The sequence below is a fragment of the Geotrypetes seraphini genome, chromosome 3, assembly GCF_902459505.1.
Source record: "Geotrypetes seraphini chromosome 3, aGeoSer1.1, whole genome shotgun sequence".
Taxonomy (NCBI): domain Eukaryota; kingdom Metazoa; phylum Chordata; class Amphibia; order Gymnophiona; family Dermophiidae; genus Geotrypetes; species Geotrypetes seraphini.
The window spans coordinates 3,224,016-3,452,389 of NC_047086.1; the positions used below are offsets into that span (position 1 = coordinate 3,224,016).

The 228,374-nt window shown below is 43.8% G+C and overlaps 2 protein-coding genes across 3 annotated transcripts; both read left to right on the forward strand.

The window, feature by feature from the left end:
• The first annotated feature begins 34,526 nt into the window (after window positions 1-34,526).
• On the forward strand, window positions 34,527-210,284 carry LAMA4 (laminin subunit alpha 4). The gene is made up of 40 exons (XM_033936948.1): window positions 34,527-34,849; window positions 71,874-71,975; window positions 72,865-72,992; window positions 74,948-75,028; window positions 76,369-76,583; window positions 80,355-80,455; window positions 86,662-86,842; window positions 95,465-95,560; window positions 97,884-98,035; window positions 102,327-102,437; window positions 104,941-105,052; window positions 113,481-113,645; window positions 113,797-113,993; window positions 115,355-115,471; window positions 120,055-120,203; window positions 120,495-120,636; window positions 121,695-121,791; window positions 125,971-126,087; window positions 136,109-136,294; window positions 137,226-137,365; window positions 137,554-137,718; window positions 148,325-148,470; window positions 148,724-148,886; window positions 154,816-154,949; window positions 155,095-155,266; window positions 156,004-156,135; window positions 158,100-158,239; window positions 159,865-160,000; window positions 160,762-160,899; window positions 164,985-165,118; window positions 166,022-166,180; window positions 167,187-167,340; window positions 170,756-170,889; window positions 182,985-183,174; window positions 184,243-184,398; window positions 186,785-186,944; window positions 195,828-195,952; window positions 196,117-196,210; window positions 200,479-200,592; window positions 207,961-210,284. Exons 1-40 carry the CDS (start codon window positions 34,670-34,672, stop codon window positions 208,104-208,106), a joined length of 5,661 nt encoding a protein of 1,886 aa, XP_033792839.1. The 5' UTR covers window positions 34,527-34,669; the 3' UTR covers window positions 208,107-210,284.
• LOC117356950 (proline-rich protein 36-like) lies at window positions 208,649-210,285 on the forward strand. Of its 2 annotated transcripts, none has more exons than XM_033936950.1 (2): window positions 208,649-208,798; window positions 208,978-210,285. In XM_033936950.1, exons 1-2 carry the CDS (start codon window positions 208,676-208,678, stop codon window positions 209,884-209,886), a joined length of 1,032 nt encoding a protein of 343 aa, XP_033792841.1. In that variant the 5' UTR covers window positions 208,649-208,675; the 3' UTR covers window positions 209,887-210,285. The 2 variants fall into 2 exon arrangements, with proteins under 2 accessions (XP_033792841.1, XP_033792840.1); XM_033936949.1 differs by having other exon boundaries at window positions 208,649-208,795; window positions 208,975-210,285.
• Window positions 210,286-228,374: the final 18,089 nt, after the last annotated feature.

Genomic DNA, 228,374 nt, shown 5'->3' on the forward strand with positions numbered 1-228,374 from the left:
CCTGTATAGCCTCCAAGAATCCGGTCTCCCTAGCGCATTGTGAGTTTCCAAGACCTCAGTCTATCCCAGGACAGTTGAAGTCTCCCATAACAATCGTGTTACCGCTTTTGCATTCTCGCTTCATCTCAGCTTTCATAGCCTCATCGTTTGCTTCGGTTTGCTCAGGTGGACGATAGTACAGGCCCATCCTTATCTTGGGCCCTTTCCTTCCCGGTATTTTAACCCAGAGTGATTCCAATTTGTTGGTCGTCGCTGCTGTGTCCACTCTGGTTGAGTGTATGTTTTCCTTTATGTATAGGGCTATTCCTCCTCCTTTCTGACCTGACCTGTCTTCGCGATAGAGTTTGTACCCTGGCAGTGCTATGTCCCATTTGTTTTCTTCATTCCATCATGTTTCAGAGACCCCAATGATGTCCAGGTTCTCTTTTTTGGCCATGACTTCTAATTCTCCCATTTTATTCCTTAGGCTCCTTGCGTTAGTATACATGCAATTTAAGTCCTGGTATTTTTGTCTTCATTTTTTTTTTTATCCTGTGCTACGATCTTCTTATCATCCTCTTCTTGATCTGTCAACTCTTGTTTTTTGCCCGTTGTGTCTTCCCAGCATTTTTCCCACTCAGTTTCCTCACGGGATACCTTTTTCCAAATCATCGACACTTGGTCGACTGTCGGCTTTCCCCTTCTTAGTTTAAAGCCTGCTCTATTCCTCTCCTGACGTTATTTGCTAGAAGTCTAGTTCCCGCCGCGCTCAGGTGCAGTCCATCTCTCCTGAAGAGCTTGCTCTTTCCCCAAAACGTCGTCTAGTTCCTCACAAAGTGGAACCCCTCTTCCTCACACCATCTCCTTATCCATGCGTTTATTGACTGTAGTTCCATCTGCCTCTTCACATCTGCCCTCGGTACTGGTAGGATCTCTGAAAATGCTTTCTTCTGAGTCCTCATCTTCAACTTCCTTCCCAGAATCTTGAACTGTTCGATCAATGCATTTCTACTGTAGTTTCTCCTGCTGACATTATTTGTCCCGATGTGGATCTTCACTGTAGTCTCTTCTGTCTCTGCTCCTTCTAGGATCTTTTCAATTTTGTCAACGACGTCTTTTGCTCTCGCTCCTGGGAGGCAGGTCACTAGTCGATCCTCTCTTCCTCCTGCTATGTGGCTGTCTACTTGCCTTAGGATTGAGTCTCCCACTAGGATCACAGACTGTCCCTTCTTCAGTTTTCGCTCCGGTCGCTCGGTGTGCTTCACTTCTTCTTCTTCTAGGTATCGGCAAGACCTTGCCTCCCCTTCCTGTAGGATTCCTCTGTGGGTTTCTTCCTTGGAGCATCTTCCTCTTGCTCTGCATTCCATGTGGTTGTATCTTCATCTTTCCTTTGGTGTTCGTGTTACATAGAAACATAGAAATAGACGGCAGATAAGGGCCCACGGCCCATCTAGTCTGCCCACCTTAATGTCCCTCCCCTACCTTTGCCCTGTGAATAGATCCCATGTGCCGATCCCATTTCGCCTTAAAATCAGGCACGCTGCTGGCCTCAATCACCTGTAGTGGAAGACTATTCCAGCGATCAACCACTCTTTCAGTGAAAAAGAATTTCCTGGTGTCACCTCGTAGTTTCCCGCCCCTGATTTTCAACGGATGCCCTCTTGTTGTCGTGGGACCCTTGAAAAAGAAGATATCTTCCTCCGCCTCGATGCGGCCCGTAAGATACTTGAACGTCTCGATCATGTCTCCCCTCTCTCTGCGCTCCTTGAGCGAGTATAGCTGTAATTTGTCAAGCCGTTTTTCGTATGGTAGATCCTTGAGTCCCGAGACCATCCGGGTGGCCATTCTTTGCACCGACTCCAGTCTCAGCACATCCTTGCGATAATGCGGCCTCCAGAATTGCACACAGTATTCCAGGTGGGGCCTCACCGTGGATCTATACAATGGCATAATGACTTCCGCCTTACGACTGACGAAACCCCTTCGTATGCAGCCCATGATTTGTCTTGCCTTGGACGAAGCCTGCTCCACTTGATTGGCAGACTTCATGTCCTCACTGACGATTACCCCCAAGCCTCGTTCTGCTACCGTTTTTGCTAGGATCTCGCCATTAAGGGTATAAGACTTGCATGGATTCTGGCTGCCCAGGTGCATAACTTTGCATTTTTTGGCATTGAAGTTGAGTTGCCATGTCCTAGACCATCGCTCCAGTAGGAGTAGGTCGTGCATCATGTTGTCGGGCACTGAATCTTCGTCTGTTGTGCATTTGCCCACTACATTACTCAGTTTGGCGTCATCGGCGAATAATGTTATTTTACCTCGAAGCCCTTCTGCCAAGTCTCTTATAAAGATGTTGAATAGGATTGGGCCCAAGACTGAGCCCTGTGGTACTCCACTAATCACCTCCGTCATTTCAGAGGGGGTGCCGTTCACCACCACCCTTTGGAACCTACCTCCAAGCCAGCTCCCAACCCATTTCGTCAATGTGTTACCTAATCCTATAGAACTCATCTTGCTCAGTAACCTGCGGTGTGGTACGCTATCGAATGCTTTGCTAAAGTCCAGGTACACGATGTCCAGGGACTCCCCAATATCCAGCTTCCCCGTTACCCAGTCAAAGAAGCTGATCAGGTTGGATTGGCAGGATCTCCCCTTAGTAAATCCATGTTGTCGGGGATCCCGTAGATTCTCCTCATCCAGGATCTTATCCAATTGGTGTTCTTCCACCCTCCTCCAGTGAGAGGTTTACCATCCACTGACTGATGAAAGGCTGTGATTGCGCTGAGATGAACTCTAATAGATTTATCTATTTATTTATTTTTGTATTTATATACCACTTATAACCTTAAGTGGTGTACATTCAGATATTCAGGCATTTTTCCCTATCTGTCCTGACAGGCTCAGAGTCTATCTAATGTGCCTGGGGCAATGGGGGATTAAGTCCAGAATCAGACAAATGAAAAAAATAATCCAAGATTCGAGAAACCGAGATGGATTTTGGTTGTTCCTGATTAAGAACATAAGAATAGCCTTACTGGGTCAAGCCCAGTAGCCCGTTCTCACGGTGGCCAATCCAGGTCACTAGTATCTGACCAAAACCCAAGGAGTAGCAATATTCCATACTACCGATACAGGGCAAGCAGTGGCTTCCCCCATGTCTTTCTCAATAACAGACCATGGACTTTTTCTCCAGGAACTTGACCAAACCTTTCTTAAAACCAGCTACGCTATCTGCTCTTACAACATCTTCTGGCAACACTTTCCAGAGCTTAATTATTCTCCGAGTGAAAAAATTTTTCCTCCTAGTGGTGTTAAAAGTATTTCCCTGTAAATTCATCAAGTGTCCCCTAGTCTTTGTAATTTTTGACGGAGCGAAAAATCGATCAACTTGTACCCGTTCTACTCCACTCAGGATTTTGTAGACTTCAATCATATCTCCCCTCAGCCGTCTCTTTTCCAAGCTGAAGAACCCTAACCATTTTAATCTTTCCTCATACAAGAGGAGTTCCATCCCCTTTATCGCTCTTCTTTGAACCTTTTCTAGTGCCACTATATCTTTCTTGAGATAAGGAGACCAGAATTTGAACGCAATACTCTAGATGAGGTTGCATCATGGAGCGATACAGGGGCATTATAATATTCTTAGTATTGTTAACCATCCCTCTTTTAATAATTCCTAGCATCCTGTTTGCTTCTTGAGCTCCCTGACTTCCTCCTCAATGTGTCTCAAGAAGCCCCAAAGCCTCATCTTGAGGAATACTGGTATATAAAAAACAGACATCTAAAGTGGCCAAAAGACAAGTTTCCAGTTTTATCATATCTTAGGAAAAATAGGTAACACAAAAACTAGAATCTCACTGGACTAAGTGTATAGCCCTCAATGGAGACTACCCCAACTTTATTGGCTGGGCTGAGAACTTTTCAGCGGCTACTTGTCTATTCTGTTCTGTAAACTGGCATTAAACCCTATTATGAGGGGGGTGCTGAAGAGTTCTCAGCCCAACCACCAAGAGAATGACGCAGATCTGGTTCAATCGAGGATCTGAAACAAGGTCAAAACACAGAATTAAGTTTTTGCAAATTGGCAATTAATGAAATAAGATAACGCTCAGAATTTAGGAAGCTGATTGGTTGGGCTGAGAACTTTCCAGCACCCCCTCCTATTTATAGAGATGATGCAGTATAACAAGATGAAAGATTCGATATCTGATGTTTCATAGGAACATTACAATTTATCTGCTTAAGAAATTGCTTGTATTGCAATGACATTATGTAAACTTATAGTTACTGAGGATAAACTCTTTTCGATTTTATAATTTTGTGAGTCGCACTGAACTGTAAGGTATGAGCAGATTATAAATACAATTCTTCTTCTAATCCCCATGCAAAACCAACTCCCAGATGCATTTATCACACTAGACGAAGACCTTTGTTTCACCATTACAAGCGGCTTCAGGAGCAGAACTTGTGGCTCCTTTTTCTCCCTAACACATCGCTTCTGGGAAGCCATATTTAAAGGTCTGAACATCCCCAAAGCTGAAGAGTCAAAAAAAAAAAAAATCATAATTAAAATAAAAGAGAAAGCCCTTAATAATAATAATAATAATAATTTTATTCTTATATACCGCCATGCCCATCGAGTTCTAGGCGGTTCACAACAATTACATTAGGATCCGCATTGACATGCCGATTTACAAACAATGTATTGGATTTACAACATCTTCAGCCGAACAAGACTGAAGAAGCGGAAGTGGGAAGGAGAGAAGGAGGAAAGCGGTCAATAGAGGGGGGGGCAGGGCTGGGCGGGCCGATTTACCACAATTTATTGGATTTATAACAACTTTAGCCGAACTTGGCTGATGAAGAAGGAGGGGAGCAGGAAGACAGCGATCAATAAAGGGGAGGAAAGGGTCGAGTGTGTGGCCAGGTAATTCCGGAGAGTGGGCGTTACGGGGCTTGTTTGTTGAATAGATAAGTTTTGAGTGTTTTTCTGAAGTCGAGGTAAGTGGGAGCCTCGAGGATCATTTGGGCGATCCATGGGTTCATCTTGGCTGCTTGGAAGGCGAAGGTTTTGTCTAGGAATCTTTTAAGATGACAGAGCTTTAGCGAGGGGTAGGCGAACAGTTGGATTCTGCGGGATTTCTTGTTGGTGCAGTAAAGGTTAAAGAGGGGATTGATGTATCTTGGCGAGAGGCCGTTTACCGATTTGTAGCAGAAGCATGCGAATTTGAAGAGCATTCTGGATTCGAAAGGCAGCCAGTGAAGTTGGTGGTAGAAAGGGGTGATATGTTCCCATTTCTTTAGGCCATAGATGAGGCGAACGGCGGTGTTTTGGATCACTTTTAGTTTCCTGGTCATTTTCTTCGTGGCGTTCAGGTAGATAATATTACAGTAGTCTAGAATGCTGAGAATGGCAGATTGCACTAGAAGGCGGAACGAGGAGTCATTGAAGTATTTTTTTATGGTGCGGAGTTTCCAGAGTACCGCGAAGCATTTCCTGATGCTGAGGTCAGTGTGAGTTTCTAAGGATAAATGTCTGTCCAGCGTAACACCCAGGATTTTTACGGTGTTTTCAAGGGGGAAAGGCCTTCCTTTCAGTTGGATTGTGGTGTCCTTGATTTTGTCGTTGGGGGAGGCCAGAAAAAATTTTGTTTTGTCGGAATTTAGTTTCAGCCTGAATGATAGCATCCAGAGCTCAATCTGGTTAAGGATATTTGTAATGTGCTCGAGTGTTTCAGGTGAGGAACTGGTAAAAGGGATGACTAATGTGATATCATCTGCATAGATGAAAAATTTGAGCTTGAGGGTGTGTAGTAGGTTACCTAGGGAGGCTAGGTAGATGTTGAACAGGGTGGGGGATAGAGGGGAGCCCTGCGGTACACCACAGGTGTTTTCCCAGCTGTATGAGAAAGCGTTGTTCTGGTGTACTTTGTAGGATCTATTTTTTAGGAACCCCTGAAACCAGTTGAGGTCCTGATCAGAGATACCAATGTGTGACAGACATTCAAGGAGAATGGTGTGGTAGACCAGGTCGAAGGCACTGCTTAGGTCTAGTTGTATGATCAATGCACTAGAGCCCTGACTAAAGAACGTGTGGAGATGGTCAAGAAGGGTGGCTAATATGGTTTCCGTGCTGTGTTCTGTGCGAAAGCCAGATTGATAGTCGCTTAGGATGTTGAATTTTTCTAGATATGTGGAGAGTTCTACCTTTACTATCCCTTCTGCTATTTTGGTGAAAAGGGGGATGCTTGCGATCGGTCTGTAGTTGGATGGGGAGTTTGGTGATTCTTTTGCGTTTTTTAAAATGGAGGTAATCATGATGTGACCTTGCTCTGGTGGGAAGATTCCTGTGGATAATAGGGAGTTAAAACATGTCATCATGTTTGCTTTGAAGTGGCTCGGGGCTGCTTTCATGATGTTTGGTGGGCATGTGTCCAATTTGCCGAAGGAGTGGTTGTATTTATTATAGAGGGTATTAAAGGTTTTCCAGTCAATTGCTGAGAATTGTTTCCAGCTAAGGTTAGTTCTGGATCCTGGGGTTCTTGGGTGCTTAACATTTGTTCTCCCTTCAAGCTCAGTTAAAGCTCGATCTCAATCCCCAGCTCCGATCCAATAATAGAATGATCAAAGCGCAAATCGTGCGATATAGTTGGTGGGGTGTAGGGCCAGAAGAGGCTCCTTGCCATTTGAAACTGGTGCCGATCAGAACAGCGCTTACTGTGATTCTGTAAAAGGCACCTGCTACATAGATCAAGAATCACACTTCGCAGCTTAGCAATTAGGACACGGAAAACAAAGTCTCAGAGATGTGCGGAACGGGTGCATTCTAGAACTTTCAGGAATGTCCATGATAAGCCCATGCTGCTCCCCTGGTAACATCCAATGAGTGCCAATTAGCATCAATTGCCAATTAAGTTGCTCATACAAATCAGCTAAAGGCACCAATTGCCATGCACAGCTCATGTGGCCTTATTCCCGTCCTAAGCCAAAACCAGCTGTTTTTGTGGCCCTCGTGGTTTAGTTCTTTGCTGAATATCAGGTGGCTGCGTATTCTCACGTATCGGGACGTTTTCTATTCCACCTTTACCTATTCAGTTCAAGGTTGGATCACATTACTAGATACAATGGACAGATTAACATGGGCACTCAGTAGGGTTGCCAGAACAGGAATACAGCTGGTCGTGATCAGTGCAGGTCTCTATCGTCCGTAATCTACTATGTGTGTGTGTGTGTAAAAGTCTAACACTTTCATTGCTGAGGTGGCAGAGACAGACTGATTTCAAGAAAGCCTGGGATAGGCAGAGAATGGGCGACTGGATGGGCCATTTGGCCTTTATCTACCGTCATGTTTCTATGTCTGTGTGTGTGTGTAACAGCAGTACTTTTGCCTGTACTAAACGTGTCCGCTGTTAGGAACCCATGAGGGAAGCTTGAATCCCGGCTGCCTGTGTTGGACTTGTGCTATGGGGGAGGGGCAGAATCTCTTTGTCTGTGAAACCTGCATGCTGCTGTCTTGGAGACTCTGGCTTTTGATGGGGGGGGGGGGCTTCCTCACTCGGTGTGAAATGCATTTTCCTCTCCATACTCAAATCCACCTGCTTTGAGGTTCCTTTTCCTCTTTATCTGAGGTTCTTCCTGCTATTGAGGGGGGAGGGAGCAAGGATGAATGAGAGTGATATTGACCATGACAATTGAGAGAGGGGCTACCCCCCCCCACCCAGCCCCCACTGCTGATTCCAGGCTGCATCCCCTCCTCTACGAACCACACCCCATCATGGCTGCTCTTTGTCTTGGAGGCATTCGGTGCTGCCGGTACACATTTCTTGCCCCCTCCCCAGTTTGAGCCTCTTAAGTCACAGAGATCCCTCCCTCTTCTGTATGGAAGAGAAAATGCTTTCTGTACCCAGAGCTCTCAAAAGCCTTTTTGTTTGCCTCCTTTAAAAGCCCCCCTTTTTCCTCTTTCTTCCCCCCTCCCCTTGCCCCTTCCCCTCATTTCACAGACAAAGGATCTTAAGCCAGCTTGTCCTGCTTATGGGCTGGCTGCATCTGCTGGTGTATGCTGCCACCTGCTGTGTCTGGCTGGTAAGTGCACTTCAGGCAAATATGAAAGGCTGTAGAATCCACTTGAAAGGAATTTAATGTCACTTTCTTCTATTGCTATTATCATCCACAGCCCTTTAGAACAATATATTCAATGTCCAGGCATAAGGTTTATGTAATATAATTTAATAAGTTCAACTGCACCTCATTAATGGAGTGAGCTGAGGCCCACGATGGCCTGGGTGCAGTAGCTCTTGAGACTAGTCCCGCACTGTCTGTGCCTAACTGCCTCACAAAGCCTACAAAAGTGTGAGAGAGACGGGCCTTGCTGCAGCTTCACCTGGCCACAGGAAGGGAGTGAGCACTCAGAGGTCACCTCTGTTGTCTCTTCTTGCCTGCAATGCACTTCTAAACAGGAGATGCAGTGGGAGAGCAAGGGGATACTCCGCATCTTACTTGTGGCCCTTCTCTGATCATCCCTCCAGGGCTCATAATCCCCCACCACAGGCTGTGAAGGGAGGGGGTGGGGAGAAGAATGAAGCTGTACAAAGAAGAGAGAATTGAGGAGGAAGGAGGATGTTCTGGAGAATCAGATGGCGCTGGAAAGAAGGAAGCTAGTGGAAAAATGAATAACAGCAGAAATCTTAAATCAACTCTCTGTCTTGATATTTATATATGAAATAGTCTTTCTCTCTTGATGGTAGAAGTTAAGGAGGAAGAGGCAAAAGACAAGCAGAAACACGGAGACATGATGGCAGATAAAGACCAAATGGCCCATCCAGTCAGCCCATCCGCAGTAACCATTACCTCATTCTCTCTCCGCGAGAACCAACATGCCTATTTCTGACCCTTTTGAATTCAGACACAGTCTCTGTCTCCACCACCTCTTCCAGGAGACTGTTCCACTCATCTACCACCCTTTCCATAAAAAAGCATTTCCTCAGATTTCTCCGGAGCCTATCACCTCTTAACTTCATCCTTTGCCCTCTCATTGTAGAGTTTCCTTTCAAATGAAAGAGACTCGACTCATGCACATTTATACGAGTTACGTAGGTATTTAAATGTCTCTATCATGTCTCCCCTCTCCTGCCTTTCCTCCAAAGTATACAGATTGAGATCTTTAAGTCTGACCCCATACACCTTATCACAAAGACCAGACACTATTTTAGTAGCCTTCCTCTGGACTGACTACATCTTTTTATATCTTTTTGAAGGTGTGGCCTCCAGAATTGTACACGATATTCTAAATGAGGTCTCACCAAAGTCTTATACAGGGGCTTCAATAACTCCTTTTTCCTACTAGCCATACCTCTCCCTATGCAACCTAGCATCCTTTTAGCTTTCATCACCTTTTGAACCTGTTTAGCCACCTCATCACATACAATCACCCCAAGTCCTGCTCTTCCAGTGTGCACATAAGTTCTTCACCCCCTAAACTGTACTATTCTCTCTGGTCATGCCCAAATGCATGACCTTGTAGCTCTTAGCATTAAATTTTAGCTGCAAATTTCAGACCATTCTTCAAGCTTCGCCAGGTCTTTCTTCATATTATTCACACCATCCGATGTGTCTACTCTATTGCAGATTTTGATATCATCCGTAAAGATGCAAATCTTACCTGACAGCTCTTCAGCAATATCGCTTATAAAAATGTCAAAAAGAACTTTGAGGTACACCACTGGTAACATCCCTTTCCTCAGAGCAATCTCCATTGACCACTACCCTCTGACATCTTCCACTTAACCAATTCTTGACCCAGCCTATCACTTTCAGTTTATTAGCCATCTGTGTGGAACACTGTCAAAGATTTTACTAAAATCTAAATACACCACGTCTAGTGCACTCCCTCTATCGAATTCTCTGGTCACCCAGTCAAAGAAATTGAGCAAATTTGTCTGACAAGACCTACCTCTAGTGAATCCGTGTTGCCTTTGGTCCTGTAATCCACCAGATTCCGGAAACTTCACCAGAGTTTGAATGCATGGGTAAGGCGATGGTACAAGGAGGAGGGTTTTAGATTTCTTAGGAACTGGGCGACATACTGAGAAAGGGGGAGCCTTTTCCATAAAGATGGTCTCCACCTTAACCGGGGTAGAACCAGGCTGCTGGCATTAACATTAAAAAAGGAGATAGAACAGCTTTTAAATTAGAAATTGGGGGAAGGACAACAGTCACTCAAAAGACCATGATTCGGGACAAGGTATCTTTAAAAGATATCATCATAAAAGGGAAGACAGAGCATCCTGATGTGAGATTGCAATACAGACCACGGTAGTCCAGGTTTCCTTAAATTCAGAGCAAGCTGATTGTAAAGGTTGCAAATTATCACTGTCAACTGCTGAGCAAATTGTAAATAGGAATAACAAACATTGTTTGAAATGTCTGCATGTAAATGCCAGAAGCCTAAGAAGCAAGATGTGAGAGTTAAAATATATTGCACTAAATGAAAAGATTGATATAATAGGCATAGATAAGACTGTGAACCTGTCGGGACTGATAGGGAAAATGCTTGAGTACCTAATTTGTAACCTGTTCTGAGCTCCTTGGGGAGGACAGGCTAAAAAATTAAATGAATGAATAAATAAATCTCTGAGACCTGGTGGAATGAAGACAACTAATGGGATACTGTCTTACCAGGGTACAAGCTATATTGTAGTGATAGTGTAGATCGAATCAGTGGAGGCTTAGGTTATATGCTAAAGAGGGCCTTGAATCAAATGGACTAAAAATTCTGCAGGAACAAAAACACACCTTGGAATCCCTATGGGTAGAAATTCTGTGTGTAAGGGGGGAAAGGATGGTAATAGGAATGAACTACCATCTGCCAGACCAGGTTGAACGGACAGATGCTGAAATGTTATCAGAAATTAGGGAGGCTAAGAAACTGGGTAACACAGTAGTAATGGGTGATTTCAACTAAGGGCTCCTTTTACTAAGCTGTACTAGTGGTTTTAGTGCGTTCTTAATGCGTGCTACAATGCCATGCATACTAGATGCTAATGCCTCCATAGAGCTGACGTTAGTTTTTCTTCGTAGCGCGGGGGTTAGCACGCACTAATCTTCAGCGTTCGCTAAAAACGCTACCACAGCTTAGTAAAAGGAGTCCTAAGATTCCCTAGACTTAGTAGATAAAGACAGATTGTTCACCCTCTCCAAGGTAGGGAGAACAAGAGGGCACTCTCTAAAGTTGAAAGGGGATAGATTCCGTGCAAACATAAGGAAGTTCTTCTTCACCCACAGAGTGGTAGAAAATTGAAACGCTCTTCCGGAGGCTGTTTTAGGGGAAAACACCCTCCAGGGATTCAAGACAAGGTTGGGCAAGTTCCTGCTGAACTGGAACGTACGCAGGTAGGGCTAGTCTCAGGGCGCTGGTCTTTGATCAGAGGGCCGCCGCGTGAGCTGACTGCTGGGCATGATGGACCACTGGTCTGACCCAGCAGCGGCATTTCTTATGTTCTTATCTATCAGTCAAAGGAGGGATTTAAAGAAAAATCTAAAGAATTGTATGCCAGATTTTTGGAGAGGGGCTACCCAGAGGGAATAGTGAAACGAGCGTACAAAAGAGCCCTACATAATCAGAAGGAGGACCTGCTGCAATATAAAGGAGGTTGTGATAGGCCAGAGCACACTGCAGGGGTTCAAGGAGGGCCTGGATAGGTTTCTAAAGGATAAGGGGATTGAGGGGTACAGATAGAAGTAGAGGTAGGTTATAGAAATAGTCAGGAACCACTTCACAGGTCATAGGCCTGATGGGCCGCCGCGGGAGCGGACCGCTGGGCACGATGGACCTCTGGTCTGACCCATTGGAGGCAACTTCTTATGTTCTTATGAATCTAAAAAAGTGATCCCTTTTGTATCTCGATTTTCCAGGCTTTCTCCTCAAGTGCAACGTGGAATACAGCCTCATTTGGCAATACTAAAGATACATCCCTGTTTGAAAGATGTGGAAATTATCTTTTCATTCGAGCGTAACCAGAAACTAGGGGACCTGTTGAGCCCAAATATGGAAAAGCTGAGTGATAGATCTACAACCATGGAGGAGAGTGGTCATGAGGCATGTGGCCAGTGCTCAGTGTGGGAAGTAATGGAGGTAATTCCAGAGTTTGTGCATCCTCAGATGGGAAAGGTGCATAAATTAATGGAGAAAACCTCCTGTAATACAGAGGGGGTAGGGGATGTGATCTGGTGTCCCTGTAGGCTGGAGAATGCGGGACAGACTTCTAGAGCAGGATGGAAGAACCACTAGTGGGGCACTGTCTACAAGATGTGGCACACCTTTAATGTTCTGAGATGTCTGGTCCTGGAGAGGGTTGTAGAATCACCGCACCACAGAGACTGGCGGTGCTGCTTGCTGCAGAAGGAGTAGCGCTGGATATATGAACTGAGGAGGTTCATTCAGGAGGTTTAAATGCCTATATTGAATCGGCACACAATAACTCCAAAAAGTTCTGTAAAAAGATACTACATAGAAACCACAAAGAGCAGTAATAAGTCTAATAGACTCTAGTACATAATATAATAGGTGAAGGAGGGGTCCTCAGTGTGAAGGACAAGTGAGGGGAGAAAATTCTCCAGCGCTTTACACACACTGGTGAAGGTATCGTAACCTCCACCTGCACACCATCACTGGACCCCCCTCCGGAGTGCTCAAATTCATCACACAACATTGAATGAAATAATTACGTGATAAATTAATCACAACGCTAAGGTAAAGACAGAGTAGAGCGCTCTGAGAGTCCCCCAGCCGACTCCTAGGTTGGCGGTGGTGATCGGTGGTGGTTCTCATTTGCCCCGCCACTAATTTCAGCTCTCCGGACCATAACATCAAGCTAAGTTGTAGTTTTTCACCTAGGAGTCAGTGGGGGGACTCTCAGAGCGCTCTACTCTGTCTTTACCTTAGCGTTGTGATTAATTTATCACGTAATTATTTCATTCAATGTTGTGTGATGAATTTGAGCACTCCGGAGGGGGGTCCAGTGATGGTGTGCAGGTGGAGGTTACGATACCTTCACCAGTGTGTGTAAAGCGCTGGAGAATTTTCTCCCCTCGCTTATCCTTCACACTGAGGACCCCTCCTTCACCTATTATATTATGTACTAGAGTCTATTAGACTTATTACTGCTCTTTGTGGTTTCATATTGAATGGGTGGTATTCTTTTGAAGATAATTTTTGAAGAAGGATTTTTGAAAGATCTTTACAGAAAGTTTTTGAAATTGTCATCAAATGGCAGATCAAAACTTCTATTGGCTGAGCGAGTTATGAAGGGGCGGAGCTGTGACTGAAGCTCGTATTTCCGCCCAGGGAGAGTAGATCTCAGTGCCGCTCTGAAGCCACGTTTGGCTTTTGCTTGTGTTTTGGCGTTGTGCTGTCCAATATCTGAGTGGATTATGGAGGAGATTCCTGAAAAATCCAGTGGGTGAAACGAGGATGACCCTGTTGGATCTCTGCTGATTGCTTGGACTATCAGTTCTTTGGCAGTTGAACAACGCTACCGAAGTTACATCGTGTGGGGAAGCACAGATGGCCAGACCAACTCCAGGAACAAGCTAAGGGCTCCTTTTACGAAGCCGTGGTAGCGGCTTCAACGCGTGTGACTTTTCATCACGCGCTAACACTCACGCAAGCCCAAAAACTACCGCTTGCTCAAGAGAAGGCGGTAGCGACTAGCGCAGCTGGCGGTTTAGCACACATTATGCACGTTAAACCGCTACTGCGCCTTCGTAAAAGGAGCCTTAAGTGTTTGATTCCTATTTTTGATGCTGGCTTTTTGAAAGATGAGTCTAAATACTTACGCTGAAGAATAGCAGCTTTGAAAACCTTAAAAGTAACGTAAATGGAATGTGTTATGGCTATACAACAGGGACATTATAAGAAGTTTCTGGATATTTGGGAGCCATTGACCAAATATTGCAAAGAGTGATTGATGTTGATTTTGCCCCTTGATCATGCATATCCAGGGTGGGGGGCTGGGAGGGGGGGGGTTGGAAAATATTTTAAATCTTTAATTGTGTGCAATTTTTGAACATGAAGATGAGGGGGGTGATATATGTATTTGTCATAGATTACAATTTGATTGTATTTAGATGCTATTATAATGTAGTATGATTGTATAATATGTTGCACTTATTTCTGGTTTCAAAATGAATAAAGATTTAAAAAAAAAAAAAAAAATTAAAGTAGTTGAAAAATATTTCTGACTGGGAGTTTTTTTGACGGCCATATCAAGCTAAACTGAGGCCTTTTTCTCCCATTTTTGGGTTTCCAACGTGCTTGTATGACTAATAAGTAGTGTCTAGGTTTTTGACTTATCCTTCAGATGTATTTTGGATAAGGTAGTAAATTAAAGTGATTTGAAACTACCCCAATGTTGTCTGGGTAAATGTATCAATAGGGCATTCTAGGGACCAACAAGAAGTGAAGCAATTAGATCTAGTTCTTAGTGGAGCACATGAATTGGAGGTAATGGTGCTGGGGCTGCTCGATAAGAGTGATCATAACATGATCACATTTGATATAATCCTGGAATAAGTTTAATAGGAAATCCAATACAACAGCGCTTAACTTAAAAAAGGAGACTATGATAATGAGGAAATGGTAAAAAAAGAAAGTTGGTAGCGAGACGTTCGACTCTAGTCGGCAACAGTTGAGAAAAACGAGATATGACATTCCTTGTTTGATTTTTGGTTAAACCTACGAGGGTGGCAGTATTCTTCAAATATTATCATTCGTGATTCTTAAGACTCCTGAGGCAGGCCTGTGGGCCGAAACATGTACATGTCGAGTCATTGAGTTGTTGAATGTACCATTATGACATTGGAGAAATAAAGATCTTCACATTATCAGATGAGTTGGAGGACACTTTTTTAGTGCACATCATTCTGATCTGGACAATTCCATTTTGGTTTCTTTTTATTTGTGTTTGTGGTTTTGTTTTCCCCTGGTTTGCTCATTTAAAAATACAATCCTGGAAGCCCAGACAAGATATATTCCAGTGGCATAATCGAACATCAAGTAATAGATGAATACAAAAAAAACCCCAGTACATATATGTACAGTGCCGGTAAGTTATATCTCAAAATACAATGTATTGTTAACAAGGAGTGAAGGACAAGTAGTATATAGAAACATTTCTGATTTCATGGTAAGTCAAACAAAGTAGAAAAGAATTGTAAGTAACCATATAAAGGAGACCATCTTTTATTGATTGATCTTAATGTGCCCATTTTTCAGCTACAGCTTGCTCACATCTCTGATGGAACAGAACGGAATTCCACCGCGCATGGGAATTAAGGAGATGTGAGGATTTCCAATTGGATAATATGGTCATCAAAATATCAAAAAGTTTCACATGACATGTGGGTATAGAAATATCTGGCAAATGAGATTTGAATATGACCACAGATAGGGAGATTTTAAATTGAAGCTCAAAAATCTGCTGAATAATTTTGCAAATCTCTTGCCAAAAGTGGTTAACAGGGAGACATTCATAAATCATATGCAATATAGATCCTACATGTTGAATACAATTCCAGCAAATATTTGAAGGCAATAAACCAACAACCGAGGGTTTATGTGGAGTCCATATCGTTTTATGATAGAGAACATACATAGATTGTTGCAGAACAAATTTTTATAACTGAGTCTAAGTACTATGGAGAAAGCAAAATGCTAGTATTATATTTAAAGCGGAAAAAGGAAAAGACCCACATTTCTGCGTTACATCTTTAAACACAAATCTTGAGGAATACATAATAAAGTCAGCACTCGCAGAACAATATAAAAACAAGGCATATAATACTTAATTATGATGAATGCGCTCAGTACCCCCATACACAGCGGTCATAAGGCGTGAAGACCAATCATCGCTACATTCAGTTCTCCATCACATCACCGCTTACATGACAAAAGCAGATCTAAACCTCATGAAACAGCACAGATATTGCCACAAAATATCAATAGATGGAATAAAGATGTCGCTTATCTTAGCCTTGCTGTAAAATCACTTGACAGAAGACTAGCATAATCCAAAGGCTTCATGAATAATAATAATAATTTATTCTTATATACCGCCAGACCACGAATGGTTAGGAAGCTTGGGTTACGAATTTGTCAAATAATTGTGTCTTTAATAGTTTTCTAAAGAAATAATAGGATGAGACTCCTGGCATGATTTTGCCAAACCAGGCGTTCATTTTGGCTGCCTGGAAAGAGAGAGTTCTCTCGAAAAATCTCTTCAAACAACACGATTTGACAGTAGGATATGTGAATAACTGGACTCTACGTGTGGGCTTATTGGAGTGATTTAAAGAGAAATGGGAAACACATACCGAAGATTGATTTGAAGCAAATACATGTGAATTTGAAAAAACTCTAGCCTCAATCGGTAGCCATTGTAATTTTTGGTAATAAGGAGTAAGATGCTCCCATTTTTTCAGACTGAAAATCAGTTGGACAGCAGTGTTTTGAACCACTCTTAGTCTTTTGGAGATTTTCTTATAGGCGCCCAGGTAGATTATATTACAATAATCAAGGATACTCAGAATCGATGACCGAACTAACAAACGAAAGCTGTATCAAAATATTTCTTAGTGGTTCGGAGTTTCCAAAGAACTGAGAAACATTTCCTGAGTAACAAATCTGTGTGTAGTTCTAAGGTAAAGTGTCGATCTAAAATCACTCCCAATATTTTTATGAACTATTCTATAGGATAGTCACAACCATTCTGGTGTATCATTGATTCTTTAATCTTGTCACTAGGACTTGCAAGAAAAAATTTAGTTTTTTCAGGGTTCAGTTTCAATTTGAAATCAATCATCCAGAATTCAATCTGTTTCAGAATAGTTGCTGTAAAATTTGTTATCTGTACTGTCAGACATGTTAGGGGGATGACCCGAGTGATGTCGCCAGCATAAATATAAAACCTAAGATTTAAACTTTGCAAGAGGTTTCCCAATGATGCAAAGTAAATATTGAACAGGGTCGGAGATAAAGGTGAGCCTTGAGGAATCCCACATATGTTCACCCAACGATAAGAGAGTTTATCATCCTTGAACAGTTGGTACGATCTACTGCCCAGTTCAGGACATTTCCCGAAATACCAATAGATTCTAAGCAGTCGACTAGATCAAAAGCATGACTTAAATCAAGTTGCAGAATCAAAGCGCTTGTACCCTGACCAAATCATGTGTGGAGATAATCTAACAGGGAAGCCAAGACTGTTTCGGTTCTGAAACTCAATCAAAAACCTGAGTGGTTATCATTTAATATAATAAACTTATCTAAAAAGGTCGTCAGTTCCAAGTTAACCAGACCCTCCAGCAATTTAATAAACAAAGGAATGCTAGCAATAGGCCTATAATGAGAAGCCAAAGTAATCTATTCTTTGGAATTTTTGGCAATTGGTTTAATCAATATCTGACCTAACTCCTCCGGAAAAGTCCCATTAGACAGTAAGGAGATAACCCAGTTGAAGAGTTTAACCTTGAAAGTGACAGGGGCTTCAGTTCCACGTGAAGAAATCAAAAACAAATCCAACAATCCTCAACTCTGGCCGAGTTTCAAAATGAAATCTTCATCAGGAGGAGTAACAAAATATTTCCCACTCTCAGCAACAATCTACATAAAGCCAAATATGTGAGAAAGTACGTAGCAAATTCAAAAAACAAAACACAAAAAGATCAAAACAATAACAGTTGACCTAAATTTCTGTCATGTCTATAAGCAACCCTGGGAGGTTCAGAGAAAATAGAATGAAACCTTAAAGCATCCCAAACTTGAAGACCAGAAATGGCCTCTTTCTAGGCCAAGACCATGAGACCTCTCACTTCTGCAAGTTCTTTACAATCTACTATAATAAAACGCTAAGCGCGCATGCGCACTCCTACCTGCGTGTTCCCTGATCCGTATGTCTGTGGCCGGCAGGAGTGCGCATGCGCGCATACAATGGTCTTGCCGGCTCCGGCTCCCTTACACTTCACGGCCGATGTTTATTTTTAAGTTCAAAGCCGCGGCAGCGACTCCTCTCTCGAGCTGCACCTGTGAAAATGTATTTTCTGAGTTTACTTCTGAATCAATCCCCTTTCACCTTCATCCTATGCCCCTCATTTCAGAGTTTCCTTTAAATTCAAAGAGATTCGCCTCGTGCATTTATGCCACATAAGTATTTAAACGTCTCATAACATAGGAATAGCATTACTGGGTCACATTCCATGCTACCAATCCAGGGCAAGCCGTGGCTTATATCAATAGCAAACCATGGACTTTTCCTCCAGGAACTTGTACAAACCTCTCTTAAAACCAGCTACATTAACCGCTCTTACCACATCCACTGGTAATACGTTCCAGAGCTTAACTGTTCTCTGAGTGAAAAAAATTTCCTCCTATTTGGCTAAATTTATAGCGGCCAAAGATAGGACTGCAATTTATGCGATCCAATTTGGCCTCTAAACCTAGCTCCTTAATGATGAAAATGGCCACTTATCACATGATATAGCTGGTTAGCTTTTAGCCACCAACCATAAATATTCATACAGGGTATAGAGAAGGTAGAGAGGGGCAGATTCTTCGACTGGAGGGGGAAACAAAAACGAGAGGGCACTCAAGAAAATTGAAGGGAGACAGATTCAGAACAAATGCTAGGAAGTTCTTCTTCACTCAGAGGGTGGTGGATACCTGGAATGCGCTTCCAGAGGAGGTGGTAGAGCACATTACGATTTTGGGTTTCAAAAAGGGGTTGGACAAGTTCCTGAAGGAAAAGGGGATTGAAGGGTGTAGTTAGAGGGGTACTATACAGGACAAAATGTCTTAAGTAGAGGATAACTTACAAATCACGGACCTGGGGGTCCGTTGCGGGAGCGGACTGCTGGGCACAATGGACCTATGGTCTGACTCAGCAGAGGCGATGCTTATGTTCAGTGGAGATAACTAGTTATCTCATGCTGAATATTTGCATTTAAGCAGTCATTCCCAATTCTGGCTGGCTAAATAAGGTTGAATATTGGCTGAATGGTCTTGATCTGTCTTCATTTTTGACATTTCTACAAGTCTATATTGACCACTAGATGGCAGTGTAATACAAATCTATAAATGTTAATGAGACCGAGGGTGGTAACGCATTGTCTCTCTAGAGTTCATTAAGGTTTTTTGCACACAAGATGAACGCTTTTAGAGTAGGATAGAAAGTTGTTGTTTGGCTCAGGAGCTAATTCTGTATTATGACATAAAGCAGAGGTAAAGTAACCAGTGAATTTCCCCAGGGCTCAGAAGGCGTCTGGTTCTGCTCCATATCAATGCTGAAGAATTTGAGGGAAAATGTCCTGGGCAGGGCCTGATTAATGGGTAGGTCCAGTAGGCATGGGCCTAGGGCCTAAAACTGTCAGGGGGGCCCACTGAAGGAGGGTAAGACGACTCACCTTGCAATTGGTTTTCAGCATCATCTACATGATGATGACTCCCAGATCTACCTCTCTACACCAGATATATCAGCAGGAAACCAGGCCTAAGTCATAAGAACATAAGACTAGCCTTACTGAGTCAGATCAATGGTCCATCAGTAGCCCCTTCTCACGGTGGCCAATACAGGTCACTAGTACCTGGCCAAAACCCAAGGAGTAGCAACATTCCATGCTATCGATCCAGGGCAAGTAGCCTGCCTGTCTGCCATCACCACAATCTAAAACTGAATATGGCTAAGCCTGAGCTCCTTATCTTTCCCCCTTCACTCGTTCTCTATTTCTGTGGACAACACTCTCCTCCTCCCTATCTTGTCAGCTCACATCCTCAGGATCATTTTGCACTCTTCTCTTTCCTTCTTTGCTCCAACAAACCGCTAAAGCCTGTCACTTTTTCCTCTATAATATCGTAATCCGACTTCTCCTTTCCAAACACACTATCAAAAGCCTTATCCACACTCATCACCTCTCCTTTAGATTACTGCAACTTCCTTCTCTCAGGTCTTCCACTCAACCACCTCTCTCCCCTTCAAAATTCTGCTACACGACTCATATTCCACTAGAGCCTCCATACTCACATTACCCCTCTCCTCAAGTCGCTTAATTATCTCCATCCATTTCCGAATATAGTTCAAACTCCTCTTACTGATTTACAAGTACATTCACTCTGCAGCTTCCGAATATCTCTCCTCACTTATCTCTCCCTATACTCAACCCCCCCCCCCTCCATTCATTGGGTAAGTCTCTCTTATCCGCACCCTTCTCCTCCACTGCCTGGAACAGACTGCCTGAGTCAATCTGTCAAGGTCCGTTTCTAGCAGTATTAAGCCCACTTTTTAGAAGTTGCTTTCAACTCCTAACTCCCACTCATCGTATGATTCCTATGTCTGTCCTATCATTCTCTCTGCAGGAAACTCCCCAACCCCTGTCTGTCCTAATTAGACTGTAAGCTCTTCTGAGCAGGGACCATCTATTAAAGTACGCCTTTCAGCACCCTAGAAATGATAAATAGTAGTAGTATTTTCTATTGACTGTGCACCTTTTCACGCTGTACGTTAACCATGACCAGTGGCTGGTCCAGGGAAGTACTGTCTTGCAAAAGAATTCTTAGTCTCTGAGAGTTTCTTTCTATATTCTTCTGGATCAGTATGTGAATGAGATCTCACATTAGCTTAAGCAAACACCACAAACCCCAGCTTGACATGGTTTCCAATTCTGCCTGTCTAATGCTAATCCATGGACTGGGACACACAGCTCAGCTGTCTCACACTGTCCATCTCAGAATCCAGCTGTCAAATAGGGTCTCTCAGAGCTCAACAGAAAGCAGCTGTTTCATGGGACTGATTTATAATAATCCCACACAGAGCTTAGCACCATTTTTTCCAGCTCTCCTCCACCCTGCCTTATCCTGTCAGTCTGTCTCCAGCCTCCCCGGGGACCCTCACTTCCTCCTCAGGCAGAAGTCAGCTGTCCAGGCCTTCCACAGCTTTCCTGTATGACGTTTGTGGAGCCTCTAGTTTACTTTGAAAAAATGATAAGGCGCTCTATAGGGGACTGACCAGAGCGCTCAGTAAAGAGGGTCAACCCAGCAGCTAGAGTTAGAAATCCAGAAGCAAGTCAGGCGCCTCTCTGCTGGATCCGTTCCCATCCAAACTGGCAGTAGAAAGGCAAAGTCTGTATGTTGAAAAACGGTTACAATCTTTTACCTTATTTTAAGAAAAAATTGAGATATTTTACATAATAACGTGGACAGACGTCTTTAAAAGGATGTCCAGCACAGAATGTAAGTGTCCAAGTCAGAAGGTCACAAACGGATGTCAAACTCACAGCTTTTCAGATTACTTTTAAAACGGTTCAGATTAACTTCCTCTCTTAGATGTTGTGACATCACTGAGAAGATATCTTGTCATCGCATGCCAATGACTTTCAAGGAGGGGACTGTTCGAAGTTTTTGGTTCAAAGACCAAAGCGAGTGTGAAATACTGTATGGGATGAGTAATTTATCAAAAAACTGTGGTTCATTTGAAGAAAGAGTTTTGAATGAGAGAAGTAGAAGTTTGAAAGTGACCGGAAGCCAGTGAGATTTAAGTACAAGGGGTGTAACATGATCATATTTTTTTGGCATTATGAATTAGCTTGCAGCAGTATTCTGAATTATTTTTTTCTTTAATTGTGATACCTATTAGTAGAGAATTACAGTAGTCATGTTTCACAATGATTAATGAATGGATTTGTATATGAATGGAAGAAATGGCATTATAATTAGTGCTATTAGTATGGGTGGGGTCTGAGGCACAGATTGGGTGGAGTCTAGGGTGAAGCTTCTGACCCCCCCCAACAAAAAATTGTTCCACTGCCTATGAGCAGTGGAGGAGAATCCACCATTGCATAAACTGAGAGTATGACGAGAGAGGTAAGAAGAAAACCAGGAGAGACAGCCCTCGAATCCCAGTGAGGAGAGTGCACCGAGGAGTAGGTGGTGATCAATAGTGTCGAAAGTAGCAGATAGACCAAGAACGAGAAGGATAGAGTGGAGGCCTTTGGATCTGGTCAGGAACAGGTCATTGGTGGGTCAAGAATAGCTTGAATTCAGAATTGCTAAACTGGGTCCAAGCCCAGTATCCCATTTCCAACAGTGGCCAATCCAGGTCACAAGTAACTGCAAGGATCCCATGAAGCAGATAATTTCCAAGTCATTTACCCTAACAAATTAGCAGCTGCTTTCCCCAGTTTATGGACTTTTCCTCCAGGAATTTGTCCAAACCTTTTTTAAAACTGGCTACATTAATGAATTAGAGCTTAACTATTCATTGAGTAAAAAAAATATTTTCTCCTGTTTGCTTTAAATGTACTACTGTGTAACTTCATGAAATATCCCCTAGTTTTTGTACTCTGAAAGAGTTGCAATTGGAAATTATTATAAAGAATAAAATTACGGAACACGTAGACAAACATGTTTTAATGTTACAGAGTCAGCATGGGTTCAGTCGAGGGAGATCTTGTTCAACCAATTTGCTTGACTTCTTTGAAGGTTTGAATAAACATGTGGATAAAGGTGAGCCAGTTGATATAGTGTATCTAGATTTTCAGAAAGCTTTTGATAAAGTTCCTCATGAGAGGCTCCTGAAAAAATTAAAGTGTCATGGGATAGGTGGCAAAGTTCAATTGTGGATTAGAAACTGGTTATCGGATAGAGAAGAGAGGGTAGGGTTAAATTGCCATTTTTCAAAATGGAGAACAGTAAATAGTGAAGTGCCTGAGGAATCTGTACTGGGACTATTGCAATTTAACATATTTAGAAATGATCTGGAAATTGAAATGACGAGTGAGGTGATTAAATTTTCAGATGACACATAGAAACAGAGAAAACTAAAGGCAGATAAAGACCATGCCATCTACTGTCCCCTCCTCGCCCTTACAGATCCAATGTACTTGGCTCAAGCTTTAAGAACATAAGAACATAAGAATTTGCCTCCGCTGGGTCAGACCAAGGGTCCATCGAGCCCAGCGGTTCGTTCCCACGGCGGCCCAAAAGGTCCATGACCTGTAAGTGATCTTTTGTCTAACCCTTGGATTCCTACTTCCTTATATCCTGAAAACCCTCTTCTTCCCTCTTATCTTTGCCCTTTTTGCTCCTGTGTCCTCCTTTATCTGTAGCCCTCAATCCCCTTATCTTTCAGGAATTTATCTAGTCCCTCTTTGAAACCCCTTAATGTAGTCTGTCCTATTACATCTTCCGGGAGCGCATTCCAGGTATCCACGACCCTCGGAGTGAAGAAGAATTTTCTGGCATTGGTTCTAAATCCGTCCCCTTTCAATTTTTCTGAGTGCCCTCTTGTTTTTATAGTTCCTAGTACGCTGAAGAACCTGTCCCTCTCCACCCTCTCTATACCTTTCATAATCTTGTAAGTCGCTATCATGTCACCTCTGAGTCTCTGCTTCTCCAGGGTGAAGAGCCCCAGCCTCTCTAACCTCTCAACGTATGAAAGGTTCTCCATATCCTTAATCATTCGTGTCGCTCCTCTGGACTCTCTCAAGTATCGCCATATCCTTCTTAAGGTATGGCGACCAATATTGGACACAGTACTCCAGGTGCGGACGCACCATCGCCCGATACAGCGGTAGGATGACTTCCTTCGTTCTTGTTGCAATACCTTTCTTGATAATACCCAACATTCTGTTTGCTTTATTTGAGGCTGCCGCGCATTGCGCCATTGGTTTCATTGTTGTATCCACCAACACTCCCAAGTCCTTTTCAAGGTTACTTTCCCCCAGTACCAGCCCCCCCATTTTGTAGCTGAACATCGGGTTCTTTTTCCCTATATGCATGACCTTGCATTTCTCTATATTAAAGCTCATCTGCCATTTGTTTGCCCACTCCTCCAATGTTGTCAGGTCTCTTTGCAGTTCTTCACATTCCCCTATAGTTTTAACCCTACCACAGAGTTTAGTGTCGTCTGCAAACTTTATAACTTCGCACTTTGTCCCCACTTCCAGGTCATTTATAAATACATTGAACAGCAGCGGCCCGAGCATAGACTCCTGTGGGACAACGCTCGTTACCTTTCTCCAGCCCGAGTAGTGGCTCTTCACTGCAACCCTCTGCTTTCTGTCTGCCAACCAGATACACTTTGGGCCGGATTCTCTACACAGTGCCTATATCAGCAGCGTCTACAAAAATGGATGCCAACCGTGTGTCAATCACGCTTAGACACTGTTAACAGAATCACAGCTAATGACGCCTAAGAAAAAACATAGCATTTTCCTAGCCTACATTACAGGCATCTCAGTTCTTTAGTGAATCATGCCTAAGTCCTGCTCCACACCTAACCATGCCCACTTAGGCTTTAGGCGCCATTAGACATCCTGCTATAGACGTAATAACGTCGCTTACACTGTAAGGTCTGGATTCTTTAAATGGTGTCACGATTGCCTAACCAGCCAATCGGGATGCATGTTTTCTAAAAAAAAAAACCCTCCCAAGGCATGCCACCTACATTGGAGGCACCTTCAGGAGCCTAGTGAGACATGTAAGCCCATCTAAGGCTAGGCGTGGGTGTGCACGGAAGTAGCTTTAGGCAGACCTAGTGGCTGTATGCGTCTCCCTGGATCAGCAGTAGATGAGTACAATGTAGGCCAGCATTGAATTTATTACGGCAAAAGATCTTCCTGCTGCGATAAGTTTAGCGGCCACCCATCCCTCCCCCCCCAGTACATCGCCGGCAGGAGGGATGCCCAATCCTTCCTGCTGGAACCTTCCCCCCTAATGTTCACCCCCCTCACCCTCACCAGGACCCCCCGGACCACCCTAACCTTGAATCGATGGCCAGCTGGCCGGCTCCTGCCTGCGTCTGGCTGACAGGCCCACCTCCACTGCAATGGTGGGCCTGCCACTTCCTGGTTCATCGAGGGATGCACTGGGGAGGGACCTAAGGGCCTGAGTGGCCCAGATGCTTAAGGCCCCTCTTATGGAGGTCCTGGTGTGGGTGGGATCTGTGTGGGGTTAGGGGGACCCTGGTGGGCAGGAGTCCTGGTGGAAGTGGGGGGGGGGGTGAACTCAATCCCTCCTGCCAGCAATCTACGGGAGGTGGGAGGTGTTGGCAGGAGGGACTGGGCATCCCTCCTGCCCCGCGATGTTTGGGGAGGGTCTGGCAGGAGGGATTGGGCATCCCTCCTGTCGTTAGTCTTTGCGGGGGATGGGGACAGGTTGCTGCTAAACTTATCGTGGCAGCCATAAACTCAGCAGCAACCCAACTGGCGCCTATAGCATGGGTGTCAGTTATAGAATTGGGTTCTTTTAGGCAGGCTTATGTGCGATTATGTATAGGACGCCCGCGTGCGATTCTCAAAAGCCTCTTAGGCCTAAATGTGTCCTGGTGCCTACTTTTATTTTTTTAACAAAGTCTTAATCGGGTTTAAACAACACTGTCAATTACCACACTGATTAGGGCAATTAAAGCAAAGTGAAGGAGTGGTAGGACACCTACTGACTGCTGCCAAACTCACGGCACCTTTTGTCTCTGCCATTCCACACGTAGGAGAGGGGATGTCTGAAAATTCAGAGGTTCATTTGCTTAGTGGCAGCAGCTAACCATAGAAATCCCATGTCCACGAAGATGAGGCTCCCACGCATTTTCCCCAATTTCCCTGGCTGAAATCTGGTGATAGTAAAGAAAGAGCCAACTGGAGATCAAAATTAAAAGAATACAAAAAACTTATAACCACCAAACGCACCAACTTTTACGCCCAAAAAATTGGCTCCCCTAAACCCGACATCAAATCCCTCTTCAAAATAGTCAACAACCTTTACGACATTCAGACCCTAAGTCGTCCTACCTTCGACTCCCTGTCACCGACCAATACCCTGGCTGAGTTTTTCAACAGCAAAATCTCCAATCTGAGATCCACCCTATCGGCCGCCTCAAACAATCATCTGAATTACCCTGTCGCCCAGCCCTTTGATGAACCCAGGGCTGATCTATTCTGGAACAAGTTTACCATCCCCACCTGGCAACAATTCTGCAAATTTTACTCAAGATACGCCAATTCCCACTGCAGACTAGACTGTTGTCCACCAAATGTAATGAAAGTAGCCCCGGTCACCTTCAAAGCCAAACTACACACTTGGATCTCCTCCCTTCTATAGTCCGATACCTTCCCGGAGGAACTAGGCCAGATCCTAATCACTCCGATTGTAAAAACCCCCAAAGAATACATCAGCCTGACATCTAATTACAGACCCATTGCGAATATTCCCCTCTTTACAAAGTTGATGGAAGGTCTGGTCAACCAAGATCTACCTGGACAAATTCAACATTCTAAATGATAACCAGTCAGGTTTTCATTTCAGTCACAGCACTGAAACTGTTATTGCCTCTCTGCTAGACTCCCTCCATAACCTGCTTAGTCAGGGCACAAGTGCTCTAGTCCTGCAACTCGTTCTCACCAGTGCCTTCGACTTAGTTGATCATGCCATTCTTTTGGACTGTCTGGAGTCAATCGGCCTCTCAGGTAACGTGTTAAAATGGTTTCAGGGTTTTCTAAGTAAATGATCATACCAAGTTTTCAGTGACAATACTCATTCCTTCAGCTGGGCTAATGCATGTGGAGTACCACAGGGCTCCCCCCTGTCCCCCACTCTATTCAACATATACCTGGCCGCTCTAGGTAACCTATTGCAAAGTCTGAAAATCAAATTCTACATCTACGCTGATGACATCCCACCGTAGTTTTCCCCCTAACTAACCTAACTCCCGAGACAAAAAATCACCTTGCATCGATCCTAGAGCAAATCGAACTATGGATGACAGACTTCAAATTGAAACTCAATACAGATAAAACCAAATTCTTCCTGGCGAGCCCAAACGACAAAATCAAAGATTCATCAATCTCTTTGAATGGCCAAGTCTTTCCTATCACAGATTCCATAAAAATTCTAGGAGTGACCGTAGATCGCAACCTTACCCTTGAAGCACACACCGACCTACTGGTCAGGAAAGGCTTCTCCGCCTTATGGAAATTAAGAACCATCTGAAAATACTTTGACGCTACTTCATTCCGCCTAATGATGCAATCCTCCATTCTAAGCATACTCGACTACTGTAATATCATCTATCTGGGGTCTTTCAAAAAAACCATCCAAAGACTCCGAATCATCCAAAATTTGGCAATACGGCTGATATATGGACTAAAAAAATGGGAACACTTAAACCCTTACTACCAAAAACTCCACTTGGAAGCAAGAGTACATTTCAAGTTTGCCTGTCTCTGTTTCAAATCCATCCTTGGTTCGGCCCCCTTATACTGGGTTCCCCATTTTATCCTAGACCGCCCTTCCAGACCCACGCGTAAAACCCACCTGTTCAGCCCCCCATCTCTAAAGGGCTGCCACTAGAAAAGATTCCAGAATAGAACTCTTGCCTTCCAAGGTCAACTTAGCGATTGGCTGGGCAATATTGTCTCGCACTCCTCATCCTACCTAAACTTCAGGAAATTATTAAAAACTAACCGATTTATAGCCTAACTCCCCTATGCCCGTCCCCTTGTTCCCCTATATTATATTGTACCTGCATCCTGTTTCCCTTTAATGCATCTCCATTCGCTGACTGTACCAATATCCGCTGATTGTCCAGCCCTCTCAATTGTAACTTCTTTCGCTGATTGGACCAATTTTTCGCTGTTTGTCCAGCTTTCTTTATTGTAAACCATCTCGAACTTCTACGGCTTTGGCAGTATATAAGAAATAAATAATAATTATTATTATTATTATTTGTGGCGACGTTTCAACTACCTCGACTACCAATTAGAGAGATAAATTTCTTAGTAATCTGTGACACTAGTTACTATATATTATTATAATCACAGCTCTATTTTAAATAGAAATATTTTTCTTTATCTTTGATAATTGAACAAAAGTTATTTTTATATAAATTATTTGTGAAGTGCTCAGACCAAAAAAACCTTTGTGATAGTGATGTCACTACAATGAGGCCCGTCAGACGGCCCGTCCGCTTTGACTGTTCACGCCACAAGCGAGCCTTTAACAGTGTTCCTCCCTGACGAAGAGACGAAATCCGGGTCGGAGGGACGGGAATTCAATCAGATAAGAAAAAACGATCAGTACTACATTTTAGATAAGCACTTCATATTTACATTTATTTTCATGTTTTGTTGTTATTTTAATTAGTCACCAATGAGAGGAAACATCGTTATCAGCTCCCCAAAATAGAACAACATTATTTGTTGGATACATCAACCAGATAGGCACTATACAGGCCTTAAGATATAGGGAGGGCTGGGGACTTGTGAAGGCGATGATGGTCCCCTTGAAAACCTCATTGTAGTGACATCACTATCACAAAGGTTTTTTTGGTCTGAGCACTTCACAAATAATTTATATAAAAATAACTTTTGTTCAATTATCAAAGATAAAGAAAAATATTTCTATTTAAAATAGAGCTGTGATTATAATAATATATAATGACATTTCAACTACGACATCAGAAAAGGCTGTTCTGAACTAGACCACCCTAGTACATGGAAAGCAGCCAAATATCACTGCCATTGAATCTGTGGTGTTTCGGAGTCACTGCGCATCTAGACAGAGACAGCAAATAGAGGTACATTATTTAAACATCATGGCTGGTTTCAGGGTTTAATTATTGACCCAGTGGTCGATTTCTGTCCCTTTAGGAAGAAAACAAGACAGCCTGAAGCACGCCAAACAAAATCCAGATCCCAGGCTCTAACATCGACTGACTGGCTGCCCTAAGCTTCCTCTGTACGTGTCGAACAGAATGAAACACGCCTCAAAACGCCCCCTGGCCATGCCCTTGAACTGCAAACCACCAAATGATGTTCCTACTCCCGCTTCATACCGAGCCACCCGCAGATCAGATCCCTTGAAGGACGCCTCAACTTTATGAAAACAATAAAAACCTTTCTTCACCTAACTCCCCTGCCCTAGACCGATGGACTACAAAGAAATGTCATTGGTACCGATCCTTAGTATGGGTCACATCTTGAACTGTAACTATGGCAAATCCAACCTGTAAACTGTCCACGTGTGTCAAGTTAGAATAAAAACTTGTATCGTAAACTTGTCACCGTTTCTGAGCTCTTCGGGGACAACAGGATCAAAAACAAAATAAATAAATGTATGTATGTAAGGTCTTTATTAAAAGTACTACCAGGAACACAAGAATGTTCCCAACGGGGCCGCGTTTCGCCTATATGGCTGTGACAGGGGCAAACTAAAACCAAAAATAAAAAGCCAGTCAAATGATGTTTTTTACTGGTTTTCAAGGTGCCTATTGGCAGCGGTTTCACACCTCGGTAGGCCCTGTGTGGAGCCCAATGCCACTGTCAGTGTGCCCTAACGCCTGACGTGGCATTCGGTGCCTAGGTAGACCTGGAAAACCCTGGCCTTCAATTCTGGCACCTACCTCTGTGGGGGACGCAATTCTCTAACCGGTGCCATTGTGGCCGCTTTTAAGGCGGCCACCGACAAAGGCGCTGGTTTGAGGATCTGGGCCCAAAAGCTGTGTTTTAATCGGTTGTTTTTTGCGTGCCTCTCACCAGCTGAATAAGCTTTTATTTCTCTTTTGGGTTTTCAATTTCTAGAAAGTAAGCTTGTAATTTATGTTTATTTCTAATGTTTTTTCTTGTTGGAAATTATACATAATCACAGGTTTTGGAAGGATATTTTTACTATCAATGTCATAGTTTGCGAATTGTGGGTTTTATTTTTTGTTTTAATTTGGTCTTAGTTTGCCCCTGATACAGCCATATAGGCAAAACACAGCCATGTTGGGAAAATCCTTGTCCTTCTGTCTCCTTCTATAAGAGAACATATGAATAGCCTTACTGGGTTAGACCAAAGGCCCATCAATCCCAGTAGCCCATTCTCACAGTGGCCAATCCATTCCCACCCTAAAACAGAAACAGCCCTTCTGGGTCCCACCAAATCTCCTCTTCCCCACACAGTTTGTAGCTGGGGTGGAGGGGGGGGGGGGCTGCAGATGAGGCCAGAAAGGTAAGCATAATGTTTTGGGAATTGAAGTACAAACAGCCTTTTCTGGGTCTGTATTCTGAGGGAAACCTTTTCTGTGATGAATATTGGGAAAACCCCTTTCTGCATCTGTATTATGGAGGAAATCCCTTTCTGGGTTGTATTCTTATGAAATTCCTTTTCTATGTTGTATTCTAGGGGACTCCTTTCTAAGTTTGCATTCTGGGGGATCTGGTTACAATGCTTAATGTATCTGAGTTGAAAGAAAGTTTGTACAAGTTCCTGGAAGAAAAGTCCATAGTCTGCTATTGAGATAGAGATGGGCGAAGCATCTGCTTGCCCTGGATCACCCAGTAAGGCTCTTCTTATGTTCTGTATATGTTCTGGATAGCGTACCTGGTTTTAAGCAAGGTTTGGACAAGTTCCTGGAGAAAAAATCAATAGTCTGTTATTGAGAAAGACACGGGGGAAGCCACTGCTTGCTGGATCGGTAGCATGGAATATTGCTACTCCTTGGATTTTGCAAATTCACTCCTTGGGTTTTGGACAGGTACTACACTTCTCCCTCCTTATTTGCAGTTTCAGCATTCACAATTTTGATTATTCACAGTTTTTAGCTTGCTGGCTCTTCCCCCCCAATTACGTCAGCTTGCATAGAGAAATCGCTGATTCCCAGCACTTTCGTTACTGTGCTTTGCCTCTCCTTCAGGAACAAGCCAGGTCTCCCACTATGTTATTCGCGGTTTCACCATATTCACAATGGTTTTTAATAGAAAACAGCGAATAACCTATGAAAAAGTTATTTGCGGTTTTTCTGTATTCGTGGTTCTGTTAATCCCCTATCACAGCGAATACGGAGGGAGAAGTGTAGTGACCTGGACTGGGCTTGATGGACTATTTGTCTGACCCCGTAAGGCTGTTCTTATGTATCTGTATTCTGGGGACCTTTTTCTGGATCTGTATTGTGGGGGCTTGTAGATATCCATTCCCTAGATTGCAAACTGATTTAGAAGTTACCAATTAAAGCTAATTTTGTGAGTAAATGTGTGCCCCAGTGGAAAATCTTAGTAAGTCCTCTGGGGCAGAGAAAGTGCCTGTCTATATCGTGTACACCATTGCGTATGTCTGGCAGACCTATAGAAATGATTAATAGGCATAGTAGTGTGGGTAAAGTAGTCAAGACTACAGGTCCCAGCATGCAATGGAGGTAAGTCTGGCGTGGCTGACCTGGAGTCATCAGCCCCTACATCTGGGCCTACACAGAATGGTGGGTGGAGCGGAGTGGACTTGTTGGGCAGACTGGATGGACCACAAGGGTCTTTGTCTGCTGTCATCTACTGTGCTACGATGTGTGTTATCTCTGCTGTGTGACTGAGGAGGGAAGAGCCCTGAGGTCTAGGTCTCCTTGCTGCCGTCTCACAAGGTCTCATTCTAGTCCCAGCTTTATCCATGCAAGATGAGCCTCCTTTCCTGCGTCACGGAGAAGCAAAGCCGGTCTCAGGCCCAGCTGGCTTTAGATTCCTATCTTTGGCCAAGTGTCTGGGAAAGATTCAGCAGGGAAGTGTGGGTCAACGGTGGACAGTGTGTCCTGTGTGTAAGCACTATACTGCCCGCCTTGTCTGCTTCTGCCTCACAAAGCTCCTGTCAAAGTGAAACAAGGCGCCCTTTGTAGCTGAAAGTTCATGGCTTTCCCTCATGAAGTCACCCTTGAGAAGGCCAAACGAAGGATGTCCTGCTCCCGAGGAGGGGGCTGAACGAGGATTTCCACAGTTCTGTAAAGCAGGCCCACCTCATTCAGTAATGGAATCAGGGTGACAGGAGGAGGCAGGGACCTTTGACTTTTGTGGCATTTTGCATTTGAAAAGAAATAACTTCTACTTCTGGTTAAAAATATACATATATTTTCGTGGGCACTGTGCTTAATGGATAAGTCTGCCCTGGAAGGATGCTCAGAGCCCTCCCGTTTCCCCCTGACTCTTCTGTTACTAATTCCAGCGTCAAAGTCAGCCAGTTTCAAATCACACATATGTTCAGTGACATCACTGGTTCTGTCTGCCATGGGTTGCTGCTACCTTGACACAGACCGGCCTCTTTTCTGAGGGAGGTGGTGAATGCCAACGCTTCCATTCAGATACTTTCACAGATTACACGGAGAGCATTGAAATTGCTAAATGGACATTCCTTCTCCATGTCGAAACTGGGAAAATGAAGACAGCAGTAAAAATGATCCATATCCTTCCATGGCATTGTGTATCTTTATCATTATTTTCATTGAATTTGCTCTCTGTAAACCATTCCGAGCACCCAGTGGTATATCAAGTTTCAATAAGTCTAATTTACACCTGATGAATTACAGACAGTGTGGCACAGGAAGAGGGTGAAAACCTGCCCCATGATTTCCATGGTCCTGCTCCTGGTGTATCACACATCTTACCGCTTTGCAGACGTGGCCAAAGGCATCCATTCAAGTGGCCTGGATTTTTTTTTTTTTGTAATGAAAAGCACTAATGTGGTCAGCCTAATTGCCAGCCGTTCAGGGATTAGCCCATCAGCCCTCAGCATATCTGATCCGTTGAAAACATGTGATATTCACCTCCACGCCTTCTGGGCCAGTGGCTCCCACCGGATATCTGTGCCGTGTAGGAAGAAATGCATTATTAGGTTAAACTTTTCTCTGGGTTCCCGAGCATTATAATTCCCTCTGTATGAGCTCATCCTCAACATGTAAAATGTATGTGTGTGTGTGTGCGTGCATGTGCTCAGAGTGAGTGACTCTATGTGCTGTCTCTATGTCAAAAGAGCAGTGTTCTGTACATCTGATATGTATGCATGTTATGTTCATATGTTATGTGTTTCCGTGTGTGTGAAGGGAGTGCCATGTTCTGTGTATGTGAAAGAGGCAGCACTGTGCTTGTGTGTGTAGGGTTAACATATGGCTCTAGAAAAAGGAGGCCAGATTGAGACATGGAAAGCAAAGGAAATAAAACCTGGAAGTCTCAATCCTTCCTCCTTTTTCTGGAGCCATTTGGTAACTCTATGTGTGTGTGTGAGTAAACAAAATGGCATGTTATATGTGCTGTCTCTATATCAGCAGTGCTCTGTGCATCTGATATGACGTGTAAGTGTGTTCCCATGTGCACGTGTGTGTCTGCATATTTGTGTGCGTGTGTCTCACTGTACACGTGTTGTCTGTATGTCAAAAGAGCAATGCTCTGTGCATCTGATATAACATGTGTGTTCCCATGTGCACGTGTGTGTCTGCATGTTTCTGTGCGTGGGTCTCACTCTACACGTGTTGTCTGTATGTCAAAAGAGCAATGCTCTGTGCATCTGATATAACATGTGTGTTCCCATGTGCACGTGTGTGTCTGCATGTTTCTGTGCGTGGGTCTCACTCTACACGTGTTGTCTGTATGTCAAAAGAGCAATGCTCTGTGCATCTGATATAACATGTGTGTTCCCATGTGCACGTGTGTGTCTGCATGTTTCTGTGCGTGGGTCTCACTCTACACGTGTTGTCTGTATGTCAAAAGAGCAATGCTCTGTGCATCTGATATAACATGTGTGTTCCCATGTGCACGTGTGTGTCTGCATGTTTCTGTGCGTGGGTCTCACTCTACACGTGTTGTCTGTATGTCAAAAGAGCAATGCTCTGTGCATCTGATATAACATGTGTGTTCCCATGTGCACGTGTGTGTCTGCATGTTTCTGTGCGTGGGTCTCACTCTACACGTGTTGTCTGTATGTCAAAAGAGCAATGCTCTGTGCATCTGATATAACATGTGTGTTCCCATGTGCACGTGTGTGTCTGCATGTTTCTGTGCATGGGTCTCACTCTACACGTGTTGTCTGTATGTCAAAAGAGCAATGCTCTGTGCATCTGATATAACATGTGTGTTCCCATGTGCACGTGTGTGTCTGCATGTTTCTGTGCGTGGGTCTCACTCTACACATGTTGTCTGTATGTCAAAAGAGCAATGCTCTGTGCATCTGATATAACATGTGTGTTCCCATGTGCACGTGTGTGTCTGCATGTTTCTGTGCGTGGGTCTCACTCTACACGTGTTGTCTGTATGTCAAAAGAGCAATGCTCTGTGCATCTGATATAACATGTGTGTTCCCATGTGCACGTGTGTGTCTGCATGTTTCTGTGCGTGGGTCTCACTCTACACGTGTTGTCTGTATGTCAAAAGAGCAATGCTCTGTGCATCTGATATAACATGTGTGTGTTCCCATGTGCACGTGTGTGTCTGCATGTTTCTGTGCGTGGGTCTCACTCTACACGTGTTGTCTGTATGTCAAAAGAGCAGTGCTCTGTGCATCTGGTATTTTTGTATCCTTTGTCTGTGTTTGCATGTGAAAGGAACAGCACTCAGTGAGCATACACGTATGTCTGCATGTTCTGTGCGTGTGCATTAAGGGAGAACCTCAGCCTGTGTCCCGTTCCTCGTACACTGTGCACACTGCAGGCTGTCCCACCGAGGGAGGAGGGTCTAGCAGGGGCTGGGTTTGGGTTGTTTGCTCACAGGCTTCAGGCTGCCTGGAAGTGTCACATCTGGAACCTGAAACAAAGCGAAGCGTGTTGCAGCTGAAGTGCCATCAGCCCTAAGGGAGGGGCCAGCCCAGGGCACAGCAGACTCCCAAGGTCTCGGACACAAGAAGATCTGAGCTGGGCACAAAGACGAGGAAATGGCTCACAGCCCGCCCAGCTCCTGCTTCTTCCTCTTGCTCTTGGTCTTGGACTTGTTCTGCTCAGGCAGTGCTTTGAGCGAAGGCAGTGGGTTCCCTCTGGACCTCTGGCCTGGCAGCGACAATGATTGGGTGACAAGACAGCGACACGGACAGCCGCAGCGAGAGCCCATCCCTAAGGTAAGAAGATTTGCCACAGCATGCATCAGCCCCCCTGCCCCGCAAAATTCCAGGGTAAGATCTGGCTCCTTCTGGGGTAAATGGAGAGGGAGGGGGTGGGAGATGGTGCTGGTTGCAGGGTAGAGGTTCAGTGCTTTCTCTGCGCAGAGAGTCTTTTCACCCTTCTGCTGGTAAGAAGAGAAGGAGAGGTGTTAGCAGCAGCATGACCCATCTTTGTCACTGCGTTAGTCCAAATCTGCTCCCCTGGACAGAGGAAGAGGGTGTGATACTGGGTTTCACGGACCCTTGGTCTCATCCTGTAGCAAAATTGTTTCTCCTGGCACACTAGCCAAACGGAGGTTTTCCCTCCATACAGACTGTGATGCCAGGAGCAGAGGAAGAGAGCAAGAAAGGAGGGAGAGGCAAAGAAACTGCAGAGGAGACAGTCAGGAGAGAGATGCAGCATCTCCCCCTCCCCCCACAGGCACACACCCATGGGCACATACCACTGAGAAGCAGCGTCTCCCCACAAAACCGTCAACAACTGCTTCTTCCACAAGAATTTTCTCTCCCAAATGCCCCAGCGTCCTCTGCACTTAATCCCCCCACAATAAAGTACCCCTGAAAGCAGCCCACATCACAAGCTGTCAAAGACCGCAACTGCTTCCTACAACTTGGCCTGTATCTCAAAATGCCCCCAACCCCAAATCTGTCCCATACAATTGCCCCAATACCCAGGAACTGTCACATTCTGAAAAAAAATCCCCCAACTGCCCCTCACATAAATGCCTCTTCATCCTACAAACTTTACCACCCTAATAACTAGAATTACTAAGTAACGCATTTAAAACAAACCAGAGAAGAAATGGTAGATGACGTTTAATGTGAGCAAGTGCAAAGTGATGCATGTGGGAAAGAGGAACCCGAAGTATAGCTACGTGATGCTGGGTTCTGTGTTAGGAAAAGGATCTAGGTGTCATTGTTGAGGATACGTTGGAACCCTCAGCTCAATGTGTGTTGGCGGCTAAGAAAGCAAAGATAATGTTAGGAATTATCAGGAAAGGAATGGAAAGCAAAGATGAAAATGTTAGAATGCCTTTGGATCGCTCTATGGTACGGCCACACCTCGAATACTGTGTGCAGTTCTAGTCGCCGTATCTCAAAAAAGATAGAGCGGTACTAGAAAAGGTAGAGAAGGGCGACAAAAATGATAAAAAGGATGAGAGGGGGCTCTTCAGGGAGATATGATAGATGGCCATCCAGGGCTGGTTCAAGATGCTAGGGCAACCCCACCCCTCCAGCCCATTCCCTCTTCCCTCCTCTGATGCAACTTCATAGCCCAGCTGTCACATGGAGGGAAAGGCAGCTTCAAGAGGGGGGAGGGAAGTCCTGCTGGCCCACCCCCCACCCCCCCTCGCAGCAGCTGGCCTTTGAAGCTGGGCATCAGGGTCAGAGGAGGGAGCAGCAGGAGTATGTTCAAATATCATCTCGTAGCTTACCTTTTGGTTTGGTGATGTCACAGCCCAGGGCATTTGGTGTCCTGTAGGGCCAGCACCCTGGGCTAGTGCCTCACCTGGTCCTTAAGTTGAGTCAACCCTGGGTGGAGTGGAGCAGGTAAATGTGAATCGCTTGTTTACTCTCTCCAAAAATATTAGGACTTGGGGGCCATACAATGAAGCTACTACCGTATATACATCCAAATATAAACTGAGATACCAATTTTGCCCCCCTTTTTGGGGAAAATGGTGACCCAAATATAAACTGAGGTTTTACATTCTATCATTCCTCCCCTTACCTTCCCTAAAGTGCCCTTCCACCCTCCTCTCTTCCTCCCTCTGCTGTCACTGCAAGCCCCTCCCCTCTGAACTAGTAAACTTTTTTGCCCCACCCCCTCTGAAATGTTAGCTAGCACTCCCTCCTAACTGAGACTAACTCATCCCAGGCCTTCTGTGATTTTCTGGTGATTCCTAGCAGCACATTGGGCAGGAGCGATTCTCACTCGTTCCTGCCCATTCTTTGTCCATGTTAAAAATGGCCACCGAGACATCCAGTTAGCTTAGCATGGTTTTAAAAAGGTTTGGACAATTTCCTAAAAGTGAAGTTCATAGGTCTTTATTGGGAGAATACACTGCTTATTCCTAGGATAAGCAGCATAGAATCTCTTTTACCACTTGGGATCTAGCTGGCCACTGTTGGGCTTGATGGACTTTCGGTCTGTCCCAGTATGGCAGCTTTTATGTTCTTAGGAAGGCAGAAGAAGGCCAAATGGCCAATTCACTGTCCCCATCCACAGCATCCAGTATCTTCTCCTCTCCCTATGAAATCCCACTTGGTCCAAAGTACCTCATGTAACTGCCAACTGCATCACTACCCTTAGTTACCCACCGTGCAGTGGCGTACCTAGGGGGGGGGGGGGGGGGGGGGGGCGGGCCGCCCCGGGTGCCAGCCCTAAGGGGGTGTTCCCGGCCTTGCCGTTCAGTCCCCCGCCACCCCCGAAGGACCGCTCGCCCCACTGACCTTCCTGCACCACCTGTGAAGCAGCCCGCAGCAGGATCGCGAAGTCAGCGTCAGCATCCCTGCGCTGCTTCCTGCGCCGCGATCCCGCCCCTCCTCTGACGTCAGAGGAGGGGCGGGACCGTGGCGCAGGAAGCAGCGCAGGGATCGCTGACGCTGACTTCGCGATCCTGCTGCGGCTGCTTCATAGGTGGTGAAGGGAGGCCAGGGGGCGAGCGGTCCTTCGGGGTGGGTCGGGGCATCAGGCCTTCAGGGTGGGGCGGGCGGGCAGGCAAGTAGGCTTTCAAGGGGGAGGGGGTGACAGGCAGGCCTTCAAGGGGGGACAGGCCTTCGGGGGGGGGTGCAGACCTTCAAGGGGTGCAGGCCTTCAAGGGGGGCAGGCAGGCCTTCAAGGGGGTGCAGGCCTTCGGGGGGGGGTGTAGGCCTTTGGGGGGGTGCAGACCTTCAAGGGGGTGCAGGCCTTCAAGGGGGGGAACAGGCCTTCAAGGGGGGAAAGGCAGGCAGGCCTTCAAGGGGGGGACAGGCCTACAAGGGGGGGAAAGGCAGGCAGGCAGGCCTTAAAGGGGGGACAGGCCTACAAGGGGGTGGGACAGGCCTTCAAGGGGGGGACAGGCCTTCAAGGGGGGGACAGGCCTTCGGGGGGGGTGCAGACCTTCAAGGGAGTGCAGGCCTTTGGGGGGGGGTGCAGTCCTTCAAGGGGGTGCAGGCCTTCAAGGGGGGGAAAGGCAGGCAGGCAGGCCTTCAAGGGGGGGACAGGCCTACAAGGGGGGGGAGAAGCTACAAGGGGGTGGTACAAGCCTTCAAGTGGGGGACAGGCCTTCGGGGGGGGGTGCAGACCTTCAAGGGAGTGCAGGCCTTCGAGGGGGGGTGGTGCAGGCCTTCAAGGGGGTGCATGCCTTCAAGGGGGGACAGGCCTTCAAGGGGGGAAAGGCAGGCAGGCAGGCCTTCAAGGGGGGGACAGGCCTACAAGGGGGGGAAAGGCAGGCAGGCAGGCCTTAAAGGGGGGACAGGCCTACAAGGGGGGGACAGGCCTACAAGGGGGTGGGACAGGCCTTCAAGGGGGGGGACAGGCCTTCAAGGGGGGGACAGGCCTTCGGGGGGGTGCAGATCTTCAAGGGAGTGCAGGCCTTCGGGGGGGGGGTGCAGTCCTTCAAGGGGGTGCAGGCCTTCAAGGGGGGAAAGGCAGGCAGGCAGGCCTACAAGGGGGGGAGAAGCTACAAGGGGGTGGTACAAGCCTTCAAGTGGGGGACAGGCCTTCGGGGGGGGGGTGCAGACCTTCAAGGGAGTGCAGGCCTTCGAGGGGGGGGGTGCAGGCCTTCAAGGGGGTGCAGGCCTTCAAGGGGGGACAGGCCTTCAAGGGGGGAAAGGCAGGCAGGCAGGCCTTCAAGGGGGGACAGGCCTACAAGGGGGGGGGGGGGAGAAGCTACAAGGAGGTGGGACAGGCCTTCAAGTGGGGGACAGGCCTTCGGGGGGTGCAGGCCTTCGGGGGGTGCAGACCTTCAAGGGGGGGGACAGGCAGGCAGGCCTTCAAGGGGGGGACAGGCCTACAAGGGGAAGGGACAGGCCTTCAAGGGGGGTGCAGGCCTTCAAGGGGGGACAGGCAGACCTTTAAGGGGGGACAGGCCTTTGGGGGGGGATCATGATTTAGAAGTACACGGAGGGAAGGGGGTGTTCAAAGAGACATGCATATGCCAAACTTTGGGGGGGGGGGAAGAAATAATGGGTCTGAAAATAGAGGAGAGGGAGAGAGATGATGGACCATGGGATTTAGGGAGGGAAGGAACAGAAAGGGAGAGAAATTGGACACAAGGGATGGTGTGGAGGAGGGATAGAGATACTGGATAGGAGGGTAATTAGGAAAAGAAAGGGAGAGACGGTGGACTCTGGGATGGTGGGGAAGGAGGGAGAGATGCCGGATGAAAGGGTATTTAAGAAAAGGTGGATCTGTGGAGGGAGATGAAAAAAAGGAAAGATACCAGGCTTCCTGGGAAGGGAAGGGAAATGGAAAGGGAGGACAGAGTTGGCAGATGGATGGTTAGCATGCAGAAAGAAGGAGACCCTGGCAAGCAAATTATCAGAAGAAAACCAGAGCCTTGGACCAACAAGATTTGAAATATAACCAGACAACAAAAGGTAGAAAAATTAATTTTATTTTCTGTTTTGTGATTATAACATGTCAGATTTGAAATGTGTATCCTGCCAGAGCTGGTGTTGGACTGCAAACGTGAGCTAGGATTTAACAGAAAGAGGAAAAGTCCTTTTTGTTTCTTTATTTTATTTACACCACAGCGCCAGTGTGGTTAGGAGAAGCCAAAGGGGGTGAAAAAGCTATAAAACCCACCAGGAGTTTTGAAAAAAATCACCCAACTGGGCAGGAAAATCGAATTGAAAAACCAATTCAATAGGGCTGAATCGAATCAAAATTTTTTTTTCCTGTATCTGGCAGCATTAGTTTGCGCTACTGTCTTAGACTTTAGGACCTGGGATTGGGGAGAGATGGCATCCTCAGTACTTTATAATGCAAGTGAAACGAGGATTTGGTCAGACTTTTGAAGGGTCTGCAGAAAAAAAATATTGTATAGGCCGGGGACATGAGACAGCAGGAAATGGGAACTTTTCTTCCTTCTATTTTTGTGAATGGAAAGGCTGAGGATGTCAGAGAGGTCAGTTAAAATATGTGCTTTATAAGAAAATATAATAATGTGTTTTATAAAGTTTATAGCATAGCTGGCCTACCCAGTGAGGTGTTCCTAGTGGTGATGGTGGCAGCAGCGTGTCAATGTGTTGAGAGGAAGAGGTGGTCTGGGAAATTCTGTTGAGCAAACTCCGGGCCCATTTCCACCCCCCAGTTAGTCCACTCCACTCAACTGATTCACACACTGAGTGGGTCTTTGGGTGTTGTTTTGGGATCTCTTCCAGTGGTTTATCTCCTTCTGGTCCAAGGAAGGAAACTTTGTTATCCTTAGCATTGACCTACAGAATATGTTTGTAACAGCGCTGCTTGTGTGGCATTAGGCTATGTAGTGATTGAAAGAAAAAAACAGACCTTTGCACATTTTTGCACTATATGGTGGGTGTATGAGGAGATTCACATTTCCTGCACAGCTAAGTCCATGTGAAGTTACCTTGTGCTGTATTTGACATCTAGCAAGGTCTCTGTTTGAAAGGAAATATCTAAACTTAAAAATGAAGTGGCCAGAAGTTATGGTAAAAGCAGATAGTGTAGCTGGTTTTAAGAAAGATTTGGACAAATTCCTGGAGGAAAAGTCCATAATCTGTTATTAAGACATGGGGGAAGTGTCTGCTTGCCCTGGATCGGTAGCATGGAATGTTGCTACTCTTTGGGTTTTGACCAGGTATTAGTGTCCTGGATTGGACATGACAATGAAGCCGACGGCACAGTGCGCAACAGCCGCTAAGAAAGCAAATAGAATGCTAGGCATAATCAAGAAGGGTATTACAACAAGGACAAAAGAAGTTATCCTGCCATTGTATCGGGCGATGGTGCGCCCGCATCTGGAATACTGCGTCCAATATTGGTCTCCGTACCTTAGGAAGGATATGGCGTTACTCGAGAGGGTTCAGAGGAGAGCGACACGCTTGATAAAAGGGATGGAAAACCTCTCATACGCTGAGAGATTGGAGAAACTGGGTCTCTTTTCCCTGGAGAAGAGGAGACTTAGAGGTGATATGATAGAGACTTATAAGATCATGAAGGGCATAGAGAGAGTAGAGAAGGACAGATTCTTCAAACTTTCGAAAAATAAAAGAACAAGAGGACACTTGGAAAAGTTGAAAGGGGACAGATTTAAAACGAATGCTAGGAAGTTCTTCTTTACCCAACGAGTGGTGGACACCTGGAATGCGCTTCCAGAGGGAGTAATAGGACAGAGTACAGTACAGGGGTTTAAGAAAGGATTGGACAATTTCCTGCTGGAAAAGGGAATAGAGGGGTATAAATAGAGGATTACTGCACAGGTCCTGGACCTGTTGGGCCGCCGCGTGAGCGGACTGCTGGGCATGATGGACCTCAGGTCTGACCCAGCAGAGGCATTGCTTATGTTCTTATGTTCTTATGTTCTTATTGGCTACCATGAGAATGGGCTACTGGGCATGATGGACCATTGGTGTGACCCAGTTAGGCTATTCTTATGTTATGTTCTCATCTGTAGGGGCCTTTGGTTTCACTTCTTATTTTAATGTATTTTTTTCCTGGGAACTTATCAGTGTTTTTTTATAATGGGAACAAAAATGGAAGAGAATTAATGTGTGTGGAATGGGGGGGGGTAACTAATTTCTTCAGCGAAATAATTCAATCCATCTCAAACAGACATAGGAGAACTCACGCACCATTCACACACCCTCCAACCAAAAATGTGAAAAGAAAAAAACTGTTCGACAACCTCCTAACACTCGACCCCCAACTCTACAACCTATTGACCTCGACCACAAACTACAAAACCTTCAAAAAAGAAATAAAAACCCTTCTATTCAAAAAACACATAAAACCAAACTAACATAATCAGAACTGTCCCAAGCATCACCTGCAACTACTCCATATGTACTTCTGATGTCATGACAATTCAGACATAATTTAGGTTATGTTATGTTTGGAATAATGGTTACATATATGAGGTTCAATAAAAGAAAATTTTCACTGCCTGTTTCTATTCTGACCATTTATTCCATTTCATGGTTATTGCAAAAAAAAAAAAAAAAAAATTTTTTTACATGGGGGGGGGGGGGTCAAAAAATGATGGGCCCCGGGTGCCACATACCCTAGGTACGCCACTGCCACTGTGTGCACTGAAAATACACAACAGAATATACATCTCCACATCAGAACTTTACCTGCTCTAATTTTCTCAGGAGTCGCTCAGCAGAGACTTTTGTCAAAAGATTTCTGTAAATCTAGATACACTCAGTTAACTAGAAGTAAAAAAACACAATGACAAAAATGGAAACCCTTGAAGGCCATGATCTTATCCCTCCTTTAAAATCATGTGGGGAATCTTTCAAAATACATAATCAGTGAAGCTCAGTTGACGAAAACTCCTTTCTGCCAATCACATGAACTTTTCTCCTCGACATTGGCTGGTAAACCATTAATCAGCTCTTCCGGAGTTCTTAGAAATTCCTTGAGGTAAACAGGATTATAACAAGTCTAATCTTTGCCCTGATACTTCACTAAACATCTCCTAAAATACTTCAAACTAAAAGATAGACCCAGGGCCAGTCGCCCTCGGACACAGTTTCAGAAATTCTCGACAAAACTTCCTGAGTTTTAAAGGAAACATCTGGATAAACAGAGATGAAAGAGGGTTTGGGTTTGGTCTGGTTTACCCAGGGCGGTACAAAATCAACAATAAATACAGAAACAATACAAGGCAATGTTAACAACACAAAGCAAAAATAGAAACGATAAAGTAGAAAGGCGACCAGGTCCTTTTTAACAACAGTCTCATACCTTGGATTCCATCTGGCAAAAAATCCAGCCACATTTCTAAAGGCAGCCACTAGAGCTTCCTGTGCAGATGTTTCAAACGGCATCTAATGGATAGTAACATAGTAAATGAGGGCAGATAAAGACCCGAGTGGTCCATCCATACCCTCTCTTTAAATGACTGATTTCATGGAACCCAGAGCCCTGCCTGGTTCCATCTACTGGAGTCTCCGTCAAAGCTCCATCTTTAATCATCCCAGCCATCGAAGCCCTCCCCAGCCCATCCTCAACTTTGACACACAGCTCCTGATTGGTGTAGCCAGACTTTACTACAGGAAGAGGCAGTCGGAGCAGACCGCGAATGAGCGAGTCCGCGATTCGCGAACCGTGAATTCGCGGGGGAACACTGTATTTCCCATCCTCCCCAAGGACATAACAGTTAGCAAGCAAGACACATAACAAATTAACAATAAGGAACTGAAGACTAAGGCACTAGGATACAGTGGGATGATGTGTCTAGTTCAATTGTTCTCGAGCTTGAAGTATGTACAGTTGAACATCTATTAAGAACACAGTGGTTTGGGAGTAACCCTTGTCCTGAGGAGTCAGGTGAAGAGGTGGGTTTTTATTGCTTTTCTAAAGCTCAAAGTCCATTAAGGGATTTGATGTTAGCAGGGCAGGATTACCGTAATTCGTCGAGGGCCCCCTGCCCCGCCCCACCCCTCCAAGCGCCCAGGCGGAAACAGGAAGCTATGTCAGAGGGAAGCTTTGGGCAAGCAGCACCGCTTGCACAATTACAGTTCCCGTTGCCTTTCTTACCCGCGTTGCTTACTTGTCTTACTTTCCGTCAATGGGGGGGGGGGGGCGCATTGCCGATCATGGTGGGGCCCGCATTGCCGATCGGGGGGCTGTGTTGCCGATCGATGCTGGAGGGGCGCATCGCTGTTTGGAAAAAACAATGTTGATGCCCTCCTTCATCGGGCCCCCCCTGACCATTTCGGGCCCTAGGCACGTGCCTACTTGGCTTATTGGTTAATCCTGCCCTGGATGTTAGGAGGTAGTTGATTCCAGTACTTCGGACAGAATTTCGTTTCTGCAAATTGGCACTTAACAAAATATGATAACACTCTTTACACCTATGGTGGCCAAATAACACTCAGAATTTAGGAAGTTGGTTGGTTGTGCTGAGAACTTTTCAGTACTGCTGCCTGATTTGCAGATTCGAATTGATTTGTTTCCTAAAAAAATCAGACTCACCGATTCAGTGAGTCCTGACATGTCTGGGTCTCCTAAAGCAGCAGCAGCAGCGGTGGCAGTGGCTGATGGGCAGAGGCAGCACAGTGCTGCTCCTGGCCTGCACCATCAGGGCCTTCCCTTTGCTGCGTCACTGATGACATGGCAGAGGTAAGCTCTGGCGGAGCAGGCCATGAGTAGCCTATTCAGAGCACTGCCTCTACCAGCCGACCTCCACCACCGCTGCTACTGCTTTAGGAAGCCCAAAAGTTATGTAATTTATTTCTTATATACCGCTAATCCGTTAGGTTCTAAGCGGTTTACAGAAAATATACATTAAAATTATAAGTAAGAAAGGTACTTAGAAATCCCCTTATTGTCCCGAAGGCTCACAATCTAACTAAAGTACCTGGAGAGTAATAAAGAAGTAAAAAATAGAGATAGAGGAAAAAATAAGAAAATAAACATTCTAACAAGACTGCATTGATCTAAGTACTTTGGAAGGTAGAAGAGAGGAGAGAAAGGAATAGATGCAGAAGGAGGAACTGTTGAACAATAGAATTCTGGAGAAATTTAAATGATAGAAATAGAACAAAGCAAAACAAGTGGCAAAACAATGAATAAGATTAAAAATAATTAATAAACTGGAAAGAAAAAGAAAACATTGTTTTCAATCCACGGTTTCAGCGTCAGTGATGAAGTGGAGCAAGTAAGTTTTGGAGGAGCAATGATGTTCCCAGAAAAGGGCTTCTTCAGGAAGAGATTTGGTTGATAGTCCCAGGATGCCCATGTCTCCTCCTCTGCAATGGTCTCCTCCATGCATTCCTCCCCACGACACACTGCCCGTGCTCCAGCCGCTACCCTGAACGGCTGCTCCAAGGAGCCTGCCCCAGATGAGGCCTATGGTGACTGTAAGAATTCCTCTTCTGCGGAAAAGCCGCCCGGTGCTGTTGTTGGTGTGTGTTGGTGCCGCTGGAGCTGGGGCTGACAGGGGACCCCTGCTTTGTTGCTGCTGCGTTCATCACAGCGCACGGATTGTGCGACACCGGTGAGATGCTCTGGAGAAAAGCCAGGCTGATGGACGATGGGATTCTGGGGCAGAAGTTCTCAGACTCCGGGCCGGGCAAAGCGTTGATCAGGCCGCTGCCGCCGGAGTTAGGTACACAGGAGACAGGCGGAGGCGGCGAAGAGGTCTGCACCGACCACGGGGTGCTGAAGCCGGACATTGGGGGTGAGGCGGGGCCTCCCAGGGCCAGGGGACCGGCCATCTATTGTCTCGACAGTCCGCTGAAGCCAGCGCTTCCTAAGCCCCCGCCGCCGCAGCTCAGCAGGTGATTCCCGATGAGCTTCAGAGCGATCTTGGCTGTGGCCAGCAGATAGGCAACGGCGGCGGACGAAAATGGCCTCCGTGCCAGAGAGCTCATCGGTCATATGCGACAGCATCTTGTCAGGGCTGTTCAGCCTCAGCTCGCCATTGTGTTCGGGTTTGGGCAACAGGTACTGCGGTTCAGGTGACTGAAGTCCCTCGGCTGCTGCTGTTGCTGCGGAGAATGATTTGCCGCTAAACCCCAGTCGCTGCCAACCTCCGACCCCGACCACTGGAGAAGGCCACCATGACCGTTGCATGTGGGCCAAACCGTCAATAAAGACAGTAGGCTCCAAATTTAAAACAATAAGATCAATAAAAATGAAAAAAATTAGAAAAGAATGATACAGGAGTATAAATGTAGATAATAAAACCAAATTAAATACAAAACAAAACAAAAAACAAAACAAAAACATAAACAAAGAAAACAGCGGGAGGTACTATAACAGCAACCTAACCCGGCGCCATCTTAGAAAAAAAAAAAAAAAGTATGTCAGATCTTATGGTGGAGGAGTCGGTCGGGAAGTGCTGCACAGGGGGATAGGAGAGATGCACAAGGGGATGGGAGGGAGGAATGGAAAGCTGTTGTTCAGGATGATGGGAGGGAGGGATGGAAAGCTACTCTACAGGGGATAGGAGGGAGGGACAGAAAGCTGTTGCACAGGGGGATAGGAAGGAGGAATGGAAAGCTGTTGTTCAGGGGGATGGAAAGCTACTCTACAGGGGGATAGGAGGGATGGAAAGCTGCTGCACATGGGGGACAGAGGAGAAAGGAAGGATTGTTGGACATCGGGTGAAGAAGAAGAAGGGAGAGATGCAACAAAGAAGTAGAAAGGGGTGAGAGGGAGAAATTCTGCATAGGGTGGAAGGGGAGGGAGACATGCATGGAGAAGACAAGAGAAATGTTGGACATAGGTGGAGGGCAGGGAGAGATGGTGCATGGGGAGGGAGAAATAAATGGTGCACATGATAATGGAGGAGAGGAAGGGAGAGAAGATGCATGGAGAGGAATAGCGAGATTTGACCCAGGACACAAGGCAGGAAAAGAGAGAGAGATGGTAGACAGTGGGAAAGAAACAGAAATGTTGGATACGGCAGGGGAAGGGAAGGTACAGAGATGAAAGATGAATGGTGAGCAGCTACTTCAGGGGCAAGCCCAAATTTGTCGGGCGAACTTAACCTACAGGTTCGGACTTTGTTAAGCCCGAAGCAAAGGCAGCAACCCGGAAGCAGTTCAGTGCTGGGAGTGATTGAGGAATCGATGTCCCGGGAGGAGATTTTGAGCCTCAGCGAAGGAGGGTCGGTAGCTCCAACACCATCAGGAGCTGGAGAGGCTGGAGAACAGCAAAAGATACCCACACTGCAGCAGAGGCAAGAGGAGCTTCAGGTGGAACTAACATCACATTTGGGGTGCTGGAGAAGCTGGAAAAAATAGATATGGAGGCTTTATGACAGGCCATTTCAGTTATGGATGCAAACTTCAAATTGTCTTTTTCTACTTTAAATACTGACTATGGGACTATCCATTGTAAAGTGGAGCAACAAGGTTTGGCCCTTAAAGATATGAGTGAAAAGATAGAAAAACAGGAGATAAAAATTTGTGAAATGAAAACCTTGGATCTGGAATTGACGGCAGACTTGATGGGCTGTAGCCCTTTTCTGCCGTCATCTTTCTATGTTTCTATTTATTGCTAGGAAAATGGAAAGTTTCGAAAACCAATTAAGGGAAAACAATCTGAGACTCCTTAATTTTCCTAAATGTCCCTTAATTTCACCAATGGAGATGACAAGGAAGTACTTTAAAGAAATTTTGCTTATTCCTACAGAAAGTTTGTCACCTATAGTCAGAGCTAACTTCAAATATAGAAACCTGTGAAAATGTCTACTCCAAATGAGATTCAAGGGGCAAACAAAGAGGATATTAACTTAAGAACTTTTCTGGAAAACTCTTTAGAGGTCATAACGGAAAGGAAAACCTTGCTAATAACTCTTGCTTTGGAAAGTGATAGAGAATATGTATTATGTCTATTTTCGTCATATAAATGATCAGTTTTTAGGTTCTAATGTGCAAATATTTCCAGACATGTCTTTAAGATCTCAGAGGCGTAGGAAGGAGTTCTTGGCATTGAGACCAAGAGTCCTAGCCATGGGAGCAAAGTTAGACAAGTTCCTGCTGAACAAGGACATACGCTGAATATAAGAACATAAGAATTGCCGGTGTTGGATCAGACCAGTGGTCCATAGTGCCCAGCAGTCTGCTCACACAGCGGACCTCGCTCAAAGACCAGTGCCCTAACTGAGACTAGCCCTACCTGTGTACGTTCTGGTTCAGCAGGAACTTGTCTAACTTTGTCTTGAATCCCTGGAGGGTGTTTTCCCCTACGACAGACTCCAGGAAAGCGTTCCAGTTTTCTACCACTCTCTGAGTGAAGAAGAACTTCCTTACATTCATACGGAATCTATTCCCTTTCAATTTTAGAGAGTGCCCTCTCGTTCTCCCTACCTTGGAGAGGGTGAACAACCTGTCTTTATCTACTAACTCTATTCCTTTCAATACCTTGAATGTTTCAATCATGTCCCCTCTCAATCTCCTCTGCTCAAGGGAGAAGAGGCCCAGTTTCTCTAATCTTTCATTGTACGGCAAGTCCTCCAGTTCCTTAACCATCTTAGTCGCTCTTCTCTGGACCCTTTCGAGTAGTACCGTGTCCTTCTTCATGTACGGCGACCAGTGCTGGACGCAGTACTCCAGGTAAGGGCGCACCATGGCCAGATACAGCGGCATGATAACCTTCTCTGATCTGTTCGTGATCCCCTTCTTTATCAATCCTAGCATTCTGTTCACCCTTTTTGCCGCCACCGCACATTGCGTGGACGGCTTCATGGACTTGTCGATCATAATTCCCAAGTCTCTTTCCTGGGAGGTCTCTCCAAGTACCGCCCTGGACATCCTGTATTCGTGCATGAGATTTTTGTTACCTACATGCATCACTTTACACTTATCCATGTTGAACCTCATCTGCCATGTTGATACCCATTCCTCGAGCCTGATTATGTCACATTGCAGATCTTCGCAATCCCCCTGTGTCTTCACTACTCTGAATAACTTTGTATCATCCGCAAATTTAATCACCTCACTCGTCGTACCAATGTCTAGATCATTTATAAAGATGTTGAAGAGCACGGGTCCAAGCACCGAGCCCTGTGGCACCCCAATGGTGACGCTCTTCCAGTCCGAGTATTGTCCATTTACCCCCACTCTCTGTTTTCTATGATCCAGCCAGTTCTTAATCCATGTGAGTATTTCACCCTCAATTCCATGGCTTGCAATTTTCTGAAGTAGTCATTCATGTGGAACCTTGTCAAACGCCTTCTGAAAATCCAGATATACAATGTTGACTGGGTCGCCCTTGTCTATCTGTCTGTTTACTCCCTCAAAGAAGTGCAGCAAGTTCATCAAACACGATCTGCCTTTTCTAAAACTGTGCTGACTGGTCCTCATCAGCCCGTGTCCATCAAGGTGAGCAATGATGCGGCCCTTTACCAGTGACTCTACCATCTTTCCCGGTACCAAGGTCAGACTCACTGGTCTGTAGTTTCCCAGATCTCCCCTCGAACCTTTCTTGAAGACTGGTGTAATATTTGCCACCTTCCAATCTTCCTGAATCTTTCCCGATTTGATCGACAGATTGGCTATTAGTTGAAGCAATTCAGGTATGGTCCCTTTCAGTTACTTGATGACCCTCGGATGGATGCCATTCGGTCCTGAGGATTTATCGCTCTTAAGCCTATCAATCTGCCTACACACCTCCTCTAGACTGACCGTCAATCCTGTCAGCTTTTCGTCTTCATTTCCAGCATATAGCCTGATGGGTTCCGGTATGCTGTGTACATCTTCTTCGGTAAATATAGACGCAAAAAATATGTTCAGTTTGTCGGCGATTGCTTTGTCCTCCTTTAGCGCTCCCTTTATTCCATGGTCATCTAACGGTCCCACTGCTTCCTTCGCGGGCCATTTCCCCTTAATATATTGAAAGAACGGCTTGAAGTTTTTCGCCTTCTTGGCTATTTTTTCCTCGTAGTCTTTTTTGGCCCCTTTTACCGCCTTATGGCACCTGCGTTGATGTTGTTTGTGCTTGTTCCAGTTTTCTTCCATTTTTGACCTTTTCCATTCCTTAAATGAAGTTTTCTTGTCTCTGATCACTTTCTTCACCTCCAGTTCTTTGTTCTTTTTCTTCTTTGATCTCTTGTTGATATGCGGTATATATAGATTTTGCACCTCTGTAACTGTGTCCTTAAAAATGGACCAAACTTGCTCTAGCGTTTTTACAGTGTTTATCCTCTTCTTAATCTTCTTCCCTACCATGAGTAGGGCTAGTCTCAGTTAGGGCACTGGTCTTTGACCAGAGGGCCACTATATGAGCGGACTGCTGGGCATGATGGATCACTGGTCTGACCCAGCAACGGCAGTGGCATACCTAGCATATGTGACACTCATCTGTACGAAAAACATGATTTTTAGTAACAAGCCACACGTCACACATGAGTACCTAGGAAAAGGCAGCATCTTACATATTGCAGTGAGCAGTACATCAATACACCCATTGTAAAACTAAACAAGCCAGACCAGCACAGATCAATCCTATACCGTCAATCCTAACAGAAAACCATGTCTTTCGAACACACAGAGCACAGAAAACACCTTCGCCTAGTATGGAATAAGTCATCACAAACTAACCCCTCCCCCTTTTACAAAACTGTAGTGTGGATTTTAGCCACGGTGGTAACAGCTCGGACGCTCATAGAATTCTGAGCATCAGAGCTGCTACCACCATGGCTGACGCTAAAAAACGCTCCACAGTTTTGTAAAAGGGGGGATAAAATAGAAATACATAGACAAAGGTTAAATTGAACCAGCAAGAAGCTGGACTCTGCATACAATGCAACACCACAGAAACAGTGACACATGTCTCCTAAAGCAACAAATCAATAGAAAATTTTTGTTCTACCTTTGTCTTCTCTGGTTTCTGCTTTCCTCATCTAATTGTTACTGTCTTCTTTCCATCCACTGTTTGCCAGCTCTCTGCCCCTCCCTATATGGCATCTTCGCTCCTTCTATGCCCCTTCCAGAAACTGTATGCCTCCCCCTTCCATCTCTCCTCTAGACCCCCCCCCCCCCCATCCATTTGGTCTGGCATCCATCATCTTCCCTCTGTTCCCTCGTGGTCTGGCATCTTTCTCCTTTCATCTCTCTTTCCCTCCCCCCTGTGGTTTTTAGTAAAAATAGACAAATACCCTCTCCCTTTTTACTAAACCACAATAGCAGTTTTTAGCACAGGGCGCTGCGCTGAATGCCCAGGGCTGTTCTCGACGCTCATAGGCTCCCTGCACTAAAAAACGCTATTGCGGTTTAGTAAAAGTGGGCCATAGTGCAAAATATAGACAGCAGATATAAATTCAGGCACATTTTGATCACTAAATTGAAAATAAAATCATTTTTCCTACCTTGTCTGGTGATTTAATGAGTCTCTGGTTGCACTTTCTTCTTCTGACTGTGCATACAATCTTTCTTCCCTTCTTTCAGCCTGTATGCTTCCTCTCCTCCAGACCTCATTCCCTCCCCCAACTTTTTCTTCCTCTCTCCCTGCCCTTTCTTTCTTCCTGCCTCCCTTTCCTTCTTTTCTCTCTTCATGTCCCCTTTCTTTTTTTCTGTTTCCCTTCTGTCTCCCTGCCTGCCCCCTTTCTTTCTTTCTCCCTGCCCTCCACCAAGCCACTGTTGCCACCATCGGGGAACAGGCCCCAAAGCCGCCGCTGCGGCTGCCCCAAGCTCTCTCTGCTTCCCTGCATCGGGCCGACCAGCATTCCTCTCCCCGATGTCAAGTTCCGCCCAGCTAGGCAGCGATTGGCTGGCCCGAACTTCCTCTCCGACGGCAGCCTTAGGGGGTTGCACAGCCGGCCAGGTCCGGAAAATGGTCGATCGCCAAGGCAAAGTGAGTCTATTACGGAGCCCGGGATGGGCTCCGCGATCAACTCACTTTGCCTTGGTGATTGACCATTTTCCGGACCTGGCCGGCTGTGCACTCCCCCTAAGGCTGCATCCGGAGTGGACCGCCCCCCTCCCCACCCCCTCCCCCTTGGTACGCCATTGAGCAGCGGCAATTCTTATGTTGTTATGTTGATTTCTAGAGTGGTGCAGTGGTCAAAGCTACAGCCTCAGCACCCTGAGGTTGTGGGTTCAAACCCATGCTGCTCCCTGTGACAGTCACTTAATCCCCTCATTGCCTCAGGTACATTAGATAGATTGTGAGCCCACCAGGACAGATAGGGAAAAGTTCTTGAGTACCTGAATAAATTCATGTAAACCGTTTTGAGCTCCTCTGGGAGAATGGTATAAAAAACCAGCAAGAGAAACACTCATAGAGCTCTACCTGTGTATTTCCTCTGTTTGTTACACATGGAAGCCACTAGACAGTGGTCTGGAAGAGGCTCAGCAACTGCTCTCACTCTTACTTGGATTTAGATATAGGTTAAACCTTTGCAGAACTCATATTTATAAGCGATGTGAATGAATTTGTCTAATTCCATAACTAATCATTTCATGTTGGCAGCTTTCCAAATCCACTGATCTTTAAACAAGGCCAAGTTTTCCTTGTACTTGAGGAAGAAGCTGGAATGTCATCCTGCTCATGAAATAATCCTGAGTCCACAGAGGTGAATTTCGTGAGGACAGAGAGTGTTGCCTTTGCCTTGTGGGAGTGAGAATGCTTCTCTTTACTCATCTGTCAGATTTCGATGTTCTCAGAAATGGTTATTAGCAAAGAGGAAGGTTGAGCCAGATGTCTGAAATCCTGAGGGTGGTGGATGCATGCAAAAGTCAACCAGCTGTTTGAGATCCAAGCCCTAAATGAGATTCAGCTGTGAGAAAGCTGAGGCCCGTGAGAAGCTCCATGGGATCAGATGCTGTTAGGAAAGCACATTCACCAACAAGGGAGTTCAAGAGATCAGACTCGTGAGAAACCGAAGGATACGCCGGAGAACACATGGAGAGGCAAAATGACCAGGAAAAAATGGGAAAATTCCAGACTCAAATGCCTGTAATAAACTACCTGAGTCCGTCCACCACACCCCTTCCTTTCCTCAAAATTGGGCTGAAAGCCCACCTTTTTGAGATAGCCTTCAACTCATAACCCTACTCCCCTCTGCCCTCTGCTCACCAGCAGTTTAACCATCCCCTCTAACTGTAACCCCTACCCTGGCATCTTGTCTGTCTTGATTGTTTAGATTGTAAGCTCATTCGAGTAGGGACTGTCTCTTTTGTGACTCTAGACAGCGCTGCATATGTCTGGTAGCGCTCTAGAAATAATTCATAGTAGGAGTAATAGAATGTCTCTGTCCAGGACACTGATGAGACCTCTTTGCAGACTGCATTTAAACACAAACAACATACACAACTGCCGACAGCACCCAAATACTGAACATACGCTTCAGCTTCACTCAACTGGCTTTAAGACAATGCTGCCAAAAGAATAGCTCAGTATCCTACAACCAACAGTGGCCAATCCAGGTCACAAGTATCTGGCAGAAACAAAAATAGCAACAACATTACAAGCAATGATCCAGGACAAGCAGTGGCTTCCCCCACGACTGCCTCAATAACAGACGATGGACTTTTCCTCCAGGAACTTGTCCAAACCTTTCTTAAAACCAGGTACGTTAACCACTCTTACCACATCCTCTGGCAACACATTCCAGAGCTTAACTATTCTCTGTGTGAAAAAATATTTTCTCCTATTGGTTTTAAAAGTATTACTACAAATCAACAAGACTATCCAGAAATCCTTCGCTGTCATGCACAAATTAAGACAGATTCGAAAATTCTCTGACAGGGAGCAATTCCACCTCCTGGTCCAATCGACTTCTAGACTAATGCAACATGATAAAACAATTACAGACAGTAGAAAACACAGCCCTCGGACTGATCTACTCACTAAATAAATATGATCAAATCTTCACCGCATACTCACTGGCTCCTAATGCAAGCACGCCTATATGTCCACTATTCAAAGCCCCCAACTAGCTCAATGACTGCCTTACCTGGAACAACTCAACCAGGCCAAGGAGAACTCAGACTCCATTTATTTCCCCTCCCAATCAAAGGCACAAAGTGCAATAAGATAGACAATGGCCTACTAGCAAGTCAAGCAGCAAAACATGATTACCACCTCTCCAATTTACAATAAAAACACCTGATTAGAAAACCCTCTGAAGAGAAATAAAAGCCCTGCTATTCTGAAAATTTGTCTAGACAAACTAATGCCGTACCTGAATCACCCCTAATCCTATAAACAGTACCTAATTCTGTAAATCTCCTGGTGATGTCCAGCATACCTCTTTTGTAATCTACCTAGAACTGTAAGGTTAAGCCAGAATAAAAGGCACTAATGTAATGTAATTACGCTGTAACTTCATCAAGTGTCCCCTAGTCTTTGTAATTTTTGATGGAGTGAAAAATTGATCCACTTGTACCCTTTCTACTCCACTCAGGATTTTGTAGACTTCAATCATATCTCCCCTCATCCGTCTCTTTTCCAAGCTGAAGAGCCCTAACCGTTTTAGTCTTTCCTCATACGAGAGGAGTTCCATCCCCTTTACCATCTTGGTTGCTCTTCTTTGAACTTTTTCTAGCACCACTATATCTTTCTTGAGATAAGGAGACCAGAATTGAACGCATACTCCAGATGAGGTTGCACCATGGAGGGGCATTTTAACATTCTTAGTCTTGTTAACCATCCCTCTTTTAATAATTCCTAGCATCCTGTTTGCTTTTTTGGAAGCCATCACATATTGGGCGAAAGGTTTCATCGTATTGTCTACAAAGATACCCAGATCCCTGTCTTGGGTGCTAACCCCCAAGGTGGACCCTAGCATCCAGTGACTGTGATTGGGATTATTCTTCTCAATGACTATCACTTTGCATTTGTCCACATTAAATGTCATCTGCCACTTAGATGCCCAGTCTTCCAATTTCCTAAGGTCTGCCTGCAATTTTTCACAATCCGCAGATGAACAGTTTAGTGCCATCTGCAAATTTAATCACTTCACTTGTCGTTCCAGTTCAATCTTTGTCCACTTTTTCAATCTGTGAAGGAAGCCTGTATATCACACCAATGTAAATATACTTCATTTTCCATTCCCTCTTTCCCGTTTGACCCACAGGGCTTGTTCCTTACCCTGCAAATCCTAAACTTGTGTGGCTTTAATATAAGGCAAGACAAATCATGGGCTGCATACGAAGGGGTTTCGTCAGTCGTAAGGCGGAAGTCATTATGCCATTGTATAGATCCATGGTGAGGCCCCACCTGGAATACTGTGTGCAATTTTGGAGGCCGCATTATCGCAAGGATGTGCTGAGACTGGAGTCGGTGCAAAGAATGGCCACCCGGATGGTCTCGGGACTCAAGGATCTACCATACGAAAAACGGCTTGACAAATTACAGCTATACTCGCTCGAGGAGCGCAGAGAGAGGGGAGACATGATCGAGACGTTCAAGTATCTTATGGGCCGCATCGAGGCGGAGGAAGATATCTTCTTTTTCAAGGGTCCCACGACAACAAGAGGGCATCCGTTGAAAATCAGGGGCGGGAAACTACGAGGTGACACCAGGAAATTCTTTTTCACTGAAAGAGTGGTTGATCGCTGGAATAGTCTTCCACTACAGGTGATTGAGGCCAGCAGCGTGCCTGATTTTAAGGCCAAATGGGATCGGCACATGGGATCTATTCACAGGGCAAAGGTAGGGGAGGGACATTAAGGTGGGCAGACTAGATGGGCCGTGGGCCCTTATCTGCCGTTTCTATGTTTCTATGTTTCTATGTTACCACCACCCTCCCCTCCTTTTCTTGCTACCTTGTCTTTTCTGAACATATTATAGTCTGGTATAACTACATCCCAGTCATGGTTCTCCGTGAACCATGTCTCTGTGATCGTCACAATATCAAACTCATCTTCTTCTGTCACAGCTTCTAGAACTTAGTAAATGACGGCAGATAAAGTCCCGAGTGATCCATCCAGTCTGCCCAACCATACATGTTCCATAAATTAATTTAGTTTAAATGGTCCTTTTTCTTAGATATTTCTGGGTCAGATCTTGTTTCCCATACTTCGAGCATTAGTATATACTGCTTTCCAGACATTGCCCCCTTTTCCCATCCATGTAGAGCTATTCAGTGATTTACTTATCTGAGGGCTTATACTCACCTGGGGGCTTTGATCACCCTTTCCCATCACTTCTAGTTTAAAGCCCTCCAGCAGATTAGCCGGCCTACCACCAAAGACATTTCTTCCCTTCTTTGATATATATATACCATCCCTGCTCAGCAGCCCTTAGAAAATCATCCCAAGATCCAGGAAGCCAAAATGCTCTCGATGACACCATGCACATAGCCACGCATTAATCTCCAGGATGCGAGCTTCTCTGCCCTGGCCTTTACCCTCGATAGGGAGGATCGATGAGAACACCACCTGTGCACCTGACTGCTTCACCTTCTTTCCCAGAGCCACAAAGTCACTTTTGATACATTTGAAGGGGAATTTCACAGTGCCAACATGGATGAGTAGCATCGGATAATAGTCATTAGGCTTGATGAGTTTTGGCAAGCTTTCCATAACATCTTGGATTTTGGTGCCAGGCAAACAGCATACCTTAAGATCATCACATCCAATCACACCCAAGTCCCACTCTTCTGTTGTACACACAAGTTCTTCACCCCCTTCAGGTTTTGCAACCCAAATGCATTAAATTTTAGCTTCCACATTTCATAGCATTCTTCAAGCTTCGCCAGGTCTTTCTTTGTGCCATTCACACCATTTGGGGTGTCTACTCTATTGCAGATTTTGGTATCATCCGCAAAGAGGCAAATCTTTTTTTTAATTCCAAAAGTTTTATTGATTTTAACGTATAAATACAGAGAAGAGAAAATATGGTAATAAGGCATGGTACAAACAAGTTGTACTGGAATGAGTGAATGGACAGAGGATGAATAACTGTAAAATACAAGCCAGCACATGCCTACCCATAGAGTGGAATATCAGCAGAAGTATCAGTATAACATCTAGATCATAGTCCCCACCCCTGTCCTGGAGGACCACCAGGCCAATCGGGTTTTCAGGATAGCCCTAATGAATATGCATGGAATAGATTTGCATGCCTGCCACTTCCATTTTATGCAAATCTCTCTCATGCATATTCATTAGGGCTAACCTGAAAACCCGATTGGCCTGGTGGTCCTCCAGGACAGGGTTGGGAACCACTGATGTAGAGCACTGAGAGACACAGGACTAGAGGTCGAACTGAGCCAGAAGGTGGAATACTGGGACTGTTGTGCTTTTCTGCTATAACGCTTTCATATTGAGCTGTAAGGCACCCGTGTTCCACCAAGTGGTGTATTCAGCCTTGGAAAGGTCTTTCCAGCAATGAAGGATGTTTTTCAAAGCCAAAAATAACCGAATGTCGAGTAGTTTCTTTGCTGCCTTAATACAAAGCAATCCCAGATGACGTGTCATATTTTAAGATTCAAACGCAGATACTTTTCCTGAGATATACTTTATTGAGTAAATATAACATAGCTACTCTTAGTTGTGGAGCTTTCTCAGAGGGTAGGTGGAAAGAATCTCTCTGGGTACAGCTTCTTTATTCCAGTATGATGTAAAGGTGATAAGGTTAGACGAAGAGGGGGGAAAGGAGAGGCAAATACTGAAAGTCCAAGTGCCAGAGAGAGTAACAGGATGATTCTCGTGAAAGGTCTGTTGGAAAGAGAGGTGAAAACGATGTTACTCTAATCAAAGAGAGACATCAGGTGGCTTAAATTGCCATGCGGACATACACCATGTGGTCAGAGGTGAGCTTCAGCAGAGGGTAACAGCAAAGACTGCAGGAAGCCCACCAGGTAAGAGAGAGCTGAGATTAGCTCTAAGTGGCCGAGGGAAGGAAACACCTTGAGTGACCTTATCAGGCAGAGGTCAGAGATAGCCAAGAAGTGATAACAGACAAAGAGTCCAAGTTTAGCTGAGAGGGAATACGGACCAATGGAAATACAGTTTATACACTTCCTCAGACTACATTTTCCATAATCCTTGTCTCACATGTCCTGGCAGGAAATAACTAACAGTAAGGTCCTAAAACAATACTGAATTGCGTAAAGGATATTTTACAGCCCTGTTAGGACCAGGGTAAGGCTGCAGGACGCATAACAGTTTTGCATTGTGAAGAATAATAATAATAATAATTTATTTCTTATATACCGCCAAAGCCGTAGAAGTTCGAGGCGGTTTACAATAAAGAAGGGCTGGACAATCGGTGAATGGGAAACAATCCGCAAAATAGATACAATTAATAGATGTAAGTAGGGGAGCTGGTACAATTTAAGGGGTTGGGAGGGAGGAGAAAGGAGATCTAGGGGGCAAGGGTAGGGTAGGGGTCTTGACCTGACACAACACCAACACTTCCACTTTCAATGAATAGAGTTACACAAAGTATGCGAGAGGCCCTGATGGCCTAGTATCATAATGCGTAAATTTAATGGTTCTTGTATGCACAAGATAGAAGAAATTGTTTACCAAACTCTACTCCAGTAAACTTGCAAATGACTGCAGTGGTAAATCATATGAATTAATGCAGGGCTAGGGAACTCCGGTCCTTGAGAGCCGTATTCCAGTTGGGTTTTCAGGATTTGCCCAATGAATATGCATGAGATCTATTTGCATGCACTGCTTTCAATGCATATTCATTGGGGAAATCCAGAAAACCCGACTGGAATACGGCTCTCAAGGACTGGAGTTCCCTACCCCTGAGTTAATGACTCTTCTTGAGAATTACATGACCAATACACGGGGGTAAGACTGTTTGAAAATTTTGCTACTTTAATTGGAGTCCAATTAGTTTTATGCAACAAAAATGAATATAGATTGAAGAACACTAGCGGAACGAGAAGATCTAAACATAGTAATCCACACTTCTTCCCAAACCTTTTCCTCTAGGGCAGGGGTAGGCAATTCCGGTCCTCGAGAGCCACAGACAGGTCAGGTTTTCAGGATCTCCACAATGAATATGCATGAGATGGATTTGCATGCACTGCCTCCTTGAGATGCAAATCTCTCTCATGCATATTTATTGTGGAGATCCTGACAACCTGACCTGCCTGTGGCTCTCGAGGACCGGAATTGCCAACCCCTGCTCTAGGGTGATACCCAAATCACCATGCCAGACATCCATCATGCTTGTTAGAGAGGTAGTTGCAGATTTTCTCATGAGGCAGTACCAGAGCGAGGCAGCCCCCTCCCCCCTCCATTTATTATTGATTTGTAGAATCTGAGATATCATTTATTTAGCCCATTCTCCCAAAGAGGGGTGTCTTTTAACTGCATCAGTTCAGGGAAAGCAGCGATCAAGCAGTCTCAATTGTAACCAGCGGTAATGTTGGTGTTGTGTCAGGTTATAGCAAGCCTGTAGCTCATCAAAAGGTTTCCATCTAGAATTCTCGAGCACATCATGGAGATTCCAGATTCCGCATTGTTGCCATATTTCCCGATTGATTAGTCTATCCTGTATCTTAATGTGATCATTGTGCCACACCAAGATCTTGTGTGTTTCATGCCATTTGATTGTCATAAGATTGCCATATGCTTTGAACACTGTAAGTGTGGAGAAAGATAGTTTGTTTTTTATCTTTCTGATGCAGAGGAATGGATAAAGCGAAAGCAAGACGAGAGTAACCATGTCAACCTCTCTCCAATTTCAGCCAAGTAGGGGGATTGTGTACTAAATCTACTGCTAGCTATAGTGAACTTGTCCCATGAGGAAAGCTTGGTGGTAATGAAGAAAATCAGGGAAGTTGGCACCTCCCATAGCCTTGACGTTTTTCAGTTTGTGTAATGCAATACATGGCTTTTTGTTTTTCCATAAAAATATACTAAGTTTACGTTCAATAACATGGTAAGAATGTCGTTGTAGCAGAAATGGTAACATACTCAAGATGTAGTTTATTTTAGGGAGAATCATCATCTTGATGGTGTCTAAACGCTCCCACCATGACATCTTAAGAGGGGACCATTTCTGAGTGGGGAAAATCTTACTCAACAGCCCTTCAGCAATATCGCTTATAAAAATCTTAGAAAGAACAGGCCCAAGAACAGAACCTTGAGGCACACCACTGGTAACATCCCTTTCCTCAGAGCGTTCTCCATTGATCACTACCCTCTGTCGTCTTCCACTTAACCAGTTCTTGACCCAGCCCGTCACTTTGGGCCTATCTCAAGAGCACTCAGTTTATGTATTAGCTGTGGGGGAGAAAGTGAGGGGTAAAGCCTGGGAAAAGCACAGAGGATCCTTAGCTGTGGGGGGAGGGAGTGAGGGGTAAAGCCTGGGAGAAGCACAAAGGATCCTTAGCTGTGGGGGGAGGGAGTGAGGGGGTAAAGCCTGTGTTAACCACAGAGGATCCTTAGCTATGGGGGGAGGGAGTGAGGGGTAAAGCCTGGGAGAAGCACAGAGGATCCTTAGCTGTGGGGGGAGCGAGTGAGGGATAAAGCCTGGGGTAAGCACAGAGGATCCTTAGCTGTGGGGGGAGGGAGTGAGGGGTAAAGCCTGGGAGAAGCACAGAGGATCCTTAGCTGTGGGGGGAGGGAGTGAGGGGTAAAGTCTGGGATAAGCACAGAGAATCCTTAGCTGTGGGGGGAGGGAGTGAGGGGTAAAGCCTGGGAGAAGCACAAAGGATCCTTAGCTGTGGGGGGAGGGAGTGAGGGGGGTAAAGCCTGTGTTAACCACAGAGGATCCTTAGCTATGGGGGGAGGGAGTGAGGGGTAAAGCCTGGGAGAAGCACAAAGGATCCTTAGCTGTGGGGGGAGGGAGTGAGGGGGGTAAAGCCTGTGTTAACCACAGAGGATCCTTAGCTATGGGGGGAGGGAGTGAGGGGTAAAGCCTGGGAGAAGCACAGAGGATCCTTAGCTGTGGGGGGAGCGAGTGAGGGATAAAGCCTGGGGTAAGCACAGAGGATCCTTAGCTGTGGGGGGAGGGAGTGAGGGGTAAAGTCTGGGAGAAGCATAGAGGATCCTTAGCTGTGAGGGGGAGCGAGTGAGGGGTAAAGCCTGGGAGAAGCACAGAGGATCCTTAGCTGTGGGGGGAGTGGTAAAGACTGGGAGAAGCACAGAGGATCCTTAGCTGTGGGGGGAGCGAGTGAGGGGTAAAGCCTGGGGTAAGCACAGAGGATCCTTAGCTGTGGGGGGAGCTAGTGAGGGGTAAAGCCTGGGAGAAGCACAGAGGATCCTTAGCTGTGGGGGGAAGGAGGGAGGGAGGGGTAAAGCCTGGGAGAAGCACAGAGGATCCTTATCTGTTGGGGGAGCGAGTGAGGAGTAAAGCCTGGGAGAAGCACAGAGGATCCTTAGCTGTGGGGGGAGTGAGTGAGGGGTAAAGCCTGGAAGAAGCACAGAGGATCCTTAGCTGTGGGGGGAGCGAGTGAGGGGTAAAGCCTGGGAGAAGCACAGAGGATCCTTAGCTGTGGGGGGAGCGAGTGAGGGGTAAAGCCTGGGAGAAGCACAGAGGATCCTTAGCTGTGGGGGGAGCGAGTGAGGGGTAAAGCTTGGGGTAAGCACAGACCTGCGGGCATGTTATATTAAATATCGGTTGGTATATTATTTTCTATGTGCCTGAGATTCCAGCAGCCCAGTAAAATGCATAGCAGACTGCTAGGGGTGGTCAGGCCTCTCTTATCTCCATGTATGGGAAAAGTGATTCCACATTTTGTGCCGAGCTCCTTGCTGGGAACTGTTTATATTGGAAGGGGCTCCTGCAGGCTGATGGAGGAAAACATTGTGATTCAGGGAGGTGTTAGTGGAAGCCTTTGCTTCTGGTGAGATTTTCAGAGGTCACTAAAATTCGGGCCTTCTTTTCTGTGGGAAGCAAAGAGTGGCGGCCATCTGACCCCAGCTTTACTAAGAAGATGATGAAAGCTGAGTCATAAACTTTATCCTTCAAACGACAGCTGCATCACAGGTTTCCTGCATTTATTCCTTCCCAAGGATCACTTTGTGCAAACATTTCACTCAGTCCCCTGACTCCTGCGACTGGAACTGGCAAAACGGGCAGGTCAGGGCTGGGGGCACCAGTGGGTGAGTTACAGGGAGCAATAAAGCAGGTATTCATAGACAGACTGACAGATCAACCTGTGCTGATTAATACCTGGCAAGCCACCCCCCTCCCTGGGACACAAGAAAGGACAGAGAAGGACTTGACAAAGGGAGAGAGCAACTCCACGTATCCAGCACTCATGTGGTATCATGCCAGCTTCTAAAACATGGTGAAATTAAGTCAAGTGTCTCACAGTCATTGCTATTTGGAGAGGGGGGTGGGGGAACCTTAGAGGCCCTGTACAGAAATTATGGAAGATAAATGATTGCCATTAGGAGGATTTTTTGCCGGGACCAGCATTGCCTTTTTTTGTTCTATTTAGGGTATGAGGCTCTAGCAATTGAGATTATTTCTAGTGAGAATTGGGTTCTAATAAGAATAGCCGTAATGGGTCACATCAATTGTCCATCTAGCCCACTGGCCAATCCAGGTCACATGTACTTGATAGAAACCCAAATAGCAGCAACATTCTAGGCTACAAATACAGGGCAAACAGTGGCTTCCCCCAAGTCTGTCTCGATAGAAGACTATGGACTTTTCCTACAGGAACTTGTCTAAACCTTTTTTTAAACCAGCCACATTAACCGCTCTTACCACATCCTCTAGCAATGCATTTCAGAGCTTAACTATTCTCCGAGTCAAAAAAAGTTTACTCCAATTGGTTTTAAATTTCCCTGTAACTTCATCGAGTGTCCCCTAGTCTTTGTCATTTTTGAAAGAGTGAAAAACTGATCCACTTGTACACGTTCTACTCCATTCAGGATATTGTAGACTTCAATCCTCTCTCCTCTCAGCCGTTTCTTTTCCAAGCTGAAGAGCCTTAACCATTTTAGTCTTCTCTCATACGAGAGGAGTTTCATCCCCTTTACCATCTTGGTTGCTCTTCTTTGAACCTTTTCTAGTGCCACTATATCTTTCTTGAGCTAAGGAGACCAGAATTGAACACAATACTCCAGATGAGGTCGCACCATGGAGCGATATAGGGGCATTTTAACATTTTTTGTCTTGTTAACCATCCCTTTTTTAATAATTCCCAGCATCTTGTGTGCTTTTTTGGCCACCGCTACACATTGAGTGGAAGATTTCATCATATTGTCTACAATGATACCCAAATCCTTTTCTTGCATGCTAACCCTCAAGGTGGACCCTAGCATCCGGTGACTGTGATTCAGGTTATCCTTCCCAATGTGCATCAATTTGCCTTTGTCCACATTAAATTTAATCTGCCACTTGGACACCTAGTCTTCAATTTCCTAAATCTTCCTGCATGCGTTTTAACAATTTTGAACAGTTTAGTGTCATCTGCAAATTTAATCACCTTACTCGTCGTTCCAGATCATTTATAAATAAGTTAAATAGCACCGGTCCCAGTACAGACCCCTGCGGCACTCCATTGTTTACTCTCCTCCATTGCAAAAAGTGTCGCTCTGATTTCTATCTGATAACCAATTCCTAATCCACAATTGAACACGAATAATTAGTAGCTTGTTGGTGATTGTCATCAATATAGATAGAAGGCACTGAGGAGTTTTCCTGGTAGTAATAGACTAATTAGTAATGGGTTTGTTTTCTTGTTTTATTTATTTAATTCATTTTCCATCCCGTTTTCCCCAAAGAGCTCAGAACGTGTCACAGGTTAAACATAGGAGATCTACTGTATAAATCTTATTATTTTTCCTGGTGTTGTTTATGGCGGATATCTGATTGTGTGTGTGGGGGGGAAGAGAGGTCAATTAGAAACTGCCTTTGTGCTGGTGAAGTGAATTCTTTATGTAGGTTTTCTTTGTTTGGACCAGCGGATTGGGATAGCATTGTTTGGTGTGTATTAGGAATTACCTAGAGTGGCAAATTGTGGAGGATTGACTTGGAGAGCTATGAAGTTCTGGAGGTAGAAATAGTTTAGATACTAGGTGGTAGAGGGACTCTTTATTCACTAGTCACTGCGCAAAGGAGCGGACTAAGGAGTGCATCTTTGGCTGCCTTAGCCAATTCGCCGCGCAGCGGTACACTGCTACGTCTCCCCAGTCCTGGCTCAAAGTCAAGTCGGGCAGATCAGATGGAGTAGAGCTGCCCTGAATGGTCTCTTGACTCACTCTGCTCTTCCAGCAGACACCACTACGTCTCCCATGCCCAACTCCCCAGTCATGGTCCAAAGTATGGTCTCCTAGCCACTGTGCATGAAGATGGGCTATGGAGTCCTGCTACGCTACATTACTCATGATTTTATTGCCCTCTCTAGAGAAGGATCTACAACCTGTTTGGCCCCTCCTCACCCAAGAACCAATGTGTTTCTAACAGTTCTGCAAGCTGCCCTCTGGTGTTATAGTCTACACATACAGAATGGCTCCTCTGGATCCAAAAGAAAGTGCTGAGGCAACAGCCCCACCTCCAGAAGACGATGGGAGGAGGACACAGGAAAAGGGCACTGGGCATTGGGGGTCCAGAGGGGTGTCTCTATGTGCATGATCTACTCAAAGCAGACAGTCCATGTCTAGATCTGTCCTCCATGGAACCAAGTTACTTATTTCTTTGACAAATTTCTCTGACCCCACTTCAACCTGATGTACTTCCAAAACACTTCCAGATAAACCTGACTAAACTTAACATGCCAATGTAATTTCAAAAGTTCTCTGTAATGTCGCTGACTGTATACAGTCTCTTCCCTTTTAAACCGCTTAGAACTGCTTGTGGTATGGCGGTATATAAAAATAAAGTTATTATTATTATTATTATTAAATAACATCAGCCATTTTCTACAGTTCTTTGCTGTCAAGCTGTGGCTCACCTTTCATGTTCCAGATCTCTTGGGACGAGAGAAGCTGAACTTTCAAATTCCTCTTCTCCAGTTTCTGGAGCAATCTCCTCACTAGTACAGTACCATGCCCTATTGCCTAATACTACACTCTAGCTCACAAATACGGTGCCCAGTAAACAAGCCTATGGCCCCTGGTTGTGGGCTCAGCTGGGTCTCCATTTCCACTCAGTATTGGCCATCTGGCTGTTGTAGGACCCGCCTTGACTGCTTCGCCTTCTCATTGGAATTAGTTTCTTAGCCTCTAACACATGGGCTGTTGCTCTTATTGCTTTAGCTACTGGACTTTCAACAACACCTCAAATGCAACCCCCCATCTTTCCTCTCCCCCCCCCAGCACTAAGTTCATTTACATCCAGAGCTGTTATGCCTCCTGATAAAAGAGCTGACATCATTTCATGAACCTTCTTCCTATCAGCGTGCAGTTGGTAGATTTGGTACCACCATGAAAGCAACCTGTAAATTTGTCTATTCCAGTGTCGCTCAAACTGTGTGCCCCGAAGATATTCCAGATGTGCCATGAGAGATTCCGGAATTTTACTTTATTTTTAAAAATTCCCTTCATAAATATACACTAGAATTGATGCCATATACATCACATAAGAACGAGTCTTGTCAATGTTATGAGCATCTGTTTGAGTAAGAATACATCCGCATAGACAAGCATCATTCTTAGATGTAATTGGTCCTTGAAAACTAACGGCAAGTAATTTGATTTTGATTTTTTATGCAGTAGTTATCCTACAAAGCAATCAAGGCTTTTTTATTGTTTGGATCTTAGCTTTGCGAATTTGGATTTTCAGCTCTGACAGAAATTAATTTTTTTTAAAAAGAGAATGACTACAGATAGTGCATGATGAAATGCCTGTTTACTTGTTGACTATCGAGACACATTTTGAGTTAATTTGCACTCAAAAACAAGCACATCCATTACATTGATTAGCAATTCTATTCTATTCTTATGTTCTATACACTTTACAGGTTACAATTTCCCATAGTTACATTACAAGGTTTTATCCCAACTCAACACATACTGAAGATCTAGTACCAATATACATTAATATTTCTTTGTAATTTATTTGGACTTATGCCATTGGGTATCGCCATCTGAAAGGACACTTTACCTGGGAAACACTTTACCTGGGAAACTCTTAGTGACAAAAAGACAAAATCCAGATCCTAATGTCTTTAAATGCCCAGGGGCAGCAGTCTGAATTTGTAACAGATTGGCTTTTGAAAGACAAATTCGTAATTTTTCCAACTATATTTGCATCAAACTGCTGAATATTTAGTCCTCTAAAACAGAAAGTTCAACCCACATCAAGGTGCTGAGGCCAGCTTCATGCCTTTTTCTGAGTTATTTTCTGTACAACTTGGTGAATAAAGCTTTACTCTCTTCACCTTTCCATCACTAGAACCTCAGTGTTTGAACATTGTGAATGCGTGCTAACTCATAAATCCCTCCAGGTCTGGAAAATCAGATGAGAACACAGATCTGTTTCTTTGCAGCGGGATTGCAGCCAGGATTTGTGTTGGTTACTGCCAAAAAATCTCTTATGTTACCACAAAACAATATTAAGGAAGTAATATAACATTCATCAAGGACTAACTATTATTCCTAAAACAAAAATAAATTATTCTGTAACCATGGATGTGGTATGAGCATCAGATGGGCTACACAAATATACATTCTTGGGCTTGGTTGAGGCCAGAGTTGGAACTAATGAAGCTAGGAGGTCAGCTGGCATAAAATCCCCACCCTGTCCACCAGGTAACGCAAAGGCAATGCTTAGATCCTACACATATCTATTTAGTTCAATGCAGTTCAACTATAAGAGCTCAGGCGTACCCAGAGTAAGTCAAAATACCTTTTGAGGAGACACGTCTGAAATAGCTGGGTTTTTAGCCATTTTCTAAACTGAAACTAGTCAACAGAGGTTCTAATGTACTCAGGAAGGCCATTCCAAATTTTTTGTGGCCTGATAAAAGAAAGTAGACAAGAAAACCTGCTTATATCTACTTCTTTTTCTACCTGGAAACTGTGATAACATTCGATTCTTTGTTTGCAGCATACTGTACCTTGAGATGATGGTAGTGTTGCAAGCTTTTTCCTGTACTGTGGGACTTGACCATAAAGAATTTTAAACAGCATACTACTGACTTTAACAGATATCCATGCATGGGGGAGGGGGGATGCTCGAGAGCCTGACTAAGATGGAGGTCTAGGGCTGAGGCTCTGTTCCTCGTGACCAAGCTCTCTTACATTTTACTACCATACTCTGAGAATTTTGTCGATGACTTATCAGCTTTGGATGCCGAACCACAAACCGGGTAAAACTGAGGTTGATTTTGCGATGAACAACAGCGCTATGTGGCCTAAACCAGATCCACCCACGCTGACCAAGGAGCATAACAAGCCTGGGGGAGGTAGTGGACCAGCTCAAACAAATATCGACACTCCTCTCAGAAAGTATGGCAGATATTAAGGACATTAAGATGGAAATTCAACAGCTGACCACTAAATTATATTCTATTGATACCAGACTTACCCTGCTTGAACAGAAACAACATCAGATGGATGATATAGAAACCAGGCAGAATGCCGACACGAATTCCATCTGCCAGTTGAAGCACATGTTAGAAGATTTTGGCAAACGCAGTAGACGCAATAATATATGCATCCTGGGTCTTCATGAGCAAACTGAAGGCCCTTATATGATCAAGTTTTTGGAAACCTGGATACCGAAAGTGCTCAACATCTTCTTCATAAGAACATAAGAATAGCCTAACTGGGTCTGACTAAAGGTCCATCAAGCCCAGTAGCCTGTTCTCATGGTAGCCAATTCAGGTCTCTAGTACCTGGCCAAAAACCAAGAAGTAGCAACATTCCAGGAAATTGTCCAAACCTTTCTTAAAACCAGCTACGTTATCCGCTCTTCCCACAACTTCTGGCAATGCGTTCCAGAGCTTAACTATTCTGAGTGAAAAAAATTTCCTCCAAATGGTTTTAAAAGTATTTCCCTGTAACTTCATCGAGTGTACCCTAGTCTTTGTAATTTTTGATGGCGTGAAAAATCGATCCACTTGTACCCGTTCTACTCCACTCAGGATTTTGTAGACTTCAATCATATCTCCCCTCAGCCGTCTCTTTTCCAAGCTGAAGAGCCCTAACTGTTTTAGTCTTTTCTCATACGAGAGACGTTCCATCCCCTTTACCATCTTGGTCGCTCTTCATTGAACCTTTTCTAGCACCACTATATCTTTCTTGAGATAAGGAGACCAGAATTGAACGCAATATTCCAGATGAAGTTGCACCATGGAGCGATAGAAAAGGCATTAAAACATTCTTGGTCTTGTTAACCATCCCTTTTTTAATAATTCCTAGCATCCTGTTTGCTTTTTCGTCCGCCGCCACACATTGGGCAGAAGTTTCAGCGTATTGTCTTTGATGACATCCAGATCCTTTTCTTGGGTGCTAACCCCCAAGGTGGACCCCATTCTACATCACTCCTTTTCAAGAATCAATTATTTTCTTATTTCTACTTCTTTAGTTCCTCTAGCTATATCTACTTCTATAGAACCTCAACATATTTCAGATCATGCAGAAATCACCCTTACGCTTGAAATCGGACCACCTAATTCTCATTCTCGAATCTGGAAATTCAATGCAGCTCTGTTGGAAGATCTGGAATTTCTTCCCCAACTATCTAAATGAACAGCTGAATTCTTTAGTATTAATGAAACACCAGAGCTCTCATATTTGGTTGTCTGGGATGCATATAAAGCATGGTGGGTTCGCAGCCCTGGTTGGGAGAAGGGCGGTTCACCAGTTTGGGTTTTGATGGGAAAGTCAGTTGGTCTCTTTTTTCCATAGAATGGAAAAGTCTCTGTTGAGTTTAAGGATGTTCTCCCTGTGAACCTAGGTTACATGTTCTCTCAGGGTTTCCACAGCTGGCATTGTGCTAGGAGACACTCGATAAAGTTACAGGGAAATACTTTTAAAACCAATATGAGGAATTTTTTTCACTCAGAGAATAGTTAAGCTCTGGAACACACTGCCAGAGGTTGTGGTAAGAGCAGATAGTGTAGCTGGCTTTAAGAAAGGTTTGGACAAGTTTCTGGAGGAAAAGTCCATATACTGTTATTGAGAAAGACATGGGGGAAGCCACTGCTTGCCCTGGATTGGTAGCATGGAATATTGCTACACCTTGGGTTTGGGCCAGGTACTAGTGACAGGCTACTGGGCATTTGGTCTGTCCCAGTAAGGCTATTCTTATGTTCTTACGTAACATAACATAACATAACATAACATTGTGCTTATTAACCGCGTAACCAGAAGTTCAAAGTGGTTTACAAAAAGTTATAAAAGTAAACATGTTACATAGAATAAGATAATTCATTAAGCAGTCAAATATTTAAAAGATGTGTCTTCAATTGTTTTCTGAAGTTTCCATAAGAATGGGTAGTAAGCAACAATATTCGGAATTCATTGTCATGAGGAGAGTGATTAACTTTTCCACTAAACATTCTAAAGCCCATAAAAAGACTTTGCTCAATCTGGAACATAACATTAAGTTGCTGGAATCCCTGCTTATTACGAATCTTTCCACTATACCCTGGTTAAACTGAGAAAGATGAATTTTCAGTACAATAACTCCACACATAAGAGAAGCAGCCAGGAGAAGGAGGGGCTCAGCCCACTGGGCGTACAGCAATGCACTCTGGGAGCTTATCTTAAAGGAATGCACTCTGTTTAAATATTCTAGTAAAGGCAATCTGCTCTCATCAATATGAGAACAGAACATTTGGTCAGACCCAGTAAGGCTATTCTTATATTCTGATGACATCTAAATCCGAGTTTAGATGTTTTTGGGAGTGCTCCTGAGAAAACTAAAGATCCATGGGATAGGTGGCAAAGTTCAGTTGTGGATTAGAAACTGGTTATCAGATAGAAAACAGAGGATAGGCCTAAATGGTCATTTTTCTCTAAGGAGGAGAGTAAACAGTGGAGTGCCGCAGGGGTCTGTAATGGGACCGGTGCTATTTAACTTATTTATCAATGACCTGGAAATTGGAATGACGAGTGAGGTGATTAAATTTGCAGATGACACTAAACTATTCAAAGTTGTTAAAACGCATGCAGATTGTGAAAAATTGCAGGCGGACCTTAGGAAATTGGAAGACTGGGCGACCAAGTAGCAGATGAAATTTAATGTGGACAAATACAAAGTGATGCATATTGGGAAGAATAACCTGAATCACAGTTACCGGATGCTAGGGTCCACCTTAGGGATTAGCGCCCAAGAAAAGGATCTGGATATCATCGTAGACAATACGTAGAAACCTTCCACCCAATGTGCAGTGGCAGCCAAAAAAGCAAACAGGATGCTAGGAATTATTAATAAAGGGATGGTTAACAAGACTAAGAATGTTATAATGCCCCTGTATCGCTCCATGGTGCAACCTCACCTGGAGTATTGTGTTCAATTCTGGTCTCCTTATCTCAAGAAAGATATAATGGCACTAGAAAAAGTTCAAAGACGAGCAACCAAGATGGTAAAGGGGATGGAACTCCTCTCGTATGAGGAAAGACTAAAACGGTTAGGGCTCTTCAGCTTGGAAAAGAGACGGCTGAGGGGAGATATGATTGAAGTCTACAAACTCCTGAGTGGAGTAGAACGGGTACAAGTGGATCAATTTTTCACTCCATCAAAAATTGCAAAGACTAGGAAACACTTGATGAAGTTATAGGGAAATACTTTTAAAACCAGTAAGGCTATTCTTATCTTTCTTTTTTTCCCCCAAAATGACCATTTGTAGACGTATTTACCCTTAGAACATCTATTTTTTTAACCATTTTCATAAAAATGTCCAAAAGAAAACCACACAGAATGTAGGAAGGGTCAGCAGTTTTCATAGGCTGGTCAAACAGACATCCCACTGAGCAGTGGGTCACCTTAGGAGGCACTGCAGTGATGTCACATAAAAAGGCCCAGGTATACGTCTCTCCATAACCCCCTGATAGTGTATGGTGAGCCCTCCAAAACCCACCCAAAATCTATTGGACCCAACTGCCCCCCCCCCATAGCCCTTATGCCTACAGGTGTCACCTATATGATGGTACAGAAGGTTTTAGGTGGGTTTTGGTGGGATTCCACTCTCCACCACGTGGGATATGCATCTGGGTCCTCTTCTCTGGAGTCCAGTACACTAATCACTCTTCTACTTCTTTGTTTAATCCTGCTGGTGTCATTGTTTTCCAATAATATTATTGTTGATGATGACCTCCCATAGCCCACGTCAGAGCTCATATATTGGACTATTAATGGAAAGCTTTCTAGTGGGACTCCTCTAGGGGTCAGAGCAGCTGCCTCGGCAGCCTGAGGTTGTGAGTTCAGCCCCAAGTGCAAAATAAGACTGTCTAAATATGTAAACTGCTTTGATTGTAAGAACCACACACAAAAAACCGAATAGCAAGCCCCATCCCCTTTTACATGTTTTGAGGAATATAGACACTTGTTGAATTTTCACCATTTATAATGATTACCAGTATACGTTTTTTGAAATGGGTGTAAACATCATCCCCAATTTTATACAGAATTGGTCATTTTGGACTAATCAATCTCTGTTAACCAAACACCATTCATTGACTCCAGTGGGTTTAAAGGTATGAACACCTACCTTGGCTCCAGAAAAAGGAGATACTTCTCTTACAATTTATCACATCTACATTAAAAAAAAAATGTTATGAAGTGCTCAGACCAACCACCTACGTGCTCAATGGGCTCAAGCAACAGTGGCACAGGGGACCATCACAGCACTTCAAAAAGTCCCACACCGCCCAAAACCTTAGCTTTGCCTCACGTCTTGCTACCTCTATGCTACGCTCCCCTGTGAAGTAACCACTCCATCCGTATTTCGCAAAATGCTTCATTAGGAGGGGAAACTCTCAGAGGCCAGACCCACGCCAAGGAAGACATCTGGATTGTACTTCTATTGAATCAATCAATCGGTCCTCTGGAAGTAAAACGAAATATCACGACCATCTGATTTCATTCCAAGCAGCTCTTTACGATACATTTCAGAAAACAACTGAAATCTTATCTTTTCTCTAAATATCTGGTTGACTAGTTGTTTTCTGATCTTTTCTTTGTTTATTATGTAACTTTTGTAAACCGCTTTGAACTCATGGTTTTGCGCAGAAGCATGATGTTATGTTTCGGTAACCCCACCCAAACCTCCTTCCCTTCCCTTTGGCCCTTTCCAGACACAACTCACAGCTTTCCTATCCTCTACCACTCTGATTTATCCTCCGAAGTTTCACAGCAGAGGAAGCCAGCAAGTGGGGGTGGGGGGTGGGGGGGTGTCAAACCATTAAAAATGAATTCCAAAACCCGAGTGTGCCCCAAGCCTCAGTGCATGAATAAGGCCAGACTACAGTGAGGGCCTGGCAGGTGATCCCACTGAGTTTCACGTTTCTCTTCTGTGTTTCCTCCTGACAGAGATGCAGTGTGGGCTATTTTTATTCCACATCTGGCAGATGTTTGCCCTGTAATTGCAATGGAAATTCAGACAGGTGCTTGGACGGTTCCGGAGACTGTGTGGTGAGTACTCATCTTCATGTCTGCGATTCCTGTGACACACACTCAAACAGTGCTTGGTCATCCTCACTGCACTTGGGTTCACAAACACTGCACTATTTCCACTTGCACAATGCTTGAATGTTTCTGTGCTTTATATATTCATGCTCACCCTGCACTTGTTCACTTGTGCACATACACTGCATGTTTACACCCAAACTGATGCTGCATTTGTATGCTTGCATCGTGCTTGTGCATTTCCGTGCTTTATGCTGTGCATTCACATTCAGACTGCATGTTTATTCTTGCACCATGCTTGTGAACTTCTTTGCTTTCCATATTCTCTTACACTCAAAGTGCACTCGGACTCACAAACTCTACATTTAAACTCCCACCGTGCTCGTGCATTTCTGTGCTTTTCCTATTCACAGACTCAGCTGTCTGTGTACCTTCACATTCACTTGCACTGCATGTTCCCACACACTCGCTTGAACTTAGACGTATACTTTGATTCATAAACATTGCACTGATATCCTCCTGCCAAGTTATACTGACTCTGGTCAGCCTTACCTCGTATGTAAACTGCTTAGAACCGAAAGGCATCACGCTATATCAATAAAAATTTATGTTAAGTTATATGCACTAAACCTTCTCACACACGTTGCACCAGTACATTCACACTGACTTTGCTTTCTAACCAAGAGAACCAGTAAACCACTAGATTCAATATCTGCTGTGATGATTCTTCACAGTCAAAGGTGCTGCTTTCCCTCACCTTCGTCCGTCCGTCTCCGAGGATGAAAAGTGTTAGAGGGTGGGCTTCAGATGCTCGACATAAAACGTTACAGCACCTCTGCTGTGAATCTGGAACGATATCTGCCCTCATACAGGATAGTCTTCACTGTCTTTGCAGGAGTGCCAGCACAACACAACAGGACAACACTGTGAAAGGTGCCCAGATGGTTACATTGGCGACGTCAGCAGAGGAGTGCCCCGGTTCTGCCAGCTCTGCCCCTGCCCTCTGCCCTTCAGCTCCAACAAGTAGGTGATGTTAGGAAGGCATATCCACCTAGTCTCCAGTTCATTGATTTAGTGGATTTTCTAACCTGTCCTCTCAGAAGAGCCCAGAACGGGCTATAATTTTACATACATAGTGGAAGGATAGCAAAAAAGTTACAAATTCACCCATAGCAGATATGCAGAACAAGCGATAGCGAGGAAGAACGGCCACAGTGAGAGCATTCCTAGGTTCTGCGTGTTTAGGCAAATGATAAGGCAATAGAAAGTAAGTATAGCAGCTAGAGAGACAATATTCGTACATTCGCTGCATTCTCAAGGCCCTCTTGGTGAAGGCAAGATCTTGTGTAGTTTGGAATCGAGTGCGTGCAAGTCAAGTGGGATAGTATGAGTTTGCTGGGGTAGAATTAGAAATTAGGGGGTCTTTAAGAGAGTCCAGCTGATGCAAAATACTGCTGCCAGACCCATCAATGGTAAGAGTAAATTCGACCATGTGGCTCCCAGTTCATCTTGGAATTCAATTGCATTGCTTTTAACCCTTTCAGGACCATAAGGTTCGTAGGCCAATTTTTGTGGTTTTGACGACATTTTTATGGTAAAAAGGGCTTGCAGATGCCAAAAAATTGATTTTTTTTGTGAAATATCATTATTTTTTTTTTTTTAAATCAAACTTCTGGCTTATGGACAGTGTGGCAAGTGAATCTTCTCGTCAATCTGGCAATGATGCTAATGAATGAATGTTGGAACCAGTTTGTTTACATAAAGGCAGTATCATATGGAATCCGTACATATCAAATTTAGAACTGTAGACTATCCCAATCAAAATTTATAGGATTTTAAAGTTATGGGACAAATAGGTCCCTTGGTCCTGAAAGGGTTAAGATCCTATTTGGTATTTCATTACTCTTGTACCCTTAGATTGGAATGGATACAGATCTCAAAACCTGAAATTTTCTTTTCTTTCTCTTAAGAGTAAATTTAAATCGCTCAGAAAATTGAGTCACTCTTTCTCTTTCAAATTGATGGAGCTTTGGAATAACTTGCTGCCCTCACTAAGAAGCTTAAATCCCTTTCTAAAGACAATCCTGTTTGCCAAACATTTGGGAAATTAGTCATCAATCGTTTTCTTTTTATTTAGCTTGTCTTTATTTTCTTCTTGTCAACTGAGTCGAGCTCCAATTGGTGATGACCCAATCTACAAATCTAAGTGAAGTTTAGTAGACCTGTCAGTGATCTGATGGTTGGCGGGATTGTGCTCCATAATTTGGGTAGTGTGAGTAGGAGTGTTTGCCGGTGGGATGGACAATCTTCTCCTTAGAACTCTCCATTAAAGAACCCCTTTGAATATCAGTCCTCCCTTAAGTCTTGTACTGTGGGGATACCCCATACCTGACCCTGTCTTAAGGCCTCTCCACTAGTGATACCCTGAGCCAGATGTCTTCCCTAACAGCTGGTCATTGAGAAGTAGATTCTCTAATTCGGATCCAGTAAGGACAATTGAATCCATCCCAGTTCTACCCTGAGCAACTTAGACTTCCACTGCTGGTCCCCCAAGCTCCGTATCTCTAAATGACACCTATGTTTCTCTGCAGTGACTTTTGGTCTTTCCCTTGCAGTAGCTGGGGAGGTTTTTCCTAAAAGCACGTTTCTCAGTCTCTATTTATGTCACCTGACCAGCCATTTTCTCTTGAGCTTCAATGTTTCCTTCCCCTCCTTTAGCCAGATCCATTCTGAGAGCATCTCATTGTCACCACTGTTGCCTTCTCTCCCTTTCTTTTTCACCCTGTGGAATGTAAGCTTGTCTCTGCTCTTTAAAGAAGAGTGAATGTTACACCAGCCTTGTAAGTACAGGAATATCCCAAAGCATTACTGTGATTAAGTGCTGTTCTCGCATTGTGACTGCATAGATAAGCTCTCTGGGGTAATTTCTTGCCACAACACAGTCCAAAATGTAATTATGTTTTCTGCTTGAATTGCAGTTTTGCCGTCTGGTGCAGCAGGAAAACTGGCATTATAAACTGTCTGTGCAAAGAGAACTATGCAGGAACCAAGTGTGAAAGGTATCGTATGGGGAGGGATTTAGTGCCAGTGTGATTTTCTCTGATGAGTCCTGAAGGGAAGAGCTGGAAAGGGGTTTGTAGGGCATGTGGCATATGGGAAGTAGGAGGTATTTTACAGCAGAAATAGCAAGCTGCATCCTGGAAGCATGCTCACCTCACCACTCTAGTGAGCTCAGCTTACCTGCAGGGAGAGATCCACTAAAGAGAGGCAATCATGAGCTGAGCAGATGTTGGCGAACAACAGAGAAGGAATGAGACGCTTCAGAGTGGTAGCTGGACTTCTTAGTTCTCCCACCCCATCTCCAGCCAGCACCACAGTGACAGGTGTAAGGAAACTAAGCAGATGACAGAGAAGGACTTCTGATAGCAATGCTGTACTTTTCAGTGAGTTAGACTTGGTAATCCTCTGGGAACTAAAATACTTAGGTCCACGTTTTTCAAATGCTGGCTAAAGTAGACCTGGAGTCAGGCCTAATGTGGTCCAGCTGATATTCATTGGAGAAGGACATCATGTTTGGGGAGATAACTGGACACGTTGAAAACAGGAGGACCTTGCCAGAATAGCAAAAGCAATCTCTTTTTAGATCTGTAATTCATCAAGTTGCTAGGGCTTGAGCATGAGTCAGTGGCAAAGAACTAACTGGGCAGAGTTAGGACAGTGTTATTTGTGGTCCTGCATGCCCAGTCAGTTGCAGAATCTGAGCACTGGCCACTGAATCTCAGCGGTTCCTGGATACCTTCCAGCAGTCAGTGGAATTGGGGCTGTTTCTCTGTGATCCCTTTACTTTCCTTATGCCCATCTCTGCAGTGTGAGCTGGAGACGATGCCCTGCACAGTCTCTCACACTTCTTTCAGGGGCTTGAAATGGGGAGTGACAGAGGATTGACACTTAAAGGCCCACCTGCCTGCTCAGACCAAGATCCTCAGGCATTGAGGTTCTAAATGTTGAATGGACTGGCAAGTACAAGTAGATAAGCCAGCCAAGGTCTTCAGGATCCTCCAGAGGCTCCACTTCACCCTGCTGAACAAAGCGGAGTCTGTAAGAAAATAAGTCTAGTCGAGATAGAATTAGGGATTGCACTAAAAGTCAGAAGCCTGTGTTTCGAAGTATTTTCTGATGGATCTCAGCTTCTTATGAGTGAGATCGAGCACCAGCCAGCCAGCATACTTCCTCCCACAGTGGCCAGTCTGGACCTGGAGGAACCATTGGATATTGCTGTGATGTCTTGGCTGTTTTCATTCTGGTGGGGCTCAGCTAGAAACTCTCTTCTTCCCTGATTTGGGGAGACGGAGTGAGTGCAATGACCCTAATCCTGTCTCTGGCTTCTCTTTTCTCTCAGGTGTGCTCCCGGTTATTATGGAAACCCCTTACTGGTAGGCAGCACCTGCAGGAAGTGTGACTGCAGTGGAAACTCAGACCCTAACCTGATCTTTGAGGACTGTGACGAGGTGACTGGACAGTGCCGCAACTGCCTGGACAATACCACTGGCTTCAAATGTGACCGCTGCGCACCAGGCTACCACGGTGATGCCAGAGTTGCCAAAAACTGCACTGGTACGTGAGCGGCCGAGGCTCTGGGGCACTTTGTAACAGTTCTGACTCCAGAGCTCAAGTCCTTTGGGGAGGGAGGGAATCTCAGCCAGAGCTTAGAGCGACACCTGCTGGTCAGGCTTTGGGGTTAGATTCCTAAAAGATTTAGTCTGTGGCCCCTCACTCAGTTCTGTTCAATGCCGGTCCTGAAGGTCTACAACCCAGTTGGGTTTTCAGGATTTCCCCAATAAAAATGATTATATTCATGGCACTGCCGCCACTGTATGTAAATAGATCTCATGCATATTCATTGGGGAAATCCTGAAAACCCAACTGGGTGGCAGACCTCGAGGACCAACACTGAGCAGCTGTATTATAGAAGAAGGAGGAAGAGTCTGAATGGGAGGAATCGCCAACAATATCTATGAGACGTCAGCTTCAGCTTCCCACCCCATCATCCACTCATTGGTGAAGTGAGCAGAGTTGGGCTTTGGGTGTCACAGAAGATGAACCAGAACAAGCAATGAAACTAACTAAACCTTAGTTTTATAGAGCGGGTCATCAACCAAATGGAGTTCGACTTGGTTAACCGTAAATGGTAACATAATTAAAAAAAAAAAAACCCCAAAACAAAAGCAGGAAATCTAAATGATAGAAAATGATTAATTTTCAGCTTTCCAGAATAGGAAAAAAGGTCCTAAACTTCTTAATACAAGCGATAAATAAATGGCTGCCTGGAGTCATCACATGATGCGTCAGCAGCACTGGCACCAAATACCGAGCCTTTACTGACACACAAAACGGCCAAATACACGACTATGAAGGATAGATGACTTGATTAGCAAACTCAGAAACTTAAAGGCAAGCCACATTTATTTTATTTATTCATTTATTTGGATTTATATCATGTCTTCTCAGAAGAGCTCAGAACGGGTTACAAGTTTAAGAACATAGAACATAAGAATTGCCGCTGATGGGTCAGACCAGTGGTCCATCGTGCCCAACAGTCCACTCACACGGTGACCCTTAGATCAAAGACCAGTGCCCTACTTGAGTCTAGTTTTACATGCGTACGTTCTGGTTCAGCAGGAACTTGTCTAACCTTGTCTTGAATCCCTGAAGGGTGTTTTCCCCTATAACAGCCTCCGGAAGAGTGTTCCAGTTTTCCACCACTCTCTGGGTGAAGAACTTCCTTACGTTGTACGGAATTGATCCCTTTTTAACTTTAGAGAGTGCCCTCTCGTTCTCTCTACCTTGGAGAGGGTGAACAACCTGTCTCTATCTACTAATTTTATTCTCTTCATTATCTTGAATGTTTCTATTATGTCCCCTCTCAGTCTCACTGTACGGCAACTCTTCCTGCCCCTTAACCATTTTAGTCACTCTTCTCTGGATCCTTTCGCGTAGTACCATGTCCTTCTTTATGTATGGCAACCAGTACTGGACGCAGTACTCCAGGTGAGGGTGCACCATGGCCCGATATAGCGGCATGATAACCTTCTCCAATCTGTTCGTGATCCCCTTCTTAATCATTCCTAGCATTCTGTTTACCCTTTTCGCCGCTGCTGCACATTGCGTGGACGGCTTCATCGACTTGTCAACCAGTACTCCCAAGTCCCTTTCCTGGGAGGTCTCTCCAAGTACTGCACTCGACATCCTGTATTCATGAATAAGATTTTTATTACCGACATGCATCACCTTACATTTATCCACAGTAAACCTCATTTGCCATGTTGCAGCCCATTTCTTGAGCGTGTTTATGTCACATTGCAGGTCTTCGCAATCCTTCTGCGTCTTCACTACTCTGAATAACTTTGTATTGTCTGAAAATTTAATCACCTCACTCGTCTTACCAATTTCCAGGTTGTTTATAAATATTTTGAAGAGCACGGGTCCAAGCACTGAACCCTGCTGCACCCCACTTGTGACGCTTTTCCAATCCGAGTATTAGCCATATATCCCCACTCTCTGTTTCCTATTCGACAACCAGTTTTTAATCCACGTGAGTATATCACCCTCGATTCCATGGCTCGCAATTTTTCAAAGTAGACATTCATGCGGGACCTTGTCAAATGCCTTCTGAAAATCCAGATATACGATGTCAACCGGGTCACCCTTGTCTATCTGCCTATTTACTCCCTCGAAGAAGTGCAGTAAGTTTGTCAAGCAAGATCTTCCTTTGCTGAAGCCGTGCTGGCTGGTCCTCATCAGTTTGTGTCCATTAAGGTGATCCATGATGCGGTCCTTTATCAGCACCTCTACCATCTTTCTTGGTACCGAAGTCAGACTCACTGGTCGGTAGTTTCCCGGAACCCCCCTTGAACCTTTCTTGAAGACTGGCATAATGTTCACTACTTTCCAGTCTTCCAGAATCTTTACTGATTTGATCGACAGATTAGCTATTAGTTGAAGCAGTTCAGCTATAACCTCTTTCAGTTCCTTGATTACCCTTGGGTGGATGCCCTCCGGTCCCCGGAATTTATCGTTTTTAAGCCTATCAATCTGTCTGCATACCTCTTCTAGACTGACCATTGACCCTATCAGTTTCCCGTCTTCACTTCCTGTGTATATCCTGTTGGCTTCTGGTATATTGGATATATCCTCTTCGGTAAATACAGACGCTAAAAAAATGTGTTCAGTTTGTCAGCGATGGCTTTGTCCTCCTTTAGTACTCCCTTTATTTCATGGTCATTCATCGGCCCCACTGCTTCCTTTGCAGGTCGTTTCCCCTTAATATATCGAAAGAACAGCTTAAAATGTTTAGCCTCCTTTGCTAATTTTTCCTCTTAGTCCCTTTTGGCCCCTCTTACCGCCTTATGGCACTTGCTCTGATGTTATTTGTGCTTTTTCCAGTTCTGTTCGTTTATGTCTTTTTCCATTCCTTAAATGAAGTCTTCTTGTCTCTGATTGCTTCCTTCATTGCTTCAGTGAGCCATGCTAATTCCTTGTTCTTTTTCCTCTTGGAACCCTTATTGATACGCGGTATATATAGATTTTGTGCCTCGGTGACTGTGCCCTTAAAAAGGGACCATGCTTGCTCTAGCATATTTACAGAGGAAGATGTAGGTGAAATCCCGGTACCAGAAATGGTATTTGATGCTTAGTCAGACAAACTGAAACAAATTTCTGTAACACTTTGGAAGATGTAATGGGTCAATTTGACATGTTGAACAGTAGCAAATCACCTGGACCAGATGAAATTTATCCCAGAGTACTGATAGAATTGAAAAAAAATTAACTTGCAGAGCTATTGTTAGTAATTTGTAATTTATCTTTAAAATCCAGTATGGTACCAAAAGACTGGAGGGTAGCCACCATAGCTCTGATTTTTTAAAAAGGGTTCCAGAGGTGATCTGGGAAATTTTGATAGGGAAGACTGAAATGGTAAAATGGTAGAGACTTATAAAGAACGAAATGACAGAACATGGATTAATGAGAGAAAGCCAATACGGTTTTAGTCAAGGGAAATCTTGCCTCACCAATCTACTGCATTTCTTTGAAGGGTTGAATGAACATGTAGATAAATATACGGCGCTATGTACACCTTTCAGCGCTATTTAAGTGATAAATGGTGGTGGTAGTAGTAGTAAGGTGAGCCAGTTGATATTGTATATTTGGATTTTCAAAAGGCATTCAACAAAGTACCTCATGGGATAGGTGGTCATTTCCAATTGTGGATTAAGAACTGGTTAAAAGGTTGAAAACAGAAAGAATGATCCTCTGAAGTCTATAAGACATGCTTGTATGCGTGTTACTTTCTTTAACCCTAATGCCGTGTTTTCTGTCTTTCTTCAGCATGTCAATGCAAGCCATGTGGGACTGAGGCATGTGATGATATCACTGGGCAGTGCCGTTGCAAAGCTGGAGTTACTGGACTTTTCTGCAGCCACTGTGAGGTGAGTGCTGTCAAAAGGGAAACATACAGGCATCAATATTATTCCTAGTACACAGCTGGGAGAACAGGGACATTACAGGATATAAACATAACAGAAACATGATGGCAGATAAAGGCCACATGGCCCAACCAGTCTGCCCGTCCACAGTAACCATTATCTCTTTCTCTCTCCGAGAGATCCCATATGCCTATCCCAGGCCCTCTTGAATTCAGACACAGTCTCTGTTTCCACCACCTCTTCCAGGAGACTGTTCCACGCATCTACCACCCTTTCCATAAAATAAGTAGTTCCATATATCACTCCGGAGCCTATCACTTCTGAACTTCATCCTATGCCCTCTCATTGCAGAGTTTCCTTTCAAATTAAAGAGACTCGACTCATGCGCATTTACATCACTTAGGTATTTAACTATCGTCCACCTGGGCAAACCAAAGTAAACGATGAAGAAATGGAAGCCGAAATAAGGCGGGAATGCAAAAACGGTAACACCATTGTTATGGGAGACTTCAACTATCCCGGGATAGACTGGAGTCTTGGAAACCCAAAATGTGCTAGGGAAACGGGATTCCTGGAGGCTATACAGGACTGCTTCATGGAGCAGCTTGTCAGAGAACCGATGAGAGGAAATGCTACTCTGGACCTAATCCTCAATGAGCTAAGAGGACCTGCAAAAGAAGTAGAAGTAGTGGGACCATTAGGAAACAGCAATCACAATATGATCCAGTTCAAAGTTGAAGTAGGAATATCGAAGGGGAAGAGAACCACAGCGACAACTTTTAACTTCAAGAAAGGAAACTACGAAGCAATGAGAGTAATGGTAAGAAAGAAACTTAGGAACAGCTCGAAGAAAACGCAGACTGTGGAGCAAGCCTGGTCTTTATTCAAGGACACGGTGAGCGAAGCGTATAATCTGTACATCCCCAGATTTAGAAAAGGATGCAAAAAGAACCGAACAAAAGACCTGGAGTGGATAACTAAAGAAGTGAAAAAAGCAATAGGAGATAAGAAAAATAATTCTGGATGTTGAAAAAGGACAAAACCGGGGAAAAATGGAAAGAGCACAGGAAGTATCAAAAAGAATGTCATCGCGTGGTTAGAAGAGTAAAAAGAGAATATGAAGAGAGGCTAGCCAGGGAAACACAAAATTTCAAACCGTTCTTCAGATATGTTAAAGGGAAGCAGCTGGCAAAGGAGGAGGTGGGACTGCTGGATAAAGGAGATAGGGAGTGGAGAAGGAGGAAAAAGAAGTGGTGGATAGACTAAACATGTTCTTTTCGTCAGTATTTACAAGAGAGGATACATCCAATGTGCCGGAACGCGAAAAAATCTTCAAAGGAGATCAAGCAGAAAAATTAACATCCATGGAGGTAAGCCTCGAAGACGTACTCAAGCAGATAGATAGATTAAAAACTGATAAATCTCTGGGCCTGGACGGAATCCACCCTAGGGTACTGAAAGAACTAAAAAAGGAAATAGCGGAATTACTACAGCAGGTTTGTAATCTATCCCTGAAAACAGGGGTGATCCTGGAGGATTGGAAGATAGCAAATGTTACGCCCATCTTTAAAAAAAGATCGAGAGGTAACCCGGGGAACTACAGACCGATAAGTCTAACTTTGGTCACGGGGAAGATGGCGGAAGCACTGATAAAAGACATCATCGATAAGCATCTAGAGAGGAATAAACTGATGAAAACAAGCCAACATGGCTTCTGCAAGGAAAGATCATGCCTAACGAACTTATTGCACTTCTTCGAAGGAATTAACAAACAAATGGACAAAGGGGACCCCCTAGACATTGTATACTTGGATTTCCAAAAAGCCATCGACAAGGTACCCCATGAACGCCTACTACGGAAACTGAAGAACCATGGGGTGGAAGGAGAGGAGCATAGATGGATCCAAAATTGGTTGGCGGATAGGAAGCAAAGGGTAGGAGTGAAGGGCCACTACTGGTCATGAATGGTGTTCCGTAGGGGTCAGTACTCGGACCACTGCTGTTCAATGTATTTATTAATGACCTAGAAACAGGGACGAAGTGCAAAGTTATAAAATTTGCAGATGACACAAAACTTTTTAGTGGAGTTAGGACTAAAGAGGACTGTGTAGATTTACAAAGGGACCTGAACAAACTGGGAGAATGGGCAAATAAATGGCAGATGAGCTTTAATATAGAGAAATGTAGTCTTGCATGTAGGAAACAGAAACCCGATGTACAGCTATACGATGGGAGTGCTGGTAATAGGTGAAAGTAGCCTAGAAAATGACTTAGGAGTACTGGTGGACAAAACAATGAAGCCGTTGGCACAGTGCGCAGCGACCTCTAAGAAGGTGAACAGAATGCTAGGCATTATCAAGAAGGGTATTATAACCAGAATGAAGGAAGTTATCCTCCCATTGTATCGGTTGATGGTGCGCCCGCATCTGGAGTACTGTGTCCAATATTGGTCGCCGTACCTTAAGAAGGATATGGCGATACTTTGAAAGTTTATATATTGAAGTGAAGTTCACATTACAAGTTCTTCCTTTTCAGTTTTGCTGTATGATACTTGAGAGGGTACAGAAGAGCGACGAGATTGATAAAAGGTTTGGAAAACCTTTCAATACTGAAAGATTAGAGAAACTGAGGCTCTTTTCCCTGGCTTAGAGGGGACATGATAGAGACTTACAAGATCATGAAGGGCATAGAGAAAGTGGAGAGGGACAGATTCTTCAAACTTTTGAAAACTACAAGAACGAGAGGGCATTTGGAAAAATTAAGAGGGGACAGATTCAGAACCAATGCTAGGAAGTTCTTCTTCACCCAAAGGGTGGTGGACACCTGGAATGTGCTTCCAGAGGGTGTGATAGGACAGAGTACGGTATTGGGTTTCAAGAAGGGATTAGATGATTTCCTGAAGGAAAAAGGGATTGAGGGGTATAGATAGAGGATTACTATACAGGCCTAGATCTGATGGGCCGCCGCGTGAACGGACTGCTGGGCGTGATGGATCTCTGGTCTGACCCAGCAGAGGCAATGCTTATGTTCTTATGTTTAAACGTCTCTTTCATATCTCCCCTCTCCCACCTTTCCTCCAAAGTATACAGATTGAGAACTTTAAGTCTGTCCCCATATGCCTTATCACGAAGAACACACAACATTTTAGTAGCTTTCCTTTGGATCGACTCCATCCTTTTTATATCTTTATGAAGGTGCGGCCTCAAGAATTGTACACAATATTCTAAATGAGGTTTCATCAGAGTCTTATTCAGGGGCATCAATATCTCCTTTTTCCTACTGGCCATACCTCTCCCTATGCAACCTAGCATCCTTCTAGCTTTCACCGTCACCTTTTCAACCTGTTTGACTACCTTAAGACCATCACATACAATCCCATCCAAGTCCCGTTTTTCTGTTGTGCACATACTTTCTTCACCCCCTAAACTGAACCATTCCCTTGAGATTTTCGCCAGGTCTTTCTTCATGTTATTTATACTATCCAGGGTGTCTACTCTATTGCAGATTTTGTCCAAAAGAAGGCTACTACAATGGTGTGTGGACTTCGTCATAAGGCATATAGGGACAGACTTAAAGATCTCAATCTGTATACTTTGGAGGAAAGGCAGGAGTGGGGAGATATGATAGAGACATTTAAATACCTACGTGATGTAAATGCACATGAGTGGGGTCTCTTTCATTTGAAAGGAAACTCTGCAATGAGAGGGCTTAGGATGAAGTTAAGAGGTGATAGGCTCCAGAGTAATCTGAGGAAATACTTTTTTACGGAAAGGGTGGTAGATGCGGGGAACAGTCTCCCGGAAGAGGTGGTGGAAACAGAGACTGTGTCTGAATTCAAGAGGCCTGGGATTGGCACGTGGGATCTCTGAGACAAATAGATAATGGTTACTGTGGATGGGCAGACTAGATGGGCCATTTGGTCTTTACCTGCTGTCATATTTCTTTGTTTCTATTTGTTTGACTACTTTCAAGAATGCCGTTATCCAGCAAATGAAAAAGTAAATCCTTGGGGAGGGGGGGTGGAATCTTCTGACACCCATTGCATAAAATTGAACGGACTTCTAGAATTGAATATGTAGAGGGTAATTTTAGGTACCAATAATGTGCACACGAAGGGCTGGATTCTGTAAAGAACGCCTAAATCAGGCGCGGTTTAAAGAATCAAGGCTAACGGTGCCTATCACAAAGCTTAGGTGCTGGTAATGTAGGCCAGGGTTTTACTGGCCTACATTGCAGACGCCTAAGTTCTTTTGAGAACTGCGTTTCACGGCGCCTAAGGTCATCTCTGCCCTCTACGCATTCTTACTTTGAGCTTAGAAACATAGAAATAGACGGCAGATAAGGGCCACGGCCCATCCAGTCTGCCCACCCTAATGACCTTCCCCTACCTTTGCCTTGTGAGTAGATCCCATGTGTCGATCCCATTTGGCCTTAAAATCAGGCACGCTACTGGCCTCAATCACCTCCAGTGGAAGACTATTCCAGCGATCAACCACCCTTTCAGTGAAAAAGAATTTCCTGGTGTCACCTTGTAGTTTCCCGCCCCTGATTTTCCACGGATGCCCTCTTGTTGCCGCAGGTCCCTTGAAAAAGAAGATATCCTCCTCCGCCTCGATGCAGCCCGTGAGATACTTGAACGTCTCGATCATGTCCCCCCTCTCTCTGCGCTCCTCTGTTAAGCGCCGTGCTGAAGATGCAATTATGGCGCCTACTTTTTTAACCATGTTTTAAGTTGGTTTTTAAGAGCACAGTCAATTATCGTGCCAATTAAAGCCAATTAAAACAATTAAGTTAGGTGTTGACAGGACGCCTCCCGCCACCTAACTTCACCGCCGTTTACAGAATCAGGCCCTAAGATCCTATTCGATATAGAAAGGAGGACATTTGCATAACAAGTCAATACGCAACTATATTTCCTGCGCGATCACTTAATCCAGCCACATATGTGAACACCCACTGAAAAAGCATCCTATCTAGGCATGTGCCTATGGAATAGCACCTGACCTGAAAAATGTCCTGCATGTGCCTATGTGCTCTCGCGGACATATACATGAGTACAGTACTGACATTTCCTCCTAAATCTAGGCAGCTCCTTGGGGTCTGAGCCATCGGAGCCTTCGCAGCAGACGAGAAGCTCCCGGATGAGTCAGGCCCTGCATATTTGCACCCTGCACCCTATGGCTGCAGCCTGTGAGGCCTCAGACACACAGGAAAGGAGGTGGGAAGCAGAAGGAGGATGGAGGTTTTCAGACCTGTTTGAGTTCTCTGCCCCACAGACGGTTTCAGTGAAAATGATGCGCAGTACTGGTGGGCAGGGAGAGATGCTAGGAACCAGACAAAGAAGGGCAGAGAGTCAGGAAGGGGACTGCGGCGTGGTCCGTATTATTCAGTCCTCTGGCAAAGGCAGCTTCTCTGGTGTCTGTGCTGGGACAATGCGTCTACCTTACCTGCACCAGCTGTTTCTGGCTGGTTAAATCACTTTCAGTCTTAAGCCCTAGGAAAATCTTCATCTCTGTGTCTCTGATTATATTTCAAGGCAGGAGAATTCTCAGCATTATGTTTTAGAAGGAGAAATGTCAGCATTTTGGATAAGAACATAAGACTAGCTTTATTGGGTCAGAACAATGGTCCATCAAGCCCAGTTCGTTCTCACAGTGGCCAATCCAAGTCCCTAGTACCTGGCCAAAACCAAAAGAGTAGCAACATTCTATGCTACCGATCCAGGGCAAGCAGTGGCTTCCCCCATGTCTTAATAACATATGGACTTTTCCTCCAGGAATTTGTCCAAACCTTTCTTTAAACCAGCTAACCTCTCTGCTCTTACCACAACCTCTGGCAAAGCGTTCCAGAGCTTAACTATTCTCTGCTGCTCAACAAACAAGTTACATACATGACAGAAAATTACGAGTATCCTTCCCCCCTCCACTCTGACACATCCCAGTGGCCAGTCACAAGGTGTGACCTCCTTATGCAGGGTAGAAGATTCTGGGTATTGGGGGTGATGAGAGTTCTCTAATATTCATCCCACATGTGCTGTTGGTGCAGGATAACGGTCTCATCTACAGCACATCCAAGACAGATATGGAATGAAAGCAGCAAGTGGAAAAGAGTGGATAGAAGAACAGAGGCCTTGGGATGTTTTAGAGAGATCGTATCAGCTTGTGCCCACTTACATGCTGTGATCCTTTCTCCCTCTTTCTTTTCCCCAGGTTGGCTATTACGGATATGACTCCTGCACCGGCTGTGAAAAGTGTAGATGTGGTCCAGCTTCCAAAGACGGGAACTGTGACCCTGGAACCCAGCAGTGTCGGTGCCAGCCAGGGGCAAGCGGGCTGAGCTGTGAGCGCTGCCAGTCTGGCTTCTGGAATTATGGACCTTCCGGCTGCCAGAGTGAGTGCTGGGCCCAAGATCCAAAGGGTGCATGAAGGGTGGAGGAAGGGTCTAGAGGAGAAGGAAGAGTCTATTCTATTCCGTTCTCTCCAACAAGCTCAGAATTGGTTACGGGTTACCACAAATACTGTCTTATACAGTCAACACAGGTTTCAATTTGCTCTGCTTATAGCAAGGATGAGAGGTGGCCGGAGCGATGGTGCCCTTCCCTCACTCCGTACCTCTTTAATGTTCCCAGCACAAGCAGCAATCCTAACCTGCTGCTCCCGCCAGCATCAGCTCTTCCTCTGACATCACTTTCTAGGGGCGGGTCCAGGAAGTGATGTCAGACGAAGAGCTGACACTGGCGGGAACAGCAGGCTGGGGTTGCTGTTCACACCATGAAAATTGAAGAGGTGGAAGGGAAGGGGTGCGTGCACAGGAGTGGGGGCAGGGAAGGAGTGGGGAGCAGAGAGAAGGACAAGTGCCAGCGTCCGGGGCAGACTGCCCTCCCCCCACCCACCGCCACTGATTCTTATGATACTAGACAGTGCTTATGGTATATAACCAAGAACTGGAAAGACTTTGAAGGAGAGCTACAGCCTCAGCACCCTGAGGTTGTGGGTTCAAACCCTGTGCTGCTCCCTGTGACCCTGGGCAAAGTCACTTAATCCCCCATTGCCCCAGGTGAGTCCACCAGGGCAGACAGGGAAGAACAGAAGTGATTGAGTTTGTGCAAATAGGGTGAAAAGAAAGTTCACCTTTAGGAACAGAAGCCCCTGCTCTGGAGACAAGATAGAGAGTCATGGAGGGGAAACAAGAAGCTCTCTCACAGCCAAAGGAAGTGTGCACCAGAAGGCTCAGAGCCTGAAACTAGGCCAGAGTGAAGAGCAGCTCTTGATTGGAGGGGAACTGACCTATCAGAGCATAAATTGTGAGGATAATCAGGAAATGATCATGATGAGATGAAAGAGAGGAATCCAGTCCTTGGTTTTATAGACCAATTCATCCATTACAAAAAGGGCTCAACTCAGTTAACAAAACTTCCTAAATTCAGCTAGAGAATGAGATGATTCTATTCTATTCCAAAATTATCTTGGAACAGTAAAATCAACCAGAGATTTCTGAAATAGATACGTTTTTAATAATAATAATTTTATTTTTGTAAACCGCAATACCACAAGTGGTTTACAGACAGCGATGTTACAAAAAAGACTTTCAAATTACATTAGCATGTCAAGATTAGTCAAAATTTATCTGGAAGCATTTCAAAGATACAACAAGACAGGAAAGGAGTCAGAGAAATTTATCAAAGAGATAGGTTTTAATTGACTTCCTGAAGGTTTGGTAGGAAGGTGCATTTGAAATGAAGTTGGTTAACATACCAACATAAGAATTGCTGCTGCCGAGTCAGACCAGTGGTCCATCATGCCCAAAGTCCGCTCACGCGGTGCCCCCAGGTCAAAGACCATAGCCCTAACTGAGACTAGCCCTACCTGCGTACGTTCCGGTTTAGCAGGAACTTGTCTAACTTTGTCTTGAAACCCTGGAGGGTGTTTTCCCCTATAACAGCCTCCGGAAGAACGTTCCAGTTTTCCACCACTCTCTGGGTGAAGAAGAACTTCCTTACATTTGTATGGAATCTATCCCCTTTTAACTTTAGAGAATGCCCTCTCGTTCTCTCTACCTTGGAGAGAGTGCACAACCTGTCTTTATCTACTACATTTATTCCCTTCATTATCTTGAATGTTTCGATTATGTCCCCTCTTTTCAAGGGAGTAGCGGCCCAGTTTCTCTAATCTCTCAGCCCCTTAACCATTTTAGTCACTCTTCTCTGGACCCTTTCAAATAATACCATGTCCTTCTTCATGTATGGCGACCAGTGTTGGACGCAGTATTCCAGATGAGGGCGTACCATGGCCCGGTACATCGGCATGATAACCTTCTCCGATCTACTCATGATCCCCTTCTTAATCATTCCTAGCATTCTGTTTGCCCTTTTCGCCGCCGCCACTGTACATTGCGCGGACGGCTTCATTGACTTGTCGACCAGTACTCCCAAATCTCTTTCCTGGGAGGTCTCTCCAAGTACCTGTAGGCGTATTTAAGATTTTTGTTACCTACATGCATCACCTTACACTTATCCACATTAAACCTCATTTGTAATGTAATGTAATGTAATTTATTTCTTGTAATGTAATTTATTTCTTATATACCGCTACATCCGTTAGGTTCTAAGCGGTTTACAGAAAATATACATTAAGATTAGAAATAAGAAAGGTACTTGAAAAATTCCCTTACTGTCCCGAAGGCTCACAATCTAACTAAAGTACCTGGAGGGTAATAGAGAAGTGAAAAGTAGAGTTAGAGGAAAAATAAAAATAAAATAAACATTTTAACAAGACAGCATTGATCTAAATACTTTGGAAGGTAGAAGAGAGGAGAGAAAGGAATAGAAGCAGAAGGGGGAGCCGTTGAACAGTAGAATTCTGGAGAAATTTAAATGATAGAAATAGAACAAAACAAAGACAAAAGGCAAAACAATAGATAAGATTAAAGATAAATCATAAGCTGGAAAGAAAAATAAAATAAAACTTTGTCTTCAATCCACGGTTTCAGCGTCAGTGATGAAGTGGAGCAAGTAAGTTTAGGAGGAGCGATTGACGTTTCCAGAAAGGGCTTCTTCAGGGAAGAGACTTGGCAGACAGTCCCAGGATGCCTATGTCTCCTCCCCTGCGATGTTCTCCCATCCATGCATTCCCTCCCAGACACACTGCCCGTGCCCCAGCCGCTCCAAGGAGGCTGCCCCAGATGAGGCCCACGGTGAATGCAGGATTCTCTCCTCTGCGGGAAAGCCGCCCGGAGCCGACAGTCGATCTTCTTAGCAGATTGCATGGGGGGAAGAGTTCACACTCTTGGTAGGATCGGGTCTGTGTGCTCTCGGTGGTTGTGGCTGGTCTCGTTGCTGCTTAGGTGTAAAAGCAGTTGATCTCCACTGCTGCTGATATTTAAAAGCAGGCAGATTGATCTCTCCAATGGACTGCAGGGGGAGGAGTTCACACTCCTGGCAGGATCGGGTCTGTGGGTTCTTGGTGGTTGCGGTAGGTCTCGCTGCTGCTTGTATGTAAAAGCAGTTGTTTTTCTACTGCTGCTGATATTTAAAGCAGGTAGATTGATCTCTTAAACGGGATATAGGGGGAGGAGCTCACATGCCTGGTTGGATCGGGGCAAGGGCTCCTATTATAGGCAGCTGGTCTTGCTGCTACTTAGGTGTTAAAGCAGTTGATCTTCCTAGCGGACTGCAGGAGGTGTGGAGCTCACACTCCTGTCATGATCTGGTCTATGGACTCTTGGTAGTTGCGGTTGGTCCCAATGCTGCTTAGGTGTAAAAGCAGTTGTTCTCCCACTGCTGCTGATATTTAAAAGCAGGTAGATTGATCTATCCAATGGAATGCTGGGGGAAGATCTTATATGTCTGGCTGGATCGTGGCAAAGGGTTCCCGGTAGTGGCGGCTGGTCCTATTGCTGCTTAGGTGTAAAAACAGTTGATCTTCTTATCGAATTGTAGGGGGGGCAGATCTCACATTCCTGGCAGATTTAAGATTTAAGATTTTTGTTACCTACATGCATCACCTTACACTTATCCACATTAAACCTCATTTGTCATGTCGCAGTCCATTTCTCGAGCATGTTTATGTCTCGTTGCAGGTCTTCGCAATCCCCATGCGTCTTCACTACTCTGAATAACTTTGTATCATCTGCAAATTTAATCACCTCACTCGTCGTACCAATTTCCAGGTCGTTTATAAATATGTTGAAGAGCACGGGTCCAAGCACCGAACTCTGTGGCACTCCACTCGTGATGTTTTTCTGGTCCGAGTATTGTCCATTCACCCCCACTCTCTGTTTCCTACCTGCCAGCCAGTTTTTAGTCCACGTGAGTATTTCATCCTCGATACCATAGCTTGCAATTTTCTGAAGTAGTCATTCATGCGGAACTTTGCCTAACGCCTTCTAAAAATTCAAATATACAATGTTGACCGTGTCACCCTTGTCTATCTGCCTGTTTACTCCCTCAAAGAAGTGCAGCAAGTTCGTCAAGCAAGATCTTCCCTTGCTGAAGCCATGCTGGCTGGTCCTCATCAGATCGTGTCCATCAAGGTAATCAATGATGCAGTCTTTTATCAGCACCTCTACCATCTTTCTGGGTACCGAGGTCAGACTTACCAGTCTGTAGTTTCCCAGATCTCCCCTCAAACCTTTCTTGAAGATCGGCATAACATTCGCCACTTTCCAGTCTTCTGGAATCCTTCCCGATTTGATCGACAGATTGGCTATTAGTTGAAGCAGTTCAGCTATAACCCCTTTCAGTTCCTTGATTACCCTTAGATGGATGCCATCCGGTCCCAGGAATTTATTGTTTTTAAGCCTATCAATCTACCTGCATACCTCTTCTAGACTGACTGTCAACCCAGTCAGTTTCCCATCTTCGTTTCCCGTGTATAGCCTGTCGTTTCCGGTATGTTGTATATATCCGCTTCGTTAAATACAGATGCAAAAAATGTGTTCAGTTTGTCGGCGATGGCTTTGTCTTCCTTTAGCACTCCCTTTATTCCTTGGTCATCCAGCGGCCCCACCGCTTCCTTCGCAGGTTGTTTCCCCTTGATATATCGGAAGAACAGCTTGAAGTTTTTCGCCTCCTTGGCTATTTTTTCCTCGTAGTCTCTTTTGGCCTCTCTTACCGCCTTATGGCACCTGCTTTGATGCTGTTTGTGTTTTTTCCAGTTTTCGTCCGTTTTTGACCTTTTCCATTCCTTAAACGAAATCTTCTTGTCTCTGATCGCTTCCTTCACCGCTACAGTGAGCCTCGCCAGTTCCTTGTTGTTTTTCCTCTTGGATCCCTTGTTGATACCCAGTATATATAGATTTTGCGCCTCGGTGACTGTGTCCTTAAAAAGAGAACATGCTTGCTCTAGGGTTTTTACAGTGCTTATCCTTTTCTTAATCTTTTTCCCCACCATGAGTCTCATCACTTCGTAATTCCCTTTTCGGATGTTCAGTGCCATGGCTGTCAATCTGGATCGATGTTTTGCCCCCGTGTCGAGGTTGAAGCGGATCATACTGTGATCACTGCTCCCCAGCGTCCCTTCTACTTCTACTCCTTGTGCCGGTCCTCGTAGTCCATTAGAATTAAGTCCAGTATTGCATTTCCTCTCGTATTTTCCTTGACAAGTTGTTCCAAGAAGCAATTGCCTACAGCATCCAGGAACATGGTCTCCCTACCACAGCCGGAGGTGCCAAGGTTCTAGTCTATCCCTGGATAATTGAAGTCACCCATGATGACTGCGTTGCCTCCTTTGCAGTTGCGTTTAGTCTCATCCTTCATTTCTCCATCAATTTCTTCGGACTGCCCTGGGGGTCGATAGTAGATGCCGATCTTTGTTTCTGTTTCATTCGTTCCCGGAATTTTGACCCATAGAGACTCTAACTTATTTTTTGTTTCCAGGATGTTCTCTCCAGTAGACTCAATTCCCTCTTTGACGTATAGGGCAATACCCCCACCATTTATTCCATTGCCTGCTTGGAATGATAATGATTTATCAAGGAATCTCTTGTAGAAACAGCCCTTCAAGGATGGAAAAGCAAACAGGTAGACACTACGTGTGCAAGTGTTGCCTGGAGATTCAAAATGGTGAGACAGGTAGATTGGGGATGAACCTGTTATGGTTTTGAAGCAGAGGCAGGCAAACTTGAAATTGACTCTTGCTTCCACCAGCAGCCAGTGTAATTTTTTGTAATATGGGCTTACATGATCCGATTTTTTGAGACCATAAATGAGACGGATGGCAGCATTCTGAATGATTCTCAATCGTTTGATGGTTTTCTTAAAGGATCCCAAGTATACTGTATAATATTGCAGTAATCTAAGATGCTTAAGATCAGCGATTGAACCAGCAATCGAAAAGAGAGAAAGTCAAAATAGTGTTTAATGATACGAAGTTTCCATAAGGTGAAAAAACATTTTTTAACCTGAGCATTAGTATGTTCTTCAAAAGTCAAGCATCGGCCCAGGATGACTCCAAGGATTTTGATAGTAGAATTAACTGGGTAATCTAACTCATTTAATCTCAAAGTGGTATTCATTATCTTGTAATTAGGACTTGCCAAGAAAATCTTGTTTTTTCTGAGTTTACTTTTAATTTAATAATAATAATAATAACAGTTTATATACTGCACGACTGAAGTTCTATGTGGTTTACAATGGTTAAAAGATGTTAACAAATTAATTAGAATTAACAAGGTTAGAAGCTAGTTATTAACAGCGCTAGAGATCAGTTATTGTGGGGTAGGATCGTACAGGTTAATTGCCTAAATACTTCAGGAACAGGTATGTTTTTAGGTGTTTCCTAAATTCCCCATATGTAGTAGGCGTGAGCAATTGTTCCAGATCTTTGCCTCATAATGCCACTTGATGTGAGAGAAGATGTTGATGGTGTTTTTTAAATTTACATCCTTTAACCAGTGGGGAAACAAAATTTGAGTGTGAGCTTCTCTTATGTCTGTTGTTTGAGATAGAGAAGAGATCAGTTATATATTTAGGGGCTAAACCGAATAGTGCCCTAAAGCAAAAGCATCCAAACTTAAACTTCACGGTAGCCAATGCAGAAGTTGATAGGAAGGTGTCACACGATCGAACTGCTTCAACCCAAAAATTAGCCTGACTGCCGCATTTTGCACCAATTGTAATCGCTGCATATTCTTCTGGGAAATTCCCAGGTAGGCAATATTGCAATAATCTAGTAGACTCAGTATAAGGGATTGTACTAGGATTCTAAATGATGAGGCATCGAAATATGCTTTAATGGACCGAAGCTTCCAGAGAGTAAAAAAATTGCGTAGTCCATTGTTCTACCTTAGTGAGGACAGATGAGGTGAGTTGTTCAGTCTCTTGCGTCAGTGAGGTTATGGGAATGATAATTGTAATGTCATCTGCGTATATATACGATTTCAATTTTAAGTCAAATAGCATATGTCCCAATAATGCCATGTAGACATTGAAAAGTGAAGGGGACTGAGGGGAGTCCTATGGAACTCTACAGGGATTACACCAAGACTGGGAGAAGGTTCCTTCACTGTGAACCTGATAAATGTGGTTTTTTAAGAAGTAATACTATATCAATATCAGTGAAGTGGATAATGTATAACGTACAACAAAACTCAAAAATGCCCCACTCTAATCGCTAAGGGTAATGTCTTTTAAACGGAAGAAATAGCCTCAGGTTTGTCTAGGTAGAGCTATGCGTGCTCAAACCTCCTCCAACCACATCATTGGCTATAAAAAACTTCCGTAAAGACTTTACTGTTGCCGCTAGGTTTTTTTAAGAAGCCCATAAGCCAGTTTAGTACCTGTCCAGAAATGCCAATAGAATCGAGGCATCTAAGCAGAATGTCATGGTCAACAAGGTCAAAGGTACTGCTCAAGTCGAACTGAAGTTGTTAAATTAGAAAGTAACCTGATCTCCGAAGGAAGTTCATTCCACATTTTTGAAGATAGAAAAGGAAAAGATTAAGGGGGAGAAAATCTCATACAAAATTTGAAAAATCACACACATACATTTGAATTGAATTCTCCAAAACACAGGAAGCCAATGAAGAGGTCACAGGATCGTATTCGTGCTTACCAAATATCAATTTTGCCGCAGTAGTCTGAAAAAGTTGCAATCTTTTCAGATTATAATCCAATTATGATAAAATAATTGCCTGAACCAACACAGCAAAATGCTGCTGAAAGAATAAATGGCAAACCCGTCTAAGTAATCGGAGACTGAAAAAACATTTTTTCGTCACATTGCTAACTTGAAATGAAAAGGAAAGTATAGAGTCCAGGATGAAACCTAGGATTGTAGATGTAAACTCAATTTGTAATGAAATACCCGAAGGTAATGATACTATGGAGGGCAGCAATTCCAAATTAGGAGCAAACCATAAAAAGTTTTGTTTTTGTAGGGTCACATGCATAGGAGAAAAGATTACTCACTAAGCAGGCATGGCTGCTGGACTACATTACCCACAATGCCCATTCACACACTACAGCAGGAAGTACCAGTAGTATTGACAATCCAAAGAAATGAGAGCATGCACTAAACCAATTCTTTGTAGTATTTATATACTGCTTATAATCTAAGTAGTTTACATTCAGATACTCAAGTATTTCTCTCGATCTATCCCAGTGGTCTCCCAATCTGACCTATGTACCTGGGACAATGGAGAGTTAAATCACTTGCCCAGGGTTACAAGGAGCAACGCTGGGCTTGAACCAGCTATCTCAGGGGGCTGAGTCTGCAGCCCTAACCACTCGACCATACACACCGCTCTGGAAGGGGGAGTTGTGGGGGAAAACAAATCCATCCTGACCTGTAAAGACACCAGATTTATCCAGAACTGATATGACTACCTTACCTCTGCATCAAGGACAATTTACAATCTCCTCCACATGCTTCCTTGGACCCTCCCATGAAAGGCTTTGCCTCTGCTTTTCATAAGAGGAATGTGTCAGAAATCTCTCGTCAGGAGGGGATAGTGGATGGCATGGCTGGGCATATGGTTTTTCTCTGCCTTCATTTTGCTGTGTTTCTCTGCTAGGATGTAATTGCGGAGGAGGACCTTGTGACAGTCGTACTGGAGAATGTGTAGCGGAAGACCCCGATTCCCCAGCAGCTACACACTGCACCTTGTTCAGTAAGTGCACTGCTAAGCCCGCAGTCTGCTCTACCTGAGGGTGTCTGCTGTAACGCTTGCTTGAGGAACACTCGATGAAGTTACAGGGAAATACTTTTAGAACCAATAGGAGGAAATTTTTTTTCACTCAGAGAATAGTTAATCTCTGGAACGCATTGCCAGAGGTTGTGGTAAGAGCAGATAGCATAGCTGGTTTTAAGAAAGGTTTGGACAAGTTCCTGGAAGAAAAGTCCATATCTGTTATTGAGAAAGACATGAGGGAAGCCACTGCTTGCCCTGGATTGGTAGCATGGAATGTTGCTACTCATTAGGTTTTGGCCAGGTACTAGGGACCTGGATTGGCCACCGTGAAAATGGGCTGCTGGGCTTGATGGACCATTGGTCTGACCTAGTGAGGCTATTCTTATGTTCTTATACCACTCACAACCAGCACTAGAGCTGTGCCATCACTGACTACTCCTAAGGGCTGTAGAACTTTTCTTTCCTGGATGTGTATCTTCAGTTTCCCACATTCTTTTAACAGGATACAACTTGCTTCAGGGCCTTGGATCTATCGGTTTCCTCTAACACAGAACACACAGTCATGTTGGGTGGCATTATTTGAGGTTGTTCCAAAAATAAGAAGTGGAGAAAACATGCAAAGTATGATTCATGGAATTCTTTCCAACCCCTCTGTGTGTGCGTGTGTCTATGGGGATCATATTCAGAAGAGAAAAATGTCCCAAAACTGGTATAAAATGGCATATGGACATTTTGTTTGGTAAAACACCAAATTAGCATTTTTGAAACATTTTTGAAGATGATTTTCTCTGCTGTTTATCTGCAGTGCATCTAGATCTCAAGGGGGCACGTTATGGGTGGGACTAGAACGCATATATGATTTGGGCATTTTTCATAGCGCTCTGCACACTGCTGCCTGATTACTGCCGTGTCCCCTGAGGAAGGCATTTTCATACACAGAAACAGGGATCCTTGTTGGGACTATTACTTGTTCAATAAAGACTTTATCATTGTTTGACAGTCTATACTCGAAGGCAAGATGTTCTTCTGCCTCTTTGGACATTTTTCTGCCATAATGGAACATTGCAAAAACATCCAGGGCAAAACTTGGATGTTTGAGGCTAGACCTGTTTCAAGGCAATTTTCAAACACAAAGGACTTTCATAGAGTGGCTCTGAAAATCATAAGAATAGCCTTACTGGGTCAGACCAATGGTCCATCAAGCCCAGTAGCCCGTTCTCATGGTGGCCAAACCAGGTCACTGACCAAAACCCAAGATATGGCAATGTTCCGTGTTACCGATCCAGGGCAAGCAGTGGCTTTCCCCATGTCTTTCTCAATAACAGACTATGGACTTTTCCTCCAGGAACTTGTCCAAACCCTTCTTAAAACCAGCTATGCTATCCGCTCATACCACATCCTCTGGCATCACATTCCAGAGCTTAACTATTCTCTGAGTGAAAAAATAAATCCTCCTATTAGTTTTAAAAGTGTTCCCTAGTCTTTGTAATTTTTGACGGAGTGAAAAATTGTACCCGTTCTACTCCACTCAGGATTTTGTAGACTTCAATCATATCTCCCCTCAGCCATCTCTTTTCCAAGCTGCGTCCAGTACATTTTAGTGAAGGGAAGTAAGGTATTAAGTTAAGCATGCCAGTACCATGAGGGGTATGTGTGGACTTCTAATCGATGTCCCCACCATCTCCATCCCCAGGGATCCTCTAACTGATTTGTGATTGTAGTGAAAGTATCAGTTCAGTTTCAGTTCACATTTGGGCCAATCAACCAAACATTAATGGAGGTCTTGAAGGACGAGCAGAATATAAGTCCTCACACATGGGTTATATTATCCAATGAAACATGGAGCAGAGAAATGCACCCGAAGCTCTCTGCCTTGTGCACCGCCGTGTGGGGCCAACTGAGGTCTCTTCTTTTCAAGGTGCCCAGTGTCACCACTTGTTAACATGATTTTCAAGAGCAAAGAAAATTGTGCTAAAATTACTTTTTTTGCACCAGGACCTTCTCAGTTTTTTGGTCCATAATTTTTTCTGCCACTATAGCCTGTAGCACTAGTAGTATATCAACTGCACCTGGACAGTGAAGCTCGTTTTGGTATGAAGCAAGTACTAGGGCGAGTGTTACAGTAAATTTGAGAGACTGCGATCATACACCACATCCCCTGGCTTAAAAGTATGCGCAAAATTAGCCCATTTGGAGACGCTGCCCCTGTCTCAGCCCATTTCCCCAGCTGTGATGATGACTTATTACCAGGTCCTGAAGATAAACAGCTAAAGGATTCCCTCTTGTCTGTGTTTCTTTCCAGCTTGTGATAAATGCATTTGGGATCTGATAGATGACCTCAGGTTATCGAGTACATCAATGGAGGAATCACGAGTCTCTCTACTGAGTGTTTCCACTGGAGTTGCTGCCCACAGACGCCTGAACGCAGTGAATGCCACCACCTTCCACCTTCTGGTATAGTCTTTGACAGACCCTTCCACCCATCTCCCTCTTCCTTGTAGCTCTTTCTCTTAGAAAAGGAAACCAGAGTTGGAAAGACCAGAGACCCTGGCTTGACCGTGAGATGCATCATGCAATGAGTGGGTTTCCTCATCACCTTTATTGTTGTAAAGACCAAGTGGTACAGAGAAGATTCTTCACATTTACATGCATTTGTTGCCCATTTTATGTAGATACCCAGTCCCATGTACCACCCAACACCAACCCGCTTTGTCCCCACCCCCTTGTCTTTTACAGGCCCTCTCAGTGCTTTTCCCACACCTGTACCTCCATATTTGTCTCAAATATGCCCCAGAACCTGCCACAGTGATATCCTGTATCCCTACATTCAAATAGCTTCCCACAACCCCAGCACTCAAGCCCCTTTGTGTTTGTAGAATTGGCAGTAATGTCCACAGCTTCTGGGTTTCGGTTCTGACTAAGTTTCCCCATCACTCCACTTTTCTCCTAAGCCTGTTGTTGTAGTGATCGTTTTGGGATTATACTTGGTTCGCCATGCCTCTTTACCAAATTAGAGAATGACACAGGGACAAATTTGTTCCCATCCCCACGAGATCTCTCTATCTCTGTCTCGTCTCCATGAGTTCTGTCCCTTCCCTGCAAGCTCTGTCGTCCTCTGCACAAGCCTCAAATCTTTAAAATCATAGGTGTTCGAGGCTTGTGCAGATGAGGACAGAGCTTGCAGGCATGGAACAGGGACGGGGATGGAGATGGATCCCATGGGACAGGGAGAAATTTATCCCCATGTCATTCTGTAACCTAGATACATTTTTGGATGCCCACTGAAGTCATGCCACTGTTCTTTAGGTCCTTCAGTGACATAGCCAGAAATGAATTTTTGGAGGCATCGATGATCTTGATAACACCTTTATTGGAACAGGGTACAAAAAAGTGGTTGCCAGGCAGAAGCAATCCCCCTTCACTTCTGTCAGCTGGCTTCGTGTACAAAATGGCACCCATAGTGGTTGTCTAATGCAAGACGACAGTTATACATACCCCTGGCAGAATGTGTAAGATATGAGTGATCCTGCAAACCACCATCCTTGAAATTAGGAATATTTGTCAGGTGAAGCTTTCACAGAACCGTGTGTGTCCTTTAGTAATCATAACAACTCAGATTGCCCTAATCAAAAGATTACTCCCTTAAATGTTTGGGCTTATAATATATATTACACGCAAGTTGACACACAGGTTGAGATGGCAATGAAGGGTAAGTATCCACACTTGTTTGACTGTAATTCGTATCTGTGCATAAATAGTCAATGAGAAACCCTTGTGCATTTCGTCCAGGCCTGCATTGAAGCATGGAGAAAGCAAAAGGATCCGTCAGCAAAAGGCGTTCAACTTTATAAAAAGATATCCAAAGATTTAAAACTGCCAATCAGTCCTGTTCAGAAAGAAGGGGAACATTATGAGTTTTCTTAATACCAGTTAGCGCAAAACTAGCAGTGCCAGTTCTTATGATGAAGGTAGGAAAAGCCTCCGAAATAGATCTATCATCTTACCAGGTGTTTAATAGGTTGAACCAAACAACTCCTACTTCAATCCCTCCGAACTTCACTTTCTATAGATATTGCATTTCTGTAGATCTGTAATTCATCCAACTTTCTCCCAGATGTTCTCAAAATCACTTCATTCAAATGTTGTAGCATCACATGGTCCAGATTTCGGGATCAAATCCTCATGGCAGTTCTTCCTTTCCAAGTATAAAGTATGGATATATGAAAACAGCAGGGATTATAGCTAATTCTGAAAGACATCTTTAATATTTTGCTATCTACTTTATACTTGGAAAGGAAGAACTGCATATCCCAAGCCATGAGGATTTGATCCTGAAATCTGGACCATTGATGCTACAGTATTTGAATGATGTGATTTTGAACACATTGGAGAGACAGTTTGAAGAATTACAGATCTACAGAAATAAACCCGCACCATAAAACAGCACCTACAGAAGCCCCAGAACGAATCAAATCTTCCATTTGGGAGTCGCAAATACCTATACAGGCTCAAGGTGACAGATCAAAGAGGAAGGGGAAAGAAGGAGGGGAAGAGGAGGGACTTAGACTTAAGGGATGCTATACAGAAACTGAGATAGGCTGTTTTACTAAGCCACAGTAGAGTGCTAAATGCTCCAACGTTCATAGAATCCCTTACCAGCTTCAGAGCATTTAGCACCCTGGGCCATGGTAGAAACCTCTACCGTAAAACAGGGCCTATGTTTGGAGAGGCAACAATAAGGCCTTTGAAAAGAAGCACACCATCCCTACTGTGAAGATGGGCTCTGTTTCTACCACAAAGTGACCAGTCTGTTTCAGGCAGTTGGAATTGCCTGTAACCCAAAAGTTGTGGCGTCTCTTCATTGACAGCTCATCCAGGAGCATCAAAGCCACGCTTCTCCATAACGAGAACAGGACCAATCTCTTCAACTGGCTCACTAAGTGCACCTCAAAGAAGATTACAACAGCTTCAGGACCTTACTAGGTACCTCGAACTATGGCTGGGAGGTCATCGGACACTTCAAAATGGTAGCATTCCTAATGGGTCTCTCCAAGGCAGTTTTACCAGGTTTCCCTGCTATCTCTGCCTTTGGGACAGATGAACACAAAGACAACCTACCAAAGTTAGGACTGGCCACAACAGACTGAGTTATCTGTGAGGAGAAACAACGTCAAATGGGAACCACTGGTTGACCCCCCAGAAGGTGCAGATGCCACCATTACACATCAAATTGAGCCTGATGAAACAATTTGTCAGAGCCCTAGATAAAGAGTCAGCAGCATTCAGGTACTTTCAAGACATCTTTCCTAATCCAAAGCTGATGTCTTCGTCAGATCACAGATAAAAATGATCCTGTAGTGCAAGGAATTTCCCAAGAAGCTAACTAGGAAGGAGACAGTAGCTTAGAACAGCTTTGTCACAGTGATTCGGGGCTTCCTGGGCAATCACAAGGTCAAAAACTACATGGAGTTGGTTGAGAATCTGGTGAAGAATTACAGTAAAATGGGCTGTAGGATATTTCTCAAAGTCCATGTCCTTGATGTTCATCTTGAGACATTCAAGGAGAACATGGAAGCATACTCAGTGAGGCAAGGTGAGACTTCGAATGCTGCTACCAAGGACAACATAATGAGAACATGATGGGAGACTACACCTGGGGGCTGATTTATGAAAGTGACTAACAACATAATTGCAAATCTTGAAAAACTACTCACTTCTAAATCTGTGGTCATCTTTGTATAACTTCAATATAAATACATGTTAACTGTGTTTCATGTGTTGGTTTTTATGAATTTATAAGAATGAAAAGATGAAAATTCATCATTTTCATATTTTAAAGAAGGTAATTTGCAATATTTGACTACCCTGGTTACAAAAGCAAAGTTTTATCAAAATGAACAGACATTTTCTATACTTTTTAGGCTTGAGAAATTAGGAAATTACCCTTCCTACTGCCCAGGAACAAAAATCATGTTACAAGCATTGTTGGCTGGGAGTGGGCTCTGCATTTCTTCAGCTGGTAGGACTTGGGGATCCCTGAAGCTACAGGAACGGTGCGACCAACTGCTGGGTAGACCTGAGAGAAAGGTGGAGAGGCCCAAAGCAGCTCAGAACCACTCATGTCACCCCAATACCTTCTCAGTACCAAAAGGAGTCAAATGCTGCCACTCTGTGTGTCGTTAGCATCCTCCAGCCTCCAAGGAAACTTTCTTTTCTGAATTGCTTGATTGTTTGTGTCTTCACCTACCAGGAAGGGGCGTTTCATGAAGAAAGTTTCTAAGTCTTCCCCTTTGGAGTCTCCTTTCACTTGTGCATCAGATTCCTTCAATGGTACTAAGTTTCAAGTTTATTATAGCTTGATATACCGTTTTAAATATCAAAGTGGTTTACATCATACACAATTTTAAAAACCAAAACAAGAAATAGTTAAAAACAAGGGAAAAGACCTATAGATACAAGAATTCAATTGGCAAGACATGAAACAGAAGGGGTTACAAGTTTCAAAATCAAATGAGGTGGTAAAGGACAGAACAACTGTAAGTTGATCACAGAGGGCCAAGTGCTCTGTACTGACAGTTTCCCCTTTCTCTGTTTCCGGGTAAAGAGTGAATACATCAACCCCCGATGTTATATAAATGTTAAAAATCACTCATCCCTTCTATGCACAAGTGAAGTAGTCTAGGTTGTGCGTCTTGGCCGAAAATGTACAACTCATACATCTGCCTAAAGAAACGTTGTTTTCCAGATGAAACTTGCAGAGAAACAGTCTCACCTGGAACAGAGCAGTCATGAGATTACAACAGCAGAGACCAAAGTGAGCAGCTTACAGAGAGAAGTGGACGCCATGCAGCAAAAGGTCAGTAAGAGAGTGACAGCTGAACTGTGTGTGGGATCATAAAGAGGATGCATTCTGGAGTTAGACATTGCTTCTCTGGGAGTAAATTCCATAGTATGGAGGATACTCTTCAGAAGGCTTGCTGGCGGGTATCACATTGTACAATTTCTTTTCAAGGGTACATATAGTGATACTCCTTGAGAGGACCTCAGAGGTCTTGAAGTATATAAAGGGTTAGCTTGCTCTTTCGGTATTCTGGCCCATTTTGTCTGAGGACCTTGAAAATCAAACAGAGATTTACATTTAGCCCTGTAAGATACTGGTAGCCAATGTAGTTTGTGCAGGAAGGGTATGATGTGGTCCAATCTCTTGCAGCCTTCTGAATTAGTTGCAGCTGATGCAAACTCTCTTTGAGTAGATCAATGTACAGAGCATTGCAGTAGTCTAGTCGTGATGTTATCATGGCATGGATCACTGTGCTCAGACTTGTCTTTTCAAAAGAGTTCCTAGCTGCCAAAGATGATAGAGACAGTTTTTAAAGGTAGTTTGAATTTGCGGAATCAGAGTCAGTGATGAGTCTAGCAGTAACCAGAGATTCCTGACCTGTGATTTTAGGGGGAATTCAAAATATCTTTTGGCCTGTATGAAGTCAAGGTTTTGCTTGGGATCAGGCATTGTTTGTTGCTTGCTTATTCCTGAGCTGCGGTTAGACAAGCAGTAAGTTTACTCAAGGGTGTGGGTAGATCTGGTTCAAAGGGAATGAGTAGTTTTACATCATCGGCCTAGATCTAGAATTTTGTGTCCATTGACAGAAGCAGCTCAATCAAAGGCTTAAGATGGGAGACAGATAGTACCCCCGTGGCACCCCCCAGTTCAGTGCACAAGGGAATTGCTGAACAGAACTGATTGTTGTCTTTCTGACAAATAGGATTTGAACCATGTACATACTGCGCCACAGATCCCTGTTCTGCCAGTATTGAGGCAGATCCTATCATGATTTCTGTGCAGATCATCAACAAAGGGACACAAGAAGTGTCTCCGTTCCGTACTCAGGTCTGAATCGAGGCTGACATGGGTCTAGCCAATTTCTCTCGTTTAGCAATCATCCTATATAACGCTATCACATAATTACAAACGTCAATAAAAACACACACAAACTATTGAATATATTGTACACAGACACACAGTCATAGGAACATAAGAATAGCCTTACTGGGTCAGACCAATGGTCCATCAAGCCCTGTAGAACCATTCTCACGGTGGCCAGTCCAGGTCCCTAGTACCTGGCCAAATCCCAAGGAGTAGCAGCATTCCATGCTACCGATCCAGGGCAAGCAGTGGCTTCCCCCATGTCTTTCTCAATAGCAGTCTATTGACTTTTCCTCCAGGAACTTGTCCAAACCTTTCTTAAAACCAGCTAAGCTATCTGCTTTTACCACAACCTCTGGCAACACATTCCATTCTCTGAGTGAAAAAAATTTCCTCCTATTGGTTTTAAAAGTATTTCCCTGTAACTTCATCAAATGTCCCTCCTAGTCCCATTTGAAGTAGGTGTGAATATAAGCTTGTAATACAAAACTGTCTGATGATATATAAAGCCAACAAAAGGCTATATTCACTAAGCAAACCAATCGTGTACCGCTTGGTTTGTGCTCAATTTCCAACCCCGGCTTGAGTCACTAACCACCCTCTAGAGTAGACCTTATCCGCACCGTATGCGATCAGCGCATGCAAATGAGTAAAAATGCATGTAAATTTCTTAATGCGTCAATTCATGAAACCATTTCCTCCAAACCGACTGGCCCTTCCGTTCCAAAAAGTTACAATTGCTGAGGACCAGTCATTTACATCCTCGCCGGCTATTTCTGCCTAGCAACTAACACGGGCATCAAAAATATATATCTACCCCTCCAAAAATCATAAATAGATCAAAACTTTTAAATATATGTAAACCTTCATGTACATAAACGTTAGAAATAATTTTTTTTTCTTTTTTGGAATGTGCTTAGCGAGCACGGGAGTGAATCTTATATTTGTAATGCGCATTGCGAGAAAATCACAGATTAACCCTGTACTCTCCTTGCGCATTGTACATTTCAAATATCAATTCCAAATAACCAAAAAAAACAAAAATAAAATAAAACTTTTATGGGCCAGCTATCCCTCCCCCCTTCCTTGCGGTAGGCGCATTCAGAGCCCGCTAATGACGTCCGTGATTAAACCACGTCCCATTTCTACACAGTAAATTCCTAAATAGCTAGCGCATGCATTATGAGCTTCTAAACCAACCAGGATACAGTGTGCACGTGCGATGACTGATGTTTCAGCGCTAATAGCGGCGTGTTTACGATTGGATCATTTGCATGGACAAGCTGTACTGACTCGGAAACGGATAGGATACGAATAGGATGGATTTTGGGACTTTAGTGAATCCTGCCCAAAGCCTCACACCTTTACATATACTGTACCTATGAGATGTACACACACAGTGAAAATGTGTAATCTTGGCACTGCTTTCTTATAGGGAGACAACATAACCACTCAAGGTTTGCAAATCCAGCAACGAACCCTAGAAAGCCAGAAGCGAGCCAGGGATGCCACACAACTGGTCAACAATGTGTGGGACAGCATCCAAGGTAAGAAGGGCCCAAGCTTTGGAAATATTGCTGGAGCTGGAAACACCGGCAAAAAGACAAGTAAAAGCAAGAGTGAGTCAGACAGAATTGAGATATTAAGGTCGGGACATACAGAATTCCAGAGATATTTTAGAGAAGACTCTGTGTCCAGCAGGAGCCACTATTTGAGAAACAGACGTGGGTAAAATGAATGACAGGTCCCAGCAGCTTCCAGGTGGAAGTGTCGCTTTCTCAACTTCTATGGGTTCGTGCTGTGCTTCCTTATGTTGCTGCCTTATTTACAAATGTATGGCTGCAAGTGTCACCAGTTAAGCAGTGGTTCTGCAACTGTAACTTGGTCTCATTTTTGAGGAAGAAGTCAATCATTAGGGGATTAAGGAGGCCAACTCCCTTAATCCCTCAGGTAACAAGCTCAATTTAAAATGTGTTCTCTTAGGCTTCCGTCATGTCTGGGTAGGTAGAATCGACGTTTCAGTCATCATGCTGTGGCTTTCTTCAGGGGGCCTACCTACCCAGATGCAGTGAGACCCGGAAAAAAGCAACAATCATTTTAAGAACATAAGAATTGCCGCTGCTGGGTCAGACCAGTGGTCCATCGTGCCCAGCTGTCCATTCACACAGCGGCCCCCAGGTCAAAGACCAGAGCTCTAAATGAGTCCAGCCTCACCTGCGTACGTTCCAGTTTAGCAGGAACTTGTCCAACTTTGTCTTGAATCCCTGGAGGATGTTTTCCCCTATAACAGACTCTGGAAGAGCGTTCCAGTTTTCTACCACTCTCTGGGTGAAGAAGAACTTCCTTACGTTTGTACGGAATGTATCCCCTTTCAACTTTAGAGAGTGCCCTCTCGTTTTCCCTACCTTGGAGAGGGTGAACAATCTGTCTTTATCTGCTAAGTCTATTCCCTTCAGTATTTTGAATGTTTCAATCATGTCCCCTCTCAGTTTCCTCTTTTCAAGGGAGAAGAGGCCCAGTTTCTCCAATCTCTCGCTGTACGGCAACTCCTCCAGCCCCTTAACCATTTTAGTCGCTCTTCTCTGGACCCTCTGAGCTGGTATACAACCAGAAAGGAAAATTTTTTCCTTACAAATGTATTCTCTTTGTAAATGCAGATTTCTTTCCCCCTCTCCCCCCCCCCCCAGCTCCTGCTCAAACCACACCCCCTGAAAATCATCTGCATGGTGTGGATTTGCACTTGTGAATAGTGAGTGACTTTCTGAAATCACCATTTACACATATACGCAAGCTACATGTGAAAACGCTTCTAAAATCAGGGCCGAAGTCTGTAAGGTCAATACAAAGACTTGGTTTAACTTTTAACAATTAGACTTTAGGATTTAATGCCTTTCTTTTTTCCGTTGTGCTCCTAGTAATGAGATACATTCCCTACCATTGTAAATGAACTGCTGTTTGCAAGAGTATACCCACACGCAAGTGTTTACACACCATAGAGCTCGTGCTAGAGTCGGGAGATGATATGTGTGTGACCCAGATTTCACCCATGTGAACTCCCACCTGCTAAGTTTGTGTTTATGAAAGCATGCATATACTTACACAATACGTAGCTCATAGTCAGGTGAAAGCCATTGTTGCTGGAAGATCGAGCTTTCTTGGGAAAGTGGGTTGTGTGATTCTGATGGGGTTGTTGTTTGGGTTAGTCCCGGTTTTCCCCATAGCCTATTGGCTGACTATGCTTCCATAGGAATGTCTGACCAATGGGCTGCAGTTTTCTGTGTATCATTGTCCATGCCTTCCCACAGTCTTTTCCCTCAGCCTCTCTTCCCCTGACAACCCCTTACCTACACTGTAGATGTTTTGGCTTCTGTGCTGTTAACGTATTCTTCAAGACATTCCTTAGACCAGTGTTTTTCAACCTTTTTTGGGCAAAGGCACACTTGTTTCATGAAAAAAATCACGAGGCACACCACCATTAGAAAATGTTAAAAAATTTAACTCTGTGCCTATATTGACTATATATAAAGTAATTCTCTTGAATAGGAATCAAATAAACACAAAGAAAGTATTTTATCATGCTGCCACCGCCAACAACACCGTTGGCGGCGGTGGCACTCAAGTGGCTAAAGAGCCGCAGTTTGCCGGCCTAGGGACAACACTGGAGGGTGGCCAGCTGTGCACCCCCTTGGGACGTAAACCCGGGGTGGGGCAGTCCGCCCCCCCCCCCACCCTGGTATGCCACTATCTGTACCTCACTCCCTCCCTATGACCAAAAATTCTCCTTTCTTCTATTCCCCGTGTACACAACCATCTCTTTCCCTCCCTTCCTCTCTCCAAAGTCCATGCCTTCTGTGTCCAAACACTCATTCCCTCCCCCACCTCAGCATCTCTTTCCCTCCCTTCCTCTCTCCCAAGTCCATTTCTTCTGTGTCCAAAAACACATTCCCTCCCCCACCTCAGCATCTCTTTCCCTCCCTTCCTCTCTCCCAAGTCCATTTCTTCTGTGTCCAAAAATGCATTCCCTCCCCCACCTCAGCATCTCTTTCCCTCCCTTCCTCTCTCCCAAGTCCATTTCTTCTGTGTCCAAAAACGCATTCCCTCCCCCACCTCAGCATCTCTTTCCCTCCCTTCCTCTCTCCCAAGTCCATTTCTTCTGTGTCCAAAAACGCATTCCCTCCCCCACCTCAGCATCTCTTTCCCTCCCTTCCTCTCTCCCAAGTCCATTTCTTCTGTGTCCAAAAACCCATTCCCTCCCCCACCTCAGCATCTCTTTCCCTCCCTTCCTCTCTCCCAAGTTCATGCCTTGTGTCCAAAACGCACTCCCTCCCCCCTTTTGTGTTCCGTGTTTGCCTCCCAGCCCATCTTTGCAACTTTCTCAGCAAAACGAAGCTCAAGCCACGAGGCTTGTCTTCTGCTTCCTGCCTGCCCTGCCGCGCACAAATAGCCGAACGGAAGTATTCTCCGACGTCAGCGCTGACGTCGGAGGGCAGGCTTTGCTTAAGCCCTCCCTCCGACGTCAGCGCTGACATCGGGGAACGCTTGCGATCGGCTATATGTTAGCTGCAGGGCAGGCAGGAACAGAAGACGAGCCTCGCGGCTGGAGATGTATTGAACTCCGCGGGTCCCCCGTCCAGCTCTCTCCTGTCCACGTGGGGCGGACCGCCCCTCTCCCTAGACTGGTGGTACTGCCCTGATGGCGGCCCTGACCGTACGGCACACCAGGCAACATCTCGCGGCACACTAGTGTGCCGCGGAACAGCGGTTGAAAAACACTGCCTTAGACAGCCAATAAGCTGCAGAGGAGACAGGACCAATATGTTATGATACATCATCCTTCAGTTCTATTCTTCCCTGCAGCCAATGGGCTGGCTAAGTTTCCTTAGGAATGTCTGACCAATGGGATGCAGGAGGAAGCAGGAGCAGTACACACAGAGACGGTGCTTTAGCAACCTGCTTAGCAGCCTTCAGTCCTCTTTTTCTCTGTAGCCTATTGGCTGGCTAAGCTTCCTTATCTGACCAATGGGTTGCAGGGGGAGGAGGGAGCATAAGAAAAATCCCCTGTTTGACCCTCCCAAATTAATTTTGCCAAACTCCAGACCTAGCTAAATCACTTTCACACACCAAAAACTGTAAATTGACTCCATTTCATTAGAATCATTAGAGCTGTTTTCAAGATCACAGTCAGAGCTTGCTCACTTTATAGTACATATAGGATGTTTGTGCATGCATGAATAAATGGTTCCAGTCCCAGCCACCCATGTGAATGTCCATCTGCAAAATACGTGCCATTGAATACTGGCGCAAACTTACAGAAAAGCAGTCAGCTAGAAACAGCTTATTTGAGTGCTTATGTGTTCACCAGTAAATGGTACATGGGCATACTTTCAGGTTACAGGGAGAAAGATTTAGGAGCAAGGTTAGGAAATTCTTCTTCACGGAGAGGGTGGTAGATGCCAGGAATGCCCTTCCGAAGGAAGTGGTGGAGAGGAAAACGGTGATGGAATTCAAAAAGCATGAGATAAAAATAGAGGATCTCTAATTGGAAAACAAAGGATGTAAATTAAAGAACTAAGGCCAGTTTGGACAGACCTTTACGGTCTGTGCCCCATAGATGGTGATTCGGTGTAGGATGGGCTGGGGAGGGCATCCATGAGAACTCCACTAACTTGGAACATGAGGATGTTACTGGCCAGACTTTACAGTAGATGTCCTGCAAACAACGGGATGGTTGGATAGGCTGGAATGAGCATGGACGGCAACTTCAGCATTTTTAAACTAGCACAATACCAGACTCTACAGTCTACGGCCCAGAAATATCAAAGAAGAGACAAGTTAATCGAATCATGTATTTTTTATTGGGTATAACTTATGGGCAGACTGGATGGACTGTTCCGGTCTTTATCTGCTGTCATTTATTATGTTACTATGACATTTAAATGCATTCTTGCTTCCTAAAGCTCCTTATACAATTCCCCTCTCCCCATAGCTCAGCATTAATGTGCATTACACTGTCAATGCAGGATATTATGAGAGCTGAAATTTATATTTAAAGCAATGAACTTATCCAAGATCACAAGGAGATTAAGTAGGAGAAGAGAAATTGAACTTAAGCTTTTTTCTGAGAATAAGCTGGATATTTAGACCTTATAAATGAGTGACCATCATCATGAAGCCTCATCAGAAAGCATGTCAAGAACAAGGTACTGGCCACTGCCATGTCTTCAACGTGCCCCTGGATAGAGGTCCACTACTCCAAAGACCTAAGCCAAGCCACAACTATTTCTGAGGTGACACAGGAGGATGTGGTCTCACCTCCTGTTCCTGCTTTAACATTGGCATTAGAGAATGACACGGTGACAAAATTCATCACCGTTCCCGTCCCCGCGGATAACCGCGGGAAACCATCTTCATGTCATTCTTTAAGGAGAGAGGGAAGAATCAGAATATGAATGGCTACAACCACTGACCCTCAAGCTTTGCTTTGAAGAATGCTGGTGTAGAAGGACCGAGGTTGAAATAGATACTAGAAAATGACATGGGATTATTTCCTGCGGTTATCCGCGGGGATGGGAACGGTGATGAATTTTGTCACCGTGTCATTCTCTAATTGGCATCAACAGCTTTCGAGGAGAATTCATCAAGGAGATGGTCATAAGGTTGAGAGATTTTCTGGCTTTTCATTTACCATTATTGAACATAAGAACTGCCATCTCCAGATCAGACCTTTGGTTCATCAAGTCTGGCGATCCGCACACACCTGGCGTAATTTTTTGGTCCTCATTTTTTCTTTCTGGCAATAAAAATGTGAAATGACTTACCAGTGGCGATAAACTCCTGAAATGTAAGCCAGCAAAATGCCGATCGGCAGGAGGGAAGCCCACTCTCTCCTGCAAGAAGCCCTCACCCCTGAATGTCTGCAGCAGAAGGAATGCCGAATTCCTCCTGCCACCATCAACTCGATACGTCCCCCAACAGGAGGGATGCCAAATCTCTCCTACCCCCCCTACCCCCCCCCCCCCGAGATATCCCTTGGCATGTTTTGTTTAACAAGGTAGCTCTGTACGCTCATTCAAGAGTTGATTCCTAAACTAGTATCAGATTTTCATCTTAACCAATTAATCATCCTTTAACATTTTTCTCTAAGCCACATGCCCAGAATGGTGAATGTGTCTTAGGTATTTTGGATTGAAAATGAGCCTTGGCTTCATACTTGGAGCTGACTGAAGTCCTTAAGTCCACCAGTTTATTAGTTGTTGTGACTACTATAATTCTGGAGCTGTCATTACCAAAACCACTCTATCAAATTGACTAGCAGACTTGGAAATTTCTTCCAATCTGTATACCGTATATTCTCGCTCAGCAAATTGTATATCTATAATTTTGCTTCCTTAATGTTTAGAAACATAGAAACATAGAAGATGACGGCAGAAAAGGGCTACAGCCCATCAAGTCTGCCCACTCTGCTTACCCACCCCCTGTCTATGCCCTAATGACCCAATTTCCTTATCTTGACCCTCGTAGGGATCCCACATGGGTATCCCATTTATTCTTAAAGTCTGGCACGCTGTCTGCCTCGATCACCTGCACTGGAAGCTTGTTCCAATGATCAACCACTCTCTCTGTGAAGAAATACTTTCTGGTGTCGCCATGAAATTTTCCGCCCCTGAGTTTGAGCGGGTGCCCTCTTATGGCCGAGGGTCCCTTGAGAAAGAAAATATCATCTTCCACTTCGACACGTCCCGTGAGGTACTTAAATGTTTCGATCATATCTCCCCTCTCCCTACGTTCCTCGAGAGTGTAGAGCTGCAATTTGTTCAGTCTCTCTTCGTACGAGAGACCCTTGAGCCCCGAGATCAACCTGGTGGCCGTCCGCTGAACCAATTCAATTCTGCGCACATCTTTACTGTAATGTGGCCTCCAGAATTGCACACAGTACTCCAGATGAGGTCTCACCATGGCGCTGTACAACGGCATTATGACTTCAGGCTTTCGGCTGGCGAAACTTCTATTGATACAACCCAATATCTGCCTTGCCTTAGATGAAGCCTTCTCCACTTGATTGGCAGTTTTCATGTCTGCACTAATGATTACTCCTAAATCTCGTTCTGCTGAAGTCCTAGTTAAAGTTTCTCTGTTCAAGAAGTACGTCTTGCATGGATTTCCGCTTCCGAGGTGCATGACCTTACATTTCTTAGCATTGAAGCCTAGCTGCCAGGTTGAGGACCAACTTTCCAATATAAGCAGGTCCTGCGCCATATAATTCTGTAAACTGCATTCACTTACTATATTGCATAGTTTGGCGTCATCGGCGAATAGTGTTATTTTACCTTGAAGCCCTTGAGTCAGATCCCCTATGAATATGTTGAAAAGGAGTAGACCCAGGACCGAGCCCTGCGGCACTCCACTGGTCACCTCCGATGTTTTAGAGAAGGTACCATTAACCACCACCCTCTAAAGTCTGCCACTCAGCCAATCATTGACCCATGCAGTTAGTGTCTCTCCTAACCCCATCGATTCCATCTTGCTTAGCAGCCTGCGGTGTGGGACACTGTCAAAAGCTTTACTGAAGTCCAGGTACACGACGTCCAAAGACTCTCCCAAGTCCAACTTTCTTGTTACCCAGTCAAAGAAGCTGATGAGATTGGATTGGCAGGACCTACCCTTGGTGAATCCATGTTGACTGGGATCCCGAAGATTCCCTTCATTCAAGATCGTGTCCAATTTGCTTTTAATTAGTGTTTCCATGAGTTTGCACACTATTAATATGAGACTCACCGGTCTATAATTCACAGTCTCTGCTAATTTCCAATCCAGGGGAACTTTCCCCTGGACTGGACTGGACTGGACTGTTTGATTCAATAAAGTGCCTGCATCAAGTTCATCTGTTCTGCAGTTCCCTGGTTTTCACTGCAGACCTGTTGGACTTTCTTCTCTTCTTGCTGACGTTCGTCAGAGATGTTTAAATACCACCTGGCTTAAATGCACATGAGATGAGTCTCTTTCAATTAAGAGGAAACTCTGGAATGAGGTGGCATAGGATGAAGGTGAAAGTAATCTCAGAAAATATTTTTGCATTGAAAGGGTGGTGAAAGCTTGGAACAGCCTTCTGGGGGAGTTGGTGGAGATGAAGAGTGTATTTGAATTCAAGGCAGCTTGTGACAAGTATGTTGGATGTCTAAGGGAGATGAGGGGATAGTGGATGGCATGGTTGGGCAGAATAGATAGACCATAAAGTAACATAATAAATAACGGCAGATAAACACCTGAACGGTCCATCCATAACTTGTCTGTTCTTTGATATTTCTTGGCCTTCATTTATCTCTGTTTCTATGAGATTGGCCTCTATCAAGATCTACCGAGTAGCAACATGCTCTTCAGTTATTTTAAAAAGGGATTCCATCTGATGTGACAGTAGGTTTGGCAATTTGTTCCCCAGAATCCCTTTGAGGTTTAGAATCCAACCCCATCACCCACAGGACCATTTTCTTCATTTCCAGGCTATTTTCCCACAAGGAATCTAGAAAACCAAAAGGCTCGTTGTCTTCAAAAACAGGTTTCAGTGTCTGCCTGTTAGTGCTTTTCATATATTTTGTCCCAGGACATGGCATCCTGCTTGTCCTCAGAGAAAACCAAGTTCTTTTCCTAGAGAAACTGTTCTGCATGGACTGCAGGATACAACTCCTCAAACACTCGCCCACCTTCCTAGGAGTTGTGCCAAAGACTGGGGAGGTTCTGCACAATGGTGGGAAATGGGAGCCTACACTCATTCAGGGTAGGACCTTTCCCTGCGCAAGTTCCATTGGATGGTGTACCCATCTGCTTCCTGCTGGGTAAGAAGAACACCTGCTACAGGTAATAACTTGGTTTTTCCTGGCTCTCAGCCTTCTTCTCTCAACAGTGAGTTACTCTTACTCTTCATCATCTAATCTGACTATCTGGCTTCACTGAAAGGCCTGGGGTTTTTTTCGTCCTCAGAGACCATGGACAAGTTACAGTACTATGTGAGCTTAGACGAGGTGACCCCCGGGGATGTTCTGCCCAAGTTGGCTGAAGCTGAAGAGATTCTTAGAGAAATGAGAGCTCTTGAGCTCACTTATCAGGAGAACCTTGCAGAGGAAGAGGCTGGAAAAGCCAAAGAGTGTGAGTAACACCTACATTTCTGCTAGACTTCCTTATACTCTTCTAATACCTTCAGCACATGCAGGAGCTTCAAGCTGCAAACACCAATCTCTCTCTCTCTCTTGCTGTCTTGGACCTTACACGTTCCCTGTTCTGCTTTGTATTGACCCAGTGTTCCTTCGTGTGCTGGATGATTGGCAGCTGGTGCAGAACGAGACTCTGGCTTTCTTCCCGCTGATTCAGGAGAACTTTGATGAGCTCAGTGCTAAGCTGGGGGATCTGCAGGATGCTCTGCACCAGGCACTGGCTCACATTGATGAAACGCAAGAGAAGACTCTGGAAAACGCAAACAGACTGCAGGAGAAAGAGGTACACTGAGGGTGTGGTACACATCCCCCAGTGGAGTTTCAGTTTAGGGTTTAGATTGAATTACTGCTTTTTTTCCAAATCCAAGCTCAAGGCAACCTTTCCCCCAGGTACATATGTCATTTCCCTGTCCATGTAGGCGACCAATCTATGCTGTACCTAAGACAATGAAGGGTTAAGTGACCTACCCAAGGTGGAGAAGTGGGATTTGCTGATCTGACTAATAAGCCTTTCCTCCAATCAACTTAAGAGCTCCACCCCAAATATCATAAAGAGCCCCAAAAAATTTTTCTTCAAAATCACTGAGCTTTGGAATTACCTTCCTGCCCTGCTGCAGAATCTGGGCTCCTTCCAATTATTCCAAAAGCATCTGAAAACTTGGCTATTCTCAAAAATGTAAATCTCGCTACCCTCTTTATAATCACTAACTCTTATTATGTTTTTCCTTCCTTATATTAAAGTTCCTATAAACCATGCCGAGCTCCATCTCTATGGAGAGGATGCGGTATATAAACTTAAGGTTTAGTTTAGTTAGTGTCAAAACCACAGACTGATGTTTCCAATCCAGACACAATTAACAAGACTTTGACATCATTTCTCATGGATCAGACTATTCAGATTGTGCCTCTCTATGTGAAAGACTCTTCTTCATACTCAGTGTCCATAAGTTATTCCATCCCTATCTACAGTTGTGAGATTTCAGCCATCCCAAACCTCACCCCTGGGAGGATCCTGAAGTAAAATCTCAGTCTCAGTTCTAATACCACTCAGAAGAGTCTGTTGTCCCATCTCTGAGTAAGAAGATAAGTCTCCTAATCCCAACCTGAAGTTCTTGGAAGATTCCCCCAGTACAGTACTGAAAGCCTGGGAGGATCCTTCTGAGAACAAGTCTGAGACTCTGGGAGGTTTCCCTAGATAAGCATGTATAGATTTATCCTTTTTGTCCTGTTTGTCTGTCACAACTAGATGGTAAGCTCTTTTAAGCAGGGACCGTCTCTTCCATGTTAATGTACAACCCTGTGTATGTCTGGTAATGCTATAAAAATGATAAGTAGTAGTAGAAAATCCATCCCTACCCCTAATCCTAGCCCTGAGTCCCTGAAAGATTCTCCCAATCGTAGTTCTGAATGCTCAGAAGATCCCCCTAATCACACTCTAAGCCCTAAAGAAATTCAGCCAATCATAGCTTGGAGAATCTAGGACGTTCCCGACACTTCCAATTCTGATCCTCTGGAAGGTGTCACCAATCCCAAACCTAAACCCCAGGGAGACTTCCCTATTCACTGTCGTGATCACCAAGGAAATTCCATATCCTGGTCTTGGTCTTAGCTCTAAAATGGAGATCCTGATTTTTTTTCATTCAGATTCAACAAGAAATTTTGATGGAAGAAGTAGAAACTGTTAATGAGACCATGCAAATGGCGAAAGTCATATTGACGGAGTCGCAGCTGATCACCGATGAACTAAATGAAGTTATAAAGGTAGGGGTTGCATTTGGCATCTACAGCGGTTAACCCGCTCTGTTCAGATCAGGGTTTGTAGAAGGATCCTTTCAAGACCCTCAATAGCACATGACCAACCATTATAGTGTAGAGAGGAGATGTACACCTTTGTGATAGCATGTCTCCTGAAAAACCAGAGACCCCCAGTAAATTGGGATGTCTTTATTGGTTCCTTCTTACTTGACAGATTTGTTATGTTACTTTTTTACACATTATTCACATAGTACTAAAGCTTTCTTTGTCTTTCCACCATCCAAAAGATATCACGATAAAACTCTCTCTTATCAAATTGCTTTATGGGACAAAGATTATAAGCAACTCTTATTGACATCCATTTCTTATCTTCATTATAGACTTTCTTGTTCTCGTAGTTTTTCAGCTCTTAATATTAACAGATCTATCATTAGTCTTTGTAAACTGCATTGAACTTCACGGTAACTGCAGTTTAGAAATAAATCCTTATGTTATGTGTGTGTAGTGGAATTGCTTTGTGGTGGACTGTGTGGATTAGAGTTACCATATGACTCCAGAATAAGGGAGGATGGATTGAGACATCCGGGTTTTACTTCCATGAACCCTTGGGAGATATATCGGTAGGGTTAGAATATATCCGGATGTCTCAAACTGTCTTCTTTACTTCCATTGCTTTCAAACTCAATCCGTCCTTTTTCTAGAGCCATATGATAACCCTATGCTGAAAGAACTTGGGGAGGGGGGAAGGGAGATGCAGCTTTTGGGCTTAGTTAGTTTCGCCCAGTGTAAAGTCTCCCTTGAATCTTGAATTAGTTGTCGTTGTTTGAAGTGTATGTAGAGACTTGAGGCTTTGCCACTCCTCTGCCTGACTGTAAGAATCCAGGGAGTGAACTTGGGCCACAAGTTAAGGAGAGACGGAAGCTCTCACTGTCCTCGCAAAGTGTTCTTGATACTCTGTTTGACAGATTCTTTTTAATGCAAGAATCAAAACAAAGACAATAAAAGTGACAGTTCAGATGCACTGCATATGAGTTGCTAAGTCCTTTCTTACCAGAAGTCTGGGAATGCCCTTCATACTTTTGTAATGATGGAATCACAGAGGACTTGAAAGGATCAGAAGAACTTGCCATACTGGGACAGACCGAAGGTCCATCAAGCCCAGAATCCTGTTTCCAACAGTGGCCAACCCATGTCCCAAATACCTAGCTAGATCCCAAGTAGTAAAACTGATTTTATGCTTCTTACCCTAGGAATAAGCAGTGGATTTCCCCAAGCCATTTCAATAATGGCCTATGGGCTTCTCTTTTAGGAAATTATTCAAACCTTTTTTAAACCCTGCTAAGCTAACTGATTTTGTCACATTCTTTGGAAATAAATTCCAGAGTTTAATTACATGTTGTGTGAACAAGTATTTTCTCATAAATGTGTCATCAAATTGGGGGGGTAAGAATTATGCCTTGACTGTCACAGAGCATTGAAATTTCCTGGAAGCTAAATCAGTCCCAGTTCTGATAGCATCCTCCTCCCCCATAGTAGATGTTAATGCTACATAGGATATGATTTTTTTAAAAAAGTTAGTGTCCCTGGTTTTAAAAATGTTTAGACAAATTCCTAAAGGTGGACTCCATAAACTGTTATTAACCTTTTCCTATCGTGTGCCCCGGATGACGGGACATTCCAAAAATGTCATTGCCATCGTATGTCCCATACTAATAGCCAGGAACACAAAATATTTGAATTTACAGACTTATGACTTATTTACATTATGTTTACAACTAGTCTTATAGCCCGTTACATTAACGGGTGCTAGAATATATGTGTGTCTGTCTGTCTTTATTTCTTTCTCTCTCTCTTTCTCCTTAGCCGCTTTCTGTATTTCTTTTTTTCTTTTTCCTTGGCTGTCCACCACCATCCCTTTTCTGCTCCCCCTGTCCATTATGCCTTCCTTTTACCTCCCCTGTGTCCACCACCACCCCTTCACTGCTCCTCTTATCCAGCAGCAGCCCTTCTCCCTTTGTTTTATCTCCCCCCTGCTAGAATATATATCTGTCTGTCTTTCTTTCTGTCTCTCTCTCCCACTGTCTTTCTTTCTTTCTGTCTCTCTCCCTGCCCCTGTCTCTTTCTTCTTTTCTTTCTGTCTCCCTCCCTCCCACTATCTGCCTTTCTTTCTATCTGTCTCTCTCCCTGCCCTCTATGCAGCAGCATTTCTCTCCCCCCTCCACTTCCCTGTGCAGTAGCCACATCAGCATTCCCTCCCCCTCCATTTCCTTGTGCAGTTGTGTCAGATCCGTGAGGAGGAGTGAAGTGGCTAGGAATTGAGTGTGCTGAATCCTAGGAAAGGTGGCAGTCGGGTGAATAAGTGTGCCAGATTGGGGGTGGAATGGGAGCAGGGAAGTTGGGGGAGATACAGTAAAAGAAAGGATGCTTATGGGTGGGTGAGGGTAGAGTTTTGAAAGTGGTCACTGAGGGAGAAGTTGGGAAACAAATGAATTGGATGGGAGGAGGAAGATAGTTTTGGTGTCTGTCAGAGCAGTGGAAGGAAAGAGCAATTGAGTGAATGTCACAGCAGTCTAGGATGGGAAACAGTTTTGAAGTGTGTGTGTCACATGGAACCAGGGCAGTAGAGAATCTGGATCAGACTGAGAGAGAGTGTCTGATCAGGAGTAGTGGTTGGAAAATAAGTGTGGATGGAGGGATTGGAAGAGTGTGAATCAGATGGAGAGAGGAACGGAATTGGGTTAGTGGGAACATTAATTAGTGGGAGAGGCAGTAAGGAATGATTAGTGAGTTTGCTAAGACATTGGCGAGTAGGAGGGGAGGAGTCTGGGTCGGAAGCATACTGGATGAGTGTGAAGGGAGGTATTTGGGTAGTGAATGAGCCCTGTCAATTTGAGGAGAAGGTGAGGTTGGTGTTTATGCTGCATCAGCCAAGTCCAGCAGGTTAAATCTACTGAACTCAATAAGTTGCACTGTGTTTTTCTTCGGAAGTTGTTCTGCGGGGGAGAAGGGGGAGAGAAGCACAGGGGGAGTGTCACATGTCTTTCGCTGGCCTCACACTCCAAGAGCCCCCCACGACCGGTCTCTCCTCTTCCGCTTCTCCAACCCCTGTCAGTCCAGCGCGTCTCTCCCCGTTTCCTCCCTGTGCGCGCACGCTCACTCTCAGGCCTTCCTACCCCACCATCCTAACGTCAAACTCATACCTGAGGCCGCCCACCACCACCACCACCACTTCCGCAGCTCGCTCGCGCTTCGATACTCCTCCCTCCTCTGAACGTTGTTTCCCCTGATTATCCAGCATCCAGCCCTCCCCCCGCCTCGCTGAAAACAGGAAGTGGTGGCGGGGGGGGAGGGCTGGATGCTGGATAATCAGGGGAAACAACGTTCAGAGGAGGGAGGCTGCGGGGCCTGTTTCTGACGGTCTGAAAGGCAAATGGGAGCGGCAGCGATGGGTGCGTGAGAGAAGCCTGGTGGCCGAAGAGGAAGAGCGGCGGGGTCTGAAGAGGCTGAGCTGCGGCTCCCCGAGCTGAGATTTCTGCCGTTGGCTCCTTCGGTCCCGGCTGTCTCTTTTGCCATGTTCCGCCTGTTGTATGGTGACGCCGCCGCTCCGTACTGCCTTTAGAAACTTTGGCCGGTAGGGAGGCCAGAGCGTAAGCCGCGCATGCGCACTTCCTAGCTGCAGCTCACGGAAAACGGACGCACACGTAGGAAGTGCGCATGCGCGGCTTACCGTTTTATTATATTAGATAGCCATAAATGATAACGGTGAATAATACAAAACTTTGCTAAAATAATTACAATTGGAACCAGCGTAACATAAACTGTATTACGATAGGAAAAGGTTAAGGTAGACGCCTATGTCTGGGGTTAAGCAATAGGGAGCCTTGCTACCTTTGGGATTCGGCCAGGTACTAATAACCTGGTCTGGCCAATGATGCAAATGGATAATGGGCTCTTACGTTATCCCCAGAGGGCAAGAGGAAGTAACCACAGAGCGCTTCAGCTACCCCCACCCCCACTCATCAGACAGGTCCCTCCTGTCGGTACCCTTCTCCTCCACCGCCAACTCCAATCTCCGTCCCTTCTACCTTGCTGTGCCGCATGCCTGGAACTTACGTCAGGCTCCGTCTCTGGCAGGCTGAAAGGCCACTTCTTTGAAGCTGCGTTTAAATCCTAACCCTAGCAACATATCTGTCTGTCATCCCCTCATAGTCCCCTTACCACCTCTTCAGCCCCCTCTAATTCCCTTCATGAGCTCTATGTTCTGTCATAATCAGACTATAAGCTCTTCTGAGCAGGGACCGTCTCTTGCATGTCCAATGTGCAGTGCCACGTTGTCATGTGCCAACCCAACATGCCATAATGGTCTCTCTTGGCTATTATGCAAAACTGTCACATCAATCGATTTATCTAAGTCTGCTTTTTGTTTCGGTGTTCACATTAGCGCATACAAAATCCCTGCTGAGCTGAAGCTTGTGATGAGCTGTGCCTTGATGATTGGCCAGACTGCTCATGTCACAGCAGGAGCAGAGAGAGAGAGAGAGAGATTATCTCCACTCATATTCACCTAGCTGCTCCTTTTTCTTCTTCAGAATGCATCCGACTTTTATGCAGAAATTGATGGGGCAAAGCAGAAGTTGCTGGAGAACCACGTGAACACGTCGCAGTATGATGGGGAACTGCTCCGACAAGCTACAGAGCATGCACAGGCGCTGAACAGACAAGTGGAGAAGCTGCACAGGTAGGGGAGGCAGAAAGTGAGTACAGAGTCATGGGTTCAAATCCCAGCATGGCTCTTAACCCCATAACACATGGCTTCTAACGAGAGTTTTCTGGGGGTGGAAAGCAAAGGGCTGAAGTGGTTTTTTTAAATGGGCATTGATACCAGTTAAGAGCTTCAGTAGGCTCCTTGCTTTTGACAGGAGTTTCCTCAGCTGGTAAGCCCCGGTAGTATCCAAGGGCTGCCTGGGTATGCTTTTGAGAGCAGTGCAAAATAGGAATCTGGAGTTATGCTCCTTTGTCCCCTGCACAGAATCCTGAAGAGTATGGACACAAATGGCCTGGTTGGCAAGGCGTTAAATGCGTCCAACGTGTACGAAAATATCGCAGGCTTTGTGGAGGAGGCAAACAAGACAGCAGGATTGGCCCTGAGCACCGCATACAGAGTTAGCGATGTGAGTACAGTGCTCTTTCTCTCCGCCTTTGCTCCTCGAAAAATTATTACAGGCGTGGAACAGTCTCCTGGAAGAGGTGGTGGAGACAGTGACTATGTCTGAATTCACGAGGGCCTGGGATAGAGAAAGAGATAATGGTTACTGCGTATGGGCCATTTGGCCTTTATCTGCCATCTTGTTTCTATGTCAAGCTGAGACAATATGCATTTTACCCCCTGAGAGTTCTGGCTTCTCTAAAACTAGGCCTCCATCTCCATGCATCCAAGACTTAGCACCGTCCATGAGTCACCATATTCACTGGTTTATCATCCTCAAACACCCAAGAGGATAGGTTTAGAATGTTAGGCCTGAAATCCCTGATTGGCTTACTGCTTTTAGAAAGAGAAAGCCACTGGACAGCAATTTCCCATTGCCTTAGGTTCTTTCTCTTTAGTGACCCTCAGCTTTGCCTCAAGCCCTAAACTCCTCTAAAACAAAGGAGCCAGCTCTGTGGGTGCTTGAGCACCCCCAACATTGAACAAACTCCTTGTTGGGTTCAGCACCCCGAATAATTTTTAAAAACTGGCTGATATTGACTCTGAAATATCTATTGTCATGAAGCAGAGTAACCCTAGGAAAGATAGTTTCTCTCCTACCATAATGTGTAACTTTATTGCATGGCCTGTCTCTGGCATTGTCCAGCTGAGTATTCATGGGGTTGGCAGTGTCATGGGATAAAGAGGGGTGGAGGTTTTACTGTTAGTGTCTGGGAGAAAATTTGGTTCTTAACTTATTGTATAAAGGACTAATGTCAATTTTACTGTGTGCTTTGTTTAGTGTTCTCTAGGAGTGATGGTTTGGCACAATGCACCTGATTTGGGGTCTTGCTGTGTGTGACAATTTTTTCTGCTTTCTATTGTTTGATTTATATTGCTGTTTGTTCGTTTTGCATGTTGAAATTTATTATGTGTGTTAACCTGTGATTCGCTTTGTATAAATAACCAATACAATGCAATACACTTAGCAATGTACAACATTTCTTACTACGGTTGCTAATATATTCTTATATGAACATCTAGGCTGTAGAAGGAATCGACACTCAAATTAATTATCACAGAGAAAGAAGTGACCAGCTCCTTGAAGAAGCCATAGATCTCCAAAACACCTTCAATGGCAGTGAGTGTCCAAGCATTTCCCCTAATGTGATGTTTATTTGATGCATATTCTGACAGGAATGAACTTCACTCATAGGCCAGGTTATGTTGGATTTGATCTCAATCTCATTTGTAAAGCTAGTGTTGAGATAATGTGGAATATGAATCAATGTCAACCCTTGTGCCAAAGAACTCCACCTCCTGGAAGTCATAGGGTATGACATGTACAGGCAATTGAAAGCTCTTTTTTAATTAGAAATTCCTGCCACATTCCTGCCACATATGTTTCACCTCTGATTGCATTTTTCTTCACACTTAATGCAGAAAAGTCAAACTGTGTTGACTTCTCTGTTAGCAATTTTCCTTTTCCCAATGGGAATAAAATGAGGTTCCTAGATTTCTTCTTTTTATGGCATCAAGCTCTTTCTCTAGAAGATAGTGAGTAGCCCACATGGCAGTGGTACAATAGTGTAAGCAGAGGCCTGGCCTGAGCCCTGCAAGAGGCTTATTTCAGGAGTTGTTGTTTTTTTTTTTTTTTGGGGGGTGGGGGGTTGTGCTGAGCCCTCTAGTACCTGGGATCAGGGTTCTGGGACTTGGACCTGATAAAATGTGGAAAGGCTCGGTGGCAAAACTCCCTTGCAACCCAGAAGCTACCAAAGGACAGTGTTCAACAACCTATGGTTGTACTGGAATAAACCTGTTTACTGTAAAGTGCATAATAGTATTTACAAGGAAATTATTAGGTTCACCGCTGGAAGCACGAGGACATTGGCACACCAACAATCCCGCCCCAACATTTGCACGCAGGAGAAATGCGCGCCGCTGCTTCTGCCGGTTTGAGGCTTTCCCATTTGCATTCTGAGGGGGATTTGGGGAACCCCTCCCACTACACTTACAAGTCCTCGCCCTCCCATTGGGGCAAACCCCCCAATACACTGAAAACTTCCATTCTTCTCTCTTAAGGGGGTTTCAGTATAGTGGGGAGGTTCCCCCCCCCCCCAGCGAGAGTGCGAGAAATTGTTAGTGTAGCGCAAAGGGGAAGGCCTGAAACCAGCAGAAGCGGCAGCGTGCATTTGTCCTGCGCACAAATGTCAGGGTGGGAATGTCAGAGCGCCAATGTCCTGTGCACTTTTGACGGGTTAGCAATAATTATACTAACTATTTTAGTTCCTTGAGTGCTTTTATGGTGGATAAATACTTTACCTAGAACATAAGAATGGCCTTACTGGGTCAGAACAATAGTCCATCCAGTTCAGTAGCCCATTTTCACAGTGGCCAATCCAGGTCACTAGTAGCTGGCCAAAACCCAACAAGTTGCAACATTCCATGCTACTGATCCAGCAACAAGTGGGAAATGGTTAAAAAGAAGCTAAAAGGTCAGAAGTGTAAACCAGGCATGGATGTTGTTTAAAAATACCATTGTAGAAGCCCAGACCAGATGTAGTCCATGTATTAAAAAAAAGGAGCCGATGTGATTAAAAGGTGAAGTAAAAGAGATTATTTCAGCCAAGAAAACTTTCTTTAAAGAATGCAAAAAGGATCCAAATGAAGAAAATAAGAAGAGACATAAGCACTGGTAAGTTAGATGCAAACATTTTAGGTACATCAAAAGCAGAAAATCTGTGAGGGAATCCGTGGGACCGTTGGATGATCAAGAGTAAAAGGGGCACTCAGGGAGGATGAGGACATAGCGGAGAGACTGAATGAATTCTTTACTTCGATCTTTATGGAAGAAGATATAAGAAATCGACCTGAACCAGAAATGGTTTTCAAGGGTGATGAGGTGGAGGAATTGAAAGAAATCTCAGTGAACCTGGAAGCCGTACTAAGTCAAATTGACAAGTTAAAGAGTGATAATTCACCTGGACTAAATGGTATACATCCTAGGGTACTGAAAGAACTCAAACATGAAATTACTGATCTATTGTTAGTGATCTGTAACCCCCAAGGTTGACCCTAGCATCTGGTAACTGTGATTTGGATTATTCTTCCCAATGAGCATCACTTTGCATTTGTCCACATTAAATTTCATCTGCCATTTGGTCTTCCTAATCTAATCTAAACCTTAGGTTTGTATACCGCATCATCTCTACATTCGTAAAGCTCGACACGGTTAACAAGAGTTAGGGTAGAAAGGAACTCCAGTGGAGGGAAGAGGCAAAATGAAGAGAAAAATTTCCTAAGGTCCGCCTGCAAATTTCCACAATCCGCATGTGTTTTAACAACTTTAAACAGTTTAGTGTCATCTGCAAATTTAATCACCTCACTTGTCGTTCCAATTTCCAGATCATTTATAAATGTTAAATAGAACTGGTCCCAGTACAAATCCCTGCAGCACTCCACTGTTTACTCTCCTCCATTGAGAAAAATGATCATTTAACCCTATCCTCTGTTTTCTGTCCAATAACCAATTCCTAGTCCACAACTGAACATTGCCTCTTACCCCATGACTCTTAAATTTTCTCAGGAGCCTCTCATGAGGAACTTTGTCAAAAGCTTTCTGAAAATCTATATATACTACATCAACCGACTTACCTTTATCCACATATTTAATCACACCTTCAAAGAAGTCAAGCAAATTGGCGAAGCAAGACCTCCTTCGGCTGAACCCATGCTGACTCCTTCTCATTAAATCATACTTGTCTACGTGTTCCACAATTTTATTTTTTATAATTGTTTCCACTATTTTGCCTGGCACTGAAGTCAGGCTTACCAGTCTGTAATTTTCCAGATCTCCCTGGAACCATTTTTAAAAATCGGCATGACATTGGCCACCCTCCAATCTTCATGTACTATGGACAATTTTAGCGACAGCAGATCAGAAATTTCATGTTTGAGTTCTTTCAGTACCCTGGTATGTATACCATCTGATTCAGGTGATTTATCACTCTTTAACTTGCCAATTTGGCTTAGTTCACTGAGATTTCTTTCAGTTCCTCCACATTATCACCCTTGAAAACCATTTCTGGTTCAGGTAGATCTCTTGCATCTTCTTCCGTAAAGACTGAAGCAAAGAATTCATTCAGTCTCTCCGCTATGGCCTTATCTCCCCTGAACGCCCCTTTGGCTCCTTGATCATCCTAGAGTCCCAATGGACTCCCTTAGAGGTTTTCTGCTTCTGATGTTCCTAAAAAGGTTGTTACTATGAGTTTTTCCTGTTTGGCAAGTTTCTCTTTGTATTCTTTTTTTAGCATTCTTTATCAATGCTTTGCATCTAACTTGCCAGTGCTTATATCTCTTATTTTCTTCATTTGGATCTTTTTTCCATTTTTAAAGGATTTTTTTTTACTCTAATAACCTCTTTCACTTCACCTTTTAACCATGTCTCTTTTTCCCTTCTTTCCACCTTTGTTAATACATGGACTACATTTGGTCTGAGCTTCCACAATGGTATTTTTAAATAATGTCCATGCCTAATCTTTGCCATTGATCTTTTTTAACTATTTTCCTCATTTTATCATAGTTGCCCTTTTGAAAATTAAATGCCGCTACATTGAGTGAAGAAATATTTTGTCCGGTTTGTTTTAAATCTACTACATTGTAGCTCCATTGCATGCCCCCAAGTCCTAGTAGTTTTAGAAAGAGTAAACAAATGATTCACGTCTACTCGTTCCATTCTACAGCATTATTCCTAAAAGACAGGATTCAGCAACCTGCAATACTGGGATACTGCAGGCTACTGAATCCTGCAGGTCGTCAAGGTGCGGTACAAGTGAACCTTTACCAGATCTTGATGAATCGTCCCCTTAGTGTTCGCTAATGAATTAGTGTGCGTTAACTACCATGCAGCCCATAGGTACTCGGTTAACATGCCTTAGTAAAAGGGCCCCTAAGTCTTTAGGATTAGTGTAGTGTTCCTGATTTATTTATTTTTTAATATTAGGTATTTATATACCACCTATCAAAGTTATCTAAGCAGTTTGCAATCAGGTACTCAAGCATTTTCCCTATCTGTCTAATGTATCTGGGGCATTGGAGGATTGAGTGGCTTGCCCAGGGTCACAGGGAACAGCACAAGGTTCAAACCCACAACCTCAGGGTGCTGAGGCTGGAGCTGTAACCACTAGGCCATTCTTTTCATGTACTAGAGTTTAGTGGCATCGAAGAGCAGATGTGAGGGAAATGATGGGGATTGAGTAAGAAAGAGACCCTGGCCCACATCATTTACCTGTTTTTCTGTTCCTTTCCTCCTTTCACCTAGGTGATGATCTGGGTGTCATTGGGACCAGACAGTGGCTCTCCTCGATACTTCTCAGGAAGAATTCTCTCCAGAATCACCTGAAGAGCGCCACCAACAAGCTGAGCATAATTGACCAAGGTAGGTGACAATTGACTAAGGTAACCTACTCTTTACTTGTGAGGATGCACTACAAGGCAATAGCTTTCATCACAGGTAACATTTGGGAAGCTGAAGATAAATTTATTTATGAATAAAAGGAAACGCCCATTTCTCTTTTTATCAAGAGCCAATTGCTATCCTGCAGAGTATTTCATAACTCAACAGAAAAAGCTATTCAAGTGTACCTTCGAATTCCAGGAACCCAAAGCCTGGAATAGCCTACCTTAAAGTTGAGTCAGCTCCCCACGCACTTCAATTTCAGGAAGAGGTTAAAGACATATCTCTTCTCTTTGTAATCCACTAGAAGCCTACCCATTTCAATCTTACTGTAATTCAAACTGACTGTCCTGTAATTATATTGTAAACCACAATGAATCCTTGTAGAAAATTTCAGGATATCAGAAATTGTATGGTATGGTATTTCTTCACTACTAGTTCATTTCCTTGCTTACCAAAGAGTTTAATGAAGGCTCTTGATAAGGTATTTAAAGGCAAAGAAATAACAGTTAAAATGAACATCAGACTGGTCCATGCACTAATTTTCTCAGTGGTCAATTAAGGATGCAAAAGCTGGACATTACAGAAACAAGAGCAGAGCGCGCCTGGTCTTCAAAACCCACTTTATTAGTAACCAACAGTAAAAACCATGCAAAAAGTAGTAGATCATGAACGCCTGAATCAAAGCAAAGACTCGACAGCCGCATCAGGAGTCCCATTTTGGTCAATAACATAGAAACATAGAAATAGATGATAGACAAGGGCCCATCTAGTCTGCCCACCCCAATGACTCTCCCCTACCTTTCTCTGTGAATAGATCCCACGTGTCTATCCCATTTGGCCTTAAAATCAGGCACGCTGCTGGCCTCAATAACCTGAAGTGGAAGACTATTCCAGCGATCAACCACCCTTTCAGTGAAAAAGAATTTCCTGGTGTCCCTGTGCAGTTTCCCGCTCCTGATTTTCCACGGATGCCCCCTTGTTGCCGTGGGACCCTTGAAAAAGAAGATATCTTCTTCCACCTCGATGCAGCCCGTGAGATACTTGAATGTCTCGATCATGTCACCCCTCTCTCTACGTTCCTCGATTGAGTACAGCTGCAACTTATCCAGCCGTTCCTCGTATTGGAGATTCTTGAGTCCCGAGACCTTCCGGGTGGCCGTTCTCTGGACCGACTCCAGTCTCAGCACATCCTTACGGTAATGCGGCCTCCAGAATTGCACCCAGTATTCCAGGGGGGGCCTCACCATGGATCTATACAATGGCATAATGACTTCAGGCTTATGGCTGACGAAACTCCTGAGTACGCAACCTATGATTTGCCTTGCCTTGGATGAAGCTTGCTCCACTTGATTGGCAGTCTTCATGTTCTCACTGACGATCACCCCTAAGTCTCGTTCTGCTTCAGTTCTTGTTAGGATCTCGCCATTAAGAGTGTAAGTCTTGCATGGATTTTGGCTGCCCAGGTGCATGACTTTGCATTTTTTGGCATTGAAGCTGAGTTGCCAGGACCTAGACCAGCGCTCCAGTAGGAGTAGATCGTGCATCATGTTGTCGGACATTGAATTTATGTCTGTTGTGCTTTTCCCCACTACATTGCTTAGTTTGGCGTCATCGGCGAATAATGTTATTTTACCTCGCAGCCCTTCTGCCAAGTCTCTTATAAAGATGTTGAATAGGATCGGGCCCAGGACTGAGCCCTGCGGCACTCCACTGATTACCTCCGTCATTTCGGAGGGGGTGCCGTTCACCACTACCCTCTGAAGCCTACCTCCAAGCCAGTTCCCAACCCATTTCGTCAATGTGTCACCCAATCCTATAGAACTCATCTTGCTCAGCAACCTGCGGTGTGGTACGCTATCGAATGCTTTACTGAAGTCCAGGTATACGATGTCCAGGGACTCCCCAACATCCAGCTTCCTCGTCACCCAGTCAAAGAAGCTGATCAGGTTGGATTGGCAGGATCTCCCTTTAGTAAATCCATGTTGACGGGGATCCCGCAGATTCTCCTCATTCAGGATCGTATCCAATTGGCGTTTGATTAAAGTTTCCATTAGTTTGCACACTATTGATGTGAGACTCACTGGTCTGTAGTTTGCTGTCTCCATCTTGGAGCCTTTCTTGTGGAGTGGAATGACATTAGCCGTCTTTCAGTCCAACGGGACGTTACCCGTACTAAGGGAGAGATTGAAGAGCGCGGATAGCGGTTCCGCCAAGACATCACACAACTCCCTGGGGTGTAGGTTGTCAGGCCCCATTGCCTTGTTAACCTTAAGCTTTGACAGCTCACAGTAGACACCGCTGGGTGTAAACTCGAAATTACTAAACGGGTCATCTGCGTCAACCCTTGTCTGTAGCTGAGGGCCGAGTCCATAAATCATATATCTGGCTTAAAGACAATGACGGAGCTACCATGGGTATGCTTTGCCACCAGGGTACCAAGCAATAGCTTGCTCATGCACGGACACTAGAGGTGGAGGTTCAGCTGCCATCATTATGTCCAGCCTAAACCCAAGACTGATAGATCCCATCACACTACACGCACTAGAGTGCCTCACCTTCTCGGCAGGTCACAACAGAGACATAACCTTTGCCATGATATACAGAGCACCACACTCTCCAATGACCATCTTAGATAACCTGCTATCCGTCCTTAGCAAACTGGTCATCACATACAACTAAGTTATCATACTTGGAGACTTTAACTTCGCATGCTACCCAAACGAGATCAGATCCACAGCAGACTTTGTCACTTCACTATCGGACCTAAGTTATACGCTGCTCATCACAAGACTACCTGGCTGCACTACCAAATCAGTACCCTGATCTGATCACCATTTGATCACATTCAACCACACCTATACAACGAATCAACCATCAACCAGGAAGCAAACCCAACATAAGAAGATATACAACGACGCTATCAACTTAGAGGATCTCTCCACAGGCCTTTCCAACCTAGGTGATGATCTGGGTGTCATTGGGACTAGACAGTGGCTCTCCTCGATACTTCTCAGGAAGAATTCTCTCCAGAATCACCTGAAGAGCGCCACCAACAAGCTGAGCATAATTGACCAAGGTAGGTGACAATTGACTAAGGTAACCTACTCTTTACTTGTGAGGATGCACTACAAGGCAATAGCTTTCATCACAGGTAACATTTGGGAAGCTGAAGATAAATTTATTTATGAATAAAAGGAAACGCCCATTTCTCTTTTTATCAAGAGCCAATTGCTATTCTGCAGAGTATTTCATAACTCAACAGAAAAAGCTATTCAAGTGTACCTTCGAATTCCAGGAACCCAAAGCCTGGAACAGCCTACCTTACAGTTGAGTCAGCTCCCCAAGCACTTCAATTTCAGGAAGAGGTTAAAGACATATCTCTTCTCTTTGTAATCCACTAGAAGCCTACCCATTTCAATCTTACTGTAATTCAAACTGACTGTCCTGTAATTATATTGTAAACCACAATGAATCCTTGTAGAAAATTTCAGGATATCAGAAATTGTATGGTATGGTATTTCTTCACTACTAGTTCATATCCTTGCTTGGGAACATTAAAACCCAATTCTGAATCTGTTGACAAGGCTGCTGTAGACTGGCACACTGAGGTAAAAACCTTATACAAAGAGCTAGCGCCAGTCAAGGAGATCAATACTATCCCCACAAATACTCCTTCCCCTGGTTTACCGATGACTTATGGACTATGAAAATAGAACTAAGGAAAGCGGAAAGGTAACAATACAAATCCAGGATTGACAGTGGCAGGTCCAAATGGAAGGAATTACAAGAAGAATATAAAAAAGCCACACTGCAGGCTAAAAAGATATACTAATCTCAACAACTATTAAAGACCCCCCAATAGATAAGAGATACAATGTTACAAGGAGACAATCGATGCCTTAACACTGAACTTAATACCGAAACGCTCGCAGACTACTTCACTGACAAAGTAGACAAAACACAGTCTCACCTTGACTCCACCATGCTACAGACATTGTCATCGTCCCCTCCATGACTCAGACAAGATAATTAAAACTACAATTGGGAATCTAACTCACTTTGAAACTGTCTCCCATGATGACATCACCGAGATACTAGACACTATTTGCCCTTCCAGTTCAAACCTAGACCCTTGTCCACCATACCTCCTAGTGGCTGTGAAAGACACCTGTGAAAGACACCTTTGTAGACTCCATCCTTCCCCTTATCAACACCTCTCTACAAGTAGGCGTAGTGCCCGCAAACTGGAAGTCAGCCATTATGAGACCAATCTTGAAAAACCCCACCCTCGACCCTAACGTGCCCGGCAACTTTAGACCTGTCTCCAACCTACTGTTCATCTCCAAAATCCTGGAAAAAACAGTGTTAAACCAATGATGCTCTTTCATTGACAAACAAGAAGCCCTATCCACTTTCCAATTGGGATTCAGGAAATTCCACAGTACTGAAACCATCCTTCTCAACATCATCGACGACTGCTGGAAACTCATGGATAAGGGTAACGATATCCTGCTGGCTCTTAGTGTGGCATTTGACACTATTGAAGAAAAGCAAAAGATGTAGAAACCAACAATGTTCACAAACTTCATTTTATTTCTTTATAGAGAATTAAAAACACTGTCCACATTTGTGTTTGCAGACCCAACACAGGCCGTGTTTCGGTAAAACAGCTTTCTCAGGGGTCCAATAGAAAAAGCAGCACAAGTTGTTCCTTTCCCCCCAAGACTATGGAAGAAGAAAAATACAGGCCTACTCCAATTCCGGATCCTGGGCATGGAATCTTGAATGTGCCAAAGACAATCAGCAGCAGTAACATCTTAGTTTGCTTGGCTGAGACACACATTTCAGACTCCACAGTGGTTAAAGCTACAGCTTCAGCACCCTGAGGTTGTGGGTTCAAACCCACGCTGCTCCTTGTGACCCTGGGCAAGTCACTTAATTCCCACATTGCCCCAGGCACATTAGCTAGATTGTGAGCTTACTGAGACAGACAGGGGAAATGGCTTCAGTACCTGAATAAATTCATGTAAACCGTTCTGAGCTCCCCTGGGAGAAGGGTATAGAAAATTGAATAAATAAATCAGAGAGAATGGGCAAAGCACTCTGATCACATTTTGACGGTCCACATATTTGGCATCAGAGACATTTTATCTCATATCATGACCAAGATGAAGAAACTGATAAAGGTCATCCTTGGAACCTCACTAGGCCCTGATGCTGGTTCTTTTTGGTTAGCAACACCATTTTATAACAACTTTCTATTGGACCCCTGAGGAAGGTGTTTTACTGAAATATGGCCCGTGTTGGGTTCGCAAACATAAATGTGGACAGTGTTAATTTTGCTTTGTTTGGATTGCCATTTTTTCTGTGGAAATTGGGCCATTTTCATTGTTTGTTGTTCGACACTATTGACATCCTCTCCTCATTGCACGGCTCTCTGAAATTGGTATCTGAGACACTGCATTATGATAGTTCTCCTCCTTCCTGAATAATAGATCCCAAAGTCTATCACTCAACAATGCACTATTGATCAAATACGGTGTTCCGCAGAGGGCTCTACTACCCCCCTATTATTCAATCTCTACATTAGATCCATCCTAGACATAGCCTGCAAATACCAAATAGATTAACTCCTTCACGGATGACATCCAACTATACCTATAGCTAGGAGAAACCCGTGATGCCCAGATTACAAAACTCCTAAACTGTCTCTCAGAAACCAAATTGGATATCTGTCAACAAATTATAATTAAACACCTCCAAAACAGAACTCCTTTGGATCCACATAGAACACTGCAACTACATCCATCCCTCGCTACCATAACTGCAAAAGACCAAGCACATAGCCTAGGAATACTCCTTGGCTCCAACCTCTCAGGTGGCAACTAGTTTTCTGAATCCGACTTCACCCAGCCACTCTATACCTTAGTCCTCTCCCGCATGGACTACTACAATGTGCTATTCAACAGTCTCATGGCAAACACAGTAATCAGACTTCTAAAAAACCTCAGTGCCCGTGATCCTGTCTCCCAGGCTCTATCATTGGCTCATAGGCAAACATTGGGGCTTCATGCTAGTGTTCAAATCCTTGTATGACATGGCATCAGGCTAAATGATGACCAAACTGCCTCTGTATATGCCGAACAGGTTCCTCTGCTCCCAAGATGAAATGCACCTCAAAACGCCCCATGGTTGTGCCCTTCAACTGCAAACCACCAAACAATGTTCCTACTCCCATTTCATACCAATCCACTGGAATCAACTGCCCTCACAGATCAGATCCCTTGAAGGACTCCTCAACTTTAGGAATGCAATAAAAACACACCTCATCTCCTAACTCCTAACTTTGCTTTCGGCCCAGTTGATATTGAAAGAGTATGTGTAGTGGTCTGACCAGAGGGATCGGGACCATTTTCCATTTGAGGTTTGAATCTCTGGTTGAATGGGCTGTTGGGTCATGGGTGCAAAGAATGGCCACCCGGATGGTCTCGGGACTCAAGGATCTACCATACGAAAAACGGCTTGACAAATTACAGCTATACTCGCTCGAGGAGCGCAGAGAGAGAGGGGACATGATCGAGACGTTCAAGTATCTTACGGGCCGCATCGAGGCGGAGGAAGATATCTTCTTTTTCAAGGGTCCCACGACAACAAGAGGGCATCCGTTGAAAATCAGGGGCGGGAAACTACGAGGTGACACCAGGAAATTCTTTTTCACTGAAAGAGTGGTTGATCGCTGGAATAGTCTTCCACTACAGGTGATTGAGGCCAGCAGCGTGCCTGATTTTAAGGCCAAATGGGATCGGCACATGGGATCTCTTCACAGGGCAAAGGTAGAGGAGGGACATTAAGGTGGGCAGACTAGATGGGCCGTGGGCCCTTATCTGCCGTCTATTTTTATGTTTCTATGTTTCTATGAAGGCTGCAATGTCAAGTTGGTGACCTTTCTCATGTGTGGATTGTGGGTCTAAGATCTTGTATGTTAAGGCTTTGAAGTATGATAGTAAGTTTTCTACTTGTTTGGATGGACTACTTCGAGATGGAGGTTTAGGTCTCCTAGGATTAGGTTGTATGTTGCCGTTAGTGAATTTTGGTAAATAAAATCTTCAAATTCTGGTCTTGCTATATTCCAGTTCCCTGGTGTAATGTAGCAGAGCATGCAGTTTATGGATCCTTTGACCCTTTGCCCTAGACCAATGGATTACAAAGAAATGTACATTGGTATTAGATTCTACCCAACTCTCATCATACTTAGAGAGATTCTCTATTCTTCTACCCAATCAATATGGCTTTCGTCCTAACTTCAGCACCGAATCCTTACTGTCTTCCCTGATTTCAAGGGTTCAACAACTTCATTCTCGAAACAAGTTTGCCGTCCTCCTACAATTTGACCTTTCCACTGCTTTCGACGTTGTCCACCATGATATTCTTGTTTACCAACTCTCTGAGATAGGCATCAACTGCACAGTCCTAGATTGGTTCTCTAAATTCCTCCGCTCTTGTTCTTACATTGTTAACATCAATGGCACCTCATCCTCCCCCTGGATACCGAATTGTGGAGTCCCTCAAGGCTCTCCACTATCTCCTATCCTTTTCAACATCTATATGTCCTCCCTAAAACTCCTCCACCTATCCCCCCTTGAAACAATTTACACTTATGCAGACGACATCCTCGTCCTCGAGACCGATTCAAACCTCACCGACCTGTCTAAGAACATATCCTCCTGTATAATGAACCTACAATCCTGGGCCCACACTGTGCAAATGAAATAGAATGAGTCCAAAACAAGACTTCTTTGGCTTGGCCCAAAACTAGACCACCTACCCACCTCCATCCCACTACCCTCTGGCTCCTCTCTACAGCTTGAGTTCTCGAGCAAGGTCTTGGGCGTCATCATTGATTCCACATTGTCCTTCAATGACCACCTCCAATCCTTGGTAAAAAAATGCTTTTTCAGCCTTCACATGCTGAGGAAAGTTAGATCCAGCTTCCATCAAAAACATTTTACCCTCCTTGTCCAATCCACCATCCTTTCCAGATTGGACTATTGCAACTCTATCTACTTAAGCCTAACTAAGAAAAACCTCCATAGCCTCCAACGGATTCAGAACGCCGTGGCCAAGCTCATCTTCGCTAAAAGTAAATTTGACCATGTCTCCCCGCTCATGGCCAAGCTCCACTGGCTTCCGATTATCGCCAGGGTCCACTATAAGTGCGCCTGTTTAGCATTCAAAATCCTACATGGTATCCTCCCTCCCCTTATCCCTCTTTCCTGGAATTCCTCAAACCCTAATATCACCAGATCCTCCCACAAATTAAAACTATCCTTCCCCTCGCTAAAAGGCATTTCCCACACAGGAAAGCTAGGGACCTCCCTCCACTTCAAAATCACTGAGCTCTGGAACAACCTTACCTCCCCTCTTCGGAACTTGAGCTCCCTCCAAGTTTTCCGCAAACATCTGAAAACCTGGCTTTTCACAAATATGTAAGTCTCCCTCCAACTTAGGAATTGTAGGAAACTTATATCCTGGCATCCCAAGTCCTCTAAATTTTCTTCACACTACTACCTCATCTGGAGTACTGCGTACAATTCTGGAGGCCACATTACCGTAAAGATGTGCTGAGAGTCGAGTCGGTACAGCGAATGGCCACCAGGATGGTCTCGGGGCTTAAAGATCTATCATACAAAGAAAGACTGAAAGAATTGCAGCTATACTCTCTCGAAGAACGTAGGGAGAGAGGAGACATGATTGAGACGTTTAAGTATGTCACTGGTCTTATCGAGGTAGAAGATGATATTTTCCTTCTTAGGGGATCCTCCGCCACAAGAGGACACCCGCTGAAAATAAAGGGCGGAAAGTTTCATGGTGACACCAGGAAATACTTCTTCACCGAGAGAGTGGTTGACAGCTGGAATAAGCTCCCAGTGCAGGTGATCGAGGCCAGCAGTGTGCTGGATTTCAAGAACAGATGGGATGCTCATGTCGGATCTCTACGAGGGAAAGGTCATCAGAGAGCGATTAAATAGGGGGGTGGGTCAGTGGTGTGGGCAGACTCGATAGGCCTCGGCCTTTTTCTGCCGTCACTTTCTATGTTTCTATGTTTACCTCTAACCCTCTGTTGTAGTTCCTTCCTATTTCTTCCACTGTAAACCACGCCGAGCTCTACAAACGTGGAGAAGATGCGGTATACAAACCTAAAGATTAGATTAGATCCTAAGTATGTGTCGAGTTAGGATAAAAACAAAACAACTCGTACTGTAACTATGGCATATTATAGCCTGTTAATAATAATAATAATAACTTTATTCTTCTATACCGCCACAATCTTGCGACTTCTAGGCGGTTTACAATCAAGAGAGCTGGACATTCAGTGAAACATAATATGCAGATATACATATGAAATACAGATAGCATAGACTTTAAGAAAGCAAGAATATAGAAATACAATTTGCTTAGCAAGAGTATAAGATGTACATTTTGGTAGGTAATGTCCGAGAGGACCTGTTTGGAATAAGCCGTATGTTTAGAAAATAACAACGAAAAATAACGATAATATAAAGATAATAGACTGTATATTATGTATGTTAACCTGTAAGCTGTTCTGAGCGAGACATCCTTCCAAGATGTCAGAGTGGTAGGGGGCAGTGTGTGCAGGGGTTGAGGTCCCAGGATAGAGAGCTTAGCTTGTGAACCCAAGAAAGCACCTGGACAGTAACTGAAGAAATGAATGTAAACCGCTCTGAGCTCCCCTGAGAGAACGGGATAGAAAATGGAATGAATGAAGAAATAAATACATAAGTAACTTGTAAGGTCCACTGGAATAAGCATCTCTGTGGCAGAGGGGGGCAGCCCTGATGCGTAGGAAATCCAAATAGCAACATCCTTGCTTGTGTTGCTAGTTTTTAGCAAGGGTATATGCGGATTCTGCCAGTCCGCAGCAATGCAAGACGGAGGTGAAACCAGATCATTAGGTCACGTTCTATCTCTTTGATGGCAGGTGACACAGGAAAGCGTTTGGAGCAGATCAAGCAATTGGCTGAGGAAACCCTGAACAGCACCACAGCGCTGACAAACATCACAGAGCCCATGTCCCAGAATGTGAACAGCTGGAAAGAGAATCTAAGGAGTCCTGTATACGACAAATCTGCTTACAATCGTGTACTTGGCGCAGCTGGAGATACAGGTATATCATCCCGTCAGTGCCCTAGGCTACGCAAGTGCACGACCCCATCACTACCCTGCACTGTCAGTGACTCAGGCACACTCGCATTGCATCATCCTCTTCAACAGATACCCACAGGCGTAAATGGGTTTTTTCTTTATCATCTTCACCAGATCAGTCCAGAACCTGTGAGTTATGCCAATTTACCAGTGGATGGAGACAAAAATAAAAAAGGTCATTTGTGCTTTGCTCTATAAAGGCATCATGCAACCTTAGGTCTTTGGTATTTTTTCTGTTTCCAGTGGGGTGGTAAGAATATAAGAATAGGCTTACTGGGTCAGACCAATGGTCCATCAAGCCCAGTAGCCTATTCTCATGGTAGCCAATCCAGGTCACTAGTCCCTGGCCAAAACCCAAGGAGTAGCAAATTTCCATACGACCAATCCAGGGCAAGCAGTGGCTTCCCCCTTGTTTTTCTCAATAACAGACTATGGACTTTTCCTCCAGGAACTTGTCCAAACCTTTCTTAAAACCAGCTACGCTATCTGCTCTTACCACAACCTCAGGCATTGCTTTCCAGAGCAACTATTCTCTGAGTGAAAAAAAATTAATTTCATACATACTGAAGAGGCCCAATCCTGAATTCTTAAGATATAAGATTTAAATTATTTAAAGCAGAATCAACTTCAAGTAAAATGAAAATATCGTCTGCGTATGTGAAAACTGATTCAGTTGGAAGACATGAAGTCAATTGGCATATGCATTGGGTTACTGGATTACACAAAATACTAAAGACCTAACACTGCACAATGCCTTTACAGGGTGAAGTTTGCAGGACTTTCTTTGTCTCCATCTGCTGGTAATTGGGCATAACCCACAGGTTCTGGACTGGTCTGATGAGATTCAAAAAAGAGCAAATGAGTCTTAATTTCTCTTTCCTTTCTGCTTGCAGTGAGGAACTTAACAGAGGTTGTTCCTCGGGTCCTGAGTAAGCTTCACACCGTTGAGATGAAACAGCCAGCAGCCAACATCTCAGCCAGCATTCAACGGATCCGAGAGCTGATTGCACAGACCAGAAGCGTGGCTAGCAAGGTATTTCTAGCCATTAGGGTGATTCTAAAAACCAGGCCACCATGGTCACCAATCTGTGTATATCTAGCAGCTCTATAGAAATTAGTGGTCGTGAAAAATGTTAACCATCAGCACTTACTTTCACACACTAGTTGACTGCTTTGAATATTAGGCTCTTTATTTTATTAACATTGTGTCTTTTTGTCTAGGTTCAAGTTTCCATGAAGTTTGAAGGTCAGTCAGCAGTTGAGGTCAATTCCAAGGTTGATCTTTCTGAGCTGAAGGCCTTTTCCTCCATGAGCCTCTATATGAAGCTGCCGGGGAAAGAGGTGCAGCAGGAGGACCGGTTTATCATGTACCTGGGCAGCAGGAAAGTGAGTGAGCCCCTGTGCTAAAGAACTAACTCCTGACATCTTCTGTTGAGTCCTTGTGGAATGGAGAGAAGCTGTGCCTAGTTGCCCACGCATTCTGTTCCTCTGTGGAACAGCTTCTCGCTGCACAGCTAAAGGAGCTACCCCGTTTTTTACCCCTCTGTTACTATTATGAAGGGGAAAGGGCAGAGATCCTCCAAAATGGGAAAAAAAGACCATTTAAACATAAATTCCTTCCGAGTAGTTACCCCTCTCCCTCCCCCAACTTAAAATCATGACCAGAACTGGCTCCCCTTCAAAAAATGTGGTTATGATCTGGATTTCCTCTTCCACACCCCCATGGAAGATGTGGTTGTAGTCATGATTTGATGGCATAACTAGAAGATGGGACCATGATCTGGGCACTCTTTTCTATCAAACTCCTCCTCCTTTCAAAGTTGTAAATTCCACTCCTCCAAATTCATATTATACTTGGTCTCTTTTCTAATTTTTGTAAATCATGCTGAGCTCTGTTGTTATAGAGAAGATGCGGTATATAAGCCTAAGGTTTAGTTTAGTTTCCAATCAGAAAAGGCAGCTACGAATCAGTTTATAGTCTTGTTTTCCCTGTTTCTTATATGGCGTAGCTGTAATCTAGAGAGTTACCATCTGAAGCTGAGACAAAAGTTGAAAGTAATCAGAGAGCCTTCAGAAGGCACAGCTTATGATCCAGCGAACTCCTATTGGAAGACAGGATCATGATTTGATTGTTCCAGTCCTGATTGTCTACACATATTATTGTGATTCAGCTGCAGACTCCTGTCTCCATCAGATGGTGATGAATGGATCCTGAAACTCCAAGATTGTTCTGAACAGTGGTGTACCTAGGATATGTGGCACCCGGGGCCCATCATTTTTTGACACCCTCCCTATCTATATGAAAAATATGACTTTTAGTAACAATCCACATATCGCACAATAAGAGTGTACCTAGGAAAAGGCAGCATCTTAAACACTGCAGTGAGCACTAGAACACCAACACATACATTGTAAAACTAAACAGGCCAGATCCCGCAATGCCAACTGAAAACTATGTTCTTTTCATACACACAGAACAGAGATACACCCTCACCCAATATGGAATAATCACAAACTAAAAATAGAAATATGTAGACAAAAGTTAAACTGAACCGCCAAGAAACCAGACCTTGGATACAATGCAACACCACAAAAAGAGTAACACATGTCCTCTAATACAGTGCAAAATATAAAGACAGTAGATGTAAATTTGAAAAAACTGATACATAACAATCACCACTTTACAAATTAACAAATAAAAATAAAACAAATAATGAGAAATAAAAAAATACCATTTTATTGGACTAATCTCTGTAAGCTTGGTCCCCATCCCCGCAAACCACCTGATTCCATCCACACAAGCTTTGAATTGTTTATATTAAAGTACAAAAAGAAACAATATTCTGTACAATTGTCAATTTATAAATCAGCGTCTTCTCCCCACTCTCTCTTCCCCATTTCCCTTCAGCATCCTCAGCCCACTCTCTCTCCACTTTCCTTCAGCGCACGCACATAAAAACAAGCAATTTCATTCTATTCATTCATAGAAATTAAAGTCTAAATAATGCCAGTCACATAACAAAACATGATTTTACAAAAATAATTCCCTGTAGTCAAGCCTGCAAGGATTACTAGATGTCTTTCAGCAGCTCCCTTCCCTCCCTCGCCCTTACCTTTGTGGCCAAGTCAAAATGATCTACCAACAATAAAATTTTAAAAACACAAAGCACGCTGTAGGCAGAGAAAATGTTAATTATCATTTATATTCTGCAGGTTTTCAAAGAGGTCAAGGCAGATGACTTTATGCAATGTCACCTCAGTAACAACTATACAAAAATAGACAAATATTCCCCCTCCCTTTTTACTAAACCGCGATAGCGGTTTTTAGCGCAGGGAGCTGCGCTGAATGCCCCACGCTGCTCTCGACGCTCATAGGCTCCCTGCGCTAAAAATCACTATTGCGTTTTAGTAAAAGGGGGCCATGGTGCAAAATATAGACAGCATATGTAAATTCTCAAAACGGACACATTTTGATCACTAAATTGAAAATAAAATCATTTTTCCTACCTTTGGTAATTTCATGAGTCTCTGGTTGCACTTTCTTCTTCTGACTGTGCAATTAAATCTTTCTTCCCTTCTTTCAGCCTGTATGTTTCCTCTCCTCCTGACCTCATTCCCCTCCTCCCAACTTTTTCTTCCTCTCTTCCTGCCCTTTCTTTCTTTCTCTCTTCATGCCCCCTTTCTTTTTTTCTGTTTCTCTTCCTGCCCTCTTACTTTCTTTCGCCTTGCCCTCCCCCAAGCCACTGCCAATGTCACTGCCATCGGGGAACAGGCCACAAAGCCGCCGGCTGCCGCCCCACCCAAGCTCTCCCTACTTCGGGCCGACCAGCATTCCTCTCCCCGATGTCAATTCTGCCGTTGGAGAAGAAGGCTGATCGGCCCAAGATCACAATTGATTGGGGGAAATGCTGCCGGGTCCTGCCTTCGCGGAAACTGAAAGTAGGCAGGACCCGGCAGCAAGAAGAGCAAATGGAAAGCTTCACTGACCTGTCTCCCGCCTCAGCCCGTAGCGAATTTATGCTTCGGGGATCTAACATGTGCGTGCCGGCTTCCCTTCTCTTCCCTCCCCTCTTCCCCCGGACATAACTTCCGGTTTTGGAAGGGAAGCCACTAAATTGTTCATCTTTATACCACATTTTTGTCCAACTTTTTGTCCAAGTTCAAAACGCCTAGAACAAGCCCTGTTGGACATGGGAGGGGTCTGCAAAGTGATGGACTGAACACCCAGACATGCCACCTAAATAGGGCACTACTGTGAACTTCACAAAAGGGTCCCATGTCATCATCTCACTACAGATCCCTTATAGGTGAAGGTGAGCCCCCCAAATCACCTCCAGAATCCCCTAGACTAGGTGCCTACACTTTTTTGACTTGCGAGCTACTTTTAAAATGACCAAGTCAAAATGATCTACCAACAATAAAATTAAAAAAAAACACAACGCACACTGTACGCATAGAATTGTTAATTATCATTCCTATTCCGGGGGTTTTTCAAAGAGGTCAAAGCAGATGACTCTATGCACTGTCACCTCAGTAACAACCATACAAAAATAGACAAATACCCACCCCCCTCCGTTTTTACTAAACCACAATAGCAGTTTTTAGTGCAGGGAGCTGCGCTGAATGCCCAGCGTTGCTCTCGATGCTCATAGGCTCCCTGCGCTAAAAACCACTATTGTGGTTTAGTAAAAGGGGACCATATTGTAAAATATAGACAGCAGATATAAATTAAGACACATTTTGATCACTAAATTTAAAATAAAATCATTTTTCCTACCTTGTCTGGTGATTTCATGAGTCTCTGGTTGCACTTTCTTCTTCTGACTGTGCATCCAATCTTTCTTTCAGCCTGTATGCTGCCTCTCCTCCACACCTCATTCCCTCCCCCAACTTTTTCTTCCTCTCTCCCTGACCTTTCTTTCTTTCTCTCTTCATGCCCCCTTTCTTTTTTTCTGTTTCTCTTCTTTCTTTCTGTCTCCCTGCCTGCCCCCTTTCTTTCTTTCTTTCTTTCTCCCTGCCCTTCCCCAAGCCACTGCTACTGCCGCTGCCATCGGGGAACAGGACCAAAACCGCCACCAATGGATAACAGGCCCCAAAGCCGCCGCCGCTGCCCCATACTCTCCCTGCTTCGGGACAACCAGCATTCCTCTCCCCGACGTCAATTCTGCCGTCGGAGAGGAAGTTCCGCCCAGCCAGGCAGCGATTGGCTGGCCCGAACTTCCTCTCCGACGGCAGAATTGACGTCGGGGAGAGGAAGACTGATCGGCCCGATAGATTGCCAAGGCAAAGTGAGTCCTTGGTGATCGACTCACTTTGCCTTGGCGAGCTACCCGTCGATCGCGATCGACCTATTGGGCACCCCTGCCCTAGGGAGAACACTCAGCTCTCTCCTGTGCACCCCCTTGGGGTGTGCACCCGGGGCTGACCTCCCCCCGTCCCCCCTAGGTACGCTACTGGTTCTGAAGTAGTTTCTGACCCAGTTGGAGAATTGGGAACCAGTTGAGAGGGGAATCAGAATAGTTTTGCTTAAGTTAGGGGATATTCACCTACCTCCTCTCCCCATCCCCATTAGTTTTCTGGCTGCCAGGTGGAAATCTTAAGCCTCCTAACTTCTTTCTTCGTTAAAAAAAAAAAACCAACCCTTTAAGCAAGAAAAGAGATTTAATTAGAAACATAGAAACATTGAAAATGACGGCAGAAAAGGGCTATAACACACCAAGTCTGCCCATTCCAAATACCCGCCCCCCTGACTTTACTTCCTTAGAGATCCCATGTGAATATCCCATTTTCTCTTAAAATCCGACACGCTGCTGGCCTCAATCACCTGCAGTGGGAGTTTGTTCCAATGATCCACCACTCTTTCGGCGAAGAAGTACTTTCTGGAGTCGCCATAAAACTTCCCTCCCCTGATTTTCAGCGGATGCCCTCTAGTGGTCGAGGGTCCCATGAGACAGAAGATACCATCTTCCGACTCAATACGGCCCGTGATGTACTTAAACGTTTCAATCATGTCTCCCCTCTCTCTTCGTTCCTCAAGTGAGTACAGCTGCAATTTATTCAGCCTTTCTTTATACGTGAGATCCTTGAGCCCCAAGACCATCCTAGTGGCCATTCGCTGAACCGACTCGATTCTCAGCACATCCTTCCGGTAGTGTGGTCTCCAGAATTGAACACAATACTCCAAATGAGGTCTCACCATGGACCTGTATAGCGGCATCATGACTTCAGGTCTCCTGCTGACAAAACCTCTACGGTTACAACCCATCATTTGCCTTGCCCTGGAGGTAGCCTTCTCCACTTGATTGGCAGCCTTCATGTCATCACTAATGATCACCCCTAGATCACGTTCCGTCGTGGTCCTGGCCAAGGTCTCACCATTTAGTACGTAAGTTCTGCGCGGGTTTCTCTTACCTCCAATTGCACATTTTGACAACAGAGACAGCCAATATAGCACTGTCCCTGCAGATGGGCTCAAATAATAGAAGGAAAAATTTAAGCACCCCAAAGTGGTTGCACTGAGAAAACTACTATTTGGATGCTCAGCTCTTACAGATATCTGAGACTGTAAGCTGGAATCCTTGAGGCTCAGGCATTTGACTTCACTGGGTACAACATGATCAAGGTTTATCTACAGAGAATATGGACCTTTTGTCTTGGCTGATCTGGGGCATTTGAAGATGGGTTTAGTTTATGTTTCAGATGCCTTATATTGACAAGATTAGCGCTTTAGCTAGAGGCATGCTGGCTGCTGTTTCTTTCAGGCATCTTTTTTGGCTCAGGAACTGATCGGCCATCACTGCCTCTAAGATGCAAATCAACAGGTTATGTTTCAGAAGCAAACTGCTTTTTAAATGGTAGAGGACTTGGGAAAGATGAAGCTTAAGTTTTCCTCTCAGGAATCTGAGAAATAGTTTAGATCAGTGGTTCTCAACCCTGGGTTTCCAGGATATCTGTAATGAATATGCATGAAATATATTTGCTTGCCTGTCTCTTCCATTATATGGAAACCTCTTAAACATATTCATTAGGGATACACTGAAAACCTCACTGGCTCGGGGGCCCATAGGATAGATTTAAGAACCACTGGTTTAGATCAAAGAGCCAACTTGGCCAATATTCTGTGCCAGAAGAGTTATATGAAGACATCAAGAAAGGGAAAAGTCCTTGCAAAAGGTGAAAAAGCAAATATGGTCAAAATGAATAATGACTGAAGACACTCTCCAAATTGCTCAGAAACACGGAAAAGCTGAAGTCAGAGGAGAAAGAGAGGCAGTCGAAGAATATGGCTGGAATTAGTAACATGGCACAAGATGAGAGAAGTACTACAATAACTTAACATATTTATTTATTTATATACCACAGTACCTTTCAGTTTGATATGGTTAAAAGGAAAATAACATAAAACATTATGGACAGCACCCATCAATCTAACATGAACTTAGAATACAAATCATTTTCTGAAGTTCATGTATAATGGAAGATCAAGTGAATCAACAGTCGTTTCAACCTGTATCTTAATGACCAGGAACCATCGGTAATCAAAGCTTAATCAAACAACACAGTATCACATTCAAGAATTACAGCAATCAGATATAGTGATCCCAATATTTACAGTGCTCTGCTAGGAAATTTGGAAGAAATCAACATAGCCAACTGGAAAAGACCTGTGATTAGACCAATACTGAAGGAAGGAGATTTGACCAATTCCTTTACGCCAACAAGATTCCACTCAAGATCAGTCCAATGGAAACTACAACCATATATGGAACACAAACTGTCTAAAATCTAAGCAGGGTTCACAAAACGATGAAGAGCAAGAGACATCATCATGGATGTGAGATGGATCCTTGAAAAGGGATTTGATAGAGCACTTTTGGGGACCAATTAAAATGGTTTGCATAGTATATCCAGGAACTGTTTGTAGCTGGGACAATGGAGTCAAAAGGAGCTGCAGTGAGAATCAAACCCAGTTCTTCAGGTTCTCAAACCATTGCACTAACCATCAGCAAGGCCCTTGTGTAAATTATGAAAACTTCTGGCCACATTAAAAAGCATGGGTATACTGGAATCCTGATTCTTCTTACATATGGACATAACAGTTGCCAAACTGGGACAGACCAAAGGTCCATCAAGCCCAGTATCCTGTTTTCAACAGTGGCCAAGTACCTGGCAAGATCCCAAGTAACATAGAAACATAGAAATAGACGGCAGATAAGGGCCACGGCCCATCAAGTCTGCCCACTCCAATGACCCTCCCTATCTATCTTTGCGGATAGATCCCACATGTTTGTCCCATTTGGCCTTAAAATCTTGCACGCTTCTGGCCTCAATAACCTGAAGTGGAAGACTATTCCAGCGATCAACCACCCTTTCTGTGAAGAAGAACTTCCTAGTGTCACCGTGCAGTTTCCCGCCCATGATTTTCCACTGATGTCCCCTTGTTGCCGCGGGACCCTTGAAAAAGAAGATATCCTCTTCTACTTCGATGCGACCCGTGAGGTACTTGAATGTCTCGATCATATCTCCCCTCTCTCTTCGTTCCTCGAGTGAGTAGAGCTGCAACTTCCCTAACCGCTCCTCGTACGGGAGCTCCTTGAGTCCCGAGACCATCCTGGTGGCCATTCTCTGGACCGATTCCAGTCTCAGTACATCCTTGCGGTAATGTGGCTTCCAAAATTGTACACAGTACTCCAGGTGCGGTCTCACCATGGATCTATACAGTGGCATAATGACTTCCGGTTTACGGCTGACGAAACTCCTGCGTATGCAACCTATGATTTGCCTTGCTTTGGATGAAGCTTGCTCAACTTGATTTGCAGACTTCATGTCTTCCCTGACAATCACTCCTAAGTCTCTTTCTGCTTCAGTTTTTGTCAAGATCTCGCCATTTAGGGTGTAAAGTTTGCGTGGATTTCGGCTTCCCAGGTGCATGACTTTGCATTTTTTGGCATTGAAACTGAGCTGCCAGGACCTAGACCAGTGCTCCAGTAGAAGTAGGTCATGCATCATGTCATCTGCCATTGAATTATTGTCTGTTGTGCTCTTGTTCACTACATTGCTTAGCTTGGCATCATCGGCGAATAAAGTTATTCTTCCTCGGAGCCCTTCTGTCAAGTCTCCTATGTAGATGTTGAACAAGATCGGGCCCAGGACGGAGCCCTGTGGCACTCCACTTATCACCTCTGACATTTCGGAGGGGGTGCCATTCACCACTACCCTCTGAAGCCTACCTCCAAGCCAGTTCCCAACCCAATTTGTCAATGTGTCGCCCAGACCTACAGAACTCATCTTGCTTAGCAACCTGCGGTGTGGTACGCTATCAAATGCTTTGCTGAAATCTAGGTAGACAATGTCCAGGGACTCACCAGCATCCAGCTTCCTCGTTACCCAGTCAAAGAAGCTGATCAGGTTGGATTGGCAGGATCTCCCCTTAGTAAATCCATGCTGGCGGGGATCCCTTAGTTTCTCCTCGTCCATGATTCTATCCAATTGGTGTTTGATTAGGGTTTCCATTAGTTTGCTCACTATCGATGTGAGACTCACTGGTCTGTAATTTGCCATCTCCATCTTGGAGCCTTTCTTGTGGAGTGGGATGACGTTAGCTGTCTTCCAGTCCATCGGGACGTTACCTGTACTAAGGGAGAGATTGAAGAGCGCGGATAGCGGTTCCGCTAGGACATCACCCAACTCCCTGAGCACCCTAGGGTGTAGGTTGTCAGGCCCCATTGCCTTGTTGACCTTGATTTTTGACAGCTCGCAATAGACGCTGCTGGGTGTAAACTTGAAATTACTAAACGGGTCAACTGATTTAACCCTTGTCTGTGGCTGAGGGCCGATTCCCGGCGCCTCGCGGGTGAAGACTGAGCAGAAGTATTTATTTAACAGTTGGGCTTTTTCCGAGTCCGTTTCTACATAGTCTCCGTCTGGTTTTCTTAGACGTACTATCCCTCCCGAGTTCTTATTTCTGTCACTGATATACCTGAAGAAAGATTTATCTCCTTTCTGGATGTTCTTTGCTAGAGACTCCTCCATGCGGAATTTGGCCTCCCTAACTGCTGCTTTGACGGCCCTTGACTTGGCCAGATATTTTACTCTAGAGTCCTGTGTCCCTGATTGTTTGTAGGAGATGAATGCTTTTTTCTTCTCTTTGATGATGTCCGAGATCTCCGTAGAGAACCACTGTGGCTTGTTGTTCCTACTCCGTTTGCTTACTGATTTAACATAGCGGTTTGTTGCTTCCTGTATGGTGGCTTTCAGAGTTGACCACATTTCTTCCACGCTGTCGGTGTCTGCTTGGCTTTGTAGCGCCTGGTGAACGAAGTCTCCCATGTCTTGGAATTTTGTGTCTTTGAATTTGAGAACCTTGGTCATTGATGTAGATTTCGTGAAACCTTTCCTGATATTGAACCATATCATATTGTGGTCACTGGAGGCCAAAGTTTCACCCACCGAGACCTCTGTGATACTTTCCCCATTGGTAAGTACTAGGTCCAGTATTGCCTGATCCCTTGTTGGTTCAGATACCAGTTGCCTGAGTCTTGCTCCATTCAAAGAGTTTAATAGCTTTCTGCTGTTGCCGGAAGAAGAGGAAAGTGTGACCCAATCCACATCAGGCATGTTGAAGTCACCTACCAATACTGTGTCACCTCGTAAGGTGATATTCTCTATATCTCCGATTAATTCCTTATCTAGGTCATCTTGATGTCTTGGGGGTCTGTATACTACGCCAAGATACAGGCATTTGTCCTTCACTCTGGCCAAATTTACCCAAAGGGATTCCCCAGTGTACTGTACATCCGTGATTCTGGTGACCTTAATGTCATCTTTAGTATATAATGCTACACCTCCTCCCATTTTACCCTCCCTGTCCCGGCGAAGCAAGTTGTAACCTGGTATGACCATGTCCCACCCGTGGGAGTCTGTGAGCCAGGTCTCAGATATCGCCACTACATCCAGGTCAGCATTCCTCATTTCTGTTTCTAAGTCTAGGATCTTATTTCCCAGACTGTGGGCGTTGACGTACATAGCCCTCCACGTTGTGTATTTGTTGTATCTCAGTGGGGACGATCCCTCTTTATCAACTAGGACCCCATTAGCATTATTCGCATGTCTCTTACACTCCCTAACATTATTTGCCTGTCTCTTACACTTCATAGACCCAGAGCTAAAGCTTGAACCTGTCACGGACTCCCCATGACTATAGTGTGCTCCTATCTCAGACTCGGTAATGTGTGTACTCTGTGGGGCTATTCCCGTTTGGGCTACTCGAGCTCCTTTAGTGCGATTTGCAACGTGTGCACTCTCTCTGGACCCAGAATTATAATGTGTACCCCGTCTAGACCCAGAATCGCTATGTATCCTCCCCCTAGACCCAAAATTGTAATGTGTCCCAGAAATATAGTATTTACTTAGCTCAGTCTCAAAAGAGTATTGGTAGCTTAGCTCGTCATGTGGGTTGTTTGTGCCCGTACCCTCCCCCAACTTACCTAGTTTAAAGATTTTATGCTGCTTATCCTAGGAATAAGTAGTGGATTTCCCCTGTCATCTCGATAATGGCCTATGGACTTCTCTTTTAGGAAATTACCCAAACAGTTTTTAAACCCTGCTAAGCTAACCGTTTTCACCACTTTCTCCAACAATGAATTCTAGAGTTAAATTACCCATTGAGTGAAGAAATATTTTCTCCAGGTTGTCTTACATCTACTGCTTAGTAGTTTCATCACATGCCCCCTAGTCCTCTGGAATGAAGAATTATTTATTTATTTTTTTAATTCTATGTACATGCCTGCTTTTCTTCTGTTTATTTTATTTTGGCTTTTTTTAGTGTTTGTAAACCACTATGAATAAGTCACTAAGGCAGTACATACATTTTTATAAATAAATATGAAAAACTACTGATGAACAGGCATCTGTGGGATTATACCAGAAAGTAATTTGGGTCTTATCTGTAATCGTAGACTGTCTGTGATTAAACCTTCCTTCTCTCTTTCAGGCTGGAGGAGATTATTTGGGGCTAGCCATTAAGTCTGACAATCTGGTTTATCTCTATAACCTGGGTAGTGAGGATGTGGAGATCCCTCTGGACTCAAAGCCTGTCAGTTCCTGGCCTGCATATTTCAGCCTCATCAAGATTGAAAGGTAAGAGGGAAGAGACATTGGAATGTTCTGGCTCAGTGTCATGGCTGCTGAGTGTGAGTATAGGAACATAAGAATACTCATACTGGGTCCATCTAGCCAGTCTCCTGTTTCCAACAGTGGCCAATCCAGAACACAAGAACCTATGTTTCCTTGAGTGCTGTCATGGCTGAGCTTGGACTCGAATTGTTCATAGCAATAGTGATATTGGCTGGCAGCTTCCCTCTTCCATATGGCTCTTTCCTTCCTCACACAGGGTAGGACGGCATGGGAAAGTGCTCCTGACGCTGCCAAGTCCCAGCAGTACGGCCGAAGAGAAGTTCATCAAAAAAGGGGAGGCACCAGGTAATGACTCCCTGCTGGACCTGGACCCTGATGACACCGTCTTCTATGTGGGGGGAGTTCCAGAAGACTTTCAGGTGCGTACCATGGGCTTCCCAGGTAGGGCTGCTAACTCTCCAGCTTTGACCACACAAGTCTGGGTTCTGGGTCAAGGGTTCCTGGTAGCTCTATAATACTGGCTTGGCACTGCTTTCCTCAGAAATCCTAGCAGGTTGGTAATGTCCCTCTTCTTCAAGGATAAACAGAATGGCAGGTCCTCAAGAACAAGGGATGTGCAGGAGAGAGGCTGGAAAAACCAACTGGAAGCCCTTGAAATACTCAAACTCCTGCATCCCAACATTACTTAGGATCTTCTCGGCCTTGTTATTTCCACAGTTCTGTTTGAAAAAATCTCTTGATCATTGCTGACTTGGATCTTTTCTGTTTCTTTAGCATCCCTAGTGAGGCTCCTATTAGCTTTTTTCTTTGATCTGTTCATCTTCTTTCTATTTTTATGAGTTTGGCTATTCCTGTTTGTCAAAAACAAGTCATTTGATTCTGGGCTGATATGTCCCAACAACTTTAGGCAGTACAGGTGGTGTAGCAAAACCACATCTACTGTGGCTACCTACAACTGCTGCTTGTACCTTGGACTCAATTGCAAACCCATTCAATGTTGTTATTGCTTAGAAATGACAAAGAGAAAAACTTGGAGCTATTAATAAGAGCCTAAGAGATTCTTTGGTACTTCTAAGCCCAGATCATCCATATCTGCATCAGTCTTGAAAGGTTCAAGAGCTACCCTGCCTTCTGGAGACATAGGGAGTAGATTGAACACTCTTCACATAGAGCACTGATAAGATGTCAGGTTGCAGTGCTGTCAGATCACTGGCATGCCAAGAGGAGAGGGGGGCTGCTCCGGGTGCAGCATATAAGGGGGTTCTCCAATGACTCCTCCGAGGGACGGCAGAGTTCACAATTTGCTGCTCTTGTCGGCATCGGGCCTTCCTCTCTCCCGGGTCCTGCCTTTGTGGAAACAGGAAGTAGGCGGGATTGGTAGAGAGGAAGGCCCAATGCCAGAAAAAACAGCAAATTGTGAACATTGCACTGCCGACTGGATGGTGACAAAGAGAGGGAGGTGAGGGGGAAAGAAATGCTACACGCGATTGGGGACAGGGAGGGAGAAGGAAGACCAGGGAAGGGAGAAGAGACAAGAGATGCTAGACCATGGGAAGGGAAAGGAAAGGAGGGGAAGGAAGGAAGGAATGGGGATGCCAGGCCATGGAGGGGAAGGAAGAGATGGAGACAGAGTTACCAGACCAGGGAGAACGGAGGGAGGGAAAGGAAAGAGAGAAGATACCAGAGCATGGAAAGGAGAAATGGAAGGGAAGGAGAAGAGGGAGATGCCAGAGCATGGGGGGATGGAAGGGAAGGAGACTGAGATGCTAGACCATTGGGAAGGAAGGGAGGAAGGGAAAGGAAGGAAAGGAGATGCCAGAGCATGGAGGGAGAGGGGGAGATGGAAGGAGAAGATAGGAGAGAGATCCCGGAGCATGGGGGAAGGGAACCAGATGCCAGACTATGGGGTAAGTTGGGGTGGGAAGGAGGGAAGGAAAGGAGAAGGGAGAGATATCAGAGCATGAGGGAAGGAGTAGAGAAAGAGAAAAATGGAAAGGACAGAGAAAGAGGGCAGATGTTCTGTGGAATGTAGAGTGAAGAGATGAGGAAAGCAGAAACCAGAGATAGCAAAAGGTAGAAAAAAGATTTTTATTTTGTTGCTTAAGAATTTTTATTTTATTTATTTATTTAGTCATTTATTTAGCCCATCCTCCCAAAGGAGCCCAGAACGGGTTACAAGAGTACAGTCATAGTATGGTTAGGACAAACTTTAGTGAGAAATACAGACTTTACAGCATTTACAGTATTGATAAAGGGGTTTAGATTACAGTATAGACATAATATGCAGACATAAAATACTGACTTAGTGGGCATTGAGTAGATTTAATTCCAGCACATTAAGTGTAGATATCACTTGGAGGTGAGATAGCTTTCTTAGTAAATGGGTGCATGTTTGTTGTTGGAGAATGTAGTAGTACCGTAATTCAGGTTATATTTGAGGTGGCAAGCGAGTATTTGTGATATTCCATTTGGAGTTTTAGGTCATGTCTTTGATCCATCTGCCAGGGGTGTAGACGTGGGTCTTAATTTTTCCTTTGGGTGGGAAACTTTATGTTTATGTTATAAATATGAAAAAATGAATTCAGAAATATCATGTCATAATAAACTAATTAACATGAGGTCCATTGATGAATTTTGTTAACTCTGATTAGTTGGATTATGCCTTTATTTCCTATTTGATTTGCACATCCAGGGAAGGTGGGAGAGGGGGTAATATATTTTGTTGTATTCATTGATCGATTGTAAGTGCTGTCTATGACGTTAATTGTATGTATATATTTAATGCACTGTTCTCGAATTGAAAATTAATAAAGATTTATAAAAAAATAAAAAAGGAGCTGGGTTTGTAAAGAGGAAGGTTTTCACTGCTTTTCTGAAGTTCCAAAGACTGTCTAGTGATCTAATAGATGGGGGGATGATGTGCCACATTCTGGGTATATAATGAGAATATGAGCATCTTCGGGCTGTCTCAGATGTGAGTGAGCGGCCAGGTGGCAGGACCAGCCGTTTTTCTGTTTGGATTCTCAGTGATCGTTTGGGGACATAAATTTGTAGTTTTGATGCTATGTAGTTTGGTGTCATTTTGTGGAAGTCTTGAAGGCTAACACCAAGGCTTTAAAGGCGCATCATTTTTGGATAGGCAGCCAGTGCATGGATGTTTGTGCAGGGGTGACATGTTTGCGGAAGCCCATGTTTTTTAGGAGTCAGATAGTGGTGTTTTGCACACCTTGGAGACAGGAGAGTGTTTTTGCGGGTAAGCCCCCTAGTAGAGCGTTGCAGTAATCTAAGTGGGATAGTACAAATGCGTATAGCAGCTGGGCGAAATCAATTTCTGAGAAATAAGCATGGATGCACTTTAGTCGGAGGAAGTAATAGAAGGATAAAGACACTAATTTTGATACATGGTCTGAGAGTAACAGGTTTGAGTTGAGAATCACTCCTAGGCTGTGGACGTTGTCTTTGGCTTTAAGGGTGTCATTTCCCCAGAAGAGACATGGGTGGAGGTATGCATAGGTGTCCTTATGTATCCAGAGAAGTTCAGTTTTTGATGAGTTGAGCTGTAGTTTTATTTGCAGTCATCCAGTTTTTTATTTCTGCTAGATAGCAGTGAAGTTTTTTTATTTGTGCATCTCGGTGTTGACCTAGGGGAAGGTAGAGCTGTATGTTGTCTGCGTACAAGTGTATTTTGATTTGGTTTTGGGTTTTTTTGCAATGTCGAGTACTGGTTTGACATTTAGGTTGAAGAGGAGTGGGGATAATAATGCACCCTGGGGCATGCCATAGTCGAGAAGGTTTGGTTCCAATAAGGAGGGTTCCAGTAATACTTTCTAAGACCTTTTGTTTAAGAAGGAAGAGAACCATGCCAGTGCGACATCATGGATTCCGATAGAGTGTAGTCTGGATAGGAGGATTGAGTGATCGATAGTATCGAAGGCAGCGCTCAGGTCTAATAGGATCAACAGTGCATCTTTCTCCCCTTGAAGGATTTTCCAGCAGAATAAAGTAGTATTGTAGCTGTATTGATAAACATAAGTAGAAAATGGAAATAAGGTAATCTTTATATTGGACTGATTTTCATACATTTTTTACTAACTTTTGGAGACCAAAATCCTCTTCCTCAGGCAGTGGTGTATCATAGGGGATGGAGGGAGTGCTCCACCAATCCCTTTTTATATGGGGGGATGTTAAAAAATTATTGGCCCTGGGTGTCACATACCCTAGGTATGCAATTGCACCAGATTAGGAAAATTACAGTTCTCAATATACATTAACCTACTTTCTTGACCAACACAAATCAGTAATTCTTATTTCATTAGACCTATCGGCCTCTTTTTGATACAATAGATCACCAACTTCTTCTGAACAGATTATCTGCGATAGGTGTCAAAGAACATGCTCTTGAATGGTTCTACTCCTATCTGAAAGATCAAACTTATATTTCCTCCACAGCTTCCTCAGGGTTCAATGTTATCGCCGTTATTATTCAATATTTATTTAGCCCCACTTCTGACATTATGCCAATCTATAGGCTTTACAACCTATGCCTATGCTGACGACATTCAGCTACTTCATCCTTTAGATCCCACAAACCCCACTGAAATTTAAGCCATTAACTTAAAACTATCCAAGATCAAAAACTGACTCAGAGAAAATATGCTGTCTTTAAGCACATCCAAAACTAACTGCCTACTCTTTCCCTGGAAAGAAGGCATACAACTGTCAACCCCAATCTGTATTGATAAGTTACCAATCACCGAGGTATCCGCAACAAAAATCTTGGGCATGATCATAGACTAAACTAAACTAAACCTTAAGTTTGTATACCGCATCATCTCCACAGAAGTAGAGCTCGGCACGGTTTACAGGAATTGATATAGAAAGGAACTCCAAAGAAAAGTAGAAGAACTTGGTACAGAGAAGTTTAGAGAGACTTAGTATATCGAAGAGGGAGAGGTCGTTACATTTTAGAGAAAAGCCATGCTTTTAAATGTTTTCGGAAGAGTTGGAGGGAGGTCAGACTCCGAAGCGGGATAGTAAAACTGTTCCAGAGTTCGGTGATCCTGAAGAGGGATGTCCCTAATTTTCCTGCATGGGATATGCCTTTTAAAGAGTGGAAGGATAGTTTGAATGTTTGAGTAGATCTGGTGGTGTTGGGATTTGAGGAGTTCCAAGATAGTGGAAAAAGGGGAGGAAGGATGCCATGTAGAGACTTGAAGGTTAGGCAGGCGCATTTGTAGTGAACCTTAAGGATTACTGGGAGCCAGTGAAGCTTAGACAGAAGCGGGGAGAAGTGGTCGAATTTGCTTTTTGCAAAGATTAGTTTAGCCGCGGTGTTCTGAATCCGCTGGAGTCTAAGAAGGCTTTTCTTTGTTAGGCTATAGACAGCAAGCTTAATTATCACCAGCAAATTAGTGCCGTGGTCAAAAACTGTTTTTATAAAATCAGACTGATTAGATCTTTTTCCAGCTTCCTTGAGCCCTCTTTAAATATTCTAATTCACTCGCTAGTTATCGCTACAATTGATTATTGCAATTCTCTCTATAAAGGAATTACGCAAAAGGAAATCAGACGGCTACAACTCATTCAAAATACCGCTATTAAAATTATTAGTAATGCAAAAAAATATGATCCTCTCACTCCGATATTAAAAAAATGCTTACTGGCTTCCCATTCCAGATCGCATCACTTTCAAAATCGCACGTCTCACCTTTAAAACACTCAAATCCAGACTACCAGCCTTTATCGATAAACTACTGATTCCACACACTCAAGCCAGAATTCTTAGGTCTTCTTCTCAAAATCTACTTTTTGTTCCCTCCCTCAAAACTACATCATTTGCCGTTACAGCACCTCAAATCTGGAAGAACCAAATATTGATACATTTAAAGGAGCATTCAAAAGCTTTTAATCCATAATCCAGGACTCTTTTACAATCTATGAAAAGGCAGCTCTCAAATAACTTTCCCCTACCCTTTTGTGTTATGCTTAGATGTCTTCTGTACTAAATTGATTGTATTTCACACTCTATCCTCTTGTTTTCTGTTTGTCAGTAGGTCTCGTTCTGTGTTTTGGCTCTTGTTGTTTATTTTAATTTTGATCCCCTCAATTTAACTGTATTGTACATCACCTAGCATGTTAATAGGTGATTAATCAAATTGTTAATAAACCTTGAAACCTAAATGTAACTCTGGAGAGTAGATTAAGAGCCACAAGTCTCTAGTCTCCATGCATAGTCTAAATAGCTTTGACACCCCAAAGTCAAGGAGATCACAAATAGGTAAAGCATGGAAAGATTTCGACTGTGACATTACTTCTGTCCCCACTCACAATCTTCCTTTCTCCCCACAGTTGCCGGCCAGCCTGAATCTGCCCGGATTCCACGGCTGCCTGGAACTAGCCACCCTGAATGACGATGTCATAAGTCTCTATAACTTCAGGCACATCTATAATATGGACACAGAAGCAGCATCTCCGTGTCCCAGGTATGGGAAACTCTTCCGGCCCTGTGTGTTCCTGTCCCCCACCCTCCCAAGGCTGGAGTAACCTAACCCTGCTATGTTTTAGGAATAAGCTGACCTTCCCCATCATATCAGAGATAAGCTGTCTTTCTCTCCCGTCCCATGTCAGGAACAAGCTGGTGTTCACACAGAGCCGGGCCTCAAGTTACTTTTTTGATGGATCCGGATATGGGGCTGTGAGGAACCTGGAGAGAAGAGGGCGCTTCAGCCAGGTCACGCGCTTTGACGTGGAGGTTCGAACCCCTGTAGACAATGCCTTGGTGCTACTGATGGTGAATGGGGTAAATATTTTTTCATATACTTTTCTTGGGCATGCCATTCAAGATAGCGTACAATGTTCAAAAGAAACCCAATTCAAATAAAAATAATACAGATAATGGGACGTTGTGGAGAACAGCAAAGAGGATTCCATCCTGGACCTTCCCAGGAAAGTCTTTCTCTGCCTTTCTCAGCAAGGAAATGAAGAGGGTTGAATGAACATGAAAACCACTTTTAAAATACCTTCATTGTGGAATTTCTCTCTGCTGTTAATATAACACACTGTGGGTTCAGACAAAATGGGGGAGATAAAGAAAGTGTGACGTTTACACTTTGAAAATAAATATATGCTTATCATGAACCCCCCCCTCCCCTCCCCCGATACATCCAACCTTCACACAAAACCTCTAGGGGATTTTTATGAAGCCTGGTCTGTTATTTTCTGCCTCTGTGCTAGGCCAAAAATACATTTTACTCTGAAGCAAGGGGCAGAGGGGAAATGTGCTTGCTGGTTGCTTTCGCAAATACCACTTGAAGGAAGCAGATACACCTCCAGATGCTTTTTCACAGGGAAGCTCCACAAGGGGGGGGGGGGGAGAGAAAGTACGTGTATGGGCGGAGAAGCAAACCTAGGGATTTCATGGCGAAGTCCTCATACCACAGGCAGGGGTTTCATCTTGAAGTCCTCAAGGTGAGTTACATTCACATACTCTCTCCATGCTCCTTCCCATGTCTGACTGTGGATCTCCAATCTTTGCAGAGTAAGTTCTTCAGTCTGGAGATGCAGGACGGCTTCCTGCGCCTGCTCTATGACTTTGGTTTTAGTAAAGGCCCGGTGCTTCTGGAGGATTCTCTGAAGAAGGCTCAGATCAACGATGCAAGATCTCATGAGGTACAAAACCGCTGTGTCTCTAGGTTGCACATGCACAGCTTTCCTCAATGTCTCATCAGGGAGCTCTCTCACAGCGTCCGAATTCTATTGTGTATGAGTTCTAGGACTTAATTTCTAGCCAAAAAGGAAGTGGAACAGTGGCACTACAGAAGGAAGCAGACAGGCCATAGGCGAGAGCAACAGAAGAAGTGAGGTTCTCTTTCCTGCAGGTTCTGGAAGGAATGATTTAGAGCAGAACACAGCTCCTCCTTTGGAGTAGGGTTACCATATCTATGAAGTAAAAAAGGAGGACACATAACCCCTCCCCTGGCTCCATCCCACCCCCCACCTGTCACCCTTTAGTCCCCATTCCCATCCTCTTTATCCCTTTAGTGCTTCTCTCTCTCTCTCCTTCCCTTCCTCCAACCAACCCCTCCCCCCTGGTGCTTCAGTTCAACCCTGTCACACATCCTGCAATCTGGTACTTCTTTCCCTTCTCTTCTCTCCTTTCCACGGTTAATCATTCTCTGCTTCAATCACCCACCACCCCACCCCCACGGATCTGATGGCATGGGCTGTCTCTCTCTCCAGCCCCGGCCCACTCTGGAATCAAATGGCTCCCTCTGTCCCCACCTACCTCCACTGCTAAAATTAAATCTTCAGGCCGGCCGGCAACATCAACGAGGAGCCGGCAGCATCAACGAGGTGAGCTTGCTGCCGTCAAACTGCCCAGAAGCCTTTATCCTACATCAACTTCCTGTTCCAGCATAGATGGAACAGTTGCAGAACGAAGGCTTCTGGGGTAGGCCGATGGCAGCAGGCTCACCTCATTGACGCTGCTGGCCAACCCGGATTTAATTTTAGCAGAGAAGGTAGGTGGGGAATAGGAGTGGAAATCCCAGACAAACTGCTCAAATTTTTAAAAGGTGTCCAAACACCAGGACGGTCCTCTAAAAAGAGCACATCTGGGTAAATCCAGACATCTGATAACCCTACTCAGGAGTCTGCAAAGAAGTGGTGGAACTGTGTTCCAAGCTGTTCCCCTAGAAATTAAGCCAGATGAGCTCCCTCTTCAGACTCACATCAGGGAACTATTAGATTCAGCCTCCAAGCACAGTGTCTGTTCTTAACGCTCATCATCCAGTTTTCACCAAGGAGCCATTATGAGTAAAGCTCAGCATTTTACCTGATTTCAGACACTTTAAAATAGATGTGAGGTTCCCAAGTCTCACCTACCAGTCTATAAACACCTGGGCGATTCTATCAGTAGGATCTCAAATTTCCTCTCCCTGTGCATAGACCCCAGATTTCATCACAGGTCCCTACAGGATCTCAGTCCCCCTCTACCACAGATCTTACAGATTTTGCAGATCATTTGCCTATCTGTATTTTTGGAACAATATATATAGTACATAACTCTTGGAAAGGTCTATCATTTCCCCACTCAGGATCTCAGACTTCTTGTAATAATGTAAACACATGAGAGGGCCTGATCCTTGACTTTAGAGGATCCCAGACTTACTCAGCAATATATAAACCTGAATGGACACTATCACCGGTCTCTAGAGGATCTCAGACCCCTCCCCAGTGATATATAAACTGGACAGGGATTTGATCACCGGTCTCAAGAGGATCTCAGACTCTCCTAGTAATATTGAAACTTGAGAATCTGTCACTGGTCTCCAAAAGATCTTAGATACCTTTTACCAATCTGTAATACCTGCTGGTTGCTTCAGGATCTCAGATTCTTTATCCCAACATATAATTCCCAGGGGGTATCCTACTTTTCATCCTTGTCAGGATTTCAGAGAACCCTCCTCTCATCCCCACATTGTCTCTTTCTATATATTTATAAACTTGAGAGGATCTTATCTAAAGCTTTTCTTCCCTTTTGAGCAAGTAGGGACATTCACTTCTTTCCCACATATTTTTGATGAAACTATATAATTGTGATTGGTTCATGTAAGCTCTGTCTCTCCTTCCAGGTGTCTGTTATCTACCACAACTATAAGAAGATGATCTTGGTGGTTGACAGACGACACGTGAAAACCGTTGAGAATGACAAGATGTCTATGCCCTTCACGGATATCTATATTGGGGGGGCACCTTCCGATGTCTTGTACAGGTCAGCAGCCCTGGATAAGTTCAAGGGCTTCAGTCTCTAGTGACTGGTCTGTAAGCACATATTTCAAGCCATATCCCAATTTCAGTCTTTGCCAGATTTTCAGGAGATCCCTCATAAATATGTAGGAGAGAAATCTGCACACCCACTGCCTCCACTGAGTGCAAAGCTCTCCTATGCAAAGCCATTTGGGATGTCCTGAAATCTGAGCAGGGCGTCACTCACCGTTTAACCATAGGTTGTATTTCTAAGCTGAAATACTGCATGTCAAGGCCTGCAATGCTACATCACATTTCACAGAGAACAAGCACAGCTACCAAGTCACCCAGTTCCAGAAGGGAGATTTCTTGGCCAATCCTGGTTTTAAACATACATCCCTAATGCACTGTGGGATTTGTAGTCCCTGACTCTACCCATTGAAATCAGGGCTACAAGTTCCATAATGCATTAGGATGAGGTTGACAGAAATCCAGGACTGGTCTAAAATCTCCTCCTGAAGCCCCTGGTAGATGTCTGTTTCCTGTTGGAAATACCTATGAGCATGCTTTTGGCGGTTATTTTTAAAATTAACGTGTATTTACATATTTACAGCTGAGATTTAGTTTGTGTGTTTTCCAGTACCAGCTTTATGTCAGTAATGTCTACAGCAGGTATTATTTCCCTGTAGGGCTCATATTCATTTGGGCCAGACAGGAAAATATCCAGTTACAGGTGTCTGTACCAGGGGCATAGGGTTACCATATGGCTCCAGAAAAAGGAGGACGGATAGAAAGCAATGGAAGTAAAACCTGGAGGTCTCAGTCCACTCTCCTTTTTTTGGAGCCATATGGTAACCCTAGTCTGGACTCAAGCCCATCCACCCAGCAGCGGTTTCTATACACTGCCAGCGGCTGATCCATTTTACATCAGAGGGAAGGCTTCTGGGTCAGCCGCTGGCAGCATGTAGCAAGCACTGCCAGTGACCTGAAAAGAAGCAGATGCTGCATAGACTGGAAGGTGGGAAGGGAGGGAAAAAGAGAGGCTGCTGCACAGACTAGGGAGACCCACCCACTTCAGCTCAGGCCCACCCAAAATTGGCTGTCTGGCTACACCATTGCAGTGCCAAAATGTTATCTAGCAACTTTTCCTTCTCTGACCTCACAGCTGACCTTTCTAAATAGCTAAAGCTTTGAAAACTGCCTTATTCCAGGACAGCAGTAAGGGTGAGAAAGAAGGGCTCACTGTAAAAACATGTGGCCCTGCCCCCACACAAACCTCATCTCTTCTTCCCCGAGTACAGGATGCATCTGGAGGGCCTCTGAGCTTGCTTGGATGCGATGCGATGTCACATATATGCGTGTGATGTCATCGGATCGCTTCCACACATGCAGACGTGGCCCCCGAGCTTGGGGCCTTCCAAAACCTGGACAAACTGCCAGGTTTTGAAAATCCATCCAGACACCCCATAGTCCTCTAAAAAGAGGACATGTCCAGGTTTTCCAAGACATCTGGTAACCCTAGGTGGGTGGAGATTGGAGGGCCAAGAGGTCATGAGCTTTACTTTCTTATGGAGGGATTCTTTTTTCATGTATCTGGTTCCTTGGCTGGAGTTTATGACTGACTTCTCCATCTCCCCTGGTTCTCTGCAGTGTCCGCTCTCACTTGGCTGTGGGTCTCAACTTTAAAGGCTGTATGAAGAGTTTCCAGTTCCAGAAGAAGGATTTTAACCTGCTGGAAGAGCCTGGAAGCCTGGGGCTCAGTTATGGCTGCCTGGAGGAGTCTCTGGTATGTAGGGAAAGCAGGGCAGCTCTCTCCCAAGGGCTCCTCCTGTTAGCTCTACAGGACAGGATCACCCTCATCTTTCAGCCTCGCTTGTTGCCTTTTGCTCCTGTGCCAGGTTAACTAGGAAAGAAAAACATTTTCAGTTTGAAACTAGGTTTAACTATGCCGTTAAAGAATTCCAGTGCTAAGCTGCTTTGGTATAAGCGGGCACGTTGCTTGACCTCATGTTCATCCCTCGTTCGTGTATACACCTCCTTCCTAAGCAACTTACGCAGACCAATTACAGGATAGCACTGGGCATTCACCCGAGTCACTTTCATTTACTGGAACCGATCACATGCACTGTTGGCAGTAGGTGCTTGCTTCTATACTGTAGGTCCAGTTGAGAAAAACAGAGCTTGCGTTATTTGATGTGTATTAAATTGGTGGAAAGCTTATACCTAATCTAATCTAAGCTTTAGATTTATATCCTGTATCATCTCCTGAAGCAGGGGTGTCCAATGTCGGTCCTCGAGGGCCGCAATCCAGTCGGGTTTTCAGGATTTTCCCAATGAATATGTATGAGATCTATTAGCATACAATGAAAGCAGTGCATGCAAATAGATCTCATGCATATTCATTGGGGAAATCCTGAAAACCCGACTGGAATACGGCTCTTGAGGACCGGAGTTCCCTACCCCTGTACTAGAGTGTCATTGAGAGAAGGGAGATTGTTGAATGTTTCCTCCTCTCTAATCCTTTCCTAATTTATCCTCATTCCTCAGATGTCTCGAAGAGCCTTCTTCAATGGAGGGAGCTACATAGCTTCTAGCCAGAAACTCTCACTCTCCGATGCCTTTGAGGTCGGTTTCAGCTTCAGGAGCCTGGCTGCCAGTGGGCTACTCTTGTACCATGCTGAGAAGGTACACAATCTAAAGGGTATTCATTCTGAGGTGGGGCAAGTAGCTCAAGGGACAAAAAACCTACATATAACTTGAGATTGTGTAGACTACAAGAAAATTGAAATAGTCAAAATTGTCTCTTCACACTCTGGGGCTCATTGTCAAAAAGGATAGACGTCCAAAAGACCAGCACTTGGACGTCTTACTAGTAAATACGTCCAAGTGGGCATTCTCAAAACACTTTCTAGATATCCTTCTGGTCATTTTGTCTCCAAGGGTGCATGTTAGAGCTGTGTTTTGGGTGACATTTGTAGCTAGATCTATTTTAAAAGTGTCTATATGCTAAAAAGGTGCCAAAGCTGACCAGATGACCACTGGAGGGATTAAGGCATGACCCCCCTTCTTCGCCCAGTGGTCAATGACCCCCTCTCACCACCCAAAGATGTGAAAACAAAACAGTACTGTCCAGCCTGTATGACAGATTCACATGGCTCACATACATTGGCACAGCAGAGCAGAGGGGCACTCTAAGGATTACTGCAGTGAATGTCACATTCAAAGTCCCGGGTACAGATGTCACTATAACTTGCTTATATATTTGTATGGTAAGCCCTCTAAAACCTACTGTACCTACATAAAGATGACACCTGCAGGCATAAGGGCTATTGTTATAGTGTACAGGTGGGTACAGTAAGTTTTGGATGGGTTTTGGAGGACTCACCATACAATATAAGTAAGTTATAATGACATCTGTCCCTGGGACCTTTAATATGACATTCTGTGCAGTAATTCTTCTGCTGTGCTCAGGAATGCTCAGCTGTCTGTGAACAGTTTGCTTGGACAGCCAGAAAGATTGCTTTTGTGCGGTTTTCATGTGGATGTCTTTATATTCGAGAATGGCCAAACAAGACAGACGTACTAAGGGCCCAATCGTCTAGATAACACATTTTCCAACAAAAAAGAGAGACGTCTTGCAGTTTTGAAAATGAACATTATCCCAGGACAAACAGGCAGCATATTCTCTACATGTAGGTGACGTCACCGACAGAGCCCCCTAGTGGACGTTTTCACAAGCAGACTTGCTGAAGACCTTCAAACTTGCGATTGGCCCACGCATGCGCGCGTGCCCCTCCCGCACGTCTCCTCAGCATGGCCTCAGTTCTCTGTTTTCCGCAGAGCCAGAAGCACTGCTCCCTTGCTTTACGCGATATCATTATCCCTCTTGCACCATGGCTTGTTTGGCTAGTTTCAGTTAAGTCGCTGTCCCCCCGTCTTTGTTTTCCTTTCTTTTTCGTTTTTTTAGTTCGTATATTTTTGACCGGGTTCCCGGTCTTACTCTGGCCGCCTGGCCTCATGGAGCCGCGGCCGTATTTTCTTCTTATGTCCCGGCCTCATTCCGGGTTTAAAACCTGTACTAAGTGCAACCGGTTTATCTCATCACCGACCCTCATCGTTGGTGTGTGGAGTGCCTGGGTGCAGAGCACCGCGCTGAGTCGTGTCCCCGTTATGCAACTTTGCAACCATGGGCTCTTCGTAGTAGGGTAGCCAAGATTCTCCAACTCTTTAGCCCCATGGATCCTGCAGGACAGGCCTTGAGCTCGGCCTCAACGCCCTCGTTGGGTGCCTCGGCCTCAAAGTCCTCGGCCTTAAAGTCCCTGTTGGCCTCGAAGGCTCTGGCCTCGGCTCTTCCTGCTACTCCGGCCTCAGGTAAGTCTCCTCTTTCCTCCTCAGGTGTGCCGGCAAAGAAGCCTACCTCGGAGTCTCATGTCAATGCCGCCTTGTCTGCGTCTTCGAGACATCACTCTAAGCGTGCCTCCTCACGTAGGGAATACTCTTCCTCGAAGTCGCCCCCGAAGGAGCGCACTGCTGCACCTAAGACCCAACCACCTTTGGTCTCGGCGCCTATGTTCTAGGACATGCTTAAGGCTATACTTACCACGCAGCTTTCCTCGGTGGTGAGCCAACTGGTCCCGACTTCGACACCTCTGACCTCAGTCTCAACCTAGTCTCGGTCTTACCAGCCTGAGCGTCCCCTCGTATCTCGAGGCCATGCCCACAAGACTCGCAGGGTTCCTTCGAGTGATTCTTCATCCCCCGAGTCACCTGTGACTTTTCGGGGGTCCAGGCAAGGGCCTGTTTTTCCCCCGCTGCTGTATCGTGGCTTGCCCCTCCTAAAAAGCCCCGGTCTTCTTCGCCCCTTCGGGGCAGGTCTCCGATCGCGAAACCTTCCAGGCACATGCTTGTCCTTGAGTTGGACTCTAGTGTGTGTTCCCCATTGAGGCGGCTGCCAGCCTCTAAGGGGTCTTATTCGAAACCGGTGGAAGATTTTTCATTTGCACCGTGTCTTCTCCAAGGCTTCGCCAGCTGTTTCTTCGGACCCCGGGGTCTTCCCCGGTTCATCTTGCACGGGGTCATTCCTCGACGCCCCCCCAAGCACTTTAGTCGAGCCTCTTCGGTCTCCCATTTGCGAGACTCCGAGGCACCGGCTTATTATTCGAGGGAAATTTCTCCCTTTTTCTCGGCTGCTCCCAGATCTCGCTCGGGGTCTCCTCAGGAGGATGTGTCTTCTTCTCGAAACTCCTCCTTTACTCGTTTCATCTCTGACATGGGTAGGGCCTTGAACATGAACCTCCAGTCTGAGTCCCATTATACCCAGGAATACCTGGCGGAAATGGGTGTTGATCATCCGCCCTGTGAGGTGCTACGATTGCCTTTGCACCAGGTTCTCCGGCAGACTTTTCTCCGGAACCTGGAGACCCCATATGCGGTCACAGCCATTCCCTCCAAGTTGGAGTCCCATTACCTGACGATCCCGGTTAAGGGGTTTGAAAGTTCTCAGCTTTCTCATAAATCCTTGGTGTTTGAGTCTTCCTTGAAGAAGTCTAACCCCTCGAAGGTTTATGCTGCTGTCCCTCCGGGCAGGGAGGGCCGTACGATGGACAAATTTGGTTGCCGTCTTTATCAAAACTCAATGATTGCGAATCGTGTCAACTATAATTTTATCTTCACATCCTACCTCCGGTTCTGTGTGAATGCCCTCCGCTCGTTCTGGGAAGCTGTGCCGGATTCTCAGTGGCAGGAGTTTAGTCTCCTCGAGGAGTCCCTCTCCCAGCTCCGCCTTTATATGTTTCAGGTGACCTACAACGCCTTTGAGTTGTCATCGAGGGTCACGGCCTTTGCGATCGCCATGTGTTGCCTCGCTTGGCTCCGGATTGTGGATACGGATCTGAATCTACAGGATCGTCTTGCCAATCTCCCGTGATTGGGTCATGAGCTCTTCGATGATTCCATTGAAGAGGCCACCAAGCGCCTCTTGGATCATGAACGGTCCTTCGCCTCCCTGGTGAAACTTAAACCGAAAGCCCCTCTGGCTCGGCAATACAAAATTCCTCTCCAGAGATACCCACAGAAATCTACTGCCTTCTCTCGGCCTCCTTCGAAGTGGCTGCAGCGTCAAACTAAGGCCCAGCCGCCGTCTCCTCCGAAGACTGGGCCGTCTTTTTGACAATTCCGGTCCGAGCCTCCGGGCTCACTTCCTCCTGGAGCCTTCCCCCCTTCCCATCGGGGGTCATCTCCATCATTTCTAAGCCCAGTGGCAAAGTCTTACCACCGACAGTTGCGGGCCAATTGCAAGCTTGAAGGTCTTCAAGCAAGTCTGCTTGCGAAAACATCCGCTAGGGGGCTCTGTCGGTGATGTCACCCACATTTTGAGAATATCTGCCTGCTGTCCCTGGATAACACCTGTTACGGTAAGTAACTGTGCTTTTTCTCTACTGGATTTCTGGACGTCTTTCCCAAAACGTCCTAACTCAGACTTAGACATCCTATTGAAAATGTCCCTTCACGCTAATAATTCCTTACTGTTTTCATTGTGGTTTAATAGGAACGATAGATTTATCTGTGGGAGACTCTGGGAGGAAATGGCTTTATTAGCAATACCAAAGCTATCTTTACACTTGTGACTTCTGTGTGAAATCCTCTGCTTGCCATGTACATCTGAAGAAACTTAAAGATATTCAGAATTTATGCATTGGGAGAAAGATATTCTGGTAAGCTGGAGATTGTAGAGAGTTGGTCAACCTTACACATCTCCTCCCTTTCCTCAGCCTGAAGACTTCACCATTGTCTTGGAAGAGGGTGCCGTCGTCCTCTTTGTGATGGGCACCAGAGTTCGGTCTACAGGCCAGCACTACAATGATGGAGACAATCATTTCATCGTCACTCACATCTCACCGACACGGTAAAGTCTTTATCAACCTAACCTTGAGAAAGTTATTCAATCCCAGCCTGTAATGTGCTCGCTAATACATCAAAGTCGGCAGTGTTTCTAGTCAATGCTAAGGCATCAGAGCTTGCAGTGTGCAATGTAATATGTCAAAGTATGCAGCAATGTACCAGCTATAGAACCACAAACAAAATTGCATTACCGTTAAAATCCGGCTATCAAATGCACCAATATTTCGTATACTGTATACTCCATTTAGGACATTAAGATCGACTATTTGCTCCCTAAAAGTCATTGGCACAAGAGGGTCTACAGTTTTTTCAGTCATAGCCCCTCAGCTATTTGCATGGAGAAATTCAAAGGCTCTTTAAAAAGTTTCTTGAATAAGGATGCCTTTGAGATATAGACAAGATGTCCAGTCTATGTTCAAAAAATGTTTTTATTTTCTATTTTAACATCCAATCTCCATTCAGTCCTCATTTTTTCTTCCTTCCTTTTCACTTTTGACCTTCCCTGATATGTTACCCATATATGTTCTCGTTTTTCCTATAATTACTGTACTTCATCCCCCTCTTCTTTTGTATCTGTATTGAATTTTGTATGTATATATTATTTTGTATTAATCTACCATGGTGTCTTTCCCCCATTTTTAAATTTATAATACACTTTGAAATAGTTGATAATACGTGCACATCAAATTTTAAGAAAAACTTCAAACTAATGCATCCAAGACCGATGGCTAATTCATTAAGCAGGGCAATTTCCAAAGTTACTCCAGTAGCTAAAAACTTTTTTAGCTGTGAATATAATCTCTTCAAAGTGTCCCCATTTAGCTTCTGCAGAGTCGCCTTTTAAATTGTGTGTTTAAAGACTTGGGCCCAGGTGAAATTGCTCTTTGATGGGGATCTTTGTTTACAGATATGAGCTGCTTGTGGACGAGGAGGATAAGAACAGTGAAATCAGGGCAAAACCGATGCCTACATCTACGACTGCCATGAAGTTTTACTTTGGTGGCTCACCCGCCGGCCTTTCCTACGCTAACTTCACCGGATGCCTCAGTAATGCGTATTTCACCAGGTAGTGAAAGTCACACTCAGTTCAGTGGAAATTCTCAGTTGTTTGAAAATGGATTTCTCTTAAAAGCTACATTAGAATATGTGGGGATAGGAAATGCATAACCAGGGTAGCAATTGTATATTTTCAAGGAGGCAGGGTGTCACATGGAGAAAGATATTGTGTCTGGACCTAAACTAGAATATAAGGGCCAATTGTAGAAGCCAGAAACATATAGACAGGGTAAAGATACAGCGTAGTGGGAAGAACTCTACAAAATCCCTAGGAGATGAGATTCAAAGTCCAAAATACGTACGAGGGGCCACTGAAAAGTTCTCAGCTCAACCAAGAGGACAAACTTACAAGTTATTCCACATTTATAGTTTATTCATCTGTATCCCACTTTAGACCAAACGGGTCACAAGAAGTACAAACATAATGAAACAGTAATGCACATACAGTAAACTAACAAAGCAGGTTAGTGACCAGCGGGACACTCAGTCTTTCATCCTACAAAAGAGGAATCTTTTACAATTGCTCAGCGTTTCCTGCTCATGTATATACAATGGGATCGCATTCCATACTCTCCCTCGTTACTTTCAGCCTTAATTGTTGGCTGTTGGAATGTAAAGATCAGCACGACACTTTTTCTGTGAATGATATGAAATGAAATGAAAAGAGTCAAGAAAAGTTTCCAAGTGTGGAATAGCTTGTAAGTTTCACTTCTTGGTTGGGCTGACAACTTTTCAGCGGTCTCTCGTATGTTCGGGAAGAGAGGACAGATGAAAAGAGAAGAAGTGGGAATATGACAGAGACGTTCAAATATGAATATAAGTCAATAGAAAGGAAGTTCAGGCAAACAGCATTAGCAAATATTTCTCCACTGGAAGGCTGGTGGATGTATGGAACAGTTTCCCAGGAAAGAGGCAAAAAGCTTAGGGCAAGCCCAGAGGGTCCTCAGCATTAGGAAGGAGATGAAATAAAACCCCCTAGAAGTCTCATTGCTAATTTCACACCTTCACTTTGGCAGGATGGACAGAGATGTGGATGTGGAAGATTTTCAGCGCTATGTAGAGAAGGTTAACATTTCGCTCGATGACTGCCCCACGGAGTCTCTACCACTTAATCTCCTTGACAAACATAGCCAGAAATCTTTTAAAGCAAAAAGACGCCTTAATGAAGGGGTAAGCTCTTTCCAGGAAACTGTTTTTACTATTGTCAGGTGAGTGTGATAAAGGAAAAACTCAACTCAAAACAAAGCCGGTCCATGTAAAACAGAGTGTGGCGCAGTAGTTAAAGCTACAGCCTCATCCCCCTGAGGTTGTGGGGTCAACCCCACGCTGCTCCTTGTGACCCTGGGCAAGTCACTTAATCCCCCCATTGCCCCAGGTACATTAGACAGACAGGGAACAATGCTTGAGTGCCTGAATAAATTCATGTAAACCGTTCTGAGCTCCCCTGGGAGAAAGGTATAGAAAATGGAATAAATAAATAAAACAAAATCCCTCACCAATATCCAGTCCCTCCCTGTACCCGCCTAAGTCGGGAAAAGCCAGGCTTTAATCATCTTCTGAAGTGTTACAGGGTCAAACTGAGACTGAATATTCCTGAGGGCCAGTGGCGTAGTAAGAGGGGTTGCAGAACGCCCCATGCGCCATGGCAGTGGGGGCCCTGAAACCGCCCCGCCACACCATGCCTCCCTCCCCCACCCCGTACCTTTGTAGATCTTCACTGGTGCGAGCAACTTCTCCTGCCTGTTGCTCACGTCAGCCTGGTTCCCCTCTGAATCACTTCCGGTCAAGGGGCCAGGAAGTGACATTAGAGGGAAATCCAAAGCTGCCATGAGGAGCATGCTGGAGAAAAGCCACTCGAACTGGCAAAGATTTAGAGGTACCAGTGTGGAGCGAGTGTAGAGTGGGGGACATGGAAGGAGAGGGGGGGGGGCACCCTTACTTCACCACTGCTGAAGGCTTTCTGGTTTATATCATCCTGTTTTGTTTTGAGTTGATTTTTTTATTTCAATTTTTCACTAAATCACAACTTTCTGAAGGACAGTCATGGAAATTGTATCAGTTAATAACAACTCCAAGATTCCCCCCCCCCAAAAAAAACTCCTGACATTTCTTGTATCAATTAATAATCCCAGCTCTAATCTCACCCTCCATTGCTCCATTGTGTTTCCATTCAGGTGTTATTACACACCATGACACCAAGAGGTTTGCCAGTATAAGAACATAAGCAGTGTCTCTGCTGGGTCAGACCAGAGGTCCATCACGCCCAGCAGTCCGCTCACGCGGCGGCCCATCAGGTCCAGGACCTGTATAGTAATCCTCTATCCCGACTTTAGTGCAGGAAGAGGCGGTCGGAGCATACCGCAAGTGATTTCCTTCTGCTGCTTCGTCTGCTCTCTTCTGCCCGGTCATTCGCGGTCAGAAAATCCGCGAATAGCGAACTGCGAATGACCGGGGGAACACTGTGTATGGATAACCCCTTCCTGCCGTGGCCCTGGTTTATAATGATGCTAATATGAAACGGGTCCTGAATCTTCAGGCACAGCCACCAAATATGGGCCCTCTTTTACTAAGCTGCGATAGAGGTTTTTACGTGGCTCTATGAGTGTCCGAGCATTTAGCGCTCCAGGCTGCGGTAAAACCTCCATTGTGGCTTAGTAAAAGTGTCTCAGTTCCCTCACATGCTCGCCAACAGCCCTTTGTGGTGGATGGGTATATTTTCTGCAGCCTGACCGAGGTGACGTATCGTAGTAGTGAAACCTTCAAACTCCGCTTGTACTCTCTATTGCCTTTCTCCACTACTCTTGCAAGAAGATCTTTCTGGCCTACTTCCCTGCCAAGGGCTGAAATCAACCCTCTTGCTCCCAATTTTCAACTTCTCATTTGGAGCCAGACCCTTTGGGATCTCCTCATTTCAGGCAGTGGATCGCTTGCTGTTACTGAAAACGATCCCCTTTCCTCAACCCAGACTTCTCCTTAAATTCATCAAAGGTTTTTTCTGATCGTCATCATCCATGAATTAATAACAAAGAATGCAGGCTCTTGTTCCCCTTCCTGTCCAAGAACAAAATCCCTGTAAGAGGTGCTAATGTCCAAAAACTGCCTTTTCCTTTAACTTGTCCCATAATTCAAGGTTGTGTCATGTAAAAGGATTTGCACACTCAGTGAAGATGGCTTTTCTAAGTCTAGGGTGTGTTGTCATGTCTATCTAGTCTCCAGTTGCATAGATGACGAAGCACAGCAGCCTGAATGTACTTCCAAACATCTGGCAATCCTAGACCCTCCTGCCTCCAGTTTCCATATAAATATGCCATTTTCAGATTAGTTTTTTTAATCTCCCCAATAGAAGCAAGTCAGTTCTTTTGGAATGGTTAAAAGATCTTTCCACAACAATTTCAAGGGAAGCAACTGTAAAATGTAAACCCATTTTGGAAACAGACACATTCGGAATAAACAAATCTGTCCATATAAGAACAAGGGGAGATTTTTCCAACTATGTAACTGCCTCCTGGTCAATCTCATCAGGTCTTGCACTTTCAAGGAGCAGAGGTCTGATGGGTTAGCAGCGAGGTGGATACTCAAGTAATGAAAAAAAGTGTCTGCCCATTTAAATGGAAATCCATCATCCCAGCTGCTGTAAATCATTGTGTGAGGTGCTTCCATTCTGGGTCCATCAAGGCTGTCAATGATATCTGCAGGTCACAGATATGAACCAAGAGATTGTCTGCAAAAGCTACCACTTTAAATTCATGTTTCCCTATTTCAATGCCTTTGATGTTGGAATTGGCTAAGGATCCTTTGTAACGGGATACCAGCATGAGTACAAATAATAGTGGAGATTTGACTTGTAGCCTTATATATCTCAGAGGGATCTGAAAGTATACCATAGTGCTGCCCTTGGATTCATATACGCTTGGGAGGCACTTCATACTGAGCCACTAGAATCGACTGCCCCCACAGTTCAGATCCCTTGAAGGACTCCTCAACTTTAGGAATGCAATAAAAACTTACCTCATCACCTAACCCCCCCTGCCCTAGACCGATGGATTATAAAGAAATGTATATTGGTACCAGATCCCGATATGTGTCACGTTAGGATAAAAACTTGTACTGAAAATCTTGCAACTACAGCACATTGTAACGTGTTTCCTCTATGTTATGTATGTTAACCTGGAACCCATTCTGAGCTGGTTAGTGAGAATGGGATAGAAAACGATTAAAGAAATAAATATATTTTATTGAAAAGGCACTACCCTCTGTCGGCACTGCCAACAACTGTACTGGTGCTTTTGAATATGAGCATGACCACTGCTGTGTCTGCGACGGGGAAGCAAATGGTTGAAAGTTCACTCATGGCAGCCAAGACATTTTCATCCTCCCAGATGTTTATCCTGAGGGAACTTCTTGCTTGCCTTTCACTGCCTAAGACACTCATTTTAATAACCCCCCCCCCCCACACACACACACACACCCCATACACACACCGAGCTGTATTGCTTGGTTTTGTTTGTCATTTTCTTATGTGAAGGAGGGGAAAGATAAAGAAAACATTGCACCAGTTCTAACAGGAAACATATTTCTTTAACAGGAAGTGAAATGGCGCAATGACCCCACCTGCTATTTCTCCAGCCAGCTCGAGGCTGTGGAGAATGCTCACCAGTATGGAGGGATAGGCAGTAGCCGCCAGGAATTCTACCATATTCCAGAGAACTTCACTGAGAGGTAACCTCAGCTTACATGTTGGTGCCTTGCATGCTGGGCCAGACACTAAACCTTGCGGTGGCCAAAAAAGCAAACAAGATGCTGGGAATTATTAAAACGGGATGGTAAATAAGATTGAGAATATTATGACGCCTCCATGGTGTGACCTTACCTTGAGAATTGCGTTCAATTCTGGTCACCGTATCTCAAAACGATATAGCAGAATTAGAAAAAGTTCAAAGAAGAGGATGGGGTAATACATATGGAAGAACAAGAGACTGTATTGTAATGACGGGCTGCACCTTACTATGGCAGGAACAAGAATCCTTGGTAAGAAATTCAGGCAATATGTTTCTAGGCATTTCAACTAGAAGGTGGGGGTGGCGTATGTGTGGAGGTTGCTTCCAGTGGCCACCCGTAGATGGTAAAAAAAATAGCAATGAAAACAACATTAGCGATTCAGTTCATAGCAATGCTACAGGATACGAGGTGAAACTAAAAACTATAAGATTACCACTGAAAAGTAGCTGGAAAACAATGACCACCAACGCTCAAAGTCTAGATCTGCAAGCCCTGATGGTAGAGACAGACTTGGATGTTGTAGTGATCAGAGATTCCCATGGATGGGATGTCAACATACCAGGCTATAATCTTTTCGCAAGGACAGAGATAGATGAACTCTATGTAAAGACCAATATCCAAGCGACTGAAATGCAGCGGGGCCTGGGAAAAGGAAGTAGTGATGGATCGCTTTGAAAAGAGAAGATGAAACTTTTATCTATATGGGTTTAGTCTACAAACCTTCGACTCAATCGCAGCAAATTGATAAAGATCTGCTTACACATATCAAAAAATTGGGAATGAAAGGGGAGGTGCTGTTGCTGGGTGATTTCAACCTCCTGGATGGGGACTGGAAAGTTCCATCTGCGGAATCGGAGAGATCGTGGAAGCCTTTCAAGGGGCTCTGCTTAGACAAAAAGTGATACTGGATCTGGTGCTCACAAATGGGGAAAGTGTCTCTAATGGCTGGCAAAGTTACTCATGAGAATAGAGTGCTAGGGTTCACCTTGGTGGGGTTAGCGCCCAAGAAAGGGATCTGGGTATCATTTTAAATACGATAAAACCTTCCACCCGATGTGCGGTGGCGGCCACAAATGCAAACAAGATGCTAGTAAATATTAAAAAGGAACGGTTAACATGACTAAAGATATTATAATCAGTGGCATACCAAGGGGGGGGCAGTCCACCCCAGGTGCAAGCTCCAAGGAGGTGCACAGCTGGCAGGATCCGGAACCTCCCGCGCTGCGGCAAACGGCAACTCAGCGAGGCTGCCGTACTTAGAGCAGAGTCGACAGCCGTGCTGAAGTGAACGAAGGTCCCACGATGACTGTGCCGTCTACCGCCTGTGTTCTGGAACAGGTAAGTGACGTCGGGGGGGGGGGGGACCGGCAGCCGCAGTCATCGTGAGATCTTGCCGCAACTAACTGCGTCTGCCGGCCCAGCCCCCTCCGACGTCACTTACCTCTTCCATCCGGAGCAGAAGCAGTCATCGCGGGATGGAGAAAGAAAGGAGCATAGTAGGGTGGTGAAAGGAGGTCAGGGTGTCATGGAAGGGTGTGGAGGGTGAGAAAGGGAGTCGGTGGTATGGAATCAAGGTGAAGGGTGACAAAAGGGGGTCAGGGTAGTATGGAATCATGGTGAAGGGTGACAAAGGGGGGTCAGGGTGGTATGGAATCATGGTGAAGGGTGACAAAGGGGGGTCAGGGTGGTATGGAATCATGGTGAAGAGTGACAAAGGGGGTCAGGGTGGTATGGAATCATGGTGAAGGGTGAGAACGGGGATCAGGGTGGTATGGAAGCATGGTGGAGGGAGAGAAAGGGGCAGATGCTGATGGAATTGCAGGGAAAGAGACATAAGGGGGAAAGATACTGCATGGAATTGGGTTGGAGGGAGAGAAAGGGGGCAGATGCTGATGGAAGTGGGAGGAAGGGAGAGGAGAGAGTGAAATGCCAGACCATGTGGGTGTGGGAGAGGGAAGGGAAGAAGAGGAGAGGAGAGGAGAGATGCCAGACCATTGGAGGAGGGAAGGGAGAAAGATGGATGCCAGACTAATGGGGGTGAAGGGAGAAATGGAAGGGGATGCATAAAGTTTCTAGAACGGTAATAGAAAGAGAGAAGATGCCATATAGAAGGGGCAGAGAGAGGGTAGACAGTGGATGAAAGGAAGAGAGTGACAAAATGATGAGGAAAGCAGAAACCAGAGAAGACAAGGTAGAAAAAATTATATTTATTTATTTTTCGTTGTTTCTGTGATGTTGCATTGTATGCAGAGTCCAGCTTCTTGGTGCTTCAGTTTAACCTCTGTCTACGTATTTTTTACAAAACTGTAGAGCGTTTTTTAGTGTTGGCATCTGAGCTGTTACCACCGTGGCTAAAAGCCACACAACAGTTTTGTAAAAGGGGGAGGGGTTAGTTTGCGATTACATACTAGGCGAAGGTGTTTTCTGTGTTCTGTGTGTTCGAAAAGACATGGTTTTCTGTTTATAATCTTTATTCATTTTCTTTTGTTACAACAAGTGTTTCAAATATACTTATTAGAAACTTAAACATATACACTTGATAAACACACTTATTATTATCAAGTTTAACATTTTTTAGAAAATTAATTTTATACAAAATTTATAATATTATGCAGTAGATCTAAATTTATATAATTTCTTTTGAATGTGTTAATCCCCCCTCCCTCCCTCCCATTCAATCAATAATATTTAAAAACAACTTTATTGTAAATTCATTCAACATTAATATAGTGTGTAAAAACCAAAAATAAAATCCCACCCCATTCCCCTCTAATCAAATTTCTATCTTGGGAAAAGTTAATCATTCATTACAAAAATCTGTTAATGGTCTCCATATCTTTTGAAATTTATTAATATATCCTTTTTGTGTTGCTATGGTAAGCTCCATTTTATATATGTGACAAACAGAATTCCACCAGAAAGTGTAATTTAACCTGTCATGTCTTTTCCAATTAAATGTGATTTGTTGTATTGCTATTCCAGTTAAAATAAATAAAAGTTTGTTATTACTTGATGATATTTGACTTTTTGTTCTCATTGTTGTTCCAAATAATATAGTATCATATGTCAAGGCTATTGGGTTTTCTAACATCCTATTAATTTGAGGCCAAATTGATTTCCAGAATGTTAAGATGAATGGACAGAAGAATAAAAGATGGTCTAATGTCCCAATTTCAACATGACAGTGCCAGCATCTATTAGATTTAGAGCTATCAATTCTATGTAAACGTGTAGGGGTCCATAAAGCTCTATGTAAAAGAAAAAACCAAGTTTGTCTCATAGATGCTGATACCGTACATTTTAACCTCCAAGACCAAAGTCGTGGCCATTGAGATGCACTAATTTGATGCTTTATCTCAATGCTCCAAATGTCTCTAAGACCATTTTTTGGTTTTTTATTTATATATCCGGATATTAATTTATACCACTGTGCAGCTTCATGTCCTATTGAGTTTATCTGGAAACACAAGAATTCCAAGCTGTGATAATTAGTAAGATTTTTCCATTCAGGGAACCCTACCTGAATGGATTGCTTCAATTGCAACCATCTAAAATATTGTGTTTTATTAAGATCAAATTTATGTTGCAATTGTGAAAATTCCAGCATTTTACCATTTTTTATTATGTCGTCTAAAATACGAATACCTGCTGTCATCCAGTTTTTCCAGATTATTTTGAAACCGCCTATTTTGATCTTGGGGTTTAACCAAATTGTTTGAGTTGTTGATTTACTAATTGGAATAGGAGTTAGATTACTTATGTATCTTAAAGTTTTCCATGTATCCATGAATATTTTATGTTCTTTGTATAGCCTTGGCATCGTGATACTAACTACATGACTAAGACGTAATGGAAACATAAGTCTCCATTCTAGCCAAAACCAATCTGGTATATTTATAGTGGGCTCTGGGAGGATCCAATACATACCATGACGTAAGATATAGGCTTGATGATACCTATAAAAGTTGGGAAAATTTACCCCTCCCTCCGCAATTGATCTTTGTAATGACACTAAAGCAATTCTGGGATTTTTCCCAAGCCAAATAAACTTTGTCAATATTTTATTTAATTTTTTATAAAAAGAATTTTGGAAGAAAACTGGTATCATTCCCATTTGGTAACAGACTACAGGTAATATCATCATTTTAACAGTTTGTATTCTTCCCCACCAAGATAAGTGTAAAGGGTTCCATTGCTCACACATCTCTGTTACTTTTTGTAATAAATTTTTTTCATTAATTTTCATTGTGTCATCTAAATTTTTTGTGATCCAAATTCCAAGATATTTAATTGCATCCTCTTTCCAAACAAAAGAGAATGATTTAAATAAACCTTTTGTACAATGTATATTTAATGGAAGTACTTCTGATTTGTTCCAGTTTATCTTATATCCTGAAAATTTTCCAAATTTTTCAATCAGTTCAAGTAAATGTGGAATGGTAGATTTTGGGTTCCTCAAATATAATAATAAATCATCAGCATAAGCTGATATTTTATATTCTTTATCCGAATGAGGTATACCTTGTATCTCCTTTACTTGTTGGATTGCTAATATTAAGGGTTCTAAAACAATATCAAACAATAAAGGAGACAAAGGACATCCTTGTCTAACTCCTCTTTGTAGATTAAATTTTTCTGAAAACGTATTATTAATGTATAATCTAGCAGAAGGGGAGTTATATAGTGTTTGTATCATTTGTGTGAATCCAGGACCTATTCCAAACCAATCTAATGTCTGATACATAAATGTCCATTCTATTCTATCAAAAGCCTTTTCTGCATCTAAAGAAACAGCAAAAGTTGGCTCGTTCATTTTCTTTGTTAGGTATAACATATGGAAAGCTAATCTAGTATTATGAGATGAATGTCTTTGAGCAACAAATCCTGTTTGAGACATACTTATAATATGGGGAAGAGCTTTAGCCAATCTTAACGCAAGTATTTTTGCTAATAATTTTCCATCTACATTTATTAAAGAAATTGGTCTGTAATCTGATACCAAAGTGGGATCTTTATTTGGCTTTGGTAAAACTATTGTTAATGATTCTGCCATAGTGCCTTTAGTACAACCTTGATTTAGTTGATATTGAAAAAGATTTAATAAATAGGGTAATAAAAAATTTTGAAATGTTTTATAAAATTCTACTGTATAACCATCACCACCTGGAGCGGATCCAACTCTAAGGGATTTCAAAGCTGTTCCTAATTCTTTTAGTGATATTTGTTCTTCTAAACTTCGCTTTATATGTTCAGGAATTTTTGGACCCTTTAATAGTTTCAAGAATTCTAAACCTTCTTTTTCTTTATTTAAATAAGTCTCGGAAGAATAAAGAGATTTATAAAATTTTAGGAATTGTTTTAAGATTGGTTCAATTTTTGTTAGTGTATCACCTTTTTCATCTTTTATAGCAATTATTTTTGTTTTCTTTTTTTTCACTTTTAGGTAATTTGCTAGTATTCTTCCCGACTTATTTGAGTTTCCATAATACAGTGCCTGCTGAGAAAATAAATCTTTTCTTATCATTTTTGATGCTATTTCATTGTATTTACCTTTAAGTTTTAACAGTTCTTGTTGTGTAGAATAATCCCATTTTTCTATAAGTTTTAATTCTAAATTTTTTATTTCTTTTTCTAAGTTAGTATATTGTTGTTTTTTTTTGTTTATTAAGATATGCCGAATAAGAAATAATTTGTCCTCTTATTGATGCTTTAAATGCATCCCATAATATTTCTCTAGAGATCTCATCTTTATCATTTATTTGAAAAAATTCTTTCATTTTTGTTTGAAAATTTTCACAGAATATTGGATCAGCAAGCAATGCATTATCAAACTTCCATATTGGTCTATTTGTATTTTGATCTGTGATCTTAATTTCAATCCATACCCCACCATGATCAGATAAAATGATTGGATCAATGGCAGCTTTTGTTACTTGATGTGCTAGATGTTTTGATATAAATATATAATCTATTCTTGAAAAAGAATTGTGAACATGAGAACAGAATGAAAATTCCCGTCCATCAAAATGAAGTATACGCCAAATATCCATTAAATCACAAGTTTGTATTAAATTATCTAGGCCCATTGATTTCATATATCTACTTGGGTTTTTATCCAATATAGGATCCATAACAGCATTGAAATCCCCCGCTACTATTAGATTTGAAGTAGCCAGTGGTAAAATCAATTGTTGAAGAGTTTTAAAAAATTCATTTTGGTTCGAATTAGGGGCGTATATATTTAACAACGTCATGGTAGTATTTCCCATATTCATTTCCACAATTATCCATCTTCCATTAATATCTGCTGTCTTTAATTTGAATGTAGCAGTACATTTTTTATTTACCAGAATAGCAACACCTGCTTTTTTCTTTGTAGCTGGTGAGAAAAAACAATGTTTGACCCAACCTCCTTGTAGTTTACTAGATTCAATATTTGAGAGGTGGGTCTCTTGTATAAAGCATAAATCCGCATTTTGCCTTTTTAAAAATAATAGTGCTTTTTTCTTTTTTATCATATGATTTAGACCATTAACGTTTAAGGATATTATTTTAAGATCCATTTATGTATTTTTGATATATTTTCCTTAAAATTATATGAATTATTTTCCTTAAATTTTTTTTTTTCCCAGTACTTAAAATATTTTATAATATCTCCTTTTTCTTCTTTATCCCATTCTCCATTATTTTTCCCCCTTTCCTTCCCTCCCTTCCCTCCCTTCCCTCCCCTTTTTAATATGACCACTTGGATACGCATATTGAGGTTAGGTGTATATAACTCCTACAAGCTATTACAATATATATCTATATTTACTACCATTATTATTTATTTTATCTTTTTAAATTTATTTCCCCTTTTAGAAATGTTTTAATTTATTTCATTCTATTATAAATTCCCAATGTTTAATTTATTTTTTGAGTTTATTATTATGTTTTGGTTTGTATTGTATAATAAAGTAAATGTTTACTAACAGTGAATTCTAAGTGGTAACAAGAAATGTTTTCATTTTTAAATATTATGTATGAATTATATTCTTTCCCTATTCTTTAAGGAGATTATTACATATGACAACATGTGACAAACTTTTTTCCAGTTTCTTTGTTTAGAATGTTCTTGCAGTTCAAATCATAGTTCCATGTTCTTCCCATTCTTTTCAGTTGGTGTTGAAAGTTCTGTTTCTGTATCGAATTCTACATTTGTATTCCATATCTAATCTTTATGTTTTATTAGTTTAAATATAAATATAAATATAAATACAAATGTAGTATTCGATATTAAGTTCTTGTTTAAGAGGTCATTGGCTGTTCATATTGATCGAGGAAATCCTGAAGTTTTGTAGGATCTGAAAAGTTTTGAGTTTTGTTGGCTATGGTGATTTTCATTACTGCTGGATAAAGAAGGCCATATCTTGCCCCTAGAGCTCGTAGTTGGGGTCTCATGTCTAGAAATTGTTTTCTTCTTGATGCAGTTTCTTTTGCAAAGTCAGGGACAATGTGGATTCTTGCGTCCTGACATTTGAGGTTTTTGTTTTCTTTTGCGAGTTGGCAGATTTCTACTGCTTGTTGGTGTCTCAAAAGTTTAAATATTAAAGTTCTTGGTCTTGATTGAAGGTTTTTATTCTGTGTTGGTATTCTGTGTGCTCTTTCTATTTCTAATGCAGTTTTGAATTTTAAAGGTAGTATTTTAGGTAGAAATTGTTCCAGGAATGTTATAGGGTCATTTTTTTCTACCCCTTCCGGAATCCCGATGATCCTTAAATTATTTCTTCTTTCTCGATTTCGGCTGTCTTCCAAGTCTTTTTTAATTTCTTCAACTTCTTTCCATATTATTTTAGATTTTCTCATGTCTGTATTCAGTTGTTCTGTATTGTTTTCTAGGTCATTTATTCTATTTTCAACTATATCCACTCTTTTGGTGAGAATTGCAGCATCTTCAATTGCTTTTTTTAGTTTTTTATTGCTGTCTAATACTATTTCTTTAATTTGTCTCAACTCTTCTAAGACGTCGGGTCTTTCATCCGATGGCAACGGAACTTTTGAGGGTGTGTTATTTGGCTCTGGTTTTGATCTTTTATTGCTGCTACCAATACCGGAACCACTTGCTTCTGAATCACACTTGTTTTGTTTTTTAGATGTCATCTTCTGTTATTCTTCTCTTCTCTTTATCTCAGCCTATCTTCACTGTCTCTTTGTATCAGTTTCAATATTTTGTCGCTTGTCTCTTTTCTTTTAAGTCTTCAATTTATGTTTTTACTATTTTGCTATTTCAATTTATAAAAAAATTGATGAGTAATTTTCTTTCAGGATTTGTTTCTATCTTTTAAAATAGAAAAAATTTTGTTGTTTTTTTTTTTTTTTTTTCTTTCCTTTATCCTTTTTTCTTCCTTTCTCTTTTCTTAATTATCTGTCCCAATCTTATATTTAGAACAGGCTCAAAACTTTTATTTCAGTATTCTTAGAGCAACTGTCAGTTATTTGTCTCAAGTTCTATTGCTGTGAGTAAAAAAAAAAAAAAAAAATGTCGGTAGTCCTTTTCTCTGTTTCTCCTCCTTCAAGCCTTATCTCTGCCTTTATGAAGGCAATAACATTCAAATTAGCAGCCTTTCTTTTCCTTAGATTTTTTAGATACTGCTGGTCAATCTTTTTACAGATTTATTTTACTAAATCCGTTAGTCACTTTTTTATTGTTGACACTTTGCATCAGCGCTGAAAACTCGGTAATCCTTTTTTCTGGCTCTCCTCTTATAAGCCCAATCGCAGCCCTTACTGAGGAGAGCAGTATTCCGTCTAGTATATCCTTTTCTTTACTCTAGTATTCTTGAAGTATATGTCCCCATCAGTTTTCAGCGCCTCTCAACTACCTCGATATTACCTTTCTTCAGGTCAAAAAAAAAAAAAAAAACCCGTTAATCCTTTATTCTGTCATCTTTCTCACAGCCCAAGCGCTGAAGAGAAAGAAAAAACCAACAATCCTCTATATCGGGATCTTTTTCAATTTCAGCAGAGGAGATTGATATTACATTATATCTATGTTTATATTAGTCATTCGCAATTCCTTTTGCGAAATTGGCAGCAAGGAAACAGTTTTTAAAAAAAAAAAAAAAAAACCGTTGCCAAGTAGGTTTTACAGCATACCTCGTTTCATCACCGGCATAGGAGAGCCACTTCAAAACAGCCTATCTCTATAGTATGACAGGCACCAACCTCCTCATATATTATTTATAAAGAAGAAAATTTTATCTTTGTTGCTAGGTAGCTCACCAGCAGTTTCAAATTTCGTTAATCTTCTGCTTTTCACACCTCCCCTCTCAGGATAGAAAAAACGGCAATTTTACTTTTGATTTTCATCTTTCAAAACGTCTCTCCGTCTCAGCTAAGGAGGTAGATTTTAATCTATCACAAGATCAAGATCATGGGAAATCATTTTTTGTAGCAAACTCTGCAAAATAAGCTTATTTGTACGGAGCTTCTCCTTCACCCGACCGTCAGCATTCGCGTCCAAGCCACGCCCGCCCCAAGACATGGTTTTCTGTTAGGATTGACTGTGTAGGATTGATCTGTACTAGTCTGGCTTGTTTAGTTTTACAATGGGTTTATTGATGTACTGCTCACTGCAGTATGTAAGATGCTGCCTTTTCCTAGATATTCATGTGTGACGTGTGGCTTGTTACTAAAAATCATGTTTTTCATACAGATGGGGGGTGTCAAAAAATGATGGGCCCTGGGTATCACATATGCTAGGTATGCCACTGATTATAATGCCTCTGTATCTCTCTATGGTGTGACCTCACCTGGAGTATTGCATTCAATTTTGGTCTCCTTATCTCAAGAAAGATATAGTGGCTGTAGAAAAGGTTCAAAGAAGAGCAACCAAGATGATAAAGAGGATGGAACTCCTCTCATATGAGGAAAGACTAAAACGGTTAGGGCTCTTCAGCTTGGAAAAGAGACGGATGAGGGGAGATATGATTGAAGTCTACAAAATGGATCGATTTTTCACTCTGTCAAAAATTACAAAGACTAGGGGACACTCGATGAAGTTACAGGGAAATACTTTTAAAATTAATAAGAGGAAATATTTTTTCTCTCAGAAAACCATTAAGCTCTGGAACACATTGCCAAAGGATATGGTAAGAGCGGCTAATGTAGCTGATTTTAAAAAAGGTTTGGACAAGTTCCTGGAGGAAATGCCCATAGTTTGCTATTGAGACAGATATGGGAGAAACCACTGGTTGCCCTGGATCTGTGGCATAGACTGCTGCTACAATTTGGGTTTTTGTCAGGTACTAGTGACCTGGATTGGCTATGGTGAGGATGTGCTACTGGGCTAGATGGACCCAGTAAGGCTATTCTTATGTAACTTACCCTTTATAAACCAGACTACATAAATAGGGAAGACTGGCTATAGAAGTGCTGAGCCCTGAGTGGCTGCCACAGCTCTAGGAAAGGTTTATTGGGCATTGCTGGGGCTTGTGGAGACTAATTTTACACCCCCCTGAACTGTATCTGTAGGCAGGATTGAGAAAGACTAGCCACATGTACAGAAAAGGAAGGATACAGCAGGAGGTATGACAAAGTGAAGGTAGTAGGCCTGGGAAAGAAGACCTTCAAAGGTTTTAACTTGAGAGGATGGGTTGGGTTAGGTCAGGGCAGCAAAAGCCACTTTCCACTCTGTCGTAGTTCAGATGCAGAGTTTCATGGCTTTGTATGTGAGACTGCAAACTGCCCCCTGGAGATGGGGGAAGGGAAGCATGGAGCGGTGGCTGGACACATGAAGGATAAGACAGCCTGGGAGAATGATCTTGATTTCACTTTTCATGTAATACAATTTATAAGCTGTTACACATATCTCACAGTACAACTGAAGTCACAGGTGTGGGAGATTGGGAGGTTAGTGACACTTTCAGAGTTATAGTTGGTTAAATGGTGGTGTTATCTGAGGTCCTGGATCAGATCAATGGTCCATCTAGCCCAGTATCCTGCCAGTGCAGGTCACAAGTACCTGGCAGAATTCCAAACAGTAGCCAGATTCTAAGATACTGATCTCAGCTGTACCTAGTTTAGGGACTTTTCCTCCAGAAACCTGGCCAAACTTTTTTTTTAATCCATATACATTAACTACAGCAACCACATCATTTGTTAACAAGTTCCATGGCTTAACATGCAGATTTTCAGTGGTTCTATCTAAGTGGAAACACTGAAAATCTAAATAGATTATGCTTCATATTTGTAGGATACAATTTAGGAGACCGGAATAATGATAGTATTATCAGACATTATAGGACACAGCCAGGTAAACCACCATGACAAATGCTCTATGGCTATTGGACTGAAAAGTCATAGTTCTTGGGGTGGCTGGTGGAATATACTGACTTTGCAAAACAGTCCCCTTTCCCTTCTGGTTGAGGCCTCAGCTACTCAGAGGCTACCAGAACTTGGAGCATGGGGTGGGCAGACTAGATGGGCCGTGGCCCTTATCTGCTGTCTATTTCTATGTTTCATGAGGCCAAAGTGTATTTCTCAGAGGCAGAGTAGCCCCTGATCACAGACGAAGGAGGCTGAAGATGGGTGTAGGGTGCTATACCAAGACATTAGGGAAGACACTGAAACAGCAGGCAAGGAAGTGGTCGGGAAACAGGTTGAAGTCAGGGCTGGCAGAGCAGATTTGTACACAGAACACTCAAGAGCTCACAAATGAGAGCTGTCCAAGGGCCAGGCAAAATGGCAGTTCCAAGACTGAAATTTGTGAAGGGAGACCATTCCTAAAAAATCAAGTCAGTGGGCCATTTGAGGGGGAGGGAGCAGCTCACTTCCTATGCAAGGAACGTTTCTTGGAGGGGAGGGGGGTTAAAAAGTGCATGGCATTATGGGACTGGGAGGATGGTGGCAGATATCTCAGGGCACAGGTGGGACCTCAGCTTGACACCTTATTTTTTATACTCTAACAAGAGATGAGTATTACAATTGGAATATGTCTTATAAACCTTTCTGTCTTGCACTTTGATTGAATGAATCTTGATGGGTTTCTTTTCCAGGGCACAGCTTTCTCTCAGCCTGAGAACGCATTCTTCCAGCGGGATGATCTTCTATGTCTCCGACAAGGAAGAGCAGAACTTCCTGACCCTCTTTCTAGCTCAAGGGAAGCTGAATTTCATGTTTAATATGGGCCCCAAGAAGCTGAAAATCAGAAGTCAGGAGAAGTACACGGATGGGCTATGGCATAGTGTAAGGGACTAGGGATGTGGCGAGCTGGACTGCGACACTGTGCAAAAGGTCATTGCTGGATGGCTGAATTCTGGAACAGTGTGAGGGCTGGGGACAGTTACACTAGATATTTAATCATTCCAGAAGGAAAATTACTATACCAGAGTGCTCGATGTTCCTAGAGAATTCTACCATCATGTGTTCAAAGACCCGTCTGCTTGATTCTCTTTCTTTCCATAGTAATGGCAAATTACTTGTTCACTCTCTGCTGGGAGGAAAAGTACTGCACTGTATGCTTGATCCTGCTGGAAGAGACAGCGTTGTACCCTGTGCTTGATCCCTCTGGGAGAGTCAGCGCTGCATTATGTGCTTCATCCCCCTGGGAGGAAGAGCACCGCACCATGTGCCTGACCCATATGCTTGATCCTTCTGGGAAGAGAATGTTGCACCAGGTTCTGGTTGCCTTCTAGGAGGAACGAGAAAGCAGTGCTCTATGCCTCCAGAGGACTAGCATAAGAACATAAGAAGTGCCATCTCTGGAACAGATCCTAGGTCCATCAAGTCTGGCGATCCGCACATGCGGAGGCCCCGCCAGGTGTACCCTGGCATAGTATTAGTCCCCATATCACTCTAAGCTTCTCATAAGAGATGCGCATCTAGCTTACCTGTACTTATGTCACCTTAAGCCACTCATAAGGAGGTGTACATCTAACTTACCCTTAAACTCTAGAATAGTGGATTCCGCAATTACCTCTTCTGGGAGAGCATTCCAGGTTTCCACCACTTGATGCGTGAAGCAGAACTTCCTGATATTTGTCTTGAACCTGTCCCCCCTTAGCTTTAGTCCATGTCCTGTTGTCCTTGTCACATTGGACATTGTAAATAGTTTTTTATCCTGCTCTATTTGGTCGATTCCTTTCAGTATTTTGAAAGTCTCGATCATTTCCCCTCGCAGTCTCCTCTTCTCAAGGGAGAACAATCCCAGTCTCCAGAGCTGGGAGGCCTGTTGCTGTTCTGGAGCACAAAAGGATGGCTGTCGGATGTTCCCCGAGAAGTACTGACCAGTCTTCTGTGGCTCTGCTCTCTTAGGTGGTATTTACACGAGGAAGGAACGTGGGGCGCCTGATAATTGATGGTCTAAGAGTGCAGGAGAAGATCGTCCCCACCTCCACCTTTCCTTGGCACGTCCATGGGCCCCTTTCTTTAGGAGGTGTGGCTCCAGGAAAAGCCTCGAAGCACATCCAGGTAAGGTCCACTTCTGCTACACAGCTGGTTGTACCACTATAGATGTGCATCCTCCTACACTAGGCCACTTCAATATAGGGGCTGACTATACATAGAGCTCGGCTGTTAGTGCTGGATCTGAAAGTGCTATAACCAAGTGCCCAGAGCTATGACAAATACAAAACAGTGAGATGAATGCAGTGGCATGAGCAATGCTTTGTAAATTAAAAATCACACTATATTCTTTCTTATACCTCACAAATGTTAATTGAGAATCACTGTGGCTTAGATAAAATAAGGTTAGTATCATAGACATTATGAATCATAGCAAGACTATAATGAAAACAGATGCGTTTTTAGCACCTTCCTAAATTTAAGATAGGAGGAGGTCTGATATAAGCAGGTTGAAACATAGAAACATAGAATATGACGGCAGAAAAGGGCCTTCGGCCCAACAAGTCTGACCACTCAAATAACCCTCCCCTCTAAGTTCTTCTTTGAAGTGAGCCCACGTTTGTTCTTAAAGTCAGTCACATTACTGGCCTCAACTACCTGATCGTTCCAACGGTCAACAACCCTTTTGGTGAAAAAGTACTTCCTAGTGTCGCTATGGAATTTCCCGCCCCTGATTTTTAGCGGATGCCCTCTTGTCGCCATAGGGCCTGTAAGGAAGATGTCTTCTTCCACCTCAATACGGCCAGTAACGTATTTGAACGTCTCTATCATGTCACCCCTCTCTCTGCGTTCCTCGAGAGAATAAAGGTGCAACTTACCGAGACATTCTTCATATGGGATATCCTTGAGCCCTGAGACCATCTTGGTCGCCAATCGTTGAACCAATTCCATTCTTAGCAGTTCCAAATTTTGGGGCCCTGAAACTTGAAGGTGGATTCAAAGAGTGACTTTGTCTGAGCTTGACGTGGAGAGGGAAGAGGCCATTTATAGCATTGAGTCATAGAAGGAGTGTAAAACTTGGATGGCTGAAGTTAGCCCAGTCGAGCTTTCTCCATATATAGCCCTGTGAACCATACATGCAATTTTAAATAGAAGTACACTGGCTGACAGTCAAGTATAGAATTCAATCAGCAGTGGACTGGCCTACTCAAAGGAGTAATGAATCCAACCAAATCAATATATTGCATCCATTTTCCTCATTAATAGGGGTCAGCAAGTTCATACCCATCTGGCTTAATCTGACCATGGCAACACCCAATATACCTATATCCTTATTGGGGGCAACCTGACATACCAAGAGGCCCATACTGCTTCCCGTCTTATTCGACTTAACTTGATCAAGCCATCAAATTAGCACACAGCACCCCTTACCCAAGATCACACTGGCATGCCCAACTTCTCTGTTCGCCCTTTCCCACCCCACCACAGCTAGCATGTGTTATGTTAAAGGGATTTAGTCTTTTTAATACTGATTCTGAGAAACCTTCTTCCGTTACTCCTGGAATAACTGGTACAGCCCTAGCTACCTCGTACAATCCTCAAAACTAGCATCTAGGCGTCAGACAGAAGCTGAAATAGGATGGTATGTGCTTCAAGTCAAGTTTCAAGTTTATTGTATATTTGATTAATCGCTTACTCAAATTTCTAAGCGATCAACATATCATTAAAATTACATACAATTAAGGGGGCAGCAAAACAAGCAGAAACTAAATAAACGTAACATGTTAAAGACTAACAGTACAAACATGTAAAAACGAGGGGAAAGGATGGGTAGAGAAATACAAATTGCTGATAGAAAAGAAGACAATTATGGTAAAAAAAACAATAGGGAGGGTATAAACAATAAACCTTAAAGAGGTTATGGAAATGAAATGAAACTCCTAGTCAAGTTTTTTAAGTATCAAAAGCTTCTTTGAAAAGAAAGCTTTTTAGATTGCTCTTAAATTTATCTAAATTGTTTTCTTCTCTTAAGTAAATGGGGAGGGAGTTCCATGTTTGAGGAGCTGTAACAGAAAAAATAAAATGCCGCCATGTATTAATAATTTTAAGTGAGGGAATAACTAATAAATGTTGATCATTAGACCTCAGTTATCTGGTTGGGGTATAGGAAGGGGCAAAAGCTCTTTTGGCTGTGGGTAGAAGTGGCATTTGTAGACTGATTTGCTATGGCTTGGACGTGCAGTTCTCAGGGATTACAGACCTGACTAGAAATGGCGTTTTTCTGGTTCTTCAAGTAATCCATAGAAATAGCTCCAGAAAAACGAGGACAGATTGAGATATCCAGGTCTTACTTCCATTGCTTTCAAAGGAAGTAAAACCCAGATGTCACAATCCTTTTTCTGGAGCCATTTGGTTACCCTACATAGAAAGAAAAGAAAACATAAAGGAAATAAAGTGATCCCTGTTTAGCTTACAAAGGTGACCCTTCTGCTAACTGCTTTTCTTTTTTTAGGATTCCTCCATACGCAGCTTCACTGGCTGCCTAAGCAACTTCCAGATTAATGGGCAGACTGTTTCCGTAGCATCTCAGACCTTCGGCGTCACCCCTTGTTTTGAAGGCCCTACCGAGGCGGGAACATACTTTTCAGCAGAGGGAGGATATGTGGTTCTGGGTGCGTATGCAGCTCGCTCTGATTTCCTGTGTAATCTAAGACAGCTGTAACCTTTCCTAGCTGCCATACTAGAGAGTCAAAAAAGTGCAGACTTTCTCACCTGTTCATTTTCTAAAATTTGGCCATTTGAAAGTGTCCTTCGTTGAAAGTGAAGAGAAGCTGGTATGCATGGACCATGAGAGACTGCAGGAATATCCGAGGAACTCAAGGTGGTAGGAAACATCCAGAAGGATGCTAAGCTCAATAGAGAGGAGCATAACTAACTGAAAGAAAGTGGTGATAATGCCCCTGTACAAGCTGCTGGCACTGAGTTCAGTTTTAGAGGTTGTATCTCACTAGATGAAGACTAGAGAATGACATGGGGACAAAATTTTCCCTGTCCCCAAGAGTTCTTTTCTTGTCCCTGCCCCATTCCTGCAAGCTCAAGCCTCATCTGCACAAAATCAAGTGTTCGAGGCTTGTGTGGTTAAGGCAGAGCTTAGAGGAATGGGGTAGGGGAAGGGATAGCAACAAAATTTGCAGGATAGGAAGGGGAAATTGAGTTCCTGCGGGCTGGGACCTTTAAGCTGACCAGACCTGGAACAAAGTTCAAGGATTCTGTGTGATATCAGTTTGTTCAGGAACAATAAATATCCCAGCACATGTTCACAAAGCAAAAGCACAGGCCAACACTAGGACTCAGGAAACAAAATATATGCCAAGAGATTGGCATGGAGATTCTGGAGCACAGATGCAACTGTTATTATTGATGTGCCTTCAAAGAGCAGTCTCAAAGGCAGAGAAGAAATGTCCCAACTAATCTGAGCTTGCTCCTGTTGGGCCCATCACTGAATACACAAGTTAAAAGACAAGGGAGAGCTAGCTGCAAGGCTCCAGGGGGACAGCAAGCCCAGAAGCCCAAAGGGTAGATATTCAACAAGTCAGTAGAAGAAGTCTGATATCTATAACAAAGAGGCCACAGAGGTTTCTTTCCACTCCAGCCAAGGGTGTAATCAAAGCTTCTATCTTACAGAATATATAAAGCAGCTTCAGTATCTATAGGAAGGATAGAGGTTTCAAGAGAGAATTGATCAGACTTGGGCTATGCTATAGTTGGTTAAAAGAGCAGATTGGGATGTGCTAGCTGGAGGGAAGAGAAGCTGTCTTACTGCATCTGCTGGGTCCTGCTCTACATGCTGCAGAACCATGTTAAAGGTCAAGTCAGGGAGAAGGGCAGCAAGCCAGGTCTGTGGCCTCCTTGTAGTTTAGGTTCTGGTGGGTGAGGGCCACCAGGCTTCATCACATTTATAAAGAGCTAGGATGGAGGAAGAATGCCAGGGTTGGTGGAGATTGATGACCCCTAGCATAACTTTTGTAATTCAGTGGGAAGGAGGGGGTTTGCCACAGGGGCTGTCAGCCCTCCAAGCTCAATTTGTAAGTGCCACATGAGGGAGCGAGGCAGAGAAAGAGGATCCGAACACCCAGATTTCGGTTTTCTCTGGCTGCCAAAATCAAGACTACACATCCAATGTCTTCCCTTTAGGCATCCAAACACAGAGGGGCTATTATAAGTATCTTACTCCCAAAATTATTCCCCTGACCTCTTTCTGAAACTCTCTATGTTACTAAGTTAACTTTAGCAATGGGACTTAATTCTTTTGGCTGAGGTACAGCTGGTAAAGTTGGAGAGAAAAGGGACTTTAAGCAGAGGCATGTGTGGAGATGGAGAATAAGCCTTGCCAAACCCAAGCAGATTGTGTATTTTGAACTCTGTTGGGTGGGCTGAGATGACTTTATATCTAAGATGAAACTGAAACAGAAATGTAGAGTTCCCAAAAGCCAGTTGTTAATCTTTCATGTGCTGCTGCCCAAGTCAAGGTCCAGTCCTTTCCTCTTCCTCCTCCACTGGAACTGGTCTATACTAAGGTGGTAGCATCCTGGGCCTTCAGTTAGCAGAAGTATCCTCTGTTATTTACCCTCTGGCCTCTCCTGTCTGTCTCAGTTGTTGCAGGAGTGGTCATTGGCCAGAGCCAACAAACTGTGGCTACTTCCAGAACCTAGTATGACCACTTGCAGAACTCACTTGCAGGCCATCTGTTATCAGATGCCCTATGATCCTAAGTTTCCAAGTTTATTTCATCTTTGATTATACCATTTATCAAAAGCATACCTAAATGGTTTACAATTATCAAAATATTGTTAAAATAAAACAAAAACTTAAAAGTTGAAGGGACAACAGAACAAATAGACTTACTAGAACAAAAAGGAAAAATGGGAAAAGGTAAGAGCTTAAATATAATGAGAAAATAAAATCTTAAAAGGGAGGAAAGAAATGGAGGGGCTTTAGCACACTAGGGTAGGGGTCGCTTCAAAAGAAGCGTTTCAGTTCGGTACTGCCGACTGCGTAGAAGCTGTTAGGGCTCTAAGTGAATGGAATCAGAGTGAGTAGGCATCTTGAAAGAGGAAGGTTTTTAGTTTACATTTGAATTTTTCAAGAGATGTTTCTTGTCTAAGATCTGACGGAAGGTTGTTTCATAACATGGGGACAGTGACTGAGAAAATGGTTTTGCGGGTAGAATCAAGAAATAGTTCACGAATAGAGGGGACAGAAAATAGATTTTGAGTCGTGGAACGCAGATTTCAGGTAGGGGCATATGGAATGAGAAGTTTGTCGATAAATGTGGGTGAATTAGACTGCTTGGTTTTAAATGTTAACAGAGGTGTTTTGTAAGTGATGCGATGAAGAATGGGTAGCCAGTGAGTCTGACTGCGGTGTTTTGTAATAGTTGAAGCCAGCAAATTTCCTTTTGTGTAATACTTTGATACAAGGTATTGCAGTAGTCAGTGTTGGAGATAACAAAGGAGTGAATCAGAATGTTGATGGAGGAAGGATCTAGTAAGGAAAAAATAGAGCGGATGAGTCTTAGTTTGTAAAAGCATTTCTGAGTGACATTGCTGATTTGGTGATGAAAGTTAAGATCTTCATCAATAACTCCTAGGAGTTTGATTTTATTGTCAAGTTGGATAGTGCGTGAATCAATGCTGATTGGATGGTTCAGAGTACTTTTTGGAAAAGTAGAGAAAAATACGCCCTTGGATTTGGAGATGTTTAAGGAAAGCTTGTTTTGCCAAAACCAAAAGTTGTTCTTGTTAAGTTTATTATTGATTTTTTTCGATTTCTTCTGATGTAACAGAGTTCAGGGGATTAAGTAACTGGATATCGTCAGCATATGCAAAGATAGTAAAACCTATAGATTGTGCCAGGGAAAGAAGATATTGAAAAGGAGGGAAGAGAGAATAGAACCTTGTGGAACGCCATAGGTTTGAGTTATTGTTGAAGTTGTGGTATCATTAACTTGAACTTTGTAATTACAATTCTGAAAACAAGGCGTGAACCATTGCAGTGAAGTCCCTGTGATACCTATGGATTAAGAACATAAGTAGTGCCTCTGCTGGGTCAGACCAGAGGTCCATCATGCCCAGCAGTCCGCTCACGTGGCGGCCCATCAGGTCCAGGACCTGTAAAGTAATTCTCTATCTATACCTTTCTATCTCCTTTTCCAACAGGAAATTATCTAATCTCTTCTTGAACCCGAATACCATACTCTGTCCTATCACACCCTCTGGAAGCGCATTCCAGGTGTCCACCACCCTTTGGGTAAAGAAGAACTTCCTTGGTTATGAATCTGTCCCCTTTTAATTTTTCCGAATGCCCTCTCGTTCTTGCAGTTTTTGAAAGTTTGAAGAATCTGTCCCTCTCCACTTTATGCCTTTCATGATCTTGTAAGTCTCTATCATGTCCCCTCTAAGTCTCTGCTTTTCCAGGGAAAAGAGCCCCAGTTTCTCTAATCTCTCAGCATATGAAAGTAATCTGCATATGATTGTAATCTGTTAAGTAGTAAGGTGTGATCAATGGTATCAAAAGCAGATGTCAGGTCAAGTGATATCAGGAGGACTGACTTGTGGTGGCCTTGGAAGTAGCGGATGTTTGCAACTAGACCGATTAGTTAAAGTTCGGTGGAATGATGAGCTCAAAAACCTGTCTGGTATGGGGGGAGAGCGTTGTTTTTTTTCTACAAAATTGGAAAGTTGGTTAAAAACCAGCTTTCAGTTAATTTGGCCAGAAACAGTAGATTAGCAATGGGTTGGTAGTTGCTGATTTCTTCTTCAGAGATATTAGATTGTTTGATCCTAGGGAATACTACAGCTAATTTCCATCGATTGGGCATAAAGCCTATAGAAAGACTTTTATAGATCATTTTGTGGAGAAAGGGACCAAATTTCGAGAAGTGTTTTTTCAAGATGTTAGGAGGTATAGTTTCTAGGGAGTTGTTTGAAATGTTTAGGGTCTGGATGGTTCTCTGAATTTCATCTGAATTTCATTGTTGGAAATCTGAGAGGGAACTGAAAGGGAGAGTGATTTCTGAAGTGGTAAGATTAACAGCCTGTTTTACAAAGCCCATGGGCTTCAGGGATGTTACCATGCAGCAGTCGCTAGCACGGCTTTGTAAAACAAGCCCTAAGTGATTCGTGGTCAGATTGTTTGGAAAGTTTTTCGCCTACAGAGCTAATTTTATTTTTGAAGTAACTTGCGAGATCCTGAGCTGTAGGTTGATTAATATTTGGGGTTGGTTTTTAAGCCTAAGGGGAGAGGGACCTGACAATAGAGTAGAGTGCTGATGAGTTACGGGCTGTGGCAATATGTTTAGCATAGTATTGTTTCTTGACTGCCTGTATTGTATTTTTGTAATGGGTTGCTTGGTCTTTGTATTTACGCAGCATGGAGGTAGAGCGCTTACGTCTCCATAGATGTTCGGTGGAACGTAACTGAAGTCAAAGAAGGGACAGTTCAGTAGTGTACCAGGGTTTCTTTTTAGAATTGTGAGTTTTAGTACAGATCATTAGGGGGGCCATTGTGTCCATCAAGGTATAGGTTTTATTGGACCAGATGTTGGATTGCTCTTCTAGAACTAGTGCGGAAAATTCTTCAATTTGAAGGTCGAGGTTATTGTTAATTGAGGTAGGAGTAATGTTGCTATAGTCGCAAGTATTGTGTGTGTATACTACATTACACTTCAAATTTATATTCTGCAAAACCTACTCAGTTCTATGCAGATTACAATAACAGAAAGCCAGAACATAAATCTGGGAATTACGATATATACCGTATATACTCGAATATAACACCCATCCAAATATAAACTGAGATACCATTTTTGTCTCCCTTTTTAGGAGAAAAATAATAACTAATATAAACCGAGGTTTATATTCCACCATTCCTCCCCTTACTTAAGAACATAAGCAATGCCTCTGTTGGGTCAGACCTGAGGTCCATCCTGCCCAGCAGTCCGCTCATGCGGCGGCCCAACAGGTCCAGGACCTGAGCAGTAATCCTCTATTTATACCCTTCTATTCCCTTTTCCAGCAGAAAAATGTCCAATCCTCTCTTAAATCCCAGTACTGTATTCTGCCCTATAACATCCTCTGGAAGCGCATTCCAAGTGTCCACCACACGTTGGGTAAAGAAGAACTTCCTGGCATTTGTATTGAATCTGTCCCCTTTCAACTTTTCCGAATGGCCTCTTGTTCTTTTATTTTTTGAAAGTTTGAAGAATCTGTCCCTCTCTACTCTCTCTATGCCCCTCATGATCTTATAAGTCTCTGACGTTTTGGAGGGGGTACCGTTTACCATCACCCTTTGAAGCCTACCATCTAGCCAATCCCTTACCCATGTAGTAAATGTATCTCCTAATCCCATCGATTTTAGTTTGTTCAACAGCCTGCGGTGTGGGACGCTATCAAAAGCTTTGCTGAAGTCCAAATATATCACGTCAAGGGACTCACCGGCATCCAGATGATTGGTCACCCAATCAAAGAAGTCAATCAGATTAGATTGGCAGGACCTTCCCCTGGTAAATCCGTGTTGATGAGGATCACGTAAATTTTCTTCGTCTAGAATTTTGTCAAGTTCCTGTTTGATCAGTGTTTCCATGAGTTTGCACACTATGGATGTGAGACTCACCGGTCTAACATCCATAGTGTGCAAACTCATGGAAACACTGATCAAACAGGAACTTGACAAAATTCTAGACGAAGAAAATTTACGTGATCCTCATCAACACGGATTTACCAGGGGAAGGTCCTGCCAATCTAATCTGATTGACTTCTTTGATTGGGTGACCAATCATCTGGATGCCGGTGAGTCCCTTGACGTGATATATTTGGACTTCAGCAAAGCTTTTGATAGCGTCCCACACCGCAGGCTGTTGAACAAACTAAAATCGATGGGATTAGGAGATACATTCACTACATGGGTAAGGGATTGGCTAGATGGTAGGCTTCAAAGGGTGATGGTAAACGGTACCCCCTCCAAAACGTCAGCAGTGATGAGTGGAGTACCTCAGGGCTCCGTCTTAGGGCCGATTCTATTCAATTTATTCATAGGAGATTTGACCCTAGGACTTAGAGGAAAAGTATCACTGTTTGCCGACGATGCCAAACTATGCAACATAGTTAATAAAAGCAGTGTGCCTGACTTTATGACGCAGGACCTAAAAAAGCTTGAACAGTGGTCATCAACTTGGCAGCTAGGCTTTAATGCTAAAAAATGTAAAGTAATGCACCTAGGCAAAAAAAATCCACACAGAACTTACACACTAAATGGTGAAACCTTGTCCAGGACCACGGTGGAACGGGATTTAGGAGTGATCATTAGCGACGACATGAAGGCTGCCAATCAAGTGGAGAAGGCTTCGTCCAAGGCAAGACAAATGATGGGCTGTATCCGTAGGGGTTTTGTCAGCAGAAAACCTGAAGTCATAATGCCACTGTACAGATCCATGGTGAGACCTCATCTCGAATATTGTGTTCAATTCTGGAGACCACACTACCGAAAAGATGTGTTGAGAATTGAGTCGGTTCAGCGAATGGCTACCAAGATGGTCTTGGGGCTCAAGGATCTCACGTATGAAGAAAGGTTAAAAAAACTGCGAATGTACTCACTGGAGGAGCGAAGAGAGAGAGGGGACATGATTGAGACCTTTAAGTATATTACTGGGCGTATAGAGGTGAAAGATGATATCTTCAGTCTTACAGGGCCCTCGGTAACCAGAGGACACTCGCTAAAAATCAGGGGAGGGAAATTTCGGGGTGATGCTACGAAGTACTTCTTCACCGAAAGGGTGGTCGATCATTGGAACGAGCTGCCTCAGCGGGTGATTGAGGCCAGCAGCGTGTTAGAATTCAAGAGAAAATGGGATATTCATGTGGGATCTCCAGGAGAGTAAGAATCAGGGAGTGAATCATTGGTATGGGCAGACTCGATGGGCTATGGCCCTTTTCTGCCGTCAATTTCTATGTTTCTATGTTTCTATCATATCCCCTCTAAGTCTCCTCTTCTCCAGGGAAAAGAGACCCAGTTTCTCCAGTCTCTCAGCGTATGAAAGGTTTTCCATTCCTTTTATCAGACGTGTCGCTCTTCTCTGAACTCTCTCGAGTAACGCCATATCCTTCTTAAGGTATGGCGACCAAAACTGGACACAGTATTCCAGGTGTGGGCGCACCATCGCCCGATACAGTGGCAGGATAACTTCTTTCGTCCTAGCTGTAATACCCTTCTTGATTATACCTAGCATTCTATTCGCTCTCTTAGCGGCCGCTGCGCACTGTGCAGTCGGCTTCATTGACCTGTCCACCATTACCCCCAAGTCCCTCTCTTGAGTACTCTCATTCAATGACTCTCATTCAATGACTTTCCCTCTGGTGTCAGGCATTTCCCCCTTCCCCCGCCAGAGTTCTCCCACTGTCAGCAGCCATTTTCACCACAGGGAGAGAGCATTGGCAGAAACGAATGGCAATCGCTCCTGCCCCATTGTGCCCCTAAACCACCAGGGAAGCATGGTAGGCCTGGGAGTCTTTTCACTGGGTTTCAAGAGAGGAGTTAGTCATCCCTATTCAGGAGGGGAGGGGGAAGAGAGAAGGAGGGAAGGGAATGCTGCCAGTTTGGGGGGAGGGGTGCTAACGGCAGAGTAAGGCTGCTAGCTGCAGAGGAGGAGGAGAAGAGGCACTCGAATACAAAGAAAGACCCCCATTTTTGGGCACAAAAATCTCAGTTTATATTTGAGTATATACGGTAAACACCATATTCACTATAATATCAACCCATATATTTTTTTAAAAAGAAAGTTTTAAGTAATCTTGTAAAGAGCAAGCTGATGAGGTAAGAATTCCAAATTGAAGCTGCTTGATATATTAAAGAAGAAGATAATAATCTAAAAGCTCTAACCAGTTTCACTGATAGGGAAACCTAATACCAGCTGTCTCCATAACCAAATATGATGGGGCATTTCCATAAAGAACCTTAAAAATCAATGCACTTAATTTAAATAAAACTTTTATAAAAGGCATAACTGGTTCCTCTTTTTTAACCCTAATCACCAAGTTCTGAATCGTTTGTAACTTTTTGATAATCATATTTCTGTAGACAAGAGAGGAAGCATTACTAAAGTCTATCCTTGATAATAGCAATGATTGCACTACAAGAGAATGTTTTCAAATAGATCTCAATTTCTTTAACAGCAAAAAGGAATTTTTTACTATCTTATTTAACTGATTTATTATGGAATGTTGATAATCAACATGAATACACGAAGTTCAAAAGAAAAGCCTCTTTACCCCAAATATCCTTAGCTAGGCCTATCCACAGGGTTTTTTTTTTCTCTTGAAGGTGTTTCATATGAACATAAGAATAGCCTTACTGGGTCCATCTAGCCCAGTATCCTGTCTTCACAGAGGCCAATCCAGGTCACTAGTACCTGGCAAAACCACCCAAATAGTAGCAACATTCCATGATTGCAACCCAGGGTCTGCTCATCTCCTGTGCTAATGTTCATCTTCTCCCCCTAGATGAATCTGTTACTCTGGGTCACAAGTTGGAATTGGAAGTTCGCCCCCGCAGCAGATCAGGGTTCTTGGTGCATGCGCATAGCTTGAGTGGCGAGTACCTGAGTTTGTACATGAAGGAAGGACAGGTAAGGTATTCATCAAATACATTAGGATATTTATGGAGACACTTGCTGAATGCTACCTGCCTTTGCTCCACTCTGAATCTGCCCCAAAATTGTGCTTGATGCTGCCACTAACTGTGTGAATAGTTTAAAGGATTGACCTAATCCTGATGTGTATTTTTCCCCAGGTTGTCGTCCAGATAAATAATTCCAATAGGAATCTCTCAACCTCTGTCACACCAAAGCAAAGACTGTGTGATGGGCAGTGGCACCGAATTACAGGTGAGCAGGTTTGGATGAGTCTGTAAGACAGCTGGAAGCATTGAGAGGTGGCGAGATAAGAGAGACATTCAATTATCTCAAAGGTATAATTTGGACATTCAGAGGAAAGAATGTTCTAGAACAGTGAGTTACATGGGGCAGACTCTGGAAAAGACACTAGAATGCATTTCTTCACGAAAAGGAGGGTGATGCCTGGAACAGCTGTTCAGGGCAAGGACAGATGCAAAACTAGTAACATAGTACATGACGGCAGATAAAGACCCGAATGGTCCATCCAATCTGCCCAACCCGATTCAATTTAAATTTTTTTTTAAATTTTTTCTTCTTAGCTATTTCTGGGCAAGAATCCAAAGCTTTACCCGGTACTGTGCTTGGGTTCCTACTGCCGAAACCTCCGTTAAAACCTACTCCAGCCCCTCTACACCCTCCCAGCCATTGAAGCCCTCCCCTGCCCATCCTCCACCAAACGGCCATACACAGACACAGACCGTGCAAGTCTGCCCAGTAACTGGCCTAGTTCAATATTTAATATTATTTTCTGATTCTAAATCTTCTGTGTTCATCCCACGCTTCTTTGAACTCAGTCACAGTTTTACTCTCCACCATCTCTCTCGGGAGCATGAAGAGGCTACGTAGCTCAGAGGATCCCTAGCGGCAAAGATGTGAAAGCAAAATGGACTGACAAGGTCTAATGGCTTTTTGGTTCTGTCATAGTCTGTATTTCTGGGTAATGCCTGCTTTAATCTTACAAACTGGAAACAATATGGAAATACACTTCTGTGTTTAGTATAAAGACAAAGGTTTTTACTATCCATTAACTTTTCTGAAAAATCAGTTTTCTCTTTATAGTTCTTGTTCTATACTGAGAAGTTATGAGTATGTATAACTCAGGAGCAGGAGGATATGACAGATTCAAATACCTGCAGAAAACCCAAAACATGAGTCTACATTAAGAACATAAGAATTGCCGCTGCTGGGTCAGACCAGCAGTCCGCTCACGCGGTGGCCCTTAGGTCAAAGACCAGTGCCCTGAGTCTAGCCTTATCTGCGTACGTTCTGGTTCAGCAGGAACTTGTCTAACTTTGTCTTGAATCCCTGGAGGGTGTTTTCCCCTACAACAGCTTCCGGAAGAGCGTTCCAGTTTTCCATCACTCTCTGGATGAAGAAGAACTTCCTTATGTTTGTACGGAATCTATCCCCTTTTAACTTTAGAGAATGCCCTCTCGTTCTCCGTACCTTGGAGAGGGTGAACAACCTGTCTTTATCTACTAAGTCTATTCCCTTCATTATCTTGAATGTTTCGATCATGTCCCCTCTCAGTCTCCTCTTTTCAAGGGAGAAGAGGCCCAGTTTCTTTAATCTCCTACTGTACGGCAACTCCTTCAGCCCCTTAAACATTTTAGTCGCTCTTCTCTGGACCCTCTCGAGTAGTACCGTGTCCTTCTTGATGTACGACGACCAGTGCTGGACGCAGTACTCCAGGTGAGGGCGCACCATGGCCCAGTACAGCGGCATGATAACCTTCTTGGATTTGTTCGTGATCCCCTACTTGATCATTCCTAGCATTCTATTTGCCCTTTATGGCTTTATTGACTTGTCGACCAGTACTCCCAAGTCTCTTTCCTGGAGGGGGTCTCTCCAAGTACTGCACCAGACATCCTGTATTCGTGTATAAGATTTTTCTTACCGACATGTTTCTTTACAGAAATACTTGGGTCTTGTGCATTACTTCTCAGATTCTTTATGCAGTCAAATGAGGTTTTCTATCTGCAGCCTCTACTGTACAGTATGTGCTACAAAAGTGGTCTCAATAGCTCGTGGAGGCCAAAGGAAGAGGAAGTGGCAAAAGCAGCCCAGGAGACATTGAGAGTCACCTTGGGCCAAGGGAGGCAGCAGCCTTTGTGGGTTGCAGGGAAAGTAGATGCAGAATAAGCAATGCACACAGGATGGCTGTAGGAGACTGCCAGTGAGTAGGGCAGAGGGGGTATCGGAGCGAGAAAGAATGGGGGTGAAGAGAAATTAGGTGTTGCTGTAAGCCCTCCCCTAACCGGCCATGTTCTTTTTCTTAAATCATCCCTGTTTTAGAAGTAAATCAGCATTTCTCCCTCTTAACCCAATCAGTGTCATCTTATAGGGTTTTGGTGCCTGCCCTACACCATTTTGGTAGGCTCCAGTACCATTTGTGCTCCAGGTGGGATCTCTTAGAGAGAGGAAGAGATAATGGTTACTGAGGATGGATCATTTGGCCTTTATTTGACATCATGTTTCTATAGTGCTATTAAACATACACAGCGCTGAACACATTATATGCAGGTCCTTTCTCTGTCCCTTGTGGGTTCACTATATAATTTTTTGTACCTGCGCCAATAGAGGGTTAAGTGACTTGCCCAGGGTCACAAGGAGCTGCAGAGGCTATTGAACCCAGTTTTCCAGGATCCCATGTATCGAGGTTTGTAGGATGCTTCTTTGGAAGGACATAGCACAGGTGGAAAAGTAGCCTAACAGTTCGCCTATGATTGAAGGTGAGCCTTCCTGTTTTGCGTTCCATAGAAACATAGAAGATGACGGCAGAAAAGGGCTACAGCCCATCAAGTCTGCCCACTCTGCTTACCCACCCCCTGTCTATGCCCTAATGACCCAATTTCCTTATCTTGACCCTCGTAGGGATCTCACATGGGTATCCCATTTATTCTTAAAGTCTGGCACGCTGTCTGCCTCGATCACCTGCACTGGAAGCTTGTTCCAATGATCAACCACTCTCTCTGTGAAGAAATACTTTCTGGTGTCACCATGAAATTTTCCGCCCCTGAGTTTGAGCGGGTGCCCTCTTGTGGCCGAGGGTCCCTTACATAGAAACATAGAAACATAGAAATTGACGGCAGAAAAGGGCCACAGTCCATCGAGTCTGCCCATACCAATGACCTACTTCCTGACTTTTACTCCCCTATAGATCCCACGTGAATATCCCATTTTCTCTTAAAATCTGATACGCTGTTGGCCTCAATCACCTGCTAGGGCAGCTCGTTCCAATGATCAACCACCCTTGAGAAAGAAAATATCATCTTCCACTTCAACACATCCCGTGAGGTACTTAAATGTTTCGATCATGTCTCCCCTCTCCCTACGTTCCTTGAGAGTGTAGAGCTGCAATTTGTTGAGTCTCTCTTCGTACGAGAGACCCTTGAGCCCCGAGATCATCCTGGTGGCCGTCTGTTGAACCGATTCAATTCTGCGCACATCTTTACTGTAATGTGGCCTCCAGAATTGCACACAGTACTCCAGATGAGGTCTCACCATGGCCCTGTACAACGGCATTATGACTTCAGGCTTTCGGCTGACGAAACTTCTATTGATACAACCCAATATCTGCCTTGCCTTAGATGAAGTCTTCTCCACTTGATTGGCAGTTTTCATGTCTGCACTGATGATTACTCCTAAATCTCGTTCTGCTGAAGTCCTAGTTAAAGTTTCTCCGTTCAAGAAGTACGTCCTGCATGGATTTCCGCTTCCGAGGTGCATGACCTTACATTTCTTAGCATTGAAGCCTAGCTGCCAGGTTGAGGACCAACTTTCCAATGTAAGCAGGTCCTGCGCCATATAATTCTGTAAACTGCATTCACTTACTATATTACATAGTTTGGCGTCATCGGCGAATAGTGTTATTTTACCTTGAAGCCCTTGAGTCAGATCCCCTATGAATATGTTGAAAAGGAGTGGACCCAGGACCGAGCCCTGCGGCACTCCACTGGTTCAACAGGGTCTGGCTTTTGTTACCTGAGGCTTTTTCTCCATCTGGTTGGTTGAATATGTGAATGGTGGTTGGCTCTGTTGTGACTTGATTGTTTTGATTTAGTATGTTTTTTTGGAATTTCTGAGACATAAGCTATAGAAGTCTGCCTGGTAGGTTCCAACTACTGGCCACTCCAGTCTATCCAAACCATCGTGTTATTTGTCAAGTAAGACCCATTCCCACTCCCACTCTCAGCATTGCACACTGAGCCCTGTTTCCCCCATCCCAACCTCAGCACTCCCCTCCCTCAGCTACACAAGCTTCCTCTCTTAGTATCACCCACTATATCCCTCAGGATCTATCTCCATATCAGTGGCTAAGTCCCTTCCACCCTCCACCATTTCCCTCTGTGACCCATATCAAAGCCCGACACACTTACTGAGCAAATCATTCCATGTCTACCTAGCCCCTGGAACACACACAAGACTCTTTCTGCCCCTGCACTTCCCCTCTCATCTTTATTCACTTTATTTTACAGTGATCAGGGACTCCAACATGGTGGAGCTGATGGTGGATTCAGAGGTGAGCCACACGCTAGGTCCAGCATACACCGTGAACCTGACAGAGCCTCTATTTGTTGGCAATGTGCCAGGTAAGTGTCCGAGACCTATTGCTAGAGACACCTCTCAAGCAGATTTATACTGGGTGAGGACTTGAAGCTTAATGTTGCCCTGTAGGCTCTTCAGCCATGACCACTGCATGCTAACTCTCAGATATTGTTATGCTTCTGTCTTCTACCTTTTGAGAGGATGAGTGGTGAATCATAGTTCCAAACTCAGCTGTTTTTAAAAGTGTGCATGGGGGTTCTGTGAGCCTGCTGTAGGTATTTGTACCCCAACTGCCAACAATCTAATTTTAGAAGTTCAACAAGGATGGGACAGGAATGGAGTGTGGAGATCCTCCCTGTTTGAAATGGAAAAATTATGCCTTTCCTGATAATTTTCTTTCCTTTAGTCATAGCAGATAATGTTCTTTCATTTAGTCATAGCAGGTGGACATAGAGAGCATTAAAATGAGCTCTGTCACACAGGATGCCATGATTCTTGGTCACGTTATAAACTAATGGAAGCAGACATTTCACTAATCAAACCAACATGCTGCTATTGAAGTATCTCTTAGACACCCATTTGCACCAAACACAAAATATCGCAAATTATAAAGAATAGCAAAAACATGAAGTAGTGATTAGATGAGCTGTGAGTTGAAGTGGGATGAAGATTTTTTTAAAGTTTTTCCCCTGATATAGCCTTTTTTAAGGTAAAATAGGCGTACCCCTGTTGGGAGTCAGCTGAGAGGACCACAGATAACAGAGGTTGGCAGAGAGGATAATACCTCCAGAAGAAGCATTCAGAGAGATTAAGATGTGTGACTTCCTGTGATTCTCTCAAAGTTTTGCATTATTATGGCCACATTTTGAAATATTCATCTAAACCACAAGTAACTGAAGAGCAGGGAAACTTTAGAAGTTTATCACTGTGGACCCTGGAATGAATGACAATGTTTTGTGAGCGGAAGAAAAGCACAGCATGTGAAGGTTTATATATGTTTTGTGGAGTTTTTTTTACAGACCTATGATTACACGAGCTCCAAATAATTTGTTACAAGTCAAAGAGCCAGTGAATTGAGGTCATTTTTTATATTTTGTGTTTGGTGCAAATAGGTGTCTAAGTGATACTTCAATAGCAGCACATTTGTTTAATGTTTCTTGGTCAGCCAGTATCTCTGATAAACATAGAAGATGACGGCAGAAAAGGGCCACGGCCCAACAAGTCTGCCCACTCTAATGACCCACCCCCTAAATTCTTCCCTGAAGTGATCCCACATGCTTATCCCATTTTCTCTTAAAGTCCAGCACGCTGCTGGCCTGAATTACCTGCAGTGGAAGACTATTCCAATGATCAACCACCCTTTCGGTGAAGAAGTACTTCCTGGTGTCACTATGAAATCTCCCACCCCTGAGTTTCAACGGATGTCCTCTTTTCGCCGTAGGTTCTTTAAGAAAAAAGGATATCCTCTTCTACCTCAATACGGCCCGTGACATATTTGAACGATACGGCCCATGACATATTTGAACAGCATGAAGGACAATTAGTGAAAACAATGATATAAGTAGATTTCCTTCCTCACCGCCACGAGATATGAATCTGACAACAATCAGAACTGGATGACACGAGAAGGCCACAAACCTAAAGGAAATAAGAAAGGGAGGGACTCTAGATTCATCTGCTGTGAATAAAGGAAGGGAAATTATCAATTAAGACATAATTTTACTTCCTTGTTATCAGCAGCAAATGAATCCAGAGACTTGCGGAATATACAAGCAAAGAGTTCTCATTAGTATGGGATAACAAACGTTATGCAGAGAAGCCAGAGACACAAAGGAGGCTAGTGAGCTAGCTACCACTCGAAGGCTGAGAACCAGTGAAACTAAGTGATTGCATGTTCTGATGGAAGATATCCTTCACCCACAGATAAGGATAAGGGCCAACAGCCACCACATAGTTGTGGGTAACCAGCATGGACCACACCTGCCACAAGGGTAAGTTGGGGATAAGAGCATGGAAACTATAGAAAGGACTGGAGAACCACAACTGAGCAATGTAGCAAAGCATATATTCAAACCAGGAGGCATGGACCACCAAACACATGAAACTGAACTTCAAGTCGCTAAACTTAATAATTAAAGCCAGAGCAGAGGACCTGTGCTAAGATGAAAAGGAATCATACTGTCCCAAAGGGGCAGAAACTATACCTAGAAATGGGGCAGAATAGTACCTGTAGAGGAGGCTCGGCCTACTCTCAGCAAAGGAAATTGTGCTCCCATGCAGAGCTGAGTTGCTAGAACCTGAGTCACATTTCATATTCTGAGCTGGAGCTGGACCCCACATTAGGTCTAAAAACATGCTCCTTCATCACAGGCAGAGCTAAAATAGAGGACTCCTGACCTAGGAGACATCTCAAGGCCTCAGCAGGAAGACGCTATGCCCAAAATTACAGAGGAAGTTGTGTTCAAGTATCATAGGCAGAGCTGAGGTCCCCGTAAGAATGAAGTTGCTGTTCCCGCAGCCATGCACAACACACTGGGCTGAAGCTGTGCTCCATATGCCAAGATGAAGCCGTTCTCCTCAGGCAACCATGAAGCCGTGCTTTGCTGCAGTTGAGGCTGCTGACTGCGCATAGACCGAGAAAGGCTGAGCCCAAGCAATGATGAAGGTCTGTACAACATAAAGAGGTGACTCTGAACTCCACCTACATAAGTATCCCTGGTGGTCTAAACTAAACTAAACTTTAGGTTTGTATACCGCACCATCTCCATAGTCGTGGAGCTCGGCACGGTTTACAGGAATTGAGATGAGAAAGGAACTCCAAGGAAAGGATGAAGATTGGAGGAAAGAAGAATGTTTAGAGGACTAGGATAACAGAGGAGGAGGGAGTATTACATTTTTGAGAAAAGCCAGGTTTTCAGATGTTTACGGAAAAGTTGGAGAGAGCTCAGGTTCCGAAGAGGGGAGGTAAGGTTGTTCCAGAGCTCGGTGAATCTGAAGGGGAGGGAAGTCCCCAGCTTTCCTGGATGGGAAATACCTTTTAGTGAGGGGAAGGATAGTTTCAATTTTTGGGTAGGTCTGGTGGCATTAAGATTTGAGGAGTTCCAAGAAAGTGGAATAAATGGAGGAAGGATGCCGTGGAGGATCTTGAAAGTTAGGCAGATCCATTTGAAGTGGACTCTAGAAATTATCGCAAGCTGATGAAGCTTGGATAGGAGCGGTTGGCTAGCTGATTGGCTGCTGTGAGTTCTCACGGTCCCACCTGTCCCAGTCATAGCTGGACTACCAGGTCTCATGGCAGGCCTGACAGAGGCCTGCAAACAGGTTCGTGAGAGGGGTGGGTCAGTGCTGACCTGAATATAAACCGAGACCCCCATTTTGGGGCCATTTTTTAGGTCCACAAATCTCGGTTTATATTTGAGTATATAAAGTAACCATTTCAAATTTGATACAAATGTACTGAAGTGGAACAAATGATATTCAGAAGTCGCTCTTGCTTTTAAAATTCACCGTGATCAAAATCACCTTCAGAAAGCTCTAGAAAGGGGTAGCAAGAGCTCAGGCACAAGAATAGGGTCCAGGCATCTCCTTGGAGGAGGGACCTTAAAAGATGCCCAAGATCAACTCTGAGAGCCAAAAGCAGAAGTATCTGAGTGAGAAAATAAACTCAGGGGAGGAACAGGAATGTCAGCCATAGGAGAAAGAGGCACAGGCATGGCATAGTTGGCTGAGAAAAGAGCAGGGAGCACTCTCACGCAACTGAGCTACAAGACTGTGCAAGAACCCAATGGCCTCGCCACCAGTAACCCCAAATTTGAAGACTCTGACCCTGAGGGACAACACGAACTTCCCAGAGTAAGAGCGGTGCTTGGTAAATAGTCTGTGGAAAAGAAATGGAAATGTAAAAGGCTCACAGATCTGAAGCAGTTTTCAATGGCTTAGAACTAATTCAGCTCCCTCCAAACTGTGGCTATAAGCATTTAGAAGATGGGGAAAAAAATGCCCCTTTTTTCATGGGGTGGGGGAGGGGCCTGACAGCACCACATATACCCCCTAAGATAGGCACTGCTTAGTCCAGGGGTGTCAAAGTCCCTCCTCGAGGGCCACAATCCAGTTGGGTTTTCAGGATTTCCCCAATGAATATGCATAAATGCCTAACCACCCTCATTTCAAATGCACCCTCCTACCAAACTTTCAGGAAATCAATTAAAACCTATCTCTTTGACAAATTTCTCTGACTCCCTCCCTGCCTTGTATCTCTGATATGCCTCTGGATATACCTGACTAATCCCAACTTGCTAAACTAATCTGAATGTCTTGTATATAACATCGCTGTCTGTGTACAGTCTCTTCATCTGTAAACTGCTCTGAACTGTTGTGGTACTGCGGTATACAAAAATAAAGTTGTTATTATTATTATCTATTAGCATACAATGAAAGCAGTGCATGCAAATAGACCTTATGCATATTCATTGTGGAAATCCTGAAAACCCGACTGGATTACAGTCTTCAAGGAGGGACTTTGACACCCCTGACTTAGTCTAAACACCTCCAACTCTACTGAACTGAGAAACTCAGAATAGGAGCAAAGTAGCAAGGAGATTGTGAGAGACCATTCATCCACCTACTGGAGATAGAGAATACATAAGAATTACCGCTGTTGGGTCAGACCAGTAGTCCATCGTGCCCAGCAGTCTGCTCAAGCAGCGGCCCTTGGTCAAAGACCAGCGCCCTAACTGAAACTAGCCCTACCTACGTACGTTCTGTTTCAGCAGGAATACTGGTTGACCAAGGAAAATGCCATCCTATGTGAAAGAGCTCAGTTTAATGCTCTCCATCGCCACCTGCTGGTAAATGATCATAACCCACAAGTCTCTGGATTCATATGCTGCTGATGAGAAGGAATATTATTTTGCTACATTTACTTTCACACTTAGAGGTTTGGGTGAAGTAGGGGATAATATGAGAGAAAAATAGCTTGGATATAGCCATTAATTTTTGGAGAGGTGACTGTGTTCAAAACTTTGTATGTATTTACATTCTTGGTTTGCAGATAAGAAACCACTGTGTGCTTTGTACAAGTCTTTTTCGAGTTTGTTCAATGTGGCTATACCTAATAAAGAGAAGTTACAAAAAAGTGCAAGTGGGGCTGGGGCTGGTGGCTCTTAAGGACCTGGGTTGGCTCAGCTCTGCAGATGGAGACTTAGGGCTATTCCAGACCACCACAAAGGAAGCTGTGAGGGGGAGAGAAAGCATAAAAATGTTAAAAAGTATGGCTGCTCCTGATCCCCTCGCATGCCCTTCTGTTATGCTCTGACACTGGTGACCAGTTCTGGAAAGACCTATGGGAAACACTGATGGCCTCCGTATGTCTGTGATTTGTAAAAGAATAAAGCGAGCCAAAATCTGTTTGTGTGGTTTTCAGAAACACTTATTGCAGACTGCTGGTGTCTCTCTGTCAGCCATGTTTCTTAGTTCTCACTGGAGTTATTTTAGAATAAGGTAACAGCATTAACACATTAAAACTCAAGGAGAAAGAGTAGAAGACTACATCAGCAGGCAAATGTTAAAGACATATAGTATGTTTGGGAAAAATATCACTTTACGGGTCCAAAGTGTCCATCTCCTGTGCAGGGTCAAGTAGACAATAGCCCAGAATCTGCTCAGTTGGTAACACCGAGGAGATTACAGCAGGGATTGTAACAATGTCCTTCCTCTTCTGCTTTAGTCTAGTCCAGGGGTAGGCAATTCCGGTCCTCGAGAGCTGGAGCCAGGTCAGGTTTTCAAGATATCCACAATAAATATGCATGAGATGTGGAGATCCTGAAAACCTAACCTGGCTCCGGCTCTCGAGGACCTACCCCTGGTTTAGTACCTCTAAAGGTGTTTTTTTCTTAGCAACATACAAAAAAGGACTGGAGGATTAATATACAATTCAAAAACTCTCCTGTAACTGTATACAACCCCCCCCCCCCATCCTATTGAAGGAAAAAAGCCTCAGATGGCTTGAGGAAAAAATCCTTGAACCCGATGGAGTAAGCAAAACATAAGCTATACGTCAGTGGCATCCATCAAGGACATAAGAAACCCTTCAGCAGAGGGGAGTGTGTGGCGCAGGGTGACGGGACAAAGGCGTGCCGACATTACAGAGCAGACAATTGAGCACAAGACTCCAGCGCACCGCCCTAAAAGTTTATTTTAAATAGCTCCGAGGGTGTGTATGGGGGGAACCCTCCCCACTTTACTTAATAGTGTTCGTGCTGCCGTTGGGGGGTGTAACCCCCCACATTATACAGAAAACTTAACTTTTCCACTAAAAAATAAGGAAAACGTTAAGTTTCCTCTATAATGGGGGGTTCCAATGGCAGCGCAAACACTATTAAGTAAACTGGGGGGGGGTTCCCCCCTCACACATACCCTTGGAGCTCTTTAAAATACACTTTTAGTGCGGCGTGCTGGAGTCTTGCGCTCAATTGTCTGCTCTGTAATATCGGTGCGCCTTTGTCCCGCACACTTATGACTGTGAACCGTGACGCAGTGGTTAAAGCTACAGCCTCAGTACCCTGGGGTTGTGGGTTCAAACCCACACTGCTCCTTGTGACCCTGGGCAACTCATTTAATCCCCCCATTGCCCCCCAGGTACATTAGATAGATTGTGAGCCCTCCGAGACAGACAGGGAAAATGCTTGAGTACCTGAATAAATTCACGTAACCCATTCTGAGCTCCCTTGGGAGAACGGGATAGAAAATTGAATGAAAAAAATAAAGAGAGCATGAAAATTTCTATAACAGTGAAACTAAATATGTGAGTGGCTTATCTGGATGCCCTTGGAGTGCTTTTGTTATTATTGAATTAAAGACCCAGATGCGGGCAGAAGAAGTGAGGAGTAAAGAGTTAGTTCAGGCAGGGCTGCGGAGCTCCTACTCCTCATCCTGGAGCTCTAATTCTGCACCTGCAGGTCTCCCATTACTTACACAACACCTTTGCATGGAAAAATGAAGTCCAAGAGGACCAGTAACTTCAGTGATATTGCAGGCTCTGGGTAAAAATCAGGACCAGTAACAGGATTGTGAAATCACTAATGTCCCTTATGCAGAAACAGGGCTTTAAAGAGACAGCAGAGCTTCTGTTGCATTAAGCACAGAGTCAAAAGAACAAGATAAAGAGATACAGGATTATGTTTTACATTGTATATGAAGCTGTATAAAGCAGAGGTTGCTTATTTAAGACCTTTTAACAGTGGCTGAGCTCTGCTGATATCTGCTCTTTTATCAGAGGAGAAAGAAGTTACATGTATACGGTCATTTCACAGATATTTTTATCTGCTGTAAGGAAAGCCGTTCCATAGGAGGATTGGGATTAAAAGTATGCATGCATCTGAAAAAGTGCCCAACTCAGTCTTTTTTCATTGCAGAGTCGCTGTTGTCAACCAGATTCACAGCACACGACATCTACACTGGCTGTATTCGCAACTTAAAGACTGACCATAGGATTGTGAGTTTCAGCAAGGCAGCACTAGTGAGTGGAGCAGTAAGCATCTCTTCTTGCCCTGCAGCCTAATTCTATGCCCATGAGGGTCCCCCAAGACAGACCTACAAAAATCCAGCTACTAGCACGTCCTCCACGCCATGACCTGTTCAGTCTGCAGTGGCTCACTGGGGCAGATCAAATCTACTGCCCCTCTCTCCTGCAGTCCTGGGTACCACTCAGCCACCCTGCTCTGGCTCACAAAACTCCCCCACTTCCAATCACATCCTCATCTCTCCTGTGCTCTCCTGCCTCACCTCCTATTACACCCGCATCTCTCCTGTCTCCTCAAGCCCTGCTTCCTATCACGCCCTCATCGCTCTTGTGTCCTCCTACCTCACCAGAGCACTCTACAGAAGCCTACAAGGTAAGCTGGACTCTTCTGTTCCCTATTGCATACATCTGCACCCTTCTTAAATACTCAACAGATTTTCAAACTGCCAACTACCAAAGCTCTCTTTGATGCACAGCCATCCAAAAAATGATTGGAGGACCCAAATCCTCTCAAATTTTCCTTCCCTGGGCATAATGAAGGAGCTTGCTCAGACTCCACTAGCATCCACAGTTCTTTTGCTCTGCTTTAAACCTCAACCTTTGCTGTCATGCAACTCCACCAACACTTTCAAAAACACCCTCATCTCTCCCCATCTATTCCTGCTCACCTTCTATCATCAATCAACTCTCCCTGTCTCCTCCCGTCCTCCTTATGTCACATCTCCCATCACATCCCTCATCTCTTCCTGTTTCCTTCTGCCTACCTTGTGTTACCTTCCCCCATCTCTCACCATTCTCTTCCTATTCCACCATCTATCAAGTTTCAAGTTTTATTGATTTTGATATACCAACCATCAAATTAATATCTAGCTGGTTAACAATCACACTCATCTCTCCCTATCTCCTCCTGTCCACCTTCCATCACATCCCTCATCTCTTCTTGTTTCCTTCTGCCCACCTTGCATCACCTTCCCCCATCTCTCCCCATTCTCTTCCTATTCCACCATCTATCACACTCATCTCTCCCTATCTCCTCCTGTCCACCTTCCATCACATCCCTCATCTCTTCTTGTTTCCTTCTGCCCACCTTGTATCACCTTCCCCCATCTCTCCCCATTCTCTTCCTATTCCACCATCTATCACACTCATCTCTACATATGTCTTCCTGTCCACCTTCATCACATTCCTCATCTCTTCCTGTTTCCTTCTGCCCACCTTGTGTCACCTTCCCCCATCTCTCCCCATTCTCTTCCTATTCCACCATCTATCACATTCCTCATCTCTTCCTGTTTCCTTCTGCCCACTTGTGTCACCTTCCTCCATCTCTCCTCATTCTCTTCCTATTCTACCATCTATCACACTCATCTCTCCATATCTCCTCCTGTCCACCTTCCATCATCCCTCATCTCTTCCTGCTTCCTTCTGCCCACCTTGTGTCACCTTCCCCCATCTCTCCCCTTTCTCTTCCTATTCTACCATCTATCACACTCATCTCTACATATGTCCTCCTGTCCACCTTCCATCACACCCCTCATCTCTTCCTGTCTCCTCCTGTCCACCTTCCATCACATCCCTCATCTCTTCCTGCCCACCTTGTGTCACATCCTCCATCTCTCTTCCATCTTCTCTGGCCCTGCCTCCTATCACACTCTTCTCCCTGTCTCTTCCTGCCCAAACCCCGATGACTACACCCTCATCTCTAACTGGTTACTCTTGTCACAGCCTCATCTCTTCCTATGTTCCTTTCAGCCCTTTTCTACCACATCCTTCATCTCTGCCTTTATTATCTTCTGCCTCACCCCCACCCATACTTTGCTGATTTACTTGTCACAGTTCTCTCCAGCCAAAGTTGTTCCCCCTCACCACCTCGCATCTCAGCCCTCTTCCTTCCTCCCTCCCCTGCAGTCCACTGCTCTGTCTTTCCTCTTGTCCTTCATCTCCTCGTCTCTTGGTTCCTGGCCCAGCCTCGTGCCTCTCTTTTACTACTGGGATTCCAAGCCTTGCTCCTGCTCCATCCATAAACCTTTTAGGGAAGGAATCTACCAAAAGACAAATCATTCTCTTTGTATTTTTCTGGCAAAGACTATGTAATGTCAAATGGTTTGTATTGTCTTTCTCTTTAACAGCATGATGAATATCTTAGTACTCAATAATGTTATTACATACCCAAGGGTACTATATTTTATGTAACTATTACATAATAAATCGAGAAAGAATTCTCATTGTCTGATTATATTACTATACATTAAGAAACTGTGGATCCCAAAAAGATCAAAACACAAAAACATTTCTATCAAATCAAAAAATTGCAAATCTATAAGGAAGAAAAAAGACCCCAGTGGGCAAAATGAGACTGTGTGGTTTATTATAACAAAAGCTCCCATTCCAATCATTGATGAAAAACCTTCAAAATTAATTTCAACTCCACTTTTTTTTTTTAATACTTATTTGCTTTTTATGTGATTTTATCTTACAATCAAAAATCCCAGTACCTTCAGTTTTATCTTGCACTACGTGACATGGAAATGCACCTATTCTTAACTCACGCAATACCTTTTTATTGAACGAACTTAATCCAAGTTTTGACAAGATTTTGAAGGCAGAACCTTCTTCCTTAGATCAGGGAAGATGACCCAGACTACTTTATTCTCAACTTGTACCTGACTGAATACAGACTTTCTGCACACATGACATGAATTGATACTGAAACATTTTTAGAGCTTCATTGGCCCTTGCTCACTGCATGAATAACAGGGTGACACCACTATGACCATGAAACAAGTGGAACATTTTATTAGCTGCTCAGTCACCAGGACATGATGGGCAGCAGGTCTGTTACTCAGACCGACCCAAACCCTGCCAAACAATTGGGAAGTTACCAGCTTCTACCCATGTGCGCAAGGGCTTAAGATGCGTCATCACGATGCGTTAAGCTGGGATGCTTCCTCATCATCTCGTACAGATCAATGGGCACAGATGTGATGGTCAGACAGTGGCTACCAGGACATCTCCGCAGCTGCCTAAGCAAACACACAATAGCAGACAGGCTGTAAGTGCAAAGGTGAACACACAAACTAGAGAAACCCAATGCGAAAAGAAAGCCATATCTTCAGGTCTCAGCAGCCATTTTGGACGTCTGGATCATCAAGGTGGGAGCAAACGGGAGGCTGGGGGTATCTTACAATCCTCAAACCCTGGGTGTCAGGGGCACAGATTGCCCACACACGGGGAGAGGGGGAATGGCTGTCGATGCTAGGATCTAGGATGTGGGGGGAGGGGGGAATATCTCTTGTTGGTTTTTCCCATATGCAGTTTTTTTCAAATCACTTCTCCCTCTATACCCAGAAGGACTTTGATGTGTGGTCCTGCTCCTGCTTTACAAGAGGCTCTGTGCTTGGCAGAGACTCTTGTAAAACGGTCCTGACTTCCCCTCTCCACACATCTGTCTGGCATGCTGAGCAGTGCACCGAAAGTATGACTTACTCTCCCTGCTAACAGAAAGCAACTTCTTACAAACTTGGCTACAGACCTAAAACCAGAATATGTAAACTCTACTACAGATGGGCCCAGGTTAAAAAAACACAACATTGTTCTGTTTCTGGATTTTTCAGACTTTTTCAGAGTTTCAATTGTAATAAAAAAATGTTAATGCATATTGCAAAGTTTTAAAGTGCGCAAATGACTTCATAGGTTAATGTGTGTTAAATTGATTTTTTTAAGGTGGAACTAGTGAAGCACATGCACGACCCTAGTCTCCACTCAGCATTTTAGAGCAGTGCCTGCAGAACCCCTTTGGATTCACATGATTCAAGATTTTTGGCATCATTGCATGTCAAAGCTCCTAAACAAACTGGCAAATATTTCACTTCCGTGACTTCTTCAGCCAGCAGCTTTAACTGGCCCCAGAAACATAGAATGACAATCATTTTAGCTGTAGGCTGAGCAAGTCCATTGCCCTGAAGCCTAGTTATAACGCTGCATCTTCAGAGGATAGGACACCTGAAGAAAACGCAGGGTTTCTCGTCCTTTCCCTTTTCTAGCACCTTTTTAAAAAAAAATTTCACCTAAATCAATATTCTACAATCTTCACCTTCCCTCCCTCCCCCCTCTTCCTTTTTATCTATCTGCTGGCTTCAATTTCTTTTTTAAAGATGCTATACTTAAATCTTAAGTAGTTACCCTCCAGGTTTATACTACTCCCTCCTTAATGTTTTTTCCATCTATGGTTCTTTTCTTTCAACTTTAAAGTATTGAATTGTAACTTTACCCCTCCATTCCTTGTGTACCGATTAGTTTGTAAGTCTGTCGATCCAACCCATCATTTTTAAATTTTAAATAGTATGTCTAAATGTATGTTTATCTTTCTTTTATTGTAATTTGCTTAGTAAATTTGAATAAGCGATTCATCAAATTAAAATAAAACTTGAAACTATGAACACATGGGGAGACTCAGACACCAGAGGAGGCGCAGACAAGTTTAAAAAAAGGGGTGGGGGGGGGGGCTCTGGGACATTTTTACCCTGTGGTGCTAGTAGACAAGCTGTTCAGTTTGAAAGGAGACTGGAGAGAGGCATAACTTAGTGAATAGAGCAGCAAGCTCTGAACCAGAGAACAGAGTTCAAATCCCACCGACTCTCCTTGGACAAATCATTCACCCTTCATTGTCTCAGGCCTAAACTTAAACTGTGATCCCTCAGGACAGAGAAAAATAGCTACTGTGTCTGAATGTAACTTGCCTTCCTCTGCACCTTAAGGAAATGCCATCAGTCAACGCACCTACGCCACCTAACTCTCACCAGATGGACATGTTTTATTGTAAATTATGATAAAAAATTTCTTATAAACAAGCAGAATATCAAAAAATTAAGTATAGTTACCAACAGATATTCTTAAATTATATCCCCTTACCAGAGACAGACCTCAGTGTTCTCTGAGAGCAAACTTCGGAAACTACTATGTCAAGTACAAAATTGTCCTAGACAACACATCCTCGGTCTGAGAAAAACTCCGTTGAGGTTCAATCTATATAATTCAAAAATATCAAAATTTTCAAAATTGTTTAAACAGAATCAAAAACCCGCACTTATCTTAACGGTTCCTATATATCCTCTGGTGTAGGCAAGATCACCGCAGCGCAGTGAAAAAATCTCCCGGTGCTATTCTAAGATTACCTCCAGTGCAATGCTATACTGCGCTGCGGTGATCTTGCCTACACCAGAAGATATATAGGAACCGTTAAGATGAGTGCGGGTTATTGTAAATTATGCCATCTCTGTATATTGTGGATGTACCTTGTAACCCGTTCTGGGCTCCTTTGGGAGGACGGGCTAAATATGGTAATTGAGGAAATAAATAAATAAATAAAGCACAATGAAGTGCCTCTACTTTAAGGTTGGGTCATTGGCAGGTATAGACTGCAAACAATTAATAATGTACCAGAGAAACATTATTAGCCAACAAAATCCACTTATTTCCAAGATGTAAATTCTATAGGGTGAGATCTTCAATTTTCCGTAGGTTCCTTTTAGGAAATATTTGAAGACTTATCTGTTTAACATCCTCCAGGCTAGGCAACTGCTCTCTTTTGACGTTCTTGGTTCTTTATTGTACATTGTACCTAGTAGTTGACTGGTAATCCTCAATGTACAATTTGTATGGAAACTGCGGAATATAAGTACTTGTTATTGAAGCACTTTTTATGCGGAGGAGCTGCTATACAATTGTATTTTTGGAATTGTTTAGCCTTTCCACATATCCTCCACCCTAGGACTAGCAGGGACCCCTGAGGATGACACGTTTGTCGAAACACGGACCGTGTTGGGTCCAGTGCTCCCAGTGGACTAGGTCCTTAAGGTGTTTATGTGGATTGCTATATATTTTTGCATTTTAAATAAAGTCCATTTCAGGAACATCGTCTCTCCACAGTGTTTCTTTGATTTCTCTTGTATTTTTACTACTATAATTATTACTGATATTATTCTCCAGCTTACTTCAAGGGGGATACAGACATTAGATCATTCTGTTACATATTCCAATCACTAAACTGAAAATAATTGCACTCTATACACTTTAAAAATCGTGTATGTATTTAACTTAGGACAGGCTGAAAAATGATTTCAGTAGCAGCAATGTTCAACCACTATCCAGATAACTTGTACAGTTTAGGCCTATTTAATAGCACTCACTCAAAAAATTAGGGAGACGCTCAATAATAGGGGTTACCTCCTCTCTCTAAACCAGCAAGCTGAATATTAATATGGGGCAGAGAGAAAGCAGCAGCATGGGGCCTCCACCAATCCCACCCTCTCCAGTATAAGATGTCACATATGAAAGACATTGAGCTCACATATGGGTTCCAAGGCCGCAAACTGTGATTTTATGTTTCTGCTTCAGGCCTGAGGGCTCTAGTGCAGACGTGATGTGAGGGAAAATGCTGGACATGGGGGAGATGGAAGTGGATATGAAAAGGGAGATCACAGCAGACTTGGGGAAGGTGGAAGAGGAGACATTCTGGACATAGGGGAGATGGAAATGGTGATCGGGGAACGTTCTAGACATGGGAGAGGTGAAAGATTGGGAAAGATGCTAGACATAAGGAAAGTGGCAGGAAAGATCAGGGGAGATGTTGCGAAGGGGGCAGGAAAGGATGAGAAGGGAGTTGCTGAAGCAGAGGAAGAGAACAGAAGAGAGATGTCTAACATGGGTGGAGGAGAAAGGAAGAGAGAGGATATCTTACATGGATGGAGAGAAAGGGGAGACAGAGGAGAAATGGACATATATTTGGGAGACATGGGCAGAAGTAAAAGGATGAAGAAGTAAGATGGTAAGAAAAAGTGACTGGATTGAGCAGAAAAATTAATGGAAGAAAGCTGAGCATGAAAGATCAGCCAGAGATGAATATAGGACATGAAGTGAAGAAGACAGGAGAAAAAAGGAATGGCATATAGACAGAAACCCTGGAGAATGAGCAAAGAGAAAAGAAAGAGATTGTGACTAATGTGATTACAAAAATAAAATAATAATAATAATTTTATTTCTTATATACCGCTATACCATAAGTTCAAAGCGGTTTACAATGAGAATAATGCAGTGATTAGACAAAGTAGTGATCAGACAAAGTAGAAACGTGTATTTTATTTTGCATTAGGGGGTGCGATTTTAGATTTGGTCCTTAGTCTATTATTGAGAAAGGCATGGGAGAAGCCACTACTTGCCCTGGATCGGTTGCATGGAATGTTGCTACTCCTTAGGTTTTAGCCAGGTACTAGTGATCTGGATTGGCCACTGTGAAAACGGGCTACTGGGCTTGATGGACCACTAGTCTGACCCAGTAAGGCTAGTCTTATGTTCTTATTTAGTGATTGGAATATGTCGGTTTTGAGAACTGACATCTGCAATCTTTATATTTCACATAGTATAGGAAGAAATGCATCTCTTTAAATTTCTGTGTCCCATTGCATGCAAAGTCTAGCATTTGGGGTGTTTTGTCTATGTATTTCTACTTTTAGTTTTTGGTCGCTTCTTGTATTTGCAGAAGATCATTCAGTATTCTGCATCTGTGACTAAGGCTATGGTTTTTGTTGGCATTTCATTGTCACCTTAAGAACTGTACTAATTTAGCTTATTCAATTTTCCCAATAGATGTTCTAAAGCTCACTTATTATGTACAGTGATGCCTTTTGCTAGGAAGGCCCTTGGTTCTATTATGGTATGGTAGAACAAGTCTATAGGCTCTAAGTGACTTTGGAGAAGTGGCCTAATGGTTAGTGCAGGGAAAACTGGATTCATCCCTGCTGTCACATAACCTTCCACTGCCCCCGGTGCAAAACTTAGACTGTGAGAAAATACCTGTATATATTAACAAATGTAAACCACTTTGGTTGTACCACAGAAATCCATGTCCCCTTTGTAGGGTCATTGCTACTGCAGAAGTGTTATATTCTTGTTACTGAGATGAAACCTGAATCAGACATTTTGCATGGTGACTTCCCTGGAGGTAAAGCCCCTATTTTTGCTCTGTATCTATTGTATCGTGAGGAAGATTTCTTAGCGCAGGGCTCAACAAACACAGATGCAAACCTAAGGTTTGCAAGACTGGCCAAAAAAAAGCCTCTGTTTGCCCACCAATGAAATGCTGATTTCTTCCCCTGCCAATGGACGTAGTAGTAATTAGGTGCCTTCAACTCATAGAAACATAGAAAGACTTGAGCAGTTTTCTAAAATTTGCATAAGAAGTGGAAGTGGAAAATAATCTGCAAAAAACAATCCCAAATGGCTGCCTGATATGAAAGCAATCTCTCGGGCCTTGGGCATCACATAGGACACCTAGGGCCCCTCCCTGCAGGGAGAGGGGAGGAGTCACCATGGCAGGAGAGAGTGAACATCCCTCTTGCCGTTTTTGCTGCCACAGGGGGAGGGAAGTCAGTTCCCGGTGCCTGTTTGTTGGGGGAGACATATCATAGAGGGCCGTCATCATTGAGGGGGTGCTTTTTTAATTTTTAATAGGGCAGATATTATGTGTGTATAACATACACAGCAGCCATCTGTGCCCATCTGTGCTTCCCTTTTATTGAAAGCACTCCATTGGTTGCCAATTCATCTTAAAATTAAATGTAAGTACGCTAGTATAATTTTTAAAATTATACATGGTATCTTCATCTTATTAGTTGTCTCAAATGTTTAAACTAACTCTCGTTCTCTTCTGTTAAGGGTGTTAAAATCTATGGGATATATCTCTCAATCTTTTGTTTACATTTTTGTGACTATCTGGAATGACCTTCCTTATGAGATTAGATCATTTATCCATCTGTTTAAGAATTCCCTGAAAACTTATCTTTTCCAACAGGCTATATCTAGATGATTGCAAAAATTGAATCTTTCATTTAGTATCGTGGTGGGTCTATTAATTTGGACTCCTTTTCTGTAATGTTCTCCTTCCTTTACATTAATTATGTAAACCGAGTCAAGCCCCTGTAGTTGGGCATGATTCAGTATGTAAACCTAAGGATTGGATTGGATTTAAAAAAAAAAAAAAAAGACTAAATTAGGTTAGACTGAAGCAACTGGTCTTGACCAGTCGCTTTTTTTGGATCGCTAAAAGTGATCACTTTTTTTTATGCATTGGGAAGCCATGTTAGCTTATCAATCGCTCTGCTAGTTTACATGGTATTTCAATATTAAAGAGCTTATTTGTATGGTCAGCTCGGAGAATGAGCGATCGTGCAGAAATCCACGTGGTGAGCCATTTTCTGCATCGGGTCGGTAAAGGCGAGCGTTGCTAAACAGGTTAAAACTAATTTTGTGAAGATTGTTAAAAGTGTCAGCAGAACTAACCATAAGGACTATGTTCAAGAAGCTGATCTAAGCATGTCATGTGAGGGGCGAGCATGTGAGGGAAGGAGACAGTGCCCAAATATGGGCAATGATAAATAGACAAAAAAACAAAAGGAATTGACTCTGAAATATCCACAAAGAAGAAAATCCAGAGAAAACCAAAAAAACTCTGTGGAGTGACGATGTTCCTAAATGGACTTTATTTGAAAGTTCCAAAGGTCCACTAAAATCATCCACATAAAATAATTCCATCCACATAAGAGCCTTAACCCTTTCAGGACCAAGGGACATATTTGTCCCATAACTTTAAAATCCTATAAATTTTGATTGGGATAGTCTACAGTTCTAAATTTGATATGTACGGATTCCATATGATACTGCCTTTATGTAAACAAACTGGTTCCGACATTCATTCATTAGCGTCGTTGCCAGATTGACGAGAAGATTCACTTGCCACACTGTCCATAAGCCAGAAGTTTGATTTAAAAAAAAAAAAAATAATGATATTTCACAAAAAAAATCAATTTTTTGGCATCTGCAAGCCCTTTTTACCATAAAAATGTAGTCAAAACCACAAAAATTGGCCTACGATCCTTATGGTCCTGAAAGGGTTAAAGGACCTAGTCCACTAGGGATACAGGACCCAACACGGTCCGCGTTTCGACAAAAAGTCTTATTCAGGGGTCCCTGGGGGTCCTATAAAGGTGAGTGCGTGGGAAACAATTGTGTGGTGAGCTGGAAGTGAGATGGAATTATTTTATGTGGATGATGGATGATTTCAGTGTACCTTTGGAACTTTGACACTTTCAAATAAAGTCCATTTAGGAACATCGTCACTCCACAGAGGTTTTTTGGTTTTCAATGGTAAATAGAGTCAGGGGTCTGTGGAATAATGGTAATGGGAGATATTAGGGGTGGAGAGACAGGAAGTAGGTGTGAAAGAATCTGATAAGTTGTGAACTGTCTTTGCTCTATCCAATGAGAAGGCAGGCAGGAGGGACTAATAAAGATATGAACTAACTATATATTGTGTGATCATGTAAACTTCTGCCAATTTTTGTGCAAATTGGACACCCTTTTTGGCCAAAAAGTAAATAAACTAAATTGCATTACTTTACTCAAAGTCTCTAAGTTTTTTTCATCCTGTGGGCAGTGCTTTTCTAATATAATGAATTACTAATATATTTCTGACTGTGTTAATTATTGCAGGATGTACTAATATATAGAGACAATAGAAAAAGGTATTAACACATAACTTAGGGAATAGGTAACATAAAATAATGATATATTAATAAGGTGTGGTAATGTTAATTGAATAAACCAGTGCTAATTATTGCAAACTGCAGAAAAAGTACAGAACTGGTAAATTGCTGATAAAGTGTCATGATCCAGCAATAAGAAATAAGGGCTTTGTTAAAGTAAAAAAAATTGAAGAGAATAGCATTGAGGGGTTAAGCACGTGATGGGAGGATCTGGTAATCATATATGGGAAATAGAAAATAGAGTTGGTGGTCCCAGAAATGAGGGTGATGGGAGAAGGAAACATTTGACAGGTTGTGAAATGTTACTGCTCTAAGCAATGAGCAAACAGGCATGAGGGACTACGAAATCTGTGCCTGCTTTGCTTGTACTGCATGGAGAGCCTTTCCAGAGCTGTTTCTTGTTTCTCACACAGAGGACGGTTCTCCTCTTGCCCTTGGCCTTAGCCATCAAATAGATTTTCCAAAGGCACATTGCTTAGAGGTTCTATCCAATAACATGGTGACCTTGACGATACCCAATGACATCATAATTCAACTGCACTAACATTCCAAAAAAGCCAATATAAAAGCAAGGTCTGGATGTTAGAGATCCATAAAGAAAGTAATACAGAGATTCAGCCAGCAAGAAAGCTAGAATTACAGAACTGAACCAAGCGACTCACCCAGTCAGTGACAGAGCAGAGATTAGAAATGAGATACAGGAATATGGGGAGGCTGAATCTTTTTCGTTTTTTATACTGGGTCAGATCAATGGTCCTTCTAGCCAAGTACCCTGTTTCACAAGCACCTAGCTATGGGGATTCCTACATAACTTGTCAGTTGCAAGGACTGCCTCTATATTAACTGAAAGTCTACTAGTAGAAGCTACGTAGGTAGGTTTTGGGCATGTGAGGAGAGGAGAAAGAGTTAGAGGATGGGATTCTTTGGGTTGGCTTGCATGTAAGATTTTATTTCTTAATCTACCTGAACTGAAGGTGTCTGCTGGTCAAGATGGATCTTACTATTTAAAGGGATTTTTGTGAGCAAACATCTGCAAGCTCCATAGGCCGGATCACTATTGCCCCAAAGAGCTGGGATTAGAGTCAGTGAGTCACACCAAAGAGTCAGTGGTAGAAATTCATGTCCCAGGATTTCTCTTGAAGAAGAACCATTCTTCTTCCCATCCAACCTCATTCATGAGCAAAGAAGATTTTGAGTCCAGTTTCAAAATAATCCAAATGATTTCAATTTTACAAACCTGAGTCTCCTTTGTGGCTCATTTGTTCTAAATCCCACACACCGTGGTCTCTCCATTGCGTCCTTCATTGACTCATCAATTTTTTCTGCCTTATCCATAGCCAGTTGCTGTTTCTTAATTCTGCTTCTGTTGGTCTTCTTCTCATTTCCTTTTATCTCATCATCCGCTGTAGGCCCTACCTGTATCCTATTGCTCTTACCTCAAGCTCTGAAGCAGTTACACTCCAGCTACATTGTCAGGTGCTGTCACATCCAGCTTGCCATGTCACAGAGAGAGTGAGGGGGGGTATCTCTCAAATGCTCAGTCAGATTCAGGAAATGTTGGGGGCCTGAATTTGTATTGCCAAAATAATACAGAGATTCTGGGTGTAAATGACTGCTGAATCAATCAGCCATTTTATAGAACTTGACTTGTTTGGAATTTCATGTCACTTGTTTGACTCTGAAATCTCTGATGTTCAAATATCACTTCTGGTTTTCTCTCGATAACTGAATTATTGGTGACGAGTCATAACCGCGCGTTTAATGCTGGGCAGACAATCACGCGCAGGACGTCAGTGCGCTGAATTGAATCACTATTTTAAAGCACTCTGAGGGGGTATGGGGGGAACCCCTCACCTTACTTAGAACTGTTGGTGCTCCCATTACAGAGGAAACTGTAATTTTCCCATAAAAAACAAGAAAAAAGGCTGTTTCCCCCAACACCCCCACAACAGGAGCGCCAACAGTTCTAAGTAAAGTAGGTGGTCCCCCCCTCCTCGGAGCACTTTAAAATAGTGCTTCAATCCAGTGCGCTGACATCCTGCACGCGACTGTCTTCCTGGCATTGTCTGCGCACGATTATCTCACGTGGTTTCATCTATGTACCAAATTATTACCTTGTAACACGTTCTAAGCTCTCAGGGTAGGACGGGATATAAATTAAATACAAATAAACGGAGAAAAAAAATCGTGTTAGTGAAAACCAACATGTAAGGCAGCTGTTAATCTAGCACTATGGATACTTGCTCTTAGATTTCCACAAATGTATTTGGCCCCCTCCAGCTCACTAGTGCTCCCTGATTCAGGGGAAAAAAATTTCAATTCTATTTGATTTTTTTTAATTGATTCGATTCACTTTTCCTGCCCCAGCCCCATTTGCCCTCTCCAACCTCATGTCAGCACTGTAGTGTAAACAAAATAAAAAAGACTTTTCTACTCTCTGTTAGGTCCTAGCTCACACTCGCTGTTTATAACACACATTTCAAATCTGACATATTGTAATCACAAAATAAAAAATAAAATTATTTTTTCTATCTTTTGTTGTCTGGTCATTATTTAAATCATGTTTGCCATCTGTTAACTTGCTCGCCAGGGTCTCCTGCCCATCTTTTCTTCTTTCTCCATGCTCACCATATATCTTCCATCTCTGTATTTTTATCCAATATTCTGCTTCTTTCCCACTGTCTACCATCTCTCTCTCTCCCTGCCTTGTGCCCTGGGTCAACTCTCCCTATTGAGCTCCATGCAGCTTTTCTCCCTTCCTCCCCTCCATTATCATGTGTACCATTTCTTTTTCCCCATGCACCATCTCTCCCTGTCCTCTACCCTATATTCCAACTGACCTATGACACCTTTAGAAAAGCCATAAAAACTGCCTTATTCGACAGAAATATCACCTAAAAAGTATCTACACAATCCTCTAAATCAATTTCTAATATTTCAAACATGTCCACTCCTGCGTATAAGACAATAATTTATTCTGCATTCTGTATTTCTCTTATCTCTGCATATTGTTACTCACTGACTGTCCAGCTCTCTTCATTGTAAACTATTGTATTTACTGCCTTATTTTTAAGATTCTGCATACTGTATTTCTCTTATCTCTGCATATTGTAACTCGCTGACTGCAGTGTCCAGCCCTCTTCAATGTAAACCGCCTAGAAGCCTCACGACTATGGCGGTATAGAAGAATAAAGTTATTATTATTATTATTCTCTAGTCTCCATGCATGCCTCCCTCCCCTCCACCATATACAGGATATATCCCTCTCACCCCTTTCTACCTTTGTAGCATATCTCCCTTCCTCCCATCTCCACTAATTCTTCCTCTCTCCCCTCATGTGCAGCAGCTTTCCATCCCTCCTATTCCTCTGAGCAGACCCTCCTGATCCCACCCCCCCTTCGGGCCTCCTAAAGTAGCAGCAGCAGTGGTGGTGGTGACTGGTTTGGCAGAAGCAGCGAAGTGAACAGGCTTCTTGCGGCCTGCCCACCAGGGCTTCCCTCTGCTGCATCATCAATGACATGCAAGAGGGAAGGCCCCAGCAAGGCAGGCCAGGAGAAGCCTGTTCACCATGCTGCTTCTGCCAAGCAGGTCACTGCCACTGCTGCTGCTACTTTAGGAGGCCCAGAGGTATGTCAGGAGTCAGAACTCACTGAATCTGATTTTTTTTAGAAAGTGAATTGAGGTGAATCAGCGAATCAGGCAGCACTACAGCTCACACCATACTGCTCTCCTCTAAGTTAAAACCTTCCCTATGCTTCATCTTGTCCCTGTTTTCAGTGAGTAGGGAATAGAAGAGGAAAGACCCTCCCCCACTCCCCGAGAGTCAACCCCTCAAGCACTGCCATTGCTGGTAACCTACAGCAATTGGTAGGCAAACTCATTAGTCAAAAGAGCCAAAGATCAGCAGTACAACGATTAAGATTTGAGAGCCATACTCTGCACCCGCTTTTGCTACGACGGCTATGTCAACCCTTCACCCCGCTCGATTCGTGGCAGAGCCTAAAGAAAGACACAGGGAAAAAATTTGTCTCCGTCTCCGCCCCGTCCCCACAAACTCGGTCCCCATCCCCACGAACTCGGTCCCCGTCCCACAAACCATTTGATCCCATCCACACAAGCCTCAAATAGTTTTATACTGAACTTATTATATTAAAGTTTAAAAAAGAAACAATATTCTGTACAATTGTCAATTTATAAATCAGTGTTTTCTCCCCACTCTCTCTTCCCGATTTTCCTTCAGCGTCCTCAGCCCACTCTTCTCTCCACTTCCCTTCAGCGCACGCACATAAAAACAAGCAAGCAATTTTATATCATTTTCATTCTATTCATTCATAGAAATTAAAGTCTAAATAATGCCAGTCACATAACAAAACATGATTTTACAAAAATAATTCCCTGCACAGTCAAGCCTGCAAGGATTACTAGATGTCTTTCAGCAGCTCCCCTTCCTCCCTCCCTCCCCCTTACTTTCGTGGCCAAGTCAAAATGATCTACCAACAATAAAATTTTAAAAACACAAAGCACACTGTACGCAGAGAAAATGTTAATTATCATTTATATTCCACGGGTTTTCAAAGAGGTCAAGACAGACGATTCTATGCAATGTCACCTCAGTAACAACTATACATAGACAAATATACCCCCTCCCTTTTTACTAAACTGCGATAGCGGTTTTTAGCGCAGGGAGCTGCACTCAATGCCCTGCGCTGCTCTCAATGCTCATAGGTTCCCTGCGCCAAAAACCGCTATTGCAATTTAGTAAAAGGGGGCCATAGTGCAAAATATAGACAGCAGATATAAATTCTCAAAACGGACACATTTTGATCACTAAATTGAAAATAAAATCATTTTTCCTACCTTTGTTGTCTGATAATTTCATGAGTCTCTGGTTGCACTTTATTCTTCTGACTGTGCATCCAATATTTCTTCCCTTCTTTCAGCCTCCTGTATGCTTCCTCTCCTCCAGACCTCATTCCCTCCCCCAACTTTTTCTCCCTTCCCCTTCTTTCTTTCTCTCTCCATGACCACTTTCTTTCTGTATGTCTGTCTTTCTCTCTCCATGCCCCCTTTCTGTCTATCTCCCTGTCTTTCTGTCTCCCTTCTTTCTTTTTGTCTCCCTGTCCCCCCCCCCTTTCTTTCTTTCTCCCTGCCCTCCCCCAAGCCACCGCCGCAGGGCAACAGGCCGCCACCGGGGAATAGGCTGCCACCACCGCCGCAACCACCATCTGGGAACAGGTCATCGCCGAGTTCTGAGCTCTCCCTGCTTCCTTTCCCTGTAAAGAGGACGCTAAAACACCAGCCCGACCAACTTTCCCCACCCGACGTCAATTCTAACGTCAGAGAGGAAATTCCAGGCCAGCCAGGCAGTGATTGGCTGGCCCAGAACTTCCTCTCCGACGTCAGAATTGATGTCGGGTGGTGAAGGTTGGTCGGCCCAGCGCTTCAGCGCCCTCTTTACGGGGAAGGGAAGCAGGTTAGGCACCCCTGCTCTAGCTTGGTGAGCTGCGAGCCACACTCAAGTGGCTAAAGAGCCACATGCGGCTTGCGAGCTGCAGTCTGCCGGCCACTGTTGACAAATATGTAATTGTAGACAATATACTGAAACCTTCCACTCAATGTGTGGCAGCTGTCAAAAAAGTAAACAGGATGCTAGGAATTATTAGGAAAGTGTTGGTAAATAAGACAAAGAATATTATAATGCCTTTGTATTGCTCCATAGTGTGTCCCCACTTTGAGTATCACATTCAATTCTAGTCACAGTTGGGCGATCCGTGGCCGAGTCTTGCCAGGCGACCGATTCACTAGAGTCCTCATGCAAATTATGTGTTTGAACGCACGTCCCACAGATCGCTGCAGAGTGATCCAGATGCATGCGCAGACCATCCTCTTTGCCTGTAGAGGCGATCCGCACATTCGCTTGCTCTCCACACAAGCTTGAAGTCAAAACAAAAGATGGAGGGGTGGCTGCACTCACTGGCCCCTTGAGTGGACTTCAGGAATCATTTCACTTTTTTCTGTAGTCTCATATGAGGAAAGGCTAGAGGTGAGAGGACATATGTGTGCGTTTGGTATAAAGAGCTCCTAGCCCTCAGGGAATGGGTCCGATCTCTTGAGGCTAGAGCAGTAGACTTGGAGAAACTGAGGGAGACAGAAAGGTACATAGAGATCTACAGGGATATTGTAGAGAAGTCCCACCTTCAGTATGGCAGACTGTGCTACCTTGGAGAAGGGAGTTCATCCTAAAGGAGAGCATCACTCTTTTAAGAACATAAGAACTGCCATCTCCAGATCAGACCTTCGGTCCATCAAGTCCAGCGATCTGCACATGCGGAGGCCCAGCCAGGTGTACATCTGGCGTAATTTTAATCACCCATATCCCTCTATGCTTCTCGTAAGGAGATGTGCATCTAGTTTGCTTTTAAATTCTAGAACGGTGGATTCTGCAATAACCTCCTCTGGGAGAGCATTCCATGTGTCCACCACTTGTTGCATGAAGCAGAACTTCCTGTTATTTGTCCTGGACTTGTCCCCCCTTAGCTTGTCCCCCCTCTTGTCCATGTCACATTGGACATTGTAAATAATTTTTTTTTCCTGCTCTATTTTGTCGATTCCTTTCAGTATTTTGAAAGTCTCGATCATATGACATAACAAATTGTAAATTTTGATCTCCTGAATTCAATCAATTCATAAAAAGTGCATAAAAATAAGATGCCATCCAATAATTTTTTCCACAAAGGGAACTATTTAAAAAAATGGAGAAGGATAAATATATTGCTGTTCAAAAACCATGCCCAACCCTATTTGTCATGTCTGTGTCCAAGTTAGATTGTAAGCTCTTCCAAGAAGGGACCATCTATCAAATGTCAAAATGTAACGTGTTGCATAAGCCTTTCAGCTCTATATACATGATTATATAACAGTAGTAGTTAATTGCTCATTAACTAACTAGCTGGCACATAGATATGGGTTCTATGCCCAAATTTGGGAACCTAATATACAATACGAGGGTGAATGTCTATATAAGATTGATTTGGGGAAATCCACTGCTTATTCCTAGGATAAGCAGCATAGAATCTGTCTTGTCTGGAAAAGTTACACACAAGAATGAACAATTTGAATAATTGAAGATGGACAAAACAATGGGACCAGATGGGATCCATCCCAGGATATTGAGAGAGCTCAGAAAGGTTCTAGCAGGTCCTATTAAAAATTTGTTCAACAAATCTTTGTAAACGAGAGTGGTTCTTGGGGACTGGAGAAGAGTGGATGTGATGCCAATTCACAAAAGTGGTTGCAGAGATGAAGTGGAAAACTATAGGCCGATAAGCCTCACTTCGATTATTTGAAAAATAATGGAAGACTTTGCTGAATTAAAGGATAGTGAAATTCCTAGAGTCTAATGGGTTACAGGATCCAAGGCAACGTGGCTTTACTAAAGGTAAATCGTGCCAAACGAACCTGAATGTTTTGATTGGGTGACCAGAGAATTGGATCAAAGACATATGCTAGATGCAATTTACTTAGATTTCAACAAAGCCTTTGACACGTTTCCTCATAGGAGGCTCTTGAACAAACTTGACGGGCTGAAGTTAGGACCCAAAGTGGTGATTAGAAACTGGCTATTGAGGAGGGGTTCCCTGAATGGAAAAATCTCAATAATCAATATAGTTTAGAGTTCTTATGCTTTCAGGTGGACTTCCTGGGACACCAGGCCGCACAGTGGTACAAATTAATATCTGGACTTGTAAATAATAAAACACAAAATAGTCTTTGAGACATTTGGAGCATTGAGATCAAGCATCAAATTACGGTGTCTGAATGGCTACAAATTTGGTCTTGGAGGATGAGATGTGCAGTGTCTGCATCTATGAGACAAACTTGTTTTTTTCTGTTACATAGAGCATTTTGGACCCTTGTTTGTTTACATAAATTAGATAGCTCTAAGTCTGATAGATGTTGGCACTGCAATCTTGAAGCTGGGACTCTAGATCATCTATTATTCTATTGTTCATTTATTTTGGATTTCTAGAAATCAATATGGGGCCAAATAATTTATTGGAGAATCCGGTGGCCCTATCATATGATACTATTTTATTTGGCATGTCAATGAGGGCAAAGAGTCAAATATCCTAAAAAAATAATAAGCTCTTGCTAATTATGACTGGAGTCGCCATTCAACAAATTACATTTAATTGGAAGAATTGGAGTAGATTAAACTTTAATTTCTGGTGGAATTCTTTGTGTCATATATATAAGACTAGTGTTGAAGCCCGTTACATTAACGGGTGCTAGAATATATGTCTGTCTGTCTTTCTTTCTTACTTTCTGTATCTCTCCCTGCCCCTGTCTCTCTTCCTTTCTTTCTGTCTTTCTCCCTCCCGCTGTCTGTCCTTCTTTCTTTCTGGTTTTCTCTCTGGCACCCTGTCTGTCTGTCTTTCTTTCTGTCTCTCTATGGCCCCTTTCTGTCTCCCCTCCCCCAAAGCAAACCAAGATTGCTCCCAGGCCCCCTTTCCCTCTCCGTCCCCTCCACTTCCCTGTGCAGCAGCAGTAGCATTTCCCTCCCACCCTTCCCTGTGCAGCAGCAGCAACATTTCCCGCCCTTCCCTGTGCAGCAGCAACATTCCCCCCCACACACACATACTACCCTATGCAGCAGCAGCATTTCCCGGCCTCATGAACGTCTACTCCGGAAACTGAAGAACCATGGGGTGGACGGAGACGTACATAGATGGATCAGAAACTGGGTGGCGGGTAGGAAACAAGAGGGTAGGGGTGAAGGTCCACTACTCGGACTGGAGGAGGGTCACGGGTGGTGTTTCGCAGGGCTCGGTGCTTGGGCCACTGCTATTTAATATATTCAGAAATGATCTAGAAACAGGGACAAAGTGTGAGATAATAAAATTTGCGGATGACACCAAACTATTTAATGGAGCTCAGACAAAGGAGGACTGCGAAGAATTGCAAAGGGACTTGAACAAACTAGGGGAATGGGCGACGAGATGGCAGATGAAGTTCAACGTTGAGAAATATAAAGTATTACATGTGGGAAGCAGAAACCCGAGGTTATTGAATGAGAGTACCCAAGTAAGGGACTTGGGGGTAATGGTGGACATGACAATGAAGCCGACGGCACAGTGTGCAGCGGCCGCTAAGAGAGTGAATAGAATGCTTGGTATAATCAAAAAGGGTATTACAGCCAGAACGAAAGAGGTTATCCTGCCGTTGTATCGGGCAATGGTGCGCCCGCATTTGGAGTACTGCATCCAATATTGGTCGCCGTACCTTAAGAAGGATATGGCATTAGTCGAGAGGGTTCAGAGGAGAGCGACGCGTCTGATAATAGATATGGAAAACCTGTCATATTCTGAGAGATTGGAGAAACTGGGTCTCTTTTCCCTGGAGAAGAGGAGACTTAGAGGGGATATGATAGAGACTTACAAGATCATGAAGGGCATAGAGAGAGTAGAGAGGGACAGATTCTTCAAACTTTCAAAAAATAAAAGAACAAGAGGGCATTCAGAAAAGTTGAAAGGGGACAGATTCAAAACGAATGCTAGGAAGTTCTTCTTTACCCAACGTGTGGTGGACACCTGGAATGCGCTTCCAGAGGACGTGATTGGGCAGAGTACGGTACTGGGGTTTAAGAAAGGATTAGACAATTTCCTGCTGGAAAAGGGGATAGAGGGGTATAGATAGAGGATTACTGCACAGG

Coding starts and splice junctions, on each gene's coding strand:
- LAMA4 (XM_033936948.1), top strand. CDS start 34,670: ATGGCTCACAGCCCGCCCAGCTCCTGCTTCTTCCTCTTGCTCTTGGTC. Junction 72,993..74,947: donor CTGCCCTTCAGCTCCAACAA/GTAGGTGATGTT, acceptor CTTGAATTGCAG/TTTTGCCGTCTGGTGCAGCA. Junction 183,175..184,242: donor CGGATGGGCTATGGCATAGT/GTAAGGGACTAG, acceptor CTGCTCTCTTAG/GTGGTATTTACACGAGGAAG.
- LOC117356950 (XM_033936950.1), top strand. CDS start 208,676: ATGCAACTCCACCAACACTTTCAAAAACACCCTCATCTCTCCCCATCT. Junction 208,799..208,977: donor TATGTCACATCTCCCATCAC/ATCCCTCATCTC, acceptor TATCTCCTCCTG/TCCACCTTCCATCACATCCC.